Genomic DNA, 288,358 nt, shown 5'->3' on the forward strand with positions numbered 1-288,358 from the left:
TATGAACTGGAAGTTCTCATCCTTAATTCCAAAAAAAACCCACCGACTATTAAAATGTACACCAGGACATGCACCGCATTACACTAGGGGCGCTGTTCATGACACCGATGTGCATAGCGCTTCGCTCGTACCCCCGCCCTGCAGCTTGGGCCCAGGACGCTGGGCCGGGAAGGGCTAGCGAGCTTCACAGAATCTTGTAAAGGACGGTGGGGATGACATTCTGGGTAACTTATCGTGGCTTATATCTAAAGACATAATTAAAGCTTCTGTAGCTGTATAAAAGGGCGTAGGCTAGTCCGGTTCCCCAGACCCCATAATCCTTTGGACTTCAAAAAATATATTTAGGTTCATCATGGGCCGGGAAACAGTCGAGGTGCAGCAGGCCAGTAAATCGGTCCGAAATTGCTGAGGCCGGCCAAATCGCGATTTGCATGCCCTCAAAATCTTCAGTATTTGAGCATGCTGTGGGCCATGAACTGGAGGGTTTGTAAAAAATATGGGTGGAAGCCGTGCACAGGACTGGGAGCTTGCAGTTCTGTGTAATTTGGATGTAATTTGGACCGTAAAAGCGCTCTATTTTGCAATGGAGTGTAGGCATCGTTTTTCAAAATGGCGATGGGCTTCAGGACTATTTTTAGGGGTGATCATCTTCAGATGGAAATTTCTCCTAAAAGTCAAAAATTGGAAAGTAAATGAAAGATGATGAAATAAGCTTGAATTTGATGTGTGTCTCGAATACCTTGGAGAGTTGTGAGTATTTTTCCCGAAATTTTGAAGAGGGAGCATTTACCATTGGGGTCTATGAAAGTTTATTTACTGGTCTGCTACCATAGGGGCACTGTCAAAAGCGGACACTCATGGACTCTCTTGGACAGTAGGCGGCGCTCTTCATCCCTGCGGTCTGACGTGCACGATTTTTTCCGACAGGCCGTTGTCGCCGCCCTGATTTTGCTGCCATCATTCAGCGTCCCCGCCTTGCTCGCTCTTAAAATCTTTAGCCCGTTGCAATTTGCCACCCTGCAACAGATGCAACATCAGGCGTGCAGGGGCGGATCCAGGAATTTGGGCGGGGGGGGGGGAGGAAAGTGCAATAAAGTAATGTAATGCTAGAAAATTATCAACTCAATTTGAAAATCTATCTCTCAAGATTCCCCCTGATCTGGGGGAGGGGGGGGGGGGGTTCCCCACCTCCATGGGGGTCGGCAGGACTTTTTCTAACGGGGGAAAAGAAATGTTTCCCAAACAATTCTTGTCTTTCTCAACAAATTCTCGATTTATCCGTTAAAGAGGGGGGGGGGGGGGGCAAGGATTTTTCATTAAAATTGGCCAGAATATGAATTTCTTTTTAATGATATATCTGTCCCTAAATTGAGTTGGAATGTGTTCCAGGGTCTTTTAAGAGTCTTTCCAGGAAGTTTGGAGCATTTTCATTTTTGGACCAAAATTGACATAAATTGCAAGGGGTTAGCCTTACATTTTTAAATAAAATTTGGCTAAAATATGAATTTCTTTTTAATAATATATATGTCCCTAAATCGAGTCGGAATGCGTTCCAGGGTCCCTTAGGAGTCCTTCCAGGAAGTTTGGAGCAATTTCATTTTTGGACCAAAATTGACATAAATTGCAAAGGGTTAGGCTTACATTTTTCATAAAATTTGGCTAAAATATGAATTTCTTTTAAATGATATATCTGTCTCTAAATCGAGTGGGAATGTGTTCCAGGGGACCTTAGGAGTTTTTCCAGGACGTTTGGAACATCTTCATTTTTTGAGAAAAAAAATTGTCAAAAATTGAAAGGGTTAGCCTTACAGTTCATAAAAATTGGCTAAAATATAAATTTCTTTTTAATGATATATCTTTCCCTAAATCGAGTGGGAATGTGTTCGAGGGTTCCTTAACAGTCTTTCCAGGAAGTTTGGAGCATTTTCATTTTTGGACCAAAATAGACAAAATTGCAAGGGGTTAGCCTTACATTTTTCATAAAACTAGGCTAAAATATGAATGTCTTTTTAATGATATATCTGTCCCTGAATCGAGTTGGAGTTTGTTCGAGGGTCCCTAAGGAGTCTTTCCAGGAAGTTTGGAGCAATTTCATTTTTTGACCAAAATTGACATAAATTGCAAGGGGTTAGGCTTACAATTTTCATAAAATTAGGCTAAAATATGAATTTCTTTTTAATGATATATCTGTCTCTAAATCGAGTGGGAATGTGTTCCAGGGGACCTTAGGAGTTTTTCCAGGACGTTTGGAACATCTTCATTTTTTGAGAAAAAAAATTGTCAAAAATTGAAAGGGTTAGCCTTACAGTTCATAAAAATTGGCTAAAATATAAATTTCTTTTTAATGATATATCTTTCCCTAAATCGAGTGGGAATGTGTTCGAGGGTTCCTTAACAGTCTTTCCATGAAGTTTGGAGCATTTCATTTTTGGACCAAAATAGACAAAATTGCAAGGGGTTAGCCTTACATTTTTCATAAAATTAGGCTAAAATATGAATTTCTTTTTAATGATATATCTGTCCCTAAATTGAGTTGGAATTTGTTCCAGGGTCTTTTAAGAGTCTTTCCAGGAAGTTTGGAGCATTTTCATTTTTGGACCGAAATTAAAATAGCAAGGGGTTAGCCTTACATTTTTTCATTAAATTTGGCTAAAATATGAATTTCTTTTTAATAATATATATGTCCCTAAATCGAGTGGGAATGCGTTCCAGGGTCCCTTAGGAGTCCTTCCAGGAAGTTTGGAGCAATTTCATTTTTTGACCAAAATTGACATCAATTGCAAGGGGTTAGGCTTACATTTTTCATAAAATTTTGCTGAAATATTAATTTCTTTTAAATGATATATCTGTCTCTAAATCGAGTGGGAATGTGTTCCAGGGGACCTTAGGAGTTTTTCCAGGACGTTTGGAACATCTTCATTTTTTGAAAAAAAAATTGTCAAAAATTGAAAAGGTTAGCCTTACAGTTCATACAAATTGGCTAAAATATAAATTTCTTTTTAATGATATATCTTTCCCTAAATCGAGTGGGAATGTGTTCGAGGGTTCCTTAACAGTCTTTCCATGAAGTTTGGAGCATTTTCATTTTTGGACCAAAATAGACAAAATTGCAAGGGGTTAGCCTTACATTTTTCATAAAATTAGGCTAAAATATGAATTTCTTTTTAATGATATATCTGTCCCTAAATTGAGTTGGAATGTGTTCCAGGGTCTTTTAAGAGTCTTTCCAGGAAGTTTGGAGCATTTTCATTTTTGGACCAAAATTAAAATAGCAAGGGGTTAGCCTTACATTTTTTCATAAAATTTGGCTAAAATATGAATTTCTTTTTAATAATATATATGTCCCTAAATCGAGTGGGAATGCGTTCCAGTGTCCCTTAGGAGTCCTTCCAGCAAGTTTGGAGCAATTTCATTTTTTGACCAAAATTGACATCAATTGCAAGGGGTTAGGCTTACATTTTTCATAAAATTTTGCTAAAATATTAATTTCTTTTAAATGATATATCTGTCTCTAAATCGAGTGGGAATGTGTTCCAGGGGACCTTAGGAGTTTTTCCAGGACGTTTGGAACATCTTCATTTTTTGAAAAAAAAATTGTCAAAAATTGAAAAGGTTAGCCTTACAGTTCATACAAATTGGCTAAAATATAAATTTCTTTTTAATGATATATCTTTCCCTAAATCGAGTGGGAATGTGTTCGAGGGTTCCTTAACAGTCTTTCCATGAAGTTTGGAGCATTTTCATTTTTGGACCAAAATAGACAAAATTGCAAGGGGTTAGCCTTACATTTTTCATAAAATTAGGTTAAAATATGAATTTCTTTTTAATGATATATCTGTCCCTGAATCGAGTTGGAGTTTGTTCGAGGGTCCCTAAGGAATCTTTCCGGAAAGTTTAGAGCAATTTCATTTTTTGACCAAAATTGACAAAAATTGCAAGGGGTTAGCCTTGCAGGAGACGGCAGCGGAAGGCACGTGCTGCTGCCGAAAGCTTCTGAAGAAATGCAGGGTCATCCCCGATGTCATTGCACACTACTCGAACATGTGTTGCGCAAAACGATCGAAGAGGTTCAGGCGCGGATCTGGGGGAGGGGTTCCCCACCTCCATGGGCGTAGCCAGGACTTTTTCTAGAGGGGGGCCAAAAAACATTTCCCCAAAAATTCTTGTATTTCTCAACAAATTCTCGATTTAAGTAATGCTAGAAAATTATCAACTCAATTTGAAAATCTATCTCTCAAGATTACCCCTGATCTGGGGGATTGGGGGGGGGGGGGTCCCCCACCTCCATGGTCGTCGCCAGGACTTTTTCTAACGGGGGGCAAAAAAATGTTTCCAAAAAATTCTTGTCTTTCTCAACAAATTCTCGATTTATCCGAAAAAGAGGGGGGCAGGGGTTTTTCATTAAAATTGGCCAAAATATGAATTTCTTTTTAATGATATATCTGTCCCTAAATCGAGACCCCCCATGAAACCTTGTCCCCCCCCCCAGTCGCCCCCCCCCCACTGAGATTTTGAGTTTCTAAAAAAATTATCATTGATCTACATGACGTCCCCCCCCCCCCCCCATGAAATGTTCCAGCCCCCCAGCGGTTTTAAAACTACACGAAAATAACTACACGAAAATAACTCACAGGCAACCATTCACTGATTAGTGGTTTCTACTATTACAATCATATCACATCTTGTCTTTGACAATCTCCTACTTGTTTTTAAGAGTCAAGAACTGGAGGCGAAATTTGTAGTTCCGCTTGATGAGACTGCAAAGCAAGTACCGTCTGTGCTCATCACTCCTGGAGAGTAAAAAAAATGAAACAACGTAGGATGTGGTTATGTTGGGAAATACAGAAATATCCTCATGTGAAGCAGCCAGTAAAAAAAGTTGCACAAAGAGTGTGCCAGTTAAAATTGGTGTGTTGATTGAAATGGAACACTGGAGAGTTTTGCAGTATCTTTTAAAGGGAATGTACATCATTGGCTTTTGCTGTAAATTTCAGAAATGAACTATTTGAGGGGTTAGTATAATAGATCAAATATTGTTACACTGACATGTTTGAAGTTTTGTGTTCAAAAATGCTGGAAAGACCAAGAAATAGACAAAAATGTTCAAGTAGTCTGGTTCCTTGACTCCACTAAAGATGAACGGGATCCAAAATGCCGGAAAATTGTAAGGTAAGGGAACCAGTCTCGCTGGCCTGCACCCGTTCATGAACATATGTAGCCAATAGCAAACAAAATTTGGACTGAAAAAAAATTGGTAAATAGTAGGGGGGCCAATGTACTTCCGTTGGCATGAAATGTTAATTTTTGGCAATTGGTTGGACCATCTTCTTGGATGTTTTAACTTACAAAAAATTGATGTTGCCATTTTTTCTGACCATTTTCTTATACCTTAATCTTATTTTCCAAAATAAACCCCCAAACGGGTTAAAATGCACACAATATGGTGCTAGAAATAGGAGCTTAAGTAATGATTAAGTATCCATTTTCCCCTTTGGGGTTTTTAATAATGCTTTTTATACTAAGTAAACTGCTCTGCATGCGTTTTTGAAGTCCTGTTAGTGTGTTGAGTATAAGCAGCTGAATTCTCCAGTAAAATATCAACATATTTTCGACTATTTATTAACATGACACCTTTTGCTGGAACATTACATACATGTACATGTATACACTCTTAGATCTTACAGCAAACACATATTCATCTGTGTACACATTTGAATTACCATACGTGCTCCTGAATAATTAATTAGCCATAATTCTAAAACCCTTTGAGCCGTAGTCATGAAATTTCTTGGGTATGGTTATGTTAAGTTGTTCTATGCATGTACCGAGTTTCATTATTTTGCATCTCTCGATGGTCAAGGTCGGGGGGGGGGGCGGAATCTGTGTGAAATTGTCAAAACCACCTGGCCTTTTCGGGTAAAAATGCCATTTTCCCAAGTTTTCTTCAGCAAAACCCATAAATACATTAATAATAACATTTATTATAATGGAGAAACTCTCAACCAAATTTAATATGTGCTCACTTGCCTCGAAAATCTTCGCAAACCCTTCCGGAAGGCAAATTCTAGGTAAAAATGACCCATGAACTTTGACCTCAGGTCAAGGTCACTAAAGGTCAATGAAAAAAATGGCAACATCAATTTTCTTGTTCTCAGGACTCATAAGATTACATTTATAATGGTTGCCATAAATTAACATGAAATTTCAACGGGAACCCAAATCTGTACATTGGCCCCCCTACTAAAATTTGGAGCAGTAGTTAAAAAAAAAAATAAGGTTTTTCCAACGGTGGTCGGCCGACCACCGTTGGAAATGTGACATAAGTACCATTTTTCTTGAAAATGACTTGACACCAGGTGCCATTATTTTACAGGATGCTTCAGACTGTCTTTTACCAACATCCTAGTAAGGTATTTCGTAACAACTTGGTAGTTTTATTTTTCGATGTTTGCAAATGTTGTATTTTCCCTTTCAGTGTAAAAGGTTTTTTTAACCTGATAAAAGGATGGGAACAATGAACTGCAAATATTCGAGTATTCCATATATTCAGGACAGCCCTACATGGTACAAACTGGGGGGAAATGAGGCAGAAGCTTGGGTAACCGCATTTACCCGTCAACAATCGACAGGCAATTATGTCAAAGGTGACTTGGTTTATTGGCACACCATATTGGACACATATTTTGGCCTGCCCTACCTTGTGGCGAGACAGATACAACGTCCGCCCTTGCATTTATCTGTTCCGCATTCTTATTCGCCTGCAGTGGAGAACAGCTTGTGACTCAACTTGGGACTGGCTCGAGAACAGCTTGTGACTCAACTTGGGACTGGCTCGAGAACAGCTTGTGACTCAACTTGGGACTGGCTCGAGAACAGCTTGTGACTCAACTTGGAACTGGCTCGAGAACAGCTTGTGACTCAACTTGGGACTGGCTCGAGAACAGCTTGTGACTCAACTTGGAACTGGCTCGAGAACAGCTTGTGCCTCAACTTGGAACTGGCTCGAGAACAGCTTGTGACTCAACTTGGAACTGGCTCGAGAACAGCTTGTGACTCAACTTGGGACTGGCTCGAGAACAGCTTGTGACTCAACTTGGAACTGGCTCGAGAACAGCTTGTGACTCAACTTGGGACTGGCTCGAGAACAGCTTGTGACTCAACTTGGAACTGGCTCGAGAACAGCTTGTGACTCAACTTGGGACTGGCTCGAGAACAGCTTGTGACTCAACTTGGGACTGGCTCGAGAACAGCTTGTGACTCAACTTGGGACTGGCTCGAGAACAGCTTGTGACTCAACTTGGAACTGGCTCGAGAACAGCTTGTGACTCAACTTGGGACTGGCTCGAGAACAGCTTGTGACTCAACTTGGGACTGGCCCGAGAACAGCTTGTGACTCAACTTGGGACTGACTCGAGAACAGCTTGTGACTCAACTTGGGACTGGCTCGAGAACAGCTTGTGACTCAACTTGGGACTGGCTCGAGAACAGCTTGTGACTCAACTTGGGACTGGCTCGAGAACAGCTTGTGACTCAACTTGGAACTGGCTCGAGAACAGCTTGTGACTCAACTTGGGACTGGCTCGAGAACAGCTTGTGACTCAACTTGGGACTGGCTCGAGAACAGCTTGTGACTCAACTTGGAACTGGCTCGCGAGGACCTGTGTGGACTTGTGATGGACTTAACTATAACATTCTTGATTTACCTTTCTTGATGTCGCTGAGATGCGGTCAGCTAATAACCACCGTAGCCGCCATAACCTCCCTGTCTGTAGCCACCACCAGCTCCACCTCCACCACGCCCACCACGGGGACGATAACCACCACCGCCACCGCCGCCACCGCCGCCGCCGCCGCCGCCACCACCATCACGTCTCTGCGTAGCCATTTTAACCCTGATAGTTCTTCCATGAAACTCCTGCAAGTTGAAAGTTAAACCATACCAAAATATTACAATCTTTTTATAAGTACCGAGACCATGGATCTCAACAAACTGGGTTCAAGAGATGACTGGCTGTTTTGGGACACAAAAGAAATGTATCAAGCCAATGTGGACATTTACATTGAATCTGGAAGAATATACATGTAGTTGTAGCATACAGTCAACAGTATCCTTTATACTTCATTGATTATGAAATATGCCGTTTATTGAAATCCTCTCCCCAAACCAAAGTATGAATTTCGAGGCTATCCCTGGTTTCAAGACACGGGGCAGAAAACGTCGTAACATTTTGAGCAAAATGTTCCTCTCATATTAGATCACAATGACTGTCCACAGTTTACAGGCATGCAATTTGCCCATATCCCTCTGCGAGTCGTTGAAATACTTACTTGACCATCTAGGTCAGAAATAGCGTTCTGAGCCTCATTTTTGTTCTCAAATGTCACAAAACCAAAGCCACGACTACGACCAGTTTCTCTATCCGTGATAATGGTACCTGCAGGTGAAAGAACAAAGAGCCACACAGTGTTTTAGCCAGGATTCAGGAGACAAGGGGTGCAAATACAAGTTGTGGGAATGCAACGTTCCATCGCAATGCCGCTGAACGTCTCAAAAGTCGGCACGCTTTGAACGTTCCAATAAGAAACATCGCCTATTCCAATTGGTATGCGTTGTTCCCACTGGGAACAGTTCGGTAACGCCAGCTATTCCTGCTGAAACGGAAAGGTCCAGATTTTACCCTGCGATAACATGCCTCTCATTTCACTCTGAGCCACTGAATATTTGTGTACTGTTTATCAACCGATGGCAGAGCGATTGACCAATTGTAAATTGTATGCGACCCCACGCCCCAGCCAATCAGAGCCTCCTTTAGAAGTCGTGACATCATTGAGAGCAGAAATTCAGCCAATGCTGTTGATGGGTCAATATCTGCCAAGACTGCCTGTTTTTCTCATTCAATACTAGTTACTGATTTTGCGGTTATATGGCAAAAATGTGAAGCTGGTTTTGGAAGACGAACTGTGTCTAGATCTTGGGCCGGACCTTGTGTTTTTTATGCTCAGCTGTGCACGAATTTAGGCCTAGATTGGACTTGAAATCCTCAACACTGCTCCAGGATGTCACTGGCTCTGCCTCAACATAACGACAGTGAATGCTGGAGGATTTTGCAGGATTGAGGCAGTGGTCACCCCTCCTAGGATAAAGCAGAATGTTGCAGGATTGAGGCTGTATGCAAGTTTTACATGGAGGCAGTTGGAACGTTTTGCAGGATTAAGGTTGCATCCTAGCAAAAATGCCTGGGGTGTTGGGGTTAAACACAGCTTACACACTGTGGAAAATGAACTCGGGTTCTACATGAAATTCTTACATCCGGTCACTGAGCCATACCGGCCGAAGAGATCCTGGAGGTCCTCTGCCACCGTCCCATAGGACAAGTTGCCCACGAACACCTGGCTGTCTTGATCACCGTACGACATTCTGCCTTCTGAGGTGGGAAGAAAGTACACACAAATAAAATTGCTTTTCTAATTAGGTTTTGTATACAGTTTAAGATGTATTTTCATTTGGAAAGAAGGATCTTGACACCAAAAGTCTGTTACCATGGTTATGGGCATAATGGGAAGTGTGACAATATTCTTCCTAACAAACATGAAAAAATTGGCCTCCATTTGCATATTTACATATCTGCATATTTACATATCTGCATATTTACAATGTACCATTAACTGACCGCCACTGACCGAGTCTCGTTTTTTATTTTTTTGGAACAGCATAATTTAAATACAGATAATTAAAAAAAATATTTCAGTTAACCATGGCATTCCAGCAAAACAAGGGTTACCAGTAGATGTTTGAAGATTTCGTCAGACATGGTTTGGCATGTTTTTATTAATAAATTGGGCCTTTTAGGAGGGACAAAACAGAGAGCAGGGATTTGTTGTTGCTTCTGATTTTTCCACGGAATTCTTTTTCTACATAAATTATTATTTTTCTCTCATTTTGATAATTTGTTATCACGATTCCAAATACAATTTGCCATTTGTATTTTTACGTTTCAATTTCTAGTTCAATCCCATTCAAAACTGCCTTCCGGATATGATATTGAATAAAACACTAAGTAGACAAAAGTCTCTTTTGGACTTTTGCGTTGCCATGGCAATAATTATATCAAACTGATTTATTCATGACAAGTTTTGGAGATACGAAGCATTAAAAATGACACAAAGTACACAAAAATTGCTTGGGACTTAGTTTTATTTTACTGACAGTGCCACACTTGCACAGCAGCAGAAGGCCTATAACAAAAAAAATATTCAAAAATCTGTAATCTTTCAACCGTGCAACGGACTGGGTTTTTTTTTCAGAATGTTTGATTTTTTTCCCTCTTTAATTTGATATATTTTTGATATAGACGAGTTCATCACTTAACAATCTGAACATCAACCCTAAACACCCTGAATCCTCCAAAATCCTTTTTGCAAATTGGAGGGATTTTCCGGATTGAGGTTACATGGCAAAAGTGCATCGCTGATTTCGGAGTACGCACTGTGTCAAGGTCTTGGGCCGGACCTTGTGTTGTTTATGCTCAGCCGTGCATAAATTGAGTCCTTGATTATACTTGACATCCTCTGCATGCTCCGCACTGCTCCAGGATGTCACTGCCTCTGCCTCAGCCTATTGACAGTCATAGCCGGAGGATTTTGCAGGATTCAGGCAGTGCATGGTCACACCTCCATGGACCATATTCAAGAAATAACAGAGGAATTTGCAGGATTGAGGCTATGCAATTTTTCCATGAGGCCAATTGGAGGATTTTGCAGGATTGAGGCTACATCCTAGCAAAAAAGAATCTCAGGGTAACATCTCTCAGTTTTGCCCCCCCCCCCTTTTTTTTTTGGGGGGGGGGGAATTTGTCGAAAATCCATAAATGAATTTTTTTAACAGACTTTTCACCCTTTTCAGCAGAATTTTATAAAGGGATTATATGCATGTATATCAGATAAGTTGAAGCGTCTTATTACAAAACCACTCAAAAATCACACTCATGTATTTTCGACGTTTTTATGCCAGATTTTCTCATTCCCAAACAAAGTGTGAATCGGGGAACAAAGTTTTTTCGATATGGTAGGCCTACACCATGATCTACATGTCTGTGAAGTTTTATAAAATTCGGCGAACCAGACCGCGTGGTGAGCGAAAAAAAGGCCTCGTACGTCCCACGGACTAATGTCGAACAATACCGACCATGCCGACCATGCCGCGCCGACAAAAAATGGCTGCTGCGCGCGTGCTATGCTTATCATTGTATGTCATGGATGTAAAGCGCATGCGTTATTGCGAAATTCACGGGCTCAAAAGCTCACACAAAAAACAAGTCAAGAAACCCTTAAATTCATCGTTGAAACACTTGTGAAAAAGGGCACTTCAATGGAAAAGGGCAGTCTATGGGGGGGGGGGGGGGGATATACCCCTTTTAACCTCCCCCCCCCACGCCTCTAGCTCTGCCTATAGGTTGCAATTATAATATTATTAGAGCCATCATTAATATCATGGGTGATCTGCTGCTCAGTATGACCTAGTAGCTGACTATCGAAAGAATTCCACCAACAAAAATCAAACAGAAAAGAAGCCTTGCCTTGTGAACAGGCAAACTACACATTTGTACATTCATGCTCATGTACACAAAACATGTCTATTGTGTAAACATGCTTCAGGAATATCTGTCCACAATCTGATGTATTCCTCCTGTGTTCTTCACTTCAGCAAGAAGTCGAACTCGGAAAAAAAAAGTGACTGACTTTAAACACAACATTTTGTTGTTGAGATGCTTGCAGTTCTGAAGATTATTATTAATTTATATTTTTTCATGTAATAATTAGCTGATGACGTCATAATGACGTCATACATGCCCTTTCCATCATCCAATTTTTTGCGTCCGTCTTTTTTTCGAAAAGGTATACATGATGGAGATGCTTTGGTGAAAAAATGGTGCTTTTGTCCACTGTGTAACGATCCTTAGCATTTTTGTTACTAATGTACCTCACTAATAGGGCTTTTCCGCATTATGATATTTTTTTTATCAATAACACGTCCCAGACTATGCATGTGCAATGTTTGAATCGAATCAGACCTGGCTTGAACAGGTTCCTGTATTGGTAGTGAAATAAAAAGTGGCAAAATATTGTAAATCTATTGAAAGGATTTTCCTCACAAACTTTTTCTTTGTATGACCGAAAACACAAAGTATAGTACATGTGTTGTACAGCCGAAATACACCATTTTTTGGTCTAGTTTTCAAGTAAATTTTCCAAAATTAAACCAACTGTCTTCATAAAAAGCAGACATTCATAGCTTGATATCAGTCCTAGACCCGTGAACGTGGCTATATACATAGCCACGCTTCAATCTATAATAAAAACTCTCTAATGTGATCCGCAGTTACTACGATGGAGTGACCGTTCTAGCCGAATTTCGGCTACATTTGACAGAATATTTGCATACAAAAATGAGTTGTACAGAAAATCCAGCAGAATATTTTTTTTCGGCAGAATTATGAAGATGAAGGAAAATGAAAAAGATTAGAGAAATATGGCACATTTGGTTTGAAAAACCTTCATTTATTGAAAGATCCCTGAAACAAATCATTGCACAATGGACCAGCAAATATACTGGGTGATTTGGCAGACCTTCAAAATGGATTTAGCAGAATTTTACATGGTATTATGGTCAGCCTGCTATGTAAGGCTGTTAGTCGGGAACCCACTGGTGGGACTCTAACCGTTTTGCGCATGCGGAACTCGGGGTACCGCAGGGTTCTCCCAACATGTAAAACACACCTGGCGCCCGCCATGTTTTCTGCGGCGCCCGCCATGTTTTACTTTTAGAAGTCCCCGCCAAGCTTTAAAATCCAGCCGCCAGGTTTAATTTTTTTGACTCTACAGTGTTCATTAACAACTAAAAGAATTTAGAAACAAGAATGACCACTTCTTTTTCGAATGAAATTGAATGACTTCCCGCTGAACCCTAGTCTCGGCCAAGTTTGAGATGCGCGCGGATCATAACTCATTCTATGATCGATGCAGTTAAGTCTGGTTCTGACTATTCCGATCTCTTCTATCATCATATTATTCGGGGGATCGTCTGGTAACCAGATGCACCATTTTTCCATGCACATAATGCTACACGACCTACGTACTGTACGTATACGTAAACACGTGTACAGCTGCTGGACTGCAGGCCTAGCCTGAGCATGCGACGTGCGTATACGTTTAGGGAATTTGCAGCAGGCATTGGCGTGCATCATCTTTAGTTTTAGTTTTAAACATAGACTTCGGGGCCAAGGCTAACTTTTATTGCATGTTGTATTGAAATGAACTTCAGTTGTAGATTATGAGGCCTATTTTTTCAAAAGAATTCTCCGTTACTTTTACAAATTCGCTTCGTGATATAACTACTTCGCAATTCGATGTCACGGTGACTATAATCATGTGCGTAAACCCAGCCCAATGCGGCGATGACTGGTTCCCGCCGCGCCAATTTAGAAGACATGATGAAAATGCGGTAACTAGTCTGTGCACGGCTACGCGATCGTCTGCGCTAGCATGGCTCTGCATTGCAAGTACATGTACATGTATGTGCACTGTCAACTGGTCGGATCCGACATCGTAAAAATGCCAAGAAAACACCGATGGAGAAAGAACATTTTTGCAAGTTAATTCACAGAATTGATCTAGGTTGTCTGTGTATGTATTTTCCGTTTTCAAGAGTTCATTTTGAGATCGCACTACTCGTAATTGGAGTAAAACAATGCAGCGTGTTTCCCGAAATTTTCGACCGTTAAACGGGGTCTGTTGGCCGCGGGCCACACATGCACAGTGCATCACACACTTCGGAGTTTTGGCCAGCTTCCCGTCTTGACTAGCGTTGTGCAAATGATACGAACGACCTGAATTTTCCATTATTTTTTAAAGAATTATCGAATGTAAATATATTGACAATAATTAAGGTAGGTTTTATTCACTTTTTGTGGCCATTTTGTGTATAGCTTTCGTAGTGCAATGGAAATAGTTCAGGCTAAAACTATTATGTCCAGTAACTAATAAATAACACCCCCATACCGTGGTTGTTAACTTTGAGAAAATAATAAACTTTGTAAGAGCAATAGTAAACCAATGAAATGGAATTCTCCTTAAAATGTTTAAAACTTCTGCTAAAAAAATCAGGGTAACCGGCCTGGAATCGCCTCAGATTGCACCACAGAGCATCTAGAATCCAAATTCTAGGGCTTCGCGCTCCGCGCTCGCAGGAGTTCCCGCACCGCCGCACCAACCTTTAATAAAACTCTGGGTACCAGAGTTTTCATGCCTGTCTTTGATTTTCTGATCATTTTGAAAACGTTCCTTGTGACAAAGTTGTGCCGTACTTTACATAAAATATCTTGGCAATAACAGATCCAACACTCGCGTGAATTCACAGGAAGCCTAGCAAGTAAGTGATTTACATAAGGGGAAAAATCATACATGGTTATATGTAACGGATCAAAAGATGGAATGACTTTGCTAGTATTTACCCGAGGGAGGCGCGTGGCGTTGTATACAACGCCACGTTCACAGGTCTAGATACATGAGATATATCCCATCTATAAATAAAAAGACATTTACATAGGCCTAATTGCGAAACAAAACGTACATAAACAAACATTTCAGCCTTTTCAGCCTAATGCCATAGTGGGGCAAAATATGAACCGAATTTGAAGGGGGTGGGATATAAACTCAATTTGTTTAGGCCTAGTTTAGTTAGGCCTAAATTAATATTTTTTTTGTAAACATCTGTGGGCATGGTGGCACACGTGGGGCGGGGTTCGAACCCTTCACTTCAGCCATTCCCCATACATGCCATAGCGTACACCCCATTAACAAACCACACCATATCACCAAATCAACTGCCTCAATCAGTTTTAGCCCTCTATCAATGACTTTACTAGCATTACATTCCCAACATGTACATTTGTTAACTTAGGCCCACATTAATACGAGCATGACGAGTAGAACAATGCTCAGATGCTGAATATTTTCAACTAGAAACATTGCAACATCAATCATGTCAGTCATTTGTTGTCAGTGATGAAGTGTATGCGGCGTACAACTCAAGTACAAGTGCAAGCACGGCCAAAATGCTGCAAGTGCAAGTCAAATACTTACCAAGCGCTACCAAAATAAGAAGTAGGACTGCTGTAAGAAGCTTCATTGTTATATGTTACTCCGATCCACGTCTTTAAAATTGCAAGAAGGCTTTTTATTTGAGCTGTGGGCTGGCAGTCTTTGGGAAGTTTGATGTCTCTTCGCCACTCGCCAGTTTCCAGAAATCATTAAAGAACGACTGGTACCCGTACCGTACCACTCCGAAATAAATTGATTTATTCGGTTGAGTACCGGGACGAATTAGAATAAATCTACTTTATCATTGATATGTAAATGAGACACGGTAGAGTGGTTAAGGGCGGGTAATTTGCATAGGGAGTGGCACAGGAATGTGTGCGTGGTTGGATATTGAAGGTAGATCACTTCACGCTTGCGAGCAGCAACGACAACACACAATTTTTAACACAGTTGTCAAGTCTGGTTGTAATTTCATAGTTGTTCGATGTCTCAAACAGTATTTACAAAGATACTAGAGAAGGGAAGATAGGACAGTCCGCGCAAAACGGTGAAACCGAAAGTACTTTCTCAAAGGTCACCTGGGGAAGGGCGCCTCCTACGGCGGGTAGGTAAAACTTGCGACCAATAGCACAGCGAAGTCGAAGATTTGGTGCGCTGCAATTAATTGCCAAAATAGCCCCCCCAAAAACAACACAACTGTCATTCTACCGTTTTCCAAAAGACAGTGAGAGGTAAGGCAAAAGCTTTTGGTTAAAAAATATTGATAAAAGTCCTGGTAAAGTAGGAATAGGATTTCAATTCGTTGTTTATGGCGCCAACCGAAGGGGAAAATTAATGCATGTTGCTATGGACAGGAATGGACGAGCTTGTCCCTAAGTTGTAGTGTCCTGCCGACTGCGAGAATGAGATGAGGGGTCTATTTTATTGAATTTCCAGGACTAATAATGGAGACCAGTCGTGAGTGTGCCCATGCTAGGCCTGATGAGCAGAGTACTTTAATAGAATGAATGGGCCTAGCTTTTTAGATAAATTAAAAATAGGAAATAGGCTCCTAGTAGGGTTTTCAGGTGAAATTTTATAGTGCTCCCTACTGCATCAAAAATAACATCATTGGAAAGGTCACCGTACAATTAGATACGCGCTGTCCTATCTTCCCCTCTCTAGTATCTTTGGTATTTATAAGAGACGAACATTGCTACCCTTGCCTGAAGGAGTTGTCTTGCATAGTTCAGGTGTACGTTTCCATTTTTCCAAATATGGTTTTGATTTTTCGTATCTGGCAGTCAACACAGCAATGTTAAATGGGGTACAAATCCAGAAACAGCCATAATGTAATAGACGAGTGGTATCTTGCGATTATTCAATTAAGTATAGTTAAAGGCTAAAGGCTCTGAAGCCTAAAGGAAAGTTCTGTAAAGCTTAAAGGTTCAAAAGAAATCCAAAAGTGGCAATCAAGGTATGGTCAGAGTAGTTTCTGACGGAGGTATAAAACGAGATTTGCAGGTTGGCAGTAAGATTTATAAAGATCAGATCTACTAGATGAGATGCTATAGATCTACTAGATCTACTAGATCTAATGCGTTCAGAACGCGAACAAGTCTGAATAGACTTGCATATGGTGTCCCAAATCTGCCATCTCTCATCTCGCGTCTCGCATCTTGCATCTCGCATCTCGCGTCAAATGTAATTTGATATGATTACTTTGATGCGAGATGCGAGATGCGAGATGCGAGATGCGAGATGCGAGATGCAAGATGGCAGATTTGGGACACCATACTTGCACCATAGTATGCGTGATTTATCCTCAGCGGAAGGTTTTTGGTATTGTACAAAACCAAAAAAGATAGTTCTGAAAAGCTTGCCTTAATATAATATCAAATGTGGTACGAATATTCAGAAATAACCATAACAATTGTAAAGAGGAGGGAAGTCTCAAGGTTAATTCTATTATTGATTACGCAAATATGCTAAATGAACGGCTCTTACACCTAAATGATAGACCCTAGTTCTGTAAATATTGTCTCTATCAAGACGTCTTTAAGGTTCAAATTATTGAATGACCGTAATTAAAACACTGTCGTACCAGGTAGTCATCACAGCGATGAGACTAAACATAATATCAAATGGGGTACGAATATTTAGAAATAATCATAACAATTGCAAAAACGAGTGTTGTCTCAGGTATAATTCTGTATAATTAATGATTACTTAAATGTGTCTATAATGAAAGACTCTTACGCCTAGATAATAGATGATAGTTCTGTAAATACTATCAAGTCTTTAAAGGTTCGAATTATTGAAAGATGTAATTAAAACTTTGGGTCGTCGTACCCGGTTGCTGCTGCAAGCACAAATACCAAAATCAGGATGATTTGATTGTTTATTGTGTAGAATGGTGTTGAAATGATAATATACTGTTTCGATTGAGCAATAAGTCGGCTACCAGCTAAAAATGGTAGACACTGTCATGTGATTGTGAGTTTTTCCTTCTGTTGAACCTACACCCTTTAATATCAAATTCTGCTGATTATTTGTTCTATTATTAAATTTATTGAATATACTCAGACAATCAAAAATGCAACTTTATTTCTTTGCTCTGTAACAGTGCAAAAAAACGCACTAGAAACTACTGAATCTGTTTGAAGTTGTCAATTGGAAGGAACAAGTTGAGGTGTAAAAAACACTGACGTAGAGTTGTCACGTGCACGATTTCACCACCAGAGACTCGACTGTGCGCTGGTGTAAAATGTACATGTACTGCCACTGCAATGACAAACATTGCAAGAGGTTAGCCTTACATTTTTCATAAAATTTGGATAAAATATGAATTTCTTTTTAATGATATATCTGTCCCTAAATCGAGTGGGAATGTGTTCGAGGGTCCCTTAGGAGTCTTTCAAGGAAGTTTGCAGCAATTTGATTTTTTGACAAAAATTGACAAAAATTTCAAGGTTAGCCTTACATTTTTCATAAAATTTGGCTAAAATATGAATTTCTTTTTAATGATATATCTGTCCCTGAATCGAGTTGGAATGTGTTCGAGGGTCCCTTAGGAGTTCTTCCAGGAAGTTTGGAGCAATTTCGTTTTTTGAACAAAATTGACAAAAATTGAGAGGGGTTAGCCTTACATTTTTAATAAAAATTGGCTAAAATATGAATTTCTTTTTATGATATATCTGTTCCTAGATCGAGTTGGAATGCGTTCTAGGGTCCCTTAGGAGTCCTTCCAGGAAGTTTGGAGCAATATCATATTTGGACCAAAATTGACAAAAATTGCAAGGGGTTAGCCTTGCAGGAGACGGCGGCGGAAGGCACGTGCTGCTGCCGAAAGCTTCTGAAGAAATGCAGGGTCATCCCCGATGTCATTGCACACTACTCGATCATGTGTTGTGCAAAACGGTCGAAGAGGTGCAGGCGCGGATCTGGGGGAGGGGGGAATTCCCCACCTCCATGGGCGTCGCCAGGACTTTTTCTAGAGGGAGGCAAAATTTTCCCCCAAAAATCTTGTATTTGTCAACAAATTCTCGATATATCAGTTAAAGAGGGTGGCAGTAACATTTTGCACCCCCCCCCCCAACTCATTAAATTTACAGCACTCTGACTTCGCGCCTCATTTTCTCTTTTTTTTTCTCATTCTTTTTAATTTTTTTTTTTTTTTTGCTTTTCCGATGGGGGGGGCAAGCCCCCCCTCTTTGCCCCGCCCCCCCCTTGCGATGCCCATGCCCAGTTCTGTCCAATTTTTTTTATAGAATTCTGTGAAAAAAATGCGAAACACCCCCCCCCCCCTCCCCCTTTCTGACACGCTTAAACTGTTTACTGGTAATAATGTCCACTTTGCACAAAAGTACGGACATCGGCAGCTTTGTTAGGGGGTATATGCATATACTGTGATATAGGCCTAGTGTTAATAACCGCTGTAGAATAGGTTTACTTTTTTGTGTCAGAGCAGGGGAGGGGTTCCAAGCCCCCCCCCCCAAAAAAAAAAAAATTGCTCAGGATCCGCTCCTACATGATACTGTCTGTAAAAAAGCAAGTCCGTAAAAGCCCCATGCAATGGATTTTTTTCCAATTCAACCCTTACTGTACATTCTTGTATTCCACTTGACTTTGTTTTTCATTTTGAATTTCCATTTTTAAGGGTGATGGACTTTGTTATCTCGCGTTCCCCCCCCCCCCCCTTTTTGCGAATTACAATGTTTGTTGGGAATGTTCACAATTAAAGAAACGTTATTTGAAAGATGTAAATAATGTTCATATTACAATGTACAGCTTTATTTTTCCCCGGTATAATATAGCGTTTTTACGTGAAATTGGAAATTGCGCCATTAATAATGGTAGTCATTTTGATCGAACGAAACTCCGTTTTAATTATAGTCAATTATGATTCATTGATTCATGACATAGACCTCTGCTTCGTTTTCAAAACTACAGTACATCTGCCGAGCAGATGCAAATATCAAACTAAACCAAAGTATAATGGATAGAGGATAAAAAAAATCAAAAAGTTATGTGCTAGTCAAGCTTTCAGGGATCGGTCTGAGCCATAACAATGCCCCAGCCAACCCCTTAGTTCTCTTCCGGGGTCTCGGCGTCCCCGACCAATACACACTTCCTTCCCTGTCCATCCATATAACCCCGGAGGGCCAGGCACCATGTAAAAGCAAAGAGCTAAGGGAGGAACAGGGCGGCCCCTAAACCTGATCCTCCGAGTGGACCAATGCCCTGAACCTGTACGAAGGCGCCAACCTGGAACTCGCGGACAGTACCAGCCGCAGTGCTTACCGGTTAAGCTAAGGTACCGTTGGTAATTTACGACGGGAAATTAAACATCTTATATAATGACTGAACGAGTGCGATTAAAACCAAAACGACACCGACGGGATTCGAACCCGTGCCCCGCGCGATGCATGGACGGCGAATATAACCACTAGGCCATTCGGCTTTCTTAGAGTTCTTCTCAAAAATAATAGGCGGAGAAACGTGGCACATTGGTGAGTCCTTTCTGTTTGGGCTCCATAGACGAAAAGAAGTTGACATTTCGGGCAATAATGAGCCCACTGTTTTCATTTCTTTGGAAAATTGTATACGGCAGCCTTGTTAGTCGAAGGCCTACGTGTGCTAAACGTACCTCTCGTTACGCAACAATGGAAACTATTATTATGCAGGCCTTTTTTGAAAAAGACATCAGGCGTGCAGGGGCGGATCCAGGAATTTTGGCGGTGGGGGGGGGAGGGTTCAGGCCCGTTAAAGATATATGTTTATATTCGATTGTTGCGGACAGGTGGACCTTATTATTATTTTAATTGTGATAGATGTACATTTTTTGTGTGCGTCAGAACATGGGTGGGGGGTTGGCGGGGGAGGGGGGGGGGGTTCAAACCTCTCTCAGGGGTTCCGCGCCTGACTTCTACTCTTTGTATTTGGACAGACACAGATTCTCGACTCCCCTACTACTATTTTCAAATCGAACGGACGTCTTAAAAAGAAAAGGATTTTTTTACGGATTTGTTTGTTAACACTGTTTATCAGGCCTATATGCATATTCCGTTCGCTGTTCCCAACAGTCCTTCGTCAGCCTGTTATCAAACATTATTTTCGTTAAAAAATAATATTTACTAGACGTTCTCATCCTTAATTTAAAAAAAACCCATTGTTTTGAAAGAGAGGCTAGCTAACATCGTCGCTTTGCTCACGAAGTGACAAAAACCTAAAAAATTGACAAAAGTTCATTCTGAGATAATCGCATTTGAAGTTATTCCTTTTTCAAAAGACATTTTCGACCACTTTGCAGTAACAGAATTCGGAAATTTTTGCATTGTCCGATAGGATATGATTTGCTCTTTGTTAATTCATAGTTGTTTGTTAAAAATAGTTCGTATTAAACAGTAATTCATTAATAAAACTTGTTTGCACTTCGTAAAAACATCAAAACTTTGGGTCCCATATTTTGCCTATTACTTTGTACACAGTTTTTGTCACTTCGTGGGATTTTTTCGACGCAACAAACTTGTTACTTTTGCGCGCGCGCGTCTGTTCTTTTTCAACATCGTTCGCGCGCGCGTGTATGCTCCCATCCTTCCGCGTGTAGACCATTGTATAATTTCTGGCCCTGCTCACGAAGTGACTTTTTGTCACTTCGTGAGAACATTTTACACATTTTTACACTTGGTGAAAATGAAAATCACCGATTTCAGGCTTTTTGTCAATTGTTTGTTTGCAATAATTAAGCAAGTAAACAATATTTTGCCTTGAAACTTGGTCAAATTGTTCCTTGAGACAACTATAATAAAATGGCTAGTAAAACTCAAATCGAATAATTATCGATTTTCGAGGTTTTTGTCACTTCGTGAGCAAAGCGACGACATGAAAGAGAGAGACACACGTTGTGATAGAGAGGCTGGCTACCAGGCGAGAGAACGTGACCGTGAAAGAGAAACGCACCGCTGTGAAAAGGACGTACCTGGCCTTGGGCTTCCGTACTATACCGCCCAGCATGCTAGCACTGGCATTATTTGGCATTGAAAACGATCGACCATCTTCAATACAGCCCTATACCTCCGGCCCGCTGAGCACAGTATAGGCCTACTATGACGTGTTGAGGAGAAGGTCGTTTTAATTGTTAGCTGTTTTGTTTTGTTCCGCAGAGTGGATTAACCAATAGGACTATAGGCGCGGCCTGCATTTTCTAACTTTTAAGTTGGTTTGGTAGTTAATCCTCGCAGTTCGAACTTGAGGACACGATCGCGTAGCGTATTTTGTACTGTGCTCGCACTACGCTATACGAAGGATATCAAATCATGAAGCTGCTGAATATTCTTGTTTTATTGGTGTTGGTTGGCCTGTGTTGCGGGCAATACATGGAGAGGTTGAGCCGCAGAAAGAGGGAAAGTTGTTTCCCCGAGAGTACAGGCACCACTCCGTTCATCAAGGAGATATTCCTGGGGAGATGCTTGGAGCTCCAGACGGAGACTGCGATACCCAACGCTTGCCCACAGAGGTACGTATGGGTTTATCACAGGGACGATAAAGGGGTACACGAATTCGGCGAGGTGGAGTTTCACTGAGTTTGTGCCTTGCAGTGGATTAAGGGGTGGTATGATGACGTACGGTCATTGTTACAATGATTCTTGTACAAAAAAGAAAGCTTATATAATGACTGGGCTTTCATATCCTATAGATTTTGAAAGTGCTACAGGCAAAACTTCATTCCAAAATTGGTCCTGCCATTTGGGATGCGGTTTTTTTTTTACTCTCCCTGTATACCTTTCAGATTTACAGAATTTACGATACAGCGAGCCAGGAATAAATCTATGCCTTTTCAGTATTCTTGTAACATTGCAACCTGTCGATCTCCATCGCTCACACGATGTGTCTCGTTCAAGTAAAATCAGGGTTCATCGGCAATTTTCGCTAAAAAGTATTATTCGATGTATAAAAAGGCAAAACACAAATTCCAAAAATAGATTTGAGGAGTCTGTTGTGTACTTTGTCTGGTTCAAGTTTAGCATACTTAGAATAACCATCTACTTTGAGTACACGTATAGTTGGGCCATGTTCGATCATAATACAAAGAATTCACAACTTATACAAACTTAACTTGTTTGTTCTCAAACCTTTGTATTTTATATTGAACACACAAATTGAAATGAAAAGGGTGCAACCCTGCAGTCAGGGCCATATGCAGTGGGGTCAAAGTGCGTGGTCACGAGAAAATAGCCGATAGTATAGGTAGAATAATCATTGGGACAAAGAGAATGCATCAATGCGGGTGGAGGGGGCCGGAGTTTGCAGGTGATGCGTGTTTAAACGGGCTGGTACGGTGCATGCACGAGCAAAACTCGAACTATTCTGATCAAGGTCACCGAGAGGCGAGATAAAAGAACATCAGCCCAAATTTGCTCTGCATTACCTCCGGGTCAGTTGCTGGGTTCGGTCATTTTTCAAATCACGTTTGTGCCTTCAGTCCCAGCATGGTCCCAGCAGTTTTTTTTTGCTGTCTCTTGTTTGCGTGTGGGTGTGTCTGGGTAGGCATTACATTCACTGTGTGGACTTCTGAACAAAAGAGGTCCACAAAAACCACTGAGGTAGCGGCGACGTTGTGTGGACGTCGGCAAGTCCACACAGTGTTTCCCCTTTCTGGAAAACAGGTTTAGAGGCATTTTGGGGTTAGGTTTATCTGTGGCAAAATGAAGAGAAACACTTAATTGGAATCATAGAGAAAAAAATTGGATTGTGAAAGTGTTTTCACAGTGAGAGTAAAATGAGGTTTAAAAAAAAAAAAACGAAACCAATTGGAATGTCCACACTATACGTAACGTAAACATGTGTGTGTGTTTCGATTTAGATAATAATAACAATTACAAAATGTATAAGGATCAAACATAATTATTTCCAATGCACTTCACATATGGGTTCACAATTTGAATTTACATTATATTTTCCTTGACTGCATGCTATTAACGCTGAATGTGTGCCGCAACGTGAAATAAAGAAAACGGTGTCGCGTTGCACGAAATATTCATCACATAAGTGCTAAAACAGACTCAATTAAAAACCGATATCAGAGTTGACATAGGTTTTTCTTGTAAGTGATGTATAATCTGTAATTTTTTTAAAAAGCCCTGTCAACTGTACGCTACTGTGGGACGTTTTCCATGATGCCATAGCATACAAGGACCCATGCGCCATACCACTGGACGCCTACCGGGAGTTCATTGCAGCAGTGCCTCACCAACTGCCAGCTGATAAGGTGGATATAGAGCTACATTACCAACACGTTGTCGTTAAAAAGTTGGTGAATTGATCCGGTCTTAACTTTTTCTTTCAAATGGGGCTTTCGGTCGCTGCCGAAGTTAATTGAACGTGATCGGGAGTAATACATAACCGTCTGATATTTTCTACACAAACCCCGGTGTAGGAGGTTTTGCATAGAAATGTTCAGTAACCCACTTTTACGACAGCTTGCCATGCAGGTGTGATTATAATAAGATCTCATCCAAATTTTAAATTTCACTGACTCTGAACAAAAAAACCATCTCTTCAATGTCACAAGTATCCATGATTGATGGCGAATGGTGCACAAGGTTAATGACTATCCGCTCGCTTTCAAATATTAACCACGCAAAACTTGTGTTTCTCAAAGTTCTCTGCTCTTTTGTCAAATGTGGGATTACGGGAGCTCTCGGTGGGTGCAGCGGCAATCGAGCCTGTCGGATATAAATATGTTTTCCACGAACGCTAACAATACAGTAAAGGTAAGAAAACAAAATGATAGAAGGTAAAAAAATACATTGATGCCGAACCCCAACTTGGAAGTAAAGAAAGTGCGAAGTGGGGGAGCAGTTAAATCAAGGCCAATGATCTCGTGAAATGCCGAGATCTGCGTTTCTAAAGATCGAGCGATTTTCATGCGTTGGAACATTACCAACACGTTGTCGTAAAAGTTGGTACAATTGATCCGGTCTTAACTTTTTCTTTCAAATGGGGCTTACGGTCGCTGCCAAAGTTAATTGAACGTGATGGGCAGTGATAAATAACCGTTTGATATTTTCTACACAAACCCCCGGTGTAGGGGGTTTTGCATAGAAATTTCCAGATACCAACGTTTACGACAATGCACGTGTTAGTAATGTAAGCATTTGTGTTCCATAGGCCCTAGTAGTATTACATTTAGGATCGAGCTCCACTTTGTCGTGGAAAGGAAGTTTGGGCTTTTAAAGAGTCTGGTTTATCAATTGGATTTTATAGGGTTTTTGTGTTGTATATGCCATATGGGAAGGGTTCTTTTTTCTTAAAATAAAATTGTATGAAGTTGTTAATTAATGCACCTTCATTTGATGGTTCAGTGCATGCTGTTCTCTGAAAGAGTTGAGGAAAGACCGAAAGTGCTAACTATCTGATCTCCCCGGGTTAGCCCTGCAGTTAAAAAATAAACGCCGCCAAAAAGGTCCATACTCATTGGAGGGTCATAATTTAGAATCTGATCGTCTGATGATGACGTCATTAGTATAGACCTTTGGGGAATTTGGTTACTTAGATTCATTTTGCCACCCCGTTTGCTATGCCAAAGACTACAAATCGTCCAAGGTTAAAAACAGTTTATGAAAAATCATGCAGTTCGAAAAGTTGTCACAAGACAATCAGATTCGTAAGTTATGACCCCTCCAATAATAATAATAGCGGCATTTAAGAACGCTCTTATTAGTAAACTAAACACAGCGCTTACAATATTATTATTACCCCTGATCATTGGGCCAATTCCAAATACCATCTCAGCCCCCCTGGGGAGTATACAGTTCGATGCTGCCCGTTAGGCGCAAGGAAGCTAATTCAATCACAATAACCATCTCTGCCCTCACAGGTACCCATTTACTCCTGGGTGGAGAGAAGCAATGAGCAAAGTGCCTTGCCCTAGAGCACACGCACAATGACCCCGGCTGGACTCAAACTCGCAACCCGCAGCTTTAACCACAGACCGCGAATCCAGTGCCCTTAACCACGAGGCCACAGCACTCTACATTGAGTGGGAAATTTCCTTTTTTTTGCGGTGTTTAATATCTGCCTTATTAAAATACACGAACGAGGTGCCGCACAGTCCACTTTCGATTCAAATGACCGTGTGTAGCTGTTTGTCTATACCTCTTTGCCTGTCTGTGCATGTTCAGCGATGTCTCCAAGTTCATACCAGTCTGTTCTTTATTCATTTTCCAGTCAATGTTTTGGTCGGGCACCAGTTACATCGTCCACGAGTACACGGAGGCTGCCAATGACCTCTTGACCTTGGAAGACACGTTGCTAGGATACATGGTGGATGGTCTCCAGTGGTGTAGCTCCACCGATGCCAGCTCCACCGGACTCAACTATCAGGAATGCCCCGATTTCTGGCAAGAGGGATGTGCCGTGGCGTCGACGGCTTTCTATACCGCGACATCGTCTGCAGTAAGAAAAATGAAATCTCTATTTTCCTTTTACCTCGAACACTTTCAACTTGTTGGATTGGTTTGCTGTAGTTCAAATGATACAATAATTATATCAAGGCCTATTGTAATGAGCACTAAGTTATCATTTAGTATGCGAGCTAAATGAGTAAATATACGATGTAACTTGTACGGATTAAAGGGGATGGTTCAAGCCGTTTTGGAAACCCTGTTTTCTTTATCTTCTTCTTCTTCCAACAATCACAGATTGGCCGTCAAGCTACGGGCGTCATCACCGTCATGTTGGACGCCACCAGGACAGACGGTGCCTATCGCAACGACAGGTAGGCGTTGACACGGCTTGGGCTTTCATCTAATTGCTTTAACAGAAATCAAGTTAATTAACTCACGTCAGACATCAAGGGAATTCGGTTACAGGCACCGTTGTTAAAGAAAAGAAAATCCTTGAAATGTTTAATTTACTGGCATTGAAATTAAGCATCAATGGAAATGATGACAACATAAGAACACAGGCACGTTGCCTGTTGGGGTTGTAAGGGCAGATTTTCATTTCTGAAAAATTAAGAGAAGAAAATAGAGCTGTTACAATTAATGACTGTCTATTGGATATCGATTTTTGTCAGTAGAATTAGCGTCCACCAATTACAGCCGGCGAACTATAACATGCATTCTCAGTCATAATTTGATTAGTTTTTTATTTGAAACAATTTATGAGGAATTACTTTTACATACACTATTTTTATTTGAAGACTTAAATTAAATTCAAAGAACTAGAGAACCCAGTCAATATTTTAACTGTTGTTTTAAAAGAGTGAGACCTTCTCCCCCTCCTTCTAGTTTTTTCGCCAAGTACGAGTTTCCCAACATGGATCCGGAGAAGGTTACTCGAGGAGACATCATCCTTGTCAATCGCCTGGGGAATCCCATCGTGTAAGTTTACCTAATTCTTATGTTATATTCCTGAACACAGACACTCATATGAGTGTCACAATTTAAACAGTTGCTAGAGGTTCTAGTCCCAATCGGGCTTGTGAGTTTTATTCCGACAGGCTTTTAGGGATTTTGAAGTCGTAGTTATAGTGCTCACGTCTGTGGTACAGGTAGTTTTTATCATATATTCTTTTTTTCCAATTCAGTGAGACATGCGGTACTGGATCGGTTGCTGTCCTGGAGAGATTGTTCACGGAAAAAGGAATCGAATGGACATGCACGGATAATGACGAGTAAGTTTGAGAAAAATATCAGGAATTTATCTTGAAGTATCTTGGAGATATACGACCAAGCAAAGCACTAACCTAAATTTGCCGCATTGCAATTGTGTCCGCTGGGTTTTTAACTATTCATAAATACCCGGGACACTGAGTTTACCCATTCCTGTCCGGTTCGTAAGTGTGACGTCATTTCAACTTTACCGTGCGCGGGCCTTTTCGCCGATAATGTCCCTCGCAATCGCATCCGGCCAAATATCAGCGTCCAGCCCTCAAGCCGGTTTGAAACGTACTTGTTTAACACCGGCAAAGCACAAATGTATTCCCTTAAAACTGTTTTCTTCTCTGACTAATTTTTAAAAGACAAATTTACAATGATCGAATATCATTTAGGTTATGGGCTACAGTATCGTGGTAAAAAGGCGTCAAGATACATTATTTACAAACAAAACACTCCCTGAAATTAATAGGCATGCTGCAAGCCTGCAACTTGCATTTGCATTTTCACACTTTTATATTTTTTTTACATTCACAGACGGGTGTATCACGTCCAGTGTTCAAAGGATCCAACCCACACCGAATGTATCACTCCAGCTGACGTGACGGGGTCGAGCGCCACCAGTCGTCCAAGCTTGATTATACTTGCTATGATCTTAGTATGCATGGTGGCTGAGCTGATGTAGAACTTAACAATTCCATTCCAGTTACCAAATTAGACCTAGTTAATTTGCATTTTTATTTTATTTTAAGGTTTTGAGGGGTTTTTAAAAGTTTTTTAAAAAGAAGTAGCCACATGTATATAGGCACTGAGTGTGTCATGATTAAAGAGACATTACGTCCATTACGTCCAATTGGCGTTTTAAACGAAATGATGCTAAATAGTTCATTTGAAATAGCATTTAAAAGTAGAATATAAATGCCCACACGGCCATTCTTTAAAAACTGGGTGTTTTGTGTATCATTCTTGCCATGCGATAACGAATTCGGGGCTCAAAATGTTGACTCTCAAAAATCGAGCTGTTGAGTGTATTATGTGACACACACACAACTTGTACCGTACATTGAATGGACACGGCTGGAAATACGTATGCATATGCCACAAAATGTCCGTCATGCACGGCCGATGTAAACAACCAGGGGCCAATTTCATAGAGCTGCTTAAGCACAAAATTTGCTTAAGCACAAAACGTCTTGCTTAATAAAATCAGGTTACCGGCCAAAACTCCATGCGATTGTTATGCTAAGTAAACAACAGCTAAATACCAGTCACAAGCAATGTACATCACATGGAGTTTTGGCCGGTAACCTAATTTTACTAAGCAATGTTTTTTCGTGCTTAAGCAAATGTTCTGCTTAAGCAGCTCTATGAAATTGGGCGCAGGGTTTTTTTGTCTTTCCTTTGATTATACATTTCTGGGCCTCTATAGGCCCAAGCAAAATTCCACTTTAGTAATTTTTTGTCGGGCTACCGTACTTAATGAGTAAATTTCTGGTGACACACATGCACACTGCCAGCAATAATTACAAGCATATTTACGTGTTGGTCGAGGGCACTGGCTTTCATAAACTCATTACTGGCATGGATTACCTTGTAATTTGAAATGATACTTGTTCATCGCTAGTAATTATGGTATCATTTATGCGGGTCTTTCATCAATGGAAGATTAAGTAGAAAGCGATATTGGAATCGCACCTTAATCGCCCTAATTCTCTTTTTGCATCAAAGAGTTTCGACGAATGGCCATGGCACAAGGTGATGAAACAAAGGAAATCCCTGAAAATTTGCAGGCGTTGAAAATAGGATGGATACGGATATAGAATATGTATACATCCGAACTTTTCTGTCCATAGCTACGTCGATAATTGTTCTCGATATGTATATATATACATTTATACTTTCGTGTATATATTTTCAGAGGTTTTTCTCCATACCATGTTGCATAAAAATATGACCCTGTCTAAACAAAATCAATTTTTCATTCTGCGAATTTTCAACTGATGACGTCATCAAACCGGAAGTCACGTTTAAATGAAACCTGTCAAACACGATACGATTTTTTTTCTTCAAATTAAAACACATTACTACACTGGAAAATGCCAAATTCGATTATTTTTGTTGTGACCAATGATATTCATATCTGAACTCGGCAATGTCCAGTGAAATAACTGTTGTAACGGTTGTCTGCCCGATCATCCTGCGTTATAGTAACGAAAACAAACGCGAATCTCTAGTTTTGTGTGTGTTTTTTGTTCAGGTTAACCACTAGCACTATTAGTCTATGGAATATCCCCTTGCACAGCAAGGGTATGATATGCAAGCATATTCGGTGATTAATTATGCAAAACAAGACTGCATCTTGACCTCGAGATTCTGACCATTCAGCGGGCGCCTTCTATATCGGTCTTCCGTAATATAACCCGCTGTTGTATTACAAAAACATGGCATCCCACATGACTAGTCAGGAGCTATTTCTGATCGAAATGACGTCACAGTTTCTAAAGTCGACTCCGATTGGCTGGCGCGGTGTCGCATAAAATTTGCATGTTAAGCTTTATCAGGCGTTTGACCGTGGCTCTACACACGGATCCTCAGACTATAGCAATATAGAAGCGGCCTGTACTTTCCAACTTCTCAGTTAGTTGGTTTGGTAGTATAGTCTTCGCAGTTTGAACTAGCGGTTATAATTATATACACCACTCGCGTATTTGCACTGTGCTCGCACTACGAAGCAATATCAAATCATGAAGCTGCTGAATATTCTTGTGTTATTGGTGTTGGTTGGATTGTGTTGCGGGCAATACATGGAGAGGTTGAGCCGCAGAAAGAGGGAAAGTTGCTTCCCCGAGAGCACAGGCACCACTCCGTTCATCAAGGAGATATTCCTGGGAAGATGCTTGGAGCTACAGGTGGAGACTGCGATACCCAACGCTTGCCCACAGAGGTACGTGTAATTTATATGGGTTTATCGTAGGGATGATAAAGGGGTACACGAAAGCCGGCGAGGCCGATCTGAAGATGCTCCCGGTCTTCTTCAGCAGCTACACTGGTTACCACTCAAACATCGCATCCTTTTTAAATTACTCATGCGAGTCTACAAGTCACCAACACGGCACAGCTCCCCCCAACTTGGTTTGACTTCTTCCCTTTCATGAACCTAGTAGGGAGAGGCTCAGGTCTTCATCTGATAAGTCCCGCTTATACGGACAACCATCACTACCAAGAGTACAGGAGACAAAGCATTTTCATTGCAGGTCCTAAAGAATGGAACAAGATCCCATCACACATCAGAGACTCGCAATTCTATCCACATTTGCTTTGCTCTTACCGCTAGCTCTACTTGATTGTTTCTTCCCTGTAAAGCGCTTAGATCTTGCTAAAAGCGCTATATTATATAAATCACCGGTTTATTATCATTATTATTATTATAAGTATTTATATCCATGTTATTATTATTATACGTGCATGTGTAAAGGTACCATTAAGGAGACACGTTATCGTAATTTCGTCGTACGATGGGAGACATCGATCATTAGGGAGACATTTTCATGTCTCCCTAATGTCACAGCCCCCCCCCCCCCCCTTTAGAGGCAAAATTTCGCAGTCGCGATTAGATTACATTTGTTGCTCGTGGTCTAATTAGTAAACATACCGAAATTCGTGGGAAAAGGACAAGGGAATATTGGGTAAGGGCACATTGAAGTTTGGTATAGTGTAACCAAGCGAACGGAGGTGAAAATAAAACCTATCATGCAGTTGGATACTTAATTTTCAGGTAGCTCACAAAATGTTTTTTTTTCAATTGGGAACTTAGGCCCTAAACAAAACAAAAAAATGCCTTCGGGTGTGTGTCTGATATACATTTAAAGAATTCGAGGATATGTACAGGATTGGTCCAGGTATAAAAACTCAAGGACAAATACGGGAAACTATAAGGCCACCAGACGATGAGGGGTTCTGTGTACAGAGAGAAAATATTGATATCACTTGAAAATATTTAGCAAGTATGTACAATATCATGACTACAAAGTTTTATGAAGGTGGACACGATTTCTAAAATTGCGTCATTTCAATTTGACTATTAAGAGTACATGCAAGGCATTTAAAATATTCAAATTTCCACAGCTACAATACCTATTATGTCCAAACAAAATGGATTCTGTACCAAACAGGAGGCATTTCACAAATTAAAGAATACGTGTTCAATGTACATAATGTAGAGTTAAAGTGAGGCAAAAATGCAAGGGAAATACGCAAGGCCGATCTTAACTATTTTTTTTTGCAATATGCAGAATTAACAGTCATGTACCGTACCTGCCAGAGAGTTAGTGACTGGTACGGTACTGGCTCATGTAACAGTTGCGGTACCACAGTAAAATGGCGACAAGATGGGATTACTGAAATAAATTATCAATGACACCAATAAAATACGAGTGAGTGTGAACATGTTTGTTGTTACACGAGAACATTATCTACAGTTTGTATTATATACAAACATATAACGACACCTTAGATAACCAAACTTTGGGGGTTGAGTTTATTTAGCATACCACAATGAGGATATCAATTAGCTACAATAATGCAAAATTGAAGGCACCAAACCCCAGCAATTACAGTGAAAATACTCAAATACCGTCACTAAAACTATACAATTACATTAGAAAATTGGTTTAGCAATTGAGCATGTAGTTGGACCATATGTTGGATCATATCAAGAACTCTCAAGTTAAAGACACATTATGGAAACCAAAAAAAGTCTCCGGTTTCTGGTATGGATCTTGCCCCAAAAGTAGTGCAGCGACGCGGCTTTTTTTTTCCTTCAAATGTCGGCTGATGACTGCAAATGGTGCCCGACTCAATTTGGTGCAAAATGTATTGGAGCCCAGAGAGGCCACATAAAGCTTATTCTCGATCATAACCCCATCTAAAAACACGTTAAAATTTTGCAGCAGCAGCATTCCAGTCAAACCAGTGAGTTCGGCGGTTTTTAGACATCATCTTACATTGAAAAAAAAATCTTTTTAATTTTGCCGACGCGCATGGCTACGGCGACGCGCGCGCAGACCAGAAACCGGAGACTTTTTTGGCCTTACTTGTTTCTTCTCAAACATACGGAAGCCCGTTCGTTCCATGTTTTAAAAGTAAAAAAAAAAAACATTATTGCGAAACAACGCAATAGTATTGCTAAATAACGCAAAAGTCTTTCGTAGTATTTCGCAATACTATTGCGTTATTTCGATACTGTCGCGTTATTTCACAATAAGTATTGTGTTATTTTGTAAAACTATTGAGTTATTTCGCAGTGGGAGAAAATGGGGCTGAAAGCTTCAATAGGTAAAGCAGGCCTAATCATTTCACGGAATGCATAAATGCTGGGGGGGGGGGGGGGAGTGGTCTGCAGGTGTCGCGTGTTTCAATAGGCTGGTACGGTGCATGCACGAGCGAAACTCGATCAGTTCTGATCAAGGTCACCGAGATAGAGATCAAAAGGATATCAGCCCAAATTTGCTCTGCATCATCTCGGTGCTACGTTCGTTTATCACTGCATACTCCGTAATTATTCTTTACAGACCCGTCAACTGTATGCGCCTGTGGAAACTTTTCCATGACGCCATAGCATACAAGGACCCATGCGCTATACCACTGGACGCCTACCGGGACTTCATTGCAGCAGTGCCTCACCAACTGCCAGCCGATAAGGTGAAAATAAGCATTTTTGTTCCAGTTTTCATCTAAAGCATTAAGTTTGGGATCGAGCTCCATTTTGTCGTGGAAAGGCAGTTCGAGCTTCCAAAGAATATAATAATACAATAACTAAATTTTGTATAGCGCCAGATACGTCAAAAAGTGACGCTTTAGGCGCTTCACAGAAATACAAATAAAAAAGTTGAAAATGTATTATATTAAATAAAAAACTGTGCTTCATTCATTGGATTTTAGTTTTTTTTTGGTTGCATATTGGAAGGGGTTCTTTTTTTTATTACAATTTCATAAAGTAGTTAATTAATGCACCTTCATTTAACGGTTCAGTTGCTGGCGGAAGAAACATGACTGATGATTTTGACCTTTAAATTAAAAGTTGAGGAGAGAGGGAAAGTGCTAATATCCCATCTTCTTGGTTTATCCCTGTTTTTGAAATCATCGAAGCAGAACTTAGCAAGCTCTGCCATTGTGTGCTTCTGTTAATACAAGGTCTGATTCGCTCTGAAATTATTATCAAAATACCGAAGGTAGCGCAATGACATGCAGTCCACTTTCGATTACAATGACCGTGCTTAACTGTTTGTCTATAGTGACCTCTTTGCCTACCTGCGGTCTGTTCAGCAATGTCTCCAAGTTCATACCAGTCTGTTCTTTATTCATTTTCCAGTCAATGTTTTGGTCGGGCACCAGTTACATCGTCCACGAGTACACGGAGGCTGCCAATGACCTCTTGACCTTGGAAGACACGTTGATGGGGTACATGGTAGATGGTCTCCAGTGGTGCAGCTCCACCAATCCTTGGTCCACCGGACTCAACTATTGGGAATGCCCAGAGTTCTGGCAAGAGGGGTGTGAAGTGGCGTCGACGGCTTTTTATACTGCGACATCGTCTGCTGTAAGTAACTTCAACTTCACTTGGATTGGTTTTCTGTATAGTTTAAATGATACAATACCAAGGCCTTTTGTAATGAGCACAGTACATGAGCTTTTAAGGATTCATGGGGATGGTGCCAATGGCGGATCCAGAACACAACTTCTTCTTTTTTAGGGGGGGGGGGGGCAAACCAATATTGTTCCCATTTTTTTGCTGAGTTTTGTGGATGGTGTACGCAGTGGGTATACCTTTTTGCGACGTAACTTTAAAAAACAGTTGGACTCATTATTTTTTTATTTTCGGGGGGGGGGGCATGACCCCCCCCCGTTGCCCCCCCCCCCCGTTGCCCCCCCCCCCCCCCATCCGCCGTTGGATGGTGCAATCTGTTGTTTGAAACCCCGTTTTCTCCTTCCTCCAACGATCACAGATTGGCCGTCAAGCTACGGGCGTCGTCACCGTCATGTTGGACGCTACCAGGACAGACGGTGCCTATCGCAACGACAGGTAGGCGTTGACACCAGAGTTAAGTTATTAATATGATATTTTCTACCGATTTACTGGAAACTGATAAACGTCGATGTGATGAGCATTATTTTTATTCCAGAATTAAATGAGTCAGTTGCCAAGAACTAGAAAACCCAGTCAATATTTTAACTGTTTTTTAATAGACTAGGCCTAATAGAGTGAGACCTTTTCCCCCTCCTTCTAGTTTCTTCGCCAACTACGAGTTCCCCAACATGGATCCAGAGAAGGTTACTCGAGGAGACATCATCCTTGTCAATCGCCTGGGGAAACCTGTCGTGTAAGTTTATACCCATACACTGCTGAACAAAAACGAATGCCGCAAGTCAGTTGCAGAAGGTCGTGGGCTCGAGTCCCAATCAGTCTTGTGAATTTTACTCAAGGGCGGATCCAGAACACAATTTGGTTTTTTTGGGGGGCCAAAAAAAATTCGGTCCCCAAAAAGTGTGTCCAAAAAAATTACGGCGTGGGGTTTGGGGCCCGCCTAGTTAGTTGGGCCCTGAAAAAAAAAATTGATTCTAGATGCTCTGTGGTGCGATCTGAAGCCATTTCTGACCACTTTAACCAATGTTTTTTTAAGGAAAAGATGGTGGTGTACTTAATGTCTGCCTTTATTGCAAAGTCACTAAAAATAAAAAAAAGATTGTTTTATTTTTTTTTTTGGGGGGGGGGGAGGGCATGGCCCCCTGTAAACAAAGCGAGACGTCATTAGTTCACAGGTCCATTTGATATGTATACATGTTCGACGTGCATATGGTACACCACAAAATTGTGTGGCATATTTTAATCGCTCATAAAAAGTCGGAAGTCTGAAATAAAATAATATAATTGGATTTTCCATGAATGGCCTACATTCCCACAACTGATAGCTTTTCAAATCAAAAGATTTAAGAGTTTGGAATCATGTTTATAATATTGTGGTCACGTCTTTGCAGGTAATAATTATATCATAGTGTTTTTTTTCCAATTCAGTGAGACATGCGGTACTGGATCGGTTGCTGTCCTGGAGAGATTGTTCAAGGAAAAAGGAATCGAATGGACATGCACGGATAGTGACGAGTAAGTTTTCAGAAACGTCAAGATAATATTGTGAAAATTCAGTACCAATTAGCGCATCTGCCTTCGACCACTATTCCCATTCTTTGTCGAAGCGTCCATACATGTTGTTTGTTTCAAACGAAAAGAATAAAATCTTAACCATGACCTTTTAAGTCCAACAAAAACTGCTAGGTATGGACTGATTTGGATTTAACTAAAAGTGTTTCGGGTATACCTTTGTTGTGCATCGCCAGACGTGTGTTTCACATCCAATGTTCGAAGGATCCAACCCACGACGACTGTATCACACCACCTGACGTGATGGAGTAGAGCGCCACCAGTCGTCCAAGCTTACTGCCACTTGCTATGATCTTGGTCTCCATGGTAAAAAAGATACGATGTAGAACTTGACAATTCAAGTTACCAAATTAGGCCTTGTTAATTCACATTTTGTTTAATGTTAAAGTTTAGAGAGTTCTATTGTTTAAAAAACATTTTATAACGCAGGACGAAGTTTCCCTGGTATGCAATTACTCAGAATGTGCGATAAAAGCAACGCGAACCAGTGAGGTATACACTGTATTTTTCTTTACTATAAGGCCAAAAAAAAAAGTCTCCGGTTTCTGGTATGGAGCTTGCCCAAAAAGTGGTGCGGCGACGCGGCTTTTTTTTTTTTTACCTGTTTTTTTGGCTTCAAATGTCGGCTGATGACTGCAAATGGTGCCCGACTAAACTTAGTGCAAATATTATGGGAGACCAGAGAGGCCACATAAAGCTTATTCTCGATCATAACCCCATCTAAAAACACGTTAAAATTGTGCAGCAGCAGGATTCCAGTCAAACCAGTGAGTTTGGCGGTTTTGAGACATCATCTTTCATTGAAAAAAAAAAACTTTTTCATTTTGCCGACGCGCATGGCTACGGCGACGCGCGCGCATACCAGAAACCGGAGACTTTTTATTTTTTGGCCTAAGATTGGTTCCCGCATTCTCATTACGGGGCGTCAACCAATAATCGTGATCTAGCGAACGCCTTGTGGCTCATCCTTTCACGTATGCGTCGGTAAAGTTGGTAATCACCGCCTGCGTACTTTGCCAACACGCTTTGCTGGTTCACAAGTACGATTTTGCTATTTATTTCTTGATATTATACGTGGTTTATCACATTTCTAATTTACTTTGGTATAAGGGTCAAAACTTGAAAACCGTTCAGTTTTCCATTCAGTGTTCCTTGTACATGTAGTCGTTTTATTAACTGCCGCAAGCAGTAATGGTATTGTGTGTATGCTTGTGTATATCTTCTCGGTGGTTCAAACTTATTTGCATATTATCTATACTTCATATTTTTTTGCACGATAAACTTTCTAAAGTAAACTTGACTGTTTCCCGCCTCCCTAAAGATATGGGAACCGGCAACTAACTCCTATCTAAAGCCTGTGATTGGATCGCCTCTGGCGCGCGTATCACGATTGTTTATTTTCGAATCGCTGTTCAACTTTTGTGCATGGACGCCGGTGATTGAACCCACGATTATCAAGAAACTCACGCTTGTTTTACCACAAGAAGTGCACAAAATCACCAATGTCTCCATGCAAGTAACTTGCAAGCATTTCAGCTGCATAGGTTGTAAATATTGAACAGCAATATTTCTCTCTTTATTAATATTTGCCAGATATACTTTCAAATTCAGCAAAAATCGAAGTTCATTACCTCTGCACATACGTGGCCAGGCCTATTGCCATTTTGCAACAGGCCTAGGCTGGTTAAGCGCAAACATTACCGATGTGATTTAGAATTCACGAGGCGAGGCGGGTTTCAGACCTATGACGTCATGCATAATTCCGGAATTCCGGGCAATGTATGCCAGATTTACCGCTGGTTACCAGACCCCATTTTTGAAGTCCAAAGGACAAAGGGGTCAGGGAACCAGACTAGAAGTAGACAAGTGTGTTATCAGAAACTGAAAAAAAAAATTTAAAAAAAAAGCTTGATGAAAGTTTTGTTTCCTTCAATAAATACATTTTCTCTTTGTGTGTGTGTAGTTGTTTGCTCGTGTGTACTTTTGTCAATATTTCATCACAGATTGGATGTTATCTTTGGCAGGGTCGATGATTGTGTTTGTTTACCTGATTCTGAGAGGGCTGTTTACTTGGATTTGACTGGTAAAAATCAACACATTTCACGAAATTCTTAGCTAGGAAATCAAACCATAATTCAAGCAAAAACATACTAGGCAGGTCATGGCATAAAAACACTGGGTGATTTTTTTATTCAAGAATTACCGGGTTGGTTGAACCGCACAGTGATGAGACTTTTATGACATCTTCAAATCAGAAAACGATGTCGGAATACACGAGAATAATTATGACATTCAACTGGTTTTTTTTTTCATTAGAAAAAGTTAAGGGTGAAATACGCTTTTAAGCCTTTTTAATAATATAATAATCTCAGCTTAAATCTGGAATTCAGTTCAATTTCATACAATCTTATTTCTGTCGGTGGATAACGTTTTGTTTGAAACTGGGAAAAGGTATATAAGAATAGCACACTTTCGGGACATACAATGCATTTTTGGATAAAATAGGTTTTACATGCGTATATTAAGAATAATCATCAGGTCATAAATAGTATACGGCTTTGATCAAGGAGATACAAATTCGACAAAAAAATGACAGGTGATATCTTTAAATCCACCTGTTCAATGAGAAACTAATCAATAGTTCTGAGCTATGGTAATTTCTATCCATTTTTATACCAAAAGATTTTCCTCCATAGAAAAAAGTCGGAGAAGATTCCTTTAGTGGCACAGTATCATTTTTTTTTCAAATAAAACCATTCTGATAAGATCTTTGTTTAAAATTTGGCACAGGCGACAATTGATTAGCGTGAAAAAAATACAACTACTACACAACCCAATGGGCCCTCACAGGCTATACCTATTCAACATCAGCTGACCCGAAAGCAGTTGCTATCAACTAATGATGCTGGTACAAGTTATACACTGAAGTGTCTCCAAAGTAATATAAAAATAAACCAAATGGGTCGTATATGTGTGTATTTATATACACTTTATTTACAGATCAATGACAGACACACTTCAATTATAGTTGAGATGCCAAAGGTCAAATGTCACCACCAATAGCGGGTCACGTGTCACATGGTATGACGTTTTGGATAGGAACCGATGCAGACACGCAAACTTTACAAAAATTGCCAGTTGAGTTGTGTTTGGATTCGAATTGGTACATATTACGTTGGGATGACAAATATAATTAGAGATGTATTAATAACCAGAATTAACCAGAATTTGAAGTTATAATTTTATGCACCCAATGGTGTAGGGGTGCAAAACGAAGCGAAGGAAACATGAAAATGCACAAAAGATTGCATTTGACCAACTTTGATAACACCTCAACCTCTAACAGTTGAAAGAATGTTCCTGTTAATGATGACCTCAACTTAACGATTCAAAGAGGTTTTTGTCAGTCAATGGACATAGAATGATGTTAAACATGATACATGTAGTTATAATGTGCATGAGAATGAGTAAGCTTGACTCAATAGTCAAATGCAGTTTATTTTGAGATGCCAATTTAAAGTTATAATAAGATCACAGTCGGTAAAAAAAAGTGATTAAAAAAGACCGAAACCTTGCGTAATTAGGAAAAAAAACAGAGTTGCACGAGGACTTGTTAGAGTTGATCAAATACTGGGCTGTTTCTGCCTCCTGTACGCTGCAAAAACTGCAGTGTTAAATTTACACCATCGGTATCTATATAGGACCATCTGGTGTTAAGTTTTACTGGTGTTGTCCTATATAGATACCAAATGGCGTTAAATTAACACTACAGTTTTTGCAGTGTACCCACTTTATCCTATCCTTTATCCTATCCTGCACAATTCAATGGCTGTGCAGTCCAACTTAAGTGACCCATGCTTAAATACCAAAAAAAAGAAGAAAGTAACAAGCATTTTAAGCATTTCAAATTATCGATGGGTGATTCTGAACACAGGAAGAATATGATACACTTTTTTTAGTTCTTTCTTATTTACACAACGTAAATCTACATAAGATTTCATGGAAGACAAAATTGAAATAATCGAGGAAATATAGTTGACACTATGCTACACAGCATTTCTGTTGTTGGACTACAGCTGAATGTACAGTCGAGCGCACGCAACTGGTGCAAACGGCCCCCGAGTAAACTGCAATATTTTCCCCCCAATAAATATTAAAAATGACAGCATAGAACGCGAGCCATGATGGTGCATAACCGAAACTAATGTTAGGATTATTACACGCAGCATGATGTGCACATCTTCCAAATAGCATCAGCAGTAAGTTATTGAACATGCTATTACGCGCTGCCTGTACAGCAATTGCCAAATTCGCAGCAGATACAGTGCTGCCACTGCAAGAAAAGTTAGACAATGGCAAGATACCTAAAGGTCAAAGGTCACAAGATGCCATCCTTGCAGAGCTGAAAAAATATCTGAAAGTATGCTTATTTTGAGATGTGACAACAAGCATTTGGTGGCATAACAAAAAAAATCTGACATTCAATGGGATCATCCCTCGCATGCCAGTTTCGTAGTGAACTTTTTGACCACCAAACCGTACATGTAATCTTTTGAACCTGGAATGACTAGAACCTATATTATATGCCGCATTTGCTTGTTGCCTCCGTAGTTTCTGTGGAAATGACATTCCCACAAAAGAATCAATCATTCCAATGCCCACCATTTTAGTTACTAGCACAATCGTGACAGCTGAAGAAACTACCAGATAATTCTGCTTTCAAAAAATAAATTCATATAAAAACTGCATACCAAGCCGTTGATTCCCATATACAGCATATACTCAGCTACCAATATTCATTCATATAATTCCAGTTGTATCTACATCTTTACACTCTGCTCAGCTTAAAGCAGAGTAACATTTTTAATTCAGGGAGGGGGTGCAAAGAAAAAAATATGACAAATTTGTCAAATTGCATTGTGTCTATTTTTTAACAGACTGCACTTTCAGGAAAAAAACGTTGGTGTAAAAAAAACTAATTGGAAATGTTAGGCCAAAAAAAAAAAATATTCGGTCTCTGGTCAGACCAAAGTTCCGGAATTGACGCGGCCACGCGGCTTTTTTTTTTTTTTTGCTTTTTTTTTTTTCTTCAAGCCTGGATTGTACAGACAAGGTAGGTACTATTTTGCTTTTTTGGTGTCCTCATGTACATTGGTGTCCTCCATAATTTGCCTTGGTGCTTTCGATCATTTGCCTTGGTGCAATTTCCCATTCCTTGGTGCTCTTTGGTAAAAAAAATTGAGGAGGTGCGGAAATAGAGGGCGCCGTTGGAGCTACCACGGAACATTTTGGGAAAAAAAAAGATAGACGCGCATGATTAAAATCGACGCGCGCGCTGACCAGAGACCGACTTATTTTTTTTTTGGCCTTATGTACATATTTATCTCCAATTTTTTTACTTCACGTCCTCAGATGCAACCACAAGAGATGTGTCGAAGGTCATGTTCAGATGACCCAGGTCATGTGCATTTATCTGCGGTCGTATGGAGCCGACCGATGTAATGTTATTACAGCGATAGGAGCAAGGTTTTTTTTATCATTTTGTACTATTTATTTACATTATTTATAACTTGACCAAGTCAGTCCTGTTGAACTGACCTCCATCAAGGGTCACTCTGTTGGGTCAGAGTTCAAAGGTCAACCTGTCAGTTGTACCAGTATTTAATCATGGCTTGCCGGACCCACGTCATTTCAGGACTGGACGCTCTACTCTCATTGATGCTCATACTGGACGCTGACCGACAGATGGACGTCTGTGGACTGAGAGGACTGGACGCCATCTCTTGGATTTCAGGACTTGACGCTGACCGACTGGACACCACCGACGAACTCCGACTCAGACCACAGAAGCACTTCCTGCTGACGGGCAGGGTGCTGCCCAAGAGTTTCAGGAGGGTCTCGTACTGGCGCTTACGGCCGTTTTCCAGCGGCTGTTTGCCGATGATGGTATTGTTGTTGTTGTTCTGTTGCATGTCTGTGAGGAGGGTGCAGCGGGTACCGACTACAATTAGTACTTGGTTAGTATGTGATTGTTAAGTGTAACCATGGCAAAATGACACAAGCAACATGCACACAAATGTAGGCTCGATCCACAACCAGGGCCCAATTTCATAGAGCTGCTTAAGCACAAAATTTGCTTAAGCACGAAAAAACATTGCTTAGTAAAATTAGGTTACCGGCCAAAACTCCATGCGATGTACATTGCTTGTGACTGGTATTTAGCGGTTGTTTACTTAGCATAACAATTGCATGGAGTTTTGGCCGGTAACCTGATTTTATTAAGCAAGACGTTTTTGTGCTTAAGCAAATTTTGTGCTTAAGCAGCTCTTTGAAATTGGCCCCTGGAAAGAAGAAAGGCCACCAACATGCAACGCTTGAAATGAAAACTAGCATCCATTCTGAGCCTCAATACTACAAAGATCATCCCACTTACCACTGAGAAAAAGCACTCTCTTTTACAAGTTATCCACTAAAGCATGTGATCACTGTGACTTGCAAGAACAACCAGTCTGGACTACAGCGTTGGAAAAGCTGTTATTTAAAGATATAGTCCATCATTTGTAATTTGTGCATTTTGTTCGTTTGAAGCAACAAAAGTGTTCAAAATCTAATGAAGGATACTGAACAACTAACCTGATGAAGTTTCAGCTCAGCTTCAGCTGTATATTCTGAGAAAAACAGCATTCTAGGATCTCATTTTCAAATCAAAAGTTGCTGAATCATGTTTTGAATTGGGCCTGAATTCAGCGTCCAAGACGCGTTCTCACTGAGCCGATTGCAGCTATACGCGATGTCGCGCACTGATCCGACGAATTATAGCAACCGCGCGTGCGTGTGCGTCTTGCTAATGCTTGCGCGCACTTCGCCGAATAACAAAACGAACTACTAATTTAAATTTTCCTACGGTGCGTCTTAAGACGCACCGTTTGAAAGGCCTTCTTTTGTTGATTACTTCAAAATGACAGTTTGCCAGAAAGAATAATTTCACAGGGAGTTTAGTCCCCTTGCTATCTTTCAACCAAGTATGTTTTTCAACAATAATTACGCCAGTTACTTTTCGGATGGCTGCAAATGATGGACTATAGCTTTAAAACAACTACCATGTTCTTACATTAATTGTCCCTAAGGTGTGTGGACAACTGTTAACCAAGGCAATTCTTCGCAAGAATTTGCATAAATTTGATCATAAAAGAATGCGAAGCTTTCAAACTGAGCAGCTCTGTGAAAACGAAAGTTTGACAAGCAAACTGGGAAACAACATGCAAAACAACATGCAAAATTGAAACAATGCATTGTCTACAGCGCTGTGTTGTTAAACCACACAAAGCAAAGTAGGGATTTCCCCATTTCGTTTACAAAGACATTACGCACTCGGAGCGGACGGATTATTTTAGTGAAGGACAGCATGCAAACTGAAACAGAATGTCCCTGAGAAATAATTTCTTTCAACTTGAGGTACGTACATTTAGTGATTAAACAGCTGAAAGCTGTCGTAAAATGGTTTACATTTATTTCATAAATAAAAAAAGCTCCATTTATTTTTTACATGACACTAGTCTAGATTACTAAAACCAATACTTTTTTATAGATAAAATTTGTTTTAAATTATTTTTTTTAAACAGAACTGGACGGTGATTAAATGTGAAGTATAACATCATCTAAAAGAATAAGAATCTTACATAGAATGTTCAAGAAAATTAATGTTACTGAATAAAAAATGGTAATGCACAGCACATGGTTTCATTTAGTTCTAATAAAGTTGCTAGGCAAAGGACCCGTACCTTCCAGAAGGGACCACAGTTTTTGGACAATTTTATACAAGTCTCTTTCTTCCCTCTTTACAAGGAGTGTGTCCCAGTGGTTAGGGTTTGTGACTCGTGATCAGAAGGTCAGGGGTTTGAATCCAGCCGCTGGCCATATGTTGTGTCCTTGGGCAAGCCACTTCACCCCACTTGCCTTAGTTTCTCCACCCAGGAGTATAAATGAGTACCGGCATTAGCTGGGGAGTAACCTGCGATGGACTAGCATCCCATCCAGGGGAGTAGAAATATTCTCAGTCATTTCATGCTAATGAAACCGGAGATAAATGATGGGCCACATTGGCTCGTGACAGACTTTACTTTATGTGACAGAGTTAACAGTAATTCAAGTTGTACTTTGAAAATTTTGAAAAGAAAATTGAAAATCAAACTAACATTGGGAAAGAGAGAAAACTGCACAAAATGAAAACATGCACAATAGAAAAGAACAATTGACAAACATGACAAATCCAAGGTAGCAAAAATGGAAAAATCATAATTGTGCACATATAAACATGAATATCTCACAGATTATGTACATATCGCCACAGGGTATAGATGTATGCAAACTCGACACAAACAAAAATGTGCTGGAAAAAAATTAATTCGGATTTGGTAGTTTCTTTGCAATATTAAGACTTTTTTTTTTTACAAGATTTTAACCTGATTAGCTTGGTGCTAAGAGTGGGTGATACAAATATATTTTAAAAAGGTAGAAATTTAGGAGCTAAGTTGTAATTCAAGAAAGCTTTGAGCGTTCATTGGCTGACTGAGATTTTTGCCTGGTACCTTGCATACATCGTACACCAATGACATTGCATCAGCTGAGTACTAACAGATTTAGTGCCACAGGAAGAAAGGCTGATTTGTCAACCAAAAAAAACCATCAAAATTTGTGTCTGTATATTTGGGGAGCAGACAAGTTATATTGACTGTATTTTGGGTTATCTGTTATAAAAAGTTTGGAGTTTCGATCACTACCAAAAGAGTTGTTTTCCACAATTAGAAAAAAAAATATCCTATTTACTGCAGTTTATAAAGATAAAAAAATTACACTTTGTGAAACTGACATTTTTCATGCAAAATCAAAGACACAGATTGTAGCCAGTGATTTGCAAATTTTGTCTTTCAGAGTGATAATAAGATTTAAAAGGCAAGAAACAGCAAAAGGTAGGAGACACTTTTGTCCACAAAAAGGCAAAAAAAAAAAAAAAATGTTCACTTTGCCACAGCTTACAATTATGACAACACAGTCACAAATTATGCCGTCATCAAAATAAAAGTTACACAATTTCAGTGACAGGCTTTGTTTTTTTAGTAATTTGAAATATCACAATTTACACAAACATTTCAAATAAGTACAATTCTGAGTGGATGGGGATTCATAAAAATTGTTTAACACTGAACACTGAAGGCACTGCTTGGTCCACCTCATCACACCTTTCAAAACGTCTCGAACATCTAATTTCAGCATGTTACTGTCTAACAAATTACATGCATATTGAGTTCTTAACCCCATGAGCTCGGGAAGCGGTCATGGCCGCGGCCGCTAATCCTCATTGGAATGCAGTTGCCAGCTGTGGTATGCCGTGGCACACGGCTAGTGGGTAGTTCCACAGCTGCTGCTTTTGTGCAGTCCCGCTACCACACAAAGGCTGTGCAGTCATGCGGGCCACTTGCTCTATGTGTGGAGGAATGTCCCCATTATAACCCGTGCTTAAGGGGTTAAATGTGGAATTCTCAGTTACTATTGCATTTTGTGCTGGATTAAGAAATATTGGAGGAAGACCAAAATGAGATGCTCTTTGAGTGGTGTGAGTAGGTTGCCATGGTAACTGTTGGATATCAGGTGATGCAATCTCAAGGTTGTGACTCACTCATGCGGATCCACCTCGTCAGGTCTTCGATGTCAATCAGTTTGGAGTCTTGCTCCATCTGAAGCTCATCTCGACGGATCAACAGCTGGACCAGCTCTTCGTTCAGACCTGGACAAAAAAAACAACACAATTGGAAACTGAAGTCGCATCCAAAATACTTAGCAGACTCACACACATGTCTTCAGCCGCTTCCATAGGTACATGTGCATGTGTAATTGCAAGCCATAAGCTGTTGCCAAGTTCTGCAGATGGGCCTGACTGATGCCCGGTTACATTTTCAAGGGTTGCAGCATCACTGCGACTCGGGAAGTCATAAAAAAGGGAATTCCAAGCTTTACACGACTCACTGAAGTGTTTTTCAATTTTTAATGGCATACATGTACAAGAGAAGTGGGGGAAAAAACGATTTATCAGCTGATCCGAGGATGAGTTGCATGCCTGTGCTACTATTTTGCATGGCCCACATTCCTCCACAAATAAATTGATCAGGTAATGTTGGGCTCAGAGGTCGAGACAAATTACCCTCCAAGAGTCTGAAATCTCAAACTCTTCTTTCATTGGAGAACTTCTTGTTTTGGTAAATGTTTTCCTTACAATAGTCAAGCCAGCAAGATGAACCCCCGATCCATAAATTCCAAAGCAGAGTGTGACATGAATCCAGATGGGCGAAGTCAAGGTGTGAAACATTCGTAGCAGGTGTCAACCCACCTTGCCCACTTAAGCGACGGTTAATTAATTAAACCAGTAATAATCCCACTATCTCCAACTAAGATAGTAATTATAACACCTTTAAGGTGGCGTCCTCCACAGAAGAAACATTACTGATGCTTCTGTGGAAAGCAAAGCTCATTAATTCATGATGCAGAGAAGCTTATTGATCCATGATCCAGAGACCGAGCGCTTGGGACATATTAGCAGATGAGCTCATTTTTCCTTAAACATGTTCCTAATTGGAGGTGAATTAAAGTACAGCGGCAACCGCGGTGCCCGTAATGATCTGTGCGGTGACAGTGACACGCTCCAACTCTAGGCGGTAATCTTGTGACGGGAGATTTGCCGATAGAGTCTGCCGTCGCTGGGCAAATGAAAACAAGCCCTAGGCAAGGCCTGGCATTTCCACACACACACAAACAAGAAAACGGAGGAAATAAACTGGGTGAATTATACGGGGCAAGAAAACAAATTACTTTTTCCCCTCTTGCGCCACTGTCAGTGTGATTTTGTGTCGGACTGCGAGTGGGCGATGGGTTCCTTTTGTCCAGGAACGATTCTTTGGAGAGGCAGTTCAGATCTCAGATTTCGTGATCACAAAACATTTTAAAAATAATATCAAAATGAAGCGAAAAATGAAGTGGAAAACTTTGTTCTCTTTCACTCTGAAATGTTGAAACGTATACATGTATACGTAAAGCCTGGGGGAAGTTCATCCTAACAGCTTATTTATTTTAAATCATAAATTTGAATGAATATTTTGGCTTACTCGCCACAGATCAGAGGGTAATGTCTCCAAGGTTTGTCGACTTCACTTATCTTGAAAGTTTCCATCACCTACAAGTTGCTACCCTCAACCATGCCTCGAGCACGCACACACAAAATTCCAAACCAAACAAAAAACACACAGCTCTTTATACAAGAATGCACCATTGCTAACACTAGTCCCTCAAGTGTTGCATTTGCATGCCTCTCCCGCCATATGTTTTCCTCCGTGACAAATGGACGGACTTACTTTCGATCTGCGAGTGCAGGTCGTTGACCACAAACTGTAGTTTGCTGAGGGACATGTTCCTGAGTGCCCGCTGTGTCAGCTTCTTGCCGTAGAGTCTGTCGCAGATGTCCGTCATGCCCGACACTCCAGCCTAAAACAAAATAAAGCGTCACTCACAGTGTAAAAAAAGTTGTCGTTTCACCACTTCAGGACGGGATTATTTTTTGCCGAAAATTTCGATTTTAAAAAAAAGGCAAAATATAGCAGCCAACTTCTGACAAACAGCCAAATGCCACAAATACTGATTCGCAAGAGTCATTTCAACGACATTTCTTGCCGAAACCTCATATTTTTCAACACTCCGGGGTGTGGAACGGAGTGTACACGTAAATTGTAGAACAATAGGCCGTGCACAGCAGCCAATTCAAGATGAACACACGATACGCCTCCACATACTCCACATACAGCAGAGATCCTCGTTAACGAAAGTCAGGGATGAGATGGTCAATTTGAAAAGAAATCTGAAAATTGGTTGAAAGTTCTGAAAGATGCATTTCTTCCTATACTTACAATGTCTTTCTCTCAGTTCAAAAAGTCTGGTTTCAGACAAAAAGTCCGAAAAATCTCATGCCTGGAAAGTGACTTTCAGGGGTTACATGAATTCGGGCGATTCACAATGCAGTGCGCCACCAAGAGTTTGCCATGGAGAGCCAACTTTTCAAGTTAACTGTCGACAAAATATGGCCCATGTGAATGAGTGTCAGTAGACACTTGAGCTAATTTGCTATAGATAGGGGCATAGCGTTCTGCTGCCTTACCAAAAATCACCATATTGATACAAAGAAAAGAAAAGGGCAAACATATACTCGAAGCACACATTTACGAAACTACTGACCGGAAAAAACGAACAATTTCAAACGTCCCGCGCTGCGAATTTGTCGACCATCTCCCACAGTGCACTGGGAAAAATGAACTCTCCGTGGCAAACTATTGGTGGCGCTCTGCATTGTGAATCGCCCGAATTAGCACGAAATATTTAAAAGTGGGAGAACGGGTTGAACTTTCAGATCATTCAACACAGAGTCACAGTCTTAGTTAGTGTGTTAGTGTTAGTGTTAGTCTACCCTCACCAATTCCGTTACCGGTGACTTTTTCCGTTGTTGTCTCTCCAGCTCCATCTGCATTCTGGCCAGCGGCTCGGCCCGGGCCAGAGCTACCCGAGCCTCGTCTTGAAGACGGGCCTGCTGAGTCTCAAAATCCTCCGCGTCTTGGAAGGTGACCGACGGAGCCTTGAGAAAGACAATGTTGAATTGTTAAAAAATTGAAGAACAAAAAATGACAGCCATAGAACTCGAACAGAATCGAGTGCCAGCGCATGCTCCAGAAAAAAAGTCAGCATTCAGTGAAGGGCAACCTTTGTGGAATGTCGTGTCCTTCGTTTTTTGAGTTTTTTTGTTAATGGGAATCGCCCATCACAAGGCCAGAGACCACTTAAGGTGTGGGCTACTAAGGAAAGTATAGAGAAAAAGTTACAGAGGGAGAAGATATCTTTTCATATTTCTTTTGAACTTTTTTGAATTGTGAACTGATGTATGTACATGTATACATGTAGTGGAATCCAGCGACCAGAATAAGAAGCTTTTACTGCTGTGGTGTCACGCTCGCGCACATGCTGCATGTGTTCTTCAAGACGAGGGGCACTTGCATTTTGGTACTCCTATTGGACGAAAGAGCACGAAGCACACACGCCCTACCTGAGCACGACTCGCCCGTACCTTGCACCAATGCAGAAAATGGCTGCCACCGGATTTGTACTATACTAGCTCCATATGGTGCCAATTGGAGATGACAACAAATTATTACAGTATATTACATGTAGCTCAAATCTATTCAGCACTGATTTCTTTCATTATTAACCCTTTACTTCAATGTCTGTTCTTCCCTGTAATTCCCCAGCATTGTAGGATTTTATGGGCTCATCAGGAAAACAAAAAGATAAACTGTCATAAGTGTATTGCAGGTGCTTATGAGTTACGGTGATTAAAGAATGTCGGCATCAGAGTGTTACGACTTTTCAGGCTGTGATGTATCTATGCACCTTAGGCCAAAAAACAAAATCTGCTTCCGATTACATGGCATTTGAAAATAGGGTACATGTACGGTAGGTAGATACGAAAAAAAATTTTGGGAGGGTAGGAATTTTGTGTGTGTACGATCTGGCGGTGTCGGCGTGTAGTCAAGGATAAAAGGTAGTAATTGATGGTTTTCGTTTTTTTTTTCCCTCATTCCCCCCCCCAAAAAAAAAATTAGGGTAGGAGCTGTCAAAATAGGGTGGGTAGGGAATGGGCAGCAGAACTATTATTTTGTTTGGCCTTACATAGTCTACGATATTTTTCAAATATTAAAAAATATCAAAAATTAAAAAGCTTTGACACTGTAAATGCATAGATACCTTGGGTGAGGTTGCGCTAGTATTACTGCTCTCCCTACTCAGTCGGATTCCGGCCCCTCCCAGCCTACTCGCACCCGTCACCCTCCCAAATCGATTCGCAACGTGCGACTCCTTCCTCAGATTCTCCTCAGCTGCCAGGATCCTGGGACTGTCCTCTTCAAGATCCGAGCCGTCCACGGGCTCGTTGACGAAGCAGATCTGCAGGTTCATCCCGCTCTGCAAGCGGGTGGACAGCTTGTCTTTGCTCTTGCCGTAAATGTCGCCCTCGGCCTCGTCGTCCGTACCCATGGCCAGCTTGCGCAGGATTGCCTGCCGCGAGTGCTTCTGGGTCTGGGGAGGACCAACCAGACGTTTTTTTGCAAGATGATTACGAATTCCTTTCAAATCGTGAATTTTTAGAGAATTAAATGCGAGGAATTGTCATCAACTTTGGGCATTTCAAAAATTTAAGCAAATAATTTCAACAATCACTTTATAATTCACATATTTCAATCTAGTCAACTCATACCTGTTATATTTAAATGAAATGTATCACTTAGAAAACCGTTATTGAGCAGTTACCTACCTTTTTGTAAAAATTTACCATCAACATTCTTTACACAAAATTTGAACATCAAACCCCATGTACACGTACATGTAGTTGGGATCAACAGTGCTGTATTCAATCAAAATCAAGTCAAACAAGTGTAGGATATTGATTAGTTTTGGGATGGGTAACACACTTGTATTGCTTAATATAAAGAGGAAATGGTTATTCTTGGGTTTCTTGTTTCACCTGTTTATAGTTCAGCTGCTCCTCTTCCTTTTCCATCTTGGCCAAGTGTTTCTCCAACGATTCCCAATCCAGCACAGGCATGGTAGGTTCCACACAGCCTAGATCCGTCTGTGGTCTGCTGCCTGTGACCCCACGGGTCAACTCTGAGTCCCTGCTCTCGGCGCTGGCACAGCGCTGGAGTTTGGGGTGAGTCACAGAGTGGCTTCCCGACGTCCTAATGGGAGAGGAAGCAGTCCTCATCAAGGCCTCATCCTGGCACTGAACATTCCGCTGGGGCTGACCCCTGACCTGTGAGTTTGTTTGGTGGTTCCTATCTCCAGTCAGGTCACAGCGCTCGAGGGGGACGTCGTTTGCATTGGGGTCTGAATCCACGCTGTAGTTTTCGTTTGGGTCCGAAGCATTCCCAGTCTCTTGCATAGTACTGGAGTTGGTCTCTTGGCTGTGTAGCGTACATTTATTTCTCAGATCCTCTCTTAAGATGTCTGTTTGTGGCACCTCCAGGATCAAATCAGAGTCCTGTCTCTCCACTGCGCCCCACTCCGGCGTGGTCGCACAACTTGAGCTCTCAATTTCACTTTCGTTCAGGTCCGAGTCTTCACAATCAGCAACGTCCCCTGACATTCCGTCGTCTTCGTCCATGGCGGCTGCGAATTCTTCGGCCAGGCTCAGCCGGTTCTTTTTCTTGTCGGTGACTTCCGGCGACGACTCGTAGACTTGGTTGTCGTCTAGCTCCACGCTGCTGCCTAGATCCTGCAGCATGGCGTGCTGGGCCTTGGAGCGCCGTGCTGCCGTCATGTTGATGTTGTCAGTCCTTATACCTGGATGGTAGGAAAATGACAAAAAGCTGGGTGAGTTTGATTACAAATACATCACAAGATCTTGACTGGTCAGTTGACCAGACGGAGAGAAAGATATAAGAACAAGTAAGTAAATGTGTCAAAAAGCCAGATGTATCACAGAAGTTGAAATTAACTTGTTAAATCAATTCCAGGTTTCCATTTGTCAGATGATGTACGGCTACTGACACTTCTCTGACTATTAAGAAAGACCATCATTTATACCCGAGTGGGCGGCAGGTGTTCGAGCCCCATCACACCGTTGCTTGTTTTCAATCAAATTCTTGAAGTCAAACCAAAGTAGGGAACAGTTCAATGACTTACAAGTTCATAGAAAATGCACCTTCATTCTTGGTCGACAAATTTAATTGCCTTTAATTAGACCGAATTTTAAAAATGCGCTGTTTGGGCCGATATATATCATTGCCATCTCCAATGGACGCCATGCATTTTAAGCTGAACTATGAGCTCAACCAACACGTTTCTAAGACTGGTTCACAATGTTCACACTCAGCAAGAAATCAAACATAATTGATGTAGATTTACGACATCCACGATTGAAATGATAGACATAAAACTTGATTCTAGTCAACTTGAACTGCAAACTTACTTTACTAAAAAGGTTTCACAACAAATCCAGGTTCCATTGTAACCTGTGTTCATATTTTAGTACCAAGAAAAGCTCTTTTTGCTGTGACACGAAATTTAAAAATAAAGAAAAAAAGACAACAGGTACACGCACACTATTCATTCAGTGCGGATCTACACGTTAACCTTTTTCACATTTTTTTCTTCTACTTCTTGTCTAAACTGCCACACTGAAATTATTTTCAATTACATCAAAAAGCCCTTTTACGCACTTACACTTCTAACCTAAATTGAATCACGTCTCCTCTTAAATGCGAGAATAAAACACTTGACTGGAAATATACTGCCAGGCAAAGAGCTCCAAGTCATGAAGAAAAAAGAAGACTGCACATGAAACATTATCCACCCGTGACATCACATCACCATGGCGATGGAAGGAGAACAACCTGTCCTTTCCTCCCCGCTGAAATTTCTCTCCCCCTAAAACAAAGTCCGCGGCCGAAGACCGCAATTTTAACATTTAAATCACCACATTAGGTAAAAACAACACGAATGGCTCAGCTCGAGCGTGACCCGTGCGGACCGTTTGTAGGGTCCTAGGGGCAGGGGCTTTTTTCTTTCTTTATCGTCTGCTTCAGCTTTGGTTGAGGGATACTACGGCGATGGATTACAATGAACAGGAAGACACATGGGCATTGTAAACTGGAGCGGAGATAGGATAAACAAAATCTATCGCGTGATATGTTGATGCGAACACAAAGTAAACAAGGCGTAATTGGACATACTCGGCTACTACATCAACGCGTATGCTGAATGCCTCTGGATGACTCAGAAGTGGGTTAAAGATGCACGTACACATTGAACAGCTAAAGGACAAATAACATACTCTAACTCCCACTGCAGATGCAATTTTATTTTTGTTTTCCTTTCAAATTAGAAAGGGCATTTCAAGATATAATTTTTTAACATGAAATTCTGATTTACATTTAAATACTTGGCACAGCAATAAATCACAAGGATGTTTTGCTCTTTAAACTACCGGTAAGCCAGATTCGCTACGCCAGCTTTATCAGTTTGAATATGGCTAACGAAACATTTTAATGTGACCTTTAATAACCTGTCCTTTTCTGGAAATGGCATCCAAACAGGTGCACTAAGGTATGTACATGTACATGTATGTATCTGACACTTGTGGAGTATCAGACCTAAACACATACACATGTAGACATACATGTAACCATCAGATGCTATGATTAAATACAGCCTCGTCCAAATCTCTTTGCCAGAGCTATGATCTACCGGTAGGTCTTGGTTCACTACAACTACAAGCTGGGCAATTCCAAAGTTTTTCGTTACGTGAGTAACCGATTTTGCGCGTCTTGTTTATCATACATAACACATTTTTCTAGATGTCATCTTTGGTGCCTAGGTAGGTTAAGGTTTACTCTATCTACCATATTAAATCTTTTCAGTAAGGTAATTACAGCCCAAGGAAACTCAAAAGTACATCAAAAATGTAACGTGAGTAACCGTGGAATTGCCCTGCTGGCAATAGACGTAGCCGTAGCTCTGAAAGCCTGTTTTATATTGACTTACCTGAGTCTGTTGAGACCCAATTGTGGTCTGAGCCCGATTGAGAATCCAACACTCTGTGGAGTCTTGCTCCCTGGTCCCCCTCTCCTTCCCTCAGGCCCCAGTCTGCTCCAGTCTGGTTACCATTCGCATCCCTCTCATCACCTCCCTCCTCGCCTCCTCCTTGGTTGCTATGGGCACGATCAGGGTCAGGATGCTGAACTGTCTTGAGCTTCCTTCGTTTGAACTGTCTCCAGGCGCGTTGGATTCTGCGATGGGGGTATGGATCCATCAAACGCGTCAATATCGACGGGTCCGATAAATGCCGGACTCCTTAAGCTGATGATCCTAGACAGAGCTAGCGGGGGGGGGGGGGGGTGGGGGGGGGGGTGTGTTGTTGGGAAAGGGGAAGGGGGGTAGGTTGGCACTCTACTTTTTGCCGATGGGCGGGTGATGAGGGGACTGTTTTCGTTCGTGTGAATCTTAGAGATGGAGGATTTAGCAGACAGCTCAGCTGTGTCTTGCTATGACTGCCTGCCTTGAAGGCAGTTGGGGTAGGGTTTGTTTTTATCCCCGCAGAGTTCAGGAGCAAGGGATATGGTTGGACAGCTAAGAGGTCCGTTATCGAATCCGAGGATCGGCTGATTCTATGAATAAAGTAATAACCGGGTTCTACTGGTTTCGTGCACCGCGGCGGTCCTCTGGTAGTGAACATGCGCATTTTTCTAATAAGGACACATCAGCTTCACTTCAGACTGAGCATTTGCATTCCTCTTGAGTGACTTGCGAATGGCGCACAATGTACACACAATTAGTTTAGTGCACACTTCAAATACAACTGCTACCTAGTACTCACGTTATCACGTGTGCTGTGTATCGCTGAAGTCTGTTCCGACGTATGCAGTGGTTCTCCTCAAACTCTAGCTCTAGCTTGTGACTGAAAACAGAAGAAGATTCAGCAAGAAAAAAGGATTTATTAAAATCTATCTTGAATTTGAACTACATGTACACACATTTTCTTCTAAATATTAAAAAAATGTCAGTTGATTCAGACAATTTTGATTACTCTCTTTTTTTTACACGCATGTACTGCAGGGAATATATTTGGACGGCAGTTTTTTTTATAATGTCAGTGAGGGAAAACACCGAATACTAAACTGAACATCACCTCATTCACCTGTGTAAAAATCACTCAAATGTCACGTCAAACGTTTTATAAGGAACAACAAAGTAAGTTTGCCAGCTGCAGTAGGTTGAGGCTGTTTTTCTGAGCGATTGCACATAATGGCTTGACCAAAATGAGTTACCGTTTACAGGATACAAGACTACATGTAGTTACTGTCAGAATGCGTCACTGAAAATATGTTTAAAGTACTGGATACAGGGGTTGTTTTCAATCATAATCTTGGGCATGTGCTGCATTTATTCCCGCCATTATCCTCACGTCTGCCCACAGGGTCTGGCATCCAGGCACCTCAAAAGCGTGCTGATTCGGGGGCCACTCTGTGCAGCTGTGCCCGGTGGCCCCGTTTCCAATCATCAGGACAAAATGAAATGCCTTCTTGACCCTTCGCTCAACATCGTTTCGGGGACAAGAAATCAAGACTGGATGATGATGAAGGGCAAATGGAATTCAATTCACAATTCCATATATTATTTTGGTACTCCAGATTTTATTATTTATATTTTTCAAAAGGGTGAGGGGAAATTTCTGCCAAGTGGCCACTCCGGAGTGTTAAATACCTCTCTTTTATGCCGCCAGCCATTTTGTAATTGCATTAAGAGCCATGACCTGTCTTAGTGATCTGGTGATGTGCTGTGTGCGTACAGAAGCATGAGGTACTGTTTAGTGTAAACCTTTATCAGTTTTATTTTCTGACGGAAACATGATTTCTTTCAAGGCAGGGTGGATCATTTGTCATTTGTGCATTTTTTTCATTTGAAGCAACAAAAGTGCTCAAAATCTTAAAGAGGTTGTGGAATGCTCGAAGACATTTCCGTCATTTTTGGGGTATATGTAGCCTAAGGTGTGATGAAATAAAAACGACTATTGTTTCTGTCATGAAATGAGTACAAAGGGTACTTTTGAGAGCTATTTTCCAGGTCCTGTTTCGACCCGAACGTGCAATTTGTGTAAAAGTCGTCGTTGCGGGCAGCAAACAAAACACAGTAAATCCTGACGTAATAAACAGGACTCGTTTATGCTACTCTGCATCGGGAGTCCTGTTTATTACATCACGATTTACTGTGTTTTGTTTGCTGCCCGCAACGACGACTTTTACACAAATTGCACGTTCGGGTCGAAACAGGCATGACAGGACTTGAAAAACAGCTCTCAAAAGTACCTTTTGTACTCATTTTATGACAGACACAATAGTCGTTTTTATTTCATCACACCTTAGGCTACATATACCCAAAAAATGACGGAAATGTCTTCAAGCATTCCACAACCTCTTCAAGACAGGTGTTTACCAACTAACCTGATGAAGTTTTAGCTCAGTCAATGCTGTACGTTCTGGGAAATAATATTCTAGGATCTCGATTTCAATTCAAAAGTTGCCGAGTCATGTTTTGTATTGTGCCCGAAATCAGCGTCCGGTACACATTCTCATTCAGCTAATTGCAGCTACGCAATGTCACTGAACCGACGAATTATAGCAATCACGCGCGTGTGTGCGTCACGCCAACGCTTCCGCGCACCCATTCACGGCTTCGCCAAATTAAAAATGAACTTCTAACGGAAATTTCCAAAAATACGTCTTCAGACGCATCTTTGGAAATGGCCTTATTTTATTATTTTCTTCAAAATTAAAGCATGCCAGAAAGAATAATTTCACAGAGAGTTTAGTGCCATAACTATCTTTAAACCAAGTATGCTTTTCAAAAATAATTTCGTCAGTTACTTTTTGGATAGCTGCAAATGATATACTCTACCTTTAAAAATTGTTTTTTCCTTTTTTTTCTGGTTGATAGACATATCACTCATTTTAAAAATTCTCCCTAAAAATACTGGTATTCAGAAGGAAAAAAAAGTAAAATTCTCACACAGGCTCAGAAAGTGTCTTGATGGTTAAATCTAATAATAAAAATAATAATTCAAAGCATTTATAAGGCGCGCAGTACGGTGTCTAAAAATAAAAAGTCATTCAAAGACGCCGGTCATTGAAAAGTCACTGTGTTTGTATATATTGAAAGTCACTATGTGCGAGAGTAAAACCAATTGAAAAGGTGGGTTTTGAGATGGCGTGAGAAACCTACAACCTGCAGAGAGAACTGGGTGAACATTAGTGCAATTTTAAAAGAAAATCAAATTGAGTCACGTGATATCTGGTCAAGCAGGACAAATGTGAAAGCTCATTCCACTACTTTCATTGTAATTTCATAGTTTCTGAAACAACCAGGTAGTGGTTCACTACACACAAAAAAAGGAATCTGACCAAAACAAAATGACAAACTAAAATAAAATGACAAATTTTATAGGTTACCTCTTCCCACATATATTGAATATCTTCTGTGGTCCTCACCAACATGTACACGCGCCAATAACATGAGTAGTAGAACTATCAGTATCAGAACGATGGACAAATCCATGAGTGTCGAGTCCTTGTATTGTTGTGTTGTCTCAAGAAATTTGATTCTGCATTGCAGCGACAGACACCCATGGGCCAATGGGGCACAAAGTATCATTGCTACCCCCTTGGGCTTTGAATGGCGCGTGCCAAATGGTTACAGCTTACAGACTGCGGATGGGCAATGGTTGATACCATTATTTAAAGTAGGAACGGTACAAATTAGTTGGTACAATTTCTGTAGGAAATATCTGTTTATTTTTGAGACGCAAGATTTAGGCCGTGCGCTTCCAAGGAAACATCTCAAAAGTGCTGGGCATTTGTTTCAGCAAGTTGGTTAGAAAACCGGGTTGGACATGGACTTCCAAGGTAACATAAACAAAGTTCCCTTTGTCACAGAATGGTTTCGTCCAATCACGCTCAGGCCGTGAACTTATTGAATTGCATGGTAACTCTGCCCGAATCGTCTACCATGCCCATCCCTGGGCCAAATTACTTCACAATTTCATTAGCGTGAATCGCCCTCGGCAACCAAGATGCCATAAATACACCCTGGGGGGTCTGCAACCGGCCACCGATTGGCCGTGAGGAAAGCCCTAGCACTGCCATGGTAATCTCCCGGCCGCCTCTTCTGTGCTGGTTTTTTCTCCCCCTTCATAGACCCCCTCCTGCCCACACTTTATGTTTAATTGCCTCTCAGTTTTCAAGATCTTCAAATTCTCACTTGGAAAAAAAAAAAAAGGAAAAAGGCCAGCGGAAATGTCGCTATTAGATCTCACGCACACGTGCCACTGATCAAATTGGAAAGACGCAGGATAAGGTATTGGATTGAATCTGAATCTCGTTATAGGATTACCCAACTATTCTTTACAAAACTGATCTGATTTTATCGCAAAAACTCACAATGGCCGATACTTGTCTCACGGCAAACGCACCATTAGGCCAAGGCAATGGGTAAATTATAGTAATGCACCAATAAAAAAAGATACTCTAAAAAGAAGAATATTAATATGAATTTTTTTTTTTTAAGTCTATTCAGGTTGAGGTTGGAGTACAACAAAATATATTAAATTTTCAGAGAAAACAGCTTCCAAAGTATTTCATGATTTTTTTGGGCCTTCATTTTAAAATTGAGCAATAGATTTCCCCTTGTTTCTCTGCTTATACATGTGATGCGATCAAGCTAAATGAGTCGTTTGTCGACCCAGGTCAATTTTTTTTTTACAGATTTGAAAAGAGCACAATCTCAGCATAACTGCTGTGAAAGTGCATGCTGATACCATATTGAGTTAAACAATTATGGAATTGGGAACACCCAGAGATGTGATGAAGTCATGTGATGAAGTGGCCCTATTTTGGCCTCAGGTCTCCAAATGAAAATTCCCGACAAACGACTCATTTCGCTTGATCGCATCACATATTTTATTTGTCCGATATGTCATAAAACCAGCTTGCCAATGTGATTCATACGTGAGATTTCACACTACTTGGGTAGTCCAAAAAAACCATCTACATGATCCCAATTTTCAAATTCTTATTTTTTGTTTTTAAACACATCAGGTCCAAGTTACATGTAAATATGCCCAAAACAGACACCTAAAGTGAAGAAGTGAATAAACAATTACTAGAATTCAAGTGTTTTAAAAACTGAAAGCGTGACAATGTAATTAAGATCATGTGCCACAGAGATTCAAATGAATCACAGCAATTTAATAAGCAACGTTTGCCGGGCATTTAGAAGGCACGCATGCAGAACACGTAGAGCTCTCGGGCCCAAAATTGAATGCCCCGATTAAAGGAAACCGGCCAATTAGGTCAACGCATCTCATTAATGGTGTTATTCGTCCATTGTAAGCTGACAGGAGGATTGCTGGGTTAATGAAGTGGGGGTAATGGAACTGTACATGTTGCACTTTGCAGCTCGGTTGCATGCTGGGCTTGATACTGGGAAAATACTAGTGAGGACTACTTTCAAATAAAGGTTGGTACGAGATACCGCTGGGTGAGTAACTTGATTACTCCAGAACTCGGAGTAGTTTACTACTCAATGTTTGACTCATGTTTTTTCATCTATTCGAGTACTCGTCCTGGCGCGAGTAGAAGTACCGGTACATGTACCGTAGGTACTCGCAAGTAGCAGTTTAGGGATGGCTTATACCATGTACATTGTATACATGTACGTCCCCTGCAAGCAGGGAATCTTTCTGTCAACCTCTCTCTCCCTAGGAATTCATTCGTCAAAAAAAATTCAAGTAAATGACTCAAAACATGCTGAAGAAAGTGGTGAGACTTGAACGCTATTTGCTTGTACAGTGTAGATGTACATGTAAAGTTACTTCACATCATTCTAATGTATGTCATTATTCTGCTTTTCTGGGAATTATATTATTAAGCACCGGTACTTTGTAAAGTTGGTTACGGGTATCCGAGCCCATAATCTGGACCGGTTCCTGACATCAGCGGTTGGGTATTGCGAGCCGTTATATTTCCTTGTTATCTGTGGTGAATATAAAATGGGTGAAAACTGTTCTCCCCATATTTTACAGAAATCAGAACCTTCTGATTTGTTTTCAATAGGAAAACTTCAACATAGGGACCATTCCTGTTGGGGGACATTTGGCAGGTATGACATGTACAATGTACATAACATTGAATACTGAACAACCTATCCCTTCAAACTCACTCATGCCACTTACCCACAACCCCAAAAGCAGAACATGAAAAAGAAAATGACGCAAATTACCCAAGACACAAACTTACTAAGTATCTAAAAACGGACTGACTGTTTCAGACAGACATGACAGACTGACCAGCTGACCTAAAGACTGACAGGTAACCATGGTAACCTACCATAAATCCAACTAAACAGTGAACACAGCACATAGCAGGCAAGGGCAAGGGAAAAGGTCAGCAACAGAGACACATGACCGTTAGCATTAGCAGAGTTGATTGAAGCTGTCAATTTCTTAAAGACTGCCATTTCAGTCAGTACAATAGTTCCCCGACCTTAACATGCTTATTGTCTTTCCACTCGATTACTCATATTCAGCAGATTGCAAGAACCCTCACTTGCCTCACAGCCCTGCGGAATTTGACAACCTTGGTGATGAAATCACATACACAACCATGACTAATCAAGCGATGACATGTAAATCTTAAGTGCATTGTTCAGTTTCTTCTTCAACGATGTCCCAAAGTTCACTGCATCAATCACATGATGCCTCTCGATTGCAATACCGTAAGTCGGCATGATAAAAATGTATCAGTCGAAGCGTGACTGCAGTTCTTAAAGCCAAACTTAAAAGAACCTTTAAGAAAAACTGCAGACCGCTTCCACGGTTACACGTTAATGATTCAGAGTGAAGAGAGTGCCCCCAAATCCCACGATATCCGAGACTAATAAACGCCAGCGCATGAAAGAGATTTCTTCTCTTCTGCAACGTAATCTCACAGCACCTCCCAAGGTTCAAAGTCTCATCCCTTCTCTTCTCAAAATGGCTACACTAGCGACCACGTCCGGTTAGACCCATTAATAATGAAAGACCACTGAAGGGTCTTGAAGTCTGTACATTAAACCTGAAGGTACACTTGACCTTAGTGGAGATGGAGAAAGCATCCGTTGTAAAATCGCAGTCCGAACTGCTTACGACTGCATCCCGTGGGCAGCCATCTTGGTACAAAATGCAGGGCTGGGGAGAAACTCAGGCTCATTTCATGAATACATTGCCGGTTCCCTTACAGTGGGCCAGTACACCCACAGATTTTTATTCAATGCAATGAATTTTTCCAAACACAGCAGAATTTATTGAGCCAATTTGTTTTTCCAGAAGAGGTCTATGCAGCTCCCACCATATCAATGGGGACAAAAGTATCTGCGTAGGAAGACCGCTTTGGAAATATTACCCTCAGAGGTACTTATACGGTATGTTGGAAGGAAATCCTGGAGGGAATAGAAAGCTGGGTTAAAACAACTACAGTACCGGTACATGTCTGTGTAAATTACACGTACCGGTATGTATGTATGAATGCATGAAATTGCATTGGAAATTGCAAGTACATGTAATTTGAAAGTCAAATTTTCTTCACTCAGACTAGAAGTTATGAAAAAATGATGAAGTTAAACACTGAAGACTACTACACGTATGTACGTGTATGTGAACATGCATGCAGAGCAGTATGTACATGTATGCAGTGTTTGGAAATCTCAAATGTTTTCTCCGTGTCTACCACTTTTAGCTCATCTTGTTGATGCAAGATTTGCTTAAGTTGTAACTTGTTCAACAATACAGCCAGAAAAAAAACATGAAAAAAAGATCAAATATGGTGTACATTCTTTGACGTATGTGTATACATGCATACACTATACAAGGATATTTTTTATACTTGGGAGTTTTCTTTACCGAATTTAGTAATTGAGGTTTGTGACTGTGATTCGAGGGGGATGGGTTCGAATCCAGCTGCTGGCCATGTGCTACCGGTACATGTTTTGCGATACATATTTTTGCATCTTTTTTTCAGAAACTGCCGCACAAAGGCAGCCTCTTTCAGCCTCCAACATCCAACCGAAATAGCCAAGGCATAAGTAAGCAACATTACTCACACCATTACCCAGCATGAGGCATCCTGGACGACGATTTCAATGCTGTCCCAAATGCCAAGTGCACAGGTCAGCCCGGCGAGAGACGACAATTCCTGGAATATTTATGACTTTTCTGCTCGCTGCATTTGATTTCTGGGCCACGGCACGAGACTAAATGGCAGAGCCTCGCCGCTTAAGAGCCACAAGGGTTCACCAGGATTTGTTCGTCGATAATATCCCGGATATATTCTAATTGCAAAAAAAAGTTTTCAGAGATTCTAAATTACATGTAGATTGAAACTTACAAAACAGCTTAATTTTATGCAATACGAAGACCAAGATTGGGTCAGAATAATCTGAACATCAAAACAAGTCTTCATTTTTTACTTTCAGTAATTTTTTTTTTGCCAGTAATTTTTTTTTCTCAGAATATGAAGTAATTTAAATTTTAGGTGAAAACTTGATCACCTTTTTAGGTAAATATGAATCATATTTTGACTTTTTTATCAAAGGTTTCAAATGAAACAAAAGTTTGAGGTGTGGTCTACGGTAGCAGGAGAATTTTCCAAAGTATATCAGTAATTTCAGACTTTGTAAATTCTGTCTCCCTAAAGAAATCATTACGCACGTAACGCTCATCTACCCTTCTTCAATTCCCTTTTAAAGTGACCTGCAGTAGGTTGACCTTTTTGACACGAAAGGAACACCCCTTCTTCACGTAGTAATATGCACAATATGACCCCAAATATTGATCCATGGTTCTGGCTGCCATTACACACACTCGGGAAAAAAACAGAAACGAGAACTCACACCGGAAAGTTTCAGAGCGGCGGAGTAGTCCCAACTGGCTAAACATTTGCATTGCAAGCCGGCACTAAATGCCTATGCAAACTGTCCGGTTCGATAACGCTCCTCCATTAATTCCATTCAAACCACAGATAGGATTTCCTGATACAAAGATGAGCAAGGGCAGCGTTTTGGGTAAATATCCGTGGAATTGTACGCTCCCGCGATCCCCGAGGAACTTATTCCTGTGGCTGTAGTATTGATCGATGATTGATCTTGAATTGTAAAACGGTAACTTGAATTTGGAGGGAGAAGATTCGCAAACTTCAGACTGTTCACTGTCCAAAATTACCTTCAAGGAAAATAAAATCAAGTATTTGGTTTCTTTTGACAGTGCATGCCGATTGAAGATTGTCTGAAAACATCGGTCTAACGTTAAACACAAAGGACTGTTGAACTTACAAAAAGTAGAATCAATAAGTAAAACATTCTGTCAGTTGTCACAATATCCGCTAGATGGACTGAGTGTTGATTCAAGGTGCTGCTTTCCAAAAAAAAAAAACTACACTCGGCCAAAAGACATTGAGGATTGAAAATGTGAATTTGCCAGAACACGAACGGCTATGCACTGCTTCTGCAGTCAGCGTATAAAGCTTGACCCTCAGGTGTGTACACACGTACATGTACTGCACTCGTATTTAACTGTACATCTGTACATGAACTCGTATAGCATACAACATGTGACTAGATCTATACTCCAGTCACATTATCTGACAACCCTTTTAACAGCAAAGTCTTTGACTGGACGTCAGCGACACAGTTCGTTAAAATCAATGCCGATAATTGGCGTGAACGCACTACCATCTAAAGAGTTACCTAAAAGCCCATTCAATCAATTCAAAACACTGCAGTCATCTGCATTGATTCCTTAGAAAAACAAACACTGAATAATATACAGTACATGTACGTTAACCTTTTGTCAGGTGGCTCTGGAACAGATTGTCATCCAATTGTGTACTACATGGATTTTGAAAATGAACATATTGCAATTTTTAAAAATAATGCAAACAGGTTGACCTTAAAATTTGAAGAAAAAAAAAAACATACAAAAACCCCGGATACTGTTGATGTACAATGTACATGTACCCCTGTATTTTCAAAATAAGATCTATTAAAATTATTAGGTGGGTGTGTACATGTACTACCGGTACTTGTATGTATGGAGAAATAACTCTTAAATTTGGGAAGAAAACTACATGTACCAGTATTTCGAAAGCGACAGACATACAAAATGTACATGACATACAATGTAGAATGTGAAAGTAAACGTTCCTTAATTTTCTCCGTATGCTTTCGTTTTCCAACATTTTCCACTGAAAATGTCTCAGAAGGTCTTGAGGCATCACATACATGTACATGTACATGTATCACAGAGAAGCCAGGACAAGTGCATGTCCAAGTGCTTATTTCAAAGCAGAAAGTTGTACAAATACAAATTTAAGATATAGTCCATCATTTGTAATTTGTGAATTTTGTTAATTTGAAGCAACAAAAGTGTTCAAAATCTAATGAAGGATACTGAACAACTAAACCCGATGAAGTTTCAGCTCAGCTTCAGCGGTATATTCCGAGAAAAACAGCATTCTCGGATCTCAATTTCAAATCAAAAGTTGCTGGCGGAATCATGTTTTGAATTGTTTTCAATTGCAGCTATACGCGATGTCACGCACTGATCCGACAAATTATAGCAACCGCGCGCGCATGTGTGCGTCGTGCCAATGCTTGCGCGCTTCGCCGAATAACAAAACGGACTACTAATTTAAATTTCCTACGGTGCGTCTTAAGGCGCACCGTTGGAAAGGCCTTCTTTCGTTGATTACTTCAAAATGACAGCTTGCCAGAAAGAATAATTTCACAGGGAGTTTATTCCACTTACTATCTTTCAACCAAGTGTGTTTTTCAACAATAATCACGCCAGTTACTTTTTGGATGGCTGCAAATGATGGACTATAGCTTTAAGGAGCTTTTTCATTCCCTATCGTTGCTCAGTTCTTTATGCAAGAAGCTCTTGTTCGCTTCGGGCAAGTCTGTGAAGGACCACAGGATCACTGCCTCAAGTAAGATGAATAATTCTAAATTCTCACGGACGATTCAGTGTGAAAGATAAGACTTGAAGCCCATGGGCTGAAATGACGGTGGGTCCGTTGAGCACAAAGAGGGCCTCATGAATAGCTTTTATGAGGACTTGTTCATTCTGGTCCAAACTGGCTTCATATATTCACACTTAAAACAGATGTAGACCAAGAAAAGGAGCCGCAATAATGGTTCGCAGTGGGGTTGGCTCCATTTCCATTTTTTTTTTTTTAAGATTTATGAAATTCTTTGAAACTATTTGAGAAGTTTCTCCATATTTGTTACTTTGATAATTCCATCCTCTACTTCCACTGGTACCAAACATGATTTGAAAATAGTTTGCACTAATTGTGCTCCCATCTCCAAAAAAACCTGTATTCAACTCATTTTCTTTCTTGCAAATCTGAGGGTTTCTTACAAAGTACTTTGTATGCGTGGCATTGTTTCCCCCCCCCCAAAAAAAAATGCAACTCCAAATTTAAAAGTTGATAAAAAAATGCTTGTTGCAACCAGCCATACAAATAGATTCAAGACAAATGCACTTTTTGAAGGTCTCACTGACATGTTCGTCATTTATTACTGAAATGCCCCCCAAAAAACCAAACAGTCGAAATTGTTCAAACACCTATCCCCGTCATGTGCCTTCAGTCATGATTTTTGTTTTCTTGCCAGCTATGAATTAGTTCTGTCTGCAATTCATCTTTCCACACGCCCACATCCCACTCAGTCCCAACTCTGAAGGATTATTGAGTTAATGCCGCAGCCTGTCAATTTCCCCAAGATTAATGAGCCACCTACCTACGCCGATCCAATACCGGCTTCCGACGCTTCCCATTCTCAATATCCTCCCACCTCCTTGCACCATCAAGTTTTGATCCACGGAGAGAGGAATACATACCGAGTCTTTGGAAAACTGATACAATGTATTACAGTTTCGTTTTCTGAGGTGTTTTGACGGGAATGCGAGATGGATATGGAAGTAAAACACATCGCACAAAACTCACTGTGCAGGTTATTCATGTCCCGTGAACATGTGTACATGTACATGTACATGGACATGGACATGACGTACAAAGTATGTACAACTGGTAACATACATGTGCAAGTTTTTCTTAAAAAGTCAACTGCTTTTAAAGGGAAGATACAACATTTGCAAACATCAAAAAACGAAATGATCAAAATAATCACGAAATACCTTACTGAATTGTTAGGGATTGACAGTCTAAAGCATCCTGTAAAATTGTGGCTCCTGGTGTGCTGACCTTTTCAAGAAAAACTGTATTTTTTCAACGCTGGTCGGCCGACCAGCGTTGGAAAAAAATGGCTTTTTTCCAAAACTGCTCCTAACTTTTCACTTTGTTATTCCGCATTTTCTTTGCAATTGATTACACACCTGTGAAGATGTACAAGCCTGCTAGACTGATTCTTTGACCTTACAATTCCCCAAAGTCTTTACATTTCTCCGTTTAATCTTAAAAGTGGGGTCAGGGAACCAGACTACAAGAACATGATTGGTTTATTGGTTTTTCCAGCATATACAAGCCCAAAACTTGAAACAAGTCAGTTTAACAATATTTGCTATAACATACTAATCCTCCGAATCCATTTATTTCTGAAAATTGCAGCAAAAGCAAATGTTGTACATTCCCTTTAACTGTCTGAATGTGAAAGAAACTTCATGTATTTGTCAAACCAGAGAATTTTCACAACAAAACAATATCATTCTTAAGCAAGAATAACCAAAGGTGCATATGTTTTTGTTACCGGAACAAAACAAAAGACTCCTACATGTATATTCTTGCTGTTGGTTGGGAACTTCTAAAACATCTCTGTACTTGTACTTACATGTACATACATGTACACGTCCAAAGAGAAGAAAAAAAAGAAAATTCAATTAATTACATGAGTCCATAAAACCCCAAAAGAAAAAAAAACCTGCACGCTCTAATTCCAACGATTAGCAATTATTCGGGAATGAGATGGATCCTAATGTATGCTTAGCCAGTGGATGAATAAACAGACTGCTCACGGCAGACTTCCAGAAACACCTCCAAGCCTAGCGCGCCTTGGCAGGTTTAATTGAGCTGAGTGCACGGCAGAGGAAGAGGGGGGTGACTGTGAAATGACGGTGGGTGATGTGCCGCGGTACTCAGGTCACGCTTCCCAGAAAGGTACAGGAGGCACGTACGGGAACCAAAAAATCAACCGAAGGGATGTCATGTCATTGATTCTGTATTACACCGTGGGCAAGTCTCAAATATGTGAGGTGGTTTCCGACACTGAAATGTCTTCTATGTACATGTATGCATCTGTACTTCAGTGGACGTGAACTACTCACCTGCAAATTGAGCCCTATTTTTTGAATGACAATCAGAGCGGGAAACCCCCCCCCCCCCCCAAAAAAAAAAATGCCCAGGGGAAATATCAGAGAATTCTGCAAAAGAGGCCTCCCAGCCCTGATGAAGGACAGATGTCCGAAAAGTTGGCACCTCTAACGATCAAAAGTGAGCACTGTTCTAACTTTCTATACACGCACATGTATTATCAGATAATTTGGTTGGTTTCAGAGTATGGCAAGTAGATCTTGTCCCAAATTTTGATTGCAGAATCTTTTTGTTTGTTTATGATTTTTTTTTTTTTTTACAAACAGTTGAGGTCTGTGGGTGTATCATGGTCCAAGCATGATAAAAAAAAATACTCGGCACCTCTAACAATCAACAGTGAGCACTGTTCTAACTTTATGTACATGTACCGGTATTATCAGATAATTTGGTTGGTTTCAATCAGAGTACATGTATGGCAAGTAGACATGGTAGATTTTGTCTCAAATATTGGTTACAGAATTGTTTGTTTGTTTATTATTATTTCTTTTAATCCAAACAGTTGATGTCTGAGGGTGTATCATGGTCCAAGCTAGTCTGCGTATCACCTGTTATCCATGGAGCCAAGTCTCTTGTGTAACGTCTGATATGTCGAAGCATGCAGATTTATGTGATCTCGCGCCACAGCCAATCAGAGTCGACTTTACTAAATCGTGACGTCATTTCATTTCCAAATCAGGACTAAACGTTTGATAGGCCAATTCGAATGCCGTGTTTTGTAATACAACAACAGCCGGGCGCGTATCGCGTAACATAATACAGATCGTGTGACCACAGGCTGTGTCTAGAGTATTTTTTTTATCCATGTCTATGACGCGACAACGGTGAATGACCGAATACCCGATATAGAAAGCGCCTGCTGATTGGTCAAAATCTAGAGGTCAAGATGCGGTTGTCTTGCATAATTAATCAGCGTATCTGCTCAAATGTTTTCGCCATGGTCTACAGCATAGACTAGGTCCAAGCGTGGTAAAACAAAAATACTCAACAGAAAATTCCTGGTCGAGTTGGGTATTTACTCACCATGACATGACGGAAAAGATACAGATTAAACACCAAGAATGTTATCCACTCGACCAATTTTAAAATCGGACTGAACCATTAGCCTCTTTTCCTCCCTCGCGCTTTCCACTCAGTAAACATTCCAATTAGATTTGAAAGTAGGATTCCCCGTTAAAACTAACGGCTTAGGCGAGGCTAATGGCAGTCCAAGGCTGGCGGTGTATTGAATTAGGCGGGGAATTTTAGTTAATCCAGGCAGAAACAAAAGAGTTTCGCATCATTCATGGACTGACTCAAGTACATGTATGTGTAGGGGAATGGAAAGGCAGCGACGACAGGTGTGGCAAGATTGTGTGATGTCTGGAAAGACAATCTGGATCACCAGGTTTGGGATTAGAAAACACAGGTTCTTGTGTGCTTCAGGGGAGTTTGTGCCTTGACTTGAATGGCCTCTTGCTGAATATGCGTACACACGCAATCTGAATTTGCATCCTTGTGGAGTCATTTCTTTGTTCTCGTGTACTAAAACTTTAGAATGTGAAAATCTAGTTTCAAATTGCTCCTATTTTAATCAGAATTAATTTCCTGGGCTGAAATTTGGACTTAATATCCCTCACATAAAATACTTCAACACACCTTGGAAATTCCTAGTTTTTGAGTAAAATTCATATATTTTGTGATAACCTTGTGGAGACGTATTCACCTAGAAATTGCCCTGTGGAGACCGTGTACATGTATACCAGCTTTTGCTCCCTGTTACATGTATACACGTCTCCATGAGGTAGTGAATTACGAAACATATGTGTTTCCATGTGTGTGCCGGTATGTTCTAATAATAATGTGTATTTATAAAGTGCACATATATCCACCAGCATTGGTGTTCAAGGCGCTACATGAACATCATTATTACCCTGCTCATTGGGCCAATGAAGCATTCCAAAAACAATCTCAGCTCTCTAGGGAGTATGCAGCTCCGTGTTCTGTGATATTACATGTAGGAATATCAAATCCTCTAATATAGGAACAGAGTAAAGTACAATACATTTTTTTTTTAACGGAAAGTTAATTGATCAAGTTTAAACCCCAAGTCAACTTTTCCACACAAAAAAAACAGTGTTCATTTCTCCAATCCTAGTGACTGACTCAAGGCCCACAATACCGAAGGTGGATGCAAGACTATAAATTCAGGTTCAAAGTGGTAACAGAATTCACGAACCACTGTGAAAATAATCAAGCGACAAACGAGATTCCACTCTCAGTAAAATCTCCCTGGCAGCGATTCCTCGCTGGTCGCTAAACTCACCAAAAGGTTACTGATAATCATCGGCAAAAAACCTCCGGCTCTTAAGAGCTAAATTCCATGAAACGAGTTAGCATAAGACATGCCAGAACAGGTTCATATACAACACGCACGACAAAAAGAAATCCGAAGAGAGATTCCGAATGTCTGGTCAGACTGTCTGGGTCATTGTCCGCCACTACGACCTCAAGAAACCTCAATCAAGTTTCCTTCTGGACGGACAGCATTGATTCCCTTCACAAGCACAGATGATTTCCCAGGACTTCTAGCACCGGAGATGAGCTCTACCATAGGATTGTACAGACACTTGAAGATGATTAACATGACTATGCCTTGAGATCTTCTCCTTGTGCCAAGCCGATGAGTGAGATTAAAAAAACGAAGTGTACAAATCTGGCTGATTGTTGATGCTTTGTCGTGTGCATAAACAATGTGTGCGTGGGTTTTTCCCCTTTAAAAATGGTACTAAGCCTAAGGATGAATATTAATAATGAAATATACATGTACTCCTGTGCGTTGGAAAATCAAACCAGCTGAAACTGACATTTAAAATGCTGTGAAACCAAAGCAAGAAGATTTCAAAGCTTGGTTGACATGGTGGACCTCAAGTAGTGTGGCTGATTGTCGATGCGTTGTCGTGTGCATAAACAATGTGTGTGGGTTTTTCCCCTTTAAAAATTGTGCTAAGGATGGATATTAATAATGAAATGTACTCCAGTGATCACAAAGCGAGGAAGATCAAACCAGCTGAAACTGAAACTTGGTTGACATGGTTGACTCCAAGCTTGGGTCAATGAGATTTTTATTATCTTTTTTTGGAGGAGTATCCTGGATAAACATGTTTACTGTCGCAAACAAAAGAAAAGAAGGATGTCCAAAATGTCAGCTTACTTTTCAATGAGTAATTCTCCTTCTTCTACCTGTCTTCTTGCTCTTGCTGCTCGCCATTCATCCTCCTGTCAAACGGCAAAGAAAAAAATATACAAAATTGTAAATTTCTCGGGCAAAAAAAACAACTTCAGTCTCCTCTATATGGACTCCTAGCAAGCGTACACAAGAATGTACCCCCTTTAACAAAGATTAATTTAAATGGATGCAGAGTACATGTAGATCATTTGTCATTTGTGCAATTTTTTTGTTTGAAACAACAGAAGTGCTCAAAATCTTAAAGGGGCACTACATGTAGGTCCTGAAATCCCCGAAAATTTCATGTTTTGGATTGTTTACTTATCCTATTTCAAACATGTGGTTGAAAGGAAACCAACCTAATGTCTTACCGTTCCCGAGAAAAGACGAAAAAACCCCGGTTGTTTACATCGGACACGACGGAGTACGAATACGTTTTTCGTGTCGTTCTCTAGTGTACGATATACACGTTGTGTGTCTCGAGACCAGCGGTGACCAATCACCAATGCAAAAAAAATTGGTTTCTTCAACATCCGCAAAAGGGGAACACTAAACGCGTACGAATGAAATCACAACTAGCATCCAAACGGCTCGAATTTATGGGGTCGCAAAAGTGGACCCCGAAATTCGTTCTCGCACACATAATACAGGAATAACACAAAAACGCCCAGTTTTGAAAGGATAGTTGTGAGGAATGTGGATGTTTCTATCTTAGTTTTAAATGTTCTTTCCGATCAACATAATCTCGTTCAAAGCGCGTTTTGTAGCCCAATTGGGCTGTTCCAGGACCTAGTGTCCCTTTAAGACGGGTGCTTCGTAGTGGTGGTCCTTCGGATCCGAAGAAGACGTCATAGTTTGGCAACTCGATGAACTCGAAGATGGCTCCGCAATCCGGTTGTGCTTAACAACCAGACAACCAACCTGATGAAGTTTTAGCTCTGTGAATGCTGTATATTGCAAGAAAACACTATTCTAGGATCTCGGTTTCAATTCAACAGTTTCCAAAACTGCACCACCTACTTGGCACATCCTTGGAAATGACCTTCTTTTACTGTTTTTTTTCTCAAAATGACAGCATGCCAGAAAGAATAATTTTACAGGGAGTTTAGCGCCATTATTATTTTTAAACGAAGTAAGCTTTTCAACAATAATTTCATTCGTTACTTTTTGGATCTACATGTACAAAAATATGTACGTGCAAGTACGTGACAGTATGCTGTTTACAATGTACATGTATGTTATTGCATTTCATGTTTTCTACCATGTCTTCCGGGGTACATGTACATTGTATGCCGTACAAATGTACATGTTCCATACATGTAATTGTTCATGTGCATGCACATGCACGTACTGTCACAAAACTTGTAAATGAACAACTTGTCTATAGATCAATAGTAATACAGTATCTTTACCTATCAGTTTCCAAGACATATTTACATAGGGCTTGGTGGATATGAAATCCGTAAAAAAAAAAAAAAAATTCCTGGGGCCAGCTGCTGGAGTTTGGACAGAGTTTCCATTTCTTCCCGTGTCGTTATCAGGACACATATTGATTTCCCCCCAACCCGTTAAACCATTGGTGCATATTTCACATTTTCAACAGCCCAAGATCTAGTTCATGAAATTGAGGGTTTTTTTTCTTTTTCCTAAGCATGGTAAGACTGTGTCCTCCTTCTACCCGCGTCATGTTGGTTACCGGCGATGACAGAGCCACCGCGAGCGAGGTCAGGTTGATAATACTGGGGGGGGGGGGGGGGGGGAGCAATTTATCGCCGGTTGGACCCAGACAACTCTGAAATTGGGCTGATATTTATTATCCCTGCATCCTGGCATGATCTTGGAGATTTTGTAATATTGTCTGAGTGGTTATAGCTGATGGATTTGGATGTATTCTTCATGGAAAAAGTAGCAATTGCCTGTAATAAGATAGACAAATGAGGAATAACTGAGTCCAAAAGAGGGATCAGCACTAGGGCAATTCCACGGTTACTCATGTTACATTTTCGTAACGTGAGTAACCGATTTTGTGTGTCTTGTTTATCATACATAACACACTTTTCTGGATGTCATCTTCGGTGCTTAGGTAGGTCTAGGTCTACTCTATCTACATGTACATGTACCATGGGGATAACAGTTATTAAACCTTTTCAGTAAGGTAATTACAGCCCAAGGAAACTCAAAAGTACATCACAAATGTAACGTGAGTAACCGTGGAATTGCCCACTAGATCTTTTATGAACCATACCGTACATGTACATGTACATGGCCAGTGTACACGTACGCGTTTTGTCTGCTTGGAATTTCCAAATGGATCAAATTTAGCACAAATTTGTGGCAAAAATTTAAGAACAGGTCTTTACAGATGTTTTTTCTTTATTAATAATCAAAAAGTCTTGAAGTTTTTGATTGAAATTAAATATCTGTGTAGGTTTAAAATCTGGCCCTTACATGCAATAACAATATTTGCCAGAAATCACTGAAGTGAATTACATAAGTAGCATACAATGCAATACTTATGGACATGTACATCTACATGTATACATGACTTGTACCGTGATTACTCACAATTCAAGCTGTCACGGAATTGAAATTTTCATTACATGCATGAAAACCTGCGTGCCAGGCGAGCATCCAAAATGTGCTATCAACATTCATCATTTCCAAACATTAATGCAAGAACACGAACCAACTACCATGACAACATGTACTCGCTGTCAGGCACAATCAGCCCTCTGAGAAGCCAACATCCCACCAACTTGAACCGTCGTAATATCCGAGACTTAATGGCAAGCGATCCCAGATCGTTATTTATCGCACGTTTGGCTCTGTACAGCGAAGGCACGTCTGCCTGTGTGCCGACCCCATAAACAAGCCGTGCGATAGGAGTTGGCAAGAGATCAGATATCAGAAGGCCGTGGTGTGAACAGAGAAGGTGTTACTTCCTAGAACGTGACATGTATACGCAGACGTGTGTGTGTGTGTCTCGTTTCGCACAGCCTGATGCAGGTGTGAGAGACATTTTCATCTCCCTCCGCGCTCTCTCTCTCTCTCTCTCTACGAGATTGAGAACGGAATCTGTGATGAAAACTAGGACAAGGTTTCATAACAACCTGGATCCTCTTCAATTGAAAAAGGGACTGAAATGTTTGAAAATCTCCTCAAAATAAGAACAGTTGCAACAAAACAAAAACTTCAACTCTGGAAGTGTAGTCAAAATTGCCTGGCAATTTTCAAAACGGTATTTGTGGTGAAAAGTGTAAAAACCGAAACATGCATGTTGTTTCTTGAGGTACAAATGTACCACACATACATGTACATGTACAATGTACATGACATACATTACATACGATAATGATAAAAAATATTGGTAAACTACAGCGCGTCCCAAAATGACCGCAACATTTTTTTGAGAGGCTCTAGCATGGCCGCGGAAACACGTACATGTACCGCCATTTTTTATATAACATTTTAAAGCTTGGAATCTTAACTTTATCCATGGTACGTATTGGTTTCACTTTCAAAAGAATTTTGAAATTATTTGTGTTATATGTCAAAAGCAAGCTCAACCGATTTCAAGGAAAATCAATCATGTACATTTTTTCTAATGTGGAAATACTTCATCATGTTCATGATGTGACGATCTCGTTGCCTTTTATTTTCTGTGTTTCCTTTTCTTTTCGATCCACGTAGACAACACCTTAAATACATTCACAATATTGTTCTTCGTTTCAAGTTCAATGTGATTTTAATATAAATCAATTGTTTCTTTTTGTTTAGTTATTTCAACAGCTTGTTATTATTTCAACAGTTTTTTTTTAATCGAGTTTGCATCTGATGTACCGCATCATGGATATTCCTTGAAATCGGTTGAATTTGTTTTCGACATGCCTTCATTTGAACACGAATAATTTTAAAACTCTTTTTAAAATCAAACTATAATACTCGCCAGGGATAAAGTTAAGATGAATGGCGGTACTTGTTTCTGTGCTGATGCTAGAGCAGGCAGGCCAAATTCTGCTAAATGCACATCAAAAATCTGTCAGATTTGTCAAAAATCTGCCAAATTCCCCAGAATTACTCGAAATACACTATAAACACTGAAAATCACATGCAGATTGGTAGTATTGCCTTAATTAAGATTCAAATTACATAATAATTAATCTAGTCACAAAAATTAATTAAGATGTTGTGAAATATTATTGGTAAATTTCGGGCAACACGCGGATCCGGCCACGACGAAGTCCGTTTCCCAGTGAACCTCAACACCTAGACCAGCCAACCTGTCCCATTATGCCCGGGTTTGTTTGAAAGGATTGAAGCTTTTTTAAAACAAATGTACACTTTTTTGTTCAAATTTGCTGTTTTTCTGTCGCATAACCAGTTTTGCAGAATTCTGCCAGAAATCTGCCCAAAAAAAATCCATTCTGACAAATTTTTGGTCAAACTTTTTTTTTTAACCAAAATTCTGTCAAAGTTAGCCGAAAATCGGCTAAAACGGTCACCCTGTGCTAGAGCCTGGCCCAAAAAAGTTGCGGGTATTTTGGGACGCGCTGCAGTTGCCTCCCAGTGTGCGTAAATACTGAGGAAATTCTGTCAGCTGTTAAAATTTATCCAAGGTTTATGGGAGTACATCCTCACATCACAGCATCTTTCAGATGCTTGGCTGCCCACACATTATGCAGGACACAGTATGAATATTAAGACGGACATTGAGACAGATGGACGAGGGATGACAGATGTGGACAACTGTCCTAACGGAAAGGAACGGTCAGTTCAATCAGGAATGCGTGCACGACACAATGGACAATCTCCAGAGGGTTCACTTGCTGAAAAAAATTGTGTGAATATTTATCAGTGCTGCTTTTTTTCACGGAATGAAGACAGATGTGAGATGATCTGAATGAAAACGGCATTCACATCAATGTTGTGAACCGTTAAGGAATAAGTCCGACTGAAAAATAAATTAACATTCCGGTATTATCATAGTCTGTGCTAAATTGTTTTTTTAAGCAATAAAAACAAGTACATGTAGGCCTACCTCTGAAGCAAAAATATGCCAGAAATGTTTATGTGAGGTGTTCGTTTAACTCTTTCAGAGCCAAAGTCGTACATGTACATGGTATATTTGTTAGTTCGAAATTGCCAACCTCGTACATGTACGAGGTAATGTTCAGGCGCGGATCCAGGGGTGGGCCGCGGGGGCACGTGCCCCCCGTCAAATTAAGTCCACAAAAAAATAAAATGAATAAAACAGGGGGGAAAAGGAGGGGGAGGTGAGAGAAATGGAGGGAAGGAGAGGGCAACCTTCTAACAAAAATACCGGTGCCGATATTAAACATCAGCGGCCTGCAAACATTGTGTACATGTACATGTGTACTGGCCGTATGACACAGGGAACTCTAGAAGCTTCGAAATAAACCGCGATCCCGGCCACCGTACGTACTCCATACGTAACTCTGCATAGTATATCGGTTTATGCGATTAATGAGGGTACGTACCGGTACGAAAAACACGCACGTGTGACAGCCGATGTGCTGTTTGGCGCGATGAGCACGATCGACATACACGTTGTACCCACACTGTTGGTCAAGGGTACGGTTTTCGTACGAACACTTTGCCAGCATTTCTTCGGCGCTTTTAACATGTTTAAGGAGTCCAAAACATGTCCGTTTCCGTAGAAAATTTCCATAGAAAATCTTATCTTATTGATAAACTGAAAATTTAAACTTGATACAAAACATTAAAAAGCATCCTTGCAAAAGTTTACAAATTAAGTCTATACAATTCCCTTTCAAAAATAAAATGCACGAAAACAATTATGCAAACAAAAAAGGTTATCAAGTGAAAAACAGAAGAAACCTAAAAGGCTTGTTAAAGCAAGAATATATATTAAACCTATAAAAAAATCCTTATTTAACTTAAAACATTTTGCTCAAATAACTCAGGCATGTCAGGGAAAGAGGGGCCAGGAATCGCCTCAGATTGCACCACAGAGCATCTAATTATCAAAAAAAAACCAGGGGCCCTCAGGCGGGCCCCGGACCCCACGCCGAAAGACATGTGCGCTCTGCATTATTAGTCCTCGGGGCAGATCTCCCTAGCCCTACGCATCCTTAAAACAGTTAACAAACTAAGCCTATCCAATTCCTTTTCCAAAATAAAATGCAAGAAACTTATTATGCAGTCGAAAATACTTGGTTATCAAGTGAAGAACAGAAGAAAAAAAAACAAAAAAAAACATGGTGTTACCGCAAACCGAAGCGATAATGAAACATTTTTTTTTAATAATCTTCACAACATTTTGCTCAAATGGTGCCAGGAATCGCCACAGATTGCACCACAGAGTATCTATAGAATGAAAAATGTCCTGGGGCCCTTCAGTGGGCCCCGAACCCCACGCCGTAAGACACTGCTCCGCGTTCGCATTAGTCCTTGGAGCAAATGCCCCAGCGCATCGCCTATTGCAACAGTTTTCTAATTCAATACAATTCCTTTTTTTTTTTTTTAATACAATGCGTGAAATTATGCAGACGAAAATACATGGTTTGCAACTTTGAAGTACACAGTAGCTTAAAATTTGTAATAACAAGAGTATATTTAAAAAAAAAATTCCTTATAAGCTTAACAACTTTTGCTCAAATAATTCAGGGGGAAAGGGGCCAGGAATCGCCTCAGACTGCACCACAGAGCATCTAGAATCCAAAATTTCCCGGGGCCCTTAAGCGGGCCCCGGACCCCACGCCGTAAGGGCTTCGCGCTCCCCGCTCGCATTAGTTCTTGGAGCAAATGCTCTAAAGGGGTGCCCCCCGTCTAAAGAAATCCTGGATCCGCGCCTGATGTTTGTACTTAAAATCGCCAAACCTTGTACAAGAACGAGGTAGAGTAAGCATGTTATCACAAGGGGGCCCTCTCGCTCTTTCTAATAATATCATTTTCATTCAGGTACGACCTATATTTATTTGTTTCATTTTAGTTCTTGCGAGAGGGCGCAGCACCGACACTCGTATTTTCTGAAAAAAGTGCGGAAATCCACTGTGTGCAGGACAGTGTTTCAGGGTGTATCACTATGTATGTGACTACTATTGACTTACCAATATACCAAGGATATACCAGACAGAAACAACAACAAATTTAGTAAGTAAAACTTATTTACTTTTTTGTTTTACAGAATTTTGAACAATTAAAAAAAAAAAACTCGAAGTTGGGCACTTTAGGGTTAAACTTTTCAAATTTCGCAGGCACTGAAAGAGTTAATGTTAGAAAAAATGAGAGTATAAATTTCAGTTGGACGTACCTTGTTAAACTTCTCGAAGAGTAGTTCCACATACTTCTTGCGAGCCAGGTAGCCTCGGTAACGAGACTGGATGCAAACAGCTGCCTTGTCCTGCCTGGATAGAGTTTCAGCCTAAAAGAAAACACAGAAAAAGTAGACATTTACTTAAAAAGTAATCTTAAATCATGTTTTAAAATACATGTAGCAAGGGCTAAAGGAAAGAACAAACTTGTACGTGTACCATGTAATCTTGTTTCAGCAAGTTACAAAAACCTTTCCAAATTTTTTTTTTAGCCTGCAATCATTCTCTTTGTGTGTGTGTGGGTGTACAAGCATTACATTCACTGTGTGGACTTCCAAACAAAAGATGTCCACATTATAAACCAGGTAGCAGCGACGTTGTGTGGACTTGCCCACGTCCACACAGTGTTTCCCCCTCTCTGTAAAACAGGTTTAGAGGCATTATTGGGTTAGGTTTATCAGTGGCAAAATGAAGAGAAACACTAAAGGGAATCACAGAAAAAAATTTGGGTTGAAAGAGTTTCCACAGTGTGAGTAAAATGAGGTTTTTTTTACAGGTTTTTCTTAACTACACGAAAACAAAAGAATGTCCACACTAGGTACAATGTATGTACCGTAAAAATGGGTGTGTTTTGGGGAGGGATTTTACATGTAGTTAAAAAAAGAAGAAGAAAAGTTTATGTCAAAAAGATGAGCAGAGACCTACATGTACATTTGTACAGTATGTACATGTAGGCTTCCGTCAAATTCTTTCGGATGCAACTCTGGGAATGAAAAATGCAAATAACAAATCTGTCCTACCGGTACTCTGTACATGTGTAGGCAGTAGGGGACAAAGCTTGAACTATGATGCAATGACAGGATTGCACACACATTTACCGGGTATCAAAACAAGAGTTGTTGACATTTATGGCAGGACTGAGAAATGGTTACGAGTCCATGTTTGGTTGAGTTCAACAACAAACACATCAAATCACAGCGGTCTGGGATGGGCCCCTGACCAATAACCCACAGGAGGCTCCTCCTAAGATGTAAGTGTCTTTGAAGGAGGTGATGACATTTAGGAGATGAATACGCAATGTTACAATACAGGTTTCGAAACCAGTGTATCTGATGTAGGGACATCAAAACAAGTCCCAGTCTGCTATAATCAGGGGTGTGAGTGACCACTGATAAAAATAGCTGAAAACAGCTGGAAAAAATTGTTAAAAAGTTGAACTTAGGAAATCTCCTATACTTTTGTACACAGCAAGTGAAGGAAAAAGCTGAAAAAAGCTGAAATTCAAAACACACAAAAGCTGAAATCAGCTTTAAAGCTGAGATTTCACACCCCTGTATAATATACTGTACACGAAAACATGTAAACTGAGTGAATTTTGCTGCATTAATTAAGGCTAAATACATTCGCGGGATTGTTTAATACATACAGTACACATCTCTCCAATCAATGATTAATCCTTTTTGCTGATATGTAACGGTAGATCCTTTGCAAGAAGCAGCCATCTCTGAAACTTTTTATGGGGGGGGGGGGGGGATTCTGTATTATTATTATTATTATTATTATTAATCATTTCTGGTAATGAAACCAAGGATTCCTCAAAAGCGCTCTAGGCACTGTAGCTCGCAAGCCTGAAGAAACCTGTGGAGAGAAGACACTGAGAAGAATTTACAGTTTTAGAGGTGGGAGGAAAAGCCCGGAAGAATATTCTGGGGAAAACCCACGGAATCAGGCAGGGACTGAAAACCCAATCCACATATTGGCCCAGGCGGGATTCGAACCCGGGTCACAGCGGTGGAAGGCGAGGAAAGTACCGCTACGCCAACCTGACTCCTGTGTCATGTGTTTGAGTCAAACAAGCGCATGCTAATGATTTTTTTGTAAGCATTTGAACCAAGTGTACAGTGCTTATTTACATGTATGACGATGGAAAACCAATTAACCAGGTCGAATCAATTGACCCACAAGTCGAACACATTCCAACATGTTCCCTCAGTCTCGTAACCCTACACTGGGCATTTACAATTAAAATGAGCCTCTTGCCTCCATTTCCAAAACGTGCCGGGTAGAATGATCCCGTGAGACGCAAGCAAGCTGCACATCCGGGCCATGAAAGTAAAACCGAGCTAGCACGTATGGGAGACTTCCTTATCATCAATCCTCCCCCCCCCCCAAAAAAAAAACATGTCTCGGGAAAGCAGAGTCTTCAGAAAGATGCCCGCAGCATCCATGAGCTTAAGATTCTTAGGTGCACCCTTCAAATTCGGTGGCCCATATGTAGTGCACGCTTGACGGCTGTGTATGAATTCAGCAGCCCCTGAGGCAGCTCACGATCGGATTGTGGAGCGTGTCGTGCCGGGGAAAGCATTTAGGAGGGAAACCGACGGGACGGCTTGATGATAAATGTACCAATATATCGGGGAAAGGTTTCATGCACGATGCAAGTCAGCCATGTTGCTATTTAAGACGATAGATTCGGTGCAGTTTATAAATCAAAACTGGTTGTGATCATCAAAAAGGTCTTAATTTGAGCAATGTTTTCAACGTTAATGTTTTCTCGCAGGTACATTTGTACACCCATATTTCACAGGATAAAACACTTAGGAAATTTTGATTGTATGTATTTGTTTGATATGTGTACATCTTATCTCTTAACCAAGAATGTGCTTACATGTATATACAATGTACATGTATCAAACCATTTGTTTGCGATACATATGTATACATTGTACATAAAATGACAAGATTGGATCATACCGTGATTACTTGTTAGAACTGTAGATGGAAACACAGAGTTCAAGGAATGTCTCGGAAATCCCCTCTTTACGTGTATTTCCTGAAAATCGTTTCCGAATCTAAATTTACCTTTAAAAAAAGGTTTAAGTCTTACATACATTCACGTAGTGACAACACATTTTTTTTCAACCTGGCCAAAAAGAGCGTACATGTACCGGAACACCAATGTATACATGTATGTATATTTACATGTATACACACATGCACAGATGCACATCTTCCCCTCATAGTCAATCCGCAAACTCAATTTGTTTCTGATTTTCTTTCGTTCCCGTCGCCCCGCGCCCCTAACTGCAACATGAATGTATCATTCGATCAAAGCGCATGCATAATTCAATCGCATCTCTCTGTCTCTGCATTTCTCTGCATTACCATGTCTAATCGTCCACGTGAAATCATGCAAATGATGACAGTAACCCCCTAAATTGAGTTGCTTCACCCCCCCCCCCCCCACCCCATGATTGCGACTTGTGTGACTCCTGGGCTAATTCTTTGATGCGTCTGACATTTGGAGACGAATCTTTGAGACTGGGCAGGAAATTAGTCTGGCTCGTGGAAATTTTTCAAAGCTGCAATCTCCAAGATGCGGAATTTTTCACTGCAAACATTGGAGATGATTGAGAAAAACTTGCAAGCATCGACTGTTCTGTAGTTCCAAAGAATATTGCACTCAATATTCACACAACACTGTGCAGTTCAATCCTCAACGTAAATGGTGTATTTTTTTTTTAAATGACAAAAACAGTAGACCTATTTGATAAACCTTGAATATACATGTAGTTTAACATTAACAATCAGGGTTCGAAATTAGCGGTAGCCCGCTAGCCAAATGCTAGTCAAAACAGCAGCGGGCTAGTTAAACTACTCCTTAACTAGCCCGGCTGGCGAGTGAAAAATTATTGGGATACGGCAAAGATGAACGTACAGGAAGAAATAAATCATTAAATTCAAAAAGAAACCCCATCAATTTTTGTCTAATTTTATCAACTGTTTTAAAGGGTTACATTATTAGATCTGTTAATCAAAAACCCTGACAAAAATTGCCTCAGAATCGAGCCTGAAAATACGCCATTTTGTATTTGAGATAAGAAAAAAATGCGGGCTAGTGAAAATGCCCGCGGGCTAGTTAAGAGTCCGTTTCAGTAGCCCGGCTGGCTAGTGAACAAAAAAATTAAGGTTGAAACCCTGATGATGTCAAGGTACTCAAGCAGCATTTGTTTCCCAGCTTAGGAATTGTGATTTTGTCTAGTGCACAGGATTTGTGGATCCTATCAGCAGTCTTTAAAAGGTAACATTGAGGAAATATTTCCAATCGAAGAAATTTCAACAAAAGACTGTGTTATTTGGCAACTCTTCCCAAATTATTTCCAAGACAATTAATCATTAAATCTGCTGATCCAGTTCACCCATAATCCAATGGAAAAACAAATTTCACATCTTGCTCCGTTAGCTCACTGCACTCTTCAATTGCCCTGATCGACTTCCTAACTCCATGACTGTATTATGTTCAGAAACAGTGCTAAAAACAGACGTGCAGGACGTTCGGGTACTTGCGTCACACAGTGGCCGACCCCAACATACATGACATACCGATACCTATGGTAATTCCACCCCCCTGTCTACCTTTTGTTCCCCTTTGCATATTCACGTCACGTTGCTGTTAACTTCGAATCAATCTGCTCTGCCGGCCAAGTGAAATTTTCCGGTCCATTCCAATGGGAACATCTTCCCGTGTTGTCTCCACGTGCAGGAGGAATGTTAAGCTCCATCAAATGAACCTTGGGAAAGTGCGTGTACGTCGTACATTTCTTGCAACTCCGATGATACCACCGTTTGCAATCGTTTTAATTTTTAGGAAAACACTGTATCAAACTAGAAACAGGGGTGTGAGTGACCAATGATAAAAAATAGCTGAAAACAGCTGAAAAAAAGGTGTAAAAAAGCTGAACTTTGGAAATCTCCTATACATGTACTTTTGTATACAGTAAGTGAGGAAAAAAGCTGGAAAAAAACGCTGAAATCCAAAACAAAAAAAAGCTGAAATCAGCATTGTACATTTAAAGCTGAGATTTCACACCCCTGTAGAAAGCACTCAGACAGCGCAAACCTCCGCCAAAGCTAAAGAATTCCCCACCATACAGTATTGTCAGTACACCCAAAGGAATACTCGCATAAATGGAGCAAAATCCTTTAAAAAAATCCTGGATCCGGACCCAGATCACTTCCAAAATCCAATCGATTTGTACATGTACTTTCATGCAAATCCATCCATAACTTTGGGAGTTATCTTGTTAACAGACAAACCGACCAACAAACTAACCAAATCCAATGAAAACATACCCTCCTTGGCGGAGATAACAGTTTCTCGTTTAGATACTTTCTTCCTCCTAGTTGTCAGATTTCTTTTGGATTCAGAATACATTGTGAGCTCAAGACATCGTGCAGCAACATGATTAATGCCATTTTGTGCATTCATTTATCATGTTAGTGTGAATTATTAGGAGACATTCTCACTCACTGCGCCTTGTACCTAGGGACATACATGTACATTGTACATGTAATTAACTCATGACAGGGCTATGGTGTGCTCGTAAATTTCTCATTAAAATTACATTACGTACATATGCAATGTACCATGTGTGTTAAGGTACAGTATACGAATGTACATGTACAAATATACCGTACATGTACCGGTATACATTGCCTTGAAAAATGTGCACTGCTATGTATGAAGACGGCATTTCATTAACACACTGCACTCTAACACACACACATACATGTACTTACATGTACTTTAATAGTTCGGACTCTAGACACACTGTTTGTAACCAGTAACGGAATGTTCATCGACATCCGAAGAATATTCCAGCAGCAAGTCCATGAATTATTCATGAGACGAGTACAGGTTGTACATTGTATACCCTATCGATTTAACGCTGCGATGAATGAGCACAATCTCCATCTCCTAACCCGTCTCAGAGGAGTTTCTTGAAGATTATCCCCGAGAATTACCCCCGTCCTCTCAGTCAGGCATCTAATATGAAAAGTGGATTCCTCGCTGAACTCCAACCGTAGACGAAGGTAGCTCTGATGCTATACAGAGACTTAGCGGGTTCTAATGCAATTTTCTGTGGCGCGAGCAACAAGCAATGTTTCTCCGACCGTTAATTCTTGAAGAGGTTGAACACTGAGCCAGAACAGACAGACACAGGAATGGGCCAACAAGTTTAGATAATTTGGTGTGAAAGGAAAACAGGGTACATATACCTGCCTACATTTTGTTTGTAAATGTCATGCAATGTACAAACTTTGATCGCACATAACCAAAAGTCGGCAATCGTGTAGTTTAGGACACCTCTTATGAATCACAAGTTCCATTCATCAATCAAAACCCTGCCCTCTTTCCACCCAATTAAAGCTAGCTGATATTCAACATGGGTCTTAGCAAACTATTTCGATGATTCCAAACACATAAAGTGACTTTTCCTGCTTGTATCATACCCAAAACATAGAAGTGTCTTTTCGTTCTCCTACATGCATATAGGGAACGGGGTGCTAAACTACACGATCAGCCAAAAGTTTGAGAGCCTTATCTCATGCTTAGCCCCAGCATAAAAGAACAAAACAACAGCTCCTCTGATTGTCCTCAAAGAATTCCTTCAAACTGTTCAACAAAACTGGAAAAAAACCTCATAGCTGTACACATCTACATGTACATACATGTACGAAGTACAAAATTCTCCCTTTCGTTACGCCCCAAGACATTCAAACCGTTTCCTTGCTCCACTGGCCCAGATTCTATACGCCGCACACTCCAAAACTAATACAGTGTCGGCTCTCATTACGCTCAATCCATTTCGTTACCACTTTGCCCTCCGGAAATATACGGTCTGATTGCAAAGTAATTATAGAACTGATCGGACTCATTTTAAATTGCGCTGAGTGACTTATCGTCGGATTCAGAGATGCCCAATTGAGATTTACAGGTGTGTTTTAACAGCACTTACACATTTCATCCAATCAAAACTCTTACACCACACTCCGCCCAAAATCTGAATCAGGTCATTTTAGAATGAGGTAAGGAAACTGATTTTTTTTTTTCTTCTTCAGAAGTTGTGTGTCTTTGGGAAGCCTCAAGAGAATCACAATCTTGTGAAATCTGTAGTCGTGAATTAAATTACAAATATTAAGTGAACAAAACCTTCAATTTTCTTTATTATTTATTCACATGGGCGTCGCGAGGGGGGGGGGCAAGGGGGGGCACTTGCCCCCCCTGGAAAAGCAAAAAAAGAAAGAAAAAAAAAAGGGAAGAAAGAGAAAAGAAAAAAAGAAAAGAAAAAGAGGCGCGAAGACAAAGTGGTGTAAATTTAATGAGTTGGGGGGGGGGGCAAAATGTCCCTGCCCCCCTCTAAAACTGATAAATCGAGAATGTGTTGAGAAATACAAGCATTTTTTGGCAAAAAGTTTTTTTGCCCCCCTCTAGAAAAAATCCTGGCGACGCCCATGTTTATTCATTTATTTTAATAAGGGATTAGGTAAATGAAAAACAAATAGTATCGAGGCCAAAGGACAAAATGCACATTTTCACCAACATAACTTTGAAAGTTCCTAGGCATCAGATGCAATGTACATGTACATCACCAACGACACTGTGCGTCAAATGATTATCGCACAGGCAGGGCCATACATTGTACATGTTATGAAGAACTCCTGGCCATTGTGAAATGAAGAAAACTTAAAGGGAATATATACAACATTTGCTTTTGCCGCAATTTTCAAAAATAAATGAATTTGGAGGATTAGTGTGCTATATAAAATATTGTTAAACTACATGTAGCTTGTTTCACGTTTTTGAGTTCGGAGGTGCTGGAAAATCCAAGAAAACGAACCATATTCTTGTAGTCTGGTTGACCCCACTTAAGATGAGACGTTGCAATTTATAGACATTGGGGATTGTAAGGTAAGAGAATCAGTCTAGCAGGCTTGTACCCCTTCAAAGATGTGTAATCAATTGCAAAGTTAATGCAGAATGACTAAAGATGAATAATAAGGAGCAGTTTTTGAAAAAAAGCTAGTTTTCTCTAACGATGGTCGGCCGACCAGCGTTGGCAAAATACAAGTTTTCTTGAAAATGTCAGCACACAAGAAGCCACCATTTTACAGTTTGCTTTAGATTGTCATTCACTAACAGTCCAGTAAGATATTTTGTTATAATTTGATCATTTCGTTTCTTGATGTTTGCAAATGTTGTATCTTCCCTTTAAGTGGTATGGCAACACTGACAAGAACAAATTGGGCTGGCAAACACCATCCTCCAGGGCACGGCGACAGGAAAAGGGAGACCAGGGAGGCAAAAAAAGAAGGGTGTGGACAGCATCCATGGGCTGACCGGAGTGGACTTCGCCCCAGTCGCAAGCCCTGGCCAGAGACTAACACAGATGGAGGAAGCTTACCCAGACTGCATCGGCTGTAGTGCCCCACGACCATGCGTGGTTACGGGATGAGATAAGAAGAACTTTGATCCAAAAAAGTGCTATCCAAACAAGAACCTCAAATTAAGATTAAAATTTTAAACATTTATGAAAAACTTGAAATGCTGTAAAGATTTGGAACTGACATCTAATACAATTGTACTACATTTGTACATTTGTAATCCAGTATTATTACAAATTCTAAACAATTTTTCTCTCTTTTTTTCATTTCTGTAAAAATTATTATTATATCATACCTCTTCACGCTTTATAACACATCACTATTACAAAAAAAATGAAAACGAATTATTCTGAGGAGAGTACATGTACATGTAAATTATACATACCTTACCACATTGCTCTCATTGAAGAAGAAGCATCTTGAAATAAAACCAAAGAGACGCTTCCTTGTCACTTTCTTATTCTCACATCATCAAACATCCGAACACACAGACATGACAGAGACTGGTGAGAACCTGCTACCGTCCAGCTCGCTTGGTTTTTCTAATTAAACTCTCAACTTTACAAGTTCCCACACCTGCGCCTTAAATCCATCACAATTTGATTTTCTGTTTTCCCCTCGGACGTCTTGTCTGGTCACAAGAAGAAGTGCATTTCAAAATTGCTTGAAAACAAGAGTTTACCTTGGAACACAGTTATCGGTACAATTCCTTAACTCACAGGAAACCGTTTGAAAAAAAAAAAGTCATTAATTTTTTTCTGATTATCCGAGCTTCGGTAATAACACTGGATGTTATGGAATGAGGAGCTCAGCTGTTAGAAAATGGTTGTGCAACTTGGCGGCGTTTGGATCATCATGACGTTACACATTGACAGACTGACTCACGTGTGTACGTCATCCCACCGAGTCTGTGCATGTACGCGTACCGGCACGTAGTCCACACTGTACTGGGAGGCAGGCCGGAGTAGCACGACTGTAGCTTCTAGCATCCACTCACTGATGGCTATAGTCCCTAACGTGTGTCCGTGTACTATATTATGCCCTCGGTCGATGCTGACGCAGTGCCCACGATGTGTGTATTCGCTGTGCCCACCCGCTGGGCTTGCTTCACAGACTGGTGCCTAATAGAGTTAGCACCGCTCAGCCTGCTTGCATTGCAAATGCACTCAGTCACACAGATCACCTTAAAAGGTCAGGGAGGCGGGACTTAGGCTTGGCCAATCAGTGGGGCACTTGGTAGATTATGAATGAGTAGATGTAGTGATGGTCTGTAATTAGGCGTGAAGGCAGGGCATGATGTGACCAATCAGAAGGGATTGATTAGAATATGAATGAGGAGAGTGGCCCAGACTGCCTTAAATGGCTCTATAAAGGAGGGGCTCTGGTCGTGTGAAAGGGAATGCAAGGACCAATCACGGTAGTTGATAGCAATATGAATAAATGAGCAGTTTTGACAGGTTTGCATCGTGAAGGCCAAGGCCTTTATGCCTGACAGGCCACACATCATGTACAGATACACCTGCTACATCTGAAGACACATAAATCATACAGGCTTGTTGGACTGGGATTAACTAAGACCTGAAATGACTTAATGGGTACCAAATGAAGGTCATGTACATCATTTGCTGGAAAGCTTGCAGCTTGTCATGTCGGCAGTGCAGATCCAAACAAAATTTTAGAGAGGTGTTGCAGGTACGGCAAAAGCTGTAATGTGTAATGCCTGTGTGACAGAAAATTTAATCGAAAATTTCAAAACTTTCATCACAAAGTACAGTTACATACGTATACAAGTACCAACTCAAACACTCTATACTAATTGCACATGTACGTGAAAACATTTGTATTGAATCTTATCAATTCAATGTACATGTACTCAGTACATGTACGGTACTAGTACAATTAAAAACAAAATTTGATTTAAACAGTTAAAGGGAAGATACAACATTTGCAAACATCAAAAAACGAAATGATCAAAGTATCGCGAAATATCTTACTGGATTGTTAGGGAATGATGTGACCAATCGTTGGCTCCTGGTTTGCTGACCTTTTCAAGAAAACTTGTATTTTTCCAACACTGGTCGGCCAACCAGTGTTGGAGAAAACTGGGTTTTTTTTCAAAAACTTCTCCTAATTTTTCAAATTAAGTTACTCCCTATTTTCTTTGCAATTGATTACACACCTGTGAAGAGGTACAAGCCAGCTAGACTGATTCTCTGACGTTACAATTCCCCAGAGTCTATAAATTGCTCCGTTTCATCTTAAGAGGGGTCAGGGAACCAGACTACAAGAACATTGTTGGTTTTCTTGGATTTTCCAGCATCTCCGAACCCAAAACGTGAAGCAAATGAATTTAACAGTATTTGCTATAAGATACTTACCCACCAAATCCATTTATTTCTGAAAATTGCAGCAAAAGCAAATGTTGTACATTCCCTTTAAACCGCCTACTGTTTGAACAGTCAAATGTTCCACCCTATTCCCCTGCCATGCCTTTTATACTAGTCACCAAGAGTCAGATCATATTGCAAGCAAGCACTCTGACTAGTTAAATTCAGTCAACAGACAAAAACAGGTGACTGGTAGGCACAGCTGTCTTATCAATCACCCTCAGTCAAAGTATGCTGTATCACGTTACAAACAGTCGCAGCCAGTCCATCCTGCTTTATGCAGGCAGGGAGCACTTAACCGCTACAAACAGTCACTTGACTGATTTTGACTGAAAGGACAACTTTGAACAGAGTGTACATGTATGTTTGCATAGGATTAATGTATGTTCTATGTACAGCGTCAGATGGCCTTTACAGAATTTGTAAATGCCAAAGCTGACCGTTTAATTACAGCGTTTCTGTGAGGCAATGTCATCAATTAATACGTTTGTCAAGCAGTCAGCATGTGTTTACCCAGCAAATATGACTAATTAATGCAAAGGGATCTATACACGGGAAATGACTAATTGTTTCAAGAAATGAATAACAAAAGATCATCTTTACATGTACACTTTTAAATGCTGTATTCAGAATACATTTTACCTTAAACCGTGCTAAAAACGTGCATAATGTACAATTTTTAGAACACTTCAGTACATAATACCTGATGGAAGACGATGTTTTTGAAATTCCGCCATCTTACTTGTTGTCTTCGATTAAAGAAAATGGAACCATTTGTACACTGTCAAAATTGTGCGTCTCATCTCACTCCCCCTTAAAGCTATAGTCCATCATTTGCAGCTATCCAAAAAAGTAACTGGCGTCATTATTGTTGAAAAACATACTGGTTGAAAGATAGTAAGAGGACTAAACTTTATCCTTTCTGGCAAGCTCTCATTTTGAAGAAATCAACAGCGCGCACAAGCATTGGAACGACGCACAGGCGCACGCGGTTGCTATAATTCGTCGGATCAGTGCGCGACATCGCGTAAAGCTGCAATTCAAAACAATTCGAAACATGATTTAGCAACTTTTGATTTGATATTGAGATCCGAGAATGCTGTTTTTCTCGGAATATGAAGCTGAAGCTGAGCTGAAACTTCATCAGGTAAGTTGTTCAGTATCCTTCATTAGATTTTGAACACTTTTGTTGCTTCAAACGAACAAAATGCACTAATTACAAATGATGGACTATAGCTTTAATGAAGGATGATACACATGTACGTGCAGATCTTCACTTTAGTTTCAAGCTCGGGAATCTTAAGAAACACTTGGCATAATGCATCTCCGCTCATGCCTCTCTACATGTACGTTCATAAAGCTTACCACGGGTATCTATCATGCCGAAATGGACCGCATTAGCAACCAAAACCAATCCTAGGGACGTATAAATCACCACAATTTGGCACGTTTGAGATCATAATGGCTACATAATTGCCGAGTCCGGCCGATTGTCTGCTTGACTTACATTAGTACCAGCAACTGACGACAACAAGATGAACCTAAAAGATATACGGTCTCACCGAGTAAAAGACGAAGCTGGGACTAGGGTGTGTGGAAGAGAGAAAGGAATAACGTCGGTAGACTCGAGTAAGGTCCAGACAGTCAATAGTTTGAGTAATTAATTACCAAACGGCGCCGGCACCTCCGCCGCCAAATAAAGGCCAAGTCCGTCTGTTTGGTTGTCGTTGTGTGGATGCCAATACACACGGGAGCAATTCAGGAAATTGTAATAATCAGTCAAAATACCAACTGGGGGATATGAACTGACAAGAAAGGTGCCGGCATTCTGTTCCTGAATATTTGTGGGGTTTTTGTGTGCTCCCTGATAACAGGTGTGTTTGAAAATGGAATTTTGAAATTTCTTTATAATATGTAAAATGTAGTTGCAAACGTTTATGTTACTAACCTGGATTGGTCACGTACATGTACATGTACATGGTGCTCACATGTTTTATTAATTTTGTGAAAACAATTTTGATGAAGCAAGACATAAAATACATGTACAAACAAATTATACATGTTGCTCAGAATGTGTCTATTTCTTTTTTAGGAAGACTCTTTTGTGAGTCAACACATTTGAAATAAGGAAAAGATCTGGTGGATTCCAGAGTTTGAGATTTCCAGAATCCTGCCCAACATTTGATACACTAAATGCAAGGGGCTGTTTTCATCAACTTTCAACTAAAAAATAAAGGCCGTTTTTCAAAACTGCTTTCACGACTGAAAACAAAAACTCAGCAGTAAAGAGTAAGTGGACCGTAAACAAATTATCTAGGCCATCGGCGGCACATCAAAGGCTGAGAATGGATGATTTTAGCTCCGTTGTCATGGCAACGATTCGAATGCAAGAAAGACTTGCTTAAGTAACCGTGCAGGCAAAGTCCTGCCAGACAGTCTGGCGCCATCATGACAATACAGCAAGGTTGTTAGTTCTCCTGAATGCATGCCTTTTTATCTTAGAATTTGAAGACGACATACTCAGCTTTTTTTTTTTGGTTAAACATTTCCGCATCCATCAGGAGTAGATATTAGATGCCGAGAACCACGTGCATCTTGTTTTCAGAAAGCCAAGGTCCTTAATAAAATGGAACAGAGAACAACAAGCCAATAAATTGCCGGCAGAGTCAATCAATTGGAATCTGGGGAACTTCAAAGGGTGCCGCCGATCAAATCAAACTGTCGTAAATTGTCGGCTATTGTTACCGGCCACGACTCACCGGAGCCAGACTGATGGAAATATATCAGCCTTGGCATTGAACGATGTGACGACTACAGCAACTCAGCAGTCAGCAGACATACTACATGTATACAGTCTGCAAAATGGACACGATGGAGTTAGGAAACACCTCCATGGTCTAAAGTATCGGCATTTTTCTGCTGTGTGATAATTTTTTTAGTTTCATTCAATGCTAACAACAGTGTATTTGCAACGTTTACACTTTGTGTAATCTTTAACATCATGTACGAAAACGGTACAACTGCCAAGAATGTTGAAATAAAAATATCAAAAAATGACGGTAGTCTTCTTATTAAAGTCAACTAAAATCCAACAATGAGCAGTACAAAAAAAACCCAAAACTGGGGCAAGAAATGACATAATTAGAACACAACATCTTAAGTTCAACCTTCATAGTACCAGTATACAATGTACCAGTTAGATTCCTTCATATGCATACTGAGTGTACATATTGAGCTGTATATGCATATAAGTTTTTTACAATACCGGTAGGTACATTTACGTACATGTATGCCATATCATATGTACGCCCATGTATGACCATGGAGGAATAAAAATCTCCATGGTAGGACAACATGCACTGTACATGTACAATGTACTTGTACAACCTACATGTACTTGAACATGTACATTCTGTTGAACAAAGTAACTTGCAATCATTTGACTTACGGCTTCCAACTTTTGAAGATACTCCCAGACAGATGACATCTTGGCCTAACCAAGTGCAAGCCAGCGTAGTTGGATTATAGAACCATCCAGGGATTGTGATTGTACACACATCAAAAGACACTCCTCGCGTTTATCAACAACATTCTCGGCATGCGTACAAGTCACGACACTGTCTGAACATGTCTGAGCCCCGATAAAACCCGTTTAGGAGACTTGTCTAGACCACAGCCTTGAGAATTATGCTATTGCACAAGCACCGGTATGTATTACTGAAACAAAATAAGATCATTGCACTATGAACTTCATATCACTTGCCTGTCACACATGGGGCACAGCAGGATTTGGAAGACATGGGCGGAGGTCTGCTGAGTTGATTTTGCATTCAGGTCTTTGGTTTTTTGGCTGTGGGGAATAACTGGTCCAAGGTCTGAGGCACTGGAATTGTGGGTGGATACATATACATAGAGGTTGACCACAGAGTAAATGATGTCAGTGGGACGCCATTACAGGAGTGACCTGCAGGTGCATGGTGGCTAGACTTGTTACCAGACACTCACATTGTTCAGTGCCAACTGTTCAAATTGAAGTGCAACCTATGTGTTGGGCGCGGTTGGTGGATCTGCGCGATTGGTCGATCGCGCTGCACAATGGGTCGATCGTGCTGCCATTGGTCGATAGCGCCGCCATCAGTGGATCAACTTTTTTATCAGCTCCTGATATTTTTGAAAAAGGGAAACTTGTACATTTACACGTAAACTCTGAGATTTTCAGGATTGACCAATCGCGCAATTGAGTGATAGCTAGCGCAAACCTACCATTCGCGCCGAACATGTTCACTGCATCTAAATTTATTCTATATTTTCCAGTCTTACAGGTACTTACTCATAGGCTATACATGTACTTGTATGGATCAGATCTGATCTCCTGACTTTAATTTTCCAACCAACATACAATTGAACCAAAATCCTGGGGGAAAATGATAAACCCACGATCGGCAGGCTCGAGAGCCACTGAGGGCCCCCGAGCAGGGTCTATCACATACACATGTTTGTATTTACCAAAAGGCATCCCTTTAAATACCCATTTCTTTTGTTTGTTTTTTCAGTAAGTTAAAAAAAAAACATTTAAGACAACACCTCAGGAAATACAGGTTTCAAAAGGGATTCTTTAGAAATCCTAAATTCAGGAAAAATCCTTGGATTGATCTCACTCCTGAAAATCAGATGAAAATTAGGTCATGCTAACTTTGCGCCATACAAATGCAGCATCATCTAATTCTGAACCTCCATGGAGTCCAATCTTTATTGGCAACAATATGCATGCACCCAAACTACCGTAGTCTTAGTGCATGTTCTTAGCTGTGTACGAAATGAAGTTCACAATAGACGGTACATCCTTTGTACTGCGCAGCAGCAGCATTCATGTTCCCATTCACGAACCTGACTTGACCGCTCGACGTACGGCACGCAAGTCCTTTGCGGACTGTTGGCTTGTGTGTTAAAGGCGCCAACTTCGGTGAATCGCTGCACAGTCCTGCACGCTGAAACATCGCATGGCTAAGGACGTCTTGGTCGTGGAACCAAGACCTTTAACGTCAGCATCTGATCTTATTTGTTCATACAGCAAAGCGCTGTTGACTTTACACAAGGCACAGTGCACCCACCCATCTCTGGAATATACTTCCCCTGCTTTCATCCGATTGACTCAATGGCGAATCAAGTGCCCAAAGTAGCTTGGAGAAGATTTATTTTAAATTCAACCAAACACTCAAGGAGAGGTATCACAAACAAGGATGGGGTCCTTGCCAAGGTTTAAGACCGAGGATGAGGGTGTTTGAATAACGTGCTCTGCATGGTGACAGAATGAGGAGAATGATGAGAGAGAAAGAAGGGCACCGATTCGGACAAAATTGAAACAATTTCACTGGAAGCTCTGAAACCTGTTTAGTCAATTTGCGGCAAAAAGCTTCCAGTTCTTATTTGTCTATAATAAATAAAGGGTTCAGAGTAGTGTCGGCAATCATATTTCAAAAACCACTTCTAGTATTCATTTACAATCTGTTTAAAAGTCAAAAGAAATTAAGACATTTTGTTAAAATTTGAATGCTTGTCAATCTGCTATTGTCTTCTTTTTTAATTTGTTGTTTTAAATATTTGATGTTTTACTGTATCTTAATTGGATTACATGTACCAGGGGAATAAAATGGCTGTCCTCATCAGTCTTGTAAGAATTGTGAAAAATTTTTTAATTTTTTTTGATACGCCGTAGTACAGTGTTTTGAATGTTTCTTCCTTGTGGAGGAAAAAATATACTTACATGTATAGCAAATAATGATCATGGTACAGGCACATTACAAAGTAAGTTTTGTTAATGTTTGTTTTTTTCATTCCTTCTTCTTTTCTCTGTCCGTCTCTACAATGGTGCCATATCAATTACGCTGCACTTCTCCGGCTTCTGACCGATGATTGATGGGACAAAGCGGCTCATTCTACCACAATGATGTCTACTTCAAAGGATTTCCAAACTCCCAACCAAAAACCTGATTAATTTCATTAGTCTCAATCATATATCCTCCCCCCCCCTCAATCCCCCTAAGCCTCTCTCCAAAACCAGTCCCCAGCGCATGACGGCACCGCAATTAAATTAATCCTCCCCCCTTTACACGTGGTCCCTAGTCGACACTTCCGATTTCTCCGTCGGCATTTTTCTCTTTTCCTCAGGGATTTTTTTTTTTTGGTACCATCTCTGCCATCGATCAAACTGCGCACAGATTGCGGCTCACGTATTTGGGATATTGATCAGCCATTATGACGGTTGAATTGGCAGCGTTTATGGAGCACGACCGACCGTCTTTGTTTGGCCGTTTTGTTTTGGTAGTGCAAAGCCTCCTCCCTCTTTCAGTCAACCCCCCCCCCCCTCCCACCCCCTTCGAAATTGATCCATGCGGTATTATTTGCCGCGAATGGCGGCACGCTCTAATTGGCCGTTGTCGTAGCTGGAGCAGTTCAAAGGAGAGGTGATCAAAAACCGACATATGCTGGGGCTGGGATGCTTGGGGCAGTATACATGTACACGACGGTATAGCTCGGCGTTACCGAAACAGGAAAAACATGATTGGGATTTCATTTAATAAACCAGGTTCTTTTGGGTACATGTGTTTATGCAGGATATTAAATATGCATCAAAGTGGAGCATAATTGTGCCCAAGCATCCGTGAATGCAGATGTGCATATCACTACACTGAAAAACTTACTACTTAAACATTTGTTAAATGTAAATCTGTAAATGTTTGCAGAAGTTGCAATTTATGAACAAAATGAAATACATGTACATGTACATGTACATGTACAAGGTACATTAAACTTTGTTTTTTTGTATGAGTATGATAAATGTAAAGTAACATGTACATATACATGTTCCCGTTTGTATCACAACAATTAAACCTCTTTGAAATGTCAACTACGGTACATGTACAGGCCCTAACATTTACTTAATTTTGAAATTCCTGATGATGATTTCAGGATTATTCTTACCAGTTTACCACTAACTAGGTCAGCTCTCATTAATTCCATTTTCCACAAATCCAGTCCTCAAGCCCTGGGGATAGTGCTATAGAATACGCTCTAATAACCCCTTCCCTCCCCCTCCACCCTCCCCCCCCCCCCACCAACCCCCCCGGCCAGTCTCGGTAATACCACTCCTCCCGTTCTAATGTTGATCCAATAAGAATCCCATTAATTTTGCTTAAGCTCCTTGCGTTCTGACAAAAAGCCAATACAAACGGCGGATCTGGGCGATTGAATAATTGCTGAAAAGGTTATGTTGACCGAGATGCCCATATTGTTGTACCAAAGGATGGCTACCGAGCACTGCCAAGCTAACCTGAAATTTAATTTTTTTGTGGCGATGGGTTGTGGAAAGTTTTGGAGATTGTTAGAAATTTGAACTTTCTATTTTCTAAATACTGGCACTGCCCTGTGCAATAGGCTTTGTACATGTATGTTACATTTAAGCCCTGAAACATCTTTACATAAAGAACAACCAGGATGTTAGGATGAACATGTATACATGTATTTTATTGTCAAATATTTCAGTGATGGTTCAACTGGACGGACTTTAATGTCATCAAAGGCACAGTAGCAAATACTACAAGGGGAACAGGATCATGACAAAGTAAAGGTTACTTCAAAGAATGATGTCTTTGTTACTACGGCAACACGTTGTCTTGACAACAGACGTGTGGTCAGCGCAACTTCCTCAACATCATCTTTCACATGAAGGGGCCGGTGCCATAACACAGCGAGAATGAATTGAGAGAACAGAAAAAAAAAATTCCCAGTGAATTGAGTGAAACACTGGGGTTAGCACCTTGTAGACAAATTAAATCAATGTTTTTTCGCGGTCTGCTGTGCCGAACGTGTCAAATGGTGGAGAAAGGAAGCTAGGTCAAAACAGGATCATTGGAGCGTACCGGCATTCCTAATCCCGTCTTGAAGTCTTTTTTTTTTTGTTATCAGCCGGACCACCTTCACTGTCGGGGAACCTCAATCTACAGGCATCTTTGGATAGAGCATGGATGAAATCTCTGAGTGTTCTTCAAGCATGAAGAAATCGCAGAGATGCGAGCAGGCGGACGGTGGCGCCGCATTGTCTGCCAGACGAAGCAACACTGACACGGCAACTGGCTGAGATGGATTTGATTCTCAACGACTCCTTTCCTCCTCTCCTGTCTATCCGTCCATCACAGCACTTTTTTTCTCTCCATCTTCCATGTCTTCCCGTTGATATTTATTCATAATGTTCGCATCATGTTGTTCTTCTCCTCTTACCATCTATCAATTCTAGGCATCTCGGTTTCTCTGTCACCGTCTTCCCTGCCCCTTTCTGTCTAGCCTCGGGAAATCTTGCTGCTCTTTGTCCCTTGACAGTGCGCCCCGCTTGCCTCGGAGTGCTTGGTTTAAATTTCAGGTTTACTTTGGCTTCTCTTTCCGTTAATGGTTCTCAATGGCTTGTTTCTTTTCAATATTCACGGAGATCAAATTGTATTCGCTTTTTTTTTTTCCCAAGCTTTCACGTACTTCAAAATTGAACTTCTTAAAACAAATAGTTCTTGAACACACTCAAGACACATTTAAAGTTTTTTGTTCCACATGAATCACGCAAGAAAACTGCCAAGAATTTGTCTCAAAGCATACATTCAAACACTTGGGATTTGGTCCAGGAATTTTTCATTGGCTGGAGATGATTGGAACTAATAAAATTCAGAACTAGACACCTGATTTCGGAGGTTCAATAAATAAATAAACTTTCATAAATTTGCATTCAGCTCGTGGTCTCTGCAATCCTTACGGAAAATGATTTTTTTTTTTCAAGGACACTCTCTTGGGATCAATCGTTGAAGGAAACTCTGGGATTTCTAAAAGCTTTAAGATCCTCTAAAGTAGTGTCGAAAGGGGCACTGCCAGCCCCAGCGGAGGAATAAGACGTGACAGATGATGCACGGAGTACACTCCATCACTGCGAAAGTTTCAAGTCATCTTCTCTGCTGGGAGATGACTAAATTCATATTTCAAAGACAGAAAAGCTTTTCAGAATGTTATCTGAGTCATGAGTTGGCATGAATCAATTTTTTTATCTTGAAACAATGTACCAGTATACTTTTGAGACATCAACTTTGCTTGGCAAATTACATTCAGGTACATGTACAATGTACAGTATTGTAAGAATCTGCCAACAATGTATAAGTTTACGGTTTATGGAGCATCTTGTACATGTACACAATGTACATGTACGTCAGTATACATGTACATGTACTGTACAACTACATGTACAGTAGTACAACTTAATTTGTATGCTTAAAGATATTTGGGTACAATATGGGATGGTACATAAGTACATGTATGTAATGCATTAAAAAGGTGAAGGACAAGGTTCTCCGTCAAATAATTCGGGCGATTCACAATGCAGTGCGCCACCAAGAGTTTGCTCCGAAGAGTTCATTTTTCCCAGTGCATTGTGGGAGATGATCGACAAATTCACAGCGCGGGACATTTGAAATTGTTCGTTTTTCCATAAAGGTATGCTTCGAGTATCTGTTTGCTTTTTTGTTTTCTTTTTATCAATGTGGGGCTTTTTTGTGAGGCGGCAGAACGCTATGCCCAAATCTATAACAAATTAGTTCAAGTTGTCTACCATGTCTACTGACACTCATTCAAATGGGCCATGTTTTGTCGACCGTAAACTAGAAAACTGGACTCTCCATGGCAAACTCTTGGTGGCGCACTGCATTGTGAATCGCCCGAATTTCCATAACTGTTTTATGGGAAAGGACTTACGGTATGTCATCAAGCCGAACATACATGTACACTAGTATGCCATTCAAAATGCATGTCGTTACACGTGTACCGTAAGTGCACCACAAAGTGATGAATACATGAGTGTTTTGTCGAATCACTCTAGTGATGGATAGTCTATGGACTTTGTGCACACGATATGTCACTCTATGGTGGGGCAACTATCCATGATACATACATTGTACGTCACTTTGTGTTGTGACCGATGATTTGTTTAAAACAAGAAGTCTTCTGTATCAAGTGTACATGACAAAAGTCAGTTGGAAAGGACACAGATTTTCAAAAGATCAACTTTCAAGACGTTTAAACAATCTGCTCTGGTACTCTCATACTGAAATTTGTATCCTTGTGGAGACATTTCTTTGTTCTCGTGTACTTAAGTTTTCGAGTTTGAAAGTACAGTTTCAAAATGCTCTTGTTTTAACCAGAATTAATTTTCTTGGCTGAAATTCGGACTTAATATCTCTTTTCTAAAACTCTACCATTTGCAACAGATCAACATACGGTACATGTACCGGTACCTTGGAAATTCCTACTTTTGAGTAAAATCCATTGTGGAGACGTACATGTACATGTATTCATCTATAGAAATTGCCCTGTGGAGATATACAATCTTTTGTTCCCTATTGTGTGCATGTCTCCAGAGGGCACGGTGTATCAGATCTCTCATACTTCCCAATAAAGTACACATACATATGTATACAGGGGACACTAGAGCTCTCCCAGCCTTGCAAGCACACATTTCTGAACTATTCACGACCCCTCATATCCCACCCCTCCCCCCATCATCCATCCACAGACACTGCCAAGTCAGTGGTCGCAAGTCCTGCTGTTCAAACGGAACCTTTCACCACCTTCCCCAAGCGAGCAAACACACTCCGAGTACCCGCTAACTCTAATCATCTCCAAGTCTTTGGGTGATGAACGGCGACTGATCGGATTTTAGTTGCCCAGAGCAAACCAGTGTACGTGTATGACCCCGAACTCTACACTTCTTGCATGGTATAATTAAGCATCTTGTCTGACATATTGTTTACAAGGCAACCTTCGTAACCGCTCTCCTCTCCCAAGATGCTTCTGAGTCCTTACCCTACTTTGCACGGAGGATCTTGGCATTATTGTACATGTACCGGTCGGTAAGTCTGTGCAAATAAAATCCCTCGGTCCCTCTAGCGTTATCCATACAGATGAAATTTTCTTTTTAAACTCCTTTTCTGTCACCTCGTACATGTATTAAAGTGAGCGTCTACTTTTAAAAAAAAATCTGGCCAGCCAAAAAGGTGGGTTGGAGGTTTGAATTAGCTTGACATTTTTCGATTCTGGGGACACTCTGTGTGATAAGCATGAATGCACGTATGTATACAGTGTACAGGTACATGTATGACATGTATGTATAGCCTAACATGCATTCGTACTTTACATGGATAGCTGCATTTTAGCCTTTCCATGATCTCCTCAAAAATGTCCTGAAGTATGATCATCAAGTGCAATGCAGCGTCTTCACCTTCATCCCAAGATGCCAGCCTACCAAGATCCATCCTCTTCTAGCCTTTGTTAAGGTTAAGGCTCTTATCATTATTCGTCCGTATACACAGTAATCAATCGGCGGCATACACTGTATATCCTCGCGCGCTATGCAGTGCATGTAAAAATACAGCGCTAACAGCAACCTCATGCGGCCACTATTTTATGCAAATCAGTTGGACCCGATCGAGAGCCTTGGTTCAATCGTCGGCGAAAGCTTATGTTTTTCTTTATTTTGCGCTGGATTTCTAGCACACGACCTCGTATGCGAATACAGATAAGTGTAGGCGGGGCTAATATGTGAAGTGTCCAATCACACCTTCATAAATCCTGACGTCATCAAAGTATTTGCAGAGCTCTACTCAACTTTTGCGGATGTGACAGAAACCACATTTTTTGTGCATTGGTGCCATGTGCAGAGACACACAATGTGTGTGCATTATGTACAGTGCCACGTTTCACCGCTATGCAAGTTGCCACGCAACGATCGACCAATAAGAAAACGACATTTAAGGTCAGCTTAGGATAATAGCATAATGAGCACCACCCCCAAAACCTCACATGGACAACTGAACCAAGGCTCTCGATCGGGTCCAACTGATTTGCATAAAATAGTGGCCGCACGAGGTCGCTGTTCGCGCTGTTTATTGTTTACATGCGCTGCATAGCGCGCGAGGATATGCCGCAGATTGATTACCGCGTACGGCTGGGACGAATAACTACAAGAGGCTTGACCAAGGCTAATCCTCTTCCAATCCCCCGACACACATGAACAAAATCCTGACAATCTGCAATCTCATCAAATATCCCTCTCAAACAGCAGTACTGCCTCTCAATACTAGCACGCAGCGTAACTTCACGGACCAAACCCTCTTTCAAAGCTGACCCCCTCCCCCCTTCAGAAGTAACCCTATCCTTCTTCCATCGTTGCCGATTATTAAACTCTCTGCTTGCTGACAGACTGAAGGCGGAGGCAAGAGGGGGGGCGGGAAGGGTCGAGTGTGGCCATGAATGCTTAATGTCACGGCCAGCGGCATGATGGAAACATTAGCATGAGTTTGTGGGTTCTGCTCCCATGACCCACTCCTCAGGATGGTACGGAATTGTGGGATATAATTACTAGGGGCACAAGTGGGGTAGCGCAGTGGAACAGGAAATTGTGTGCGGGGGATGTGGGTGGCGTTTGTGAGGATGGAAAGAATGAGAACAGGGCAATTGAAATAATTAAAATGTACTACCGGTACATGTAGGATGACTAAATCCATGATGCATACAATGGGAACATGAGACATACATGTACATGTAAATTGCAACATTCAAAAAAAAAATTCCCGTTTTTGTAAATAATATTCAATTGTACAAGTTTCGTTCAAAATGATCTCACTAACGTGGAAACTTCCCTACATTTTCTCAAACTACCGGTACAACCAAAAATTGAACTGTACATGTACTTCTAAATTTTCTCTGAAAAATTCTTTTACCAAAGTTATTTTTTCATACATGTATTTCCCATAATCATGATAATCAGTGTTCTCCAACCTGTAAAAATACCCTGGTGCCCCGCCATGCTTTCTGAGGCACCCGCCATGCTTCAAAAGTTTTTATACATGTACTTTATTTTATCTAAAGATAAGGTCCGGAACATTAATGTTTGTAAGGATCCCCTCCCCCCCCCCCCCCAGTCTGAGTATCACCCGTTATCCACGGAGCCCAGACTCCTGTCTAACGTCTGATATATCAAAGCATACAGATTTATGCGATCTCGCGCCTCAGCCAATCGGAGTCGACTTTACTTAATACGGTGACGTCATTTCACTCCCAAATCAAGACTAACCGTTTGATTGGTCAATTGGAATGCAGCGTTTTGTAATGTAACAACAGCCGGGCGCGTTATTGCGTAACATGATATACACAGCGCGTGACACAGGGCTGTTTAATCCATTGTCTACGACGCGCAACGGGTGAATGACCGAAGACCCAATACAGAAAGCTCCCACTGATTGGTCAAAATCTAGGAGGTCAAGAGGCGGGGTCTTGCCTAATTAATCAGCGAATCTGCTCACATATCATAGACCCATGGCATTTGCCATGGGTCTATTACATAGACTACCCCCCCCCCCCCCAAAAAAAACAAAAAAAATTCAAGAAACAAAAATGAGGCTTGGAAGTTAATGAATACACTGTACATGTAATTGCCGTACTTCCCAAATAAAAACGAATCTTCGCTTACCTCAGGAAGAACTGTCTTGGTCAATCCAGGATTCAAGGCCTGAAAATAAAGCAACAAATCCATCATGAGACAAACACGACAAGAAACCCGACTAAAATGCCTGAAAAGAGGGAGTGGACTGAAGAAACGGAGCTTGAGGTCTGTAACGATCACAGAGCGTGGGGCGCCTCGCTTGGTGAATGGATGGATGGGTCTGCAACCCCACGGATGGTTGGTGGTGCCTGGCTCGTTTAATAACTTCCTCCTCTGATCACTTCATCAGCGACAGAGAGAGAGAGAGAAAAAAAACGGAGATGCCGAGAGGAAAAGAAAAACAAGTGGTTTCTCGTATACGGTCGACCCATTTTTTCCCCCAGAATTGTTTTTGATAAATTGTTGAAGTTTCATGGTACTTTTGATGAAAGAGCTAGTGAATAAATTTCAATTCACAGCAATTTTAAAGCATGGTTTAAATATCATAAACGGAATGCATACTTACATGTACCTTTTAGAAAGTAACCAACATTTTTATATTTTGGGTAAATTTTATCAGGCCTATATTTTGGGTAAATTACCTAGTACATGTATACATGTACAATGTACATTGTAGGCCTATAACCATTGATAACCTTGTCTTATCCCCAACTAAACGTACCGGTACATGTTCGTATGATGATTTACAATGTAAGACTGCAGTAAACACATTGCCAATCGATGTAGAAACGACAGAAGTACAAATGTACTTCATACATTGAATACGTACTGTAGTATCCATCTCAGCATCTCATTAAGAAACGTCCCATTACCACACTAACAAGTGTCAAACGGAGACATTATTCTCCATCTGTAATCAAATTACGGCTTAAATCGGAAGAGGGAAAAAAATAGATCAGAAAATCGGAATAACAATGTTTTTTAGGGTGGCCAGGAAGTCAGCGGTTTGCAGCCTCATTGAAGATGCAACGCTGGCTCCCACTCACCCCGGTCCCAGAATGAGACAAAATGAGACTAACGGCCAGAGCATGGCGGCAGGTTGTCGTCAGGGTATAGCCTGGGTGGGCAAACCTTGAGAATGTCTCAAGATCATGACCAAGGAGCATTCATGTTGTTTGTGAGTAACGGAGAGATCTGCTAGCCAGGCTAGTAGGAGGATTATGCTAAAGGGAGTGATAGAGTGTTTTGTATTACTGGGAATCTAGAGTGTTCATCTGTTTTGTTTTTGTCTTTTTTCCAAATTTGCATTTTTCTGAATACCGTAACTGTATACATGAGTTTGTATTACAGTCACTATGTGGACATGTGAACAAAAGATGTCCACATAATGCAGGTTGTGTTGACGTTCTGTGGACTAAGCCGTGTCCACATAATGTTTTGCCCTCTCCGGAAAACAGGTTTAGAGGCATTTTCGAGTTAGGGTTATCCGTCACAGAATGAAGAGAAACATTCAAGGAAATCAAAAAACAAATTGGGGTTGAAAGAGTTTTCACAGTTAAACTTTAAAGTGAAGTTATTTTTTGTACAAAGGAATGTCCACATAGAGTATGTAAAACAAACATGGGTGTGTACATGTACTTGTACATGTACATACTTGAATCCAGGTTTCTGCTTCGGGATTTTGTACATGTAAAAGTGCACCCCTGAATTTGGGTTTATTAAGGGACACTAGGTCCTGGAACAGCCCAATTGGGCTACAAAACGCGCTTTGTGTTATTCCTGTATTATGCGTGCGAGAACGAATTTCGGGGTCCACTTTTGCGACCCCATAAATTTGAGCTGTTTGGATGCTACATGTAGTTGTGATTTCATTCGTAAGTTTTCGCCTTTTGCGGACGTTGAAGAAACCATTTTTTTTGCATTGATGGTGATTGGTCACCGCTGTTCCCAAGACACACTTGAAACGTGTATATCGTACACTGAGAACAACACGAAAAACGTATTCGTACTCCGTCATGTCTCGGGATCGGTAAGACATTAGGTTGGTTTCCTTTCAACCAGATGTTTGAAATAGGCTAAGTAAACAATCCAAAACATAACATTTTCGGGGATTTCAGGACCTAGTGCCCCTTTAAGATTTTGTGCCGATAATCAGAGAATGGCCAGGACTGTACATGTAGTACTGCATTTATATTTTAATAGTTTCTTAATTCTATTTCATCTTTTTCCTTAACGTTCTTCACATACATGTAGTTTACACATGTATTACATGTACAAACTGTTTACAGCCTTTTCAACATGTTCAAGTATTCAACTTTAATCTGAAGTACATGTATGTCACCGTGTGTTTTCAACGATCACATTGGGAACCCAACCCTTTCCCTCTACCCCCCCCCCCCCCTCCCCCGCTTCCTCCCACACACCCACTGATTCTCCTCAAGAAAATCCAATATCCCCCAGATTTATTCCGCTCTTGCATTCGGCCCATCTTGCATTCATTTTTTTCCCGAAAGGTTGAGGAACCCAGATCCAACAGGAGGGGTAACCCACGAGGGACAATCAATCAATAGGAATTCTGTTACTTTGGCGCCATGGTTATTTAGCATGTCCAAGGATACAGTTGCCATGCCGTTGCTTCCTTGGCAGTGGATGCAAGAGGCCTGATATATTTCGCCTCGAGAACTTCTGTTTATGATGCCATGTTCATATGGATGTTTTGTATTAAAAACCAACATGCGGAACCAATATATCCATCATTTGGCCGTAGTTTCCAGTAAACGTCAAACCACAAATTTGCATACGTTGTGCTACAGACATCCATGTGTTTAGAAATAGAGCAAAATTACGGTCAATTACTTTTTGGCTTCTGCAGTGGAAAAACAGGAAAGGTTTGGTGGAATTCTTCTTAAGGAACAGCCCAAATACCCAGAAGGGCATGAATTTAAATTGTTTCTTGTAATTCAGCTGAAAATTCAAACTACGATTTTGCTGTGGAATTAACATGATAAAAGCCCAAGAATATGTATGTACATCATTTGATTTAAATGTGTTGATCGTTTTGTCAATAAAATAAACAAATCAATCAAATAAACAAATCAATCTAATGAACCAAGTGATAGATGATCATTACCTTTTCTAGTCACATTGATGATTTCATTATGATAATTAAAGGGAATATACATCATTTGCTTTTGCTGTAATTTTCAGAAATGAATGGAATTGGGGGGTTGGAAATATATACTAGTAGCAAATATACCGGTAGTTACAACTGACTTTTTTGAGGTTTTGGGTTCGAAAATGCTATAAAAACCAAGAAAAACAATCATTTTCCTGTAGTCTGGTTCCCTGACTCCATATAAGAAGAAACAGAGCAGTTTACATCGTTGGGGAATTGTAAGGTCAGGGAACCAGTCTAGCTGGCTCGTACCCGTTCATAGGTTTGTAATCGATTGCAAACAAGTGCGATGGTCAATTGGGGCCAGTATTTGAAAAAAAAGCCAGTTGTTTCCAACGCTGATCGGCCGATCAGCATTGGAAATTGATACAAAAATACCACTTTTCTTGAAAATGACAGTATACCAGGTGCCATGATTTTACAGGATGCTTTACACTGTCATTCACTAACAGTCCAGCAAGGTATTTCAAAACGATTTGGTAATTTTATTTTTTGATGTTTGCAAATGTTGTATTTTCCCTTTAAGGTAAGTATGAATGTACGTATGTAAATTTGTATGAACATGAAAAATTACATTTTGTGCATCATCTACATCAACATTACTCTGCCTGTACTAAATGGTGCATGTAACCCACACGTTCTATGTACGATGACAAACAATGCTGTGCACGATTGCACGTACTTCTGTACTTGCGCCGCATAAACTGCGAGGTGAAAACCGACAACAGAACCAAATTCATACAAATTTCATCAATTGCGTGACTGGCTGACATCAATAAATGATAATTATTGTGACAGACGATATAGGATGCTCTGAGGTGTTCATTAAACTAAAGAGTCGAGTCAGTGTAAATATAAAAGCGTTGTGTAATTTAATCATGAGAGGCTTCTGGGATAGGTGTTGCCGATGACAACTTGACGGATGAGGTGATCGCACTTTTCATACATCCAAGCCGCCAAAGCCTTGACTTTCACTCAGCGATGAGCATCCTTGAATCCTACACTGGTAATGAGACATCGCCAACTGCGTGTTGGCAAAGTACACCCCCGGTGCACCATTATGATGTGCGCATTAACAAACAAACTGGTCGTTACATGTGGTATCTGAGCGATTACATGGCTCATAATGTAGCGCAGTTGGTGTAGACGATTTGATCCACCTGTCAAGGTGTATAGTCGCACCCACTCACACAATGTATTTGCCTGCAATCGGGGACCCCCTATTGTCCCTCTTTTGTTTGTTAGCACTTTTTAGGAAGAGCTCCCATGTATTTTGTACACGAACGCCAAATTGGGGACCTTCGGGAATTGGGGACCCTATTGTCCTCTTTTGTTCAACGTGCCCTATTGAATGCAGAAACAAACTCATCACGACATTAGTGTCTGTACAAGCATTACATTCACTGTGTGGACTTCCAAACAAAAGATGTCCATATATAAACCAGGTTGCAGCAACATTGTGTGGGCTTGCCCACATCCACACAGTGTATCCCCCTCTCTGGAAAACAGGTTTAGAGGCATTTTTGGGTTAGGTTTATTTGTGGCAAAATGAAAAGCAACGCTAAAGGGAATCATAGAAAAAAATTCTGGTTGAAAGAGTTTTCACAGTGTGAGTAAAATATTTTTTTTACAGGTTTTTCTTAACTTCACAAAAACAAAAGAATGTCCACACTACGGTAGGTACACAATGTAACATAAACATGCGGCTGATACACCGTGCCCTCTGGAGACGTGCACACAATAGGGAACAAAAGATTGTATACGTCTCCAAACATGCCAAAGGGCAATTTCTATAGATGAATACGTCTCTACAAGATTTTAACGAAATATATCTATGGATTTTACTCAAAAACTAGGAATTTCCGAGGTAGGCTCATCCGTCGCAAATGGAAGAGTTTTAGAAAAGGGATAATAAGTCCGAATTTCAGCCAAGGAAATTAATTCTGGTTCAAATAAGAGCATTTTGAAACTCACTTTCAAAGAAACAAAGAAATGTCTCCACAAGAATACAAATTTCAGTATTTACATGTATATATGATTGTAAATTGTATGCTTGTGGCTCGGTTGAGAGAAAAGAAAGGTTACAAGCTCGGTTGCTCAAAGAGAAAAAACAAGAAGGTTCAGGCATCAGGCCACATTTGGAATATTAGCAAAACCAATTTTTTTTATGGTAACTGAATGTGGTTTGCCGAACATCATTTTAGCCAGCTAGGAGGCAAGGGGACGATCTACATGTACGTGCATATCCCATTTTGGATTTGAAGTTGACACAACCTGAACTGTATGCACATACATGTACATGTATGTATGTACATAAACTGGTACATGTACCGGTACGTGTACCTGTCAATGACATGATGCACACTGGGAAGCAATGACATGTAAAGGTGAAACTACATGTAAGTAATGTGGCTGCCATGTTATTAAATAAGGGAATAAATGTGTGTTCCGTCGGTATTAAACAGTCTGTTTAAAACTGGTGTGAGTCTGGATGGGTGATATTCGCCTCGGGGTAATTATCACTCATCCAGACTGACACCAGTTTTAAACAGAGTGTTTAATACCGATGGAACACATATTTATTCCCATTCATAAATACCTTTTTGGTCAAAAAACCAAATCTTTTTGGTCCAAAAATCAAAACAAGTCAAAAACTAGACGTTGTTAACCATTTTGTTCAACATTTTTACATGTACTTCATGTTCTACGAAACACCCCTCTGACTATAATATGGAATGTCCCTCCACAATTGCGTGCGCGTCGCGCATTCCACCTCCATGGTCGCGTGTACTGCGCGATGTCACACAAAACGCAGCTAGGCTGGTGTGGTGAGAATTTTGGATTATGAAATACTGATTCACTTGTAGTACATTGCGCATGCACACGTGAGGAATGTGAACGTTCCACCAATGAAACGTTAAAAGGCACCGGATTTCATGGGAGTCCAAATTTCATGTGACACTGGAAAAGTGTTTAAGACCAGCCAGCCATGTCTTTATCATCTGTTTAAGACCGGCCACGTGAAGGGCTGTTGACCAATAGGAATGCGTAAACTGTCTTAGGTATTTATGAATTTCACTTTAAAATGTCATCAATTTTTTTCTGAAAAATTTGAATCAAATCTACACGTGTACATGTACATCTCATTCAATTTCTTTTAAAAAGGTAAAAATTCAACAAACCTGTATAAAAATACACAACAAAAATTGTATACTTACAATACATCTGTTTTCCACAGTACATGTAACGTTACTCCAGACAATTTGCAAGAATGTTTTAAAAGGGTTTATGGAAGACGAAAAGAAGACAGGAATTCAGCAGAACGCATTCCAGCCAGTCCTGGTCAAGGTGTCGATGAGCCGAAAATGAAGAAACCAGAAATAACTTGGGTAAAAAAATCCCAGTTCCATTTACTTTAAACAACAAGCTTGTGAAGATCTCTTGTAGGCATTCACTATCAATTAAGAACACAATGAGTACAGCGTGCATACATGGGTACATGTACACGTACGTGTCTAGGCGTACTGGTCAGTACCTGTGCAATTCATGAGATCTACCGGTACTGACAAAAAGGCCAACACAGACTATAAATGGAACAGATTCTTGGAAATGTTCAGGATGCGGTCACACGAGACTGGCTCTTAATGCCCAGACATCAATCTTCATATCCACTCAACATTTAAAAAATTAAATCCAGTTGTGTTACAGAAGTGAACTGTCAACGTACATTGTACACGTAGGTAGGTACATACATGCGTAAAACACCATCTCCCTCCATCATCTAACAGTCCAGTCACTGAAGACAATTCCCGTTCCTTCTTCGCGTGGACAACCTGTCTGAGCAATCAAATGGCACTCGTTTTCATCTCGTCGCCTGTTGATGCACACGTCCACAGTACCCAGGTCGCGAGGATAGAGGCTAGCGCAATTATGTCCAGGTCGACTTTTTCTCACCCTCGGACGCACACACGCCTGATATTTAGAAAGCTCTCCACCGACCAGTGACCAACGCTGATTACATTTGTCATTATACGCAGGCCGGCTGTGTGGATTTTTATTATTTTTTTTTCTTTCACAGTTCCGTCTGTTAGCCACCTGCCGGGGATGAGGATAATGTAAAGCTGATGTGTCTTGAAGATTAAAGGGATATGCCAGGTACATGTAAAGCTTGGTGTTTATGAAAACAAATACATGTGCCATTTTACATTGTGAACTACATGTTTAAACCAAGATCACTTGGCAGCTTGGGGGTGGGGGTGTAAAACTGCAAAATTTCACATCACAATGCACAAGATGATGAAATTAATGTGACAGGCAAGGAGCATCCATAATTTAAGGGTATAGTCCATCATTTGTAATTTGTGCATTTTGTTCCTTTGAAGCAACAAAAGTGGTCAAGATCTAGAGAAGGGTGATGAACAACTAACCTGATGAAATTTCAGCTCAGCTTTAGCTGTATATTTCGAGAAAAACAACATTCTAAGATCTCGATTTCAAATCAAAAGTTGCTGAATCATGTTTTGAATTGGGCCTGAATTCAGCGTCCGAGTCACGTTCTCACTGAGCCGACTGCAGCTACGCGATGTCGCGCACTGATCCGACGAATTATAGCAACCGAGCGCGCGTGTGCGTCGTGCCAATGCGGGCGCGCGCTTCGCCGAATAACAAAACAAACTACTAATTTAAATTTCCTACGGTGCTTCTTCTTAAGAAGCACCGTTGGAAAGGCCTTCTTTCGTTGATTACTCTAAAATGACAGCTTGCCAGAAAGAATAATTTTACAGTGTGTTTAGTCCCCTTACTATCTTTCAACCAAGTTTGTTTTTCAACAATAATTACGCCAGTTACTTTTTGGATCTATAACTGCAAATGATGGACTCTGGCTTTAACAAAACTACCAGAAATGCCAAGTGCTGGCAAAGGAATGGGAAGGGGTCAACACAGCTTTGCTCTAAGGCCCAAAACCTAATAGTTCTGCTTCCGGTTACCCTACAATGTACCTGTACCCATAGCCCCTACCTTAATTTTTATTTGGGGGGGGGGGGGGTAAGGAAAAGACCAAAACCATCAATTATTACCCATACCCTTGACTACACGCAGAAACATATGATCGTACACAAAAATTGCCGGAAAAAAAATGTCATACCCAGGCTACCTACCGTATTTTCAAATGCCATGAAATCGGAAGCAGAACTTTTTTTTTTTGGCTCAAGGCATGCCCTTCTATATTTGTGAGTAGACAGCTCTCTCTGCCCCCCCCCCCCCTCCAGTTCTCTATCAAAATCCCACTAGTGGTAATATTGGGGGGAAAATGAAAAAGCCACAATTTGTAATCAGCAGAGGTGTTTTGGGGCCACTGACATGGGCTAAGGGCACCAAGCAACATACAATGTAGGGTCTATTATGGCACTAAATTTAAGGCACATCCAAATATTTCTTTTGTTCTACAATCACAAAATAAACTATTAGGTAAAAAATCTTTCACTGCATGTAAAACCTCAGGAATTCCGGTCCTGTTAAACTCCTGAAATCAGAAAAAAAAATCTTGACACGTGTTCAGATTCCTGAAAAAAATTCACCCCTATCCAGTGCTATCCCAGCTCGCGAGGTATGGAACCACTAGTCAACTCGGTCCGTCTTCCCGGAAGATAAAAAATATCTGAGGAGTCAGAACCCTTTAAGTTCCAGCCGGAGTCGACTGGCGCCTTGCATATCACTGATCACCCAAACCATGAACAGATGAATGAACACTGCGGCAAAGCCCGACTTAACTCGCTGATGTCTCTCGTCAAGATACACGTGTAGCCGTGGGCATGTAACGCTGCGTTCTTGCTACTTAATTCTTCAGCCAAGACAGGGTCGGTTTTCCTACACTTGACTTTTGTCAATTTTTAATCAAGCAATCACATCTTGGTAATCCGTCGGGAAAACAAAGGCTGCCGTCACCATGGCGACGCCAACTCAAGGTCAAGGTTTCCAATCGCTCTCCAGAGCCGGGATGATCCGACGCGGAATTTCACATCCTGTGAATGGGTTTGTAATTTTCTTTATTGCGCTCGCCGCTGGTGGGTTTATTCTAAGCTAATTTGTGGTAGTGTTGTGCATTACTTTCAGCCTTTTAAACTTGTTCAACCGAGAACAATAAAAGTAATGAGGCTGATGAAACTGGTTCCAGACTTCCAGCTTTTGTGATAGCCTACTAGTATTGTTCAATTGCATCCGAGTTCTGAGCAACTGCAAAAAAAGGACCTTTGGAAAAGTATGTTGCAACCTGACGCTACTTCAGCGGTTGTGTACAAAGTCTATGGAGAGTCTTTTCTAACGAACTCGGAAATGTTTCTCAGTCCCAGATTCATGTCTTATCATGATTAGTTTCGCAATGACTGACCTTTATTTTAAAAGGGAATATACATCATTTGCTCATTTGCTTTTGCTGTAATTTTCAGAAATGGATGGAATTGGGGGGTTGGAAATATAGCAAATATAGTTACACTGACTTTTTTGAGGTTTTGGGTTCGAAAATGCTATAAAAACCAAGAAAAACAATCATTTTCCTGTAGTCTGGTTCCCTGACTCCATTTAAGAAGAAACAGAGCAATTTACATACATTGGGGAATTGTAAGGTCAGGGAACCAGTCTAGCTGGCTTGTACACGTTCATAGGTGTGTAATCGATTGCAAACAAGTGCGATGGTCAATTGGGGCCAGTATTTGAAAAAAAACCAGTTTTTCCAACGCTGATCGGCCGATCAGCGTTGGAAATTGATACAAAAATACCACTTTTCTTGAAAATGACAGTATACCAGGTGCCATGATTTTACAGGATGCTTTACACTGTCATTCACTAACAGTCCAGCAAGGTATTTCAAAATGATTTGGTAGTTTTATTTTTTGATGTTTGCAAATGTTGTATTTTCCCTTTAAGAAGATGAAGAAAATAGTAGCGTCAGGTTGCAACATTCTTTCCGAGCGTATGCTAGTCGCTTCAGCGGAAAGAAGATTGCGTCGATCTTGACCTCGAGATTCTGACCATTCAGCGGGCGCCTTCAATCGGGTCTTCCATATTAAACCCATTGTTGTTTTACAAAAACAATGTCAGTCAAATTTGCCAATCAACAGCTTAGTCCACATTTCTTATCGTTATAACGTCAAAGTTTATAGAGTTGACTCTGATTAGCCGGCGTGCGGGTCGCGTACAATTTGCATGCTAGGATACATGTACATTTTGTATCAGGCATGCAACTGGGAATTTAGAGGCAGAAAAAAGGAGGACACTCCAAACCACACAAGATTTTGTACAATATTTTTCAACTTGTAATGGTTTTCATGGGAAGTAAAAAATGAGGAAATCAGCAGATGCGAGGAAGACTTGCATGCCAGATTCAGATGTTCGGTCGTGTGGCTCTGCACACATGAATGTCTGATCTTCAGACTAAAAGAAGAATATGGAATTGGTAGTTTCAAAACCTCAGCTACACATACATGTACATATTGTACATACGTGTACATGTATTGTACACTTATGTCACCAGCTACCGGTACATTGTAACTAGCTTTGCGTAGATGTGACTTCAGAATCAATTTACAATGTTGTACATCATTTAGAATTCTTCAATGTCCAACCCAAATGGAAAACTGAAAACTTGGCCTCAAATATATACTGTAGAAATCCCTTAAAGAGGTTGTGGAATGCTCGAAGACATTTCCGTCATTTTTTTGATATATGTAGCCTAAGGTGTGATGAAACAAAAACGACTATTGTTTCTGTCATGAAATGAGTACAAAGGTTACTTTTGAGAGCTATTTTTCAGGTCCTGTTTCGACCCGAACGTGCAATTTGTGTAAAAGTCGTCGTTGCGGGCAGCAAACAAAACACACTAAATCGTGACGTAATAAACAGGACTCGTTTATGCTACTCTGCATCGGGAGTCCTGTTTATTACGTCACGATTTACTGTGTTTTGTTTGCTGCTCGCAACGACGACTTTTACACAAATTGCACGTTCGGGTTGAAACACGCATGACAGGACTTGAAAAACAGCTCTCAAAAGTACCTTTCGTACTCATTTTATGACAGAAACAATAGTCGTTTTTATTTCATCACACCTTAGGCTACATATACCCGAAAAATAACGGAAATGTCTTCGAGCATTCCACAACCTCTTTAAAGACTGTGTACTATTGTACGAGTTTACAATTACAATAATTTTGTTCATGTTACCTACGCGATAACAGATTTCTCGAGAAGTAGCCTACGTGATAACAGGCTGAAGTTCTTTGTGCAATCCATGCAACATAAACATCCCTTCTCGGAAAATGTCTGAACAAATAACAATATTAACGCAGCACTTTGCTTATCTGCTGAAAATACAAATGAAATTACAAAGCTATCTGGAGATGCGCCGACAGTTTCCTTTGATATCAATCGGAAACCAGTGCCATAAAGTTGGTGCCAACCAGCCACCCTAGTAGCATCCAGACCAGACAGTTACATGTACATCCGCACTGGCAGGTGACAGCACAGCTTGCGTGTAATCATCTGTAGACAATTGACTCTCAGCGTTGTGAGTACGTCACGCGAGGAGGACACGGCATCGGGCATCGGAGCAGTTTTCTAAGCCTTGACTTTATCTCATTTCTGTCATGTCTTTCATTCTATCAATTTTTCTATCATTTCTTATCAAACTTTGGGGATGTGTTCCTGATGTTTGTCGATGTGTTCTTGATGTTTGTCGACTCATGTTTAATTTTTTTTTTTTTTTTTATAATGCAGATGGATAATTTGATTTGACTAAACTGAATAAATGTTTCAGATATTATCATTCTGAAGTGTATTTTAAAGGAAAGATACAACATTTGCAAACATCAAAAAACGAAATGATCAAATTATCAAGAAATACCTTAATGTAAGGGAATGACAGTCTAAAGCATCCTGTAAAATCGTGTCTCCTAGTGTGCTGACATTTTCAAGAAAATTTGTATTTTTCCAACGCTGGTCAGCCGACCAGCATTGGAAAAAACTGGCTTTTTTCAGAAATCACTCCGAATTTTTCATTATAGTTGTTCTGCATTTTCTTTGCAATTGATGACACACCTGTGAACATGAAGGGGTACAAGCCTGCCAGACTGATTCTCTGGCCTTACAATTCCCCAAAGTCTATAAATTTCTCAGTTTCGTCCTAAGTGGGATCAGGGAACCAGACTACAAGAATATGATTGGTTTCTTGGTTATTTCCAGCATCTACAAGCCAAAAACGTGAAAAAAGTCAGTTTAACAATATTTGCTATAACATACTAATCCTCCAAATCCATTTACTTCTGAAAATTACAGAAAAAGCAAATGTTGTACATTCCCTTTAAAGGTACATAAATACAGTACAATATACAACATTTGCTTTTGCTGTAATTTTCGGCAATGGATGGATTTGGGGGTTAGTATTTTATAGTAAATGTTGTTACCCTGACCATCATTGGCAACTGATACCAAAATTCCAGCTTTCTTGAAAATGTCAGCACACCAGTTGCCATGATTTCACAGGATGCTTGAGACTTTCATTCGCTTACAGTCAAGTACGGTACATGTACATGTATTTCATAGTAATTTGGTACATTTTGTAGTTTTGTTGTTTTGATGTTTGCAAATGTTGTACATGTATATTCCCTTTTATGACCAGGGGCTTAGCCATTTTCTAAGCAATATTTTCTGTCAGAAGCTCTGTAAAATCGGGCCAAGTTGAATTGCCAGCTAACCGACAATTTCCTTCTCTATGCAATCATTTTTATAGATCATTGTTACACATAGGTTCAATCTCCGCAACTTGTTATAAAAATAAAACACTACACCCCTGAAGCAGTTACACTGATGGTTTGTTCGTTCTAATTTTGGTTCTGACGAGTGTTCCACTTTTTTTTTTATCGTTTTTTCGCTCTCAGCTGCCGAGCTACCTCATGGCAACGCTGCAGGCTGCAATCTTAATTGAAAATGACAGCAATGCTGTTTTTCTTATTTTTTTTGTAACTGCGAAATTGATATTGATGTTATTATAAGGACATTTCTTGAGGTCTTCCTTCTTTTCTTTTTTAGGACTTTGGACTGAGGCAAGAAACCGACCAATAGCTCAGATGTTAATGCATCCTAAGAAAAAAAAAATCGAGATTGAAATTTTGAACATTTGGGGCCTACAGGCCCGTGCAACTCTCTGTGTACACAACTCTGAGGATATTTACTTAAGAATATATGTCTTCAAAATTTGGCTTCTTTCTTGAAGACGTACCTGTACAAGGACAGATACAAGTGCATACCAGGCAAGGAAGTTTAGCTTAAAGCCACCATGGTGCGTGTGGGCAGTTTTGGTCTTCATGTAAAACGGGAAAATGAATACAGTACATGTACATCATTTTAAGGGGCACTAGGTCCTGAAATCCCCGAAAATTCTATGTTTTGGATTGTTTACTTAGCCTACATGTATTTCAAACATCTGGTTGAATGGAAACCAACGTAATGTCTTACCGTTCCTGAGAAAAGACCAAAAAAACCTGCTTCCTTACATCGGATATGACGGAGTACGAATACGTTTTTCGTGTCGTTCTCAGTGTACGATACACGTTGTGTGTCTCGGGACCAGCAGTGACCAATCACCAATGCAAAAAAAAAGTGGTTTCTTCAACGTCCGCAAAAGGCAAACACTTTACGAATGAAATCACAACTAGCATCCAAACAGCTCGAATTTATGGGGTCGCAAAAGTGGACCCCGAAATTTGTTCTCGCACGCATAATACAGGAATAACACAAAAACGCCCAGTTTTTAAAGGATAGTTGTGTGGATGTTTAAATATCCTACTTTTAAATGTAATTTCTGATTAACATCCACTCGTTCAATTCACGTTTTGTAGCCCAATTTGGCTGTTCCAGGACCTACATGTAGTGTCCCTTTAAGCTTTATACATACGTGTATGTACTCGTCCAGTTTTGATGAAAGAAATTGACAAGAGTAGGGTTTAAACCTGCGACCTCCGGAATACCCTTCCAATACTCTTGTAACAACTGTCATTATAGTGGCTACAAATGTAGTTAACCCTAACCTTCCCAACTCCTCCAAAATCCTCTTTGCAAAATGGAGCATTTTGCAGGGTTGCGGCTATAAATGGCAAAAGTGCGTGGCTGATTTTGGAGGATGCACTGTGTCATGGTCTAAGGCTGAACCTTGTGTTGTTTATGCTCAGCCATGCATAAACTAGTTAGACCTACATGTATATTATACTTGAAATTCTTCGCACTGCTCATCAAGGATGTCACTGGCTCTGCCTCAACATATTGCCAGTGACTGCTGGAGGATTTTGCAGGATTGAGGCTGTATGCTATTTTTACTTGAAGGCAGTGGGAGGATTTTGCAGGATTGAGGTTACATCCTAGCAAAAATGCCCAGGGAGTTAGGGTTAAGGAAAGTAGATCATGATAAGGCGGCCAGTGGCCACCTTTTAGGATGAGCACACCAGCTATCCTATGCAACCAAACATTCTGTGCCAAGTTGTCCTTTCAGTCAAAATCAATCAAGCGACTGTGTTCTAACAGTTAAGAGCTCCCAGCCTACATAAAGCAGGATTGACTGGCTGTGACTGTTTATTTAACTTGATACAGCTGTGCTTTGACTGTAGGTGATTGATAAGACACTTTAAATGATTTTGACTAGTCACAGTGCATGTTTGCACTGATACATAAGGCCAAAAAAATAGATCTGCATCCGATTACATTTTTTGAAATTTTTTTTTTTGTGTACCAGCATTTGGAGGGTCTGCGTGTTGTCAAGGGTAAAATTTTAGTAATTGATGGTTTTGGGTGTTCCTTTTTCTCATTTTTCCCACAAAAAAATTAGGATAGGAACTGTAAGAATAGGGTAGGTAGGGAAACCGGAAGCAGAACTATTTTGGGTGTTTTGGGCCAACATTTTAATGAAAATAACTTAACTGATGAACACCAATGATTTACCTGCATGGTAGCTCTTGTCCGATCCCGCCTCTCACTTCGCATGGCATTGAAATCTGGACAGGCCAGAGACGTGTTTGTTGTGGTGTCCAGTACATGTTGGTGGTCATCATCATCATCGGTCAAGTGACCGTCGTCCAAGTAAAGATGACCATTCATTATGGAACAGGGTGCATTTATGTGGCTTTGCTCAACTAAAAATAGGCCTATGGAGAAATATACAAATTAGGCCAAAATTAGTACGAATTTCACAACTTAGGCCTGGATCACGTTTGTAAACACAAGTGCATTTTGAACGATAAAAGGGAGTCGGGAACTAGCTTGAACTGGTTTCCGTCCATAAAATCTCCTCTAGTTCCCGACTCATTATTAATGTTCGAAATGCACTTGTGTTTACAAACGTGATCCAGTCTACTCATTATCATAATCAATGCATCGCGCGTGCTCGGTAACGGAATCGCACTCAGGATACGGGGACCATCGAATGAACGCTGGGCATGATGCCACATCGCAATTCAAACACGAGTCGGAAATTTAACGTGTTCACGACCGCGAGGGGAGCTCTCGGAATTGAACGGGAATTTTACTTTTCATCCGGATCGTAAGTAAACTTCAGTACAGCCATCTTAATTATCGATGTCTACTTGTACCTCAGGTGGCGTATCTAGTAATTTGGAGGCCGTTTTGAGGGTGAAATCTGATGTTTTTGTTTGGCAATGTTGGGTTTTTGGGTCAACGACAGAATTGTGTTGCTCGGCATATAAGGATTAGCTTGGACCCTACTATCGCCAGACCATGTCCGAATGTTCAAAAGGCGATAAGTTGGGTCCAAGTTACTCGGACTAGCATGACTAGGGTCCTTGGGCAAATACAGTAGAGAGTCCTAAGGTAAATAAAGCGCCCTCTATTGATGACTTCATGCCCATCCACCCCGCATCCGCACATCTGCTCATCCACGCATCCAAGGTATCCCAAGCCATCTCACTCGGTATACATTCTACACGTACTTGTCAATTATTCACTCTCTACAGCACCCTCTATTGATCACAATTTACTTCATGCCCGTTCAAAAGGCGATAAGTTGGGTCCAAGTTACTCGGACTAGCATGACTAGGGTCCTAGGGCAAATACAGTAGAGAGTCCTAAGGTAAATAAAGCGCCCTCTATTGATGACTTCATGCCCATCCACCCCGCATCCGCACATCTGCTCATCCACGCATCCAAGGTATCCCAAGCCATCTCACTCGGTATACATTCTACACGTACTTGTCAATTATTCACTCTCTACAGCACCCTCTATTGATCACAATTTACTTCATGCCCGTTCACTCTAAATTATACCGCCCTCTATTTTTTGTTATAGGCCCTTCATCTACGTACATTCTCAAAAGAGTGCCATTCTACTCAACGACCCCACTCCTCACATCGCATCCAAGTTTTTCCAACTACAGAAAAAAAACTTTTCCGGCATGGCCCTGCGTTCTATTATTATTACTCCAAATTCCTACACAATCTTAAGAATGAGCGCTCATTCTTAAGATTGCGCGCTCATTCTTAAGAATGCGCGCTCATTCTTAAGACTGCGCAAATTGCAAGAAAGCGCACAACATCAACATGCTCACATGGCCGGCTCAGCATTCATGCTGCGGTGAGTCAATGAGCTGATGAGTGAGCGAGTGACGGTGGTCAGTCACGTACGGTGGCCCACAACTGTCACGGCAAAAGCAAAAGCGCCGCGGCAAGCGCAACAGCGCCGCGGCAAGCGCAAAAGCGCCACGGCAAGCGCAAAAGCGCCACGGCAAAACAAAAAGCGCCGCGGCAAAAGAAAAAGCGCCACGGCAAAACAAAAAGCGCCGCGGCAAGCGCAAAAGCGCCGCGGCAAGCGCAAAAGCGCCACGGCAAGCGCGAAAGCGCCACGGCAAGCGCGAAAGCGCCACGGCGAAAGCGAAAGCGCCACGGCGAAAGCGAAAGCGCCACGGGTTTATTGGGAAGGGGCGTAATCATACATGCCGCTACTACATCAAAAATAAAATGGGAAGGAGAATGGCCGCCACCAGGAATTCTTATTAAGCACAGAATTTAATTCTTTGAGAAGTGATTTTATGGCTGAGAAAATAGCAAGGCCAAGGAAAACCGGTCAGGAAATAAATCGTCGATATTAATTTGTTGTAGGATAATTATTATTCCAAGAGAGTTGCTGCCGTGAATCAGAGTTTATAAAGGAGTGGGACTCGCTATCAGCACCATCAGGGCCGTTCCTCATTTCTTTACATTTCGTGGGATGCAAACAATTACGAGGACGGGAGGCTCTGTGAGCTGATGCATTTTTGAAGACATTTTTTCCCCCTTCCGACTAGCATGCAGAGAAGAGTTCCGTTAATTTGAGCCTTTTTTTCACAGGTGTGTATACCAGTGTAGGCACGCAAGTGAGCTGCCCAGAGTGTATGAGTTAATTTTTTTTTCTTTTTCAGTATATCATACACATCTAGAAAGTCGATTAAGGCTCTCCTGCAGGGCTGCGGCAGTGGGTGGGTAAGGCTTGTCAACACGTAACTCGCCCGCGGGCCCATTAGGTTAGAAATTCCCAGAGAGCGGGAATTTCAAAACTCTTCGCTGAACGTTCTCAGCCATAAAATCACTTCTCAATTCATGGTGGCGGCCATACTCCTTTCCATTTAATTTTAGATGTAGTGGCGGCATGTATGATTACGCCCCTTCCCAATAAACACGACTGATTTGAAGATACTAACTCACAAATCGAGAAATGGATCGTTCTATTAGACAGTTGCAACGCTTTCGACAGAGGAGGTTAGGTCGTGGATTTCATGTAAGGAACGTAACACAGGCGAAGACTTTGGATATAGAATAAGAAAGAAATAAATTAACTTAAAAAAGGGGGGGGGGGGTAAGGGAGAGACACTAAACAAAGGAGAAGTGGTATCGTTGAGATGCACAGTTCTAAGCTCTTCTATGAAAATTTGGTGGCTCTGAAAAGAGCCGTTTGCTTTGTTTCGAGTGAATACGGAACTCTTTGATGCCGGAAACAAGCCCTCTTTCTGCCCTGCAGGCTGATTCTGCGAGGATGTGGAAGACTGTCCACAGGGCAACTCATCATCGCTATCGCTAAGCATCATGAGGTCTTGTTCGGCTTCTTGGTTTCTTGAGCCGGGGGTGGGTGGGCCAATGAGTTCTAGGTTCTGAGTTAATTTCTTTCTTTCTTATTCTATATCCAAACTCTGGGCAGCTCAATTGTGTGCCTACACTGGTATACACACCGGTGAGCTCATGGGCGTCGCCAGGATTGTTTCTAGAGGGGGCAAAACATATTTTTCCCAAAAAATTCTTGTATTTCTGAACAAATTCTCGATTTCTCAGTTTTAGACGGGGGCAGGGACATTTTGCCCCCCCCCCCCAACTCATTCAATTTACACCACTATGACTTCGCGCCTCTTTTTCTTTTCTTTTTTTCTCTTTTTTTCCCTTCCTTTTTTGTGTGCTATTCCAGGGGGGGGGGGGGGGGAAGCGCCCCCTTGCCCCCCTCGCGACGCCCATGGGTGAACTAAGTCTCAAATTAACGGAACTCTTCTCTGCATGCTAGTCGGAAGGAAAAAAACTCTTCAAAAAAATGCATCAGCTCACAGAGCCTCCCGTCCTCGTAATTGTTTGCATCCCACGAAATGTAAAGAAATGAGGAACGGCCCTGATGGTGCTGATAGCGAGTCCCACTCCTTTATAAACTCTGATTCACGGCAGCAACTCTCTTGGAATAATAATTATCCTACAACAAATTAATATCGACGATTTATTTCCTGACCGGTTTTCCTTGGCCTTGCTATTTTCTCAGCCATAAAATCACTTCTCAAAGAATTAAATTCTGTGCTTAATAAGAATTCCTGGTGGCGGCCATTCTCCTTCCCATTTTATTTTTGATGTAGTAGTGGCATGTATGATTACGCCCCTTCCCAATAAACCCGTGGCGCTGTTGCTTTCGCCGTGGCGCTTTTGCTTTCGCCGTGGCGCTTTTGCGCTTGCCGTGGCGCTTTTGCGCTTGCCGCGGCGCTTTTGCGCTTGCCGCGGCGCTTTTGCGCTTGCCGCGGCGCTTTTTGTTTTGCCGTGGCGCTTTTTCTTTTGCCGCGGCGCTTTTTGTTTTGCCGCGGCGCTTTTTCTTTTGCCGCGGCGCTGTTGCGCTTGCCGTGGCGCTGTTGCGCTTGCCGCGGCGCTGTTGCGCTTGCCGCGGCGCTTTTGCGCTTGCCGTGGCGCTTTTGCTTTTGCCGTGACAGTTGTGGGCCACCGTAGTCACGAACCCGAGTCATACTCATACTTAGTTCTAGTCCATCACAATTATCAAATATATAATTATCAAACTTTGGGCGGCATTGGCCTACCTCTGTGTCACACATCTTTAACTTGAATCAAAATGTTGGGTATTCGTTGTTCACGTTGATCTTCATTTTTGTTGAAATTCGACGAAATGTCAATCTGCACCTTGCCTTGCAGGATTTAGTTGTTTACATGCCTCCCGTGGCCTGGTACTCGGCTGTGTACGTAAACTATAGGGCAAAGAATGTGATAACCAGTGTTTTTAACAACCCAGTTTTTATGAGGGCGCTAGTACCTGAATCTGAATGATATGGAGTGCCGAATCTAAACTTGATTGTTAATTTTGATGGATTATAACCATAGAGCTACATGTATAGTAAATTACGAGAGCGCTACCTCTTAAGTACAAAGTGGGCGCATGTTTGTACACAAACCTATGGAGAACTAGAAATTGTGTACGGCTTTTGTACGGCTATTTGCATATCTGCGTTTGTATTCCATACCGGTGCATTATCGAAGCCAATACGCCCAAAACCGAAAGGCACGATCAGCAAATGAGCGTGTCTTTTGCTCTACGCAAACAGCGCAGCCCGTGCGCGTATCATCGCTGCAGATGCTTTTTGCAGTGACGTTTTTTTAACTCTCATGACGCCGTTGCATGTAGAGTACACTTTCAAAAATTCAATCCATCTAACTTCATTATGTTCTACAAACACGCACATGAATTCAAAATGTCTGCGCCCAGGACGGCTTCAAAGCGTCTCCGCGCGCAGTAATTTAATATAGCTCTATGATTATAACAAACAAATTACATGTTTGTATACAAAAAAAATTCAATGAAAGAACAAAAAGTGGGTAATCATTGACAAACACTCTCCCCAAGTTGGGCAAACCTAGCTTTGTCCGAATTGGGCTAATGATGATTAAATTTCTTTCTTTTTTTAATTCAAAAGTGACTTGGGGTTTCCGATTTTTTGTTCATAAAACTTATGTTATAATACCTAGCCCACCAGTGATTAATTTTCTGAAGTTGTTAACTGAGTTCCGCCTGTTGGGACAAATATACATAAACAGTGTTAAGCTGGAAAAGGATTCCATTTACACATATCTATATTTTGTACTCAGGCGTGCCATAGCTGTTGCGCGCTTTCGCCACCACGTGTAGTTCACAAACAAAATGGCCGACGCTGCAGGTAAGTTCAAAAAAATACGCCACTAAACAATCCGAATAAATACATTAAGATTTAAGAAGCATACTTAAAATGAAATTACGTGCCTTTGTTTCTCATGTAGGAGTCATGTGATATTGATTCTTCCATAAATCAGCCTAAATTTCGTGTGAAAATCAAATATTTCTGGAGTGGTTGTAACTTGTAAAGTTGAAATGGCCGCCCAACGGCTCACCGTACAAATGCTGTACTGCATGCACAGCTGTGCACGCAATTATGTGATGGAGTAATTGCAGAATAGGAGAATACCCCGCCACATTTGGTTATGTAGCATTTTGCAGGTCAACTTTGTGGAAGGAGTCATGATGGAAACAACTTGGAACCAGCTCTGGGAAAGATTCCCATATCACTTATCAGGCCATCACTAATTTTTCCCTGGCTTCAGTGACCTAGTAGGCCCCCTTACTCCTAGAACTATGAGGCTCCACGTAGTGGAGCCTCATAGGTTCAGAAGCCCGTAAAATTGTTGTCAGCACAAAACACTAATTAAGTACAAAAACGTCCATCCCAAGCAGGCCGTTTTCCACAGAACCGCTGCACAGTTTGCCCCTAAACTCCATACAATACCTCATGACATACTCACGTTATGTGCACCCAACAAACATCGGTGGATTCTGTCTGTTTTTCGGCAAAAATGATGAAAAATATGCCCTTTCCGCACTGAGCCAACCTAACACTTGAAACGAGCACGCGTGCAGAATGATCGCAGTTATTTTCGGTTCGATCGCTCGTGCATACTATCATTCCGCTCCTACACCATACCCCCCGCGGCGCGCTCCGAGCGATCGAACCGAAAATAACTGCGATCATTCTGCACGCGTGCTCGTTTCAAGTGTTAGGTTGGCTCAGTGCAGAAAGGGCATATTTTTCATCATTTTTGCCGAAAAACAGACAGAATCCACCGATGTTTGTTGGGTGCACATAACGTGAGTATGTCATGAGGTATTGTATGGAGTTTAGGGGCAAACTGTGCAGCGGTTCTGTGGAAAACGGCCTGCTTGGGATGGACGTTTTTGTACTTAATTAGTGTTTTGTGCTGACAACAATTTTGCGGGCTTCTAAACCTATGAGGCTCCACTACGTGGAGCCTCATAGTTCTAGGAGTAAGGCCTCCTATGAGTAGTAATATCATGAATATCAGCCGGCCATCATCAGAAAGTGATAATATAGGAAAGAATGTTAGGCATGTTAGGTCATGTAGGTTGCAAGTGCAACCTGACGCAGCTTTTAAACTCTTCATCTATCAATTATCATCTCAATCATGTCAGTCATCGCAAAAATGATGATAATAAGACATGAATCTGGGACAGAGAAATATTTCGGTAATCCTTACTTTTAGGACACCTCTATTTTTTACGAGTTCTGTTCAAAACTGACTTTTGCAGATGACTGTCCAGTCCAATGTGACTTTTGCAGGTTGAAGCAGTCTTTTTTCTTCATATAAACTCATGTTAGTTGTAATTTTGAAAGCACTTTCAAAGAAAATGTGACTTTCCTACCTTTTTTCGCAGTCAGACATGCATGTTGTAGTTCTCACATGCCTGAAAGCCCTACATAATGCAAGCTCGATGCTGATTGGCTGCTAAAAAATAAAAAAAAATTTATCAGCCAATCAGCATCGAGCTTTCATCGCATTGAGCTTTCAGGTTTGCCATCTTGGTTTTTGAGTCTGTTTTCTGGTTGTCATCGTCGTCTTTTACCCCTGAATTTCCCTCATAAATCAAAGCCCTGCCCTCTTTCCACAAAATTAATCCTGCTGATATTCAAGAAGGTGTCATTGCTAATTGTTCAGATGTGCCAAGAAATATCAGAATGTCAATTTTGAGTGTCATTTAGTCAACTGTTTTGGTGAGTCTTTCCCTTCCTATATAGGAACGGGGTCCTAAAAGTAAGGATTACCAATATTTCCAATTCTACTTAAAACTTTTGTTTGACTCTCCGTAGAATTTGTACACAACCGCTGAAGTAGCGTCAGGTTGCAACATTCTTTCCATAATGTGTCCTAAAAAGTCAAAATTAGCGGGGAAAATATTAGATTCCCATATCTGGCCATCACTTGTCACCCTGTGCACAAACCCTATGAGACTGGTCTGAATTTTTTTTAGTAAATAGGCCTACTTCCATATTTTCACTTCTAATTTTGACTTTTTAAATTTTAGGACATACACGTACATATGTATTATCACTTTCTGATGGCTGAATATACTACTAGGTTACTGAAGGGAAAAATTAGTGATGGCCAGATATGGGAATTTTTCCCATAGTATTTGCATATTTTGTCTCTTATTTTTTTCCAACAAAATTGTAGCTCAGCCTACATGTAGGCCCTACGGCCGGCTATGCCTGCAATGTTGAAAATGTGAGCTCCTATACTGTATCATCATGAACATGCCTACTTCTAGGCTTTGAAAACAATTTCGTATCAGCAAAATACTTGAGAAAATGAAGAATCTATCCACCATCTTGGAAAATTCCCCACCTTTGGAGGGGAAAAAGGGGGAAAAGCGCCCGCCTCCTTCATTTTTTCAAAAAGCCGGACGATAAACTACTTATTTTATTGAGAAGGCCTACCCAAAATGGGCCTAAGTGACAGTTTTCTTCTTTTTCTTTTTCCCTTTTTTTTTTACTTTTGAGGGGGAGAAATTTAATAAAATGCTAATGCTAACAAAGTGCCATCTGATGACAAATACCTGCTAATGTCTATCTTTAAACTTTGCAGAAACTCCGAGCAAGAAAAGCAAGAAACATAAGAAGCAAAAAGAGAGCACTCTTGGTGTAAGTAAAGAAGAAGGCGTAGTTTTGTCAAAACACCAGTTTTAATATTTCAAATAAGTTGTAAATCTTGTTTGGAGTCAAAGTTTGTTATTTTGTTACAAGTATCGTATTAAAGCAGTACACTTTAAATATGATTTATTACGCATTTTGTCCTCTTCATTCTCAGGATATACAGCAAGAGACGAGTTTCCTGATCCAGCCGGAGTCTAAGACTCCCAAGCTAGACACTTCACAATGGCCGCTTCTCCTCAAGAACTTTGACAAGTTGAACGTCCGCACCGGTCACTACACTCCCCTGCCCAGTGGCTGCTCCCCACTCAAGCGAGAGTTCAAAGATTATGTCACGTAAGTTGGCATTTCTGGCTGCACTTTTGTCGAGGAAGTTAAGAATCCCTCAAATTTTAGTTGATCATTAATACCCAGATGCAAAGCCTCAGATGAAATGAACTGGCATTGTTTGATTCTCCTACAGGTGTGCACTTGTAGTATGAAATTTCATCCAAGGTTTTTATCATTTTAAAGCTATAGTCCATCATTTGCAGCTATCCAAAAAGTAACTGACGTAATTATTGTTGAAAAACGTGATTGGTTGAAAGATAGTAAGGGAACTAAACTCCCTGTGAAATTATTCTTTCTGGCAAGTTGTCATTTTGAAGAAATCAACGAAAGAAGGCCTTTCAAACCAGACGCACCGTTGGAAATTTCCGTTAGTAGTTCGGTTTTTTTTATTCGGCGAAGTGCAAGCGTTGGCACTACGCACATGCGCGCACGGTCACTATAATTCGTCGGATCGGTGCGTGACATCGCGTAGCTCTGCATTCGGCTTAGTGAGAATGTGTCTCGGACGCTGAATTCAGGCCCAATTCAAAACATGATTCAGCAACTTTTGATATGAAATCCAATCTTAGAATGCTGTTTTTCTCAAAATTTACAGCTGAAGCTAAGCTGAAACTTCATCAGGTTAGTTATTCAGCACCCTTCTTCAGATTTTTAGTACGTTTGTTGCTTCAAACGAACAAAATGCACAAGTTACAAATGATGGACTTCACCTTTAACTCGTGTATAATTTTTTATGCTTTATTTGTTTTATCAGGAGTGGTTTCATCAACTTGGATAAGCCTTCCAATCCTTCATCCCACGAGGTGGTCTCTTGGATCAAGAAGATCCTCCGTGTGGATAAGACAGGTCACAGCGGTACCCTTGACCCCAAGGTCACCGGTTGTCTGATTGTGTGTATTTCCAGGGCAACGAGGCTCGTCAAATCACAGCAGAGTGCTGGTAGGTCTTAATATTTCCCTGCTGGGTAAATCTTTCTTCTCACATCCTTAGCCCAGTGGGTTCCGACCAACACAATCAGAAGCCATTATTGTGATGAAGCCATTATTGGAGTGCCATGGCCCAGCGGTTAAGAGCACTGGACTCATGTTCTGGTGTTTCAGAGGCAACGGTTAAGTTGGTTTCGAGCCTGGGCGCAGACACTTGTGCCCTTAAGCAAGGCACTTAACCATTCTTGCTTCGTCCTTCGGATGGGTTAAGGCGTAGGTCCCGTGTGTTGTATAAGATAAACGCACGTAAAAAAAACCCAGTAACGCATATTGCTAAGAGAAGGGGCTCGCCCCAGTGTTTCTGGCAGGAAGGATGTGTATACCCTGCCCTTGTGACCCCTGAGAAGGGGTGTTGGTCCAGTATGAATCAAGACAAGAGGTTGTAGTATACTTTTGATGTACACATTTTGGCAAGGCTGTTGGTCTACGGAGCATCGAGCGAGCATGAACGACCTGCTGACAAGAATGATATCACTGTAGTAATGGCTTATTAGAAACCCAAAATTAGTCCGTACTTGTCTTTACATTGGATCCACTGCTCGGGTTATAAACTAGCATTGTTAACCCTAACCCTCCAGGGCATTTTGGCTAGAAACCCTGCCAAACGCAGCAACATGCAATGCTTGTCTAAGTGACAAGCCTGCCCAGTGTAGCAAGATCCATCAGGCCAAAAGTCTCAAGGCCAAACTGCCTTAGAGTCTGTGGTCACCGAATGCAGCAGGATACAACTGTGGCATTGTTCAATGGGACTAGCTCTCATTGTCTCAGAAGCAGCCGTTTATGCACTGGTGTTGGTAGCTGAATGCATCAAAGTGCACCAGACTTTTCCACCTACCTGATGCACTGTGTTGCGTCTGGCAGGGTTAGGGTTAAGAGTACTGTCACAGCCTGCATGGTGGTGTGAATCAATTCGCATTTGTTGGTAGATAAGAGAATCTGTGTGACAGCATGCTTCCAAAACTTGCTTGCAAAGGGAAATCACAAAGCAAGTAGTAAAGTCTATCACAAGCCAATAGCCCATCGGGCCGGCGTTTACCTCCGGCTTAAACGGCTTAAAGTGACTAAGAATATTTCTGTGCCCCCTGGATGGGATGGGACGACGATCCATCGCAGGTTACTCCCCAGCTAATGCCAGTCCTTCTGATTTGAAAATCACAGGTGTGTGGGAAAAAAGCACACCTGGATTTTTTTAGGCGTGTGATTTTTCTAGGCGTGTGATTTTTCTAGGTGTGTGATTCTATGGTCCAAGCTGGGATATATTTCATAATATTCATCTTGGTTTACAATAAAGCCATTTTCTCTTCACTGACGTACTTTATTTTTTCACCAATTATGAGGTAAAATTATGCTGTAAATGTATGCCGAGGTGTGCGGTACTGAGGGATTCAGGCGTGCGATTATTCGCACTTCTCAGGAAGCTTTTAGGTGTGTGATGGCGTGGGGGTGTGATCGCACGCCTCAAAACAGAAGAACTGAATGCTGGTACTTATTTATACTCCTGGGCAGAGAGAGGCAAGTGGGGATGAGGTGGCTTGCCCAAGGACACAACCATACAACCAGCAGCTGGATTTCGAACTCCTGACCCTCTGATCGTGAGCCACGAACCCTAACCATTAGGCCACGCTCCCCCACAAAGTATTAGTAGCAGTATGCTATTTTATGGCCTAAGCTCACACTGAAAAGCAAGTTGATGTTAACTATGAACCATATCCATCATGTCGTTTGGTGCCCATTTGTGCAATGTTGTTCACTTGAAATGATTGTAACCTGTGATGTGTTCTTTTTCCGTTGTATTAATAGGTAAGGAGTATGTGTGTATAGTCCGATTGCACAGCGCTATTGAGAACCAAGCAAAGTTGGCCCGGGTAAGGCCTACAGTAAAGACATACAGAGGCAGACTTCTGCCTCTACACAATAATTAACTCCAAACCCCTAATCTAGTTATCCTGTAACTGAGATTAGGGGGAAACAAGCATGAACAGCATTTAAACTCACCATTATATTGAAGACTTGAACAAGATGTTTATATCGGCCCTATCCGTTGTGAAAATATCAATATGCATGCATTTTTTTTTTTTAATTGTTTTAAATCCTCGGTAAAATATTTCTCTTGAGAAAACCAAGCCGAGTTTGCGGAAAGAAGATTTGATAGCCTTAACTATTGCCAAATACTGACGTTCAGTTTCTTGATGAAGTCTTGTGGTTTGCTTCAGTTCTTGTCCTTTTATTTAAAAATACACTTTCTAAGATCAAGTCACAATTATTTGTCTTGCAGGCCTTGGAGACCCTGACAGGTGCCTTGTTCCAGAGACCTCCCCTCATCTCAGCCGTCAAGCGACAATTGAGAGTGCGGACAGTCTACGAGAGTAAGCTCATCGAGTATGATGACAAGAGACACCTTGGTGAGTCGTATTGACTTCGTGCTCAAGTAACTCATGAACGGTGTTCAACAGAGGGATATGACTATTAAAGGGAATAAATGTGTGTTCGGGAGGTATTATAACACTCTGTTTAAGACCGGTCAGAGTCTGGATGGGTGATTCGCCTCGGGTAATGATCGACCATCCAGACTCCCACCGGTCTTAAACAGAGTGTTTAATACCGACCGAACACATATTTATTCCCATTCAGAAATACCTTTTCGGTCTAAAACAAAAAAGTCTTTTCGGTCAAAAATTCAAAACAAGCCAAAAACTAGACGTTGCCCACCATTTTGTTCAACACTTTTACTTCATGTTTTACGAAACACCCCTCTGACTATAATATGGAATGCCCCTCCACAACTCGTTACCTTATAAGGACATTGGCATGCGCGTCGCGCGTACTGCGCGATGTCACGCAAAACGCAGCTGGGCTGGTGTGTGAATTTCGGACCATGACATACTGATTCACTGGTAGTATTGTACATGCATACGTGAGGAATGTGAACGTTCAACCAATGAAACGTTAAAAGGCACCGGATTTCATGGGAGTTCGAATTTCATGTGACACTGGAAAAGTGTTTAAGACCAGCTAGCCATGTCTTTATCATCCGTTTAAGACCGGCCACGTGACGGGCTCTCGACCAATAGGAATGTGTAAACCGTCTTAGGTATTTATGAATGACAATTGAAGATGCATATGGGTCCAGTGCAAAGAGGCTACAGTCGTGTATATCATTCAGATGAAATTTAGGTGTGCATGCTTTTTGCTACACACAAAAACTTTCAATCGCTTGAACAAGATGGAGACCAGCCACTTATAATATACATATGGTTTGAAGCCCAAGGAAAGTCTTGAGTACAAAGACAGTATCATTGGAGGACTTGGGAGGAGTCGGGAAGGTTCCTTAACCCTTTCATTACCACATTGTTTAATTGACATGGCTTTCCCCAGGACCAAATTGTTTGCTCAGTCATGCGCAAATCACTAGAGTGTGAAAAAATTGACCAAAAACTCACTTTTTTCAACCCAGATTTTCACTGCCAAGGAGTGATTAAAATCATAGGTGTTGTGTGTAAAGTTTGTTCCTTGAACCTTACTCTTTTATCTGATGTAAAAATGAAGTCCATATGTGCAACTATAAGAAAGTTATGCCTTTTTGTTCATCTGGTCCCATTTATCAAAACCGCAAGCCATTTCACCACATGACCAAATGGCACTCCATACCTCAATTTCTGTGTGGATACTTCTGAAGCACTTTTCTCAATTTTTTTTGTAATGGTAACACTATAAATAAACTACACCATTAGAACGATCCAAAAACACTCTTTCAGCTGGTATATGGTTGATGTATGGGCGGCCAAACATATCAACATGCCGACTTTCTGAAAGTAGTAAATACATCTGTGTTGAGGGTGTTCTGTGTGTGGTTTCCTGGTCGACTAAAGTCGCCATGGGAATCAGCAGGGGGGTTCTTCTTGTCGACCAAGTCGCCCATGGTAAGGAAAGGGTAAAAGGTCTTATAAATTGAGATGTTCTCTTGGTATCTTGCAGGCATCTTTTGGATGAGCTGTGAGGCAGGCACCTATGTCAGAACACTATGCGTTCACCTCGGCTTGTTGCTGGGCGTAGGAGCACAGATGGCGGAGCTGAGACGAAACAGATCGGGCATCCAATCGGAGAAAGTAAGTGGGCAAGACACGAGCAGCGTTTGTTTTTTTGTATAAGATCACTTAAAGGGAATGTACATCATTGGCTTTTGCTGTAATTTTCAGAAATGCTGGAAAAACCAAGAAAAACAAATGGTGGAGTAGTCTGGTTCCCTGACTCCACTAAAGATAAAATGGATCAATTTATAGATACCAGAAAATTGTAAGGTAAGGGAACCAGTCTGCTGGCCTGCACCCATTCATGAACATGTAACCAATAGCAAACAAAATTTGGACTGAAAAAAATGTTGAATTTGGAGCAGTAGTTGAAATATAGTTAGGTTTTTCCAACGGTGGTCTGCCGACCACCGTTGGAAATTTATACAAAAATACCATTTTCTTGAAAATGACTTCACACCAGGTGCCATAATTTTACAGGATGCTTTAGACTGTCATTTACCATCATCTCGTTCAAAGCGCATTTGGTAGCCCAATTGGGCTGTTCCAGGACCTAGTGTCCTTTTAACCTTTTTTATAATCGTACTGTGATTCAAAACCTACCTCAAAACTCATCACTGTACTACTCATCAAGTTCTCTGTGTCATACCTGTAACTGCCTAGAACTCGTTAACAGTTTGATAATTGCACTGGAACTCAAAATCTACCTCATAACTCATCTTACTACTCATTACCTGTCTCATTACTCTTCCAAGTACTTCATTCAATTACTCGTCACTGGTCTCTACATGTTATAGTACCATAACTCATTGCCTGTGTTATAATTCATCTCAGTACTTGTTCGGTGTTCTCCAACCTGTAAAAATAACCTGGTGCCCCGCCAAGCTTTCTGAGGCACCCGCCAAGCTTCAAAAGCTGCCGCCAAACTTAAAAAGTTGCCCGCCATGCTTAAAAAAAAAGGAAAGAATAATAAAAACGACAAACAAGTGGGACTACCCTTACCCTCCAGGGTATATTTTGGCCAGAAACTCTGCCAAAAGCAGTAACATGGAACATTTGTCAAACTGACAAGCCTGCCCATTGTAGCAATCAATCGGGTAAAAAGTCTCAAGGCCAAACTGCCTCAGAGTCTCTGGTCACTGATGCGTTAAAAAAGATGATGCTGAGCCAGTATTGTACTTAATTGTTAGTGTTACTGTGTTAAAAATGGCCTAAAAGCTGTTATCCGTACATAATTTACATTTTCATCTGCAAATAGCGCCCCCTAGCATTAAGAAATGTAGGACTGCAAATAGCGCACCTAATATAATTATAGCGCCCCCCCCCCCTCCGCTTTTTGATGGCGCACCGACCTTTAATTTTCAAAGTTGGAGAACACTGTTGTTATCTGTTTTTGGAACTCAACTTAGAACTTGTTACTTATAATTACTGGCACTGGATTTGCTTCCTTCAGGACCACCTGGTAACGATGCACGATGTTCTTGACGCGCAGTGGGTCTACGATAACCACAAAGACGAGGAGTACATGAGGCGAGTTGTCAAACCCCTGGAGGCGCTGCTCACATCTCACAAGAGAATCATACTGAAGGACAGCGCTGTGAGTAGGACCAATCTAGGGAGTGATGACAAGAGTTTTCAAAATTATGTCTTCAGGATATTGGCATAAGGACTGCGTATAAGTGGAGCGCTGTGGTCCAATGGTTACGGTGTTCGGCTCACTTGCCGCGGTACGTGGGTTTGAACCCGGACGGGGAACGTAATGCTTGCGTTCTTGGGCAAGACACTTTACTACAATTGCCTCTCTCCACCCAGGAGTATAAATGGGTACCTGTGAAGGTAGAGACCAGATTGCGCTGATCTTGAGCTGCTGCAGAAACTGGTCTCATGGCCTGACGAACAGGGGTAATAATTGTGAAGCGCTTTGAGACCTTTGGTGTAAAGCGCAATATAAGCACTATATTATTATTATTATTTTTTTATTGTAAGTTAAGGTAATATTTAAATTTGATGTGTGTAAGCCAACACTCCCTTTTTTCAGATGGGAGTCGGAGTTTACATTTTTTATTTGAAATAACCTCTTGTTAAGATCAAGTTAATTCAAATACTCAATGACCCAACATCTACTCTAGCGAGCTCGGCCACTTATCTTCACCCAAAATACACTCTAGATCACTTTATAAATTCAGATTTCACAAAGCAAAAAAGTTGAATGTGACAACGATAAAAGAAATCGATATCTATTAATATCTGTATTTGTTTATATAAAGATTAACGCCATTTGCTACGGGGCCAAAGTCATGCTGCCAGGGGTGTTGAGATTTGAAGACGGCATCGAAGTCAACTCAGAAATCGTCATAGTGACAACCAAAGGAGAGGCAGTTGCCCTGGCGATTGCCCTGATGACAACAGCTGTCATGGCAACCTGCGATCACGGCATCGTTGCTAAGCTGAAGCGGGTGATTATGGAGCGGGATACCTACCCTCGCAAGTGGGGCTTGGGGGCAGTGGTAGGTTTTTGTTTTGGTTTTAATAGCTCCACCGTTCAAATTTGGTAAATTTGGATAATAAGTTCTGCCTGTAGCACTTTAATCTGATATACATTAACCCTAACTCCCTAGGCCTTTTTGCTAGGATGTAGCCTCAATCCCGCAAAATCCTCCAATTGGCCACAAGGAAAAATAGCATATAGCCTCAATCCTGCAAATTCCTCCATTATTTCTCGAATAAGGTCCGTGGAGGAGTGACCACTGCCAGAATCCTGCAAAATCCTGCGGCAGTGACTGTCAATACATTTGTATGTTGAGGCCTGTCCAGTGACATCCTGGAGCAATATGGAGGATTTCAAGCATAATCCAGGCCTATATTTATGCATGGCTGAGCAAAAACCAACACAAGGTCCGGCCCAAGACCTTGACAAAGTGCATCCTACGAAATCAGTAATGCACTTTTGCTATGTAACCTCGATCCTCCAAACTCCTCCACTTTGGCAAAGAGGATTTTGAAGGATTCGGGGCAGTTAGGGTTAACCCAAACCCTCCAGGGTATTTTGGCTAGATACGGGTTAGTACACTGCGCATTGTATATATACATTTTTACAGATTGGACACGTGGCCATTCGCAACCAATGAAATGACAGTATCCAAGCACACGATGTAACAAAGTTATTTTTCGATTTGATACTTGCATGGAGCATTGATCACACACTGAGAGCGCACCTATGTTGGTATGCAAACTCCAGTCTATTTTCTTGGCGACAGTTCAGTCACAGCTGAGAGAATTTTGTGGCTCAATCGTCCTTTAGAATATGTTCTTCTGTTTCTGATGGCTTTCAGGCTAGCAAGAAGAAGATGCTCATTCAAGCTGGTAAGCTGACCAAACATGGCAAGCCGACAGACCAGACTCCGGAGGACTGGAAAAACTCCTACACAGACTTGAGGTGGGTTTTATTTTCATTTTATAATTGCTATATTTCATTTTGGTGACGTTGATTTGAATGGGAAATAATTTTAATTAATAAATTTTTTTGATTGACGTATTGCATGACTTTAGCCTAAGCTGTGGAAAATAGTACGCTTGGGGCATCTTCGAAAGCCTGTTCTTGTGTTAAACCAAAGCGAGGACGGGGTTGCGAATGACTTGCTGTCAACTATGTTAGTTTGTGGCTATGTTGTACTTCACCCAAAAAATACCGGTGACGTCATAAAATGTTAGAGGGAGTAGATGAACAGCATCAAGAACAAACCTGGCGGACTTAGGCCCGACCGCAACTTGCGTTAATGTTTTGTGCACAAAATTGAAAGCACTCATTCAGTGCAGGAGAACAAATGATAACAAATCAAGTTGTTCGTGGTCATAAAGTGGGCTTGTCGTTGCCAATATTTGTAACTGTTCCAGGATTTACATTATTTTCGTTAGATCATTAATGATTCCTTCTTAATTTTCAACTGGCATTTTAATACGGCAGCTGCCATCTTGAATTTTTGCCCAGCTGCACCAACCTCGTTCCCATGGATTCGAGATTTTGCTGCGTCATGTTGTTTCCCATCATGCCTTGCGCGATCTCAACCCCTGGAATTGTGTAATTTAAATGTGTCAAAATATGGCACATTATAATTAGGCTGCAGTTTATTCGTTTTACGTGCCGACGCCATCTTTAAAATGTTTAAAGTTGTGATTTTGAAGAATCAATCCTTTGAAACATAAGGTTTGGACGTTGCGTTATTAAGCAAAGATTTGTATTAAATGTACGTACCTCTTTCATCCCTTTACAACCGAAGATACAGGGTTTTTTTTTCAGCGAAAAACGAGGCTGCCATAATCCATATCATACAGGCATCGCGAGTTTTGAATAACTAAAAATTTCGAACGTGATGTTACATGCAAAGCACCCGAAATGCGCGCAGTACGCTCTGAATAGCCAGTCAGCATCGTTTACGTGTACATCGCGGCCAGGGGTTAGTGAAGGAATGCGCACGCGCCCATTGAGTCGAGGCTGCAGCTGCACTTCACACACACTTGGACGTTCGTAATTGGGAACCTGAAAACACTGTTTGCGGGTCACTCAAGAACGGGGTTTGAATACACCCTGAGGTGCTGTTGTCGCCATGCAACTATTTTAAGATGTCTCCCTCACGTCTGAGTTGCAACATATCTGTGTATATTTATGTGAAACTTATGCTGCACCCAAATAGTTGGCTAATGCAGGCAATTACACATGCACCTTTTGAAGCAGCTTTATCCACTTTCAGTAGACTGGTGTGTTTATGTCAGCCCTAGCACAGTAATTTTGGACAAAGCCACAGTCTCACAGATTCTGTGCCAAACATACATGCATTATGTCTGTCTGTTGCTTGCGTAAATTTTTTTTCCAGATTTTAATTTGACTTTGCAACTTTTTTATAATCCGTATAGTGTCAAGAAAGGATCCAACAACGGAGAAGCCACTACCAGCCAATCACAGCCCTCGGTTGAGGAGACTCCCGCCAAGAAACGCAAACGCCAAGAGAGCGACAGCAGTGCTAGCACCGAGAGCAGCTCAGCCGCATCGCCGGTAGCCATGGAGGTTGCTACGCCGACCAGCAAGGAGAAGAAGAAAAAGAAGAAAGACAAGAAGGAGAAGAAAGAAAAGAAGAAGAAGTTGAAGGAGGAGTCGATGACGGAGGAAGCAGAAACGGAAGTAAGTTAACAAAGCCTTAAGAAAAGTTGACTTGGAGGCCAAAGTCTTTGGCCGAGTACGAGTTACTTGGCTGCAGCATGGAACATAAACACGCATGCATCTATTGAAATGTGCATCTATTACTGACGGCGATAAGTTTTAAACATGCTAACTGAAAAAGAATCAGGTCATTTTGTTTTCATTCACTTTTGCTCAAAAGGGTCAAAGTAAAAGCTTAGATTAATACAAACAGTTAATGTGTATAGTAAACATTTTGCAAAGTGATTTTTCTTATAAACCTTTTCGTAACTTAGTGTTGTCTAATATTGTGTATTTTGTTTCTTCAATTTCTCTTTTCTTCAGGAAACCTCACCAGAGAAGAAGAAAAAGAAGAAAAAGAAGAAAGACAAGGATAAGAAGTAGTTGACGCCACCTTGTGCCCAAGGGACCCTTGTTTTCTATGTAGAGGGCACTCCGTTTTTACTTCGCTCCCCTGGGAAGGTTTTTATTTTATTTTGTTAAACATGTATGACCGAGAAGAACGGATATTCTTAGACGTCAGTGGCAGCAGACGAACCAGACTGTGGATCCATCCATCAACTCTTTTGTTTGTCTGCATTTGAGGGCCTGTTTGTGTCATTCCAGATACTGATTGAGATTATGTCAGGCATGCAGCTTTTCCTCGGATCTGCTGATTTCCTTGTTTGTTTTACTTCTCGGGAATGCCAATTGCAAATTGAAACATATTTCACAAAGCCTTGTGTTGTTTCCTCGTTTGTGGAGTTTCCTGGTTGTTTTCTAAGTTCCCAGTTGCATGCCTGTCATTGGATCCAGCACCGTGCAAAACAAACAGAACCACTCTCGCGGGCGGTGAATCCTTGAAGGCGCACACGAATGTCGTCTACTTCAGATTTTGTGTGCAGAAGGGTTATTTTTATGATAAGCTTTCTGTAATTTTCAGAACAAGTAAATCAGTCGCACTATATTTAATCATGAAATACCCTCTAAAAGAATTATGAAGAAAGATTGTCACAAAAGCCAATTTGATGTCTGTTTTTAACCTATCGAACGTCAGATCATGATCGTGATCATGAACCTGATCTGCTCAAAACAAACAGTCACTTTTGTCAGCTGAATAGAATGACATTCCATTTGTGTCCTTCTTTTGTTTGCTATTTTCAAATAATTATGTGGGGATGTTGTTGGACATTTTTAATTGGTAGGATTGAAGGAAATTCAGAGAATGTTTGCAAAATAATGGCAATATTTCAAGGTATTCAAGATTTGGCTTTAGCCACAAATTCCCCGTTTTCCTAAAAAGTTGCAGGCGATAAAGCTTTTCCAACATTTGTTAATTTGTCTATTTTAAAGGGAAGATACAACATTTGCAAACATCAAAAAATGAAATGATCAAATTATCATGAAATACCTTACTGGATTGTTAAGGAATGACAGTCTGAAGCTTCCTGTAAAATCGTGGCTCCTGGTGTGCTGACATTTTCAAGAAAAATTGTATTTTTCCAGCGCTGGTCGGGACTAGTGTTGGAGAAAACTGGCTTTTTTTCAAAAAATGCTCCTAATTTTTTATATTTAGTTATTCCTCATCTTCTTTGCAGTTGATTACACACCTGTGAAGGGGTACTAGCCAGCTAGACCGATTCTCTGAACTTACAATTCCCCAGAGTCTATAAATTGCTCCGTTTCATCTTAAGTGGAGTCAGGGAATCAGACTACAAGAACATGATTGGTTTTCTTGGTTTTTCCAGCATCTACCAGCCCAAAACGTGAAAGAAGTCAGTTTAACAATATTTGCTATAACATTCTAATCCTCCAAATCCATTTATTTCTGAAAATTGCAGTGAAAGCAAATGATGTACATTCCCTTTAATTAAATATTTTTACATGAAGTGTACTGTTAATTTCTTCATTCAAACAAGGAATAGAAAGTAAACAAACATTGACTGTGTTGTCCCTTTATGACTTGAATTGTGGCGCCCTTCATACTGTGACCATCTTTGAATATGTACATAAACATACCCCCTTCTTGCTTTTCTGAACATAAGTCCAATTAGTTTCAGGCTCAAGTGTCAAACAAAGGATTTGTACCAAATGTAATTTATTTCAATATAAAAAGATCTAATTTTTCATGATTGTTGAAATCAATGGTATATATCTCACAACTATTTTTTTCTTTGGCCTTTTGTTTGTGAATAGTAGTGACAAGCTGCCGTCGGGTTTTTTTTTTTTAAATTTGTGCAAGGTTTACAACATACATATGAATGGGAAAATCTCAATACAGATTTCAGAAAGAGGGATTGAATAAAATCCAGTGTTTAACTTGATCTACACATTTTTACATTTTCCCAGAACTTTTTGTCAAACTCCTTTACCTTTCTAAACAAATACAAATAATTAATACTGAAATATTGGATTTAGCCACCTTTAAACCCGTCCCTGCAGCTAACACCCCCCCCCCATCTCAAGCAGGAACCCCCCCCCCCCCAAAAAAAATACGTATTACTCTGTGATTAAAAGTTAAACACCCAAACCATTTTTTAAATTAATTTAGACCTGTATGAAAATGGGATTTATCCAATCATTCCAGGTGGCCTACTTGGGAAACTCAACATGCAAGGATATTAGTTCTTTTTCGAATTGCTGTCTCCAACGTGGGATTTATGGCTGGCTTCTAGAATCATTTAGAAGTCCTATATGTCCAAGTCCAAACCAAAATTATGGAAAAATAATCGGCCTAATAATCTGGGTTAGTACTCCTGATGCAGAAAGACAATCATGAACCCATTTTGTTGCGGTGTCCCCAAAGCAAGGGCCCAAAATGTCCTTCAGCCGAACCGGGAGTCGAGGCCAAGTTTCGAAAACACCAAAAGCTCTAGTCAACAAGTAAAATGTGCATAAATTGGAATTCCACACCTGGCGTTCCACTTCCAACCAATAGCAGCCTCTCTTTAGCGCGCACGGCCGAATCGGCCGCTCTCTGCTTGATATCTCTCCGCGCCGAAGAAAATAGAGCGCGCTGTCGAAGGTAGTACTAGTTGTCAAAAGACAAATAATGGTATGACCCCACCCCCCCCCCTCTTTTTGCCTGTTTATGTAAAACGGAATGGGATCATCCAAACCGCGTAGGTACATATCAACAAAGTCCTTCATTTCCGTGTAAAATGCATACCCGGCCGTATCACTCACTTATCGTGTACTTTCTGTGAAAACGCGCATTTTGAAGTCGTTATTTGTAGTCAAATATTTGGACCGAATGGCTGCTCTTGTCGGTTGTTTACAAAAACGAGCACCTTTTCAACGCATTATGACTCTCGTTTCGGTTTTATTTAAGTCGTGCTGCTAGGGGAGTATTTGTTGGAGACATGGGCAAGCTGTATGAGTATGACTGTCCTCGACGTGCACGGTCGGACTTCCACTACGCTCTCCGGGCGACCGTTGGAATGCAACTTTTACTCCTTGAACTCCGAGGTCACCTTAGCCCAGGTGGACTCTCTTACCGCACTACGTTATGCAATGAAGACGTCGTCCAACCTGGGCCGGGGCTAAGCTGAGCCTGCCTGACTTTTCAGTTTGCGGGCTTCAGTCCGTGGAATTGTCGTGAGTAGAAGTTCATGTATCATGGAACAAAAGCTTTAACTGAACTTGTAGCAAACTTCGTGAAAAAATGAACCGGACATGTCAACAATTCAATGGAACTCCAAACGTTAGTTCTGCTCTTGAGAAGAAAACTTGCACTGAACTAACATTGCCAAGAATATGCACGTGACATTGTGAACTGAAACATCTCGGACCAAACTGTTGTGCCGTGGATTTATTTAGCTGCCTGTGTGGAATTGTGTCTGTGGAATTTGTGAATGCACCTCGGAGAGGTTTGTACTTCGACAAGAATTGAATTGACACCCGGCCGGTAAGTCAACAACAAGTGCATGGACACCGGTAAGTCAAAAACAAGTTCTGAGGTAAGTGAACCTTTAAAAAAAACTCTGAACATTTGTAGGTAACGTTTTTGTATCATTTTCAATCGCAGCTTGTTTATTCACATACCCTATTGCCAAAATAGCAATTGCCTTGTGTCAGACTCAGAGATTTCAAAAAAATGAGCTGGAAATTTGTAGGAAATAGGCCTATTATTTTATCATTTTCATAGCTTGCTGTTTTATTAACATGCACATTGCCATAACTATCTTTTCCTTGTGTGTAGATGATTTGAAAACGAACTGACACTAATCTATGTAGCAGAGTTATTTTTCATTGCTAGCTGGTTCATTGATTTTTCCCTGTGTCCATGGTTAAATGGCCCAATCATTGCTAATTTTAGAACCTTTTATTTGATTCCTCAAATCGCGGTTTTTAGTTGAAATATAGGCCTATACCCCGAATTCATACTCTGTCAACTGAAAGTTTAAGGCAGTGTATACTTTATAGCCGGCGCCAGCTAAATTTAAGTAAACGATATTTTGCCGGCTAAGCACTGAACATGCGCAGTGACTTTTTTGGGGGCCACTTAGAAATTGTTACCTTGACAAATCTTAGTCTGGTTCCACCTAAATTTAGCCGGCGCTGGCTAAATATACACTTCCAAAGTTTAACAGCTCTCATAATTTGAAAACCTCTTTTTAACATGTAGCTAGCTACGGTGTCGTGTATTGATTTTTCAGCCTTTGGTGATTGTCTGTAATGAGTTGTCGGGGTGAGGTTGCGTGAAGCACCACCTGTGGGCACATTCCTTGATAAGAATTTCTTTGGAAAGTGAACAATGCTGACCACGCCCCCTGCCTCATCGTTTGTAACTTGTTGACCCTTTGACCTCGAAATGGAGGCGGTGAATGGCAGATTATAACATCTTTATCATGGGTCGCTGTCACATCTGTTTAGACAGTAAAGTACATAATTCTTGCTCTCATATACATGTAGGAGGCTTTCCTAGGTCTGTTGTCAAAATGTAACCATACTGTAAACATCTATCTGGTTTTGGGTTGATTGTGCGCTCGTTGAAAAAAAACACAAGGAGCGTCTCGGACCCGAGACTATAGGAAATCCGCTGCAAAGCTACATGCTTCATTAGGCTTGAGCCTCAGAAACTGAGGTTCGAGAAAATGCATTAGATTGGGCTCGGTTCTGTAATGGGCGGCGCTGTTTAACACGTCGATTATTAACACTATATCACAGAACAGTGTACATATCCCTAACCAAGCTTGCTCTGACCGTATTTTGTGCAAAGGCGGACATTATTACCAGTAAAAATATGTGGGTGTCAGAGCAGCGGGTGTTGAATCCCCCCCCCCCCCCCCCCAATGGATCCGCGCCTGCGATCATGAACAGTTACATAGTCGTTTTAAACACTGCAATCATTGTACCGACACGGTGATGTGGAAAGGACGGCGGTGAGGGGATGGGAGGCCAGTGCTTAATTCTGTGATAAAAAAAATTGTTTTACTTTTTAATATTTGTAATTTCGGTATTCCACTGATCTTGATGAGTTGCTGTAGAGTTTTTTCCTATCCATTCAGAATGCTCAGTGAAGTTGATGGAAAATTTTAATTTAGCCAGAGTTGTGAGTCTGAGATCGAAGGAACGCATATTTTGTGATGAATACCCGTAAAGATTTTAGTTATCGATCACGAAATGATATGGTGTGGAAAGGACGGCTATAAGGGGAGATGAGAGGCCGGGGTTTTTTTTGGGGGGGGGGGGTTTCTACATTTACTTTCTTAAAATCTTTAATTTAGATATATATTATATACTGATTTTTATGAATCTTTATTTATGATGCCCATTCAAAATACCTAATTAAAAACATCACGACTTGTAAACGAATTTCGCTTCGCATTGGCATGACATTCACAATTCTCATAGGAATGCATGTAAATGTGAATGCATGTGATTATGTTTTCGAATTGCTAAAAGAACACTTCCTTTTTTGTTATCAGTGGACAGAACTTAAAAACGGTGTCTGTGTTCAAAGTTCCGTAACTTGAAAAGTACATGAATTATTTGCATGATTTTTGTACTAGAAGAACGCTCGTTGATTAGGCTTTCATATCCTAGATTTTGAAAGTGGTACAGGCAAAACATTCATTCAAAAATTGCTCCTGCCTTTTGGGTCTCGGTTTTTTTTTTACTCGCCCTGTATAGTAACTTTCTAAACATCTTTAATTTGGATATCCTACTGATCTTTGCGAATCTGTTTTGGGGGCAATTCAGAATATATTTTGAAAAAGATAACGACACTGAAAAGACGTTCGCTTATTGGCCTTCAAACGAAGTTTAATCTGGCTTCATACTTTCTCTTTCCATGAAGCGGTAATTCATTCGCAAAAAACTTAGGAAACCATACTTTTATTTTACAAATTGAGTACAGATAATTAAACAAAATAATTATGGGCAGCAAACAAAAGCAATGTACATCATTTCCTCCGCCAAGGAGGTTACGTTTTCACCGGTGTTGGTTGGTTGGTTTGTCTATGAGCAGGATAACTCAAGAAGTTGTAGACAGATTTTCATGAAAATTTGTGTAGGGGTGGTCCTTGGTACACGGATGACCCACTACAGATTTTGGACGTGATCCAGATGCAGGATCTTTTAAAGGATTCTCCACCTTTTGTATGTGCAAATATGCCATAGACCATGAAACTGGGGCACCCCTCCCGCCCCCCCCCCCGAAAAACCCTAATTGACCCGTCCATTTCTGGGCCATATACTGTACACACAGTGCAAGTGACAGGCCGTGTATGTTAAAGTCATTGCTAGCGAGCCCCTGTTTAAGACCTTAATGTACGTAAACAGTGACCCTATGGAAATGGCACAATTCTGCTTAATGCACAATTTTGATAATTCTGTATTCAACAAGTGAACAATACACATAAATACAGAGTCTTTCTGCCCTTTGATTTCAGAACATGATTGGGCATGTTAAAAGTTCCTCTCGTTGGATGTAGGCCTATACTAGCAATATATTGGGGAATTGTTTAGCCTTGGCGGAGGTCAAGTGCGCTCTTTGAGTATTTTCTAGTTGGTAATCTCTTAAGCATTTTTATTTAACCAACCAATTATCTTCATCGTCCCGAGCTTCGATAAAAGGGTCGCCAATTGTAAAAACTCAAAAAAATTACACTTTTCTCGTATACGTGGTATGTTTTAATATGCGATAACAAACGTTACCTTACAGTTATTGCTAAAAACTGTTGATCCTTTTAAACTCCGATGAGTTCTACTGAAGTTTACGACACACGTAGGACAAAAACATACTAAGTTCCTGTTTGACGACTTCCTCTGGCATGTGCACCATTTTTGAGGCTGGGTAGGCCATGTTCAAGTCCCAGATGTCTAAAAACCACGCTGCCGTTCCTTGAAAAGTTTCTCGCAAGATTTTGCCCAATTGATACAGCATGAAGTTGTTGTAGAATATTCGGCCTTCTAAGCCTGGCTGATCTCTAGGGTGTGAGCCCTTGACAACGACTGGAGCATTGGGGCATCTAGCCCGGAATCTTAGAAGAGCCTCCCGTAACAGGGAAACTCGTTCCAGAAACATGTCTTTAGTCCACTGAGGGTAGTGCGCCCAAGGACTTATCAAGATGACATAATTGCAACTCTTGTCTTTTAAGGCGTCCAGGACATCCACCTCGAAACTGAAAAGGTTGAAGGGTGTGGGTCTGGGGTTTCTTGTCAAGCACAACGGATGAAATTTAAAAACTGTGGTCAAGTTAAATTCATCAAAGTGTCGGTAGATGTTGTTCTGCTCCAGGTTGTCCTTCCTGACGAAGGGAACCCCCAGCATTCCCGAGAGGAGCTCATACCACTGACGAGACGTGGAGTCGCCAAGCAGGTACACCGTCTTATTCACCAGACACCTGCCGATGTCCCTGGGCACCTTCCACTGTTTGGTTCGGCAGGCTAAGGATACCCATGTTTTAGAGTCCCGCCAGTAGCCCGAGCTGAGAGGTTTAGGCTGGTCCGGTTCGCACTCGGGTAATTGTTTCAGAAGCTGGTCTTTTCTTGAGTCTGTTGATGTTTTGTCGAAATAAAAACACATGTAACAGCTTGTTACTTCATTTCACATCTACACACCTTGTAAAACATTGTGTTTAAGGGTAAACAATCATTATGAATCACACTGGACTCGTTCCCTTTCTTATTACTTTCCACCGCTCTTTTGAGTAAAATCTTGGGGATCGATATTGGAACTCTCCTCCCCCACAAATAATATTTATGTTCTCAACACTGTTCTGACATGCTTACCACTCTCTATAAACTTTCCATCAATTTTTCAAAACTGCCGATCATAAATTTTCTAATTCCTATACTGATACACTGCAAACATATATTGCCTCATATTGGTATGTGGTCTATGGTTAGGGTTCGCGACTCATGATCAGATATTCAGGGGAGCGAATCAAGCTACTGGTCATTATGTTGTGTCCTTGGGCAAGCCACTTTACTCGGATGCCTCTTTCCCACCCAGGAGTATAAATGGGTATACCGGCATTACATGAGAGTAACCTGTGATGGACTGGCATCCCACCACATCTTGGGGGGGGGGGTATAGATATTCTCAGTCGTATCATGGCAAGGAAACCGGAGATAAACGCCTGCCTGATGAGAGATATTCTTGATATTGGTCTTGTGACAGACTTTCCTTTTTTACATTTTTTGTACCCCTTCGGGTAACCAGTGAAGTGAGAAAAGAAGTCAAAATGCAGTACGACAGCTAGAGGGCGCTATAATAAAGAACCGATTATTGTCACAACCATACTGAATGTACTTACCATTCGCGATTTCGATGGTTTTCGTGCTCAGTCTACGTGAGTAGTATTCGCTATGAAATAAGAGATTTTAAAACAACATTGTTTGAGACCAAAAAATATTAACCCTTCTGCTGTCTGACTGTATGGGCTCCGTGCACAGGTACTCCTTCGAGGCATAAAAGGAGAGTTAGGGGAGACCTTGACTGGTTCAAATAGGGGGGGGGGGGGGAAAACAGTTGGGGGGGGGGGCATTCGAAAAAAAATCTTAAGCCTGTGTACGCACTCGCGTGCCCATTGTCAATGGTCCGGAAATACGCCATTGAGAAGTGTTGTCGGTTTTATGAATGAGAAATGTGTCAAACCACAGAAAGGTGAATAATGTACAACAAAATGTGCAAAGACGTTGGCTGCATCTACGGCTGTATAAATGCATGTTGGTTACTTACTCCCCTAGTACTTTCATCCCACAAAGAATACCAACAAATAGAAACTGATTTCTTTATTTATTTATTTACCGCGGACACTTACATATATGAAGTATCTACACGAAAATAGCCTTTATCAACAAACGGGAAAACAAGGTCGCAGAAATAGATGGACCGTGAAATTAGTGAAACTTCACAGTCACTCAAGCCCCTATGATTCCCACTTTACTCACCCTTGAAATAAGTCTCCTCTTCCCTTGGACAGCTCGCGCGCCCTCTCGCGGATCCGTGTGTTGTTATTGTAGACTGCCACCAACGAGTCGCATTTCAGTCCGTGCGCGGGTTCGCCGCAGAGGAGCACCGTTTTCCCCAGCGCGTACGGGTGCGAAAGCTCGCATTTCCCAGTCCAAGGTCCTCCTCGTCTGAGCACACAGGAAGTGGTGGACTTATTCACACCGTCCTCGAACCTGCCAAGCCAGTTGATGCGGTCGTAGGCGTTCCAAACCGTCTGCACGAGATAATCCACGGCCTCGCTGGGGTGCACCATAGTGATGTGTATGCTAGCCTTACCGGACCAGCCAGCGAAGAAGTAGACGCTGTACGAGCCGTTGGCGTGGTCCAGCACTCGGCCCGACGTGCTGCCTCCCCCTTTGGTGGCGAGGGTTGCGTACCAGAAATCCCCGCCCATAGTCCGCGGTTGATTGGACTTGTCACGAGCCTCAATCATTATTCGAAACATCTGAGCATTGATAGAAAAAAAAACGAATACAAAGTCATTTTGATAGGAACATCGATAAATAACTCCAAATCTCATTATTGTGCAGAAGTTTTTTGCCATTTTTTTGATATTGCCAATGTTGGATGGCGCTGTCCGTTCAACTTACTGGAATGCAATCGTTTCATGTCTTAGGAATGACAACGAAGAAAAATTGTAAACATTAAGCGTACACCCAAGAGAGGTCCACCCAAGAGAGGTCAAATTTGAGGGAAACCTACTCGAGAAGGTGGGAACTGACACCAAATGTATATGGTGCACCTGGTGGGATTCGAACCGAAATCTCTATAGGTTGAAAACGATGGGCAAATATGGTTACTACCACACACCATACCTAACCAAAGTGAGGTTTGACTTCAATTTTAACAGGAATTAATCTTCCCAGGCGCGGTTCCTTCTACGGGGAGCTGAGGGGCTCAAAAACTTTTGTCTAGCCCCCCCCCCCCCCCAATAAAATCCCCCCAAAAGGGCAGTAGCAAAAGTTAGAAGGTGACATGCGAACGGTCTCTCCTTCCAAAAAAATAGTTGTGAGAAGGGGGCATTTTGTACACTATGAGGTATAGTATGCATGGTTGTAGGACTTCATGATTTCATCAGCGCCCCATTTGAAAATATGGTACGAGTCTTGATTTTTGGAGGCCAAAGTGGCCAAAAAACGGTCTCCATTTCAATTCAGCAGGCCTCCCTGCCGAAAATCATGAAACCACCCCTGCTAGCCCCCCCCCCCCCAAAGTATAGGCTGACCCCGTCTGAATCTTCCCCGTATGTAAGCCTACATAATGGATTGTGTGGATTAGCACGAATTTGATAAGACATTGTTTCCTTCTCCATGGGCGTCGCCAGGATTTTTTTCTGGAGGGGGCAAAGCATACTTCCCCCCAAAAAAATCCCTGAATTTTCCCCAGCATATTCTCGATTTATAATTTTTCGAGGGTAGGCAGGGACTACTTTTCCTCCTTTTTTTAACCTTGCCCCCCCCCCCCCCCCCCTCGCGACGCCCATGTCCCTCTCTGTACCTCCCCTTCCGTGACATTTGCTGGGCTTGTCGGCGAGATGATTGAGGTCTTGTAGCTAGTCATGCCCACGTTACCCCGCCGATGTTGCCACCTGCCGGGCAAACCTTTCTCCACTGGCCCGGGCACTTCTTGGGCGATGTATTTGGTGTTCCGGGCGGTGGGGATGGCGTTGAAACGTGGCCACGCTGCTGGGGTGACGACATGGACGTCGTATTTCTTCTGGACCATTTGGATGGGCTCAGTCGTGTCTTGAACCTGAATTAGGCAGGCAGGAAAACGAATTTGTGAATGCAGAAACTCAAGGCCGAGCTGTTTAAAATTGCACTTTTTAATACAGATGAGTAAAAAAAAAAGCGAAACCTAAACCCCCCAAAATATGTTTCATATTTTAAAAAAAAAAAAAAAAAAAAAAAGTATGTAACACCAAAAATAATAATGACTGGAAAGCCAATTTTATAAACTAATTTTAGATGACAAAATTACCGAAATTGCTCAATCCGTTCACAGTGTATCACCGTTTAAATGCGACGACCTTAAAACCTCTCTCGTCCAAAAATGCGATTTCGAATCGTCGTCACAATTGTCTTCAAACATCACAGCGATAAAACCTTAGTTTAAAAGTTTAAAATATCAAAGTTCCTTTGAACGCCCGCTTTTAAAAGAAAAGCTGATTGTATAAATCATATTGTTTGCCTACTGAAGCACGGTTGTTAAATGGGCCCGGGAAGCAGTCATGGCCGCGGCCGCTAATCCTCATTGGAAATGCAGTTGCCAGCTGTGGTATGCCGTGGCACACGGCTAGTGGGTAGTCCCGCTACCACACAAAGGCAGTGCAGTCATGCGGGCCACTTGCTTTATGTGTGGAGGAATGTCCCCATTATAACCCGTGCTTAAGGGGTTATTAAAGATATTGTGCAGGCCTACTCCAGTTGTTGACAGTTGTTGAAAAAGTCTTGTGTGTCATTCTGTGAGCAATTTCAGATAAATTGCCAGATAAAAAAAAAAAATTGGGTTATGCAATTCTCCGGTTGATGAACTGACACTTTTACAGTAAATTGAAGATTTATTTAGAATAACAATTTTTGCAAAAAGACAATCTTAAATTTGAATACAAAACCCAGGCTTTTTGTCTGGCTATATCTCCATTTCAGGCTTTCAACACGTCGCAAATAATTTTTTTGACATCTACAAAAGTAAGTGTGGTGTGTTTGCAAGCATCTCGTCAACCTTGGCCTAGTCGCTTCGTTTCACCCTCCGGGTTGCTTAGAAACAATCCGTTGATATAGAAACACAGTGGCTTTTGTAAGCAGCGGCTGCCTCCACGCCCGTACGCAGCTATAGCAGACTTGACCCAAGTCTGGGTCTTTGTTTGGTTTGTGTAGTAAGCGGATACGCACGTACACACATACATGTTTACGTTACATACATTCTCTATTATTTTTTGTTCGTGTAGTTAAGAAAAACCTGTGATAAAATTTTTTTTTACTCACACTGTGAACATTTTTTAAACAATTTTTTCCTATGATTCCCTTTAGTGTTTCTCTTCATTTTGCCACGGATAAATTACCAAAAAATGCATCTCAACCTGTTTTCCAGAGAGGGGGACACACTGTGTGGACGTGGGCAAGTCCACACAACGTCGCTGCTACCTGGTTTATGTGGACCTCTTTTGTTCGGAAGTCCACACAGTGAATGTAATGCTTGTACACACATTACTGTGGGGACTACACAGGTGATGTCCCGAGATATTATGGGAACCAGACTAAAGACGCGATGGGGACAGCCAAAAATCCCAATAACTCGGTCCTAATTTGCCCAATATTAAAACAAACTTGATGTTTTTACACCCCCCACGCACAGTCAATCTTATAAATGGTTTCATTGCCCGCAACGGTACCCGCTGCTATACTTCCGATTCGAACCAGCCACCCGATCCCGCAAGCTCGGTGGCGGAGTGGCAAGACGTCTGCACTAGAAAGCAGGAGGTCGTGGGTTCGAGTCCCATTCGAGTGATTATTTTCAACTTTCACTCGGCGGCAACACACTGAGTATACAGTGTAAATGCGTCGGTATAAACACATTTGATTGGGGAGCTAATATTTCTTTTGAAATCCACAAACAAATAATTGTAAAGCTCTCTCCCTCCCCCCCCCCCCTCCCCCCCCTCCCCCCCCCCCCCCCGGCCAAAACAAAATCTTGGCGATGAGCTGTGTTTAAGGTTTGGTCAAATACATTATTGCTTATTCCTTGATTATCTTCTTTTTTTCTGATATATAAAATAAACTAAACTATTCAAATTTCTGCATGCATCATAAAATGTTCTCTCCTTCAACAGTATGTGGTCAACATAATTATTGTTCTGAACAATGGACATAATTTATAAGAAAAAATTAAAAAAAATTCACCAAGCACCTGTTCGCTGTTCAAATGCATTGGGACTTACATCCCATTGGGACTTACGATCGCAGGCAATGATATAGGATTATGTTCGTGCCAATGCACTTATGCACCACTTAGTTAGTCTGGTTCCCAGACCAAAAGATTCTGACTATTCTGAAATTGTACAGACGACGTATATTACACCCGTTGAATACCAGCAGAAAAAAATATCACATAATTTCCATCAGTTACAGACAGACTAAACTCATGAACATTTATGAGAACATAAAAAAAATGAATATTACAATCACATTATGAGCTGAGATTGTCCAAATCTGAAAACCATTCTGAAAGAAAAAGATATTTTAGGGGGGAAAAAACACATCTTTCCAATAAAAATTCTTCAAAGCCCTCGTAAATCAATCCAATTTTAAAACCATTTCTCCAGTTTCCCTGAACAAATGAAAGACACCATGTAGAAAAGACTGTATCTATATAATGATGCCATTTTCGAGTTATTGCGATTAGGATAGTTCAAGAAAGAACGACTTATCCACCGACGTTTATTGTCAGCGCAACAACGTTTATGCCGCGCCCAACACACGTTAGTTACGGTAGGCCTACCTGCCTGATGATATTTATTCGGGAAGCGAATACAGAAGTCAACTCGTACCCGAGTCACATCGTATCTATCGAATCGTACCCGTCCCAGGTTAACTTGTATACCTACGCCATGTCGTAGCCGCCTACACGAATTAACTTCAACAAACTAGCCATCATTTTAAACAAACAACTTTGGTATAGAAATACCTCCAAAATGTCAACGGTAGAGATTGTGAGTGTGGGCGCTTTTTGCCGCTGACCCATTAGACGCAGCGTGATTTTCCGAATGGCGGAAGCCGGGCCGGTGCCTCCAGTGGACGGCCCAACGTGGCCGCCCGTGCACGGTGACATAGTTGTGCCGGAGCGAGATTCGTACCGTTTGCCGTTTTTGAACGGTCTAATTTTTCATCCTTTTTACTTTGTTTCGACCCAAACTATGCATTACTATTTTGTTTTTGTATTCTCCTACTATTGCATCAGATGAAAAGGTGAGTTTTTTTTCAGAACACACAGAAGTAGGCCGATCAAAATGTGAGTACAATTTGTACATGTACACACATGTACATGTATATGTACATGTATTATGTACGCACGTGCGCACACCTATTCGCAATAACTCGTCAACCCGATAATGAAAATGTTTTGTCTCATTCAAATGCCGTGACTATGTTTGGGGAAACTGGGAAACATTTTTAAAAAAATCAGACTTAAGTTGTCGCTTTTTACCGATGATGGCATGGAAATGGAAAGCAGACAAGGATCTAAAACAACATTTTTATGAAAACGTCGAATTTAAATCACAAAACAAATGGTGAATGAAATAAAAACGAAGGTATTTAATTTCTTCCGGTGGCATGTATTTCACTGAATCTGTCAAAATGTACATGATGTTTTTCAGATGAAAGTGTGTGCGTCTTTCCTCTACGTGGCGCTGCAATTTCGACGAACCACTGGCATTTATTAGCGACATGTTGGCACATGATCACAAACTGAATGGAAAGCATGAAACTTACGTATGTCGGACATAATGTAACAAAGACATAATCGTCATAAAACAAATCATGGTTGTCGTTTTTTTGTTCACATAACTGTTATAAGAAATTTGTCATTGATACTCTTGTGTCTGCTTGTTTTTTTACTTTATTCATTTTGTTGTCTTATTAATCTGTTCGTGTCTCCCTTCCCAGTTTCATGTCTTGTTCTTTTGTTTAGTCTACGTTTCGCTTTTGATTTTTTTTGTATTTTACTTTTAAAAAGCATCATGTGTAGCTTACTTAACTCTTTGTGGATTTTAACTTCAATTGTGAATAAGAGATGACTTTTATTGACATGAAAAAATGCAATTGAAGCTAGACGGATATAATTTTGTTTGATAGAAGCTAAAGTGACAGACGTACGCGTAATAACGAAACCCGGTAACCTAGATCAACAACACTGTTTTTTGATGTAACTTTCAAGAGATTTCACGCTGGAAATATGTGTACATTTTTGTCTGTCTTTGTCTTGATTTCTGGGAATTGAGCTAAAAATATCTGTCCGGAAACGACACAAAGACGAATCATTTATTCTACAGCAATAATTATGGTCGACAAAAACGACACAAAACTTAAATTTAAACGAAGATAGCGTGACTATAACATGAGCACATTGTATATTCAATTCAAGAGAACAATAGTTTTCCTACATTTGGAAAGGGTCGTATCTTTTGTTTTGTTTGTTTGTGGAAATGAAACTGAAAATGAATACAAATTACAACAAACTCAATGTCATAAAAATCCTTTACAGAAGCCTTAACGTGTGAAGGAATACTGGAAACCATCCTCAAAAACCTGTCTGCGGTCAATTAAGCAGCTAAGCATTTGAAATTGTTGCAAAAAGCGGTGCCATTTTTACATGAATGCTTGTACTCTATATGTGTAAAGATTTTTTTTTTTTTGGCCTATTTATGTATACACCATCGAAAATGGGGATCATGGCATTCTATGGCGTACACGCGGTAACAAAAGCTTTGTGCATGTCAAATTGTCAATACATGTACATGTATTCAAATTGGTTGGCCCTGCGTTAGGGACCATCTGGAAAAGTGCCGCGCTGGCTGGTTTCTAATATTAATATAATATGCAAAAAAGGCGGTGTGCAGACTAGCACGGGCATGTATAATATATATTGAAAGCTTTTAGCTTCATCTGTGACACTAGGCCTTTATAAAACTGACTAACACAGCTTAGGCAATAATTATTCAATACTATCCGAGAAAAATTTCATTGAGCAGGACTTCGTCTATTTTTATTCGCTCGTACCCACCGTCCTGCATAGAGGACGCTGGGAAGGGCTGATGAGCTTCACAGAATCTTGTGAAGGAAATGGGGATCATGGCATTCTAGGAAACTTATCATGAGCTAAGTATAAAGCATCTGTCTGCAGCTGTTAAGACCGCGGCTGTCCAATCATGGGCATCGCCAGGAGTTTTCGGGGGGGGGGGGGGCAAAGCAAATGTTTCCCCAAAATTCCTTTACTTTTTCATTATTTATACTCTCAATTTATCATTTTTCCAAGCGTGAGCAGGGGAACATTTGCCCTAACCCCCCCCCCCCCCCCCCCATCAAATTAACAGCAATGTGGCTTCGAACCTCTTTTCCCTTTTTTTTTTTCGTATTCGGGGGGCGCCCCCTCCCCCCCCCCCGCGAAGCCCATGTATCCATGCGCGCAAATGCTATCCGAAAACTTTCTCATAGAAATGCATACATTCCATATACTGGATGTGATTTCTTTTTCATTGCGGACCATGTGGACACAATAATTGTGAGCGTCGTATAACCCTTCGTGAATTCGAAACGGAGCCTGAGCAACTGACGGGAGTTGAAAATATACAAAACAGATACGTTTACAGATGTTCCTACATTATTACGCTTTTCAACGAAGAAAGGGCATTTATGAATGGGTATAAAAGAGTGATGAATGACTCATTGTTCAGTCTTGACGGCCACTTAAAACCGTGCAGGGTTGCGGCCGTGTGATGACTTGCTGGTCACAGGTCACGCAATATCTATCCAATCAGAGCGTCAATCAAGCCCTTCCCAGCGTCCTGTTTGCAGGGCGGGGGGGGGGGGAGTACCACGGGCAAGACACGGGGGCTTCATTACACATTTTTTTTTTGGGGGGGGAAGATACATGTAATTCTGAAATCCCGTATTGGGGATCAAAATGTGGGACATTTTATTTCATTTTCATTTATTTCCACCAGCCAACAGCGAATAGCCGCCAATTAGAGGCCTAGTAAAACAAGAGAGTTGGGGAGACCTATAGACTGGTTCCCGGTCCGTCCACAACGGATTTCGAATTATCCAAAGTCATTGGGGGCGGGGATTAGTCTGGGAGATAATAGAAAGACACATCCGAACGCATGCTGAAAGAACACTTACACTTTTTTGTGATCCGTGGACAGAACTTTAAAACAGTAGTTGTGTTTAACATTACGTAACTTGAAAAGTGCATGAGTGATTTGAATGATTCTTGTACTAAAACATAGCTTATTAATTGGGCTTTCATATCCTAGATTTTGATAGTGCTACATGCAGAACTTGACGCACCTTGTATTTTATACACCTCATGGGGGAGCCTGTACTTAAAAAAAAAATCCCCACTGTTTGGTAGTTGCACTGTTGGAGGTTAATGTTTACCACCAGAGCGGAAAGAGTCCTTAGAAATGCTACGGTAAAAGCTACGGTAATAGAAATGCTACGGTAAGAGTCCTTGGGAAAGTTCAGCTCTGTCATACTGAAACTGAATTCTGATACACATAGGGAAAAGCCTGCCCTGCTGAGAAGAGACAGGGTCAAAGTCATCGGTGCATGGAGACGATACACGTATGCCGTGATGTAAAACGTGTACATTTGTATATTAGTGGTTCACCTGCTGTGTAAAAAACATGGTGGTTCATTGTAATTTGTATGGACTCACATGCAAAAATCTATGTGACGAGTCTTGAAAATGAGGGTGATCTTCGATGGTGAAAACGGTCAAGAAGAGTCCATATCAATCATGAATCAGCTGGTGTAAAAACAATTTGAGTGACAAAATTCGCTGGAAAAGCGCAAAGCAGCAGAGGCGCAACCTTTCGGCGCGACCATTGTTAATCCGTTTTTCTAGTCAACAAAACGACCTCTTCACCCCAAAAATCATGTTGTTGTTTTTCCTCTTTGAAAAACCACTTCCTATACTGAAATTGGGATTGAATTTCCTGCATGAGCGGTGTTTAATCAGGAAAAGATCAACGAAGCAAAATATAAAACAGTGGAACAGAATGTGTTCGTAACTAAACCTTACTGTTATCTTAAGGGTTGTCTAACGAGTTTAAAGAGCCATGCGATGTAATATTTTAATGCAATCGTTGAAGGATTACAAACCTTGTTTCACCCATACTGTATCAAAAGACAAATTTCGATTCGTTGATCGCCGGCAGTTCCTGCTCATTTTTGGGGTTTTTTTTCATCCAGCAAAAGGGAAGAAACACTTACTGTTCTTGTTGTTGTTGTTGTTGTTAGTGCTGACAGAGCGGCGTAGCCTAGTATGACGACGACACACATTATCACCGGAAGGGCTAGGAGAAACAGTCGGGGAAGCTTGATCCGAAAGCGCCTCATGATAAGCCTACTCTACGATCGGTGATGGAAAGGCAGATCAACTAAAATTATGAAGGAGTAAAATATAATTCACCGATGATGCTAATTTATTGTGTAGATGGAAGTTAGTCGTGACGGCACGTATGGCAGCGATAACCTAAACTATGGGCGAGAGAAGGCGACGACCGTGGTTGATCGTGTACTACGTGCACTGAACCAATTCAAGCCCCATTGAAAACAGTGTCAAATTAACAAAGTTCAGGGCCAAATAACATGCAAACCGACATCACTGGGGTTTCTCAAACCAAAATTAAATTATTGTCTTGTCCTTTATGTTTTCATTTCTTTTCAATTTTGGGTAGAATAGCCGATTACATTTTTAAAATATTCACACCAAAACAAAATCACCTCCCGAAAAGTGGTAGTTCCCAAGTCTGCATGTAGCCATTTTACAAGTGGCATCCTTCCAGTTTCTCAGGCAAATAGGACCCATTTTTCAACCAAAAATTTATCAAGCCTGCCCTCAGATGGAAGCCCAAAAATCAGGGAGTTGATTCCTGGCTATATTTACACAATTCCACAGTTTTTAAAGCCAAACGATCTCTTTTTCTAAAAGATATTGTGTTCGCGTAGAAATTCTCACCTGATTTAGTTCACTACACCCTGTAATGTTTAGACTGGCTTCCCAGTCGTTGATTTACTTGTGTGCCCTTGTTGATATGTATAGTCACTGTGAAAACGGTATGAGCTTTATTCATGAGTCGGCCATATTGAATTGAAAGTCGAGGTAACCTCTTCATTTTTTGGAACTCGCGAAGAGAAATGAAAGCAATTACACACTGTTAATTACAAATTAATACCAGTATGCTCTGATAAATAATGTAAAATTTGTGATTAAACATGCCCTAATGTTTCAAGCCACATTAACAAAAAAATGAAAGTGAGGCTAGAATGTATAAATAGTCTGGCACAATTCCATTCAACAGTTTACAATTTATAAAGTTGATTCAATACAACACATCTGGTGACATTTATTGAACGAATTGAAAATTCAATTTCACCTCCTGGTTTCAGGTCTGTTTCATTATTTTTCTTTGATCAGTCAACGGGGTATATCTCCATAAAATAATTAATACAAATTGATCACATCGTTGTTATTTATTTTCATACCGGAACGGATTAACATTTTAACCCTCTATTTTCTTTAAATTTCCAAACTTAAATTGCTTATATTTTAATTACAAATAATCAATTCCCAATCAAAACGTCAAAATTACGGTGCTATAGAAATCCAATTTTTGGGGGGTGATTCTGTCAACAAATCTGCCGTTTTGCAATCCCTTTGACAAAATAAGCTAGACGTTTGAAACTTCCAATCGCTTAAACAAACTCAGTATCCGTGCTGAGCTTACACTTTGTGCTTTCGTCGACTCACGATTTCCGAAGGTCATGGGATCCGTGTTTGGATAATAAAAGCGGCCACGTGGGATATAATACACGTTTGTCAAAGTAAAAAAAAAAGTTAAAAAACACCTGACAAAGGAAAACAGGTGTGTGGCTTTCTATGCCCGTTTGGCCTCAGCGCTACACGCCCCCAAACAAAACAAATTTATTGTTTATGTTGTATATTTGCTATGGAAGTGTAGATAGGACATGGTTAAAAATAAATCTAATTCGTACGTACGCATTAGTTTTATTTTTAACCATGTCCTATCTACATTGTACACTTCCATAAGTTGCGCATGGACTCGGCCCATATTGTGCAGGCGTAAAATAAACAGAAGTAATTCTATTTTCAAATAGTTCGGTTTTTTTTTTACAAAATCAAAATGACATTTTGATCGAAAAATTCTAAAGAATGATTGGACCCGATGTCGGATAATTCGCAAGAAGGTGCAAAAATTCACGAATACGCCCTCAACCCTCCCCAACACAATAGTGATAAGTTATATAACCCAGAACATTTTGATAATTTAATCGTGCGAGTTCGGTCCATAATTTATGATTTTGTAATCGGTTTTTCTTTACTTTCTTTGGATTATTCCGATGAAGGTTTGATAAATTTCCCCTCCTTGGATGAGAAAATGGGGCCAATTAACGAATAGCAAGCGAAATCCAAATCTGGTGGAAAATGTACATCGATAATAAAAAATATAAATTAAATAAAAGTTACAAAATGAACAGGTAGAAGGTAAGAATCGTTGACTTCGATAATCAGCTTAAATGGTGATCTGAGCCACTGTTGTCATGTAAGGTATATCCTGTTGTTCTCCAATATCACAATATTCTGATAAAAAAAAGGTTAACCACATTGTAATGAAACTGGCAAATATGCAAAACAAACATTGTCAATATCAGAACAGACACAAAAGTGTTGTTTAATAATTCCACTCGTTTGTAATTTCGGAGCAATAATCTCGGAGTCGTTCTTGATGAGCAACGGACATTGGCCGACCACACTGGTTATTTTGTCAAGAAGATCTCGCAGACAATAATTATGGTTCCTAAGACGGTTCCGATTGTGAGGGATGTCGGACGTACTTGTAAGTTACGATGCACTTGTAAGTTTAACGGTGTGCGGCAACAGCGCCACCTTGCGGCGGCCTTGGCATTCCTCACGTTGCCATCGCCTCCGCTGTTGGCCTGTCCGCTGCACACCAACTTCAGTGGCTGAAATAAAACATCACATATAGAGATCCGAATCCTGGGTGTTTGCTGTGTTCTTTACCAAATCACCACAGCTGACCAAACAGCCCCCCCCCCCACAAGTGTCAGAAGTGGGATCTCTTTTTTCAGCCAGTCTGCCAGCAGCGGGGGATTGAGGATCCGTCACTGAATTCAGAGTCGTCGAGATGGCAACCCACGTCAGCGTACGGTCACTAACAGAAGAAAAGGCGAGGAAATTTTGCCTGGTTGGAGGGCGTCTGCCTCTCCAAAGCCTGAAAGGGTGTTACCCTGATGCAACCGGGCTGATTCACAAAATTGACCAGGACAATGAACTGATTCTGCCAATTGTGAATGGGGCCATTCTCCCGCCAGAGGGGGGATGGGAAGTAGTAGAGTACACACCGCTTACCAGAGCCGAGATCAAAACAGAACCGCCCCATACCGAGTCCCCATCAGAGGAGCTCCTGCGTGCGCTCGTAGCCAAACCATCCCAAGTCGTGATGGCACCCGAGCGCAAACTACCGGTATTCGAGGGACGAGATGATGAAAAGTCGGTGCCCGTTGATGACTTTGTGACAGCAATGAACCACGCTTATGAGAGATACCACATCCCGGAAGACCAGCGGGGCCAATTTCTACTGGATTCACTCCGGGGTGGTCCGAAAGTTGAAGTGCGGTCACTGTTGTCATCCGGTAAAACCACAAAGGAGGCCTTGAAGTACCTAACGACGTCATATGGGGAGACCCTAACAAGTGGAGAGTTGCAGCGGCGGTGTTTGGAACGACGACAGCAGCGTGGTGAGTCCATTCGTCAGTTTGGCGTGGAGCTACAACGACTGTTCCAACGACTGTTTAAGCGAGACCCCGGACTATACAAAGATCCAGACACCATCATCCGAGAGCAGTTCGTAGACGGCATCGAGCAAGAGGGGCTGAGGCACTCCTGCAGAGACTTTGTCGATCGCAATCCATCTATCTCCTTCGGAGAAGTGAAGGACTGGGCCATAAAGCGGGAGGAACGAGAACGGGCCCGAGCGCAGACTACAGCCTTTCAAAGTACCTCATCGGCTATGGAGGCTGGGATGAAACCTGACGCAATCCAGCGACTGGAGAAACAGATGCAAGAAATCATGGTATCTGTGAAATCCCTCGCCGAGAGGATTCCACCTGCTGAAAGACTGCCTACTCCGATTTCCCCCCAAGCCCTTTTGGCACAGCCTGGGGGCCAACCTCCCAGACCTTGGTGGCACCAGACAGACTACCCCAACTTCCCAAAGCCGAGAGCCGTTGACAACCCGTATACTGCACCAGTTCAGTCCACTCCAAGATGCTTCAGGTGTGGCCAACCCGGACATTTTGCGAGGAATTGCCTCAACTCTGCTCGGCCGCGCCCAAACCCCCCACCCCCTTCACCATTAGGAGCCATGGGTCCTTCGGGAAACTAGTACATCCTACTGTTGGGAGCCAAACAGTGGGGAATGGAATAACTGGCTCAACTCATCATGACTTACCTGGTTTTCAAGCACGTGCTGCCTCAGATTGTTATGCAGTTGATGTGAAGTTTGGAAACCAGACTGTTTCTTGCTTGTTGGACACAGGATCCATGGTCACTACCATCACCAAGGGCTACTTTGACAGCGTCCTGGCACCAAAGGGTGTGAAACTTGAGAGTATTCCAGAGAAATTCAGACTCATCTCAGCTAATGGCGCAAACATCCCCTATGTAGGATGTTTTGAGACTGATGTGCATTTGCTGGGAGTGACTGTTCCATCCCGACTCGTTTTAGTCATACAAGAGGCAGGGTCTAATGCTAGTCCCTCTAATGCCCCAGGCATTGTGGGGATGAACATTTTGTCTGACTGTTGGTCTAAACTAATTGACAGTCATGGACAGGGATACCTCCGCAAACTTCAAGTGGACGGCGTTGAACCGGTGTGGGAGAAGACGCTGCAGGCCATTAGGAAGCGTCGAGCTTTTAACGAGGTCCAAGCTGCCATTGGGAAGGTGCACTTGAAAAGAGGACCCCCTCTGCTAGTCCCTGCCCAGCACGCTGTTGTTGCAGAGGCGTCTGCACGGAGAGCACCAGGAGATGTTGAGTACAAAGCAGTTCTCGAACCGTTTGAAGGTACCAACCTCCCGCGGGGTGTTCAGGTGGTGAGAGGATTGGTGACTGTTTCCTTGGGAAAACTGGCTGTGGTGCTGATGAATGACAGTGAGCAGGATGTTCTTCTGCCAGAACGCAGTTGTTTGGGTACCCTTTATCATGGAGACGTTGTAGAGGAGGTCCCGATGAACAAATCTGGAGAGACCCCAATGAGTCCCGTCTGCCACGATGTCACCCCAGCATGTGGGCAATCCAACTCAGACCCGCCAACAACTGAAGTAAAGATTGATGCAAAATTGACGGGGCAGCAACTCAACAAATTTCGTACCCTTCTGTATAGATTTGATGATGTGTTCGCCAGAGGGGAGGGAGACTTAGGGTACACAGATGCTGTTCGACACCGAATAGAGACAGGGGATGCTCCCCCGATCCATCAACGCTACCGATCACTTCCTCCTTCCCAATATCAAGAAGTACGGGCTCATATACAGAAATTGATGGAGGCTGGCATTGTTCGTGAGAGTTCCAGTCCTTGGTCCGCTCCAATAGTGGTTGTGCGGAAGAAGGATCAGTCAATAAGACTCTGCGTCGACTATCGTCAGTTGAATACTGTCACCGTGAAGAACTCCTTCCCTCTCCCGAGGATTGATGAGACCCTGCAGACGCTGGGCGGGGCTAAATTCCTGAGTGTGCTCGATCTTGCTTCAGGTTACCATCAGGTGGCAATGGAGGAGCGAGACATTGAAAAGACGGCCTTCACAACCCCCTTTGGCTTGTTCGAGTACACAAGAATGCCTTTTGGTCTTTGCAACAGTCCTGCAACGTTCCAACGGCTGATGCAGAGATGTCTGGGAGACCAAGCATTGGAGTCTGTTCTCATCTACCTAGACGATATAATAGTGTTCTCGACTACTTTCGACGAGCATATCATACACCTGGAGACAGTATTCGCCAGGCTGCGCCACTATGGGTTGAAAGTCAAACCCCAGAAGTGCAGTTTTTTCAAGAAGGAGGTCAAATATCTCGGGCACCTGGTCGTGGCAGATGAAGGTATTAGGCCGGATCCTGATAAGGTCTCCGTCGTACAGGACTGGCCAGAGCCGACAACTGTGACTGAGCTCAGAAGCTTTCTGGGGTTCACCGGGTACTTTCGTAAGTTCATCCAGGGCTATTCCAGTATAGCGGCACCCTTACTGTCTCACCTTAGGGGTTTGAACACCAGGGAGAAGAATCGGGCTGGTTGCAAAAAATTGAATCTTGGCGATGAAGCGTCGAAGGCCTTTTCGTCCCTAAAGTCATCACTCCTTCAAGCACCCATACTTACCTTTGCAGACTTCAGTCGTCCCTTCATCGTTGAAACAGATGCTAGCTCACTAGGTCTGGGGGCAATACTTTCACAGCAGCAGGATGATGGGTCTAGACGAGTCATTGCCTACGCTTCTAGATCACTCCGGCCAGCCGAAAGGAATGACAAAAACTACTCTGCCTTCAAGTTGGAACTGCTGGGTGTCCGGTGGGCAGTGTGCCAAGCTTTCAGAGACTACCTTATGGGGAACAAAAGCACTGTCTATACTGATCACAACCCTCTGAAGTTCTTGGACTCTGCTAATCTTAGCTGTACCGAGCTCCGATGGGTGCAACAGCTAGCAGCTTTTGACTTCCAGTTAGAGTATCGACCAGGCAAGAAGAACCAAGCCCCAGATGCCCTGTCTAGGTTGAAACGGAGTTCTTCAGAAGTTCCAGATGGCCAGGTCACTGAGCTATCATCACAAGCCATACGAGCCTACTCAGGTGGTGATGTCGGGGCTGCGACAGAGATGCCCCCAAATCTAGCGCACCAAATTCGAGTTACCAGTGAAGAAGGAAGTCAGTGTCTTCCTGGATACAAACCAGGAGACCTCCGGAAGCTTCAGGAAGAAGATGTCCTTCTCCGGCGCATTCTGTTGTATGTGGAAAGAGGGAGGAGACCCTCCCGGGCTGAGAGAGAGGAAGACCCAAGGGATGTGATGTTGCTTCTGAAGCACTGGGGTCAACTCCACTTGAAGCAGGGTGTCCTCTTCCGTCGTGGAGTACGTCCTGAGGGAGGAAGTGTCGAGAGGCTTGTCACCCCAGCTGCTCTGATAGACACAGTGCTGAGATCTTTCCATGATGACTGCGGGCATTTTGGAGCGAGAAGGACACTGCGTCTGGTTCAGCCGTTGTTCTTTTGGCTGCGAATGGAGGTCTCAGTACGCACCTGGTGCCAGCAGTGTGAACGATGTGCGGTTGGGAAGAAACCTGTCAGGCAAACCCGTCCACCATTAGGGACCCTCCGAGCTACGGCACCCTTGGAAGTCGTGGCGATGGACTTCACTGTGTTGGAGGCATCCTCTGATGGCTATGAGAACGTCCTCGTCCTCACAGACATATTCACCAGGTTTGTTTGGGCTATACCTACCAAGGATCAGAAAGCACACACCGTGGCCAAGGCATTGATAAAATATGTCATCACACCCTTCGGAGCCCCTTTGAGATTACACTCCGATAATGGGCGGTGTTTTGAGGCACAAGTCATCACTGAACTTTGTCAACTGTATGGAATAGGTCGCTCCCACACTACCCCTTATCACCCCCAAGGGAACGGGATGTGTGAGCGATTTAATCGCACTCTCCACAACCTCCTTGTAACCTTGCCCTCCTCCAAAAAGTCAAGATGGACCGAACAACTTCCTCTGCTTGTTATGGCGTACAACAACAGCAAACATGCAACAACTGGCTATGAACCTTTCTTCCTCCTGTTTGGAAGGACGGCGCGGTTGCCCCAGCATCTTCTCTTGAGTGTTGATCATGACCAGATTGGTGGCGCGACTCAAGATGTCTACGTCAAAAAGCACCAGGAAGGGCTAGAGAGGGCCAGGCGGTTGGCAGTCAGCAACCAGGATAAAGGAGCAGAAGCCAGGCGTACATTGCATGACCAAGTTGTGTATGAGAGACCGATTAACACAGGGGAGTATGTCTTGGTACGAGATCGCTCGCATCGGGGACGGTCCAAAATCCAAGATTATTGGGAGCCAGAGCTATACATGGTCGTAGAGCGACCGTATGAGGGTCAGCCGATGTACATTGTCCAGAACCCTCGTGGCCAGCGTAAGATTCTGCATCGTTGTGAAATCAAGCATTGTCCTTGGGATCTCCCCGAACCCAAGATGGTGGCGGTTGACGAGACTACTTCCCCCTCTACTTCAGACGAGACGTCCCCCTCTACTTCACCCACCAGTGATTCAGCTGAGTGGGGTAGGTTACTCACCTGGGTCCCCAGGGTGGACGACCAGAGCTCGCAGGAGAAAGCAAGGCAGCTCAGTACTGGGTGTGAAGCAGCCGCCCACCCCATTACTGAAGTGCCAGCGGTATCAGCCAGTGACTCCGAGCCACCCCAGACCAGACCAGAGAACCAGACAGCACCCACAGGAGGCAAGAGCTCTACCAGAGAACCAGTTGAAGATCCCGGCTCCACAAGTGGTGCCAGCTCCCTCGCGGGGAGGACAGATGAAGCTCACCTACTAGGGGTCTCTACTGAGGAACCCACCGAGCCAGATCACTCCACGGGAGGCGTCAGGCGCTCCAAGCGTTCGACCAAAGGCAAGCCACCTAATAGGTTCCAATTCTCAAATGTAGTCAGATTACTTAACCGAGTCAAGCATATGGTTGCTCCAGAGGACACAATAGACACTGATGAATCTGGGGACTAATTTTTGAGATGTTTTTCCATTTCAACCATGTTCTAGACAGTTGACACACAAAACTACTTGTATGTGCATCACACTTAGCAAGGGAACCCCCAGTGCCCTATTAGTCCTGGTAAGCCAATTCTTAGGCCTGTCAAATGTTGACATTTATTTGACTTCATTGTTTCATGTTTAACAAGAGTTCCACTTTATATAGGAAGTCAATCAAAAGCTGTTGTTTATGATGTTTTGATTGTTGATGATTGTTTGCATGCATTTAAATCATTGTTAAGTAGTTATATAGTTTCAGTGTTAGAAGGCCACATACTTGTCGTCGAGGGCGACGACCTCTTAGCAAGGGAAGATTGTGAGGGATGTCGGACGTACTTGTAAGTTACGATGCACTTGTAAGTTTAACGGTGTGCGGCAACAGCGCCACCTTGCGGCGGCCTTGGCATTCCTCACGTTGCCATCGCCTCCGCTGTTGGCCTGTCCGCTGCACACCAACTTCAGTGGCTGAAATAAAACATCACATATAGAGATCCGAATCCTGGGTGTTTGCTGTGTTCTTTACCAAATCACCACAGCTGACCAAACAGCCCCCCCCCCCCACATATGGTTTCCCAATTCAACATAATGTTAAGTTCCGCCATGGTTATTTCGCTATTTGATTATTGTGAACCTGCCTGGCCCGGATATATATGTTTGGGCAGACATCACACAGAAGAGGATCACTGGAGGAGAGAGATGGACAAGTTGTGCTGTCCGGTGACTCACAATAGCCTATTAGCCTCTCCGTCGAACAAAATATATAAAAATAAACAACAATCTGAGTCTGAGAGAGTCCAATTTCTTCACAAATATTCATCTCAATATAAGTCTGTTTGAGATTTCGAAATTATTTCTGAAATGGGCCGCTTTAAAAAGTTACAGTCAATGACAGTAAACAATAAACATAAGCAAGTCGGTACATTTCACCCCAGACATGCAAGACCATGAAGAAAATGCCAGACGGATATTCTATAAAATTCCAAAAATGTCTTCTAAAATTAATTTTGGAATGATTAAAAAACTATAGTTCATTTAAATCATGGGGGAAAAAGACAAGACCCAACCTTGTTCTTTTTTCCGGAAAGAATTCCAATACAGTCGTTTTCCTAGTTCCGGATAGCAAACATCATTCAGGCTGCTTTGGCTCCACTACTCCACAAATTCAAGTGACATTGATTAAAAAGTTTACCTTGAGTGATGGAGATGTTACACAACAAATTTCCAAATTTAAACTCCTTTAAATTTGACTTTACGACGTCAAATGTATCGATGACCTTTTTCCTAGTTCCGGATCGGTTCAAACAGTTCCGAATCGATCAAAAACTGCTTTGCGCGAAAAAAAAAAATCGCGCGAGAAAATCAATTTTTTTTCAGCCAGAAAAACCCCGAATCAAGCCCATTCTGATTAAGTATTGTTTAATTTTGTTATTATTATTGTACATGAAGCGACTTCGCGCGGCAGCTTGTGCCGACATAACAGAATGTACAATCTTTTGACATGGGTTCAGAACTGGATTTTAGCTTCGCGGAGTTTTGAGCAGCGGTGTTTATTATTTACATTCGCCACTTTGTTCTTATTCCCTCTTCCTTTCCCCTTCCTTCTCTATTCTTCGGAACACTGGTGCCCAGGGCCTATGAAACACTTAATCCGGGCCTGCTGGTAGCGCTTCAGGGCCCCTCGAAAAGAATAGTGTGTTAAAGTCAGAGTTTTTAAAATGGCATATTGATTTCTTAAAAAAATCACCCGCGGAATTTTATGGAAACTGAAAAATCGCATGATGAGAAAAAAGTAAATCCTGCCAAAATGGACCTGTCACTTCCAAAAACTTCCGTGTGGACTCGTGCAACTCGATCACTCGTTTAAGCATGAATATCCATGGAATAATTTTGTGGCTGACCATTGTTTTGAACAAACTTGAAGGATTTATTTTCATTTACAAACAAATCTAAAAACGACCGTTGATAAGAACTGTATTAAAACGTGATCCAAACAAAATCTAAAATCCATCAGATGTAGGTAGGTATTAAAATCTTTGCGTCGTTATCATTTTCGTTCTCACGCAAGTACGCGATGAGAAAACAGACGTGATCGAACAAGGAGACTTGGTACGAAAAAGGTCGAAGGTAAAATTTGCTTTGAATTTATCCATTTCCAACTGATTTCTCATCTATTCTGAGGCAATTTTGTCAGTGTTTTAAATAAACAGATCTTATAACTCAACCCGTTAAAACAGTTGATAAAATTATACACAAATTGATAGATGTGATTTCTTTCATCTTTGCCGTATCCCAATAATTTTGGACTCGCCAGCCGGGCTACTTAAGGAATAGTTTGACTAGCCTGCCGCTGTTTTCACTAGCATTTGGCTAGTGGGCTACCGCTAATTTCGAACCCTGGTGATTTGGTCTTGTCCAATTGAGTATGCACATTGTCATTCTGACAAGCTGCTCAAACTGCATAATCGTCTTGCCAGAATGATTCTTAATGCTCATGCTAGAACACATATTAGCGATTTACATGAGGCACTCTCTTGGTCATCATTACCATCTCGTTGGGATTGTCATAGATTGTTGTTATGAGGTTTATAAATGTCTCAATAACCTCAGTCCAGCGTATATCAGTGCCCGTTTTGAAATGCTTTCCCATACTGCCAAAAGACCATTCTCACGGTACGCCATCTTAAAAATCATAGCGAGGCAAATAACTATAACAAGTATGACGGCCTAAATAGTGTGTGCGGTGAACGAATGACTCTCGCAAAGTTACAGCAGATTGACAATCGAAATGGTTCTCAGTTTAATTTTTAATGCTTAATTTGTATTCATGCAGATGAATTGGTAGTAAATGCAAATGCCAGTTTTTATTTGTACAACATACGGTATTATATATATATTTCTTGAATTCCTCAAAAGTGCATGACCAAGGCACTGTAGGCTCGCAAGCCTGAAGAAACCTGTAGAAAGAGGATAATGAGAAACTACAGTTTTAGAAGTGGGAGGAAAACCCCAGAAAAATAGTCTGGGAAAAACCAACGGAATAGGACTGAAAACCTATTTTAATATTAGACAAAAATATCATGAGTAATGTGACGTCATTTTTAAAATGCATACATCTAGAGAACTGCGAGGCTTACTAAGCAGCCGACTGCTATTTTTTTTAAATATATAAGTTCTTTTGTTATTTTTATTGTTTCTTCATTCTTATCTTAACTAGTTTTTACTGATAATGCTACCTTGTATAAATACAAAATATAAAGGTTTTGAAAATCTTAAAGTCCTATGCAACGAAATGCACCTTTTTGCCCAATTTAACCCTAAATTCAAATTTCGTTTTGCACTTTTCAAGATTATTTTTGTGCCTTTTCGATTTTATGCTAATGAAATTTGCACATTCATGAGAAAATTGTAATGCAATTTCATTGCCCAATTTAAACCTACTTTCAATTTTTGTTTGCAATTTTCAAGAGAATTTTGGTGATTATTCATGAACACAAATGTAATGTTATTTCAGGCACAAACCTCAATTTACAGCTATTTCAGGACGAAAAGTTGCCAGAATTTTTGATATTTTGATTTTGTTAACATTTTATTTGTTTTGGCGATTCGTTACTGTGTCAGTACATGGCAGTAAGCCAATGAGCAAACTTTTCTCACAAATATGTTCAAAAAGCAAATGTGTGGGTTTACAATTTGAACAGAAAACCCTTATACTGAACAGTGCCTTCCTTAAATGACATCACAGCAACAGCGCCCTTAGTTGTCTGGAAAGCATGAAAACATTTTTAAAATTTGAAGAGGTACAATGTTCAATCAAATTACCCAGAAAGGGATGTCAAACGTTCATACATTTAAAGAGGAGCAGAAAGTTGCACAAAATATGTTTCTGGATAAAAATCATTTCATGGACCCTGAATTAGTGTGGGTAACCGCTGACATCTTTTCCAATATTTTTTCAAAACTGCATACACTAAATTACATATAAAATTACAAATATAAACCCAACATTATTGACATGATTGAAGGTCTGTGATACAAATATTAACGCTTTTTTACACAGATACAACTTTATTTCCTATTTTTAGGAGATCGATTGTCTAAAGGGGGCATTTTGCTGTTACCACAAACGTAACTGAAAAACACTTTGAGTTCCTCGTGGACGACAAAGCTGGGCATATGGATGCCATTCCCAATAGGTGCGGCATTGTTTATGTCCCAAGTAGGTAGGTACCAGGCCCCTATGTCCCCCAAAACCCTCCGATTGATCTCCCCAATCCCTCTGGTCATGAAGTCGACCGAGAAGACGGTGCTTCTGACCCGTTCCCTTGGGTGGGGACCCTTGACGACGATTGGGGCGTCCGGACAGCGCCTCCGGAAGCGAAGTAATGCTTCCCGGAGGAGAAGGGTACGCTCTGTGTAGCTGTCTCGAGACCAGAAGCTGAAGTGGGCCCAGGGACTCACCACCAGGATGTAGTTGCACCTGGTGTCGTTCAACGCGTCTATCAAGTCGTGTTCGTAGAACACCCCTTCCAATCGCACGGCCCTGCTTCCCACCAGCTGCTTGGGGAATGAGATCAGTATGGACAGGTCTATATCGTCGTAATGCCTAAAACAGTGGAAGCCGAACTCGCCGGGTACCGGGGCAAACTTCTCGCCGAGGAGATCGATGGTGTGATGGAACCACTGCCGAGAGGTAGAGTCCCCGTACATCAAGAGCTGCTTGTTGCGTAAGCATGATGTAAGCGTGGATTTTTCAGTCCAGTCTTTGTTTTCGCAGATGAGGGAGTACCACTTGTTTTCCAACCAGTATCCATCGCTGATTTGTTGTTCTGTGTGGCAGCCTTGAATTACAGGCGTACTTGCACTGGGTGGTCCTAGTGTGGAAGAGAAACATAAAATATCAATATAATGGAGAAAGATTTAATCCAGCCAGTCGACACATCGGTCAGCAAACCAACTTGCAACTTTTGCAAGTCTGATTTAGTCACAATTTAGACTGTCACTGTTGTTCTACCACAATCCATCTGACAGGAAATCAACAGCAGTTCCGCCAATAATTGATTGTATTTCTTGGGTTGTCGGCTCAGACTGGTATTTACACTAATACGTTGTAATACTGTTTAAAAGTGCACCGAATTCGGTGGTTTCGTGTTTATTACAAACGTACCAGATATGTTGACGACGGGGTTCTCCAGTACGATCGGCACCTTTAAATGAGTTTTCGTTCTGAAACAGTGAAAAACAAGTGTTCAATAATTTGGACTAGGATTATTTCAAGTATAGATTTTTGCGTCGAAATTATTGTTAATAAACCTGATTTCCTTATGATTCCCTATTTTTGATTACGTGTATCTTATGCAAATGCGCATGCAAAGCGAATTTTCTCCATTCCGCTCCGACTCTTTCAAAAGACCTATAGACTTTGTTTCCAGAAGTAATTCATAATTACCTGGCAACCAAAGCCGCCTTTTCTCGGTTGAGTATCACGAGAGTACGGCGCATCTGTCTGTCGTCGCTCTTTGTGGAGACTAGCTTGTCACACTCCACACCTTCTGGCTTCTCGCAATAGAACACTGTCTTCCCCAAGGCGTTGGGTCTAGGGTACAAGCACATCCCAGTCAAATTCCCTGTTCTCGTCAACCGGCAAGTTGAGCTGGCAGTGTTTCCCTTGGGCGCCTGGAAGATCCCTTTCCACACGCCCCGCCCCTCGGCGGGCCATATCGTGTTGTTCATGTAATCCACTGCGTCATTGTCCAGAGCCCGGGTAACGGTAAGTGTGCCCGTGCCTGCCCAACCGGCGTAGGCGTAGATGCTATACGAGCCGTTCTTGTGGTCCACTACCCGCCCGGCAGTGCTGGCCTTGGGATTGGACTTGGAGCTCAGGAAGGCGTACCACACGCCCCCTCCTGAGCTGAGCAGGCTACCGTTCTGATGTCTGCAGGTGATGCGGTAGTGGATCATATCGCCGACTTTGATGGAGTCCTTCCGGGGAGACAAAAGAGACACAGTGATCGGGCTGACTTTGGCAGGAACAGTGTCTGGGACTTTCAAGTTGCCCGCTGTTGGATGCTGGTTAGCGGATGCCGTGGGATGTTGTGGCGGTGAAGTGGGCCTGATTTTAATTGGACCTGCTTCGGATTGGACCACGACCGTCGGCGCAGGTGTAGACCGGAAAACGGCAAGAGAAGACAAGAAGGCATGTTGATCCAAACCCTGTGAAATATTGAACCAGACAGTTCTATGACCATACAGAAATGAGAAAAAAAATCTTTCTTTTTTTTTCAAAAGTTCCAAGAGAATTCTCCAATGGGCATACAAAACACCACCAGTGTATGTCGTATAAAGAGAATTCGAGTTTAAATCTCTTCTTTTGTAAGTTGTTTGCAAACTTTGCAAGGGTTTTATCGGATTCACCTGACATTTTGTCATCCATCTTATTCAAATTGTTAAGGGTAGATTAGATCATTCGCAGCTCACCAAAATAACTGACTAAATTATTGTTAAAACGCTACTTGGTTTAAAGGGAATGTACAACATTTGCTTTTGCTGCAATTATAAGAAATAAATGGATTTGGAGGAATAGTATGTTGTGGCAAGTATCATTACACTGACTTGTTTGTGTTCGTAGATGCTAGACAAACCAAGAAAAGAATCATGTTCCTGTAGTGTAGTTCCTTGACCCCACTCAATTAGATGAAACTGAACAATCGATAGACGTCGTGGAATTGTAAGGTCAGGAAACCAGCTGGCTCACACCCGTTCTTACACCCGTTCACGGACGTGTAACCAAATGCAAACAGATTAACAGAATGTGGACTGAATTAATGTGGTAAGTCGGCCGACTAGCGTTGGAAATCGATACAAAATACCACTTTTCTTGAAAACGATAGCACATCAGGTGCCATGATTTTACAGGATGCTTTGGTCCGTCATTCACTTACAGTCCAGTAGGGTTTTTCACAATAATTTGATAGTTTTGTTTTTTGATGTTTGCAAATGTTGTATATTCCCTTTAAAGATGTAGGCATGAAACGAAACCTGATGTAAAATTAATTCCTTCTGACATGCTGTCATTTTGATGAAACAATCACAGGTCATTTCCAAAGATGAGTCAAGTGAGCATTTTTTAAAATTTTTCGTGAGTACAGCGTGCGTTAATAAAAATGTAGCAGTTAATCCAAAAATATTTAATATACTAGCCCTGTCTTTTTTCAAAAGTTATCTATAGATTATGAAGGTATAATGGTAAATACTCTACCAAATGGTCTTTATCCCATCTCATTTGGACACCCCAGTCCAGAGATACTGCTTATCAAATGAAAGGACTTGAATTCCAAGTTGGGCCACTTTTCAGATTATGTGGTATCTAATGAAAGGCATTTGTAACAAGAGTTAATGGTCACATGGTACAGTCCCTCTGTATGTGACCTCACGTTAGTACACACACACTGGAGTAAAGAAAGGTCACACACCCACACACATAAGATGGCTAAGACAAAGGAATGAGACTTGAGAGCACATGGTTAAGAATAAGAGTTAGACAACACAACATTGTTAGAGCCTACAACTGAGTCTTGTGTGGATCATTATCCTGACTTAAAGATTACAACATGGTGACAGAAGTGGCTGTTGTGTATTTGGTCTACTGATGAAGAAGAAACAACCGAGACTGGCTGTAGGAAAAAACTGATGTTCATTGATGTACATGTACAGGTGTCACTAAAGTGATCATCTTAACCCGATATTGAAGTGACTTACTTTAGATATTGTGCTAAGTAAGAAAGAGGATAGATACTGTGGAGATTGTGCTACATGTTCTATCCAAGCCAGATAAAGAAACTGTTGGCAAGTGTTGGAAAATTACTGAATTTCAACCCAGACTCAGAACTCTATATTTGTGCTTTGGTTTTAGTAATTGCTCCTGGGGGATGGGTATCACCGGATTCTGCACCCCTCTCATGATTTGCTGATTTATTAGCATAATTTTGGGAGTAAGTACCTGGGACATTTACTAGGCCTTAGCATAGATATAATTTGAGTGAGCAAAAGCAAGAACAGAAATAAAATGGACAGAATAAAGCCACCAGCTAACCTTGAAATGGAGGTCAGAGACCTGCCACGAATGTGGAAAAGATGGAAAGAAGAATTCAAACTCTACACTGAGCTTGCAATGGCACGAAAAGAGCCGATGAAAGTGAAAATGGCCCAGTATCTAGTTGGCACAAAAGGAAGAGAAGTGTATAAAGCACTGGGGCTCACTAATGAAGCAAAGATGGCGGATGTACTAGAGGCATTCAACGCTTGAGTCACTGTGATCCGAAAAAAAGTGAGACAGTTGAACGGTACAGATTTTAACACGAAATCAAGAAAGTGGAGAATCTATTGAGAAGTACGTCACTGAGCTGAAATTACTTGCTGAAAGTTGCAATTTTGGCTCACTCCGAGATTCATTGCTGAGAGACCGCATTATCTGTGGGATCAAAGATTCCAGTCTGCGTGAAAGGCTACTATGAGAAAGTAACCTTGACCTCGAGAAATGCCTAACCATCAGCAGAGCTATGGTCCGAGTCGTCCAAGGAAAGAATTAAAACCCTGGAAGAGCCTGGAGCTACAGAAGTACACTCTGTGTACAAACAGAAAAACAGAAAACCAGCTCCTGATGCGTCACGAAAGAAAACGATGACAACGAATGCAAGAAAATGTGCAAAACAGCATGATTTGGTAACAGAGAAATGCCCAGCATAAGTGCCACAAGATGAACTTGCTTTGCAAAGCAATGTCGCACGAAAAGTTCACGAGTTCATGCAGTTCAAGATGACAGCAGTTCAGACGATTCATATTACGAGGAACTCATGACTTTGAAGCTTGTACCAGAGACAGTCCACACAGTGGCAAAGTCATACATGAAGAATGTGCATGCCAAAATGATAATAGAAGGAAAACAAGTCATGCTTCAGATAGACTCAGGAGCGACTGGTAATGTGATCCAGAAACAGCTGATCAGTGATGTGCAACCCACAGCGACTAACCAAGCGTTGTCCATGTACAACAAGACAACGCTGAAACCACCTGGGCGATGCAGATTGAAGATGATAAACCCCAAGAATCACAAAAAGTATAAGATGGAATTCGTCGTTGTAGATAATACAGACGTCACACCCATACTCGGGAGCAGAACAAGGCAGCAGATGGGCATGATAGAAGTTCATCATGAGAATATTGCGCATGTTTCTCCACATCTGCAGATGCAGACGGGGAAGTCAGATCTGCAGATGCAGACGGGGAAGTCAGCAGAACAGCTGATCACTGAGTTTGCTGATGTCTTCGACGGCACAGGATTCCTACAGGGCAAATATCACCTGGATGTTGACACAACTGTCATACCAATAGTACACCCACAGAGCCGGGTACCAGTCGCTTTGAAGCAGAAATTAAAGGACGAGTTTGAGAAGTTGACTACAGCAAAAGTCATCAAGCCAGTCGATACTCCTACACCATGGGTATCGAGTCTTGTCTGCGTAGACAAACCACAGAAGCTGCGAATTTGCCTCGACCCTTAAGATCCAACAAAGCGCTGAAAAGAAGCCACTAGCCAGTGAAGACGATTGAAGATATCCTCCCCGACTTGAACAATGCAAAAGTGTTCACAGTGCTAGATGCTAAGAATGGCTTTTGGCATGTGGAGCTAGATGAAGAAAGCTCGTATTTGACGACGTTCAACACACCATTTGGCAGATACCAATGGTTGAGAATGCCATTCGGAATCAGCACGGCGCCAGAGGAATTTCAACGACGTCAGGACCAGGCTGTAGAAGGTCTTGCATGAGTACAGACCATAGCAGATGACATACTGGTATACGGGAAGGGTGAGACACTAGCAGAAGCAACTGCAGACATCAAGCACTGCTAGAACGATGTCGCCAACGAAACCTAAAGCTGAATAAAGCAAAGCTGAAGCTCAAAATGAAGCAGGTGCCATTCATGGGCCACCTCATCACATCAAACGGTCTGAAGCCAGACCCAGCAAAGCTTAGAGCCCTAGAGGAGTTTCCAAACCCATTAAACAAGACGGAGCTACAACGATTCATTGGCTTCGTTAACTATCTCAGCAAGTTTCTTCCTCAGCTGAGTGATACCTGTGAACCACTGAGAAAGTTGACACAGAAGGATGCTGACTGGTGTTGGCTAGAGAACCACGACAAGGCTGTGTATGCCATAAAGAAAATGGTAACCACAGCACCAGTACTGAAGTACTACGATCCAAGAGAAGAGCTCACTCTGCAGTCTGATGCGTCACAGACTGGACTAGTGGCAGCATTGATGCAGAGTGGTCAACCTGTCACCTACGCTAGCAGAGCCCTCACTGATACAGAACCCAGATATGCACAGATTGAGAAAGAGTTGCTATCAGTAATCTTTGGGCTGGAGCGGTTCCATTAGTATACATATGGACGCCGAGTACAGACAGACCACAAACCACTCAAGATGATCGTCCTCAAACCTCTCAATCTTGCACTAAAACGTCTGCAGAGGATGCTGATGAGACTACAAACCTATGATGTAACAGTCTCGTACCATCAAGGCAAAGAAATGTATCTGGTTGATACACTTAGCAGAGCATATCTACCTGATAAGTCACAAGATCGATTCGAGCAACAGCTTGAAACAGTTAACATGGTTCAGCATTTGCCGATCACAGAACGACTGCACGAATTACAGCAATGCACAGCTGATGATTCAACGCTGAAGTTGCTGGAGGAAACCATTTTGACCGGATGGCCTGACACCAAATCAGCAGTTTCCGAACAGCTGACTCCATACTTCGACATCAGAGATGAGCTGAGTATCCAGGAGGGATTGATCTTCAAAGGGGAAAGAGTCATTGTTCCCAAGTCCATCCGTAGTAATATGCTTCAACGCATACACGCATCACATCTCGGAATTGAAGGATGTCTCCGTCGTGCGAGAGAATGCTTTTACTGGCCGGGCATTACAGCAGAGGTGAAAGATTTCATCCAAAAGTGTGACACTTGTAGATCACTAGAATCCAAACAACAGAAGGGGACTCTTCATCTTCATGAAATTCCCAGTCGACCATGGGAAAGAGTCGGAGCAGACCTATGTGTCCAAGGTGAAAACAACTACCTGATCACAGTGACTACTACTCCAATTTCTGGGAAATTGACTACCTCGATGACACCACATCAAAGACTGTCATCAGAAAGCTGAAGGCAAACTTTGCTCGTCATGGAATACCGGAGGTGTTGTTTACTGACAATGGACCCCAATTCACATCTGAACAGTTCAAAACTTTCAGTAAGAGCTGGGAGTTAAGACATAACACCTCATCCGCTCACTACCCTCAGAGCAACGGAAAAGCAGAAAGTGCAGTTAAAATAGCCAAAATGCTGCTGAAGAAAGCCAAGAAAGCCAGAGCTGACCCGTACTTAGCGCTACTGGACTTCTGAAACACCCCATCGCAAGGACTTGCCAGCAGCCCTGTTCAACGACTAATGAACCGAAGGACCAAGACCCGACTTCCGACGACCAACAAACTTCTCAAGCCCAAGATCATCGAGAACATTCCTCAACGACTGACGAACAACAACAAAAACCGACTCATCACTACAACAAAGGAGCCAAAGATCTATACCCTCAAGCTGGTGATACAGTTCGTTTTAGGCCGATGAATGAAAAGAACGACTGGAAGAAGGCCAAAGTCACAGGCATGACAACGGATCCTCGATCATATGACGTGATGACACAAACGGGCCACACCTACCGGAGAAATCGACGAGACCTCAAGAAAACCAAAGAGGACTTCAGTCTAAACAATCACCGAAGTCAACATGGAACCAATGCGTGACATATATCGACCTCCTCGAGACAAGGAACTTGTCCAACCTCAAAATCCAGTGACAACCAGATCCGGGCGAACAGTGATACAAACGGCCCATTTCGCGGACTTTGTAACACACACAAAAATCCATGAGGAGAAAACCAAGTGCATGAAAAAAACACCAAGTGCATGAAAAAAATATGTCGTACATGAAAAAAATATGTCGTACACAGAGCATTTGAAAACAGTTACTTGTAGATCTAGTGTTAGTTACAAAAAAGATCTTGCTCTACAGAACATTAAATGGAACTGAACTGGACAATGTGAGATCTGAGAAAATTTTACGAAACAAAACATTTGATAATCATTTGTTTTCTTATTGGAAGAGAGATGTAACAAAAGTTAATGGTCACATGGTACAGCGCCCTCTGTATGTGACCTCAAGTTAGTACACACACTGGAGTATAGAAAGGTCACACACCCACACACATAGGATGGCTAAGACAAAGGAATGAGACTTGAGAGCACATGGTTAAGAATAAGAGTTAGACAACACAACATTGTAAGAACCTACAAATGAGTCTTGTGTGAATCATTATCCGGACTTAAAGATTACAACAGCATTCACATAATAAGAACGTGTCTGAGCGAATGCCTTTCATTAGATACCAGATAATGTGAAAAGTGGCCTAAACAGATTTTTTGATGGTTTGGTCGTAAATTTAAACAAAGTTCCAAATTACACAGAACACAAATCCTGTCAAGGGTAAAGAAACACTCTATCACCTCATGGTAATTATTTTTTTTACTAAAAAAAGGCAATTTAGTTTCCTCAGAACAAGAAGTTGCTTGACTGGTACATTTATCTTTAGACTCGCCGTAGTTGGTTTGTAATTGGGCGAGCTTGTTGATTCGTATAATTGGGTGCAAACGTTGACACGACGCGCACGCGGTTGCTAATTCGTCCGTTAAGTGCGTGACATCGCGTGTAGCTGCAATCGGCTGAACGAGAACGTCTTGTTCCAGCTGCTGATTTCGGCCGCAATTCAACATATAACTCGGCAACTTTTGAATTGAAACTGAGATTGTTTTTCTCGGAATACACAGCATTGACTGAGCTAAAATGTCATCACGTTAGTTGTTAAGCACCCGTCTTTAGATTTTGAACCTTTTGTTGCTTCAAACGAAAAGAAAAAGGCGACAGTGAATGATCTACTACCTGTAAGTACTTTTGCAGTGGCAATGTGTATGATTTCTTTTTCACAAGACTTTGAACAATATGATGATGTTGCTCTCAGACCTTTTACTTCGTGCGTCTGAGTACTTTCATAAGAAAGCAATCAGTAATCTAACCTGCATTATTAAACCACGACTGATGTCATAAATGTTATTTGGAAATACTTTTTACAGAGGATTCCCTCTATTGTCTCTTCCTTCGTAATGACTCACTGTGGAACCCCTTGCATAAATCACAGAATTAATTTCAGCTCAAGAAAAACGTCAACAATTCCCCTTTCATCATCATAACTATTTTTCTTTCTTTGTTGCCACAACCTTGATACAGTCTTGAAAGTGAAACTGGTTAATTGGACCATCTGAACAGAATGACGTTGAAGGCTTCCTCGAAACAACACTTGTAAAAACCTTGATTTCTTTTTTTCTCCAAAGGCGTGATAGATTTCTTTGACAAGGCAAGGTTTTTTTTTTCTTTGGCAAAACTGGGACCCAGCCGTGTGCAAGAATAACATGGCTGGCGACAAAGTGGATCAATACCAGCAACGCCCAATCGGTGGAAAACCTATTGTAAACAGAGACCATTGCTCGTCGTCTGCACCCCATTATAAGCTATTCGTTGTATCGGGAAACTTCAATGCTCATGGGCGCGCCATGTCAAAAAGTTCGGCTTCTATGCAATGTGATAAGATGATGGAAAATCTGTCACTATTATAGTGACAGATCTACGGGGAGATTTTGGGGGTCTAAACCCTGGCCTTTACACTATCAGTGAGTTGTTGTTATATTATCGGTTAGGACTGATAATGTAACAAAAATTGACTGACAGTGTAGTAGCTCTGCGCTCGCATTCCTCGACGAACAAAATGCCCCTATGCTGTAAATTCACGCTGCCCTGGCTAGGACACTGGTTAAGAATAGGCCTAGCCTATGTACGAAGAGGTGGAATGCGCGCATGAAAACGGAGGCACATAAAATAGGACCACATAGCATAGAGTAATAATTTACACGTAGCTCGCACTGTTCAATATTTAAACAGATTCCGCGGGAAGACATTCTGACAGGTGACTATAGACTTTTGTCCTGCTGTCTGCTATCGTACTGAATGATAATTGGCTTTTCCGCGTAGCTGCGGAAAAGCCTTTCTTTTTGTGCTGGTTTTTCTTTCTTCTTCTTTAAGGTGCAAGTCCACCGCCAGGTAACCATAAGACTAGCCAATTCAAGTACCGCAATGTGTAACCTTTCCAAAAATATCCACTTAACACTTGGTCATTTCAAAAAAATAAATGACCCCTGGCTCTTGCTCTACAGTGGGTTTGGTGGTTTTAAGACATCATCTTACATTGAACTTTTTTTTTTAAATTTTGCCGACGCGCATGGCTATGGCGACGCGCACGCATACCAGAAACCGGAGCTTTTTTGGCATAATAATCACTTACTTCGTTTCGTATGAATAAAAAAGGACTAAATGCTTCAGATTTCAAATATGCACTTGTCATTTACAAGGCTGGGTTGGGGCAACCTTGAAATTATAAAGCACAATAATTCTGCGCAAAAATAACTGCATTTATTATAATGTTAATCGCGAAAGAATAATATTAACAAAGTTCATTACAAATGATACCATGTTCGTGTGAATAAAACATGGCATTTGCTTTTACTTCCACTCGCATCTGTATGAATGAAAATTAAGCAAACACTTTTACTAAAAACCATTTGCTAACATCTGAAAATAATTACTCTTTACCCTTTAGCTTTTGCTACACTATAAGCGTTTACTTCGTTTCATATGAATAAGGAGTAAATGCTTCAGATTTATGTACTTGTCATATTTCAAGGTTGGGTTGGGGCTACCTTGAAAATATAAAAGCACATAATTTTGCGCAAAAATTACTGCATTTATTAATGTTAATCGCGAAAAATTAATATAAACAAAGTTCACAATAAGTACAAATAATACCACACGGTAGTTCGTATGAATAAAGATATAGCATTTGCATTACTACCAATATTTTAGCATTTACTCCCATCTGTATGAATAAAAATTAAGCAAAGGCTTTTACTGAAAACCATTTGATCTTGAGTAAATGGCCTGCACAATGTAAAGGTTTACACGTTTAGGCCTATAAGTTTGCAAAAAATAAAATTATCGTAACCGAAAGGGTAAGCGGTACGTGTATGCGCAGCGCGTACATACTCGTGCGCATTTCTAGCTTCGCGCGCGTTGAGCTAGCTAGGTCACGTGCTGGAGGACAGATACATTTTGCTGTAATGAATGACAAAAGTGGAGATGTTGCGTAGCACTGTTGAGCATAATTATGACATAACTTAGTTAGAATTATAGCAGTGCTCACGGGAAAATAACTCCAAAGGCTTTCGGTGCGTACACCTTCTTCAGGGGATTAAGCCATAGCCCCCTGAAGAAGGTGTACACACCGAAAGCTTGGAAGTTTTTTTCCGGTTAGCACTTTTATAAATTGAACTTTATGTCCTACTTTTAGCTGTATGACTTTATGTTAATTTTTTGCGCGCCCACAAGAGAACACAAATATGGTACACATTTATCGCACAGTGAATGGGGCTTATGCACGCGCTGCCGATTTAGTCATTTTATTCTATGGCCGTAATACAGACTGCAACCGCTACATGACGTATATAGAGTACAAATAATCAAGTACGGGCCGAGTCCAAATAATTTTCGAGTACTGATAGTCGAGTACGGGCCGAGTAATTGCGTGTACTCGAGTTGTACTCGAGTACGAGTACGAGTACTCCAACACTGCTACTAGCTCATTATTACTTTTTGTGAACTGTGTACACAAATATTATAATGTACATCACTGCACATCGGCCAAAAAAGCAAAAAGTCTACAAAAATCATAATGCGGAAAAGCCCTATGTTCTGTTTTCAAACAGACATAGACCTCTAGTTATTTATGTTTTTGTGCAAAAAGGAACCAGACTATTTTCCCTTCCAGCCTCGCTTTGGTTACGGTGATTTGAAGGGGAAAAAAATTAACTTGGCCGCAACAAGACAGTGGTCTTTAATCTGTTGCCATGACATGATGAAAAACATCGCTTCAATATTTAGGGAATAACAGTGTGAATCTAGGACTCAGTCTTCACTGCGTGATAATGACGGTTGGTCCATTAACAGCGGCCATCCCCCACCCGGTCATTATCACGCAGTGAACACTGGTCCTCACACTGTTATTCCCATTAATAAATACTTTTTTAACGAAATAAACAGTTTAAGTGTTCGAGCAAATTTTATGACTTTTCTTTCGGCGATATTTTTAGACTTTTTGTTCATGTTGAGGGGCCATATTTTAGCTTATGACTGCGTAGACTTGGCCAAGTCTGGGTCACGCACAGCGCATACTATACATAACGCGCGCCCTCACGCGTCGAATCCGGACCATCATGTTAAAAACGTACATGTACATGTTATTTTCAAGTGATGCAGCAACCCAATTGGTAACTTTTGCACCACATGTATGCACATGCTCTGCAATACATGCACCCACATGTACGTATAATACGCGTGTTGTACAATGTACATACAGTGTGTGCGCATTGTTATACGGCACTGAAGTGGAACGCGTGCTGAAATGTACCTCGTCGTGCTTCTGGAAAACGTAAACTAAATGATTTTTGCGATTTTTTTTTTTTAAAGATACCGACTTAAGGCAATTCCGACTTGAGTCAAGTCTAATGACTGCGATATGCTACCCTGTCTCTTCAATGCGTACATTCAAATTACAACATTTTTTTCATAGTTTACCTGACGGAGGAAGCTGGAATTTCATTTATACTTGAACATATAAAGTAAATATGTCCGTGGGCGACATGTTTACAGAAAATAAATCGCTTTCGCCGTAAACATCCTCAGTACTAGCATGGAGCTACAAACATGTCGTGAGCATGTGAAGACCATAGAAGACTTATTCCGCGCGCACATAGCAACTGTGTTGCATACGCGCGCGTAAGTCTTCACACGATGGTGGTTGAGAGCAGGGTGACCGTAAGGTCATGGCAATATTCTGCTAAATGCACTTCAAAAATCTGTCAGATTTATCAAAAATCTGCCAAATTCCCCAGATTTCCTCGAAATACACTAAAAAACCCTTAAAATCACATGCAGATTTGTAGTACTGCCTTAATTAAGGTTCAAATTACATTATTAACAATGTATATAGTCACATAAAGATGTTATGAAATTATTGCGTAAATTTCAGGCAAAACGGAGTTGCGGAGTGAAGTTCGGTTCACCGTGAACCTCAGTGCTTAGGCAAGCCAACCTGTCCCATTATGCAAGGGTTTGTTTGAAAAGCTTGAAGATTTTTTAAACAAATGTATACCATGTTTTTCAAATTTGCGATAATTTTCTGTAAATAACAATTTTTGCAGAATTCTACCATCAGAAATCTGCCAAAAAGATCCATTCTGTCAAAGTTTCTGTCAAACTCGTTTTTAACAAAAAAATCGGTCAAAGTTAGCCGAAAATCGGCTAAAACGGTCACCCTGTTGAGAGCTTGCGCACTGCTGTATTGTTACAAGCTACCGTGTTGTATACTTATTTGGCTTACATGATGCTGGGTCAACGCTGGTTCAGGGGCCATTCATTCGCTTATTTTAGAAACCGGTCTTTATATCAAATTTTAATGCACCCCAACGTGATCGAGTGTGCAATAAATATTGCACGCTCTGCTTAAAAATGTTAAAATCACTAACAGTAAAGTGATTTGGTTTTATACTAGGACTATACCTTCTGCTTCACAGAAGGTGGCACAAAATAGGTTTCTTGGCTTTGCCGTTATTCAAACATATCTTTTGATTTACAAAAGCAAACTCAATGAAACAATCGGTATTCTCAAGCTAAATCTATTACCTTGAAGATGGCGTAAACATTTTTTTTTCAGGACGCCCTGTATAAGTTAGCCGAACCTGGCCCCTCGTTTATAGTTCCCGGCTTCGCCTGTGAACTGTATCTACCTGTACTTACATTTTAAACTCACTGCATATAATGGACTGCAATTTTGAGCTGCATTTTCTGTTAAACCCAAGCATTGTTGGTACTTACGGCCATGTACGCTGTTACTGCACAGAGGAAAGGGGCAACCGCCAATATGACCATGAAGACTTGTACACAACGAACACGCCTCCTCGTCGCGCTAAAAAAAGCCATCTTAAATCAGCAACTAATAGGTTTTGCCGGTCAAAATCGCTCCCAATGGTCTCGATACCGATCCATACAACAAAAGTGTACAATGGATAGAAGGTTCCCGTGCACTTCATGCCCAGACACAGCGTGTGGTCGTGCGCATGTGCGAAGATACGTGTCCTTCGGATCCCTCGTACCCCCGCCCTGCAAACAGGGCGCTGGGTAGTCTGGTTCCCAAACCTGACAATTATTTCCGACGCTCACGTCTAAATTGTAGGTCAGGCAGCCTCCGTGGCTAAAAGTATACATGAAGACATTGACGGCCCTTTGTCAAAGCTCGGCTTCGTTTCCGAATTCGCTTTATCGCTTATAGCTCTAAACTTGTTCCAATCACATTTTTCTTCAAAATATCATACAGTTATGATAATACAGTTTGATATTTCTGTAAGAAAACATTGACTAATGTTGACCTGGAATCTTCAAAGTTAGGCACCCATATAGCACTGCTAGCAAGTGGAGCCGAATGGAGACCACGCCGAGTTTTGGAAAATCCCGGTTCAAAAATCAAAATCATTCATAACGCAGCAAAAAAATCGCCCCTCGTTTACGATCCGAGCACACTTGATGTACAAAATCGTCGTTGAATTTCAAGTTTTCTGAATGACAACAATGAATATTAATTATCAACTACTTGTTTAAAGTTAATAAGAAATAATTTTGTAAAGAAATAAGTGGTTAATTAAACCTATATTGACTCGAAAATACTCGGGCGCTATCCGATTGTCGACGAAACGAATTCAGCAAACTTCGGACATTGTCGGAAAAAGGAGGAATGCCTCCCGTTTTAGTCACGTGACGTAAATTGTAATACAATGTATTACTGGAGGCTACCTCACCTAAGATTCATCAGGAATAGTGAGGATATTTAGGTCTGGGAACCTGACGAGGCGCTGGAAAGGGCTGACGAGCTTCACAGAATCTTGTTCAGGAAGTGGGGATGGCATTCTGGGTAACTTATAATTAACTATACATGTATAGACCTAAAGACATCCATCTGCAGCTGTTTTAAGACCGCAGCTAATGCTATATGCTATCCGAAAACTTCCTCATAGAAATGCATACATTCCTTACCGGATGTGATTTTGTTTTTAATTGCGGACCATGTGGACAAATTTGAGGGTCGCATAATGTGCATTTATGAATGGGAATAAAAGCGTAGTGACTCGGTCTTAACGGCCGTTTAAAATCTTGCAGGGTCGTGGCCGTGATGACTTGCAGGTCACAGGTCACGCAAAATCCATCCAATCAGAGCTTAAATTCATTAGCCTTTCCCATAGGCTGTTTTTCGCCCCCTCCACCTCCACAAAAGACATGTAACCGGTAACTAGCTCCCATTTAAAGCCTTTGATTGGATCGCCTCTGCGCGCGCATCACGATTGTTTATTTTTGAATCGCTGTTCAACTGTTGTGCATTGACGTCGGTGATTGAAATCACAATTATCAAGAAACTCACGCTTGTCTTACCACAAAAAGTACGCAAAATCACCAGTTATAAGGATTGAACAGCAATATTCTCTCTATCGAAGTTTGCCACAAATAATATCAAATCCACAAAAGCAAATGAAGGTCATTTAATACCTCCAAAATTTGCACATGCGTGGCCAGGCCTATTGCCATTCTGCAACAGGCTGGTTGCACGCTAACACTACCGTTGTGATCTGGGTGACAAACGAGCTGAATTGTCACAACGGATCCGTCACAAAACATGAATGGGAGCTGCCACATAGACATGACGCCTATAGTCGTAGTATTAGTACGTACGCAGTCACCCATGAACCGCTGGTAGAGGCTTATGCAGGGTCTACTTGCTGTAGGAGTTTAAGGCCAAAAAAAAGCCTCCGGTTTCTGGTATGTGCGCGGGTCGCCGTAGCCATGCGCGTAGCCATGACAAAGTTTTTTTCAATGAAAGATGATGTCTCAAACCGCCAAACTCACTGGTTTGACTGGAATCCTGCTGCTGCACAATTTTAACGTGGTTTTAGATTGGGTTATGGTCGAGAATAAGCTTTATGTGGCCTCTCTGGACTCCCATATATTTGCACTAAGTTTAGTCGGGCACCATTTGCAGTCATCAGCCGACATTGGAAGCAAAAAAGTCAGGTAAAAAAAAAAAAAGCCGCGTCGCCGCACCACTTTTTGGGCAAGCTCCATACCAGAGACCGGAGACTTTTTTTGGCCTAATCATAATATTCATGGGGTGGAATTTTGTGAAGGCGATGTAACTTAATAACACTCAGTAAACTCAGTAGCACACCGAGTATATACGCGTCGGTAAGGCCAAAAAAAAAGTCCCCGTCAACTCTTCCTGTTCTCGATTTTGGCCTAAAGGGCAAAACCTGATATGCATAGCATTCAATTCAAAACACATTTATTTCCTCTTCATGACAGGAATGAAACATAATGTAAGCCGGTAATGAAAAGGATATCAAGGCAACTAGAGGTGGCAAAACCTTGAAAGCATAGCTTGTATCAGGCATGTCATTACACAAACACAGACGAATTATTACAGAAAAACACTTACACACTTTTCAGCAGTAAACAAAGTTATGAAAAATAATAATTATAATAGTGGCTAAGAGTAGGATCGCCATGCAAGGGCAAAGTCACTTTAAATTTATAAAAATATAACATTAAATAAGGTACAATTTAAGTTTGCGTTTAAAAAAATTATATGACCTTGAAAAGAGAATGGTAGATTATTCCATAATTTAGGTCCGGAGTATGTAATGTTGTTTTGAGGGATGTTGCGGTATTTGGAAATGTAATTTCACACGAGTGTTATAATTATGTAAATATGTTTGAATAAGAAATGGGCAGTAATTGTTTTTGAATTTGTACATTAAAAGTGATTGTTGGTATTTATTTAGGTTTGTTATGATGAAATATTTTAGCTCACGTAAAAGACTTGACCGTGAGCCCTATAGAATTGGTAATAATTCGAACAACTTTTTTCTGCAACTTTATTAGTTTGCGATGCGATGCAATGCGAGGGTGCAGCCTAACCTACACCAAGTATTAGTTTATCTAAACTCGTACGGAATGCATTTCCCCAAACAATGTTACAGTAAGGAAATAAGGAAGTATTAATGAACTGTTTAGAGTATTTAATACCTCAAAGGGTATAATGTTTTAATCTGTTGGTAACTCCAATACTCTAAGAAACTTTACTTACAGTCTCATCGATGTGATATCTCCAATTCAAGTCAATTTCTCATCGATGATAACACCTACAAATCTAAACTTATACCCTCTATAGTTGTGCTATCCAATAAAATATTTAAGTATCATGACTTATTCTGGATTTTTTCCCGTTAGGGTAGATCATATAATTACATTTAGATAAGTTAAGAAATAAGCGGTTAGCTTTTAACCAATCACAGATACTGATCAGTTCATTGTTGACAATATTATTAAGGGAAATAAGATCTTTGTTACAATAGAATAAACTAGTGTCATTAGCATATAATATAAAGGAGAACAAGTTCGATGTCTTTGAAATATCATTAATATAGATTAAAAAATCAAAGAGAGCCCTGGGGTACTCCGCACGAGATGCCTTTTTAATCAGACAGGCAATTGTTAAAACTTGTACACTGTTGACGATTATTCAAATACTCACAAACCAGTCATGGGCAACTCCGCGGTGTCCATAGTAATCTAATTTATGAAGAAAAATATCATGGTTTATAGTATCAATTTGAATAAATTTAAGAATATACCAACTGGAAAGGCATTCTCCTCAAAGGTTTTGACTACTTTATCTACTAGGTCAATAAGTGCCATTGAAGTGGAGAAATTAGATCGAAAACCATATTGATTATCAGAAATAAGGTTATACTTGTCTAGAAATGTTACTGTCCTATTGTACACAAGTTTGTCAAGAATCTTGGAAAAACATGATAGTACCGAAATTGGTCTATAATTACCAAGCTCAACAGGGTCTTCTTTTTAAATATAGGAGTGACTATAGAATATCGAAATTTTCAATTTATCTGGAAAAAAAACTTTAGATAGAGATAAATAAAAAATGTGACATCGCTTATAATTGGTTATGACAGATTTGATTAACCCTAGTGTGACACCATCCAAGCCAGGAGACTTGTTGTTTTTATATTTGGGAACTATTTTATGAATTTCTGTTTTTGTTATAGGATTAAAGTAAATTGAATTATCGTCAGGATCAGTGAAGTAATTCTCATAACTAGCATTTGCTTGCGGAATATTTCGAAAACTATGTTTTCAAAAAAGGTTTTACAAAATTGGTTGAGCCTAGGCACCCATGTATTTTCACAACAACAACGTTTTTGTTCTTCTTACAATTTTGCTCGTGGCTTCGTTCTCTCACATGACAAGGGCGTAAACGGGTGACGTTTTTATTTACCAAAACAATGTAATTAACATGAAAAGTTCTAACTACAAAAATTCCATTCGAAAACATGATAACAGAGGGAGCTGTGAGCGAAATGATTTATCACAAATATTAAAAGTTGACGGAAATCATTTTGAGATCACACACTAACTATTTTCAAAGAGGTTTAATGCGTGCATTAAAACCGAGGCACATTATTGGACTTCATAGCATCAGTCCTGATTTACACGTAGCTAATATGCGTATAATGCACATGGCGCGAAAAATAACCTCAAAAGAAAACTCACCTGTCACAAAAACCTCCAAAATGCATTTCATTCACGGCACGAAAAATGGCTGCAAGAGGTCCTCGACTCGCAATAAATGAAGGAATCGCAACTTAGAGAAATGATTCTGATGTAGAAAATTGTGTAAATTTAGACCAACTTTTTTCACGAAACTCGACACTTCATTGAAATAAGTGTGTCGTAAATGCAACATTTTCAAGCCGAATCGATTAGATACTGAAAAAATAATCGTTACTAAAGCCTGAATTTGCTCATAAATATGAAATGTGCACTGAGTATTTAACGATACTCTCCTCAATTTTCATGTAATTTATCCAGCAAAAAATCGTCAAAAATGTTTCAAACAAACCGCGCGAAACCTCAGATCACTGGTTGCTATGTGTAACCAAGTACCAATAATGCGCATGCGCACATACTAATTGGCCACCGTGAACGTACGTGCGCAGTACATGAATGGGAGCTGTCACATAGACATGACCCCTATAATAGTAGTATTAATAACAAGCTGATTTACCCGATCATAGATCGGGTAGGGCGTATTTGTGTTGGGGTTGAAAATGTAGCCTGAGGGAGTAAAATGTAAATGGGGGACTTAGTTGAGAAGACATAGGCCTACAGTTATAGAAAAGCAATTTCTGTGGTGCGATCTCAGGCAATTTCTGACCACTATTATAGTAAAAATCAATTGTTTTGAGCAAAAGATCATCTTTTAAACATCATTTTCGAGTTTGGAGTCATTGAATCAGCTGTTCTGAGTAATAGAATAATTACAGTAGGCTACAATTTTTATTCGGGGGAAAAATGGTGGGGGGGGGGAGACCAAACGATATCCGCTTTAAAATGTTGGGGTGGGGGCCGGTCCCCGTCCCTCACCGATTGACGCCCATGATAATTATGTACCATGGCATGTATAACTGTCTGTAAATTTTCCAGTTGGTCTGTTAAGTTGGCATTTTGTACAGTTTTGACAATAAATCTTTATGCAATAAAACATGACCAGTGTATCCCTTTTGTCGAAGAAATTACGATAACGTGTCTCCCTAATGGTGCATCTGTAGGAATAGTACGTACGCAGTCACCCATATCAACCGCAGGTAGAGGCTTATACATGGTCTACTTGCTGAAATATTCATAGGATGGAATTTTGCGTGGAGGCGATGTAACTCAATAACACTCAGTAAACTCAGTAGCACACCGAGTATTTACGCGTCGGTAAAGGGCAAAACCTGATATTCATAGCATTCAATTCAAAACACATTTATTTCCTCTTCATGACAGGAATGAAAAATAATGTAAGCCGGTAATGAAAAAGATATCAAGGCAACTAGAGGTGGCAAAACCTTGAAAGCATATCTTGTATCAGGCATGTCATTACACAAAAACAGACGAATTATTACAGAAAAACAACTACACACATGTATACTTCTCAGCAGTAAACACAGTTATGAAAAATAATAATAATGGGCTACGAGTAGGATCGCCATGCAAGGGCAAAGTCACATTAAATTTATAAAAATATTACATTACATAAGGTACAATTTAAGTTTGCGTTTAAAAAAATTATATGACCTTGAAGAGAGAATGGTAGATTATTCCATAATTTAGGTCCGGAGTATTTAATGTTGTTTTGAGGGATGTTCTATGTTGCGGTATTTGGAAATGTAATTTCACACGAGTGTTATAATTATGTAAATAACAGGTAAGTACAAACATGATTGAATAAGAAATGGGCAGTATTTTTTTGTGAATTTGTACATTAATAGTGATTGTTGGTATTTATTATTTAGGTTTGTTATGATGAAATATTTTAGCTCACGTAAAAGACGTTGACCGTGAGCCCTATATAATTGGTAATAATTCGAACAACTTTTTTCTGCAACTTTATTAGTTTGAGATGCGATGCAATGCGAGGGTGCAGCCTAACCTACACCAAGTATTAGTTTATCTAAACTCGTACGGAATGCATTCCCCCAAACAATGTTACAGTAAGAAAATAAGGACGCATTAATGAACTGTTTAGAGTATTTAATACCTCAAAGGGTATAATGTTTTAATCTGCTGGTAACTCCAATACTCTAAGAAACTTTACTTACAGTCTCATCGATGTGATATCTCCAATTCAAGTCAATTTCTCATCGATGATAACACCTACAAATCTAAACTTATACCCTCTATAGTTGTGCTATCCAATAAAATATTTAAGTCTCATGACTTATTCTGGATGTTTTCCTGTTAGGGTAGATCATATAATTACATTTAGATAAGTTAAGAAATAAGCGGTTAGCTTTTAACCAATCACAGATACTGATCAGTTCATTGTTGACAATATTATAAAGGGAAATAAGATCTTTGTTACAATAGAATAAACTAGTGTCATCAGCATATAATATAAAGAAAAACAAGTTCGATGTCTTTGAAATATCATTAATATAGATTAAAAAATCAAAGAGAGCCCTGGGGTACTCCGCACGAGATGCCTTTTTAATCAGACAGGCAATTGTTAAAACTTGTACACTGTTGACGATTATTCAAATAACTCACAACCCAGTCATGGGCAACCCCGCGGTGTCCATAGTAATCTAATTTATGAAGAAAAATATCATGGTTTATAGTATCAAAAGCTTTTGATAAATTTAAGAATATACCAACTGAAAAGGCATTCTCCTCAAAGGTTTTGACTACTTTATCTACTAGGTCAATAAGTGCCATTGAAGTGGAGAAATTAGATCGAAAACCATATTGATTATCAGAAATAAGGTTATACTTGTCTAGAAATGTTACTGTCCTATTGTACACAAGTTTGTCAAGAATCTTTGAAAAACATGATAGTACCGAAATTGGTCTATAATTACCAAGCTTAGCGGGGTCTTCTTTTTAAATATAGGAGTGACTTTGGATCTGGGAAAAAACCTTTAGATAGAGATAAATTAAAAAAGTGACATAGGGGATCGCTTATATTGGTTAGGACAGATTTGATTAACCCTGGTGTGACACCATTCAAACCAGGAGACTTGTTGTTTTTATATTTGAAAACTATTTTATGAATTTCTGTTTTTGTTATAGGATTAAAGTAAACTGAATTATCGTCAGGATCAGTGATAACAGAAGTAATTCCCATAACTAGCATTTGCTTGAGGAATATTTCGAAAACTATGTTTTCAAAAAAGGTTTTACAAAATTGGTTGAGCCTAGGCACCCATGTAGTTTCACAACAACAACGTTTTTGTTCTTCATACAATTTTGCTCGTGGCTTCGTTCACTCACATGACAAGGGCGTAAACGGGTGACGTTTTTATTTACCAAAACAATGTAATTAACATGAAAAGTTCTAACTACAAAAATTCCATTCGAAAACATGATAACAGAGGGAGCTGTGAGCCAAATGATTTATCACAAATACTAAAAGTTGACAGAAATCATTTTGAGATCACACACTAACTATTTTCAAAGAGGTTTTATGCGCGCATTAAAACCGAGGCACATTATTGGCAGTGTTGGAGGTCTCGAGGCCGGCCTCGGCCAGTCATTTTGATGTGTTTTTTTTTTCTAATTAATTTTAATTTTTTACCGTATCAAACCCTCGAGATTCTGCCGCAGTGGGTTCCGTGAAACGAACGCATATATGTACAATGTACGCACGAATGAACTGGAAACGGTTGCATTGAACGTACTCACGTACGTAGCATCTTCGCCTAGCCTGCGCTTCAGCTTTCCACGTGCTGTTACCGCGTGCCAGACTACATAAGTCTGGCACCAATCCCATCTGCGTACAATAACATGTGGTAGTAGACTAGTCTGGTTGCAGTGTTGTACAACATTTTCTCGTTTCGCCTCTGTACCCCGACCTTTAAAATTGATTTGCGGCTAGGTGCGGCAAGCTTTATCATTTCTTTTTATAGGCCACTGTTTCAGTAAAAGTCTGAACTTTCTGGGTACGATCGAGTGTACTAGTCCGTACCATTTTTTTTCATAAAGATATGATAAAAACAGTTACGATTTATCAAGTCGATTTTATTTTTACACGGTGATTTAAATGAAAGTTCCGGCTCACACGGTAATGTTTGGCGCAAATGGTCGATATGGAAAGCGCGATTTCAGAATTCGTTTTTCCATCCAAATGAATGCAAAGTTCTGAATGAATGTTTTAATAATAGGAGTCAGTATTCCTCGTGGTACCAGGATACTTTTTTTGTATTTTAGAGCCATGTTGATACTTATTACATGTATAAGCACGGTTTGAAATTGACTAATTTTGCGTGGTTACAGATATACGGCCAAAACCTCTGGACTCCCTACCTCTTGCCATGATCTTAAAATTCTTCGAAGCCATTGGATTCAAATCGGATGATCCGAGAATTCATGGTCATTTTGATGAACTGAGTGATATCATGCACGCATGTTCCGTGTTGCCGTGTTGTTTGGAGCGGGATTGGCCATTGCCAGACTTTGTCTGGTACCGCGGTATTAACAGTGATAATGCGTGGACACTTATCCCGTTGTGTGGAGCGGGATTGGAACTATGTTTTGCCCGTGCGTAACGGCGTGCCGTCTGGCATTGTCTGGTAGCATCGCGGTGTTTGCTCGGCGCGCGCCTGGACAGTGCGAAGGTCGGGGGGGGGGGTCGTAACTTTTTGGTTATGAGTGGTAAAAACCTGATTCAAAAATCAAGTTGTTGTTTATTTAATGGGGATTCCTATGATATTAAGCATTTTGATAGGTTTTGAAAATAAGATTTATAAAACATGCTAAAAGTAAATAATATCTTACAGAATAGAAATTCAAAATTTGGCCATTTAAATTGTTGTATCTCCAAAGGGCAAACACCTATGAGCCTGATTCAAACGCCATTGATTTTGTTGTGTAATTTGCTTTTCAGTGATACAAAACTTGAGATTTCTTTCTTTAAAATTCGCCGGACTCCCTACAAGAGGAAACCCATTGCAAGCTGTAAATTTGTAAGCCAGGCACTCCAAAACTCAGTGAATTCAGTCTCTACCTTATTGCCTGGGTTTCCTCTGAATATTCTTCTGGGATTTTCCTCCCACTTTCTAAACTGAAATGTTTTTTTCATTGTCTCCTCACTACAGGTTTTTTTTCAGGCTCGTGAGCTGCAGTGCAATTTTGAGGAATCCTTGGTTTCATTACCAGAAAGAAAGAAAACAAACAGCAAAGCAAAATAGGCAAAACTTGTGTCAAAATAAAAAATAGAAAAACCTCGATGTTTCATCTTAAGTATTTGGATGCCATAATATTTACACTTTTGACCATGAGTTATTTGTTAATATGTGACAAATGAATGCTGGATACTGAGAACTGATCTCAGATGTGTTAGAGTTTTAAACTTGTCATCTTGAGAAATACTGACACATTTCCGTTGCAGATGGACATGATGGTAACCAAACAAAAAATTAATCCTCTGACTTGACGTCTTAAGTTTCCCAGGTGATGTCTGTACATACATGTATTCTCCATAATTTTCAAAATAGAGAAATAATGCCAGCATGTCTCTCATTTTAGCCTGTGATACACTTTCATCACTGCCGCTAGAACAAACTTTCGCCAGGGGGTGCTGGAATAAAGGACGGACAAAATTAATGCGAAAGCGGGGCGCAAAGCCCTTACGTCCTGGCTTAATTTGGAATACAGATGTTCTGTGGTGCAATCTGAGGCGATGAATTTCTGTTCATAAAAATATTCACATAGTTCTAACTCACCAAGTTGGGGCTAGACAAGGATTTATCGGTCTACTGAGTTTTTATGAGGAAAAACTTGCAGAGGGTAGAACATGAATAACTTTTTTATTAAAACGAAACCACACTGGAATTGGCGTTAAGCATGACTAGTTTCAATAAAAGCCCGTCCCGCTCCTTTTAGGTTGGGAATGTGTCACGGTGAACCTTGCTATTTGTATGTTAATGTTGAGTACAGAATGCTAGTGACGTCAATGCAAATTTTAAATGAAAAGAAAACCATTCAGGGGAAAGGTATGAACTTTGCCCCTATTGACAGATCGAATGAAACAAATCCTGGCAAGCAAACTTTGCCACCATCGTCATGGCCGAGGTTATTGCTTTCGGGTAAAAGCTTCCATTATTGCGGAAATATCATAGACATGTCATGATTTTAGATACCTTGAGAGAAGTATCGATTTTGCACTGCCTGAAGATTTAGAAAATACCTCCTGTTGATATTTTACAGTGTTTGTGCTAGACTTTCGAAGCGCCGCGCTTAGCCGCGGCAAAACTAGAAACGAACAAAACGAAGGAGATATTTGTAGAGCAAGCATAATGTATAGCGTAGCGGCGCAATTTCATCGTCGTAGAACACTGCTGGTTGGAACATTTTTTTCCCCGGGAGTAAGGGGTGCTGAAGCATATTCCAGCACCCCAATCCAAAAAGTTGGGGGTGCTGCAGCACCCACAGCACCCCCGTTCCCGCGGGCTTGACTTTCATAAACTTTCAACAACTCACTGAAAATGAAGGAAATTAAAACCCCTTAAAATGGTACACATGTGTTGTTTGTAATCCCATTATTACATTAATGTCGAGTAGACTTAAACATCTTAAACCTTCAACGCGGGCATCTTACTGTCCCCGCACACGTAACTCATGAACATCTTCACTTCTTCGTGGATGACTGTTACCGGCATGTGGATAGTTTTTCGGACCGGAAAAGCCAAGTTCATGTCCCATATTGGTAGGAACCAAACCCCAATCCCGCTAAGCAAGCGCTGGTTTATTTCTCCTATCCCCCACAGTATCACGTCGCTGGAGTAGATCAAGGCATCGAAGTTCTTTTGGTCTCGGGGATGGGGTCCTTTCAGGACGATTTTGGCGTCCGGGCAGCGCCTGCGGAATCGGATTAGAGCCTCTCGGAGTAACTCGGTTCTCTCCGTGTAGCTCTCCCGCGTCCACTGGCTGAAATGAGCCCAGGGGCTGACCATGATCACGTAGTTGCATCTCGTGTTGTTCAGCTCGTCTATCAAGTCGTGTTCGTAATGCACGGTGTCCAGTATCACGGTCGCGCTGCCGACCAGCTGTTTGGGAAATGATATCGTGATGGACATGTCGATGTCTTCGTAATACCTTCGCCAGAAGAACCCTGGTTCACCCTTTCGGGCAACGAACTTCCTACCCATCAGGTCCAGAATGTGGACGAACCACTGACGAGTCGTCGAATCCCCAAACAGTAAAATGTTCCTGTTTTGTAAGCAAGTAGTCAGCTTTGCTTTCTCTGTCCAGTCAGTGATTTGGCAGAGCAGCGACTGCCACTTGTCTTGCAGCCAGTACCCTTGACTGGGCGGTAGCTTCATGTCCGGGAGGCACTGAGGTAAATTTGGTGCAGCAACTGCTCCTGCACCTGTCAGTTAAAGAAGAACACGGGGCGGTCAAAGGAAAGCCCTCCAATAACTTTGTTTATAGGGATGTATGTGAATTGTTTTTGTTTTGCTGAAAGAACACTTACCTTTTTTTGTGATCCGTGGACAGAACTTTAAAATGGTGTTTGTGTATGAAATTCGGTAACTTGAAAAGTATGAGTGATTAAGGATTCCTGTACTAAAAGAAAGCTTACGAATTGGGCTTTTGTATCCTAGATTTCGAAAGTGCTATACATGCAGAACGTAATTTAAAAATGTTCCTGACATTTTGGTTGCCTTTTTGTCTTACTCATCCTGCACATAATTGAAAATCAGTCATCGACACAGTGTAATAAAAGTAGGCTATCAACCCACAGAGAAATCAGAATCCTCAATTTCAATGTTTCCTTCATTTTGGTAATTAGAAATAACAACATTCAAACTGTTGCTTCATTTCTTTAAAAAAACGCTACGTTGACTTCATGCGGAATGACATCTTGGATAAATGAAAAAAATAACAAAATGTAGACAAAACAGTTGTATGACTGCGCTTTAAAAGTACATGTATTTTCGTCCTGTTTACCTACCGGATATTTTCACGGGAGGCTCGTCCAGTTGTATCGGCCTGTGTAGAAAAATAAGGAACATAAGCATGGCAGAATTGCAAACAATAGCAGTGCGTGTACAGTTGAACGTTTTTAATATAACCCCTAAAACATCTCCTCAAAATGTTTATCCAAACGGAGATCTATCTACGACAGCTGTAACAAAGTGACCAGAAGCAGAGCTTTGAAACATGATTCGTCATGACGTCTCAAAAGCCTGAGCCATTTTAGCAAATTAGTCAGGTTTGTTTTCTTTTGAAGAAACAAAAATGCGATCTTCGGTTCAGTTACATAGTGTTCGGTGTTTGCCGTGGCTTTTGGCATCAGAGTGGAGTTGGTTTAATTTTAACAAAAACTTACTTAATGAATAAGTGTTCTTTTCCTCGGGCAAGCTCCCTGACCCTAGCTGATATTTTTCGACCGTTGCTCTTCGTCCCATAGAGATTACCGCAGTCCACCCCTCTTGGCTTCTCGCACAGGAAAACAGTCTTGCCGAGTGCATTCTTGTTTGCGTACACGCACTTGCCCGTCCAGTTCCCATGCCTAGTCAGTCTGCAGAGGCCTGATGGTTTGTTCTTCGAACCTGGAACATTGAAGAAGCCGCTCCACACCACGCGATCGTCAGCGGACCATATGGTGTTCAGCATAAAATCTACGGCCTGCCTGCTTAAGACGCGTCTGACAGAGAGACTAGCTTCACCAGCCCAGCCAGCGTAGATGTAGATGCTGTACGTGCCGTTGTTGTGGTCTTCAATTTTACCAGCGGTGCTTGCCTTCGGGTTAGCCTTGGAGTCCAGGGTAGCGTACCAAAACCCTCCTCCCGAATGAAGAAGGCTGCCATCTTTGCGCCTGCATGTAACTATGTAATGCAGCATGTCGCCGACCTTAATAGCATCCTTTTTCGGCGACATTAATGACACTGACGTATTGATGAAGCCTTCGTCTTCTGGCAGTGACGTCGTCGGGTGATCATCCATCGGCTTGGCTTCGGCCCTGATTGAATTTGACATGGCAGCCGGTTTCATCCACATTTTTACTGGCGAGGTATAAAATACATCCTGCGAAGTAGAAATATGAAACTTCTTAAAGATGTATGGATACAAAGGAAATTGTTGAAATCAGCGTCGTAGGAACTTTTGTGAATGTCCGAGTAAACCAAAACCGCTGCATTGAGGTGCGATTTGGGGATTTTTCTTTCAAACAGAGGAGTAGACCTACATACATATTCCGGCTAGAGTTTTCCCCCGAATGTGGATGCAGAACATCATCTGATACTAGGCTGTAGAAGATAGTTATATGTGTATTAAAGATCCTGCCCGTCATTGATTTCTGACTTTAACAGAGCATGGCAATGTAAAAGAAATATGGATTCTTCTGGTTTCCTATAGCCTATACTAATATACCGAATACATTTGTGTAGAGATATCTATATATGTTTCCTTTCTTTTTACTGCATGTTCACTGCTTTAGTAAGAAGAACGTTCTTGTGCCGCTACATTACTGATTTTTTTTTTCGAACGAGACTTACTTTCTGTGAAATCATATCTTGTAAAAGTCTTGAATAACTAAGCTTATTACATCCTTCTCATTTCATTGCATGACTGTAATAAAAAAAAATCGGGAAATTTCCTGTTGATATGGTTTAAAACGAATCCGTAAGGTGCTTTTTCATGACAGGAACCTTGAAACCATTGTGATTACTCAATAGGGGTCCTCCTCAACAGGAAGCTAGATACACAATATTTTTGACAAAAGAATACTGAGTTGGACAATATATACGAGACTCCCAACCTCACACTTTGGCCCTTTCGGATGGCCTGCAATGAAGTTCAATGAAAACGTGGTGACGTAGCATACAATTGGTTGAACTGTACTGAAAGGTTGAAAGGAAGTCAGAAAGACGTTATTTCCAAGTGAGTGCAAATTCATTTCACAAGTGGTATACGTGTCAAAACTACTTTGGTTATACATGCATATTGCTTGTTTTCTTGGTTACGATCGGGGCGTTTGGCCCGCGTTCCCACGAACTCTTTCCTTTATCTTTGATCAACCTTGACCCCGACGGTGGAGAGCCTGTATTGATGCGAGCGGGACTTAGTCTTATAGTTACCACCAGAGAGGGCCAAAGCTACTCTCGATTTTGTTTCGTGGCCTTTCAACTTGAGTTTACAATAAATACTACCAAGCCCCTTCCCCTTCTGCTTGATGACATATACATGACTGTTTCATTTCGATATGAGTTTCGTTTGCACGATTCATATGGAGAACTACGGAGCATTGCCCACTCGCCACTAGTGCAGCTCTGTTTACGTGGGAAGACTGGCTCATGTCTAGGCGCTCTGAGCAAACTGTCGTTCAGGCCAACAAAAAAAAAGTCTCCGGTTTCTGGTATGCGCGCGCGTCGCCGTAGCCATGCGCGTCGGCAAAATGAAAAAGTTTTTTTTCAATGAAAGATGATGTCTCAAAACAGCCAAACTCATTGGTTTGACTGGAATCCTGCTGCTGCACAATTTTAACGTGATTTTAGAGGGGGTTATGATCGAGAATAAGCTTTATGTGGCCTCTCTGGACTCCCATATATTTGCACTAAGTTTAGTTGGGCACCATTTGCAGTCATCAGCCGACATTTGAAGCAAAAAAATCAGGTAAAAAAAAGCCGCGTCGCCGCACCACTTTTTGGGCAAGCTCCATACCAGAAACCGGAGACTTTTTTGGGGGCCTAATATGCGGAAAGTGTGTTTGTTAAAAATTACTCCCTCGCATTGCATTATAAAGTACAGGTTTTCCTCTTTCAAATGAATATAATTTCTTCATGGTTAAAGTCGAACAATTGTATGCACTTTTCCTTTGAAAAGTGGGCAACTCAGTGAAAATGTCGTGTTTCCTATGGAGGTCACGGCACATTTCGTCTAAGGGTGCGAGTTTACGTCTTCGGTTTCTGAAAGAGAACACAATAGGCTTTCCTTTCATGTTACAACCGTTTGATTGGTGGAGAAGAACTAGGGGCACTTTTCTTGTGAAATCAGACATCGCTTTTGTTCTGGGGACCTGCTGTTTATGTATAGTCCGGTCAGCGCAGTGGGGCTGGGAAGGTCGCCCGGTCAATGCACTCTGTGTGACCGCAGAGCATGCAGGGCTTTGATTTTCTGCACATAATGGGTGGCAAAGTTCTCCATATGCAGGTCTAGGACGTATTAGAATCTCACACTACTGCTTAGAAATGATCTAAAGGTTTCCGATGTAAAGATAACACTACAGTGCAGAATGTCCACCCTAACGAAAGAGCAATTCCAGTAAAGAAAGAGTTGTTTTTGCAGCGTTTTGGCCCCTTTGGTTGTGGCCATTCATTTTCCCCTAAACTGTGAGTAGAGGTCATGGGTTGTGGTTTATAAAAAACAAGCTGATTTACCCGATCATAGATCGGGTAGGGCGTATTTGTGTTGGGGTTGAAAGTGTGGGGAGTTAAATGGAAATGGGGGATTTAGTTGAGAAGACATGTAGCTATAGAAAAGCAATTTACGGTGACGCGATCTGAGGCAATTTCTGACCACGTATGATATAGTAAAACAGAAGATCATCTTTTAAACATCATTTTCGAGTTTGGAGTCATTGAATCAGCTGTTCTGAGCAAAAGAATATTATAGTAGGCTACAATTTTTATTCGGGGAAGAAAAAGTGGGGGTAGGGAACCAAACGATATTCAGTGCCCGCTTTTAAATGTTGGGGTGGGGGTCCCCCGTCCCCCACCGATTGACGCCGCGCCCATGATAATTATGTACCATGGCATGTATAACTGTCTGTAAATTGTCCCGTTGGTCTGTTGCATTTTGTGAGGCAGTCGCGTTTGTTAATGTGGGAAAACTGAGTTGAAAGACTTACCGTATAGTACACAGGCGAAGGCTGATTGTACTGTTTTGACAATAAATCATAATGGAATTAAACGTGAAGGTGGCATTTGCAATAGAAATGTTGAGTGTGTTACCATAAAATTACAAAGTCTGAATCATGGAGGAAGGTCATTATGAAGGTACAGTATTGGACTCTTCAACAAACGTAAACTTGAACTTCTTACAATTTGCGAGACCTGCGAGGAAAAAGTCGATTTAACTATTTTATTCAAGTTGGCATGGTTCAACCATAATATAAGCAAGGCCAAACAGCCAACAACCGCCAATATTATTATTTATGCACTCTTCGTTATTCCAACCCAACATAGTTCAAAGATCACAATATTTGAAGCAATGCATCGATACCTCGTTGATTTACCCGATCATAGATCGGGTAGGGCGTAGAGTTGGGGATGAAAATGTGGGGAGATGAATGTAATTGGGGGATTTAGTTGAGAAGACATGCAGTTATAGAAAAGCAATTTCTGTGGTGCGATCTGAGGCAATTTCTGACCACTAAAACAATTTTTTTTTTAGCAAAAGATCATCTTTTAAACATCATTTTCGAGTTTGGTGTCATTGAATCAGCTATTCTGAGTAATAGAATCATTATACATGTAGTAGCTACAATTTTTATTTGGGGAAGAAAAGGGGGGAGGGGACCCAAAAAGTCTCCACCGCTTTAAAATGGGGGGGGGGGTGGAGGGCTTCCCCGTCCCCCACCGATTGACGCCCATGATAATTATGTACCATGGCAACAGTCTGTAAATGTTCCCGTTGGTCTGTTAAATTGGCATTTTGTGAGGCAGTGGCATTTGTGAGAAAACGTACTTGAAAGGCTTGCCGTAGTACACAGGCGAAGGCTGATTAAGAAGGTCATAATTAAGTTTCAGTATATTGGACTCTTCAACAAACGTAAACTTGAACGTCTTACAATTTGCGAGACTGCCTGCGAGGAACTTGTCGAGTCAACTGTTATTCAACTTGGGTCAACCATCTATATAAGAGCAAATTTTACTCGGCCTCCGAGAAATGTTTGCTCCTGAAACGATCTGAGACCGCGGTCTTTCGCGACGCCAAAATCGCTCCACGTCTGTGGAAAAATGTGGAGGGTGTCTTCCGCCGGATCGGACACATTTTCGTTGATTTTTTGTGTGACTGCGTTTAAGATCGCGATGTTTGAAGCAATGCATCGATCCTTCGTTGATCACAGACAGGCCCCCGAAATTATAACGCAACACATGTGGCGGGCAGCGAACTCACAACGCTCAGCCTTATGGAACGCCAAAGAGGCATTTAATGTGATCATCGAATCGGTGATGGACTTTTGCAATCGGTGATGCATATTCACGATCGGTGATGGACTTTCGCGATCGGTGATGGACTTTTACTGGTGATGCATATTCACGATCGGTGATGGACTTTCGCAATCGGTGATGGACTTTTACTGGTGATGCATATTCACGATCGGTGATGGACTTTCGCAATCGGTGATGGACTTTTACTGGTGATGCATATTCACGATCGGTGATGGACTTTCGCAATCGGTGATGGACTTTTACTCAACGACTGGTCATCGCAGCTTTGATCACCGATCGCGAAAGATCATCACCGATCGCGAAAGTCCATCACCGATTAAATGCCGCTTTTGGCGAAACAGGAACGCCAAAGAGGCATTTAATGTGATCACCGAAACGGTGATGGACTTTCGCGACCGTCGCATCTGTGTGTTGCGTCGTAATCATTTGCATGTATTATACTTATCTATGTTCCTTGCTCTGGAGCAAGTTAAATTTAATTGCAAATGCGCAGAGCCTTTATTTTGCTCTTCTGTTTTTTAAATACCTTTCGCGAAAATCTGATAAATTTTACTTCCACGTAACCGATGTAATTTTCGAACCATGGTGTGTGTGTTTGATAAGAGTTAAATTTAGATTAATCATTTTTAAGATTAGAAAATATTATCATTGTTTTTCCAAAGAGCAAGCAATGATTCGATGTGTACATTTTTGTAATGCAGCATGGTACTCAATCTGCTAAGACCACTGTGGGAAATAGAGCTAGCTCTATGGTTTGTGCCAGCCATGTCTTCTTTGGCAATCAATCACCTTGTCCCTTTAGCCCACGCAACAACACGTGCTTCAGGTCTCCACTTACCAGCTACCATTTTTTTTTTACAGTCGTGGAATTGGGGCACGATCGAGGTCAATCATTTTTACATGAGGGCTCACAAATTGGGTGTTCCACATGCAAACGCGTTCCAAGCACCAACTGACGTTCAGCAAAATAATGGAATCCTTTTCAATTTTAAGAACATACCTTTACATCATGTACATGATGTATAGGCTACAACGGTCTACAATCGAGCCGCAACTTCCGAGATCTTTTCGAGCTTGTCTTAAGCGGCCTTGTCAATTGTATAGTGTACAAACAGAACAGACATTCGCTATTTAACCCAATTGGTTACATTATTCTTTAACTAATGAATAATAAATTATTCACCGGTGTGCACAGTCTTTTTAAACATCGGAGTTATCAAAGGAAAATATTGAATAATGTAAAAATAAAAACACACTAAAATTTTCCAATAGGAGTAAAACCGCAACAGTTAGGCGGACAGGCTAAATACCCCCTGTTCACTTGCCGGGAGCCGCTTTCAATGGAGCCCCTCTTTTATCGGCTCCCGCTTGAAAAGAAAGCGGGTGACCTGTTTCTACAAACCGTCCCACGGTTGGCACTCCCGGCTCCCGCTACAAATAACCATTTTTGTAACAATGAATCCTGCGGTTTCATACCCATCAGTGGCGGCTTCTACTCACCGACCGCAAAGACCTGGTACATTGCTAATCCTCTGATCTTTTGTCTGCCCTAAACATACAAGCCCCACTGCAAACCGTTACCATGCACGGCCGTACCGTGTGCGTTCATGCGTGGACCGTCTCCCGCTTTGGCTTGAAGGGTCCCACACTTCCTCAATAACAATACCGTCCCACGGTAAATGAACAGGGGGTATTTAGCCCGCCCGCCTTACCTATGTACCGACAACCTAAACAAAGCTTAGTCTGCCCATGACGCCGGCAGCCTCCGTCGCCCAGAAATCACAGCATATTTAAGTTGAAGAAAGTGGGTTTTTTTTTTTTTTTGGGGGGGGGGGGGTTGGCTGGGATATTTTCACCCACTTACTTTGATAATATAAAAAAAAACTCTGCACCGATAGCAAAAGTCCATGCAAGGTTGGTCACCGATCGTGAAAGATGATCACCCATGGGCGTCACAAGGGGGGAGCACGGAGGCGCTCCCCCCCCCCCGGAAAAGCCCCCCCCCCCCCAAAAAAAAAAGATGGGGGAAGAAGACAGAAAAAGAGGCGCGAAGTAATATTGTTTGAAAAATGCCCACCCTCGAAAAATGATAATCGTGAATATGCTGGAAAAATCCAGGTATTTCGGGGAGAAAAATGTTTTGCCCCTCTGCAAAAAAATTCTGGCGACGCACAAATCACGGTGTTTTATAGCCACATTACCAATGATAGGGAAAACCGGTCGACTTATCAATTGTTATGGTTATATTAATAACGGCAACACCAAACCGTAGTGGGCAACAGCGGAGACTCAAAGCCACGACATACACAATATGCTTGACAATAAATGAAATATATGAACATGAGATATGTGGCAATAATAACAACAAATGAAAATCATACTTGAATTACAAAAAAATAACTTCCCACATCATATAGCCTCGTGACACTTGAGAGCGCTACGGCAAGTATCAAATTAGCCTAACAAAATATAAAAACAAGGGATTGAATGTTTCATTTGCCCCATAAATATGAGGAGCAGGCTGTCTGTATCCTAAAAATTGCGAACATTTTAATCCTTGTAATTGATATAGTCTCTTGAAACCTTGGAGCACTATAACTGGCGGATGTAAGGGGTGGTGGTGGAAAAACATTTGCAAGGAAAGTTCCTCTGTGTACTGTCCATCATGTGCTCGCTTAAGTGTGCTTAAGTGACCAGAGGGCCCCACATATCTAAACCAACATTGGCTATTAGATGGATTTATGATGATGATGATGATGATGATGTGATTGCATTCCTGTGCCCCCTGGATGCCTGCTCAGACCCCTCAATAACCCCGCCATATATGCTGTCTCCAATGACCCACACATCAATCATCATATTATGCAAAAACCTTTTATCACGTATTGGTAAAAAATACTCGGACTCAAATTTAAGGACATGAGAAACACATTGCTGAGATGATTGGTTAAGCTAATAGAAAATTATTCATGTTCAGGAAACTGAAAGAAACTGGTTTTACTCAAAGAACTTGTTACCCTATGTTAGACCAGTCTTAGCAAACGCATCGCCGGTTTGGCACTCAAGCATTACACTCAAACAGACCAACCTAATTTAGTCAATCCAAAAGAGTTTGCCGTATTACTCTATCTCTACATCACCTTTATGGTAGAAGAACCACTATGTGTACAAACTTTGCTCTAGGTGCTTTTAAATCAGGCAAATTTAATGAGTGGTTCCCTCAATCAAAAAGTTGGCACACTATGAATCTTAGATCGAGTAGAACACTCAAGGAGTATCCCAGTTCATCCAAGAGATTTCGAAATAGCCCAGACTCATCAATAGTTCAACATAGGATATTCAAAGGTATACAATTTTAATTGCCATTATCCGAGTGTATATGTTTTTGACAATAATGGATTGTTGTGCATTTTGTATGTGTTTCGATTTCTCGTGAAATGTGTTTATTTTTAATTCATTTCAATTTTTACTGTAAATCACTGTGCAATTCAGCTTCTGAGCTGCTTGATGGTGATAATCAACCCAAATAATAATAATGTTAATAATAATGATAAAAAATAATAACTTATAATAACCCATAATTGGCTATTTGGGGAACATTCCCATAAACTAGTGCACACATTTTCCCCCCCCCCAACTTTAATGACCCGTAACTCCAATTTTACCTTAATTCGCCGGGTAATTTTTACTAATTCCACCACGAGCAATCGAGTCTATTTGCGACGATAATATTTTGCCTCCAAGTGTGTGACGCTAAAGCTAGTGTCTCCCGAAGGGTATAGGCCTATTATAAAACAAATCATTCTGTTCATGCCACATTCACAGAGGAGTGTTTTATTCCGGATACCTGTGATATGGCATATACCGTTTGAATTGTTAATTGTTATGGTTATGTTAATATGGGCAACACCAAAGGCCCAAATCCACAGCGGCATACACTAACTGCAAACATTTCACGGACATTACAAAAACGGAGTTCGCAAGTGAGAACGGACATATTATAAAACATATAACCGTATTAACACAATTTAGGGGCAACACCAGGCCCGACCAGCAGTAGTGGGCAACACAAGAAACTCGAAGCCACGGCATACACAATATGCTTGACAATAAATGAAATACATGTAGGCCTATATGAAAATGAGATATATGTGGCAATAAATGATAACAAATGCAAATTAAACTTGAATAACAAAAAAATAGCTTCCCACAGATGTACATTCAGTCAGGAAAACATCATAGCCTCGTGACACAGTGAGATCGCTACGGCAAGTATCAAATTAGCCTAACAAAATAGAAAAACAAGGGATTGAATGGTTCCATTTGCCCCATAAATATGAGGAGCAGGCTGTCTGTATCCTAAAAATTGCGAACAGTTTAATCCTTGTAATTGATATAGTCTCTTGAAACCTTGGAGCACTATAACTGGCGGATGTAAGTGGTGGTGGTGGAAAAACATTTGCAAGGAAAGTTCCTCTGTGTACTGTCCATCATGTGCTCGCTTAAGTGTGCTTCAGTGACCAGAGGGCCCCACATATCTATACCAACATTGGCTATTAGATGGATTTATGATGATGATGATGTGATTGCATTCCTGTGCCCCCTGGATGCCTGGTCAGGCCCCCCCCCCCCCCCAATAAACCCCGCCATATGCTGTCTCCGATGGCCCACCCATCAATCATCAGGTGCAAAAAACGTTTTACCATTTATTGGATAAAAACAAATCATTGTGTTTATGCCACATCCACAGAGGAGTGTTTTTGTATTCCGGATACCATCGATTGGACATTTACCGGTTGCAATATGGGCAGCACCAAAGCCCAAAGCCACAGCGGCATACACTAACAACAAACATTTTACGCACATTAATTAACAAAAAAAAGCAGTTCACATATGAAAAAGACACTTTCAAACACAAAAACACCGTAAACAAATATCACCGTCAGGGGCAACACGAGAAACCCTAAGCCACAGCGGCATGCACGTTCAATAACTGATGCACTTTGGCGATCGATGATGGATTTTGCAATCGGTGATGGGACGTTGATCATCGGTCGCAAAAGTCCATCACCGATTGCAAAAGTCCATCACCGATTGCAAAGTTGATCACCGGTCGCGAAAGTCCATCACCAGTAAAAGTCCATCACCGATCGCGAAAGTCCATCACCGATCGTGAATATGCATCACCAGTAAAAGTCCATCACCGATCGCGAAAGTCCATCACCGATCGTGAATATGCATCACCAGTAAAAGTCCATCACCGATTGCGAAAGTCCATCGCCGATCGTGAATATGCATCACCAGTAAAAGTCCATCACCGATCGCGAAAGTCCATCACCGATCGTGAATATGCATCACCGATTGCAAAAGTCCATCACCGATTCGATGATCACATTAAATGCCTCTTTGGCGTTCCATACAGCCTTGCTTGGTGGACGTGGAAGCATGGAGCTGTATTAACACACGATGGAAGCAACAGAGCACTATACACGTCACTCACATGCTTGTGCTTCAAATCATGCAAATAGCGAGCACCGTAAACCCAACCTCGTTTCCAGGGTGTGGAGCAGGCTGCAGTACGCGTTGCCATCGACAGTTTTGCATAGCCCGGAAATACTACGCAGTGTAGACTTTCGATTGGTCAGACCGCGCAAGGCATACTTAATGTGTAGTCCTTCTGAGTATTCGTTGCACTCGGCGAAGGGGCGGCAAGCGAAGCATATGAAAGAATAGGGACACTTGGTGGCCACGCACCATGGAGAAAAAATATTTTACCAAGGTCACCCCATATCACAATTTGGTGAACGCTTTTGCAGAAGGGCTGAGTAGAACACGTAAACGAAACCCCTACGTTGACCTCGCTGACCTCGCACAGTCTAGACACGCAGAAAAGCCAGCACAGGGGGCGGCCAGGCAGTCAACGTGAAAGCGCACACGACGGAAAATTCCTGTGCAAAACGCAGTCACGAAAAATAGACGAAAAGGATCGCCGGTCCGTACGGGAAAATCAGGACGACCCGAAGTGTGCGACCCGGCGGAAGACACCCTCCGTATTTTTCCACGGACGTGGAGCGAGTTTGGCGCCGCGGGAGCCCGCGGTCTCGGATCCTTTCATGAGCAAACATCGTCTCGGAGGCCGAGTTAAACTCTCTCTTATATATATAGATAATCATATGATTCCACACCCCCCCCCAAAAAAAAACTTGAACTGTAAAAATAGTGTTAAGAGTTTAAACAGATTTGTAAAGTAATGGCCGCCCTCAATGAAATTATTTCTAAGAGCATGCATTTGGAGTCACATGATTCTGTGGAAAGAAAAAAATGTGAGCCCGATCCCCGTACCGATTAAAATAAATCCTGCTGAAAAAATAATCTTTTTGAAGATAAAAAAAACCGCTGTGAGACCATAAAAAAAACACTTACATCGAATACTAAATATGTTTGAATATGACAGAAAATCATACTTTATGTACGAATACAGGCCTAATATTAACCAAGATTTTGAGAAAAGAAACAGTCTTATTCAAACCTTAAACTCATGTAAATATCGAATGTCCGGAATGAAATATAAGCATTGTGTTCGCTGTACAAATGCATGTGAACTTATTCACATTATCCAGTATCAAACTATTAAACACTTTATAATAATAATAATAATAATAATAAAATACCGAAGTCTTATATAGCGCACGTGTCTACCAACAATTAGGTACTCAAGGCGCTGGAAATTATGTCTATTATTAGAGACAGGTAAATGAAGTACATGAGAAATATGAGAACCATTATGTAGCACCTTTATAATGGTTTACAAGGTGCTGCGGCGCATTAAGCAGCCACTGCCAGAAACACCGGGGCAAACCCCTTCTTTATATCCATGCATTTTAAAAATGCATATGCGAGCATCCATCAAAACAAAGTCATGGCCACAGCAATTCAGATGACATGATGGAGTCTTCAATAGTTGACAACACGTACGATTCAACAGGTCGTAGTGCAAACAGGAAGACGATCGATATGTGGCGTGTGGGAGGAACAATATATAAGGCCTAATTTTCCACATTTCTTGATATCACGGTCGGGTTGTGTTGTGCTGCTGTTTGGCGGTCTCAACTCGAGGGCGGTTTGAAATGGGTGTGTTCACCATTTTGAAATTGTTCAGGTTTTTGGGGGGTTTTTTTCCTCAATGGTTTATGGTATCACTGACCCTGAATAGTGCATATAACTCTGACGTCGTGATGATGTCATCGGGTGTCAAATTACAAGCGATTTTAGTTGAAAAGTGACCAACCTCTCTCATTTACTCTTGAACAAAATAATCAGTGTATTTTCAGGGGCTACCGAAAGGTCAAAGTTAGGTGAATTCAACTGTAGAAATGTCTTCCAAACGGTTGACGGGATGATGATAAACCTGCATGGTAATATGATCCTGAACCCTGTCCAAAGATGTGAAACATTTTGTGAAGTCATCATGACATCATCAGGTGTAACATATTTTTTTGGTTCAAACCCTCAAGTTTTTGGCCCACAAAATGCTCTTATACCGAAGAATTTGAGTGCATGCAAATCGTGATTTGGCCGGCGTAGGCAATTATGGACCGATTTACTGGTCTGTACCATTAAATTTTATAGGATGCAGACGAGTGAGTACACTGCCATAGACCGTAGTTGTAATTTCACGCACTTCCACAAATTATTAAAAATACAACTCAGTCTGGTTTTCAAGACACGCATCAAATTAAAGCTGATGTCATCATCTTTCATTTTCTGTTCGATTTTTGGGGGTAATCTAATGACTTTTGGGAGAAATGTACATCCAAATATGATCATCCCTAAAATAGTCCTGAAGCCCATCGCCATTTTGAAAAACGATGCCAACGCTCATTTGCAGAATAGAGCGCTTTTAGGGCCCATTTCACAGAATTGCAAGCTCACAATGCTGTGCACGGCCTCCACCCTTCTTCTTTTTTTCACAAAATCTCAAGTTAATGGCCCACAAAACGTCTAATGCCGAAGAATTTTAGGGCATGCAAATCGAGATTTGACCGGCGAAGGCAATTTTGGACCGATTTTCTAGCCTGCACCCTTTAAAGGGAATATACAACATTTGCAAACATCGAAAAATAAAACTACCAAGTTTTTGCGAAATACCTTAATAGGATGTTGGTAAATGACAGTCTAAAGCATCCTGTAAAATTATGGCACCTGGTATACTGTCATTTTCAAGAAAAGTGGTATTTTTGTATCAATTTCCAACGCTGATCGGCCGATCAGCGTTGGAAACAACTGGCTTTTTTTCAAATACTGGCCCCAATTGACCATTGCACTTGTTTGCAATCGATTACAAACCTATGAACGGGTACGAGCCAGCTAGACTGGTTCCCTGACCTTACAATTCCCCAATGTATGTAAACTGCTCTGTTTCTTCTTATATGGAGTCAGGGAGCCAGACTACAGGAAAATGACCGTTTTTCTTGGTTTTTATAGCATTTTCGAACCCAAAACCTCCAAAAAGTCAGTGTAACTATATTTGCTTTATATTTCCAACCCCCCAATTCCATCCATTTCTGAAAATTACAGCAAAAGCAAATGATGTATATTCCCTTTAAAGGGTGCAATCCTGATGATAAAACCTGTTCATTTTTGGGGGGATAATCCAATGACTTTTGGAAGAAATGTCCATCCAAAGATGATCAACCCAAAATAGTCCTGAAGCCCATCGCCATTTTGAAAAAACGATACGCTCCGTTACAAAATAGAGCGCATTTTGGGCCCAATTTCATCCAAATTTCACGGAAGTACAAGCTCACAGTCCTGTGCACGGCCGGACGTACGGCCTCCACCTTTTTTCACAAACCCTCAAGTTAATGGCCCACAAAATGCTCTTATACCGAAGGGCATGCAAATCGTTATTTGACTGGCATATGCAATTTTGGACCGACTTTAATACTAGTCTGCACCCTTCAGTCCCCCAACCCAAAGATTATTGTCACCAAGTTTGGTTGAGATTGAAGTCTGACTTTTCATATGACCACACTAAACAGTTAACCTAACCAAAATGGAACGCACGGACACAGACATGTTTACGTTACATACCTAGTGTGGACATTCTTTTGTTTTCGTGTTAAAGAAAAACCTGTGAAATAAATCCTTTTACTCACTCTATAAAAACTCTTTTAACCCAGATGTTCTTCTATGATCCCCTTTCAGTGTTTCTCTTCATTTTCCGACGGATAAACCTAACCCCAAAATACCTCTAATCCTGTTTTGCACAGACGGAATACACTTATCGCAATATTATTCTCCATTTTGGCATAAACAAATATGGTACTCACCATAAAAATATGATGCCGACATGCATCCAACACAAAAATACGCTACCGCAATATTATTCCCTTTCTGGCTTCTCCCCACTGGCATAAAAAATGATACTCACCATGAAATATGAAGCCGACATGCATCCAATACAACATACGCATAATAAAGTCATGAAGGTATATACCCCCGGCACCTGGAACAGTCCGTTCGTGTTCCCTTTATCGGCCATGCTGCACCGGTTTGTCTTCCAGCAGATTTAATTCAAAGTAATTGATTGGTTTCTTTGTCAACAAGCTAATTTTGGCCCGACCATCGTCCGAAAACGTCGACGTAATTACAGTCAGGTGACCGTAAGTAACGGCAAAATTCTGCTAGAGCAAAATGAAATCTCCTCACGAGTCTATGTGGGTGCAGACCAGTAAATGGGCCCTGAATTGCCTACGCGGGCCAAATCACGATTTGTATGCCCTCAATTTTTTTTTTATTAAAGCATTTTGTGGGCCGTGAACTTGAAGGTTTGTCAAAAGAAAAAAATAGGTGGAAGCTGTGCACAGGAGTGCGAGCTCGTATTTCTGTAAAATTCAGATGGAATTAGGCCCCCAAATTGTTGTATTTTGTCATGGAGCGCAGCCATATTTTTTTTTTCAAAATGGCGATGGGTCACAGGAATAATTTGAGGGGTGATAATCCCTGGATGGAATTTTCTCCCAAAAGTGATCGGATTACCACCCAAGAATTGAACAGAAAATGAAATATGATGAAATAACTTGGAATTTGGTGGGTGCCTCAAACACATTGGAGAGTTGAGAGTATTAATAATATATTTTGGAATTACACGTAATCATCACTCAGATCTATGGGAGTCAATTTACAGGTCTGCATCTTTGAGGGTGCACGCCTGTAAATAGGCCAAAAATCCGTGCAATCGGGCCCGAAAGTGGCGCTATTTAGCCATGTTGTGGAGGGATTCTTTTTCAAAATGGCTACTTTTCCAGTTTGGGAAACATCATTCGTTTTAGGGGTGTTCTTCTTTGGGTGAGAATATCTCAAAAAGTCAATGGTCAACCCACCCAAAATTGAAAAGAAAATGAAAGATGACATGTTGATCATCATTTTTCTGTGCAGCTTGAATACCTGTGAGAGTTCTGAGTATTTTTAAATGAATTTTGAAGTATGGGCATTTAGCACTAGTGTCTATGGGAATTTTATTGCAGGCGCGTACCCTTGAAGGTCAATTGTGGAGTGGGAAGTGCGCCGTTCGGTTTGAAGGGCGCCCTCTATAATCGCTAGCAATTACCGCTTAACTTTTCACTGGCTAGACTGTTTCCCGCCCCCCCCCCCCCCCCCAATAAAAAATAATAGAATGGGGACCGGTAAACTAGCTGCCATTCAAAGCCGTTGATTGCATCAATAAATTTGTGCATGGACGCTGCTCATTAGTAACACACGATCAAAAAAACTAACGCTTATCTTACCGTCATAAAAAGTACACAAAATCACCAATGTCTCCATGAAAGCAAGTTTCAAGCATTACCGTTGTGATTTTGAATTCAGGAAGCGGGATTTCAGACCTATTGACGTCATGCCTTAATTTGCATATACATTACACGGATTTCGTGCAATGAATGAAAGATTCACTGCTAGTTTAAATGGACCCCATTTTGAAGACCAAAGGACAATGGGGTCAGGGAACAAGACTATTCACTGACGAGCGGAGCCATGCATAGTGATGCTCAAATATTTTTCTCAAATTTTGGACTCGAATTTGCAATAAATACAAAGAAGGTTAAGTTAAATTAACATCTGAGCATGATAATGTTGCGAAGTAAAATAATCATACGGGGAAATAAAGTGTTTTCGTATTGAAAAGCAGCCGACAGAGGGCCGAGAACAGCATTTCATGTTAACGGTCTCCTTTTGCCTCACAATTTGTTTGTGCCAGTTAAATTTGTATGCAAAGAGTTTCATGAAATTGCTCATAACCGATTTTACTTGGGAAGTAAAAACAAGTCGTATGCTCCATCGCAAGTGGAAGTAATGTTTTCCACATTATTTAGGAAATCCTTGTTTGCTAACCTCACAAAGCCGCAGCTTTCGATGAAAGCAACTGCATAAAGTGCGACCTCTATCGACCTAAACAAAGTAGTTAGCAGGTGGTTTTGTAAATCGATTTACAAGAGTGATGTCAATTATGTAGTAATCGAAGGTACAATAACGGTGAACTGATGGAGATCTGGGGGAAATGTTTGTCTCTTTAGAAGTCTAGGAGTACATTGTTTAACATTAACTTTAACAGCAATCAATAACATAACCAGGATATTAACATTAATTTTAAAGTTACCCGACAATGACTAGGGACTTGATTCGTTTGAAAACGGGGAGGCGATCGCAATGAACTGTTGCGCCGTTCAGATTTCCCTCCAGCTGTTGGTCCGTCGGCCTGTCCAACTGCAGTTCCACTCAGCAGGTGTTTATGCACTTGTCGCGGATGGAGTCCGGCTGAGGAGGAGCGAGTAACCCAGGCCTCGCGGCAATGGCTCATCCTTTCTCGCGTTGCCAATCCCGCGCTTTGACGGGCTATCGATCCACACGCAAGGACGCGATGTAAGTAGCTGCAGTGACATGCTCGGCTTTGTGCGTCTTGTCCATCTAGGAAGGAAAGAGCAGATCCGTACAGTCACCCTGGGGCATTACAAAGGAGGGTCCGAATGCAGGTTGCACTGAGCGGCCCTGTCCGTTCTTCTTGTTCGCGTGTGGATATCTCCCTACACTAGGCCAGACGGCCACTCGAACGAGAAAATGATTTGCGCAGGGAGCGACAAGAAATCCATCGACTTGAGTCTGTGACAGATTGTAGAAAAACAGGAAACAAGGCGAGGGATTGGAGAGGCCATCAAAACAAGGGAGTAAGAAAAGCACCTGACTAAAATGGCCTTTGGAAGGGAAACAGTAAGCGAGATAAGAGGAAAACAGGGGCAACTCCCTAAAGCTGCTTGTAGGAAAACAATCTGAACATTATTTTGTGTCCTGAAACTTGAACTTTTTCCCCCCTCATTTAGTCATTTTTTTTTACTTTTAATCACTGATTTAGACATCAAAAGCTTAATGGTATAAGATAAAATAACAAATGACAAAGGGGTATTTCTAAGAAGACAATAATCAAAGAAGACAGTTTGGGGTGTAGTATATTGGAAGAATGTTCCCTGTAAAAATTGAGTTTCTAACAACACCTCGTGGTTTGCATCAATATTAGTACCATATTGGTGTTATTTTTACATCACAGTTTAAACAGGGTGATGAACCGAATATGTTCCTCATTCCTTCAAAGCATTTCAGAAAACGGTCGAGTGCAGCTGTCACGGGTCCTCTAGAACATTTACCCGTAGGTCCAAGACCATCAAAAATATGACCATGTGAAATGCATGAATCATGCTTCGCCTTCATGTATTGATTCATGACAGAAAAAAAAAGTTTTTTACATGGTGAATACTGACGGTGTGTTTGCAGTTACTGAGTTCTTGGAGTGGGCACTGAAGTACTTCTTTCCGTTCCCGTATGCCGGGCCGGAACATGGATCGATGCAAAACCTCCGGAAGTTAAGGTCTGTGTGGGTTGTGCTTGTGAGGAGACTATCTGACAAGCAGTAGTCGCACTCTCCAGCTGTGAATGCCGAGTAACAATTAGAGTTTGGTGAACGCGAGTATGTGCACCTCAAAACACAGGTCTATTGTAGACTATACATGCATGGCCGTGTGTAAGAGGGGGTGATTAGGCCCCCTCCTTCCCCCCCCCCCCCCCCCGTCCTCCCATTCCCCAAAGTCTTAAAATTTCAAGAATTATGTCTGTCGAATTCCAGTTCCCCTTGACCAAGTTGGGTTTTTTTTAACACAATAATGCTGTTTCAAATAAAAAGTTTCCAACCAGAAATGGTTTGGTGACGAATAATCTGATCCAAAGATTCAAAATAAAATTAACAATGAAACCTTTTATCTGTTCACTTCTAAAAGTTGCGCTAAGATACCGCCGCACGGTTCCGTAGCCAACACAATTGCCAATTTAACAGCAGGACTTCTGGTCCTGGCCTGATCTCGAAAAAGAAACTATGCTAAGAATGTCATCCGCAGTAAACTTGTTTTTATCCATTTTGGTAACGCAAGGGATTCCTCGCATTAACCCAAATAAAATCAAATCTCATCAGCGCCCATATCTTTTACCCTCCAGCCAAACGACATGCCACATAAATATTTCGAAGGAAATTTGTTATCGAGTTCGTTGCGATGATTCGAGTCAGAGAATTCCTGCGTTAATTTCTTTCCCAACCACAACCCCCAAAATACTTACCTTATCCACTTTCCTCCCTTCGGAACAACAAGGCCTGCCGATCGGGACGTTTAACCACCCTTTAAATTGATGTAACCTCCCGGGACTCCTTCAGAGGGAAACCAAAAATGGTCAAAAAGAGTAAGAAGGGAACGACCCGCCTTTTCTCGGGGCTGTTTTGGCTAGCCCTACCAATTCCGAGCCAGATAGCTCAATAATTAAGTCTGAGCTCAAATGACCGGAGGGCTGACGTTCCTTGACTGATGAAATCTTCCCCACTTCTCCCCGGCCGGGTGAAGATGATGACTGCCCCCAAGGTACATCTTGCGCGTTTCTGGTAAACGGGGAGCGGGAGAAAGAGAAAAAAAACACGACAAATTCCCGAATCCTTAATTTTGTAGCAATTGCGAGCGCGGGAGTGGAATGTTATTTCCCCTGATTGCTTTGAATTGCAGTGAAGCTCTTCCAATCAATAAAATCTGACTCTTTGGTTTACATCTTATCAGGCGCAGCTGGGAAAGTTGATAGGAACTCACAGAGGTACCCACGCCTTAAGCTTGTTTACTTAACCAACTGAATCTGGTTGGGAAAATAGATTTAAAATATCGCATGAACTGTGTTCTACCTTTCCTGTTTTAGGTATAGTCTTAGGCAATCTGGGTGAGTTCGAAAATCGATGTTGGTAACACCCAATAAGTTTGATGGACGCACAAAAACATAACGCTATATTAAAGGTAGATGATAATATAACCTCATAACTTACTTCTATTAAACCACCCATGCAAGTTTAGAAAATATATCGTATAAACTGTGTTCTACTTTCATACTTTAGGTATAATCTTAGGCAACTTGGGTAAGTTCGAAAATCGAAATTGGTAACACCCGATAAGTTAGATGGACGCACAAAAACATAACCCTATATTAAAGGTAGATGATAATATAACCTCATTACCCACTTCTAATAAACCACCCATGCAAATTTGGAAAATATATCGTATGAACTGTGTTCTACTTTCCTACTTTAGGTATAGTCTTAGGCAATATGGGTAAGTTCGAAAATCGATATTGGTAACACCCGATAAGTTAGATGGACGCACAAAAACATAACGCTATATTAAAGGTTGATGATAATATAACCTCATTACCCACTTCTAATAAACCACCCATGCAATATTCAGCTCTGCTCCTGATATGTCAGCGCATATATCCTTTTTGTAGTAAATTTCCTTTCTTGAGCAAACACGCTCCTCAAAAGGTAATTTTCTGCAGCTTCAGTTTACCCCGCAGTGGTCAATGACAATCATCTCTGGCGTTTCAGCGGTAAACAGGAACTTGTCAAAAAAAGGTAATAATCCGCCTTCATACCGACATCAATCTGGCAGTTAATCTCAATAGATAACGGTTCCGTGATACCGCTGCGATTATTGACTCAGTTTAACTTTGTCTTAGGCCTATACAGAAAATTACTACATCAACACATGAATCTTTTCAAAATTACATAGCTAATTCAGTGCTACATGCAGTCTATAAGTACTGCCATCATTCGTTGGTTCCCGACCTGCAAATTCGATTAAATAATGCCTTTGGCAATGTGTCCAGCATACCAGGGAAATTCGAAAACGGTCTCTGGAAATAATGCACGCCGGCGGAGCTCTTGGGTAACCCGGCGTATATACAAACGAAACGGTGCCTTAATCACGCAAATGGATTTACTTCACTTGTCCAACTAAAAGTACATGCATATCCAACCTGAAACTCTTTTGTATATTTGCTTCGTATCATTGTCGTCTCCAATTACCACTGGAGAAGTTTCTGTCAGACATAATAAACACCGCAAAAAAAGGCCACACTCATTGGAGGGGACATAATTTTAAATCTGATGGTCTTATGATAACGTCATTTATATAGACCTTTGGGAATGTTGTAAGCTACATTTTGATGCCCCGTTTGCCACAAAAGACTGTATTAATCGTCCAACATTGACAACAGTTTATGAAAAATGATGCAGTTTGAAAAAGTTGAAAAATTTAAAGAGTACGCGAGTGGAAATTGCTGCGTGACAATGTCACGCTACCCGAAACGAACGGCAGGAAATACTCAGGCTCAACGTTCCAGTCAAAATCGTGTAAGGTAACATGTCAGCATCCTCCGTGAATGAGTTAGGGAAAGGAGCCCTGTTAAATAACGATTTTCTAATTTCAAGAAAAAAATGTAACAACATGACGCAGCAGCGTGTTAATGTGCAGCCAGCCAAGTTGAAGTTTGCCAACCATAAACGTTTGCCAACCAATCCCAAGACGTTACTTAACGGTTCGAGTGTACACGCCTTGACGGGCCGAGTGCCTGCGGAACACTCTCCTTGTGTTTACCAACACTAAGCTGTGTAAACCTTTATATCCTCAAAGTGAAACATGTAGGAAGTCATCACGAGACGACATCCATGGGCCTTCTCCATCATGTTTGTTTGGTTGTAACAACCCCGAGTTCAGCTAAGATACAAACCTATCGGAAAGAATTTCGCATTTGGGATGTTGGATTATTTTACTTGTATACAAAAAGAAAATTATAGCCTCGAATCGTTGGCCTGTAAACGATAAGGGCAAGCCTGGGCCATTACGTCATTAAAGGATCGTTTGCACTGCTTTGGCCTTTAGAGGACTCCATCACAATTTGGCCATGCTTCTTTTGGCGTTTACTTTCTTCTCATGAGAAGTTGTCATCAGTTGTGTTGATGTTGTCCTTGTCATATATCGTTGAGGTCGCTTCGTCGCTGTGTCATCATTTGGGAGTCAGGTTGGCGTAGCGGTCCTCGTCTTCCACCGTTGTGGCTCGGGCTCGATTCCTGCCTGGGTCAATATGTAGATTGGGTTGTCTGCCCCTGCTTGATTCCGTGGATTTCCTCCCAAGTCAAAAACTGTAATTTTGCTGGGCCCCATGGGAGACACCAGTGGATTCCATTGAATGGGCTACCCAGTTAAAATAGGAATGAAATAAACGTGTCATCTTCAGTGATTTTTTGGGTAAGTGGGGCCAGCCGGAACGCTAACTATAATGGGTATCGCCAGATATGCATGGATTGCCAACATTCATAATCCAAGATTATGAGAGACATACACCCTAAAATCATTACTATGGGAAAATGCATTAAACCGGAACGAGGATTCCAACCAAGGACATGCAAAGTGAGGTACCGCCAGCCCAACTCAACCACCCCTCCTGAAAATAAATCAGACATTCAAAATCTTAATGGGATGTTTAAAAAATTCAATTACCTTGATAATGATAGGCTTAGAGCCCAATGCTCCGAGTTAGTGAAACAGAACTAACGGGTTAATTGGATGAGGGCTTACGGCTGTCCATATGAATACATTTCGGGAGGTTTACAGTTTCCCAGTAGATGGTGGAACATCATCATGTTCGTGACATGAATGGGGTCATGCGGCTCTCGCGAGAGTGCTCGAATGACGTTATAGGTCGCGGTTCAGCGAATATCTTTCATGTTACCATATTGCTTTGTCGTATACTGGGATTTAAAATAAGCTTTTCACAACACACTCCGCCCACTGAAAGGGAGACTGCAAAAACAATTCTGTTCACGATTAGAATTAAAGGGACACTGGGTCCTGGAACAGCCCAATTTGGCCACAAAACGCGCTTTGAACGAGATGATGTCAATCGGAAAGAACATTTAAAAGTAGGATATAAACATCCACACAATTTAAAAACTTGGCGTTTTGTGTTATTCCTGCATTATGCGTGCGAAAACGAATTTCGGGGTCCACTTTTGCGACCCCATAAATTCGAGCTGTTTTGATGCTAGTTGTGATTTCATTCGTAAAGTGTTCGCCTTTTGCGGACGTTGACGAAACCATATTTTTTAGCATTGGGGGTTGGTCACCGCTGTTCCCGAGACACACAACGTGTATATCGTGCACTGCATGAAAACGACACGAAAAACGTATTCGTACTCCGTCGTGTCCGATGTAAACAACCGTGTTTTTTTTCCGTCTTTCATTAGGTTGGTTTCCTTTCAACCAGGTGTTTAAAATAGGCTAAGTAAACAATCCAAAACATGAAATTTTCGGGGATTTTAGGACCTAGTGCCCCTTTAACAAAAACGTCGGTGGATTGCAGGTTCTTCCATTTCGTGGCGGCAAAACAAAAAAGTGCTCGAGACACGGTGTCCCTGGCGAGTGGCGATGAAGGAACACAAATTAATTAGCCTTTTCAATAAAGGGAAAAGTGCAGCTATACTGTGTCGTGTTTTCTTCTTCTCCAGCTAACCTCAGACTTCGTTAAGCTTGCACTTTTGGGGCATTAATGAGGGCACTCTGTAGTCACGGCAGAATATGTTGCTGGTATGCAGTACAGCTTCGTAATGACGGGGCAGCTGCATCATATTTAAAGGTTTTTTAAAAGGGTAATACAAAATAATATACGTTTATTTGTAATTTCGTATATCGCGAAGCAGGACAGTGGGTATGTCAAGTAGAAGTAACTCGTCAATATTCTAATCTTCCGACAGCCGCTTCTGAATATGAAAAATGACGTCCTGAACTGTTGAGTATTATGCATTAAAAAGACCGATGAAATTAACTGAATGGTATTTTGTTCTGTTTGTGTTTGACTTACTGTTGTTATGTACCTTGTGCCCATGAAGGGTTTAGTTGATACTTTGCATTTTATATTGACGTCTTTTAACTAAATGCACACTACTGGTGTGCATGTTAATTAACCCTCCTTTTTAGGATACAAAAATCAAAGTATAGAGTCAAACTCACTAAAATGGCAAAAATATTAATAATGTTTTTTTTAAGTTTAGAAACAAAACTTTCTATTAAACGATTATCAAAATAGAGCACAAATTGACGAAAGTACCCAGCGCTTGCGTGACTACTTTGGCCGTAATAGTTTTTGAGAAACAATCAGCAAACTTCAAAAAAATATAATTAAAACTAAAATCTCTTCGGTCTTAATTGAAACAGTATGCTTTGAGGCGGCTTGAGCCTTTCTAGCCGATAGTTGACTGAGCGATTTTTCGACTCGTTTGTTTTGGTCCTCGTTATTTGCCTGTGTTTGTCTACCTGTTAGCCGTTGTCTCCCTTGAGATGCCGCCCCCATTAACGAAAGTGGATAAACGACCTTCCCAATAAATGAGGCAGTCATGTAGTCATCACAGCGGGCCCATCAAAATTAATGAATATCCCAGCATGCGCTGCCCTTTTTATGGAAAATAAGCCGATCAGAAAATTTAATTGAAGGGTTGGACGTTTATGGTCGATTTATCATTGTTTGGTTTTGCCCCCCCCCCCCCAAACAAAAATTGAAACACTAACAATCACTGCCGCAGGAAATATGAGAAGCTACGGCTGCTTGCCACTGTGGTTTCCATGGCGATTCTTAGCAGGTGGTTGGAGTTTGATCATAGGGGGTGGTTCAATCTCCGTTTTTTGTTAACGATATTGTGTGATGAGTTTCTGATCGAAAAAAAAGTGATGCTGTCGATTGAAAATTGAAATTTCTCAATTCCTGTAAAAACAAGTCACAAGGATGTGATTGAAGATTATTTTTCGAAGAACAATATGAAAATAAAACCTTCAGTTCGTTACCACACGCGCCCAAAGACAATTCCTAGTTCGCTTCTCGATTTAGTCTGCGTCAAATTTTAATCACAACCAGTCCATAACCTCAACGATCCCTCACTCTACACTGTCTTCCGTTCTACCCCCCCCCCCCCCCTCCATGTCTCTCTTCTCCAGTTTGCCATACGAACCGTTTTAATTACAGCCAGTATGTCCCGCCACTTGATGGAGGACGATAAACTAGATCATCATCTAGGTCGAGAATTGATATGAGACGAATTTTCCCGCGCTTAACTTATACCTTTAAACCCAGCTTGTCTGCTTGGACAATGAGAGACTATCCTCCCTCGAAAAGAATAAGTGGGTCCCCAGACCCCAGTGAACAATCCAAATGCTGACAGGGGAAATATCTTAATTAAACTATTGATGAAGAAAGTCAAGATGTTGTTAGTCTTTTTGTATCGATTTTGGGTGCTATTCGAGCAGAAGATCTGAAGCTCAATTAATTTGGCCTTAATCTATCGTTTCACTAGGAATCATCACCCTGTTTCTATCCAGTTATTCATATCTACCAGGGACATGAAGTCCAACCCTCATTAGGGGGCAGTTACTCCGTGGCTTAATTAATTAACTGGGTTGGTCGATAGATATTGTTGGTATTGACTGATCGTCCATCGTATGGCTGTTTGCTGGCGTTAGAGCAGAGTGTATGGTTGGTGTTGAGCAGTCGCCAAGCGGCTGTTAGCTGTCGTTTAGTTAGTCTCTGACTGAAAAAGGTGAGTTCATGGGAATATAAGTTAGCCAGTACCGCGTTGACAAGATTGCATGATTCCATTTATAAACGGAGCTTTATATTTTTTTTATCCCAGCGAAATTTTACAAATATTTCGGATTCCTAAAGTAATTGGTTACTGTTTGGGTTTTAACCTGAAATCTACCATAAAGTGTGTGTTTTTGGGGAACGAAAACAAAATTCTTTCTATTGTTTTATGTTGGTATGCTGTCTAGTATTTATCAGAGTGGTTGGTGGCAGTAAATTCAAGGAGAGGCAGGTCTTCATAATGCATGGCTGTACCTTAAGGCAGCGATAAAAACGCCGATCTTATCTCTCGGGCGTAAAGACGATGATTCCGCATCGGGGGCCTTAGAGTTCAACTCAAGCAGTTATCCCCCGCCACCGGCCCAGTCGAGTCACGAGGAGTTCACCTCCTTGCAGACGTTACATTCAAACAGCGGCTGTAAGAAACAAAATCTCCATTGGGGTGGAAACAGAGAGGGAAAGCGGCGAGATAACGTGTCAGGGGGAAATTACCAGGTGAGGTCGAAAATGACGCGGGGGATTTCATTGTGGTCTCCCCTGGGGATGGCTCCCCTCACGCGGGGGAGGACTCTAGAGTAGGGAAGATCGCATCGTAAGCGGTTGAAGAGGAAGTAGCTAGTGGATCCACTTGGAATTCGATCTGTTTGCCAAGTTGTTCAGATTTTTCCTTCCCGTTCTGGAGAGGACAGATTAGCAGAGTTGGACGAGGTGCATTCGGGTACTCGTAGGGAGACAGAACTTCGCTTTCGATGAAACTTTGTGTGGAGGCGGTGCAACATTTCGTATTAGGTTTTGGCGTTATTTTTGTCTTCTGATTGATTGTCTGCCTAATTGATTCTGAGAGGGAGTGAGGACAAACCTCAAGCGTACTAAGGGGAGACTCGAACCCACGACTTAGCTGATGTTTTACGACTGACCGGTTCGAATCCAAAAACATTGTTTTATCTTTTCTAATATTAGGTTTTGCCTTTCACCGACGTATAAAGACTGTATACAGTCATATTTTGTTTCAGCAGTAAGCCTATATAAAGGCTGTGTTGTTTGTTTTGAGGAAATAAATGTCAATATTTTTGATGAGGGTGTTTTGGCGGATCTGCCTCTAGGATCATGCATGTCTGCGAAAATATAAGGAACAATTCGGGCGATACACAATGCAGAGCGCCACCAATAGTTTGCCACGGAGAGTTCATTTTTCCCAGTGCATTGTGGGAGAATGTCGACAAATTCGCAGCGCGGGACATTTGAAATTGTTCGTTTCTTTCCGGTCAGTAGTTTCCTAAGCGTATCAATATGGTGATTTTTTGTAAGGCGGCAGAACGCTATGCCCCTATCTATAACATAATAGCTCAAGTTGTCTACTGACACTCATTCAAATGGGCCATATTTTGTCGACCGTAAACTTGAAAAGTTGACTCTCCGTGGCAAACTCTTGGTGGCGCACTGCATTGTGAATCGCCCGAATTGTCGTTCAACAATATAGTGTTAATTGCAATTTCTTATACATACATGTATACAGGGTGAGTAAAAAAAACCGAAACCCAAATGTCGGGACTATTGTTTTAGTGAATTTCTGCATGTAGCACCTTTAAAATCTAGGATATAAAAACCCAATTCATAAGCTTTCTTTGATAACAAGAATTATTCAAATCACTCATGTACTTTTTAAGTTACGGAATTTTGAACACAACCACAGTTTTAAAGTTCTGTCCACGGATCACAAAAAAGGTGGGCGTTCTTTCAGCAAAACAAAAAACATTCACACACAAATCCCTACGTGATTTGTTTTCGTTTTGCTGAAAGAGCACTTACCTTTTTTGTGATCCGTGGACAGAACTTTAAAGCGGTGGTTGCGTTTAAAATTCCGTAACTTGAAAAGTACATGAGTGATTTGAATGATTCTTGTACTAAAAGAAAGCCTATGAATTGGGCTTTCATATCTAAGATGCAGAACGTCACTAAAACAATGGTCCCGACATTTGGGTTTCGTGTTTCTTGACTCACCCTGTATTGGGCTTATAAGGCTAATACATGTAGCCGCAAGATGTCAGACGTCAAATACGCGTGTGCTTTAAAGGGTCTATGCCATGAATCTGTCTAAGGAACACATTTTGTGCAAATTTCTACTCCTCTTCAATGCATGAAATTTATTTGACTTTTTTTTGAAAATTTTACTTTTTTAAACATTAAAAACGTTGCATGATTTTCCGGACAACTGATTGGGCTATTGCTGTGATGTCATTTCAGGAAGGCACTATTCAGTTCAGGGGTTTTCTGTTCAAATTCCGAACCCATAATGTTCATCTTTTAAAAGGTTTGTTAAAAAGGTTTGCTCATTGCCTTACTGCCATGCAACGACACAACGAATTACCAAAGAAATAAAAATAGACCAGCAAAATATCCAAAATTGTCTGGCAAGTTTTAGTGCTGAAATAGCTGTAACATGGAGGTTTCTGCTGGGAATGATATAACAGTTTTGCTCATGAATATGGAAATTTGAATTAGCATAAAAACAAAAAGTCACCAAAATACCCTTCAAAATAGCAAAACGAAAATTGAAAATAAGGTTTAAATTGACATTCTAATGGATTTTTTTTATTGAAACAAAAAAGTGCATTTTCAAGGATTGCGTGGAAAAAAACCATAGCATTACAGTGCAAGCGAGGAGTGAAATCATAAAGTCAACATTTGTTTTAAGTGCCATTGAGCTGCGTTTAGGTTCACAGCTCCTTATTGAATCAGACTGTGAAGCGGCATGTGTCACTTTTACTTGCAATTTCAGTAGTTTCACTTTCGGTGGATAGCTTTTGCTTTAGTTCCCCGAAACCTGAAGCCAGAAGCTAATATTATTCTTCATTCTTACAGTCCTATCAGGGAAAAAAGCTTCGGTGTAAAGTTGCACTCGCGGTTTGAGAATGTCAATGAAATATTACTCCTCACACAAAAAAAGTCTGAATGACCTTTAATTGTAACCAAATGCCACTCCTTTTTCCATTGTAATACTCACGTCTGGGTTTTGCATACCTTGATTTTTGAGTTTTTTGTCAGTAGATAGCGAAATGTAAGATGTTGAAGCTACCGCCTGCCTTCAGATATAATCGCTCTGCCTGGAACATGAATGGGACCTTACTGGGACGAGATTTCCGGATCGAGTGAGCGCAGAGAAACAGATCGCCCAGAATCGCTCGCGCATGCGCAGACAATCATTAGGAGATTCCAGCACAGTGTAAATTGAGTCTGTGTTGATTATTTCAGTCTCTTTGTGGTAAGTACTAAGGCGTGTTGGTGGTACTCAGTTGTTGATTCGCAAAGCTATTGAGAGGATAGGCATTCAAAGCGTCTCCGCCCGCATCACTTGAGCAAATGTCATATGGGAAATTGATTTAGTCGTTGTTGCATAGATTTCACACGAAATGTTCAAACAGGTAAGTGCCCCGCTGACAGGAAGTGTGATTGATTGAAACATTGGAAGTGATACTCAAACAAGAAATAATATTTTATTTTGCTTGCCAAGACAGACTCTCGAAATGATGACGTCTGTAAATGTTGACCCTTTCGGCAAGTAGCGTACTGCTGACACTTACCTTCAAGCAATCAAAATAAGTATTTGTATAATTTTCAGATGTTTTCATGAGACGTGGGGATATATCTTTGTCATTGAGATTTCGCATTTTAACTTCAAGGGAAAAGCTAAACAGGCACCCCCCCTAGAAGACATTCCGTAAAATGAAGAACTGTCCTATAGACCAAGCTTTGACTGCAGATCAGCTCAAAGACATGTGAACTTTTGGACAACCACTCTTCAGGCACAGAAATTGAAGGAAAAAATACAAATTTCATAAACTTTTGGAATTATGTTGCTTCGTCAATTTGCACTTAACTTCAAAAGTGCCATGAAAACGTATAGCCTGGATAAAATTATCCGTTGAATATTAATAATTAAACCAACAGTATCCATGTGCTCACTGATTATTATCTTAACTGAATTCGCATTTTGTTGCAAAAGATTGATATCATATGCCGGAGCATGAGACCGAGTTAATTATTTCAGAGTCGGGCGATGAAATGTTTCCCCGGGAAATCATTGCTTTAAGCTGGACATTATCTAAGCGGTCATGCCCGGTCACGAGTTTGCTTATCCACGGTGGAATTGCATGCCTCTACGCAATCAGCGCCAGACGTTTATAATAGGCCAACCCTGCTCGTCGATACGGGAACATGAAACGCATCCCGTATATCGTTGCCGCCTGAAAAACAGAAGAACATTTATCCCGCAGACGTGCCCGGAATAACAGGCTGAGGTTTGAAGTGCAGACATAAGTGATTGGGGAGTCGGAAACCAGACTAACGCTGACGTCATCGTTAAGTCTCTGAGGAAGTAGCTTCCTTAAAGATGGGAAAAGAAGTGAAGTATCTGGGTCTTCTGAAATTGGGAGACATTTCTGAAATTGTACACTAGTAATGGCACAAGACATAACTGCTTTCGTGTATCCCAAAACGGGCATCTACCGATCATGTGTATTATAGGAGCCTGTGCAAAACCAGATGTCTTTGCACAGTCATTGACCGATGAGAAGACCGCCATAATTTCCCGCCAAATGCAACACTCAGCCCGACGATCAAAAACACTACGCCGCAGTTATCGGATATTGCGGGGACCGTTTTGAAGAGCCCACTCATAGCCGTCAGTTGAAGATGCTCTCAGCATGGACCGATCGGCATGAAGTGGTCAGCCATTTACCGCTGTCGTGACCTGACTGTGAAAATGTTATAACGACCACACTTCTTGGCCTTAATAACACATGCGCATTCGCACAGCGTTACCATGTGACGTTCTCATATGTAAATTAGGCTCAAGAAAGCATTGACACTGTCTTTCCACCCAAGATAATCATGAGTAGTTACGTGTTTTTTCCAGTCGTTTCTGGCCCATAATGATTACGACACCATTTTCAGCTGTGTGTTTTTTACCGCCCCGTCTGGAAATATTTGTCATGTAGGCGCTATAGCCTACATTGCCAAATAGTTGTTGAATGTTTGTCAGTGAGCTATGATGTTTGTACCTGGTTGATAGCTAAAACTGCATTAACCCGTATCTACGAATAACTGAATGAGCCCACCATATGCTGCCAAAGACGGCGATGCATTGTTTATTTTTGGATGTATTTTACTGGCTCCAATAGACACACCACATAAGGATTTTTTTCGTAGGCCTCTTTTATAGTATGAATTCGCTGTCTTTCTTATATTTACCTCAGATTAATGATGTCGACGCTCTAACCGATCAAAATCCAATTAACGTTGGTAATGATTAATTGCCTTATTGACGTTTTCGTGGCTTCATTGCCCAGTTTCATTCAACACCAGAGCAATCGCCTATACTAATTTCAATGAATTCAGTTATACACGGTCACACCATATCCAGATGGTGTAATCCCAATATGCGCAAGATTGTAGAACTTGTTTTTGATTATGACAAACAACCGCCAAAGATGTGCGCGTCTAATTATATCTGAATGACACCAAGACTCTTTGCTGTAGCAATTGCAGAGCCAATCTGTCAAAATGTAATGGAAACTGTAAGCCATTCAACCTTGGTATTAAACTTCGGCCTCTCGTGGCCAAATTCAATGGCGAAAATATCGTCATCTCTCCCTCCTTTTTTCACTCCAAAATTAGCCGGCAGTATAGCCGGGGAGAAAATCGTAGAGGCCGGCAGCTTGAGTATGCTATTAGCCTAATGGTCCTGATCGATACAGTGAGGGGCATTGGGAAAGAGCGAAGGGCGACTGATGCGGAAGGTGAAACTGAGACGTCCGCCAAGTCGTTGGAGGAAAAAAAACCAGAAAATTGGAAAACGGTCTCGAGTGTTTCATCAATGTCCAGCGATGACTCGGCCGATTTTACTGGGAAAAGAAAAAGCGCCGTGTTGTCTCTGGCCATGTTATTCTCATCAAACTTGGAGATCGATAGTTATTAGGCAGCGCCTGTTACGCAAATGCGTTGTGTTAAAAAAATATTTACATGAACAAAAGCTGGTCCACCTTAAGGGGGACCCGAACAGAAAGTGATCACGCAGTAAAACTCTGAGGGGTTTCATGCAAAAGATTGTTCGGGATATTTATTTATGTATTTTTTTAATGTATTTTTGAAAGTTCCATAATCACTGTTTCATAACAGAAGGCTTATCTTACTGTGAGGTATCATAAACTGTACTGTCTGTCCTCATTAAGGCAATGGTAGCAGAAAGATCTAGTTTCTTTAAACAATGTAGAAATGCGTAGGGCATTTAACTGCCGAGCATCACTTCTCAAAATAACACGCAGGTTGCGTGATAATTTTCGATCGAAAACGATTTATAAATACTGCTAAAATTTAGAATGTTAAGTTTTATGAATTTATTAACCGCGGTAAAAAAAAAACTACAAATGAAGCTTCTGAGCCTCTCTTTGTAGACTGTGGGCATAACAGAATGTACATTTACATATATAAGAAAAAGCATAATTCTATAGTCTCTACAGTGAATTGACTAAAACAATGAAGCTGAAGCGATTGGTTATTGTTAATTGTATATTATGCCTAAAACAATCAACTTCAACCAGTTCTTGTGAAAAGCTGTAGGCCTAAACCTATGTTCCTTTTCCATCGGACATAACCATCGACACACATAATAGGCTACTTCTTTCTTTACCAAATGCTCTGAACTATTTAAATCGATATCGTTGTGTGGCGAGGATGTATATTTGCCCCACTTTTCAATTGGATATAGACGATATGTCCTTATATTTCGCATCCACTTACCAAACCTCTACCGACTATTTTGTCAGTTGTACACGCAAAACTCAAGCGTTATCGATCGTGCGGCGGTGCCTTGCTCGCGGCCAGAATTAACCCTGCGGAAGAGTGCAGCCCTTTCTTCTAAGTAGTCTGGTAGCCGGTTTCCGCATTAATTGACCCTTAAGGTAGTCCTATCAATTTCTCCTTCCCGTATTTTTTTTTCTGTTAAATAATTCTGGCTCTGAAGCAGTGATCCCCGGATTTTAATTAAACGGAATGAAAGGACACTGCTGAATTTACTATTTGCGACTGCGGCTTAAGTTTCCAACCTGCATGGGTACAATACACTGAATATCTGCAGACGTTTCGGGCACAGCCCGGGATGGCTGATGAGGAAAGACAGTACATTGTATTTAGTTTAAAACATGATGGAACAAAATGATTGTCCGGGTGATGACCCCAAATGAAACCATGATTATCAGCCAGAAGGTATTGTGATCTACGACGGGTTTACTACGGCTGCTTTAAAGGGGAAACCCAATGATCGCTATATAAAGACTGGATAGCGTACAGGGAGCGCAGAAGAAATCCATTTGAAGCATAGAGCTATATAGCTCTATGATTTGAAGCCATATTGGGGAGACCGGTTGGTGTTATATAAAAGACAAATAATTGCAGTCTTATAAGGCCGGTTCACACTCGGTGCGAAAGCGAAAGCAAACGCGAATTTGTGACGTCACGGCAAGTATTCGCGCTGCGAATTCGTAAAAGTTGAACATAATTATTTCGACTCGGGCGAGTTTCGCAGCGAATGTTCCATGACGTCGAATTCGCTTCGCATTCGTATTCGCATGAATGTGGTTCAACTGTTTTACCATTAATACAGTTTTTAAAACCTCGTCTTCACTTTTTGAATGCCGCAAACAGCCACAGTTCACTTTTTGCGAAGTTTGGAAATATAAATCACGACGGAGACTTGTCATTTATAGAACATCATAATAATATCAAAATGCGCGATAATAGATCTTTCTGCGCTTGGTTGGCAAACTTCATTTTTGCCAACCACGGCCTGAAAAACTATGGAAGGTCCAACACTGCAAAAATGAAGAAGAGTTATTAGAGATCACCAAAATATTATTTGATACTTGAAAATACAACATTTTCAAGAAAGCTACAAAATAATTCCTACATATGCCTTTTTACTACGTGTTGGTGGAGTTATGAGGACTTTTTTGAAAAAATATGTTGCCAACCACGGCTTCAATTTATGCGCTTACGGCAGCCCATACAAAATGGCGCCAATGTTTACAAACAAAAGAAAGGCCTATACTGTCTTGATACAGCGCAGAGAGTTGGAACATTGGGGGCGGACTGGTCCAAATGCAAAATCACACACGTGACTGGTGTATGAGCATCCATCAGCTTCTTTGTGCTTTGTATTGTTATAGTTGGGATTTAAATTCCAAGTATCTGGGTCAGGCCAGCCGGTGAAGGATTATCAGTTTAATCCTCTGGGCCCGAACTCTTCATGTATTTAGGTCAGGCCAGCCGGTAAGGGATTATCAGCTTAATCCTCTGCATGGGCCCGAACCCTCCAACATACTTACCTTTTTATTAACTTTGCATAAATTTAGAGTGAACAAGTGGAATGTGCTGGCCCACTATACATTTATTGGGTAGACATTCCCATGCCGCGGGCTCTGTTTAGCCATACCATCAGGGGTAGGCGGACCGCTGAAAACACTGAAGAAACAGCTCTTGCATATTCAAGTCAAGCAGCCTGGAGTGGACCCTCTTAGGCGTGGCCGTTCTTTCCACGCCTTGGCTCTTCACCGTGCTCAAGATTCAAGCTTCAAGACAGCGTGAACTATTAGCGCGGGTATGATGCCCTACCCGTGTCAGCCCCTCGTCGCCAGTCAAGTCCTGCGGTCTCTTCACTCAAGTCAGCCAAGCTCCCCCTCTTTGGACGTGGACCACACCTCGGAATCCCGAGGTGACAAGACGCCGTTCGTCACGCCGCCCCCTCATCGGTTAACAGAGCAACCCGGCCTCCTGTACGTTTTCTTCAGTTCACCGGGCATTCATTCATTCGCAGTCTTGCGTAAGAATCGGCTGATACTTAATTTATGATTGTATAAATTTGTAATATATTAATTTAATCATTTACTTGACCTCATTCTGATTTGGATTGACTTTGAAGCATAATTAAAAGTCGTGCACCTTAATTTCTATGAATTGACACTCTTGTACTCTTGTAATAATTCACTTGCCAATCAAATTAGGCTTTGCCCTTCTCTGACATATAAACGCTGTATACTCAAAGTGTTACCTCCAGAGTAAAAGTTGGAAAAGTCACGCAATTAAGGATCGAACCCACGACCTCCTGTTTTCTAGTGCAGATGTCTTACCACTCGACCACCGAGCTAACGGGATCGGTTGGCTGGTTCGAACTGACGTACATAGCAGCCGATACCGCATAAACTATTCAAACATGGAATTTCACGTCGGGGTGATGTAAATCAATTAGGTTTTGCCCTTCACCGACGTATAAACACTTGTATACTCGGTGTGTTATACGCCGGTGAGGGGCAAAACCTAATTTGATTTGCATCACCCTGACGCAAAATTCCATCTAATGGGAATTCACCTGTCCTTGTACTTTTATGTTTAACAAAGTTAATGTTATAATGTAACTATAATACGGGTGATATAGAAAATGGGATAGGGCAAGAATAAATGCCCTTGGTTTCTCTTATGCTGACGCCTCAGTGTATCCATTTTAATATAGCCTAAGTTCATCCAAATTTAATTTATGACTTGTTTTTCCTTGCACATATGTCAGCATGAATAAAAGAGGCGAAGAATATCCAGTCTTGATATAGAGATCATTGGGAAAACAGACCTTCGTCTCTCCAACATAACCTTCATTAAGTTCGTTACGATATGCAGAAGGAAGTCGGTGCATTAAATTGGTGACTCATTATACGGAACGCCTTGTCAAACCCAAAAAGAAAATCGTCCTTTTTCATTAAAATGTCAGAAATGCTGACTGACGCTCGCGGACTTTATCCGGTGCTATTAGATGAAGCTAATATAAACAGGGACGTGTTTTTTCTTAGGGACGGAACAGTCCGTTACGATGCTGGCACTGGTAAACAAAAAATCAAAAGAAATTCATCATTTTGAAAAGCCTCGTTGATGAACATGATTGACGTTCCTGGGTAAAACATGTTTATATTCCCCAGTGCGTCGTGAGCGAGACGGGTAATTTAAAACTAGTAACACGCGCGTGGATTGTTTACCGATCCGACACTGATTTATTTCTCTGACATTTTGTTTTGTTTAAAGACAAATTGGGGATAAAAATGTGACAGAGCCACTCTGCTGTTTTCTCCAATAGACTGTATAGAGCGCGCTGTGCTCCTTCACTGATTAAAAGGAACTGTTTGTTTAAATTGTATAGGCCTGTGAAATATTAACACTTGGATATTATAACGTGATCATGTGTCTAGCAAGTAATGTGAGGCGCTAGGTATTGCGATTGCATGTATAGCTCGCTTGGCTGATAGATTTCTTTCGTTTAAGTGTTATTCAAATACTGTCTGTATATATTTACCAAGAATTTCAAAACTCCTTGCCCACCATACATTGCCGCTTCGGTCTGTTTGAAACTCCAAATAATTAGCCCTCCTGGAACTGGGTCGGCCTTCAGAGTCAATATCGACGGCTGTTTTGTGTGTGGTTGTAAATATAATAACCATCTATTGCCCGAGATGTTATTGACATAATGTGTCGGAAGTAAACATAAGAATGCAAATTAATTAAACCAACCTACCTATGTTGAAGTAAAGAAAGATTCAAACATGCAGCCGTGTGTATACCAAATCAGTTGGACAGGAGTTTCATTTAAGTGAAAATTGTCTCTGGTGTTTTTTTTTATTATTTGACTATTTAATAATATAAAAACTTGTACTGAACGCTTACAACTTCAACATGGCGTCATTAATCCGTATAAATTACAAGCCAAAAAAGGCAGTCATATTACCTTTAAACTCGAGACAAAGAAACAAAGAGCAACCGAGCCGTTCGTGCTTTAATTTTTGAGACAAAAATTGTTGACAAATGGGACTTTGATTGATGGAGAGCGCGGATATTATGTACCGTGACGAACAGCGCCACCTCGTGTCAATATGTCCATTCCACCCATCACCCCCTGTCGGATTTCCAACTTCCGGCTAATTCCAGGGTTATACCCGTAATTCCCTACTCGTCGTAGGCGCATCTACGCGCCCACTCCAGGTAGAATTATGCCCCCGGAAGTTTAGTGGCTCTTTAATTTCTACCTCTGGTTTCAATGTTCTTGCCTTCTGGCTATCAAAAATTGCTACATTCCTGCGACCCCCCCCCCTTCCCTATTTCGAAACACGAAAACTCAGGCCGACTTTGAATATTTGTAAGATGCCCGGGAGGCTAGCAATCTCCAAGCCTTTTGCCGGCGAAATCGCTCGCAAGCCATCTCTGTCATTCTCAGAATCTGCAGTGTATGCCTATACGCATAGCGTATATACAGTAATCTATGAAATTATAGTTAGTATGCATAAAGTTGGTGGTTTTTGACGATGTGTGGACAAAAAACATTGTTATGACCTGATAATGTAGTAACCAACGGATAACGTCACGCCAATTGACCGATGTATCACTAACCGATAATGCAACAAAATATTGACCGATACTGTAGTAAAATGTACTACACTATCAGTAAATTGTTGTGGCATTATCGGTCCTAACCGATAATGTAACAAACTAGTGTAGTGACATCAGTCAATTTCTGTTACATTATCGGTTAGCGAAACAGTATCGGTCAATTTGTGTGACGTACATTATCGGTTGGTGATACGTTATCCGTTGGTTACTACATTATCAGTTGTAAGGCCTCAGATTTTTTTTCACAAAATGGCCATTGAGGTATTGAGGTTGATGAATGCATTGCTTATTTCCCACTTACGGACCGTTTGCATGTTTGAGTCACCATCATTGAAGATCTGCGCGGGAGACAGAACTTAACACATTAATCTCAATCTGGAAGTGACGTCGGCAAAAGTGTTTTAGCGATCTGCATTCACCTGTTAGGTAACTTTCGATGGTTAGGGCTACAAATGCACTTGTTACCATGTAATTGAGAGGCGCCGCTGTTAGCGTTAAGAGCTCCGTTCCAGTCTTGCTGTGGTTCAGGCGAAGCTGTACTGAAGATCATGTTTCTCATTGTTTTGTCAACTTATTGCCAAGATGCTGTGTCAACGAGTTGACATTTGGTAAATATTGTCTGTCAAAACCTGAAAAAAAATGAACAACGATTGACCAGAGATCCTTGTTCAAAGAGAAATATTCGAGGAGAAAAACACTAGTAGGCCTACACTGAGATTTTCAACCAGCTTGAAAGTCATCTTAATGAGTTTTGAAAATGGCTTTAATAGTCTCCCTGGCCTGGCTTGAAATGATAGCTGACTCATTATTAAGGCTACCTTGATACATTTTTAATGTGACAAGAAAGCATGACGATGATTTCACATTTACGAGACTTAATGTATATTCCTATAGGTCTTTGATTCAATACTCCTCCACCATTACGCATGCTCGGTGAGGTGGAAGGAAAACTCGTCACGGAACGACCCTGGCACTACTCGCTCGATGGAACACTCCAGCAAATATTTACAGGCTTGAATGAATAAAGATCACGCCAGATACAATCAAACATTGACTCCTTGTGGCAAGAGCAACATAAAAGCTCGGGGATACAAGAGGGACTTTATCAGAAAATATCGCAAGAGCGGCAAACCCTTTTCAAAATGCCCTCTGGATGAACCCGCTTCACTATACCGGTAGCATTTTTTTCCTGCAGGCTGGTAAAGTCAAACCTTACGCATGCGTGAAACTATCACATGATTGAATAAATATGTCATGTGATTTGAAATAACATCGTATAATTTAGATTCCACGGCGGTAAGTGTGACATCACTGGCCAGCTACGATAGGTCAGTGTTTAAACGCTGCAGGTTGCGGGTTCGTTTCCCGAAAGTTTTCCCCCAAAAGGGAATTTTCTTTCTTAAATATTTGTGTTTAATCATGTTCTACTGATGGATGAAAGAAATTTGACCTGTGTTTCCTGATTCCCGGCTCTGGCGTATTTCTTAAGGGAATATGAGTCCGATAACCATTTCGTTAACAATTACGGCAAAAAAATATTTGGGTATACCTGTACTACTTTGCCCCGAGGTATATGTTGCAAAGTTTCTGACGATTTTGAAGGCTTATTGGAAATCCTTATCAACAGCATTTAAAGTTTCTGAGATGAAATCCAGTGGTCTCTTGTCCTATGAATGTTGCCACTATTATTACACAGAGGAATATGTATATTATCCAGAAATGCCACGTTGAGTTGTATCTTCGCGTACGCGTGTGCTGACCACAACAGCGATAAAACTCTGAATATTTGTTGGTCGTTTTGTCAACAAGAATCATGGCTCAGTCTTGGTTTTTCGTCCCCTGTCTTAAAAAAAAACTGAAACACATTTGAAACGGCGCCAGTGAGTACACGATCTCACACTCTGTAAATGCGGTCCGGCAGGCGCTTCTTGGGTCAACTTGGGTCAGGAGATGTGCAAAGAAGCGCACATGTGAACAATATTGACTCTTTCCAGCTGGACATGCTAGTGCCAGACCTACGTTGCAAAATACACGTCAGCTGCCGTATCTACTTCCATATAGGTCCTATTTCTCAGCTGTCAAATTTCTGTGACATTCTCGTCTAGTTGGAATAATGTTGGCATCTCGAACATGTAAACAGTTCATCCTGCGAAAATTTTGACGGTTAAGTAATAAACAAACACGAGAAGCTATAGTGCCACCCCAATCCCCGCCCATGGAACATCGGCCATGATAATGAAATACCCAAACGCAACCGTTTAATTTGATTCCTCCTCATAGTGTTTGCGTGCACAGAGAAACATAGTTGCAAAAATGGCTTTTTTTTCAGTTTCTGTTACAAACAGTAGCCATATATGCGGCTTTTCGGGTTTAAGGCAGTTCTGAAAAATCAAAAAAGCATTGATTTAGAGATGAACTCCCTTTACTTCATCCGTAATTCTCCATGCGTATTTGTGTTCGTACCCAGTGGCAAATCTCCTTAAATCAACGAAAGCCCCGGGATCTCAATGAATATTCCATTCCCAGACGTCCTATGGACATCATTTTCTTCCCTTTTATTTTTTTTGCACAGGCCTTTACCCAGATGAGAGATTGTTCTGCACCGTCATGCAGCGGAGTTAGATACGCGGGGCCGTGGGCGTCTGGTCTCCCCGGAGTCTCCCCAGATATTTTATCAAAGCTGGATCAGCACGCACCCCGCCCCCATCACCGTCCCGAACCTGGGGATCGACCAGACGATAATCGCAATATGTCCCGTGGTGCCTTAGTCGAGATTCGACCTTTTTTTATTTCTTTCACTGTTGGTGGGTATCAGGAAGCAATTCTGGCCAGTTGGGTTGGTAGCAAATGGCAAGAAGAGAGATAGCATCTGCCGATATCGAAGTGCCCGATCCGATTTTTGTTCCACAAGGGGCGGTATGGTTTACCGAAACCTCTTCTTCACCCACCTAAAGATATTTGTTTTATTTTTTGGCAAATGCAGCTGGATTTTATCTTGAGAGGTTGTACGAACGTGCTCCCAACTATCGAGTGACCGACTTGGAGCAACGTATACACACACCCGATCTGTCTTCAAATACTCCGACAGCCGTTTACTTGATATGTTCTCATGAATGAGTATCTGTTTTGGATGTTACCATAATTGACAGACATCAAGGCAATTAATGACGGGCACGTGCAGATTGCTCTTGGTGAAGTCAACGATGTGAACATACGTTTTCTTGATTTGGAAATTAAATTGTTCAAATTGAATTAGAGCTGTCCGCCTGACAGCTAGAACACACCTCTTAGTTTCTGAGTTTGGCGAAATCACCAACCTCGTTCCCAGTGCTTACTTAATTGCCAACCTTGTTTCCAATAGTAAGCCCTGGATAGGAAACTTTCTTCCTGTATCCTGATTCGATATCGCAATTGGCTAGTAATGGATATTTATCGTGTACTTGGTGTTGTTATTCACAACGTGCAGCACGTGTTTTCGCGATCATTCGTCCACACCTTCTCGAAAATACTCATTTCCTTTTCAATTTGTTCATATTAATATGAAATGTGATACTGCATGTTGTCTCGATAAGATCGTAACAGTTTAATTAAATAAATTGTGTTTTCGTAACTCACGCTGTGCTCGCGCTGCGACGAATTGACTCTGTTTTTACCCCAGACACCGCATACAAAAAACGAACGATAATGTAACGCACATGCAGGCACCAGACTATTCCTCATTTGCATACGTGTTCATAAATCTTGCACATGGAAATGATCCAATACCAGGGTGAGAGAGCAGGTAGTGATGGGCGCGTACTGCTCGACACCCAGAGGTCGAGGTTGCGAAATCACATCTTCTTGAACTTTCTTGACCTTCCTCTGTAATTATCGTGACGTTTCTTAGACTGTTTTGCCCCAAAACTACCAAATTCAAGCTGGTGCAAAATTATTTTTAAAAAGAATAATTAAAAAAAAAAAAAATTCCGATGTAATCTTTGAACATTTCATTTTTTTCCTGTAAAAGTTTGGCCAAAAACAATTGGTGAGAAAGACAGGCGAGACAGAATGTTACGCGAAAAGTTGATCCTCCGTTTCGTTATCGCGTGTTTCAGATTGACAACGGGAAAACACTCTTTACATTAACTGGAACCATTGCCAAATAGAAACACAAACACACGTAAACAAATAAAACAACACAACGAGCAAGCTAACAATGACTCGTGTTATCACAAAAACAGGTCTGACACACCCAAGTGTTTGTCAAGGAATGTTCCTTTATTTTGAGATTTTTGTTTTGAATTTAACAATACACATCATTTACAACGTATCATGTTTATAATGGTTAAGGTTAAAATACAATAAGTGCAGTGGTGGCCTGGTGACAAAAATTACTTAATTTGACAATATCAAACCAGAAAGTTAACTGTTGGACTTTGTCACTATTTTTGTCGAAACAGGTGTTTGTTACCTGTTCGGGCCACTTAAATACAAGACACCTCCGCCATACCCTACAAAGACAGAACCACATGGCACCAAACAGTTTTGTCTTGGCAATTTTCGTATATGCATACCAACAATTCGCCGTTAACTTCTCATTTCTGATAGAGTTGGCATAAGGCATCAAACCCTAAAGCGTGTTGTGTGATTAAGTTTTTAAATCGCCAAGACACCGGAAGGAATAACACCAAAAGCTTTTTGATAACATTGCAACCGTACCCCAAAGTAATTATTGTTTTGCCTGAGATTTTCACATTGTAACGGCCATTAAAAAGAACGCCAGCTGTGAATCGCTGCAAGACATGGTAGAGAATCTAGATTTAGAGTCCCCGTCTATTTGGTTGTAGTTTCTGCAATTTGTGCTCTGCTTGTTTTGAATTTCTCATACTGCGCAACGACGTCATTTCAGACCTCGCTCCAAGCAATAAATGGGGTGTTTTTCTTATCAAGTTTGCAATTCCAACTTGCTTTTCTAGGGATTTATCCCGACTCGATTTTTCCCTAATAAGACTCGCGAGTCAATAACTGTCGCAAACGCTCGGCAATTACACGTCGTGGGATTCAGAGTGCCACTGATTTCCCGCGTAAATTGCCCCAAAATCCCGCGCGCGGGAGACGCCTCCAACCTCGCGTTATTATTCCTACGCAGGAGGTGATTTGTCATTAAGCCACAGCGACGGGAATCAGGACTGTCCTTCCAAATCGAAATTTGACTGCATCAACAGTGATTTGTATTTTTCGGGGAGAGCTTTCTGAGATCTGCAGAGTCATGTAATAGGTCCGTCGTTTGACACGTCATTGTCCAACTCGCTTCTTATTCCTTATTCGGGCGCACATCGGGTGTTCACGCATTGGCGGGAAGTGATGTCGTCAATGTCGAGTTAACCGTCAGTCATGTCCGACTCTCCGTACAATTATTGAATTTTGCTTCAATTACAGCCGCCAAGTTTGTCAGTTGTTCTTCCTCTAGCTTACAGAGCACGTTCCTATGATTTACGCACGTCTGTAAGAGCTAGAAAAACGGATTATGCATTGCTCGGAAGAGCGGACTATCACATTACGGACAAGCGTGCCTTAGTACTTAGAAGTATCTCCTAACGATTTCTGAAAGGTTACAAAATGCTTGAAAATTTTCCCTCTGGATTAAGGATGAAGAAGCCATTTTGAAAAAAGTACAGATATTAAGAATAAAAAGGAAAACAAAGAACTGTTGATTGCTAATCCCCATATGGGAAAGTGATTATGATAAAGTTACAAAGTCCAGCAATGTACAGATGATTGTAAAGGATAGATATAATGTTTCAGTTTCATGATTGCTATTTTTATAGTTAAAAAAATGTATCCCAGGTGGTTCTTGGGTTACCACTTAAAGGTAATGAGGCTTGAAATCCATCCCTTGGACTTATCTTTGAAGGAAACAACAATATCCTGATCTCTGCTCTGAGAATCAAAACCCTGATCAGAGATTTCAAGGGGCATTGCTTGTCTCGGCATTTCCTATTCACAGAAAGCCTCGCCTGGTCAAAATGTTGTCTCCAAACACGAGGTCACCTTTAAAAGTTAATGTCCTTTGAGGTTTTACCGTGTCATTCAGAGCACTATCAACAAGCAGTGTGCGTTTATTAATCATTGACATTTGGGCTGTTTTTTTGTGGGGGGTGGGGGGGGGGGAGGGGGAAATGCAGGGGTATATTAAAAATAAATGTGGTGGATTGAATGAGCCGTTATACATGTATAGGTATACAATAGCAAGGCATAATAGCAACGAAATAACAAAGCATCTGGGGTTGTATAGATAGTGGCAGAATTCCGTCTTTGTAAAACTTTTGAATGGCTTTCAATTTTAGAAAGCCGTCTAACTTTTCGACGGTATTTTATTTAATTACCAATGCTACACCTATGCGTTCTTCATCGCTAGAAATCAATGTAAACCGCGGTAACGCTACAACATACATAAGCTGATACCATACCTGAATTATAATTTTATAAACAGTTAACACTTGCGAAGAATTCGGTCACTGGCAATTAAATCCACCGCTACGGTCTCAGCATATTGACCTCAGGTCTACGGAAATATTTTGGCGAAACTGCAGACCCATCAGTGGCCAGACAGACTGATGGCCATCCGTGGGGACATCAGCGCGCGGCGCCCGCATATACGACTCGCCGTGCCGCCGCTCTCCACTGGTCGTTAGGGGAAAAAACGCCTGGGCCGCATTACCCTAGGCACCCCGTCTCTGGTGCAATATCCCCTGAATTATTGAAAAGATCCGCACACCTCTGGCGACCACATCCAGATTTTGCAGGCGCTCTCGAAATGTCACTTGGAATGACGGTAGAGTGATAAACGCGGATGTGACGAAAACTCCCCCACTACATGTTTGGCGCACGGCCATTTTGTTTAATGTCCCCGTAAATATTTCATTCAGCTTTAAGTGGCGTGGAATGCGCGAATATATCCATGACAATTTTGGCGAATATAGGCCGAAGTTCAATGGGGCGCCTCCTGTAAATTTCCAACGTTGGAAGGTACAGCAAAATGTGCTTCATTTGTTTTTTAAATCAACTGCACTTAGAACAATCTGCCAAGTCTGTGGTGAAAGCTCAGAAACGTCTACCTCTCTATATTCTACATTTACCCGGTTTCCTACTTGGGAAGGCGTGTGTCCAATGGAACAATATATGTTCACTTCGAGTCTTTGATTTTATAAAGATTCGTATAGTGATGTAACTCTAAACAAAATCTCAAAAAAAACCATGTGCTGGACTGAGCGTGGTAATTTACGCATTGATACTCCATACCAGAATCGATTCATCGCTTTTTTTCTGAACAGCATTCCTCCTTTTAACAGCATTTTTCTATTTAAGAAAAGCAACATGCCCCAAAGTTACCCCTTTATTCACACTAGGCCTACTAATTTAAATCCTGTTCGATCGATTCTTGCGTTTTACACCGCATTACAGTGCACGATCCTTTAAAAACAATTACTTAATGGAGAATTTGAGAATCACAAAAGTCACGCCAGTGCAAGTGCGAAAGTGATAATTATTCTCATTAATGAAACCGATATTTCATAAAAATACACGGTATAGTCAGTGATTAGGCGAGCTCCAGTTACCGTAAATGCTAACCACAGTAGGTGGGCTTCACACCATTAAAGCCCTATAAACTCTTCAACCCCCCCCCCCCCCGGTATTACGTCACAAACCCACAGCTATAGGTAGAAAGCTGGAGGTTTATTAACGGTCAGTTACACACGGGGTCGTGCTGCCTATCACTTGTCAAATTATCACACCAAAATATGACAAGATTTCTCATTTCAAAAAAGTTATAGGGAAAATAGTCTGACAAATATGGAATGTAAGTGCCACTGACGCATATCACACGCTAGAAACATCTGTGGTATAACCTTACCTCAAATCCATTTGAAAGGAAATGTCAAACTGTTTTATTTGATTTCTGAGGAGAATGTTGCGGTAATGTCCTTTGGCAAAAAAAACAAAGAATCAAGTTTCGATGAGTTTCAGCCGAGACAAGATGTCGACTGATAACACTAGCATCTTCTTGCAAGGATTAGTGTTCTCATGCGAAAACGTAAACACTGAGACTGACTGAGAGAGAGAGATATCATGTTCCTCGCTATGTCTCGGACCAATTTTGTGGCAAATTCAGGCCTTGTGGCAGGCACATTGACCTCACGTTGCGCAAGCTAATATAAACGTATATAGTTGAGGTAAGTCTATGCCGTTTAGTCGGTTTTTGATCAGACGATCAAAGGTATATTGCATTTGTGTGAGCAAGATGTTCATATCACTCTCCTTGGATCAACGGCTCAGATAAAAAGGTATATGCCGCTAAATTTTGGATAACAACATACATGATTTCCACGAAGAATTCTCTAGATCAACCAAATTATTCGACCCTAAAGAGGCAATGTCAAGGAAAAACTGGAATGTGCTCATTTCATTTGTGAAGATTTGTACATCATTGTCTTTCACATGTGATAACAAGTAAGTCAAAGGACACCGACTGTATACTAGAAAACGTTAATGTTTTACCTCTGAAATTAGTGCTCGTTTTAATATTAACGCAGCGTTTCCCTGTGCAATTATAGTTTTTTTTTTATGAATGTCTCTTGTCAAATGTTATCTTGTGGAACTACTTTTGCTAAGTGCAGTGAGATATTTTTTTCAGGATTTCATAAACAAAATGTGTGTATTGTAATCGAGCTGGGTCTCTGGTTGAATTGAATTGATTTCGGAACTTATTTATTTACTTTCAATTCCATTCGTTCCTCTGTCAAATGTGAGAATTAGATGCATTCATTTATGCTTAATTCCCATTGTACCATATCCAATTTTATGCTTTCAGGAGATATACAAAAATAATGCTCGGTAATTAATCATTTCAGGTTCAAGTTATTCTGGGGAAAAAGCATGTCCCATCGGTAGTTTAAAACACGACTATGCGCATTAATGTTTTGCGGCTGGGTGCACCTGCTATGAACGATGTGAGAAAAAGGCCAAAAACTCCCTCGCAGCTCGTACGCACGAAATTGAATTTTCAACATGATATTGCACATTAATTATGCGGAGGTTCCGGTGCGCGGCGTACAGCGCGCACCGCTCTGGGCCCGGCATGACAGGGACGCGACTCCCGCTACAGGAGCTTATCACCTTTGGCGGACGGAAATTGCAAGGTGTTAATCATCCCTAAATCACCAAATTGAAAAATCTAGCCCTTCGGCATTATCTGATTTCCGTTTGAGGGTAGGCCTTGGGCATTAAGCAGAGGATGTCGGAGAACGCCGGAATTTCATTTAACGGAGGTTGAAATTAATCTTCTCGACCACCGGAGGAGATCAAGAAGTAATGATGAATACATCCTATCAATTTTCCCAATTTCAAACGAGGCAAGATATGTGCCGCACCCGTAATAAGTTAACATCCGCGGAAGATGAACCAAAATTACCAAATATGCCTCTTATTTTGCACTTTTCTTTTCAGTGTTAAGAGTAGTCAGACCTATGTTCATTGGTCGTTGTACCGCATGATCTCTTGAGAGATTTTCCAAGAGAAACAACCATTCCAAAATGTTGTTTTTCGTGTTTATGCCCGAATGACGCAAAACCTACCAGCACTTTGATCCGGGATTGTTTATGATCTTTTCAATTAATACAGAGGTTAGAAATCATCATTGAAATATAAGTTCAACTTATAAAAACCTTTCGTATAGATATTATCTTGAAAAAGTGCAATTTAGAACACAAAACAAATGTGTTGCGAAAATGTGTCATCAGGCTACCTATATTCAGAACACTGTACAGCGTGACTCGATCATCCCATTTTTAAAGGTCGTCTTCCAATATGCGCTTCTAATATTTGAAGGACAGCCAGGCAAATTTTATACATGACACAGCGGGCCTCGTTTGTTCAAGAAAGCGAGGATGACAGAGGGAATGAAGATTTTGATCGACTGCTGACGGAAATGAGGCACAGAAAGTGTGCCGCGTTCTGAGTTCCCGTGCAATAAAAGGACTATAGCTTGGTCGATATTCAAACCTATAGTCGACAGTCTCGGCACACACGAAATAATTACGTAAAGGCCCTAAGAAATGTATCCGAAAACGTAATGTCGATTTCGTTTTCCATTTAAATGTTGGCATCGATGTCTTCGCAAAATATTGAACATATACAATATCGCACGTGCATGCAATATGAATGTCCAGTCACCATCTGATGTCGCAAAAACGCTTTAAAAATATCGAAATGTTTCCAGTATTACAAAATTTATGTATGAACATCATAGAACACAGAAAGTGATGACGTCTGTAACACGTGAAATCAATAAGGTTACGTGAATTTTGAACCTGCCGAAACTCTCTTAATATCCTATAAGTTTACGATTTATACAACACCAAAAACCATAATTCATTAACAATGTAAAACTACAGTCCTTCCGCAGAAACGAAATTGACCTCATGACAGACAAGTCATCGAGTTTTAGTGATTACTAACGGTGTGCATTTTCGCGGTTTTTTTTTGTTTTTTGTTTTTTTTTGCTTCACACTTGGCTGGTTTTGCTCACGATATTCAATCCCGAACATTCACGTCATTGGCCATAAATAATTCACCATAACTGAGGTGCATACCGACTGTTCATTATTCATGGCATGCACGTCGAGTTTTCGCGAGAGTGACTGCGGCAAAAGGCAGCCCGGTCGGCTGAAAATAACGTCGACCATTCCAGCGTGAACAAGTCGGCAGAAGAAAAGCATCCGCACTTTACCAATAAAGGTAAAGAATTATCGATCTCTTAGACCTATTAGAATGCCAATGTGCGCTGTAAAAAGGCCAAATGTTGTGTTATTCAAGGAAGCCACTTGGCTCTGTCAAAACTTTGATTCGACCATTGAAATTCCACTCATTAACGCAAATACAGATTGATACGACCATTGAAATTCCACTCATTAACGCAAATACAGATTGATATTTTACAGTGCTTTGGTGTAGTACTGTTTAGTACCATACTTTGTTTACGATTTATGGTGAATGTGCTAACAACATAGCACTTCATTACATCTCAGTACTTTCTTATGGGGTAATGTTTCTTAAAAGGGGTTGAAAACTGAGTTAAAGTTATAGTCCATCATTTGTAATGTGCGCATTTTGTTCGTGTGAAGCAACAGAAGTGCTCAGAATCTAAAGAAGGATACTGAACAACTAACCTGATGATGAAGTTTCAGCTCAGCTTCAGCTGTAAATTCCGAGAAAAACAGCATTCTAGGATCTCAATTTCAAATCAAAAGTTGCTTAATCGTGTTTTGAATTGGGCCTGAATTCAGCGTCCGAGACACGTTCTCACTGAGCCGATTACAGCTTTACGCGATGTCGCGCACTAATCCGGCGAATTATAGCAACCGCGCGCGCGTGTGCGTCGTGCCAATGCTTGCGCGCGCTTCGCCGAATAACAAAACGAACTACTAATTTAAATTTCCTACGGTGCGTCTTAAGAAGCACCGTTGGAAGGCCTTCTTTCGTTGATTTCTTCAAAATTACAACTTGCCAGAAAGAATAATTTCACAGGGAGTTTAGTCCCCTTACTATCTTTCAACCAAGTATGTTTTTCAACAATAATTACGCCAGTTACTTTACGGATAGCTGCAAATGATGGACTTTAGCTTTAACTATAAGCATAACGTCAGCACTTTCTGATAAACTTTGGACTCGGTTTCTTTCAAGTCCACTTATATGTTACTAATTATTACCTTTTAACTCAACAGGTGGCATATTCATTATCAGTCATCCATCCCAAATGAGCATGTTCGTGTTCATTATGTCGTACTTTAACGCGAAAACTCCCTCGTATGGTTCTGCATGGAATTCTGAGGAAAGAGGGGACGAATGTCAAGTAATTTAATTTATACCTTTAATTTAACCTCGCGTAGCTTTTTATCATCTGGACCTTGATGAAAATACAGCGTAATGAATGTTGTTAGCTTAAAAGTGCGAGGTCTTTTTTTTTGCTCAGGTAAGAGAATTTAGCCGGGATCGGCAAGTTGATGTTTTTCATGTCAACACTCATATTCGACTCGTATTTTTTATAAGTTAAAAATCCAAGAGGTTAAAAATTAACCCTACGATTGATCTTTAAGCATGATAAATTATTAGGAATTCAGAGGCCACCACTGATAAATAACACTTTTCTTATAATGAAATACCATTTTTTTTGTACAGTTTACCTTTTATCTTTTAACATATCAAATTATACATATAATTTGTCATCTGATGATTGTTAAACTCCTTCATTGGGTACCTTTATACAATATTCCACAAAGACAACCTCGCAACTTTAGGCCACAGTAGGTGCTCACAATCACGATGTGCGCCAATCTTGCTTCAGTGTTATGTGCCGGTTCTAACGACTGGAGGACGCGTCTACGCGTTCCCTCGAGCCTCAGAATCTTGACTCAGTTTGAGTCTCGTCCACGTGCGTCTCCGTCGTATGCGATAAAGTGTGATTAAACGACGTTCGTACCCCGCGAAAAAATCCGCGCCGATTCTTGGGGAAAAAAGCTTGCTTGAAAGCCTGTCGGTAGCGGCTGCTCATGGCCGTGTAGATCAGCGGGTTAATGGCCGAGTTGAAGTAAGCCAGCACCCTTCCGATGTGGTCCAAGGTGAAGCGGGTCTCAAGAGGAATGACGATCTTGTGGCCTCCAGACAGAGTATCTACCATCGAGAGGAGAGACATGAGCTCAAAAGGCGCCAGGCAGAAGAAGAACACCATGCCGTTGACGACCAGCATGCGAGCGATCTGGTTGCGCACGTTGATGTCCTTCTCCTTCATCAGGCCGTGTTTGCGAAGTCTCTCGATGGACTGATCCAGACCCTTGATGATGCAGATGTAGAGGATGACGTTGGTGATGAAGGAGATGAAGAAAGGGAGGGTCTGGAGTCCCTGGGTGAAGGGTGTCAACCAGGGACTGATTGCCACACACTCGGCTGCCACGTGCGCCCAGTTGTTGTACGGTGCCACGTCGGGCCACAGGATGCAATACTCCTCCAAGGCACCATAGGCTGGGGACATCAGTGCTGACAGGACAGCCGCTAATATCCAGGTTCCGAGGATTGTCATCTGGGTGATGTCGCTTCCGCCTTTCCTACCGCTTGCCATGGGGCTGTGGACGGCCATGAAGCGGTCGATAGATACGAGCGTCACGAAGAACAGTCCGGCAAAGTAAGCCAAATCGGTGATGATATAGACCACGATGCAGCCACCCAGACCCAACACGCCGTCGTTATCAGAGACCGAAGACAGGCCATACTTGACAAGCTTCTCCCCAACAGAGAATGTCAGGTACAACACGTCAGCTATGGCCAGGTTCAGCAGGTAGGCGTTGGTCACCGTTTTCATGTCCGGGATCTTTAGGACCACATAGACGAAGGCTAGATTGTCCAACAGGCCAACTACCATGAAGACAGGTAGAATGGCCAGCAGGATTACCTTCTGTGTCGTGGTGTATACAAAGTCTCCAATGTTCTCCTCGGTTACGTTCACGAAGGGCATGTAGGCGCACTCGCCCTCCGTGAGATTGGGCAACAGCTCACCATAGTGGAAATCGTACGAGTCGAAATGCTCCATTCCGACGCCGTTTATTCACAGTCTCTAATCAAGAGGAACGCTCACACGCACACTTAACGCAGAAGACGAGAAAAGCTCTGTGGATCCAAAATCCAGCTGCATCGAGACGTGGTCCTCATTCAGTGCAATTACTCCAGCGCGTAGCGGATTTATATACCGCATGGTCGGCTCCAGGGACGGTATACATTACCTGTACGACCCGCCAAGCCACCACGTGATGAGACGTTTCGCTTGCTCAGCTACCGTGCCGACTATAACAGTGACTCTGATTGGATGGACATGCGCAGTTACACGCATCGCTCATTCCTTATCGTCCATGTGTTCCAGTCTGTTGTTATCAGTACATCATTTGCTGGTATGATGAACTCAGTGTGGTAGCTCTGTCATACAAATTCAACATTGATCGCAGCGTATGGTTTTGGCTTTAAACAAATGCAGTAGTTGTTGGCCATAAAAAAAAAACAAGAATAGAGAAACATTCACTGTATATTTTTTATCACAACAGAAATATAAATACATAATTTATATATTCATTACTTTCAGAGCAGTACAGATGAATTCGTGCAGGTAAATCCTTCGATATGAATACGCTTATACAGCGTTCTTTAAACTGTCACTGTCTGATCTTTTAAATACATGTATAATATCTTTTGGTATTTTCGAAAAATATTCGGAATTTTCGTCTCGTCTCATTAACCAACTAAACATAATGAAAGATCAGTTCATGCGTGAAGCCCCATGAAATTTTAGTATTTGCCCCATGAGTATTTGCCTCAATGCTAATTATACCGCCATGTTAATTGCAAGGTGTGTGAGTCAATAGATGCAGGTACTTTTTTTTTCTCAAGCGATTTGACCTTCGATTCTTAAACGCGCCTCCGTCAGTTGCCTGCTATTGTTAATATATAAGAAATTAGCTCCGACATTCAGAGTATCACTTTTACAAAATGACCAGGAAATTGTGCCAACACTTGTTAAATACAATTTTAGAAATGCAAGAGTAGTATTCGTATCAATCGTAAAAGAGTAGGTCGCTTTGTACACAATAGACAGGTGGTTTGCGTATATGGAAGTACGGTCGAAGTATGGTATCGAACGATGCACGCTATAGAGGCGAGTGGAGCATTTCAAGGCGAATGCGGATTCGGGAGTAATAAGGAAACGTCAGTTGAGCATTGTTGGGGATTTCTGGCCTAGGAAATGGAATGAGGCGATCAACTCTTGCTATAATCGTAAGCCTTCTTAAAACTAACGCGCAGTACATAATAAATGGTAATTTGGAGAAATCGCTATTACCCCCAAAAAATTATAAAACTTGCAACGATAAATGAACGATACGGTGCTGTGAGTTTTAGATATGTGTTTGGATATATATATGAAATTATGCATAACATATTTATACGCAAGTCATGTATTCATGATTGAGAATGATAATTTATGATTTTTGTTTTAATAGCGGAGTAGGATATAAGTTCCTCACCCAATAGTGTTTATCTCTACAAGCATCATTTATTAATATATTTGTCATAAATATATACTCAGGTTGATAAGATCATAGTGAAAACTACAGGAATTTCGCACACTGTCTTATAGTGTTCTTGGGTACTTTCTCTCTGTTCGCCGTATAGGGATTGCGCACAGAGACCATAGTCTGGCGTATGCTAAAATTGTAACCGTGCACATGGGCATGCATGCAATGTTTGCAGCGTGTGTTATATCTTGGAAGACTTTCGTATTTGAATTATACAGTTTCATGTAACTGCTCACGCGAATATCCGCATTCTTACATCTGAAAACAAAGAAACAGACGTTTTTGCCGAGCAGATGGTCCACCAATGCACCGACCTACTTTATCGATCCGCCGCAGAAACATTATCCAACCAGTGGCGAATGAATGATGCGTTTATCTTTGGAGGTAGAAAAAATTCTGGTCGCCTTATGAAAAATACACATCAGGGGTAGGATATAAGCGTCAAAGAGGAGAGAACAAGCAACGGGAGATCAATGTCACGACTACGGAATGACAAAGAGTGACAGACTGATGAAAAGAAGACCCGTGCAGGGGAGAAAGATGGAGAATCAGGGAGTAAAAGGAGAGGTGTGTTCGAAGGATATCTGATGATGATCCAAGGAGGCATTGACCCGCTGGAAAGCCGATACGGCTAGAGCCTCCTAACCTGAATTTCAATGATTTACCCTTGAACATGAACTAGGGAGATTTGCTCCTGGATAGGAGCCTTGCTGGGGATACATTAATGACGACGGCAGGTTGATTGCAAGTGGGGCCTGCCAAAGGGGACGGGGCTACCGTAGCTATGACCACTGCACAATTTGTCAAGGTGTTGATGCCACACGATGCGACGACTGTATGGATTTCTCGTCCAAATCCAATATGGACACAACACGGTGAAATATAAACACTGCGGCTTATGCAGTCTTACACATCAAGATAAATAGTGCACAAACATGTCGTATTTTAAGTTAAATATCCCCATTTTGTTTGGTTTGATGAAATTTCCAGTGGATATATAATTTCCCGCCCCTCTTTCCCCGAACACCCGCTGCCCCTGCCGATGTTTTCAATGCTGATTTCCCTTCGATTCCATGAATCCCCTAGGCACACCCCGGTGTATTTGCTCGCACGGCAACCCACTGCCAAACATTTTCCCGAGGTAGTTCAATGTTTTCCCGACAAAAAAAATGCCCCTGCCATTAGTTAAATATCTTCATGCAAGTGCAGTCGCCGACAACTGGGATGTAGCCGTAATTAGGGACTCGCTCTTTAATCTAATTGATGTATCCTTCACAATGTTTAACTCGTTTACTCGCTGCTTCCAAAAGAAAAAAAAAGGTATGCCATTACTATTTGCTGTCCAATTACCAGAGCACCTGCATACTTAGTGTTTCACAGACGCACTCATTAATCTAATGGCATTACTGGTTTTCCTGAATCTCATGATTAGATATCGCCTTGATTATTTGAAGTTCCGCAGAGAATATCTCGGGGAGTAAATTGAGAAAATCCCCCAAAACATAATCCTGCAGTTTATACTATTAGTTTAGTTAGTATTAAGGGAATAAATGTGTGCTCGAGAGGTTTTAATCACTCTGTTTAAGACCGCTTAGAGTCTGGGTGCTGATAATTACCCGAGCCGGAAGCGAGGGTAATTATCAGCACCCAGACTCTAAGCAGTCTTAAACAGAGTGATTAATACCGACCGAGCACATATTTATTTTCATAAATACCTTTTCGGTCAAAAAAATATAATATTTCGGTCAAAAAATCCCGATTTTGTTCAACAAGTTTACTTCATGCTTTTTGAAACATCCCTCTAGCTAAATAATGGAGTGTTCAGCTGGCGATTAAGATGTAAACAACCCTTTTATGGAGATTGACGCGCGCGTAGCACGTTCTGAGCGATGTCGCGCAGAACGCACCTGGGGCTATTCATAAATACCTAAGACAGTTTACGCATTCCTATTGGTCGAGAGCCCGTCACGTGGCCGGTCTTAAACGGATGATAAAGACATGGCTAGCTGGTCTTAAACACTTTTCCAGTGTCACAATAAAATGTGGACTCCTAAAAATCCAGTGCCTCTTATCGTTTCATTGGTTGAACGTTCACAATCCTCACGTAGGCATGCGCAACACTACCAGGGAGTCAGAATTTTAAAGTTCTAAATTCAAAACGCAACGCGCCAGGTGCGTTCTGCGCGACATCGCGCAGAACATGATACGCGCGCGTCAATCTCCATAAAAGGGTTGTTTACATCTTACTCGCCAGCTGACACTCCATTATTTTGCAAGAGGGATGTTTCAAAAAGCATAAAGTGAATTTGTTGAACAAAATCGGGATGTTTTGAACGAATTATATGATTTTTTCTTACCGAAAAGGTATTTATGAATGGGAATAAATATTTGCTCCGTCGGTATTTATCACTCTGTTTAAGACCACTTAGAGTCTGGGTGCTGATAATTACCCTCGCCTCCGGCTCGGGTAATTATCAGCACCCAGACTATAATTAGTGGTCTTAAACAGAGTGATAAAAACCTCCGAAGCACACATTTATTCCCTTATTCATTACCGTGATTTCTGTACCCAAAGTATGCCCACACAGTTTAAAACTGGTTTCCATCGGGGCCCTGCGTACATTACAAATTACTAGGGCCTATACACGTACAATTACAAATTCAATACAATAAAGAAATAAAAGCAAATAAGTAATGCATAACTATTAAACAACTATTATAACTATTGTAAAACTATTACAACTACAACATCGCTAAACAGGCTTCTGCTAAAGTGAGCACACAAAATGTATATATATTTTTTGCGATCTAAAAATTGAGGCTAATGATTCGCTGAATCGCTAATTATCTTTACTTTGAAAATCGAAACGCACGTTGTTGATGCAATTGAATAATGACTTTCTTGCAATTTTGATCATATGTTTTCCGTTACTGCAGAATGAGTAATGATCACTGCTTGCCAAGATGTATACATATCTTGTCGAACTTCCAGTTTGCAATGGAGTAGGAATATATACCTGGTTATTTATCTGGAATATTCATTTCCATCCCATGCCCTTGGGTGCTTTCTAGCTTGGCTCTGATTCTCAGGCCATTAAAAACATTTTATGTGGCTCCGGAGAAACATGTCGGCATCCTTCTAGACAGGAATTAAATTATTTGCAGAAGCAACCAGAAAACATCCCAGTGTTTTGAATTAAGTCTAGTACCATTGAAAAGTATTCAAACTGAAAAGTCGCCGGAATTTAATTCAACAATTTATATTCCAGTAATTCCAGCAATGGTATGAATCTCCAAAGGTCCTGACATTTGCGGAGCCTCGATTCATATCGTAAAGTTCAAGTTATCGATCAAGGCAGCTTCTCGATCAAATAGCATTCGTTATGCAAACATCAAAAGGACTTTCATAGTGTGGTCGAGGCTCCATAAGTACTAACAGGTTTATACGAGCGTCACAGTGTATAAACTTCTGAAGTCCACTTTCTTGCATTCTGTTTCCTCGTACTTCAAGTCTCATCAAATCTCGTCAAATCTCGTCACATATCACAGGAGTTCATATTGGTGATCGATACCGATTCATGTGATTGCATTAATAAAAAAAAATGTAAAAAAAATCGTATAATATCGAACTGGAATCATGATAAAATGTAAAAAACTAAAATTCCACAATCAACTATACCAGAAAGAGGGACCGCTGGCGGGGAATGGAATTCCGGCGCGGTTCTATAGAGCCTATATTTTAGGGGGATTAAAGCAGGGATGGATCCATACAATTGTGCAGGGATGTGTGCTGAAATGTAGACCGTTTGTTTTTCTCCGGACATTTAGGCCTCCGAAAATCAATAGGTGGGGGTAGGGCTCATACCATATTTTCAAAGGGGAGCGCTGATAAAATCCTACAATCATGCACACTATATATTACCTAATAGTGTACAAATCCCCCCCTTCTCACGACTATTTTTTTTAGGGGACACCGTTTGCATGTGACGTCACCTTCTTACATTTGCTACTGCCATTTTCGTTGGATTTTATTTTTTTGGGGGGGGGGCTACACAAAAGTGTTGGCGCTAAAGCCCCCCCCCCCCCCCTTAGAAGAACTGCGCCTGGAATTGATCGGACGAACATTCGTGTTCAACGGTCCATGCTAACACGGCGACCATTCTTCCGTCCTTCAAGAGCATTCGATCTTCTGCATACTAATTACTTCCCTGCACTGCTATCTTCGGGAAGAAAAAAAAACAAGTGGTACACGGTCTGTCTAGAGGGAGAGCCGGAGAGCCCTCGGCCTTACATTTTCGGAGCATGGTTGTGAACCCATGGCTGGCGCTACAATGGCCAGTGAATTTCACACATCGATCGGTTGCGTTTGTCAGCGTGACCGTGTCCCGACGTGACGTTAAGGGAGCCCAGATCAAAGGATTCCCGTGCCCAGACTAGACCTGCGGGGAATATACCAACATACGCGGACTCTTCACAATATAATATGCCATTAGGCTTGTTCCTGGGCTGATCAGCTTAGCACACATCTTTGCTGGATATGCGAAGCATTGTGGGTGATCTATCATCGAACAACTGGCGCTGGGTGTCGTGAAATATTAAATCCTGCACGTGGTGAGCTCGAAATTGAGGTAGTGGATCCTTTTTTAATATGCACAACTCCCTCTGAAAATTGATTGAGAAGGGGATATAAAATGCTTCATTCTATAACACGTGAACGATGTATAGGAAACAATGTTTGTAAATCCAACATCTTTTTTCTTCAGCCCCGATGGTCCCAATGGCCAGAGAATAAATAATCATTGGAGACAGGATTTTCCTCAATCTATCAACTGCAGATATCGTAGATACAAAAGATTTCAGGTCACAGATTTGCACACTGTTTGTATATACGTCTTTAAAGATAAGCAGCACAGCATGCCACGTTAAATTTCAATTTAATGTGACCTAGTTTTCCCTTCCTCGTCAAATACGTACAGACGGTCTAATATTTCACGAATGGCAGACGCGCGATTATGAAGGAGAGAGTTCATGTATTGAGGAGCCTGCCTGATCTTTACGTAGTCGCCACACTGTAATAATCAGACGCATCTGAGGAAACATTGGTGGCGGCACCTGTCGAATGAGATGTTTAGTAACGATCTCATGCCGCCAAAAATGGATCATTAAAACACGTTCAAAATACCTAGAAAGCAGCAGAAACCAGATGCCCCGGAAAGTACACTCTCAGACCTCCAAGTAGAGGTCTGCTTTTATTTTCTATCCCTTCCCCAAACCTAGATCCTCAAGTAATCGCCGTAACGGGAGAGTACATAATGAAAGCATTCGGATGGGTTGGTGGAGCGGTACTCTTCCGCCTTCCACTTCTGTTGGTACGGGTTCGATACCCCACCAGGCGGACATGTGGGTATGTGCTTGGGCGAGTTATCCATAAATGTACTGTTTAATGAATGATGTTGACATGTTCTTCTTCTTTCTGAAAATTTTAGGCTTTGGTGATATACAAGGATCATCAATTAACATTTCCCTTAACCCTTGGCAAGTACCAACCCCCGACTGATAAGTAAGAACTAAAAGATACGGACTCGTAAGTTCTACGACGACATTTTGTGCATTCGAAGTGAAAGAGTATTCAAATACTGTCAGTACTTTGACACCGTTGTTAACCGAAGCATCGTGATCTGTAGGCGGGCGAGGTCCGTCTATACTACCGGTACAAAACGAGAGTCCACAAGAAGAATTGTCTGGACCTGCTCACGACAGAGTACAGCGTTGTAATTACGACAAGGAATGATTGGATGGGGTTTGGAGCTAGTGATTAGGGGAGGAGACCGGAGAAACAGAGTCTTGTCCCTAGAGATCCGGCTACGGAAGACGGATAGTGCCGACGGATAAGTGGCGGCCGCCACATAGTCGTCATAATAAGTGGCGGCCGCTGTACAAAAAAATATTTTCACACGTAAACAAAATATATATTCACACTTTTTTATGTGGCGGCTGCCAGACAATAAGTGGCGGCCGCCACATAAACAATTGTGAAAATATTTTTTTTGTACAGTGGCCGCCACTTATTATGTGGCGGCCGCCAGATAATAAGTGGCGGCCGCCACATAAGTCGTCATAAGAAGTTGCGGCTGCTGTACAAAAAAAATATATTCACACTTTTTTATGTGGCGGCCGCCAGATAATAAGTGGCGGCCGCCACATAAAAAAGTGTGAATATATTTTTTGGTTCGTGTGAAAATATTTTTTTTGTACAGCGGCCGCCACTTATTATGACGACTAATGTGGCTGCCGCCACTTATTATCTGGCGGCCGCTACATAATAAGTGGCGGCCGCTGTACAAAAAAATATTTTCACACGCACCAAAAAAATATATTCACACTCATTGAGTGCCACTATCCGTCTTCCGTATCCGGCTGTGCCGAGTCTTAAGTGGAACAATAAATTACCGTGCTAAATGAAAGCTCAGATGCCAGAGATAGTTTATTTATTTTAAAAGCTTTTTTTTAAGTATTGGGAAACCACTGGGTCTATTTGAGTTTGGGTTCTGTTCGTGGTTAACATTAGGGCAGCTTTGTTTTAAGAGTATCCGTTTGGTTAAGGAATTAAGATTGATTTAAGGATAAGGATCAGGCTTTGGGAAAAGTTAGGATAAGAAATTTAAGTGCAAAAACACTGCAAGTGATATGGACATTGAAATCCAAACTAATTCAAACTTACTCCTCAGGGGCTCTACAGATTGTTTTACTGAATGTCATGTCAAACTGATACCACCGATGTGTACGTCTTAGATGATGAACATTCTCTCCAAAGGTTAACTTGATAGAGTCTCGAGAGGTATATTTTGATTAAGGTCGAAGGCGAGTTCTTAAATAAAATGTTCGTAAAACAGACATTGGACCTCCAAGCGGCGTCATTTAAGATGTCTAGAGCCAGCTTGATTTCCAAGATTGAAAAGTCTGTATTCGCTCCCTTTAGACCTCCACAAATTATGAGACGCCCCACTTTAATCAACTGTATTCCCAGTTGGGTATGCAGGATTTTGCAAAACATATTGCTCAATTTCTTTACAGTAATAAAGGGGTATTAATAGTGCCTTTATTCAGGGTATTTTACTAGAGGCCATCTTTATCTGGGCCATGAGAACATTTGACCAGCGGCTTGATCACTCGAAAATTCATGGTAATTTGAACGCTGTCCCGCGTCAGTAATGATGATTAATATGAGTGTGGCTTATATTCATGTTAAGATCTTAAAGAGGCCGCAAAGGCCACACTTCTTAGCAATATTACAGCCTGAGTTTGTGCATCCCGCTTTTTAAGCTCTGGCAGGAGGTAATTCATGTCACTTCGTGGTCGGTTGGTATGTCCCCGGAAAATTGACCAAAATAAAGCCCCATACATAAGTTTCCCACAAAGTATAACTACCAATTTGAAGTTTTAATTTTTAAAAAACAATAAAAACAAAATAAATTAAATAACTAACAAAATTTGGGAAAGATGTTTATGTAAATGGAGGCAAAATAATGTAACAGTAATGTTGTAGTCACGTGGTATTTATCACAAATCGCTATAAATCTAGGTATAAATCTAAAGTATGGTGTTCCATATGTGCCATCGGTGTCGCATTTTTGGGCGTCGCATTTTTAAGCTCAGGGGATCAGTTTGATAGATTTCATGCAAGACGGCAAGAGTTTATTGTTCACTCGCGCTTGTTTGCTTTTGAACGCTTCCCACTCTATTTCCCAACAAATTTACCGTTCTAAAAACAATATTTTTATAGAGAAGTTTTAGCGAAATACATGTTTTTATTCATTATTATTTTTTTTCATCACTAAAGTCATGTCTATATATACACGATGAGCGCCATTACTCAATGCGTTGAGTTTACTTCCGCTTACATTTCGGCAGACTTTTTGGCGTTTTGGTAAGTAATGGGAAACCTAACATATATATGAACCTTATATATGAAGCGCTGCCTTCTAAGCTAGGATCGAATGCCATTCTATGGAAAACACAAACTATAACAGATCTAAAGTCACGAACGGATCGCTTTTATTGCTCTGCATCGTGACACTGCCTTGTTGCGTTAGGCTCTTCCGTGGTTTCTTTTACTTCAGCAAATGTATCCGCACGACCTTCAGGCCGTTCCAATAAAGACGAAGTTACCAAGAAAACAAATTGCTTCTCTGATTCGTTCGGACAGCTGGCCGGCTACCTGATTTCTTGTAAGACCTCGGAAAAATCTGAGTGTCTAGGTACACGATTCCAAGAAGGACAATCTCAGTAGATTCATTAATCAAACTTAAGAAGAACGCACTAAATATCAAGGGGAATGGAAACATACAGCACGGTGCAGACTCGGAAAAAAAAATGTTGTTTACTGTTTAGTATTCGTTTCTTAGGTTTGTTCTGGTGCTTTTGCTCTCGCGGGGACTCATTTGTGGAATTTTTGGGCAGAAAACGTTGCTCATGTGAGTCACTGATAATTAGCAGAGAACCATTCTTAATGATACCTCACATCCTATCCTCTCTTAAGAAAACTTTTCCATCGGTAAGCAAAATTGTGTGCAGGAGTGTCACTGGCCTAGCTGTTAAGAGCACCGGACTCAACATGTTCTGGTGTTTTAGAGGCAACAGTGACGTGGGTTCGAGCCCGCCGGCCCCGCCGGCGGACAATTGTGCCCTTAAGCAAGGCACTTTACCATTCTTGCTTCTTCCTTCGGATGGGACGTAAAGCCGTAGGTCCCGTGTGTTGTATAATGCACGTTAAAGAACCCAGTAACACTTGTCGCTAAGAGAAGGGGTTTGCCCCGGTGTCCTGGCAGTGGCCGCAGCACCTTGTAAACCCTTATAAGGTGCTACACAATGGGTCTCATATTTCTCGTGTACTTCATTCATCTAATAATAGACATAACTTCCAGTGCCCTGAGTACCTATACTCCGTTGCGATAATGCCTGAATAGATTTCTGCAACGTAACCATGCAGATACAGATACAGAACTGTTGTATATTTACCCCAGCAAATTTGGTTTACACAAATTTTGCATAAACAACCCGGTTGAAAGGTTTGGTCATTGGAGAAAGAAATGGATTATATATCAAATTTACGATTTAGGATGACTTATCCCGTGTACGCTCGCTAAACCAACCTTACGCATGGTTTGTAAACCATCCTTCTTTTGACTTGTTTTAATTGCCTTTTCTGACGGTTCCATCAACAGACTCCTCCGTCATGAAATGAAGGCATGCTTTTCATGTATGTGTGAATACTTGTTCTCTTCTCCAGATGACGAACAAGGAACAAGTACATATTGTTTCAAATATTGATTCGACCATGACAAAATGGCTGTAGGTCTAGCCCTACCTTTGCCCGCTGTTTGGGCAAGCAAATCATCTTGCGTCTGCCTCTCAGCTCCTGTGCTCAGTCAAACTTCTTCCCCATTTTGTCATGAAACCTGCTCATGAATTAACATGTCTGAGAGTGTTAATATCCTCCAGCTGGGAAGATTAACAAGACCGAAAGAGAGCTGAACCCTCCACTTAATCATGATCAGGAGAGCATGGAGTTTTCTTACCCCCTCACTGTCAATGTTTGATTATTAATTGCCAGATTCTGTACCCTAACTGAAGGGGTCGTATTTTGATTGATGGGAATCGATGCCATTATTCTTACCATGCCAAGCGTGGGCCGAATAAAATTGTCCAGGATTGCACTGTGAGAAAGGTTGATGGCTCACATTAGGCCAGCTAAAGGGAATGCAGGTGCACGGAAATAGTCGAAAACGTTCCAGAAAATTAATCGATAAGAAGATATTTTGAGAAGAATACATGCACTTGTTTCGTTTAAGCACAAAACCTTTTCATTGCGAGAGTTGATTGCAACAACCGAAAACGCTTTGGAAAAAAAAAGAGGTCGTGCATGATTACCGAAGGAAATAAGTTACTTTAGAGTCGATATGTCTTGTTTTCTGTCTAGTCCTTACATTGCTCAGTGTTGGCTTTGACAAAATGTGCTTAGAACGCAACCGGCTGGACATTCTCAAGGAATTTACACAAGTGCTAATCGTCGAATGTTAAAGGCTTCATTTCTTTGCGTTGAGCAAGAGAACTTCACTGTAAAAGATAAAATATGTACCAGGCTTGGTTTGCGGATAACATATTCTTATTATAATAGGATGCCCTGCAGAGTGTACCGAGCACCTCTTCGTGAAAAAGACAGAAAGTTGTTACATGTGTTTTGATTACCTTTTGCATCAGACTATCCGAGCGCACCGTCAAGTACGTTTGGATCTTATTATTTACTCCAGCGTGATAACATTGGATACTATAAGGGTAATAATACTAGCCTAGCAAGATAATATCTGTAGCTTCGGGGTTTTTTGGCTGGGAGAAATATTTTTCTCTCCGTGGGGTGTGTGGTCACAGAAAGTCGTCAAAATCGACTGAAGGTTTCCTCTTTGTTGAAATCGGGCGCACAATCGAATGCACTGTCAATCACGACCCCTCTGGTACTCCGGCCTACACTGCCTTCCGCATCCGGTACCCATTCCTGCAAAGATTAAAAAAAAAAAAAAAAAAACTGGAGCCCGGCAAAGATTCTACAAAAGAAAATGTTATCGAGATTATTCAGGGAGATCTCGGCTAAAGCTGGTGAGAGATGAGCGTGATACGGTAACCTCCCCGAGTCAAAACATCAATATCTTTTCCTCGGTGCCCGTGAACATGTCATGTGTATAAGTGCGCCAAGAGACGAGAACATCGACCCACGGAAAACATTTTCTCTGGATCTACAAGTGTTATCGTTTGCTGTATTGAAGCGAAGCCTGATGTACGTGCGGAGATCGATAGGCGAGTTCTGACATCATTTAAAGTGGTTGTGTTATAATCTCTGATTGTATATTTGGTCCTCATGATTCTTTCAGTCTTGCTGCCCTTTTTGATTAATTAAGGATTTTAGCTCACAGCAATGTAGCTAACGGAGATAATAGGTAGTAATACGCAAATTTAAATGAACCTGTCTGCTGCCACCAAGCGGCTGAACGACTCAATTGCAGCTTTTGTAATATCATTGCCACATTGGCTGATAATGGCGCTTCAAGAAAATATAGTGCTTTAGTGATTTGCCGTACAACACTTTTTTATCATGAACTGTGTGGTCACTGTCTGTCTGGCAAATGAGGCTTATCTCTTCAGTACTTCTGCCTTGTTTGTACTTCTGTGCATCTGCTATTCTCATTGATCTCGTCCTTGTCTCATATTTCCCCGTGTTTCCATCAGGTCTCTCTCGTGTTTCTCTCAAATCCTTGTGAAAATCTTAACACTCAAACAAGAGCACTGGTTTCATTTAAAAAGTAAAAGGCACGCACTATTCACATCGGCACTGAGTTTTGTACACAAAGAAAACGGTCTAGAATTTAAGACGTGTTACTTAGAAATGCATTTGTATCGATCAATAATGTTCCATAAAATATTTAAGGCGCTTAGGGCAAAGGAAGTTCTCCAGACAAGAAGTCTACCTAAGAATACTGGATTTTTTTGTGGAGAGGTGAAATATGATACAATTTTCGATGATAACCATTTTGCATTTTGTGAATACATCTGTAGCAAGCGACGAGCGGCATTTGAGCGGGCGCCCGACGGGCTTAGTTCTTAAGCCATCCGCTTGATCGGCGCGCCCGGCCGGGCTTCTTTGGACCCCAAAAAGCCTCTCCACAAATACAGGAGTTAATCATGCTTGGATTGGAAAGCAAAATTTGGATTTGTGATATGTTCATCAGTTTAAAGTGTGTTGTTTTGAATTGTTCCAGATCCTTGACTCAGTGCAGCAGCTGTTGGCATAAAATGAATTGTTGGTGATGTTGACTGGCAAAAATGCCTTGCAGTGTGGTTCGCTCCATTGATATGCTTCCGAACCGATGGTAATGTGTTTAACAATTTTTCAAAAACGAACCACAAAGAAGTCAACACTTAAAACAGAAAAAGTGCCCATTCAATGACCTCCACGCACGAATTACGCTTCGTCGCAATGGCTTCGCGCCCGGATGCCTCAATCTTGCAAAATGGCGGTCACTTTTCCGCTAGTTTCCCGCCCATAATTGGCAGACGACTGACGTGTCACGACTTTCAAGGACCGTCGGCCTTCCGTGGACTCTTACTTAATTCGACCCTTGGGGATGTCTGGCATGCTTGACTGATCTAGCGATTTGGAGAATCTTGCTACTTTGGGTTTCATGTCGTTACGAGCACGCTGTGTAGAACGCGTGTGAGAAATTCGATTGGCAATGAACTTCTCAAAGTCAGGGTTTTTTCCTTGCAGGTAGCAAAAAGCTTCTTCTAAACCCAAACCGAGGTCTTCAACTAAAATATTCCAAATGCACACAACTGATAAACATTACCATTGGCCCACTGGGAAAAAAAGCCTTACACCGTGTATGCCCGCCCGATTGAAAACATTTAAGTCGACGTCTTCTCCAATCTTTAAGTTGTCGCGCCTGATTTCCTCGTTCTTCTTATTGTGTTTATTCCTTTCCTCTCCCGTTCTTGAATTCGTCCTTCGTCTGATTAGCTCCGCCTGTTTCATTTAAATCAGGAAGAACCTTTTCCCATCTTTGTCCTGCTAAATCCAGCCGTCTCCGGTTTTCGCGACCCTTGTTTGCATTGGGATGCATACGTTCGTGGAGAAAGAGCAGGAAGATGAGTTGGGTTTTTTTCGTCTTTGGTATTGCCGGTTTGAATTCCTCCATGACAAAGAATGTACCAGGTTGTTGCTTTAAATTACGCCCTTACATTCATTTTTCATTTACGTTCATTTCTCTCCGTAATGGTAATTCTTAGAAATTTGTTAGCCTCATCTGAACGATCCATTTGTATTTTCTCGATGGATTGACTATTCGGTTACAAGTGCTTTTTGGAATCCTTGGCCCATCGCAAGAAATGAAAATACGTCAGCGCGGTGATAACCAAAGCAATGCCCGTCTTCGTGTGTGATTGTCTTCTAAGAACCTGCCTCCTTCTATTTTCCTCGCCCCGTTCTAGTTTCTCCCATTTCAGCCGTCGAATTGTCAGCGCCGTCCATGCTCGTTTGCTCGATTTGCCTTAGTTTGTTTATTTCTGGTAATGAAATTGAGGTCGGGTTCCTCGAAAGCGCCTCTGGCGAAATTTCTAGAAAGAAGATGAAGGAGATATGTTCAGTTTTAGGCGGGAAAAAACGCGGGAATCAGATTGGGTCTGAAACCCAAAACCTATGGGTTCTGCCAATCTTCTTGCTATAAGTTGCAGTTGCCTGTAACCGTTTTCTAGGTATATGGCATCCAATAATTCAGCCATTTTAAAGGGAGATCACTACGCCAAGGTAATTACAGTTATTCAAAAAAGAACCTCAAGAAAGGGGCCAATGTTTGGTGATGAAAGCATTCCGTGTGAGGTAGCCTCCATTAGGACACACTGTGTTTACTTAGGAATGCTTTTTTTATAATCTTTCTATTTTGCCCAAGGTCCTTCCTGGATAGGTTTGATAGCAACTGTCGAGATTCATACCATGATAGGTTGTTCTGAGTGGCACGATCGCTTGGGATGAAGTGTCCATCTCATTTACCTGATTTGTAATCCACAGGTTGCTGAACCCTCGACAACCTTCCGCGCCTCAAGCCCGACAACGTGAAAGTTGTGAGAGAGAAAAAGTCACAAGCAAGAGGTTCTGCTTGGCGAACATGTCGCACGGTGGACGTGTCATGAGGCAGTCAAAGATTTAGTTTGAGATTTGGAGAGTTTCCATCCAGAGAGTGTCCTCAAGGGCAGTGTGGTATTTTCAGAGAGAAGCCAACCGCCACGGGCGTCTGTTTTATATGTCACCTCATTTCCCCAATTTAAGCAGATCGAGCTTGAAGTCTACAGGGCTTCGTACTGTTAGATACCACTCGTTTTAAGAGAGAATTTTATTGAAGTCAATATTCTTGTTTCAGCCAGGGAACGAGTTATTAACTGTAAAATTTGGTATCGTGGAGGAAAGGAAGCACTAGCCTACAACATAATTTAACAGATCGCCAAAACAAATAATGACAAGTATCTGAAAATTTGACCACAACACATGATTAGTCGAGAGTACATGTATTGGTAATGGTAATTGCGCAAGTCTATTGTGTCTGGAACCCTGACGTTCACATAAAAGTAAAAGACTTGAACGACTATGAGATCTCTCCACTCCAGCCGTACTCAAACGGCTTGATTCTCGATTTGAACTACGCCAAACGAACGTAGCTCCTGGTTAATTGATCGATAAGTAGCCGGTCGTGTCTGGATGAAAAGAACGCGAACGAAATATCGGCGGGAAAGCGGTCTAAGCATAGGACACCTGACCAAACAAACACAACTTCGCAGCTTTCAGGCTTCGATGTTTGGGGAAAAAACAGAGATCGGAGAAGATGAAAGGCTAAGAGAACACCACAACGAAACCATCCAGTGCATTTTAGTGTAATGAACAGGGGCAGTGTAAACATCTTAACACGCCTCGTGGCGTCAGCTGCACACATGTTTGTTCGAACTACTCATTTCTAGCAAATTTAACCCAAATCTTCGATTCAAATTGACCGAGTTGCATGATGAATGGAGCGTTGGCAGGCACGCACGGCATGGTAGTCAGACAATACACATGGCACACTGACTCGTCGCTACACACACAAGCACGTGCCCGTAGCTGCCACCAAGCCGATTCAAATACTCCGCCATTTCGTCATTTCTTATCCATACCGTTCTCGATACAGTTACAGGATGGTGTTCCATTCAATCAGTGTTTATTCCCTTTAGGGTTAATTGAAATTGAAATCAGGTTACACAAAAGGGGAAAAGTACAGGGGGGGAGATGAATGTGCAAAGCAGTGCCCGGCAGGTTGTTCCGGGATCGGGTTCTTTCCAGCGCGCACTGGCGTGAAGTTCCATGGGTGCCCGTGTCGCTCTACGCCCGGTGAACAAACAGCTCACCGATTTGGGTTCTGCCAATTTCAAGGCACTATCAGTTTTTACATTGAGCGCGGCGCCGCCCGCTAAAATTACGCTGGCAGTGTTTGCTCGGATTCTGTTACCAGATCATGCCGGGTTTTTATATTAAAATTCGCGAAATTAGATCTTGGTTTTCAAGGCAGCCGTCCCGGGTTTGACGAAGAGGGTCTCCCACGGGATTCCGATACAAAATTGAGGAGAAATAAACAATTGCGAATGGCGTAAACCACGTTGGAAGCCAATGATTGTGTAACAGTAAAGGTTATTGCAAAGATGACGTCAAGTTGTTTGCTATACATTTTTTTGTTTTTTTTTAGTTAAGTTGAGACTTAAATTGTCTTGAGCCTTGCAACTGGATAGATTGAATAACATGGCCAGTCGGTTTCTATTGGCACTTTTTGTGTGTGACATTTTGTGACATTTTGTGACAGAGAGTGTGTTATTGTCATGAACTCCCTTGAGTACCCTATACGCAAAGTGTGATAATATAAGAACAAAAAGGATCATCCTGTTTTGTGTGCTTTCATACAAAGATTCAATATCCGGCTAAATATATTACCCCAACACATTACACCTGCTGGTCACTAGTCACGACGTCGGCTGGATATTGCATCGAAAGGTTTCTCCTTCAAATGCATATCCCGTACCGAAATCCCGTACCAATCGTCCCCGATCGGGACAGAGCTTAGTCCATCGGCGCCAAAAATCCTGTTTTCGAAAATGAAACACCAAGCCTCAATTAAAAGAAAAAGCCAAGGCCTTTTTTCCCGGCGCAGAGAAAGACACATTAATCCCCAACAAATGAAATCTAATTTCTCGATCGTTGCTTTAAGCCACAAAGGCCTCTCTGGTCGATCGCTGTAGGCCGAAATTGGAACTTGAAATCCGAACGTAATTGAATCACGAGTGGTAAATTGTTCGTTACACTGCCCGAAAAAAAAACACTGGGAGCTTCTGAAATGCGCAAACAGATGAGCGCGAAAACATATACATTACTGCTTAAGGAAATATATGGACAGGCAACGACGTGTGAGCCAGTAGAATTAAAGGACTCAGCTAGACATTGCTGTCGGCGGACATCCAGACTGTGCGGATTATGGATGACATTTAGTCTCCGCTTGCCTGCAGGTAAAGATACATTACAACCCAGGTCAAACATTATAAGAAAGATAAGACGGACGAGGGAAGCAACCTGTTGTTAAGGCCAAAAAAAAAGTCTCCGGTTTCTGGTATGGAGCTTGCCCAAAAAGTGGCGCGGCGACGCGGCGCTTTTTTTTTTACCTGATTTTTTTTGCCTCAAATGTCGGCTGATGACTGCAAATGGTGCCCGACTAAACTTAGTGCAAATATATGGGAGTCCAGAGAGGCCACATAAAGCTTATTCTCGATCATAACCCTATCCAAAAACACTTTAAAATTGTGCAGCAGCAGGATTCCAGTCAACCCAGTGAGTTTGGCGGTTTTGAGACATCATCTTTCATTGAAAAAAAAACGTTTTCATTTTGCCGACGCGCATGGCTACGGCGACGCGCGCGCATACCAGAAACCGGAGACTTTTTGTTGTGGCCTAACATGACTTCACATTGCACAACCTCTTAAAATAGCCAACTGGTGTGGTTCTTTGAAAATGGAGATGCGATCTGCCCTTAATGTTATGTCAACACTAATGACAGCTTTTAGCAGCCAAATTAGAAAGCTATATTGACTAATTTCTGTGTCCATTAAATTTATCCGTGGCTAATGGTTGTGGCGAAGGGATGTGGCTTGGTTCCAACGATCGTATGATCCTGAAGAAGCTCCCGACAATTTAGAAATTGTAAACCCCTTGTTTTTGCAATTCTGATTTCGATGTTTCGTCAAGTGCATAAGCCTAAGGGTAGTAATGTAGTAATGTAATTGGACATGGCGTTGTAAGGGTGTAACATGATATCCAAATGTGTGCAAGGCGTTAGGCGAGAGAAAGTTTTCTTATGGTTCTGAATGAAAAACATTTTGATATGATAAAAGAAACAAACTTTACAGAGGCCTGTCTCCACCGCGGCTCCCTTATCAAACCTGGTTCACTAAGGATTTAGGAATTGTAAACATTTTGGATCTTTTCTCTGGTGAATAGATAAAGTGCGTTTTTAAGAGTCTTTGGAATTGGTATTTTTGTGTCACCGTTTTCATGATTTTGTACTACATATTAGTTATGGTTACGCTAGCCAACTTTCTCCATTTTAGGAATAGGAGCTTTCCAAGCATGTCTTCGGAAAGTCTAAAGAAGCAAGGTAAACATATGAAATAGACGGGATTCCGTGGGGACCTGGAATAGTTCCAAGACTCCCACGTTCGCATAATGTTAGATCAACATGCGTCAGTCCATTTTGCAAAGGTCCACAAAGGGACCAGAACAACAATACAGCGGTGGCAATAACCAAATATGAGCAGCAAGCGAATGATTCATGCGGCGAGGAGAAATAACCTTCGGTCGTCGCGTCAGTGTTTGTTCAACCGCGTCCGCACACCGGAAAATTTGATCAATTCATTTCGGTCGTGTTGTTTGCATGGCATTACAGCGCAACGGCGATTGCAGACCGAAGCGTGTCGGTCTCCGAGGTGTGGTGGCGCAGGCAGTTTCAATGCAGTCCGTGAGTAGAATTCGATGATCCCCTCAAATACCGGTCAGTGCCCGCGTCTTCGGCGATATCTGGTTGTTTTCGGTCACAGGACAAAATTTGCTCCGTTATCCAAATTAATAAAGCCGTCACTGCGTGTCGATGTGTCGTACGGATCAAGCCGGGGAAAAATGACGTTTTAGGAAGCATTGCGGCTATTACTCGTGAGAATGTATCTGCCGAAGTATCTGAGAATATCGATTCTTCAGGATTCGATTACAGAGTCTCGATTATGCCGAACTTTGGGGTGTCAATCAGGATTGAGGTCAACACTTAGCAAAGCTTTCATGGACAGGGGGATCAATACCGTATCCAGTTTCGGTAATCCTGTCGATTTCTTGCACTTTTCGTTTGGCCGCAAAAACTGTATAAGGGACGTGATGGCAAGAACATGGAACACAGAATATATTTTATAATGAGAACGTAACCAAGACACATCAATCCGGCTTTGGAATGCTACGTTCCAATGCTTCACAGAAGCAGAGTTGTAACGAGTCACTGATTTTTGTGACTCGAGTCGAGTCGAGTCATTTTAAAGAAGTGACTTGAGTCGAGTCGAGTCATTAGGTGAAGAAGGTCGAGTCGAGTCACAGAGTGTAGTCGAGTTGAGTCGAGTCGAGTCACGTATTTAGCTCGAGTCAATTCGAGTCACAAATATTTGAACACTATACAATTAATACACAGAGAAAGTAATTTTTTGGCTTTTTAAATTTTACATTCAGGCTACTATATGTGGCGACACCACATTTGACTCTATGAAAATAAAAAGGGGGTGCCAGCTGATCGCCGTTCAAGTAATGGGGACACTGATCAAACCACGTATGTATATGTATACATTATTTGCGAACATTCCAACGTGACGTGAACAAAAACCGGCACCGACGTAAGTCACTGAAAATATTTTTCGCAAAGCTTTGCTTTTATTTTTGGGACTCGAGTCTTATTAGCCTTCCTCGAGTCGAGTCGAGTCATTCTGATGAGGGACTCGAGTCGAGTCGAGTCATTTGTCCTTAGGGACTCGAGTCGAGTCGAAGCACCCAAAAAAGTGACTCGAGTCGGACTCGAGTCGAGTCATTGACTCGAGTCATTACAACTCCGCACAGGAGCAAGATTTTCGTATTAAAATGACAACACTACTGCATTTATCCCTCATCTGTACTAAATGTGGAGACAAAATTCTGTATGGACAGATAAAAGGTGATTCTAGCATGTTAAAACGCACTCTTTATTAGAAATGACTTCACGACCAATTATTAGAGCGATCCATTAGATTCAGCTTCTTCCGCAGGATGTATTCCTAATGGACTCATATCTCAACTCAGAGCATCCATGGTGCCACAACAGGAGACATATAGGCCTACACACGACCAACAATTCTGTCGACCGACCTTCACGTATCTTCAAGAACAAACAATGCGCCATTTGTTTAAGAGCAGATATTCCACAATTTTTACTGCATGTGTTGTTTGTAGGCGATGTTTTGTAATCAAAATTCGTTATGTTGCGGAAAGGAAAAAACACATCAAACCTTTTCAGATTGATTGTTTTATCTGATTGAAATTGTTTAGAATTGTGTAATTTGAATAGCTTGTTACACTGTCGAGATGAACGTACATGACTTCATTTGTTATTCTGGATAGAACATGTTGTCTTGTCAGTCTGACATAAAATCTTGACAGGACGATCAGTTAAATCCTGTCATTTAAGACACCCATGTAAATCTCGACAACATCACATGTTTCGGATTTCGGCAGGCCTACCCTACTTCACCTGAGAGATTCTACTCCCAGACGGATTCTTGTTTCATTGAAAGCGAATGTCAACCGTTTAACCTTTGGCTAAGAAAGTTTCCCAATATTAGAAATCGGAAAACAACTCCCGCAAGCTATTCACAGCGTCACAGTTTCACCTTTTTTTTCTCTCTAAGAATGCCCTTAAGGCACAATTTCCCCTAGTAATTTTGCACCTTAGTACACGCCGTTTAATCTTCTCAAGCATTACCTGAACCTTAAGATACACAACCTGCCTAACGTAAGGCAATCTTCTGATCCTGACGAACTCCTTTCAACAAGAAAGAACCACGCCAATCGTGAGATTAAAGCCCTGGAGGAAAAAAGGGTACGGCACAGGTATTAGAGTGATCTTCCCCGAAGTCCCAATGCCCCGATATCAAAATTAACGGCGCCAACTTTACAAAACGTAGCGGATCTTATTGCATGGAGTCTAGCGGGATAACTTTGGCTTTGGTGTGTTCGCTGGTGACCGCATAAATAACCTCAATGATATTTGATAGTCAGGGGCAAGGACCACCAGCGTAATAAGGTCAATTATAACAGTATACAGATGCCTAAGAAACATGTATCAGAGTACCACTTAGCCCGAGAAAAACGCATCAAGATGCATATGAGGGATACATAATTGGTAAAAATACAAACTAATAAAAATCTTGAGTTACTGATCTTGTACAGGATAATATTCCTTGAACAAATTTGTGTATGGTGTACAAGAGAATTCAAAAAGTTCCTAGTGGTATTTACCGATAGAGGGCGCTATAGGGTCAACCATTAGTAGTTTACAATTATCAAAACTGGGTCAGACAGCAAATGATTGGCTCCATGTTTTATTCTGTTTGCCGCACATCTGATCGAATCCTGAATCATGCAAACTTCAAAAGGATGAAAGAGAAATCGGATCATTCTATAAATTCGGGGTCCAAAAGTGTGACCTTTTTATTGTCCTTGTTACACCTGACCTGTGTAATATGCCATTCAAGTATCATTAAAATAATTATTGACTTCGCACTATTTTTTATTTGTTTGGCAGGTACTCTGGCACTCTTGGAGATAGAAGGCATTAAAAATGTGTCCGGAATTACAAAATCTCATACATGCCAGATGTAACAGGGACACAAAAAATTAAACCTCAAATTTATGGAATGACCCACTTGCTTTGACCTGTTTTGAAAAGAACCTTTAGATACCTACCCATATTGCATTAATTCCAATACGTTCACACAGCAAGCTGCGCTTCAAATTCCACGACCGTTTACAAACTCATGAAGACTAGGTAAATCGGAGCATTGCAATGAGTAGCGGTGACTACCATCAACATTTAGAGACATCACGTCAAAGTACTGCCGTGCCGCGGCCCAAATCCCGGGGCAACCTCTACCGGATCACGTACGCTGGAAAAAAATCTGCGTCTGGGGCGCTTCCTGTTTCAGTTCAGTGGCGTGACCAAAAAAATGTAGGCTTCACTCTGAGGGCTGCTTCCGTCGCACGTGATGTATGCTTCGATCGGGAGTAATGAAAACGGTCATTAAAGGGCCCATGTAGTGTTATTGCTTTGATGCAATTCTTGGAAATGCACCTTTGTGTCCCATTTAACCTTTTTTTTTCCAATTATAGTTTTACCGTTTTCAAGGTTATATTGACGCATTATTTATTTGTATGCTAATGTGCATTTCGATATTCATGAGCAAAACTGTCATGTCATTTCAGGCAGAAACATCAATGTTACAGCTATTTCAACATCAAAAGCTACCAGAATTTTGGAAGTTGACCCCCAAGTGAACTCCTACAAGAAAAGCGACCATACCATCTCAAACCACAAGGTTCACTTTAGGAATACATGGAGTTTCAAGGGAATTGGGCGATAGCTTCATAAAAAAAAAGTTCTGCATGTCGCACTTTCAAAATCTAGGATATGAAAGCCCAATTCATAAGCTTTCTTTTAGTAGAAGAATCATTCAAATCACTCCTGCACTTTTCAAATTACGGAATTTTAAACACAACCACCGTTTTAACGTTCTGTCCACGGATCACAAGAAGGTAAGTGTTCTTTCAGCAAAACGAAAACGAATCACATAGGGATGAGTGTGAATTGTTTTCATTTTGCTAAAAGAACGCACACCTTTTTTGTGATTCGTGGACAGAACTTTAAAACAGTGGTTGTGTTTAAAATCCGTAACTTGAAAAGTACATGAGTTATTTGAATGATTCTTATACTAAAAAGAAAGCTTATGAATTGGGCTTTCCTATCCTAGATTTTGAAAGTGCGACATGCAGAACTTCACTAAAACAATACTCCCGACATTTGGGTTTCGCTTTTTTTTGACTCACCCTGTATAGCATGCAACAGACTTCGCTTCATGCATTTAAAGGCGTCGTTAATGTCACCAAAGTCGGCAACTTGATTGCCCTGCAGCCGTTTACCGAGAACTAATTTAATGTTCCTTGAAACGAATTTGCAATATGTTGAAAAGATTTATATCACTTGAAAATATCATTGATGTTGTCACCAGGGCTGAGATAAATATTTATATTCCAATCTTAAGTCGTGCCCACAGTTATCGGTCATCACAGACGCCCGATCCTAAACATTATTGTTCCCCTAACCGATGCGATTTACATTATATCGCTCTGATTAAAAGGGGACCGGCAACACAAACGCACCAATGTGATTTACATTGCACCGCTCTGATTAAACGAGGAACAGCCAGAACGCATAGGGAACAGGACGGGCAATCTGTCCTCGTTTTTGGTCTTCTCAACAATCGTCCCGATCACATTGGCTAAGGCACCCGCCGTTACAGTTTCATTTCCGCCTTTGAAGAAAGGCCGCTCGCCATAAAGTCGACAGCCCGCCAAAAGTGATTAATGTTATTGTGGGCAGGGCGCGCCGAGGAAAATCAATCGAAGTGCTGATTGCATACATTTGGCGGGAAAACGCCGCGTTGCTGTTTTCCCCCTTTTTCTGCTTAGAGGGTGTTAGGAGAGAGTGATATTGTACAAGATGCTGGTTATTGCCGATACGACAAGGCTATCAATAATACGGCACTTTGGGCATACCTCGGCGGCCTGTGACATTTAAAACGATAGCGAATTTGAGCAGTTCTTCGCAAATCCGCAATAAACAACACGTTAAAAAAGTGGCGAAGAACAGAGGGTTGGGATTAAGTTGCAATACACGTAGGGCCCTTAAGAAGGAAAACGTCTCGACAACAGCTCAAATATCATCTCGCCATCGTCTTAATAAATCGGATCCTCGCCTAAAACACGTGTTTTGAGTAATTTCGTGGCTTTATAAGTCCATTTGGGACATGTAAGAAATTTGTATTACTAGTGGCGTTTGAGAGCATCACGTTAAATCCACTTTTTCTATCATTACCTTATTAAGTGACAATAAAACTGTTGGTAAATAGCAAAAGGTAACGGTGTTAATGACGAGATATCCAATTGGACGCACCGTCAATTGTCCAAGTAGAAGCAGAAGTATTTTATGGTTAGAGTGAGGTTACGGCATAGGGTGGAGTGAGAAAGGGTAAATAGGTTAAGTTTTACGGGTTAAAGGGAGCTTCTCTGTGAATATAGTAAACACTTTAAGTTTATTAAAGTTTCTTGTTCATGTATACAGTTTACTGTAAAACCAGCCCATGTGGGGTTTTTTTTTCTATCGCAAAAGAGAAGGATGGGAAAGTGATTAAGAAGATCCGAAATCAATACTTAAACATATCCAAACAATATCGCTTCTGGATTTATTTTGGTGACGACATTTTACATCAAATGCGTCCATATTCAACATTCGATTTCTCAACAGATTTCAGCCATTCGTCAAATTAATTTAATAAAATTAATTTTCCATTAATTCGGTATGAATTTGCCGTTAATTCGGTATTGAGCCGCTCTTGATAGTTGGGAAGACTATCCTCCTAAAAGCTCTCCACGCAGAGGGCATTCCAAACCTCATGATCTTCTTTTCCTATAGATAGTTATCAGTCACGGTGTGGCAAGCAATGTCGGCAGGCTAACTACAGCAACACGCGTATCGCCATTTAAGAACATGTAGTGCCGACTGAGGCGCCCCAACTGTACGTCGCCTGTCATCTCCTCTGTCGTCACCTATTCGTTACTAAATCGCTTTTTAAATCCCGCCCCTAGGAGCCTTGTACCGTTTAGTGACCAGCGTTGACCTGGGAGTAACAGTTGATTTGCAGGTATAGTTCTTCAAGATGTGAGATAGTTCGTACCCACACAACGTCCCTTCTCGATTTATAGGCAACGCGGCCAACTTTGCCAACGCCTAGTGTATTTAGTGTACAAATATCACCCTCCACCTCAGTAAGGAATTTAGGCATTTGGTTTGATTCACACTTGACATTTGATAAGCATATTTCTGAAGTTTGTAAGAATGCATTTTACTATCTGTTTAATATCCGTCATATCCGTAAACACTTAACTCGTGGTTGTACAGAAAAAATTATTCATGCCTTCGTGACTAGCAGGTTAGATTATTGTAACAGCTTATTCTTTGGTTTGCCTGACACTCAGATTAACAAATTGCAAAGGGTTCAGAATGCTTGTGCTAGATTAATCTGTAATTCCTCCAGATATTCTCGATGCAGTCCATTGTTACATGATTTACATTGGTTACCCATACGACAAAGAATAGCATTTAAAATTATTTTAACAACTTATAAAGCCATTAATGGTATAGCACCAATGTACATTCAGGAACTCATAACCATGAAATCACTCTCTAAAACAACCTATTGTCTCAGGAGTTCGCAAGACCACACATTGTTGGCTTACCCTTCAAGAACATCAAAGGCTACCCTCGGTGATCGGGCATTTGTGAACGCTGCTCCTACACTATGGAACAATCTCCCTCCTTGTATCAGACAATCTTCTTCACTTAATGTATTTAAGTCCAGGTTAAAAACACATTTATTTCACGATTAAGTATTTCTAGTATTTTGTATTTTTCTTCATTTCTGTTTGTTTTTTGTAATGCGCAGAAGAGTATATCCATATAGGTTTTGCGCAATATAAATGTCCTTTATTATTATTATTATTATTATTATTATTTTTAAGAGCCTGATCCATGACAGTCCCTATGACAAAATCATCGGGTATATTTGGTAATTAACAGCAACATCCACTTATGCTTTCTAGTCTTTACCTAGCCCGATGTACAGCCTGACATTACATCCCTCAGGATTTCAAGAAATGTGAAACGCTCGTATAAAAAGCAGAAACAAAGATCCAAGACAGAATTCTATCATGCACCCAAAAAGTGTCTATATAGGAACATCTCCACGCACGACTTAGAAAAGTCGGTAAGTGCCTCTGTACAGTTAGTTACATGTTACAGTCAGTTGAATCATGCTTCAAACACACTCCGGCTGGCATATTGGTGCCTTTGCCCTATCGATCGCAGCAGCTGCGCTGAAGACTTCTTATATAGGTGCTAAACCAGGCGTATTTTGTTGATTTCTCTTTCTGCAAAATGCCCTATATCTTTTGCAGATTATGTTGTTCGTCAGGTTTTTGATTGTTTTTAAACATTGCTCAGCCTTCAGGCGTGTGATATTTTCTGCTCTGTGGCAAGTTGAACTGTATATTGCGTCTGCTTTTTCACCGCCACGGGTTAGCAACCTTTAACGTAATTGGTGTCAAGTAGAATTATCACCCGTCATTCTGCAACACTGTTTATAGTGCGCCGTTTGTACCAAACACCTGCCGTGGGGCCGAGACTCTCAATGCTCCCAGGCAATCAGTGTGGTCCTGATTCATGTGATTGCCATGACATTTGTACATTCGGGAATCGGCCGAGATTGTAAGCTTTCGACAACGGCGATAAAAGTCGCGCCTTTGGGCTTGACGATCAAGGATGTACTGTTGAGAGATTGATTGCGGGTGATTAATTATTGCAGCAGGTGGAACACAAGGGAATCTCCCTGGTGTTGAACTTGCTGACTTGAGCTCTTTTTAGGGGAGCAAGATCTCTTTGAGTTTTTTAATCTCGCAAACAAATTACAAACCCGCAAACAAATTACTGAAGAACATTCACGAGACGAGTTTGTTTCGGTCGAGTCTACCGCGGCTGCGCGCCAAAGTCAGAGTCCAGAAAATCCGCGCCCATGTCCGTGAAAAGTAGACTCTGGTTTAAGTCCAACTTGAGCACTAGTCCTGGCAGTTGACACACTGCTAAGTGATGAGCACTTAACTTGTTTGTTTTTGTTGAAACAAAATCTGTAAAATTCTCAGGATTCTATTTTGTTGTTATTATATTAAGCTTTCAGTGTGGTTTTGTCTGATGTACATGTATACGCCTGTCGGGTTCGGTCTGGTTTAAACCTTTTAAAATTGTGAATATGAAAAGTTCCATAAAATACTGGCCACCGTACTCTGATGGGCAATGCATTGAACGTAATCCATGAACTAGTAAACTACTGCACTGGTAGACAAAATCATGGGAAATGATTAACATTATGCATTCAGAAACAGATTTTACGGGACGCAGCCTCAAATTTGTTTTCGCTTCACAGAGCATCCACCTACGGTGGTGAATATTCCATCTTTCAAAGTCACTTGTACATGGCGTTTTTTTATAACAACACTTGATGAAAGGCTTTTTACCGCTGAGATTGTGGTTCACATTCCACGGCTGCTAAGTGGCTTTTTCTTCCGTGTGTCCGCGTCCGCTTGACCACCGAGGGAATTTGACGGATTTCCTGCTTGTTCTTTGTCTGTCCTTACCATTCGACGCACGGGGATTGTCCCGTAATCCGCTTCGCTAGTAGCTGGAGTACCAGTTGAAGGTACGTGCGGAGAGATGGGCATTCACTTCAAAAACTGCTGTTTAAAGCTATAGTCCATCATTTGCAGCTATCCAAAAAGTGACTGACGTAATTAGTGTTGAAAAACATACTTAGTTGAAAGATAGTAAGGGGACTAAACTCCCTGTGAAATTATTCTTTTCTGGCATGCTGTCATTTTGAAGAAATCAACAAAAGAAGGGCTTTCCAACGGTGCTTCTTAAGACGCACCGTAGGAAATTCAAATTAGTAGTTCATTTTGTTATTCGGCGAAGCGCGCGCAAGCATTGCAGGACGCACACGCGCGCGCGGTTGCTATTCGTCGGATTAGTGCGCGACATCGCGTATAGCTGCAATTCAAACAATTCAAAGCATGATTCAGCAACTTTTGATTTGAAATTGAAACGTCATCAGGTTAGTTGTTCAGTATCCTTCATTAGATTTTGAACACTTTTGTTGCTTCAAACGAACAAAATGCACAAATTAAAAATGATGGACTATATCTTTAATGGACAGTAGGTCTCGTTCAAATGACGTCATTTCCTACAGACCATCCACGTGCATCGGCATTTTGAGTGTCAACTTGCATAACGCGCATCGGCTGCGTCATATTTCGAACACATTTCGAGCAACAAGCGCGCCTGTTTGGAACATTTCCAACACCGCGCAATGCGTGCTTGACTGCGTAAAATACGCAGTTTTTTAAGAGATGGCCGTCATTGAACGAGCCCCTTTACCACAATGACCCACTTGCTCAATACAGATACACAGTGTGAATTTCCATGAAGGCAAATTAAAAGGTCGAAGTCAGAGCCGTTCAAGTAACTGACTTTAGAATTAATAGTGAAATGTTTTGACGTTGAATAGTAAAGTACATCAATCCGAAGTCGTTTATGATAGTCTATACAAAAACCATACGTGATTAAAGTCTTTTCGGCAGAGTGTCTAAATCCGCCGGTGACCAGAATTAAAAGTTTTTACTGCGGTGGTGTCACGGTCACGCGCATGCTGCACGCGTTCTTAAAGACGAGGCACACGCGCATTTTGGTACTCCTATTGGTCGATGGAGCACGGTGTGCGTGTGTACTCCCCGAGCGCGACTCGCGCGTGCCTGGTGCCATCACTCCGCAGAAAGTGGCTGCCGCCGGATTTGTTTACTATAGGAGGATTTCCGAAGGTTTGGTATACTCGTCACCTGGGAATGAAGAATTCATATTTTGCTATAGTACAGCCCCATCATTGGCTTTGCTGGGGCTTGTAGCTGAAAAATGCACCCTTAGAGGGCAGCTCCCATCGCAGTTATTCAAATTGCGGAGGGTAGGGGGCCTATGCCATAATCACGATCAGCGTCCAGCAACCACAAACTACCGTCAAATCGCTAGTCCTCATACCCGTGCCCTTAGAGTCCTCTTCCACCAAAAGTCCACCGGGATTTACCTGCGATTGTCCCCTCTCTCTCTCTCTCTCCCTCTCTGTCTTCTGGCGCATTTAATAGTTCTACGCACGTTCTATACCTGCTGGTCCCTCGTGTTGATTTGAACGCGTCTTGCTCGGAAATGACCTATACACGAAAAAAAAATTCCCTGTCCCCTCTGAGGGCAGTGTGATTGATTGATTTAGCCCTTGTGGAATATAATCAATCAACGAAAATTGACAGTAAACTGAAAACAATATCTTAGGCCTAGATATTTTTAAAGGCCATTGCAGATGGGTTAAATGAATTTTTGTTTTCTCATTTTGAAGAAAAAACTAATTACTATCCTTGGAAATGGATCGTTGCTTTTTGGACTGAATGAATCTGGTCTCACAGGGAAACTTCAAATAACCTGGAATTACACAAAAGAAATCACTGCAAACGCGTAAACAGACCTGGATATACCAAACATATTAATGTCCTTAAGATGAACGATCATTCAGTTTTATGTGCACGATATTTTGTGAGTCTAACGGAAAATATCCCGGAAAAGCAAAGCCAACGCATTAAGCTCAATGTTAGAAAAACAACTTTTCTGTGAGATAAACCTGCAGATTTGGTTTGTTTTGCATGGAGTTTTCGCTTTACCCAGAAACAAAAACACAGGAATTCCCTTATAGACCATTTGGTTCGACAAACATTGATCCTTAGGGATACAGTCAGTTTGTGAAAGGAGGTCAATTGGTTATCAACGTAAGTAAAGCATGCAGCGTCATGCGGCTATGCGCACCACCAAGCGCATCTCGATTGATTGATAGTTTGAGTCTTTGGCGGCTGTACAAATTCAGGTCATTTTTAATTGAAGAGACCCAGAAAAGAAGGGAAAAAACCAGTGCAGACTGTATGGCATGTTTGTACTTCACTTGAACTCTGTTCTAGGATTTTGTGCCAACGATCAAAGCTCAACTATTACATGCAGAAGAAAATGCCCTATGTTGGTATATAAAGTAGAAGACATGTTGGTTTTATACGAGTAGGCCTAGAAGACATTTTGGTTTTCTCATCCTACTTTCATTTAACCACAAAACATTGACTCACAGATCAAACTTGTAAATCATACTTCGCATGACATGACTGGTATAGTCACAGCAGTGCACACGACACACTAGTTTACAGTGATTTGTCGCTGGTAAGCGCACCGTTCTTCAGCCAGTTTCTGGTAAACAAAAAAATTGATGGTAACCGAGTATGTTTCTTTCCACTGTTGTGACAAGGGTCACAATGCACACGGGTGCGGATACCATATTACATTCAATAGCAATGGAAGACATCCAACGCTTGGTGGCAGCACACTGCCTACTCACCCTTCCTGACCCTTGTCGCGACCCTTCGAAGTTTACATGTGCAAAAAAATATATAATGTGAATACGAAACAATCGGCGAGAATCGTGCTAAGGCCCACATATTGTAACAACTTCACGTTTCTCGTACTTCTTTACTTGTTGTAATTGCAACAAATGGCAAGGTCGATTCCGTGATTCGGCTCGACAGCTGTCTTTTCATTTTCGAACAATATATATTACTCCAACAAACACCTAACTTGAAATTATTTTGGTTGTGTATTCAGTATATCTTTCATGCAATGAAACCAAGGATTCCTCAAAGTTGCCCTAGGCACTGTAGCCTAAAGAAACCTGTAAGAAGACGACAATGAGAAGAAAGTACCGTTTTAGAACTTCACGTTAAATGGCAAGGTCGTCGTGTTATTTGCTTTCGCTGCCAGGCCACAACAGCTTTTTAATCGTGTTAATGCTCTTCATACCATACCTGCCAGTGTCTTGGAGGATTCGAATGACGTTGCTTGCCGCAAGAACTTTTTCTGCGTCGATGAGATTCGGAGTCGAAATTTTTATTTCCCCACGGATAACAAATCTTGTCTTGTTAAAAGAAAAACCGAAAATTACTCTTCGAATAAATCGAACACACTGCCTTACGAAAATCCCCGGCTACTGATTACGGTTCCTAAATATTTCTTTTTCTTGTTTACGAGTGTTCTACATCAACCTAGCTTCCAGCTGTCGTAACGGGAAGCTCAACCCCCGGGATCCTTACCGTGGTGTAAGAGCCAGCACTTCACATCATGTCGAGGGCACTTCGCATTCACTACACAAATACTTCAAAACGCAAAAGCAAAACCTAATGGGACGCATATTGCATACCTCTTATTAACTTACAGAAATATTCGTTTGTGTGACCCTCACAGTGAACGAGCATCGGTTTTCTGGTGTTAAATCACCACCGTTTGGCATCCTTATGTCGTAGTGTTCAACAAAGACACCATGCAGTGTTTACATTAATCTCTTCTTTTTGTTTTTTGTTTTCTTTGTAGGCCTACTGGTAGTAACACATATCACAAATGAAAACTCAGGTCTTGTTCTACTCTGTGGTTTAATGCGTCGGATCAATAATAAATGTAGATAACAAGGGGTTACTGAAAACAATACTGATGTAATAGAAAGATGAAAAACAAAAGCTAAGTCGAGCAAAAGGGCAAACAAAACGAAAAAACGCCTTTCGCATTTTCGCATATCAGGTTTCGTTTTCCCTTAGAATCTTGTTCACAATAATGCAGAACACGACCAAACCCATTCGCGTCCCTACTGTTTCATTTTAATCCATTTATGGGAAAACAAATCTTAGCCTTAAGATACATTCAGCGGCCTTTTTTTTTCCCATTCCGTGATTGCTCGTATAAAGTCAACAAAAAGCATCAAAAGCCCTGCTTTAATGTGGCCAAATATAGAAAGTGAAAAAGGCCGAGGACTCATCAGGGAAATGTTGGTTAAATGTATCACCCCGAGCTGCTCATTCTGCCGAAATTGTGCTTTCACCGTAATTCGGTTTAATTTTTGCCAAGGAACAATCGGCCCGAAGGGCTAGCTCTTCTAATGCACCGTTAAAATCAGTTTAACATTCATTGTGTGTCCCTCGAGATCCGTTTGCTAGAACGGTTCACTCCGTACAATTCAGTGAATGTCGCTTTCAACATTACCCAGTTTAAGGTTCACTTCTTTTTTTTCGAAATGATTGGCGAAATCGTGTGGCTTTGGTTGCGCTATTATTACCCGTTTGATTAACATTTTGATACAAAATAAGTGTACGATTTGTGACTGCTATTTTAATGGTTAGATTTAGTGCTGAGTAAATGCTCAGTTTGCTCGGCTTGTGTATTCAACCTATTGTTAACTAAGCACTTGAGGAAATTCTTAAACCGATTATTTACATGTATTCGTTATCGCCTTAGCAAGTGTTGATAAAATGGAACAGAGCAGTACACCCAATGAAATCTGACTACTGAATGGTTAGTTTATAGACAAAGTGGATATCTAAAGCTTAGTATTGAGAAGAGAAAGTGGGGGATTGATTGATTTGTTCGTTAAGCGCATGATATGCTATTGACTGCATCGATCATCGATGTACCATGTCACAATCCTGACACACAAGTCCGTCAGGTGAAAAAAGGAACCTGTCATTACATGCCTGTGCTCGTACAACTTATTATCTCGCGTATTTCATGACGTGAAACGTTACCCTCGGCATGCAGAGAAATGTATTCGAAACTCCCCTTTGTAAACATGTGGTCGTCAAGATGAAGTAATGACACCCTCATCACGACAGTACTTCAACACGTTCATACCACTCTTTTATTACCCATTTCATGTTAGACATTCAAGAGTTCTGGAGATTTCATTACTGCTTTCTTTGCTTTAAAAGTACAGGCGTTCGAAGAAGGCTTCAGTTTCACATGATAGGTCATCATTGCTTGCGAACTAAGATTCGAGACCGTCTGCCCGTAGCTGCACTGCAACCCTTTTTTTACACCTCAGCCAGCCGATAGAGTAAATACCGAGGCGCCGTTCAAACAATGATGCGCCGACTCGATCGAAGAGGGCGACGGTACTTTAACGAAGAACAGATTATGGAAACCCGAACTCGATGCCGACGAACCTTGATAAACTTCCCGCCGCAATTACAGATTGGCGTGCTGTTCTTCGAAATCCCCAGCTTCAGACGGCATTCTCGCATCTTTGCTACAGCCGCAATCGTTACAGATCAGCTCTAATTACTTACTTTTTTTTTTTACGCGCATGCGCTCGCACTCCATTCACCCAGCCTCGGCAATGTTAGACTCTCACGCCCAGTCATTATCTCGCTTCCTTAACTCTTTCGCGGCAATTGCAGACATTTGTCATCGCGGCGCTTGGCGGGCCGTGCTCTCCCTTTCGCGGCGGAGGTTCAAGACGGCAAACAAGCCCCGCAATTTGACACACGATACTCGCTCACTGCCAAATGAAATCAGGTCCCATCACACTATTCAATTAAGCACGAGCTCCCACCGGTGTTTCGAGTCGAGGTTAGATTCCGTGTCCAGCGTTTCTCCTTAGACAACGCAAACCACTCGAAATTTCCCAGATGGATTGCATTTCGTACACAGTTGTCTGCCAAGGTTTACCTTCAACGCGAAACTGTAACTCCTTCTCCCCCGATTAATACCTGGCTTTGGCTGCAACAAAATGGCTAGAAACAGATTTTCAAGACACACCCGGGGCCAATTAATATCGATGTTTCAGAAGCCGTGTGTGTTTCAGAAACCCAAATAAATAAGCTAATCAAATTCAGAGCTATAGAAACAGTTACGAATATTGAATCACAAGACGTGACAATCTGAAGGATGGGTTACCTATTTTTGAGCGTGTATCTGAGCAACATTTACCTCAAAAGCAAACTTCTTGACAATTACATTTAGAGAGGAAAATTGTTGAGAGCATTTTCAAGGATGAAAGCGATAAATGATACCTAAAATTTAATTCAAGCAAAGAATTCGCTATCAACAGGTGAATATTCATAGACTTGCTGATTTCACTATTTCGCTTACAATTCCTGCTTGAAAATAACAGGTAAACAATTAAAATAAACAAGATAATTTTGTGTTTTTGTGCCTGAATGGTTCAGCTGATCTTCTGCTTATCATGTTAATTTAAGTAACATATTCTGCCTGGACTTTCCACTTGTGAGTCCAAGCCATGGATGACATTTAACAACCACATAGCTCTTATGCTCATGCAGTGTTACATTTGACCGAGTCAATCCGGGTTAACAGTAAAGGTCGTTCGGGCGTGAGAATGCTCGGTCGCATCTCGTGAACTGGAGTGTTTTGACCAAATTGGCTCATTGAGCCGTGCACCGCGTACGGCTCCATATGCAAACAGTTGTTAATCATCTTGGAGTGGAAAGGCAAACACATTTCTGCATACCGATCTTTCCCAGTGTTGACTTTAAACAGCACGAATAAGTAGGTGACTTAACTGTTTAATTATTTTGCTTTTATTTTTAAGCGAAATTCATTTATGGCGTCGAAGCGTAATTACATTTAAAAGGACGTTTGTCCACTATGCCTATACTATTTGTTAGATCTGATGCTTCGCATTAGAGTCTTCTAACAAAAAAATATATATAGTGTTTTTTTCGTTCAAGCCGTAACTGGTGGGGACATTTTTGATTTTGAAGTATACACAATCAAGTTCTATACCTAAATAAAAACGGCGCTCGTAACACAGAGTGATATCTTAGAAACCGTGCTTATTGTGACTTAATTGAAAACAGGAACATCAAGAAACCAAAGCAATCAAGTTAAGTGGTTTGGACTGGTTCGTGTTGATGCTGCCAAAGATATTTCTATAAATCCTAAAAGCATTTGCCCTCTCCTTAATTCTCTTTTTTTATTAAAGATCTCGTTTTAAATAAATTGAATCATGATTGCGTACCTTGGGGCCAGTGGCTCGGGACAAATTACCGAGGGGGAAAAATCCTGCTCCCTGCGGCCATGAATCGCCGCCCCGATGGCTGCAATGCGTGGGCAACATTTGTTAAGACTTCCACCCAAATCAGCAAAAAACATTTCATGGTTTTCATCTTTATCCGAGCAGAAAATAGAGGGTAACTTACCGAGACGCTATGGGCGAATTGGACCCCACTTTCATCAAGATTAAGTGGGAGTGTTCAATAAAATGTTATAGATTTCGATGTTGCAATAAGCATTTAATCAATTTTTTTTTTCAACACGAAAAAGTGGGGTTTCTTTTTCAGATTCATCATATCGAATCCTATACTTTATGTAATGACCAACTTAGCTTTCTGTTCACATGTTGATTTAATTTAATAACCTTTATTTGTAAAATGCAAGGGGAAATGTGTTCAATTCTATGCTTGTAAGTTCAAAGTACGGCAATATGTATTTGCAACAAATCAAAGTGACAACCTTCACCAGAATGAGATTGTTTTTTTCGCTTGGATAACCATGTACGTGCAAACGGTTTACTGTCCACCTGTCTTGAACCAATCCGCTCGCTCTGCAGCTCACAATCCTCTATAATGTTTTCATGTTCGAGGATGTTTCTCCCCTGTTCGTCCGACCATCAGTTAGCAAGTTTGACTGACGGATTCGGTCATTTCACCGCCGCAACAAATTGGCAAGATGCAAACTTCTCTTGACACGTGTCACGCTTATTCATTCTCACTCGTGATTAATTGTCCCACTCCAAAGTATACGGGACCTTTTTTAAAGGCGCACAACCATAAGATATCTATTTAGGGGAAAAAAAGGTACTTGCACGCATGTGGGCGCTCAAAAATACTTCGATGTCAATTGTCAAATGCCTCAATCTCAACAAAATAAAGAACGCTTTGGAAGATATATTGCAATATGAAATTGAATGTCTCATTAGGTTAATACTAAGCCTTGTGAAAGACTGGAACCTTACATTAAACAACGCGTTCTTGCCTTTCAAAATACCAGTCACCGACAAGCCAAACATTCAGAATTTTTCTGATTTTTTTTTTTCAATTAAATTTGCCTCCTGAACAAGGACCATGTTACAAAATGGACAGACTCTAAACTCTCGCACACGATTTTCTTCAACTAGAATAATATACTTGGTTTATTAACGAAGACAAATAAGAAAATATTCTTTGATTTTCTTTGTAGTCCTACTCCTTGGAAAGCCTCCAGTTTTACTTTATACACATGAATTATTTTTTTATATCGACATCGGCATGACCCCTAGCTTCGCAACCATTATCGACTTTAGTATTTACAACGGCAAGTTAAGTTTATAAGCGCCCTCTGTTGATGACGACACTTAATGACGAAAGCATTTGAAACGGTTTTATTCGAATAGTAAAACACGTCCGAGGTAATTTTTTAAAGTTGAGGATTATAAACTTCGAAAACGAAGAGATGTTTTCATTTGATGGGCTGCTCCAAAATGATCTCATAAAGGTAATATCTCAGTTATAATGTAATTTGTGGTATGGAAAAAAATCATGCACAAAAATACACCTGTTTATGAAATTCTTTGGTGAATGTGAAATCACTTTATTAATTATAAATCTAGAGTGAGTAATTATACAAAGGATGCACTACTCCACATTCTGGACGGAAAACTAGTATTACTTTTTAACTATTTACAAATTTAACAACCTATTTAGGAATCTGCTCACAGATTCGGACTTACGTTCCATGTTTTACTTCCATAGACAACACATTGCTTACAACTTTGGATGCGGTCAGCCTATGCACCCCTGAAACGACCTACAGATCCGTCTTGACTTCCGGCATACCTTGGCAGGAGGTTCCATTGTCGATCTCGTAATTCTTAGACTTACTTCCAGTCGTCGCCGCCTTGTTTTCCGCGTTGTCCTTTGCCCAGGCCGATTTGGAAGTGATGGACACTGCTGTGGGAAAGCAATTGCCGAAAAATGAATGGCAGTTAGTGCGGAGATTTGGTACAAATTTGATTGTACGAAATTGGAACAGAATAGATTCTACACTGCAAAAAGTGTTAATTTAGCACCATTTGGTATCATAGGACAACACGAGTAAAATTTAGCACCAGATGGTCCTATATAGATACCAATGGTGTAAATTTATCACTGCAGTTTTTGCAGTGTAAGTTCGCTTTAAAGTTTGACTGGATGAGTAGATTGGTCTTGAATCGACGAAAAACGAATGAAATCCAAAAAGGAACTGAATATCGAATTTCCTTCTATTAACTGTTCCATCCCTTACAAACAAGTTTATTTGTATTGAACGAGTGCTAGATTTTTACTTACTGCTGGGTTCTCTTCTTTTCAGCCGTATATTGTTCAAATCCTGTAAAACACAAATCTCTCTTCGTTCAGATCAGTCTATGTTTATAAACGATTCAATTGGATCCAACAATGATGTTTGCTCTAACAGTAATGTTTAAGTAGAGATTCAGACATCTATATTAATTGGGGCAAGTGGTATCAAAATGCACTCCCCAAAAAAAAAGAGAAAGGGCAAGTTCCTTTACGGCCTAAATTGATAATTCGGGCGATTCACAATGCAGTGCGCCACCAAGAGTTTGCCACGGAGAGTTCGTTTTTCAAAGTCACGGTCGACAAAACATGGCCCATTTGAACGAGTGTCAGTAGAAAACTTGAGCTAATTTGTTATAGATTGGTGCAAAGCGTTCTGCCGCCTTACAAAAAACTCCATATCGATAAAACGAAAAGAAAAGGGCAAACAGATACTCGAATCATACGCTTACGAACTTTCTGGCCGGAAAAACTAACAATTTCAAATGTCCCGCGCTGCGAATTTGTCGACCATCTCCCACAATGCACTGGGGAAAAAATGAACTCTCCTTGGCAAACTCTTGGTGGCGCACTGCATTGTGAATCACCCGAATCGAAATGAGTAACTGTCGAATGTCAAGGGAAAGTCTTGCAAATTTGAAAAGTGACGGTGAGTCAATATTTGGGACTTTGACATTAACCTTCTCAATGCTTACAACCCGCCTTGACGGGTTTCGAAAACGAATTCCATTTCGTTTGGGCTTTACCTGGCTCGTCAAATGGCGCTCCTTTCTTTCCGTCGACAGCGCATGCGCCTCCTTGCCGGACCCCGGCGTTGAGGGCGCTCGCTTATTCCCTGACCCTGGCGTTGAGGGCGCCCGTGCGGTCATGCTCTGTTCCGTTTGCTTCCGGGTCAGTCTGGAGTGGTTGACCGCCGAGCAGTCGGTAGAAGGCGAGGGGGCAGGGCGGCGACCACGGTACCTCTTGAAGGCTTTACGAACCTACGTCCGGGGAAATAATAAAAACCAAAGGGTTCTTCTATTTTAGCTGAACTGGTTCAGTTTCCTTGCATTGCCTCTATTTGTATCAGTTTTTAACAGAGATGTCTTTCCCTGAAGTATTCATTTAGATATGGACGTTTAACTATCTGTAACTGTTACCGCAAACAGATTACACCATGGGGTCTGAAATTGCATGATTTCGAAGAAAAAGTTTTCTTTCAGTTTTTTTTCTGGCATGAGGATCTGACCTCTTCCGAAGTACTTTTGTCGTGGAAATACATCGTAAAGACTTTTTAAAAACCCACTGATTTGAAGGGTTGAATGGCTGTTCGGAGATGCGCCGCGCTGACAAACTGTAAGGACTGAAACCTGTGCAAATTTTCCCCCATTATCAGGAAATTCGCTGTCGATATGCGATGCGCACCGAGGGCGGAAATAAACAGGAAAAGTGCAGCTCCCTGATGCGTACGGGATGCAGGCCAACGTACTATGGAGCATCCACGAGACACGAGCCCCCTGATGATGTGCTCCAAAGAACAATGCCCCGGCGGCGTGGCACAGGCGCCCACCCCCCTCGCTGACTCGTCTGGAGATCATCAGCTTGTAGTTGCACTTTTACGATCCGCCATTTCGCATGACCACCACCGCACATGTTGAGCATAAAACCCCGCATTTTGAGCATTAATGATATTAACTAATGCGGCTCACACATCGTTTGAATCAATGTTGCTAAATTGAAAGGGATGGCGATGATGCGCAAGTGAGTGTTCCCGGCAGGCCGAAGCTTATCATCATTATGTGGAAAAATTGATACAACTTGGGCCAAGTTCACGGAGGGGCTAAGCACAGAGGAGTTGAAAGCACATGGAGCCAACTTTCTAGAGCTGATAGACAAACGGGCAATTAATTATTTGCTTTTGTAGCCAAAAAAAGGCTACCTGCAGTAATATTATTGGATATAATATCCCTTGTGACTGGATCTCACTCTCAGCTGAGTTGTCTTGCTTAGCACCTCAATCAAATTGGTTTCCTGTCTTTGCGCATTATTTCCCCTCCTTAAAAGTTAAAAGGACCTTGAAGTGCAAGACTAATGACACGGGGAGTATAGCGATCCGGTAAGCCCCGCCCACTGCATGTTAAACGCCATCAGGTGCGTGTGCGCGCACTGTGCCAAATGTTCTTAACACGCGCGCAAGTTGCTGGAAATTTATTCCAAATGGAGTACAGAAGTGAATACGTCACGATTCAGCCCGTGAACCAACACGCGCGCATACTCCATTCGTTTGGTTCTAAATGACGTCACATTTCATCCGGTACTTCATCCGGTTCGTTAGTGAAAACGTCATACACACGTACACGCGCGCAGCACTGATTACTGGCCTCCATTTGGCTACAAACGCTCAAGCTGCGTTAACTTCCGGTTCCAATCATGCAGAAAGTGCTGGAGGTGACGTCACACTAACAAACTGGATACCTGGCAGCCAATGCGCCCTATAAATGCCGATGCACTTGGCAATCTTTAACCATAGACACGTGTTCCTCTCCAATGCCACACTGCATGTTCAAGCTGCGTGCGTCCTACGCGCGTGCACGCATGTCGGACTTTTGTGCACGCATGTCGGACATCTACGCTGTGATTGGTCAAATAATAATGGGGCGGAGCTTAGTGGCTCGGTCTGTCACACATAATGACATAATAATTATGCAAAATCGATAGTATTTATATTTGATTTAAAACAAAAAATTGAGAGTTTACCTCATAATCGCCGACACAGTGCAGAAGGAAAATGAAGACACCCTGATACAGGGGGAAAAAAAGAGGAAATCAACGATTTAACGATTAGATCCGTACGGTGGCCGCTCTCGGTCATCGGTCAAACGCTCCCCACGCGCTCGATGAAGACTAGCGTCAAAACAATGTTGCAGAATAATGGTTATATTGGTTGAATAATAATGTACACAACGTATAATTGTGTCAGTTGCGAAAACTGGGGGGGGGGTGGGCATTGGGCTCGTCCCACAAGCAAAAACGGTTTAAGGTTTCTTGTTAAATCCATTATTTTCCCTCAAGAACATGAGGCCCTGTGGTTGCCCCCCCCCCCCAGTACATAAATAGATAAATAGACCCCATAGTACACCACTGGATACAATAAGGCATAAAACTTTGACGCCTCGACCGTTAGTTTGAGACAAGACTTTACCTGGGATGAGTTAAAGATGACGAAGAGGTAAGTGAAGAAGAGCGTGTCGTCGAAGGCTGAGAACAGACCGAAGACCCAGGTGAATCCCAGGAGGGGTTGAAGCAGAAGAACAGCCCTGATGCCGGCCCTGGGGACGGTGGGATATCAATGTTCCATCATTATTAGCTGTTTGAGTTTCAAAGTGGAAACTCTTTGGATTTCAAAATATTGCAGATTTTCTTTCCAGGAAAGATTAACAAAGAAGATTGTGTTTAAAAAAAGGTACATGAGTGCTTCGAATCCTTGATTTAAAGCGTTTTCCGAGAAATCTTCATGAAAAAAATTTCGTGTAAATATCTCACGGCATAATTTTCTTTTCTTCGTCAAGATTGTCAAATATTACAGAAACTCATTGAAGTTCAACTAGAAATACACGGTGACCTCTTAGGTTTTCTAGAATGTGATTTTTTAAGAACAAGTGTAATGTAACACATTAACATTAAATTCATTCTTAATTCGTTGAACTTTTTTTAAATACCTGATTTTTTCCTTTTCCGTCTTGTCGACATTCGCCTTCAACCCCATGAAGACACGAATCACCATCACCAATATAAGCGTGTTCAGCTGCTCAAGACAAACCGTACAATTTCTTATAAAGGTTACCCAATTTTGTTTAATAAGTTTCACCTAAATTGATCTCCTCTTTTATCTTGCGGCGAAAGCTGTGTGAAAGAAATCATCGGAAGTCCCTAGAGTTTGCTGGATTGCATTTGAATGGCGCAGAGATGTGGTCATTTTCATCACGTAATTCTCGCTTTGCAAGATGCTGCAAGCCGCCCGGAGATATTTTGCACTGCCGCTTTTAAAGTGACCGTGAAAGTGTCACAAATCTGCCGAACTCCGAAGAATCGGTATCGCATTTCAGGAATTAAAGCGACATTTGATCACATCGACTGTAAGTGCCATGTCGTCCGGCCTTTTCAAAGCAGTGTTCGATTCACTTCGACATAATATCGCCATGGAAGCCCGTATCATGTGCTCTTAGATTCCCTTCCGCGTATAAAGCCAATAAGTAAATTGAGCATTATACGATCGATGAAACATGGCCTTTTGGCACCGACTTTTCACCATCTTTGTTTTCTTCTCCTTTGCAAGTTTTTGAATTCCTTGAAAAAAAAACGACACAAGACGATCTCTATGCCTGCAGCTGAGCGCGGGATATCAATCAGTCAATCCCGTACAGAGCGGGGCGCCCCAAGCTATGCTGGAGGCGCTAGGCGGAGACTGTAGAGTCAAACCAAAGGGGCCCAATGTCCGTGAGTGAACCCGATTTTGATTCGGTTGGTCTTTGAACGCTTCATTGCACAAAACAGGGGTTTTCCATGCAAAACGAGTATAACGGCAAACGCTCGCATCCACCAAGTTCTAGTTCTACTTCTCCGATCACAGAGTTGGATAACCGTGAGTCGAGGTGCTTTCGACAAGCTAAGGACAACATTCACCCCATAAATAATTCTCGAGAAGGGGCACGGGATTCATGAAAATCAACAGAAATTCACCCAGTTGATCTTTGGGCCGTGTAGTGAGAGTCCTCTCATGGGGACCTGGGGCACTTTATAAGTTAACGATGTTGATACAGGTGTGCAGGAAAGAGGAAAAAAGTGTGATTCGTATGGATTTTGCCTCCAGCATGAATACTGTTCGTTATCAAAAGTGGCATAATAAGCCATTTGTTATGGGGCATTTGAATAACGTCTGGCTCCCTGAAGATTGTATACACTTGCACACGGAAACTTGAATTTTCAGAAATCAGACAAACAGGCAAGCTTGCAAAGGCAAGCATTCCCTAGGTCTGGAATGACCTTTAATTCGCATTCGGCTTAAGGTTTGATAAGGCAGAAGGCGAATCTTGAATAAGTGTGAATCATAAAACAGTCGTCGCCACACCAGGATAAACATGTACATGCAATGGCCGTTGAGCACTTACCACCACGACAACCACCACTGGAGTTACGAACGCGTAGATGAGGCCACTGTCGAGGGACAGCCAGCAGCTGTGTGTAACACAACGCCAAAATAATTTGACAAAATCGCGGCAAACAAGATATACCGCGCACGGTGTCAGGTGATGCGCCCCCCATGCCCAAGGTTAAAATTACCAAGCTGGCCAAAACAGGATATGTTTTTCACGGCTTACTGTCGTAAAAAACTGTGTTAGTAATTGACCATGTTCTCCGTGACCCATTTTCGGAAGTGTTTGACACATTTTCTCAGTATAGATTGCCTGATAAAATTCGATCTAGCATCTTCTGTCTTACTTTGTCACCAATTTCGAGGCATCCAGGTATAGGTGTGATGGCTTTCAGCGTCTGATTACCAACATAGTGTGTGTTAACGCTGATGTAGAGGATTTGTAGAGGCTTTGTCACATTATATCGCTCTAGATAATGAACTGGCTTATAATCTCGTCATATAAGGTTTCTGTCAAAAACGTCTGTCTGTATCAAATTAAAACACGAAATACAGTTATATTCAAGACAAGAAATTAAATGAGCCATTTGTTCTGAAATATTTGATCCAGACTAAAACGCCTTTGCAAATAAAATTATGCATAATTTTCATGACGAAATTTATTTTATTTTCCCATTTTGCAGTAAATGTTTCGAAAATGCGTCATTAATGAATATTATTATCATTACGATTATTATAATTATTCAAGTTGGGGTTCTTTGGGGGGGATTGTGGTTACGTCATGTTTCATTTCCTTACCGGGTCTCAGTGCCATAGCCATCAAACCTTGCAGCCAGGGCAACGCCGACTATCAACAGGGGAGACCCTGCACACAAGAACAAAAATGACGATTCTGAGATGGTCATTCAAAGTAATACGCAGCGTTTATGTCCCTAGAATAAGTATTGGCTTGAAAGTCCAGCTTGATGTATTTTACATTTTCGACAAATGCAATTGTGAAAGCAGTAGCCAGAATGCAGCTCTGGTGAAGTTCCTATGACTTGTTACAGGCTGGTCACCATAACTTTGCTATAGTGCCAAACTTGTTTCAGAAATCAATATAGTAGGATTTTTCAAATGGAGTTTGGTGAGGTGTTGAGGTCCTGTGTATTTAAGGGAATGGCTGAGATGCTGCAGTCAATACGATATGCAATAATACGTTATTCAGGGAAAGGAAATTACTGGATAAATAACCACTAACTCCTCCGTAGCGGTCAGACTGTCCCCTTATTCACAGCCGCTCGTGATATCAACACTATACACCGAGAAAGTCGATGACACGAGAATGACCGATGATATTCGGCATCCTCTTTCATCTACTTAGGCAACCCTTCTGTATTATTGCCTCTCCGATCCTATCAGAGTAGACAACATCCGCGGTTTTCGAGGATCCGACATCCGTTCTAAGGGATTCCTTACAGATCTCGCCCTCGACTGAACCCCTGCAATGGTATCCGAACAAATCAACAACTTAAAAGCCGCCAGCCGGCCTGTTGTTATCGCTTTACGGTCGATGGGCCGGGAACCGACAGAGCGTAGGCCTATAATGCGCCGACCACGGTAGGTGACCCAACAACCACACGGGAAAGGTTTTTCACCCGCGAAGAGATGCAAGCTCTTCGTCCCATAGCAGACACTGTTAATAATGCTTTGATTAGCTGGCGATAGGTTTTCCTTTCGCTCCTGCTGCGCATGCTCAGTATGACGCAAGGAGCTGACGCAAAATTTTAATGGACTAAGCGGATGTACGAAACGACGTCTGGATACCATACACAATAATATGCCGTGAGTGGCGCATCGGGGGGGGGGGGGCAAAATTACATGTACACCAATGTTGCTGTTACACTTAACCCTAGGCAATGTTTAGATACCATAGTAAACAATAGTTTTCCATAAACATCTAACCCATCTAACCGGAAACGAAAATTATGTCTGCTGCCACCAAGTGTCCAAGATGTATCTAGGCTTTTTCAGTTCCGGACTGGTGCCAATTTTGCCAAATGTAATTTTCTGTTTGAGCGCCCTTTATTGGGATCGCAAAATTGACCTTGGTGCAGGAAACTTGACCGATACAAGAGCGCCCCTTAAATATTAATTTAGTAATCTAAATATTACGGCCTGTGACAGCTGGTAATTGCGTGCTGTGTTTGTTCACTGTCAAAAAGCAATTGCTGTGACTAACGAACCATGTAAACCAATGTTAAGTGGAAAGGCTTTTTAGATCACAAGTATTTCGTCACTCAGAATGGTGATGACATTAATCATTGCTTCTTTCTTCAGCCGTGCATCATCCGACAAGGGTACCAAGCTATTCTGATTCTCGACAATGTGACTTACCCCATCCTATGGCCATGTGCATCCACGT

At 41.3% G+C, this 288,358-nt stretch overlaps 10 protein-coding genes across 14 annotated transcripts in view; 3 read left to right on the forward strand and 7 right to left on the reverse strand.

Moving 5' to 3' along the window:
- Positions 1-7,704: 7,704 nt before the first annotated feature.
- LOC119723708 (glycine-rich RNA-binding, abscisic acid-inducible protein-like) lies at positions 7,705-15,338 on the reverse strand. Its single transcript, XM_038194504.1, has 4 exons — positions 15,142-15,338; positions 9,309-9,425; positions 8,329-8,435; positions 7,705-7,915 (listed from the first exon to the last, which is right to left on the reverse strand). Exons 1-4 carry the CDS (start codon positions 15,185-15,187, stop codon positions 7,733-7,735), a joined length of 453 nt encoding a protein of 150 aa, XP_038050432.1. The 5' UTR covers positions 15,188-15,338; the 3' UTR covers positions 7,705-7,732.
- Positions 15,339-21,627: 6,289 nt separating this feature from the next.
- LOC119723285 (ADP-ribosyl cyclase/cyclic ADP-ribose hydrolase-like) lies at positions 21,628-28,221 on the forward strand. Its single transcript, XM_038193839.1, has 7 exons — positions 21,628-22,096; positions 23,719-23,848; positions 25,810-26,037; positions 26,283-26,359; positions 26,874-26,966; positions 27,173-27,259; positions 27,780-28,221. The coding sequence occupies exons 1-7, from the start codon at positions 21,897-21,899 to the stop codon at positions 27,925-27,927; spliced, it is 963 nt and encodes a 320-aa protein (XP_038049767.1). The 5' UTR covers positions 21,628-21,896; the 3' UTR covers positions 27,928-28,221.
- Positions 28,222-29,847: 1,626 nt separating this feature from the next.
- On the forward strand, positions 29,848-36,047 carry LOC119723709 (ADP-ribosyl cyclase/cyclic ADP-ribose hydrolase-like). Its single transcript, XM_038194505.1, has 7 exons — positions 29,848-30,186; positions 32,813-32,942; positions 33,613-33,840; positions 34,247-34,323; positions 34,529-34,621; positions 35,314-35,400; positions 35,634-36,047. The coding sequence occupies exons 1-7, from the start codon at positions 29,987-29,989 to the stop codon at positions 35,707-35,709; spliced, it is 891 nt and encodes a 296-aa protein (XP_038050433.1). The 5' UTR covers positions 29,848-29,986; the 3' UTR covers positions 35,710-36,047.
- A 5,192-nt stretch (positions 36,048-41,239) lies between these two features.
- Positions 41,240-120,791, reverse strand: LOC119723710. 4 transcript variants are annotated; one of them, XM_038194506.1, is made up of 13 exons: positions 120,635-120,791; positions 116,253-116,455; positions 101,181-101,219; positions 77,012-77,122; positions 69,703-69,767; positions 53,918-53,998; positions 53,086-53,330; positions 50,066-50,883; positions 49,291-49,620; positions 47,969-48,127; positions 46,860-46,989; positions 45,148-45,241; positions 41,240-41,431 (listed from the first exon to the last, which is right to left on the reverse strand). In XM_038194506.1, the coding sequence occupies exons 2-13, from the start codon at positions 116,406-116,408 to the stop codon at positions 41,368-41,370; spliced, it is 2,292 nt and encodes a 763-aa protein (XP_038050434.1). In that variant the 5' UTR covers positions 116,409-116,455; positions 120,635-120,791; the 3' UTR covers positions 41,240-41,367. The 4 variants fall into 4 exon arrangements, with proteins under 4 accessions (XP_038050434.1, XP_038050435.1, XP_038050437.1 ...); XM_038194507.1 differs by having other exon boundaries at positions 47,981-48,127; positions 120,635-120,790; XM_038194508.1 differs by lacking the exon at positions 41,240-41,431 and having other exon boundaries at positions 44,587-45,241; positions 120,635-120,790.
- A 903-nt stretch (positions 120,792-121,694) lies between these two features.
- On the forward strand, positions 121,695-135,598 carry LOC119723711 (H/ACA ribonucleoprotein complex subunit DKC1-like). Its single transcript, XM_038194510.1, has 12 exons — positions 121,695-121,762; positions 124,518-124,573; positions 124,740-124,918; positions 125,667-125,851; positions 127,699-127,763; positions 128,174-128,300; positions 129,874-130,004; positions 131,380-131,523; positions 132,194-132,433; positions 133,259-133,362; positions 134,838-135,102; positions 135,445-135,598. Exons 1-12 carry the CDS (start codon positions 121,747-121,749, stop codon positions 135,502-135,504), a joined length of 1,572 nt encoding a protein of 523 aa, XP_038050438.1. The 5' UTR covers positions 121,695-121,746; the 3' UTR covers positions 135,505-135,598.
- Positions 135,599-141,764: 6,166 nt separating this feature from the next.
- On the reverse strand, positions 141,765-153,857 carry LOC119723712 (NXPE family member 1-like). The gene is made up of 5 exons (XM_038194512.1): positions 153,559-153,857; positions 146,060-146,314; positions 144,502-145,007; positions 143,865-143,914; positions 141,765-143,100 (listed from the first exon to the last, which is right to left on the reverse strand). Exons 1-5 carry the CDS (start codon positions 153,682-153,684, stop codon positions 142,310-142,312), a joined length of 1,728 nt encoding a protein of 575 aa, XP_038050440.1. The 5' UTR covers positions 153,685-153,857; the 3' UTR covers positions 141,765-142,309.
- An 11,984-nt stretch (positions 153,858-165,841) lies between these two features.
- LOC119723713 (NXPE family member 4-like) lies at positions 165,842-180,577 on the reverse strand. The gene is made up of 4 exons (XM_038194513.1): positions 180,343-180,577; positions 167,637-168,400; positions 167,355-167,413; positions 165,842-167,061 (listed from the first exon to the last, which is right to left on the reverse strand). The coding sequence occupies exons 1-4, from the start codon at positions 180,445-180,447 to the stop codon at positions 166,256-166,258; spliced, it is 1,734 nt and encodes a 577-aa protein (XP_038050441.1). The 5' UTR covers positions 180,448-180,577; the 3' UTR covers positions 165,842-166,255.
- A 10,993-nt stretch (positions 180,578-191,570) lies between these two features.
- On the reverse strand, positions 191,571-194,150 carry LOC119723714 (NXPE family member 1-like). The gene is made up of 3 exons (XM_038194514.1): positions 193,463-194,150; positions 193,085-193,122; positions 191,571-192,499 (listed from the first exon to the last, which is right to left on the reverse strand). Exons 1-3 carry the CDS (start codon positions 194,131-194,133, stop codon positions 191,703-191,705), a joined length of 1,506 nt encoding a protein of 501 aa, XP_038050442.1. The 5' UTR covers positions 194,134-194,150; the 3' UTR covers positions 191,571-191,702.
- Positions 194,151-241,430: 47,280 nt separating this feature from the next.
- LOC119723715 (somatostatin receptor type 5-like) lies at positions 241,431-243,585 on the reverse strand. The gene has a single exon (XM_038194515.1). It carries the CDS (start codon positions 243,442-243,444, stop codon positions 242,260-242,262), a length of 1,185 nt encoding a protein of 394 aa, XP_038050443.1. The 5' UTR covers positions 243,445-243,585; the 3' UTR covers positions 241,431-242,259.
- Positions 243,586-279,599: 36,014 nt separating this feature from the next.
- LOC119723716 (adhesion G-protein coupled receptor D1-like) overlaps positions 279,600-288,358 on the reverse strand; it is a 14,887-nt gene continuing 6,128 nt past the window's right edge. The window contains exons 11-19 of one of the 2 annotated variants that reach the window (XM_038194517.1): positions 288,331-288,358; positions 286,753-286,819; positions 285,971-286,037; positions 284,522-284,607; positions 284,005-284,131; positions 283,560-283,601; positions 281,570-281,803; positions 280,815-280,854; positions 279,600-280,433 (exon numbers count right to left, since the gene is read on the reverse strand). The exon at positions 288,331-288,358 is cut by the window's right edge and continues 123 nt beyond it. In XM_038194517.1, the coding sequence (XP_038050445.1) occupies positions 280,294-280,433; positions 280,815-280,854; positions 281,570-281,803; positions 283,560-283,601; positions 284,005-284,131; positions 284,522-284,607; positions 285,971-286,037; positions 286,753-286,819; positions 288,331-288,358 (831 nt within the window). In that variant the 3' untranslated portion in view covers positions 279,600-280,293. Of the gene's footprint in view, positions 280,437-280,814; positions 280,855-281,569; positions 281,804-283,559; positions 283,602-284,004; positions 284,132-284,521; positions 284,608-285,970; positions 286,038-286,752; positions 286,820-288,330 lie in introns of both variants that reach the window. The other variant, XM_038194516.1, reaches the window with a different exon arrangement.

This window comes from Patiria miniata, unplaced genomic scaffold, assembly GCF_015706575.1.
Source record: "Patiria miniata isolate m_02_andy unplaced genomic scaffold, ASM1570657v1 HiC_scaffold_17, whole genome shotgun sequence".
NCBI lineage: Eukaryota > Metazoa > Echinodermata > Asteroidea > Valvatida > Asterinidae > Patiria > Patiria miniata.

Excerpts from the sequence above, each read along its gene's own strand:
- LOC119723708 (XM_038194504.1), bottom strand. The coding sequence starts at position 15,187 with ATGAAGCTTCTTACAGCAGTCCTACTTCTTATTTTGGTAGCGCTTG. Across the intron at positions 9,426-15,141 it reads TCTTATTTTGGTAGCGCTTG|AAGGCAGAATGTCGTACGGT; the intron begins GTAAGTATTTGA and ends TTCCCACCTCAG. Across the intron at positions 7,916-8,328 it reads TTTCTGACCTAGATGGTCAA|GAGTTTCATGGAAGAACTAT; the intron begins GTAAGTATTTCA and ends TTCAACTTGCAG.
- LOC119723285 (XM_038193839.1), top strand. The coding sequence starts at position 21,897 with ATGAAGCTGCTGAATATTCTTGTTTTATTGGTGTTGGTTGGCCTGTGT. Across the intron at positions 22,097-23,718 it reads CCCAACGCTTGCCCACAGAG|CCCTGTCAACTGTACGCTAC; the intron begins GTACGTATGGGT and ends TTTTTTAAAAAG. Across the intron at positions 26,967-27,172 it reads CGCCTGGGGAATCCCATCGT|TGAGACATGCGGTACTGGAT; the intron begins GTAAGTTTACCT and ends TTTCCAATTCAG.
- LOC119723709 (XM_038194505.1), top strand. The coding sequence starts at position 29,987 with ATGAAGCTGCTGAATATTCTTGTGTTATTGGTGTTGGTTGGATTGTGT. Across the intron at positions 30,187-32,812 it reads CCCAACGCTTGCCCACAGAG|ACCCGTCAACTGTATGCGCC; the intron begins GTACGTGTAATT and ends TATTCTTTACAG. Across the intron at positions 34,622-35,313 it reads CGCCTGGGGAAACCTGTCGT|TGAGACATGCGGTACTGGAT; the intron begins GTAAGTTTATAC and ends TTTCCAATTCAG.
- LOC119723710 (XM_038194506.1), bottom strand. The coding sequence starts at position 116,408 with ATGAATGGTCATCTTTACTTGGACGACGGTCACTTGACCGATGATGAT. Across the intron at positions 50,884-53,085 it reads TTGGGTCTCAACAGACTCAG|GTATAAGGACTGACAACATC; the intron begins GTAAGTCAATAT and ends CCTACCATCCAG. Across the intron at positions 49,621-50,065 it reads AGCAGCTGAACTATAAACAG|ACCCAGAAGCACTCGCGGCA; the intron begins GTGAAACAAGAA and ends GGTCCTCCCCAG.
- LOC119723711 (XM_038194510.1), top strand. Across the intron at positions 128,301-129,873 it reads TGATGACAAGAGACACCTTG|GCATCTTTTGGATGAGCTGT; the intron begins GTGAGTCGTATT and ends GGTATCTTGCAG. Across the intron at positions 133,363-134,837 it reads AACTCCTACACAGACTTGAG|TGTCAAGAAAGGATCCAACA; the intron begins GTGGGTTTTATT and ends TAATCCGTATAG.
- LOC119723712 (XM_038194512.1), bottom strand. The coding sequence starts at position 153,684 with ATGAGGCGCTTTCGGATCAAGCTTCCCCGACTGTTTCTCCTAGCCCTT. Across the intron at positions 143,915-144,501 it reads AGAGGAGACTTATTTCAAGG|CGAATACTACTCACGTAGAC; the intron begins GTGAGTAAAGTG and ends CTTATTTCATAG. Across the intron at positions 143,101-143,864 it reads AACCATCGAAATCGCGAATG|ACTCAAGAAAAGACCAGCTT; the intron begins GTAAGTACATTC and ends AAACATCAACAG.
- LOC119723713 (XM_038194513.1), bottom strand. The coding sequence starts at position 180,447 with ATGGCTTTTTTTAGCGCGACGAGGAGGCGTGTTCGTTGTGTACAAGTC. Across the intron at positions 168,401-180,342 it reads CAGTAACAGCGTACATGGCC|GGTTTGGATCAACATGCCTT; the intron begins GTAAGTACCAAC and ends AATATTTCACAG. Across the intron at positions 167,414-167,636 it reads AAGGCGGCTTTGGTTGCCAG|AACGAAAACTCATTTAAAGG; the intron begins GTAATTATGAAT and ends TCACTGTTTCAG.
- LOC119723714 (XM_038194514.1), bottom strand. The coding sequence starts at position 194,133 with ATGTGGATGAAACCGGCTGCCATGTCAAATTCAATCAGGGCCGAAGCC. Across the intron at positions 193,123-193,462 it reads AAAGAACACTTATTCATTAA|GCCGATACAACTGGACGAGC; the intron begins GTAAGTTTTTGT and ends TTTTCTACACAG. Across the intron at positions 192,500-193,084 it reads GCCTCCCGTGAAAATATCCG|GTGCAGGAGCAGTTGCTGCA; the intron begins GTAGGTAAACAG and ends TTTAACTGACAG.
- LOC119723715 (XM_038194515.1), bottom strand. The coding sequence starts at position 243,444 with ATGGAGCATTTCGACTCGTACGATTTCCACTATGGTGAGCTGTTGCCC.